The sequence below is a fragment of the Equus caballus genome, chromosome 1 (assembly GCF_041296265.1).
Source record: "Equus caballus isolate H_3958 breed thoroughbred chromosome 1, TB-T2T, whole genome shotgun sequence".
Lineage (NCBI taxonomy): Eukaryota > Metazoa > Chordata > Mammalia > Perissodactyla > Equidae > Equus > Equus caballus.
This window is the reverse complement of record NC_091684.1, coordinates 30,661,462-30,921,593: the sequence shown is the minus strand read 5'-3', so window position 1 is coordinate 30,921,593 and position 260,132 is coordinate 30,661,462. Positions and strand designations below refer to the sequence as shown.

Here is a 260,132-nt window from a genome sequence, read left to right as displayed (position 1 = left end):
GTTTACACTGTAAACTTGCTCCTGGTGTAGTGCCTAGTGCAGAGAAAATGCTCATCAGATATTTATTGGAAGAGTAACAGTGAATCGGGAACTTGGGCTTTATTCTGTGGGCATGGGAAGCTGCTGAAGGATTTCTAGCGGGGAAATGACATGGTCAGATGTGCATTTTGGAGAGATCACTCTGGCTACCGTGGAGAGAGGGTAGGTTAGGGGCCGATCCTAGAGTCAGGGAAACTAGTGGGGAGACTATTGCAATGGTCCAAGCGAGAAATGATGAAATATTGAACTGGGGTTATGGAAATGGGAAAGAAAAGCAGATAGCATCTGTAGGACTTGCCAGTTTATGGGATGTAAGAGGTAAAGGAGAGGGGAGACTCCAGGATGACTCTGAGGTTCTTGGACCAGGTGAGAAGGTGAATGGGGGTATCTTCCATGGAGACTGGAAGAGGAGAGGAGGAACAGGTTGATTGAGAGTGTTGGGGGTAAACTAGGAGGACACTTATCTTAGCTCCCCTTAAAGACAGGGACTGTGTTGAAGTTCCCATTAAAAAAAATGCTTGGCCCATGGTAGGTTCTCAGTAATCCCCTTTGGGGACAGTGCATGCCAGCCCTTAGTCACATGCACAATGTCAGTTGTGGAGACCCTCACACCTGTCCACCCACCCTAAACCCCCAGGGATGTTGGTTCTCCAAATTCCCATGTCACTCATATCCTCCAGCCCTGCTCAGCCTGTTCCATTCCTGCTGGCCCTCCCCCCTTTGCTTGTTTTCAGCCCTGGCAGAAACAGAGCAAGCCCAGAATACACCATCCAACTGGCGGGTGATGAGTGATGAACTGCCTGGCTCTAAAAGGCTGGAATGAGGCGGCCTTTCAGTGCTAAGTGCAGTAACACTAGCCCTCCGCTGGCTGTAATTCTAGATGGAGGTGGTCTGGGGCTGGGCACGGACGAGGCGGGAGGAATGACCCTAGAGGTCCTCCGCCGGGCAGTGGGAAGAGAGTGCATCTTTCTGTAGTCAACTGAAAGTATGACTAATGCTCAAATGGAGGTGACCGAGGTGCGCTGGATTACAAGAGAGGATGGGTGGTTCTTCTCGCTGAGGGAAGGCTCTCTGTGCGAGATGGGCAGGAGGACTTGGCGGTCACACTTAACCCCTTTTTCCTCCTCACCTCAGATGAGATACCACGTTTACAGGGAGATTGTCTTTTTTCTCCACTTTATTTCTGCCAAATATCCTACAGCTCTGTGGCTTTGGGCAAATAACTTAACCTGTCTGAACTCCAGTTTCTTCATCCGTAAAGTGGAAGTCATAGCCCACACCTCGAAGGGTTGTTGTGAGAACCTAAATGAGCTAAAGGATTTAAAGGAATGACTGGCTTATAGGAGGCATTCCGTAACCTAGATGGCCAGCTGCTACTAAAAGCAAGTCTGTTTCAGAAGTGGCAGGGCACTGGAGAAATGCAGCCAGCTCTCAGGTGACAGTAAATATGTGTTCATTTAAACTGTGCTCTAGGGAAGGCCAGCGCCTTAATCAAGAATCTACAGCGCAGGCGTGATCAGCTAACATTTAATCAAACGTTCACTGCTACTTTGAGGGCAACAGCCATCATCTCCCACTGGCACCAGGCGTTGTAAGTTGATTATGTAGGTTTCACTGGGGGAAAATGGCTTGTTAATAAACCAGTTAAAAATGAGTTCTCGTCACTGAAGTCAGTGGTATGGAAGATTCGCGTATTGGCTAAGACAGTGGACAGTCACTCTTCACCTTGCATGCAGGGGAAAGTCTGCTGAGCCCCATGCCTTCCGCCTTTCTGGATGGTACCTGTGGCAGGACTCTAACGTGGTCCTGTATCCAGCCATCATGTCGAAGGATTTGATTCACCTAAAGCCTTACGGTTCACTTAATCCTGCTTCTAGATCGGAGAGTCCCCCTCACGCAAACCTTTCAAGCGAGGCCTGGTTCGAGACAGCTCTCTGGTCAGCTTTCAGAATGGAGCTCGTGTCTGCTTGCTGATGAAACTGTGTCTAATCAATGTCTGAAATGTGGCAGGATTTGGTCTGCAACCTGTGTGAAGTGAAGCTGTGGGGGGAGCAGCTAGCCCTCAACAACCCATAATGTTGTCACCAACTTGCATCTACCAAAACAACCCAATAGTTTGTGCAAAATGAAATCTGTTGAGGTCCGTTTGCAACAGCTACTGTTAACATATGTTAGGGCTAAGCACTTTATTTACCTTATTTCATTTAATCCTCAGAACAAATCTGTGAGGCAGGACCTATTATTCTTCTAATGTTTTTAACCAGGGAAAAGGAGGCCCAGAGATCTTAATGCATTGCCTGAGGTCACACAGCTACTAAGCAGTGGAGCAGGATTTGAACCCAGGACTGGCTGAAACCAGAGCCCTTGCACTGAATCACTGCACGAGACTTCCCAATAGCATTTGACGGTTTGAGTTTGAGTAACTTTTCCCCTCAAACAGGGTCAGTCTATAGTCTGGCTCTGCTAACAGCTATGCCTTCCTCATCTCAATGCCCACCTGCTAAGAAATGGCCACCTTCACACTGAGAGGAGCTGCTGCACAGCAACACCTCTGTCACAGATTCTGGCAGCAGCCCCTCTTGACCCTCCCTTCTCACAGTTTCTTTTTTCCTGTTTTCCTCCCTCATCCTTCATACGCTCTTAGAACCTCAGAGTTGGGGCATCCACTCCCAGCTAGGAGAATATATAAAAATGCAAGCGCCCAGAGGGGGTCCTCCCGCCTTGCTTGAATGCAGCCCGGATTGGGCACTCACACTGTCTCCAGGAGCCTCTAATCCCGCAGGAGTCTTTCTTCTTATGGACCAGATTGTGCCTTCTTGTCACTGCACTCACGGGTCCTGATTCTGCCCATTGGAGTCACTAGGAAGCCCAATCCCCGTGTCACGTGACAGCCCTCCAGGTATGTTGGGATGGATCCATGGTTGACCAAGTGTGCTCCCTTAGGAAGGACCTAGGGATGTCAGATGCCGTGAGATGTCACATGGGATCTCTCCAGTCCCTGCGGGTCTCCCCACTGCGAGCTTGGGGACCCGAAAGGCTCTGGCCTCCCAGAAATTTACCTTGTCCTCTGGGCAAAGAGGTGCTTCCTGACCAGCTTTCCCAGTCTACAAGGAAGTGCTAAAGCCCTCCCCCCTTTCATTATCGTTTTTATTGAGTTATAATTTATATAGTTGTTTACACACCCCTTTTTGTTTTTTATAAATTTTTACCGAGATACAATTTATATGCCATAAAAGTCTCCGTTTCAAAGTGTACGATTCAGTGATTTTTTTATTATATTCAAAGAGTTATGCAACCATTACTACTACTTAATTCCAGAAAATTTTTATCGCCCCAAAAAGAAGCTCCATACCCATTAGCAGGCACTGTCATTCCCTGTGCCCCCAGCCCGCAACCACTAATCTCTTTCCATGGCTATGGATTGGCCTATTGTGGACACTTCATATAAATGGAATCATACTATATGTGGTCTTTTGTGACTGACTTCTTTCACTTCACACAGTGTTTTCAAGGTTCATCCATCTTGTCACGTGTATCAGAATATCTTTCCTTTTTATGACCAAATAATATTCCATTGTATGGATATACCACATTTTGTTTATCCATTCATCAGTTGATGGACGTTTGGGTTGTTTCCGCTTTGGGGCTGTTATGAATAACACTTCCGTGAATATTTGAGAACAAACTTTCATGTAAACATATGTTTTCAATTCTCTTGAGTATATACCTAGGAGTGGGATTGCTGTTGCACAAAAAGTTTACCTGTCGATGCATTTCATGTCAAGCCCTTTTCACACATAGAGCTTCAGCCTGGGCTTGAGCTGTGGGTGAGCAGTCAGGACCCTCTCTTACCAACAACAAGGTGGTGGGATCCAAGTCGCCTGGAAAGCCCAGCCAGAATCCCCCTAGCAATTCTTTTTCCCTCTCTCCCAGGCCCTGAGGGGCACAATGGTTTCTTCAATTCAAAGATTTCATCTATTTGATAACAATTTAGAGGGCCAGGGCAGGGGAAGTGGGGCCAGGCAAGTTTCTTTTGACATTGATTGTAAGATATCTCCTGATTTAAAAAAGTCAAATTATTTGGTGGGGGGCGGTTACTGCATTTTAGACTTGGGGAGATTACAGCCTTAAATTTAAAGCTTACCCTCACAGTCCAACCCAGCATTTTTATAGAGGAGGAAACAGAGGGATTTCTTCATCGCTGAGATAACAGCCATAGGCAAACCTTTACTGCTGAGGCTGGCAGACAGAAGTGTTGTAGACACGGAAGTGGCAGACAGGGCTGGGCTGTGGTCCGTCTGTTAAACCTCTCTGATGTGGCCTCCAGGGACACCCACTGGAGGGAGAAGTTACTCTGTGCTATGTCAGACACTAAAGATGAGGGATCTGCTCCTTAAGTCTTTATACCATGGTGTCATGGGAAAGGCTTAGGAGCTACAGGTGGCAGAGCCCAGAGAACTCAGGCCTCTGAGCCCACCCCTGTTCTTTCCATAACACCACAGGTCATTTCACCTCCCTGGGCCTTGGTCTCCTGATCCGAGCAGTCAGGAGAGTGACCCCTTCCCTGCCTGATTCACTCAGTTGTTGTCAGGACCAAATCAAATGAGATAATAGAGAGGTGAGCACTCTAAATAAAGAATACATGGTGGGTGATGATTTATTACAGGCCTGGATTCATTTAAACTCATTCATCTATTCATGCCACAGATATTGATGAGAACCTGGTTATAGTTTAACCTCAATTACCTCTTAAGGTAACTGCCACTAGATTTTTATTACCCATTGTATACTTTTGTTTGTCCTAAGTCACTCTAACTTCAAAAGATGTTCCTTTAGGGCTCCCTCCTAATACTCACGCCTACTACTTCCTGCCTAATACTCAGGCCTTCCTGAAACTTTGGTCTTTCCAGTAATCTCCTTCTCCGACTGTTTCAGCTCATTTATGTTTTGGTTGAGGTCTCAAGGTCAGAACCACGTGCAATATGTACCATAGTCTGCTACAGATCAACAAAATATTCTGGTTTACTGCTAATACTTTTTCCAACACACACAGCAGGCATCTTCTAAGATAGGGTGAATCCTTTCAGCCTTCAGCAAAGATTTAAGAACTTGATGTGACTTCTTCAAAGCATTCATTTAATGTTGCCTTTCCACCACCATATGCTCGGTTCACAAATCAGGCACATATCACCCCCTAGATGTTCTAAGGGCTTTGTTATTATGCAAGTGGCGAGAAAAGAAACTTGAAAAGTTAAAGGCACAACCCAAATGTCCATCGTGGATGAATGGATATGCAAAATGTGGTATATACATACAATGGAATGTTATTCAGCCTTAAAAAAGAAGGAAATCCTGTCATGTGCTACAATATAGATGAATGTTGAAGAATTATGTTAAGTGAAATAGGCCAGTCACAAAAAGACAAATACTGTATGATCTCACTTTTATGAGGTACCTAGAATAGTCAAATTCACGGAGAAAGAAACAGGAGTTACCAAGGAGGAAGGCAGAATGGGGAGTTATTATTTAATGGGTGCAGAGTTACAGTGTAGGATGATGAAAAAGTGGAGATGGATGGTGGTGATGGTTGCACAACATTGTGAATATGCTCAATACCAATGAATTGTACACTCAAAGTGGTTAAAATGGTAAATTTTATGTTATGTATATTGTATATTGTATATCAGATGGTGTATATATCATATGAGATATATATATATATCTCACATATTTTTTATTCATTCAACTGGTTGATGGCTATTTGGCTTCTTTCCAGTGTTTGGGTGTTATGAATAAAGCCGCTAAAAAAAAAAGTTAAAGGCAGACTTTAAAACATGCTGTAGTAAAAGGAAAAAGTAGGCTATAAAAGACTATGGTGCTCTTTCCACCATCTTTCCATGCCACCATAGTGGTGCACGTGAACGTCCTGGCCAAGGCTCTCAAGAGCATCAACAGTGCCAAGAAGAGAGGCAAACACCAGCTTCTTATTAGGCTGTGCTCCAAAAGCATCGTCCGGTCTCTAACTGATGATGAAGCAAGCTTACATTGGCGAATGTGAAACCGCTAATGATCACAGAGCTGGGGAAATCGTGAGCCTCACAGGCAGGTTAAACAAGCATGGAGTGATCAGCCTCAGATTTGGTGTGCAATTCAATGATCTGGAAAAATGACAGAACAATCTGCTCCCATCTCATCAGTTTGGTTTCATTGTACTGATGACTTCAACTGGCATCACGCACCAAGAGGAAGCAAGACCCAAACACACAGGAGGGAAAATCCTCGAATTTTTTTCTAGAGATGTAATATATACATAAAAATACAATGTCTCAATGAACAACGACAACAAAATACTATTCTTTCTTTCTTAATGGTATATACTGTTATATATATGCATGGTAAAAGTCATGGATAATATTCACCAGTGCAAATAGTGAATACCTCTGTGTGATGGGATTATAAATAATTTTGTTTTCCTTTTTTTTTTTTTTGCCTATTTGTATCTTTTAATTTTTCTACAAATAATTTTATTATTTGTATGGTACAAAAAATACATAAAATTATTTTCCAGTATCTATCCCTGCTTGCTGCTTGCCATGGCAGAAAACTTAAGAAAGAAGTCATGGATTTTCCTTCCAATGGTCTTGCTGTTTCTTTTCCATTATGTTCTCATGTGCTTACGTATTGAGAGGAGCTGTGGTTCAAGAGTGGAGCCCGTGGCCTCAGAAAAGTCAGTGAATCTCTCTGAGCCTCCATTCCTTTACCCATTGCATGAAAATAGTAATAATAATAGCAACAATAATAAAAGCTATCTTTTGGTGTTGTGCAGAGGAGTGTGGTATGATATGGAAGCCCTCAAGAAATGCAACTGATGTCACTCTTCATTCCAGAAAGTACTGCCAGCATCCAGATCACCAGAGGAGCCCTATTTAGAGTTATCAAAATTCTCCCCGTTCCAGCTGACTATGATGAGTTAAGTTAAAGCTGTTACTCACCTCCACCACCAGTTCATTCCTTCGCCTTCGCCAGTGAATCTTTGATGACTTGAATGTCCTAGAGAACAACCACGAGGGGGCACAATTTCATCACCTGAAAGCCTGGGTCCCATTTCTCCAATTTCTTAACCAGTGCATTTTTCCATCCAAAAATTATGTGGGTACAAACCTAAGTATTAAGGAAACTTTCAGGTGGAGGGAAACCCAAGGTCACAGGCTCACGGTTCCACCCTTTTAGGGGTCTCCTCTCCCTTGCCTCCTTTCCTTCTCTCTGTCACAACTGGCATCAGTTCCCCTTGCCTGTGGCAGCAGGGCCTGGCTGTGCTTACTCAGTCAGACATTGCCGTAGAAGGACTTTTTTCCCTTTGTGGACTGTGTGGTTCAATGTTACTGGTTATTTTAAAGCACTGCCCAAGGCTGCCGGGGGGCACTCTGGTTTAAAGGACTTTTTTCCTTGCTTTGACTCAGTTCAGGGTGGTTACCAAGGTCAGAAACAGTCTCCCTATTTCTCTTCAGCCCACCAACTTCTCAGCAGGTGGCTTAAGACCATTCCTTGAAAAAATATTTTCATTTGGGGGGTGGTCAAGCTTTCCCATCAATCTACCATTGATGATGACACTTGAAGTCAAATCCTTGCTTTGCTTCTCGGACTTAGAACGCTCACTGCCCCTTCCCTTCCTGCTGCTAAGATTTCTAAAGACAAACAATTCTCAAACTTTGGTGTGAATGAGAATCATGTGGAGGGTCATGTTGAAAGTGCCGATTCCACCACTTCACACCTATTAGGATGGCTGTTATTAAAAACAAAACCAGATTTTTAAAAACCCAGAAAATAACGTGTTGGAGAGAATGTGGAGAAATTGGAACCTTTGTTCACTGTTGCAGGAAGTGTAAGATTGTGCAGCTCCTGAGGAAAACGGCATGGTGGTTCCTCAAGAAACTACCATTTGATCCAGCAATTTCCCTTCTGGTTATAGACGCAAAAGAACTGGAAGCAGGCACTTCAACAGTTGTTCATACATCGGTGTTCATAGCAGCATTATTCACAAGAGCCAAAAGGTGGAAACAACCCAAAAGTCTATCGGTGGGTGAATGGGTAAACAAAATGTGGTATGTCCATACAATGGAATATTATCCAGCCATAAAGAGGAGTGAAATTCTGATAGATGCTACAACATGGATGAATGTTGAAGACAGTATGCTACGTGAAATAATCTAGACACAAAAGGACAAATATTGTACGCTTCCACTTACGCGAGGTACCTAGAGCAGCCAGCCAGAGAGACAGAAAGTAGAACGGCGATTACTAGGGGCTGGGGGAGGGGCAATGCGAGCTGTCATTGAATGGGTGCAGAGTTTCAGTTTGAAACGATGAAAAAGCTCTGGAGATGGATGGTGGTGACAGTTAAGTACATTCAGGTCCTTGTGAATGTGTTTAATGCCACTGAATTGCACAATTGGAAATGATTAAAATGCTAAATTTTGTGTTATGTATATTTTAGCACAATAAAAAAAGTTAAAAACTTTTTTTGTTAAGTGCAGATTCTAGGGTCTCCCACTGTTGATTCCATAGATGTGGAGCGAACCCAGGAAGCTGCCTTTGTTTAAGTCCCTGGGGCTTTTGCTGCAGGTGGTCTTGGAGGAACATTAGCATTCTGTGATGATGGCTGGGTTCACGCTTTCTAAATCACTGCCTGAGGATCATCCACCGCCGGATTTTAAGCACTGACTGCCGCTTACCAGCGTGTGACAAGTCACTGACCTCTCCGTGCTGTAGCTTCTTCATCTCTAAAATGGGACTAATAAGCCTGCCTACCTAATAAAGTGCTCATAAAACTTGAAGAGGTGGTACATGCAAAGTGCTTTTTAAAATTAGTATTATTATTATTATAACAGGTGACTCAAGATGACTATTTCCCGTAATGAATAGAGTCACCCAGTGGTCTCCCCACTAAGAGCTAATGCCCTGGGGATAAATCCGGTAATCAGTCCACATGTTGTTCTGACACCTAATGGCTGGATCTACTTTTCAAATAACTGCTTGTGAATATTCTCAATGTCCAGGAAGCAGTTGCATTGGGCAATTAATTTAATGAAGCAAGGTTAAGAGTTAGAGCCATCTCTGCTTTTGCAAAGGGTTTAGTGATGAGATCTTATCCCATGAGAAGCAATGACATTCCCTAAAGTTGGGGAGGGGGTTGGCTTGCATCTCATAGAGTTCTAGTGGTTTTATTTTAAATTATTCAGATATATTTTTAAAAACCTCCTGGAAGAATTCATACTATGTTAACAGCGGAGTAGGATTTGTGGCAGAAAGTGAAGGCGAGCTTTCACTTTTCACCCTAATCAGTTCTGGGTTGTTTGTTTATTTTACACTGTGAGGTCCTGTATTACTTTTGTACTTTGAAAAGAGGGTTTCTTTAGTTACTGTCGGAGGTATTAAATGTGGCTGCCCCCTCCCATTCAAAACAACACCGGCAGTAAAAACACAAATACCCACTCAAAATAATACCCTTCCAAAATAATATGGATGATGATACCTTAGTAATTAGCAATTTAAAAAGCATGTTCACATCCATTATCTTGTTTAATCCACGGCACAGTTTTGTGAAGTAGGTAATATTTTACAGCTGAGAAACTAAACACATAATAAATGCATATCACGGTTGTCTAAGCTACATCTTTCTCCCTCCTTATCCTTTGAATGCTATCTTTGGTTCACTTTGCTGTAGTGTTTCTGGCACTTATTCTAGTCCTACAAGAAAATATGTTTATAATCCGCTCACTTGCGGATAATCATCCTTCAATGAAACTGCCCGGATTGAGAAGGTAATTACAGTTGCGATGGGCAGAGCAGTGCACCCCTGGCCAGGTAGGAGCTAATGCTGCTGTGTTTGTTTGCCCCCTGAGGTTATCATAACAAAATTCCTAAACACAACTATCTCATGCATATGTGTTTTAACAGAACCATCATTTTGTTTAGTCTGCTTGGCAGGCAGAAACCACGTGAGATTTTTCGTGTGCAGACCTTCCTTTCACAGAAAGCTGAACTGTCAGGCAGGTTTTGAAGAGCTGTAAATAGCTTTTCCAGTTTGGACAGAGTCAACCTCACCATTTGAGGGTAGGTATTTTTGCTGGGAAATGCGTGGCTTTTAGAGATCAGGCAAATAGTGATGATCTTGGTTGTTTGCTCTGCAATTGGAAAGACTTATTTGGATATTTATTGTTTAATGGTGGTCATTAGTGGCCACAAGAAAATGTAAAGTCTTTGAATTCCACAAGTGTCTCCTTTTAAGTCAGGACTCAGCCTCAGATAGCACTTGTAAATTGAGTCCCTGCAGGACTGGCTGAATAACATACACAGCCCAATCATTAAGAATTTCAAGATGGCAACATCAGCGCATTAAAGCAAAGGCAGGGCCCTTTGCAAGTGTACGGGGTGTACATCCATGAAGCCAGCCCTGGCTCTCCCTTACGTTTATTTTATTTTATTTTATTTTATTTTTAGGAAGATTAGCCCTGAGTTAATTGCTGCCAATCCTCCTCTTTTTTTTTGCTGAGGAAGACTGACCCTCAGCTAACATCCATGCCCACCTTCCTCCACTTTATATGTGGGACGCCTACCACAGCATGGTGTGCCAAGCAGTGCCACGTCTGCACCCGGGATCGGAACTGGCAAACCCCAGGCTGCTGAAGTGGAACGTGCACACTTAACCGTTGTGACACCGGGCCGGCCCTCCCTTACATTTAAAACAGTTTTTTTATCTACTAATTTATTTATTTATTTATTGGTAGGAGATTTACATATTGCAAATTCTAAAAGGTATAAACGTAAGTCTCTGGGGAACAGAGACTTCCTTATTGAGACCCCTGTTATCAGTTTCTTGTGTATCTTTCCAGAGATTTTCATTCATTTAGAAAGGTACATATGCACAATATATTATCTATACCCTCCTTCAGGGCTCACACATACGAATAGTAGCATACTTTACACATTGTCCTGCATTTTGTTTTCTTAACAACCTATCTTAGAGATCATTCCTTATCACTACAGATAGTCTCCTTTTCCATGGCTGCATAATATTCTGCTATGTGGATATAGCACAATTATTTAGCCAGTTCCCTTTGATGGATGTATAGGTTACTTCCAATGACCAAAAATACTGCAACAAAAATCCTTGCAAATCAGTTTCCTACAGATGGGAGTGTTTCTATGGAATTGTCAAGTCAAAGGTTGTGGTTTATCTTAAATTGTGATAGATATTGCCAATTGCCCTCTAAAGAGATTGTGCCAAATTATATTCTCACCAAAGCAGTTAGCAGATTTTTGGATCTTTGCCAGTCCAATGGGTGGGACACAGTGCTTCATTATAGTCTTGATTTTCATTTCTCTTATTATCGGTGAAGCTGAATATCTTTTCAAATGGTTAGGAGTCAGTCTCTTCTGTGAACTGTCCATCTATCCTCATCATTGCTGTATTGCATTGCATTGTGTTATGTGTTGAGTTGTTCATTAATCTTTTTCCTATGGTTTGTACAAATGCTTTATCCATTAAGGAAATTCGTTCTTAGTTTGTGATGCACTGAAAATATTTCCCCTAGTTGGTTTTATCTTTTAACTTTGTTTTGCCATGCAGAGACTTTTTAAAATGTAGTTGAATTTATTGATTTTTTATGGCTTTTGAATTTTCTATCATACTCAAAAATATCTTCTCCGGTCCCATACTTCCTTCTAGTATTTCTAGAATTCATTCCTTCACATAAACCTTAGCTCCATTTGGAATTTATTTTAGATAAAGTGTGAAACAGAGATCCAACTTTATTTTTTTGCAGATGGCTGCCTAGTTGTCCCAGCAACATTTATTGAATAATTCATCTCTTCCCCCACTGATTTGGAGTCCTATCTTTATCAAATAGCAAATTCTAATATGTATCTGTGTCTATTTCTGAACTTTGATTGGATTCTGTTTCACTTACAAGAATGGTTAAACATCATGTGTACAAAAAAAAAAAAAAAGAATTGTCTAAACCTCTCTCCAGTTTGAAGTGTGGTCATAGAGAGATGCGGCTTATCCAGAGCCACCTAATTCAATACAACAATCCCTGAAAGGCTAATCCCAATATATGCTTACTTTCATAAATATTTGAAAGAAAAAACTTATCATGATGGTTAAGAATCATCATGGATTGGATGGATTTGGGAGTCAGACAGACCTGGGTTTCAATCCCAGCTCCACACTTAGCTGTGTGACCTTGGGTGAGTTACTTGCTTTATCTGATCCTCGATTTCCTCATCTGTAAAGCAGAAATGAATACGGGACCTCTCTCATTGAGTTGGTTGCGAAGTAAATGAATGTACAGTGCTTATAACAGTGCCTGGCACATAGTAAATTATTATTATTATTATTATTATTATTTGCCCCTGGGTGACCAACACATCTCTGTTTGCCTGAGATTTTCCTGGTTTTATCACTGAAAGTCTCGAATCTTGAGAAATTCCTTAGTCCTGAGAAAACTGGAACATTTGGTGACCATTGACCCTCTTGTCATGTGCACTGTGTGTTTTTTTCCTTTATCAAAACCATACTACTCAGTACCTACATTGACTAGCTCAACTTTTACAGAAATATCACAAAATGCAGTTTTTTTTGTAAGCATTAAATGCGTGCTCTTATCTTATTCCAGTTGAGCGCCGCTCCCTGGGGCTGGCAGAAATTCTTTGGCCATCAGAGCCTAATCTAGGATTTCCTCTGGTTTCCACCTGAGCCAACATCAAAGAGCCCCCCCCCCCCCCCCCCCCACTGCCAAGAAGAGGATGGTGTTGGGAGAGGAGAAGTGGGGGTGGGGGTCAAAATAGGGCTAGACAACAACACAGGGCAGAAAGACTCCAGGACATCGGAGGCTGGGAGTACTTTGCTGCTAGAATAAACACAGAGCAGTCTCCTAGGATTGACTTGCTAGAATGTAAAAGAGGAACCGTCTTCCTCACTCACTGATCATTCTAACCTTAGCCCTGTAGTAGACTAGTAGGATACATATCACTGGGGAGGGGATGCATTACGTATTTCTCAAATCCTACCACCAGTGCTGTACCTACTCCGTGGAGGGGTGTAGCAGGCTCTGAAACCACAAGGACCAAAGTGCCAGGTCCTGGCAATTGCGAGAGAGAGGAGAGAGGATTATGTGTGTTGGAGATATCAAGCTTTGGGCTTACTTAAACTTAATTAAATGGCGCAACAGAGAGAGGCCTGGACTGAAAGTCAGAAAACAAAGTTCTTATCCCATCCCTTTCATGGACAATGCACCCTAAGCCACCCACTTCTCCCAGGGCTGCCCTGCACAACACCAGGGGGACACATGTCATTCACAGAGACATGTGAATACGCCCTCTTGGAGCTGGCAATACAGGGACCCCCATAACCTTTCTGGTCCTCCATTTCTTCCTCTAAAAAAGAAAGGACTAAACCTGGTCATAGTCTTTATCATTCAGTCGATATTCTTTGTGGTTCAGTTCTAATCACCAGTCTGGGAGATTTTGTCACACAATGCTCACTTACTAAGTGTCAATTTAAAAAACACTGTATTCTGATGCTGGTACCATGTGGATTTCTTTGACTCCTTCCCAAGAGAGTAAAGTGGTAGAGAGAAACTAACAAGATGAGGGAGAAAGTCAGAAGATGACATGATGAACATCTGTTGTTTCATTCTCACCTGCATCCATTACTCCTTCTTTTGGTGACTGACCTTAATTTTGCTTTGGGGAATCACCCCTCCTAATTGGATAAAGTCTGGCCAGTGAAGGCACCCCACTTTCCCCTGGCCAAAGAACAAGTGAGTGACCCAAGTTCTGCCAATCAGATGCTCTCTCCGTTGATTTTTTTTTTAAAGATTGGCACCCGAGCTAACTTTTGCCAATCTTTTTTTTTTTCCTTCTTCTTCTCCCCAAAGCACCCGCCCCCCCCCACACACACACACCCCCCCCCAACCCGGTACATAGTTGTATATTCTAGTTGTGAGTTCTCCATCGATTTTGAATCTTGAGCCCAGTGATGTGAAGATTGAAAATAGTTATGGCAGATCCGTGCCAAATGATACACCCTAAAGCAGGGGTCAGCAAACTATGGCCACAGACGAAATCAAGCTTCCTGGCAATTTTTGTAAATAAAGCTTTATTGGGACACAGACACAATCGTTTGTTTGTGTGTTGTCTATGGCTGCTTTCATGCTACAATGACAAAATTGAGTGGTTAAGATAGAGACTGCCCCACAAAGCCTAAAATATTTACTATCTGGACCTTTACAGAAAAAGCTTGCTAATTTCTGCCCTAAAGGGATTGCCCATTAATTCCTGCTCCTTAGATCACAGAGCTATCGTGGTTCCTGTCTGTTCCAAAGCCTGGTTCTTCAGGGTTTCCTTGGATTCTGTGAGCTACTCTGTATTTTTCTGAGAAATTCCTTTTTTGCTTAAGTTAGAGTGAGCTGATTTCTGTTGCTTTCCACCAATGAAGCCTAACTTTCTGGCATTTAAATATTTAAAAAAAAATTTTTTTTAAGATTTTATTTTTCCTTTTTCTCCCCAAATCCCTCCTCTACATAGTTGTGTATTTTTAGTTGTGCGTCCTTCTAGTTGTGGCATGTGGGATGCCCCTCAGCACGGCCTGATAAGTGGTGCCATGTCTGCGCCCAGGATTCGAACTGGCAAAACCCTGGGCTGTCGAAGCAGAGCACACGAACTTAACCACTCGGCCACGGGGCCAGCCTCTTAAATATATTTTTAATTTTTAAAATCATTTAGAGAAATAAGTATTTGTTTTATTTTTCTGTCTGGCTAAATGTGACCATATAGTGTAGCATTGATGGGGGAGGACCCACATCTCTGTGGAGCAACACAGGTGTGGCAATGAAAATGACCCCTATTGTGCTCTATCTTTGACCTTATGTAGGACTAAAAAAAAATTATGGCCAATAATCAACATCAAAGCTCATTGTGACATCTAATATGACAACTATGGTGGTTTACCCAGGACAAAGGCTTTGTCCAAGACTGAGGGGTTTGTGGACTGCAGGATATTCAGTTTTAAAACTGGGACAGTCCCAGGAAACCAGGACAATTTGATCACTTAGGATATTGTATGATTGAGGTTAAATATATGTTGTTTTTACAAATCAAAATAAGAGTAGTATTTTAAAAAATAAAAGAGTATTTAGAAAAAATTCTCATTGTTTTAATTTATTTTAGCCACAATATTTTAATTATTTTAAATTTTCAAGTAATATTAATGGAGAACATAAGATTTTCATGTTTTGCTAAAAGGGACATGAGTGTACTATGTTTAAGGAATTCTGTGTTATAACAGAAATAGTAATAATTGAACCATGGCATCACGGAATGAACATTGGGTTAGGAATCCGGAGTTCTGAGTCCACATCCTGCCCCTGGGATAACAGCATTTTGAATGTGAACATTACTTCTGAGAAGCATAAGATGCCACACAAATGCAATATGTTATAATTATTGGTGGAAGGAAAAGAGAGTACAATCGCAGATAATTTCTGAAATCTGGGCCAAGGACCAGAGCCCGGTTGGTGCCGGAGATTTCAGAAATGAATCCAGTGCCAATGCTTGTGTGAAGGAAGGAGACTGATCCTCTGGATTTGCAGAGGCCTGGAAAATACCTTCAGTGATGAAAAACATCTATTTGGACTCGGCAGCCTCCAATAAGTAGGCGGATTATCCAGCTTCCTTCATTCAGAACTGACTGGACTTGTTGGACGACTTCATAACTATCAGGAAGGAAGAAGAAGGGATGTGCGTGTTCAGTCTAGTGCAAATAGAAAACACGCTGAGATGGAGGATGGCGAGACGAGCGTCTTTCTATGTACGTGCAGAGGGTGACCAGAAAGCGGAAGTTGTTGGGGCTTGGAAAGATGGCTAGAGATGGGAGAAACCCCAAAATTAATTCCGAATGATCTCATAGTCATGGGAGCTGGAGAGGCAAGTGCCTTGGGTAGAAGGGATAGAAAAAAATGAAAAGGCAAAGAGATTTGGAAATAATTTTCTCCCTTTACCTTTCCTGAGCTAATAAGTCTAGAAATTCTGTGGTGCAGGCATCTGTTGACCTAGAACCCACTACTCTTGCAGAATTCAGGAGGTCTATGAACTTGGGTGGGGAAAAAAATGACATCTTTATTTTTGCTGACATAAAATGCAATGTAGCATTTCCTTCGTTTACAAATGTACACAACAGACCACAGCTGTCTTTGTGAACCTGAAACTTGTCACCAATATAAATCACAGATGTTTTCACATCACATTATTGTGTTGCAAACATCATGAAATATTTGTGTTCCTCTCTACTTTGAAATTATGGTAGAAATTAGACTCACTGCTGAGCTTTGTTCCTCAATGCACAGGAAGTACTTGTATTATTACCATACACATATTTTCATTGTGATAATTGTGTTTCAGTGTAATTGGTTTCTTCTGTAGTCCTATATATTTTATTTTATGCATTTGAAAGTATTATTCTGAGAAGAGGTCCAGGGGTTTCACCAGGCTGCTGAGTGCTCTGTGCCTGGAGCTCTGCTCTCCACACTGCGTTGTAGAAACAGCCTAACTCCTTCCCCTGCCCGGGTCCCTTTGCTCCTGTGCAAGCCTTTCAGGGAGCTCCATAGAAACGCGGAGAAATGTTTCAGATAATGTGATAAAGAAGTATTTCAGCATGGTTATAACTAGGTAAAAATATTTGTTTTAGTTCTTGTATGTGAACAAGGACTGAAAAACAATTGACAAAAATAAAACTTTGTATTCATTTTGTGTTTCATTTGTTTCATTTGTAACTATGTTTAAAGTGTTGTTACATTATCTTTTCCATACTATTTTTTAAAAAGCACATATGATCTCTTTTTTATGTAAGTAATGTATCTTCACTGTTGAAAAACTACAAAATGTAGATGAGTAAAAAGGAAATATGTTCAATCTTCTTTAAACAGCTAAGAAAAAAACCATGCTTCACTCTATGTAGCATTTTAAAAAATGACATAGAGCTGTATCCTCTGACATGGAAAAACTTCTATCGCATATTAAGTGCAAAAGCAAGAACAGCACATAGAATAGCCCATTTTTGTTTTGTTAAAAAGGATGTGTATATACGTATGATAATGCCTAGGAGGCCACACATCAAACAAGCATTGGTGTTAACAGTTTGTGATTATGTGTTAATGTTAGTCAATACCAATTTCGTTAAAGGAAAGGAAATCCTTGGAGGAAAGGCACAGTGTTGATGCTAGGATTAGGAGCTTCAGTGTGTCCCAGGTATATCCTGTGGAAGCCTATGGAGATGGCTCCATGCTGGTGTCTGGGAATGGCCCGCGGGGCACCCCCCGGAGCCCTCCAGGGCCTGGGCCTCAGCTCTGCAGGCTCGAAGGTGCTGTTTGGTTTCTATATCCAGGAGATGTTTGTCTCTGGGGAAATGATTAAATTCACAAGAGGCAAATGGATAAACCAGAATTCAAATGTTTTGAATTAGAATGATAACACCTGCCATGTGAGGTGTGTGAAAATGAAACGAGATGTACTGCAAGCTCTTAGCAGAGTGCATGGCATGTGGGAAGCCCCCAGTAAAAGGGAGCCGTTGTTATTATGAGGTTTCCCAAGAAGATTTGCCTGTTGCGGGGGTTGAGCTGGGCAGTAACCATGAGTAATGGTGGAGGGCTTCCCCGTGCCACCAATGTGGCTAAGGGCTTTGAGTACAACCTCTCATTTCATCTTCACACTCTCTCAGCTGTTGTTATCCCCACTTTACAGATGAAGGACTGGGGCATAAAGCAGTTAAGAAACTGAACTGTGACGGAGCCAAGATTTGAACCCCACTCGGCTGAGTCTTAGCCAGCATTGCCTTTGAGGATGGCTCGGTGAGCATGAGCTTGGAGCATGGGTTTACCTGGATGGTCTTAATGGCAGGATCATGTAGCTGTGAGTGCCAGATATCTCCATGTCCACTATCCAGATGTGGCTTTGGATGGGCCACTTAGCCTCTCTGTGCCTCAGTTTTCTCATCTGTAGAATGGGGATAATATTACTGTCTACTTCCTGGGGTTGTTGTAGGGACTGAATGCTTTTAAAGTGGTGACTGGCACATAGTAGGTATTCAGTTAGTGTTAGCTGTTGCTGTGATTGTGTTTGTAGTTGTTGGCTGCCTCCAGAACGGATCTCCAAGTTCTGGGTCTGGGCACCTTGTCCCCTACCTCATACTGAAGACATAATGCCTAACTGCTTCTCTGAGCACAACTTCCTGGGTGCCTCATACAGACTATGCCAGTTCTGGGCACGTTCTTTTTTTAGCTAGAGCCCCATAAAATAGAAGCAATTTAAGCTTCCTCAGTTATACCCACAATCAAGTCGGGTCCTCCAGAAGTTGCTGCCCTGCCCCAGGTTCCTCTGATTGGATTTCGAATGTTCATAAATTCTCTTGAGACTTTTGCTTTTAAGACTTTATTTTTTAGAGTAGTTTTAGGTTCACAGCAATATTAAGAGGAAAGTACAGCGATTTCCGATCTACCCCATGCCCCCACACATGCGTAGCCTCCCCTACTATCAACATCCCCCACCAGAGTGGCACTTCTGTTACTACTGATGCACCCACAGTGACACGTCATCATCACCCTGAGTCCCTAGTTCACACTTGGGTTCACTCTTGGTGTTGTGCATTCTATGGGCTTGGACAAACCTGTAGTGACATGTATCCACTGTTCCAGTATCATACAGAGTATTTTCACTTCCCTGAAACCCTCTGTGCTCACCTATTCATACCTCCCCCCTCATCATATTTTAAAAATGGTGACTTTCATTCCTAAAAACCAGATCCAATCCCTTTTCATTCTCAGAGTGTGACTGTCAGCCCCTTAAACTGAACACACATCCTTTCCCATCCTAGGGTCCCAAATCATCTGTTCCCTAGGGAGCTCTGAGTCCCATTGACAAGTACAGATGTGAATGAGTGTACGTGGGGTTGGCCCCAAAGATCTGGGTGTGTCCTTTTAGGCAGTAACCACTCTGAGCTTATTCCACCCAGGCTCCAGGCAGGGGCTGGTGAGACTGAGGAAACCCTGTCCCTGGACGGCTGGGCCAGCTGGTTGTACTCCATTAGGACCCGTCCTCAGACACTGGGCTTACACTAATACGGTTGTCTCGGTGTGTCTGCAGCAGGACTGAGGTGTTGGGCTGAGTGTGGTCTCACACAGGCTTGTTGGGGCTTGAAAGGGCTGGAGAAACTGCTCGGCCCTTCCCTCAGCTGGACCTCACTGCAGGCCCACGAGGGCCTGGGGCTGTGCTATTTTCATTCCTGGCCATTATTCCAAGACAATGAATTTCTTGTCAGCAACAGTAATTCTTTATGATTGAAAGATGTGCTGCTGACGTCTTTCCATAAAATGTTTTCATGAAAGCCTTCCCTTCCACCTCTGACCTTCCGTACAAAGGACACTGTCCACCCCCTCTCACTGCACCCTTGGGGGACACCCAGCTGTCGTCACTATGTTGGCTATATCCAAGTCCCACTGGTACTATTATCTCCTTAACGTTTTGCTTTAAATGTGCTCCTTTTCTGCTTAATTAAATTAATTTTGCCAGGAACTTTGTGTTGGAAATACCTGTGAAATTACAGGCTTAGCGAGCTACATTTTTCTTAATGTACATTAAAATAAATACATAGGTATTAAACATTTTAAAAGTTTTCCCATGAATCACCTAAAACCATCCTCCCCATGTGACCCCCACCAGTGGTATCCCAACCCTGCCTAAGGACCCCCAGCAGAGGCTATAAACTCTTTGGGGGACCCTCCTGGATCACCCATATTGTCACTGTTGACTTCTCTCCCTCAACCCCCTCAGTCTGTGCCCTTGTGGGCAGGCGCCGCAGGAAAGACCGGGTCGGTCCATTGGGAGGCCCCACCCTGGGAGTGGTGAGTTCCATGGCGAGGTGCCCTCTTCCACTCAAACTTGGATTTCCTTCCTGTCTGGTAGGGAGAGACCCATTCTTTTATTGGTCAATGATGAAGCAGGCTGAGGAGTCTAATCAGCTCACCTCCCTGGGGAAGGTTGCGGTTAGTGAAGCCCTGAGAAAGGGGGCCTCACAGGCAGATGGAAGCTGGTGGCAGCTGTGGAGAGAGGATGGGCTTGCCTGACTGTCTGATTGAAGGACAGACATTTGCCTCTTTTCACAAAGGTAATTGATGGAGAAATGTTTGCCTGTTTTTCACCAAGAATTTGAGGCAGAGGATGGGTGTGGATGCACAAGGGCTGGGTGGGTCCTAGCTCGCCAACTATTAGCTTTATAACCTTGAGCAAATCCCTTCACTTCCCTGAACCTCGGTTACTCCGTGTAAAATGGGATTGATGATGCATAGTCACACATCTTACCTGCCATCCAGGCTGTGGCAAGGATTGAGCCAAGGCAGGCCGTGACTGCTCTGAAAACTCTGAGGCAGGCTCCTCAACTCTGGATGCACTTCGGAATAACCTGGGGGAGCTTAAAAAAACAACAACAAAAACCAGTGCTCTCGGGGGCCGGCGCCGTGGCCGAGTGGTTAAGTTCACACACTCTGCTGCAGCGGCCCAGGGTTTGGATCCTGGGCGCAGACATGGCACCGCTCATCAGGCCACGTTGAGGCAGCGTCCCATATCCCACAACTAGAAGGACCTGCAACTAAGATATACAACTGTGTACAGGGGGGATTTGGGGAAATAAAGCAGAAAAACAACAACAACAACAAAAAACAAAAACAAAAAACAGTGCTCTAAGACCCAAACCCGGTGATTCAGATTTAATTAGTCTGGAGTGGCTCCTGGGCATGAGTATTTTTAAATGTGCGTCTGGCCATAACAGTGTGCAGCCGAGGTTGAGAACCACTTCCCTAAAGCTGTGCTGTCCTAGAGAGTAGCAGCTAGCCTTGTGGCTATTTAAACTTAAATTAATCAGAATTAAATAAAATTTAAAATGCAATCCTCAGTCACACTAGCCACATTTCAAGTCCTCAATAGCCACATGTGGCTAGTGGCTGCCCTAGTGGACAGTGCAGATGTAGGACATTTGCGTCATCGCAGAGAATTCTATTGCCTTTTACAGTGTGGTCCGTGGACCAGCATCTGCAGCATCGCTGGGAGCTTGTGAGGAATGCACACTCTTGGGCCCATGCCCAACATACCAAATCTGAATGTAGATTTTAACAAAATTGAACAAAATCTCTAGGGTTTTCCGTAAGTTTGGGAAGCACTGTTCTAAAGCATACATTCCATTCATCCATTCTTTAAACCAATTTATTTTATTTAATTTTTTTAGGAAGATTAGCCCTGAGCTACCTGCTGCCAAACCTCCTCTTTTTGCTGAGGAAGACTGGCCCTGAGCTAACATCCGTGCCCATCTTCCTCGACTTTATATGTGGGATGCCTACCACAGCATGGTGTGCCAAGCAGTGCCATGTCCACACCTGGGATCTGAACCGGTGGATGCTGGGCTGCCGAAAAGCGGAACATGTGAACTTAACAACTGAGCTCGGCCGGCCCCTAAACCAATATTTATTAAATGCCTCATATGTGTCAGGTATATTCAGGTGATGGAAAGTGCTCAGGAGAAAACACAGAAATGTCTACCATTCTAGCTGGAAGAAACACACATTAAGCAAGAAAACCAATACGTAAACTTATTTCAGAGTGAATAAAGTAATACAGGGGAATGTGCTAGAGAGGCACTATGGGGGTGGGGCAGCTACTTTAAATTGGAGGGGAGAGTCAGAGATCATCTCTTTAAGGAGGGGACACTTGAGTGGAGACTGAATGACAAAGAGCTGGCCAAGGGAAGATGTGGGGGTGGTGTGTTCTGGACAGAGAACACAGCAAGTAAAAATGCCTTGAAAGTAGGTTGACAGACTCGGCAAATAAAAATACAGAATGCTCCCTTAAATTTAAACTTTAGCTAAACCATGAATAATTTTTAGTATAAGGATATCCCAAACATTGCGCAGGACATACTTACACTAAAAAATTGTTTGTAGTTTACCTGAAATTCAAATTTAGCTGGACATCCTGTATTTTATGGAGGTCCTACCTGAAAGAGGGCCAAGGCCGGGAGCGGAGCTGGAGGGACACAAAGAGGAGCAGTGTGATGGGGGCAGTCAGGGAGCAGGACGCCGTGAGGAGGGCTAGGAGGGGGAGCAGGGCCCAAATCTTGGGCCGCAGAAAGGCAAGTTTTAAAAAAACCACACGGTCACCTAAGGACTATACTGACTGCTGCTGTTTCTTCCCCTCGATGAAGTCATTGGCTTTACCTTCCTGCAACCCTATGGCTTCTGGGAAGGCTTCTTGGAAGATGAACAATTGTCTGGGGCGTGCTGCCTGGGGAGCCGTGGGGCCACTGGTTGACCTGCCTGAGCATAGCGTGCCGTATACATTGTTTGGTCTGAGCTTTTGAGTGCTCTTTCCCTGTTTGTTTGTTTAATTCCTGTGCTTTTGTATGCCATCCCCTATAAATCACCCTCTCCTTAAGGACTATGTTTGACAACTTCATTTCCCCCCAACTGGAGACATTTCCCCTGCTAAGGGTCAAAAAGACTAATTACCCTAAACCGAGTATTGGAGACACCCTGAGGCTCACACACCACCCAGAAGTGCATGATTCCGGCCATATTAATAGAAGAACGCGAGGCGAGCAGATCTGAGCTCAGAAGCAGGGACATCCTCCAGGCCAACTGTGCTTCTGTTGGAAAATAAACTCCTGACCCCTTCAGCGACAAATGTTCACCCGGTTCAGATCCCGGGTGTGGACATGGCACTGCTTGGCACACCATGCTGTGGTAGGCATCCCACATATAAAGTCGAGGAAGATGGGCACGGATGTTAGCTCAGGGCCAGTCTTCCTCAGCAAAAAGAGGAGGTTTGGCAGCAGGTAGCTCAGGGCTAATCTTCCTAAAAAAATTAAATAAAATAAATTGGTTTAAAGAATGGATGAATGGAATGTATGCTTTAGAACAGTGCTTCCCAAACTTACGGAAAACCCTAGAGATTTTGTTCAATTTTGTTAAAATCTACATTCAGATTTGGTATGTTGGGCATGGGCCCAAGAGTGTGCATTCCTCACAAGCTCCCAGCGATGCTGCAGATGCTGGTCCACGGACCACACTGTAAAAGGCAATAGAATTCTCTGCGATGACGCAAATGTCCTACATCTGCACTGTCCACTAGGGCAGCCACTAGCCACATGTGGCTATTGAGGACTTGAAATGTGGCAAGAGGCCGTGAAAGATACTCTGTTCAAACACTTCAGTTTACGTGTGAGGAAACTGAGGCCCTGGGAGGATCATGATTTGCCAAAGGACCCAAAATTGATGGTAGGGCTGGGACCAGAGCTCAGAGCTCCTAAATCCCTGTTCAGTGCTCCTTCTACCCAAGTTGGGCTTGGTGTGGGAGGATGGAGGGTGGGGGAGCTGTACGGAGGGAAATGGGAAGGGCAACAAAACAGCTGCTGACTCTCGTAAAGTGCTTTAAAACTTACTAAGCACTTCGCTACATTATCTCATTCAAGGCAGGTACAGTTTTCATTTTGCAAGTGAGAAGCTAGAGCTCAGAGAGGTTAAGTGACTTGCCCACGATTACATGGCTGTTAAGTGCTAGAACCAGGAGTCAAACCCAGATTCAGGCTCCTGGGTCTGTTTCCACCATAACCTGGAAAAAATGGACAAGGAGAGAGCAGCACACTGGCCACCGGTGTTATCAGCCATCAAGGGCAGGCAGATGTGAGGGGAAAGTGGCCTGAAAGGTCAGAAAGAAGACTGCTTGCCTGCAGCCAGGTAGGGCACTTTATATGCATAATCTCCATCCAACATCACGTCAAATTTGAGAAAGAGCCATCAGCACCTCGACTTTATAGTTGAGGAACTGAGGCTCAGAGAGGTTCAGTGGCCACCCAGCCTGTTAGTGGCGGAGTTGGGACTTGAGTCTAGATCTGTCGGACTTGAGAGCCTCCGCAGGTCCCCACTGGGGTTTTGCGGGTCAGTGGAAGTCTGCAGGATGAAACTGGGTGTGAGGGAGGCACAGAGAACATGCAAGGGAAGAGAAGCAGGAAGGCTGACGGGTACAGTGAAAGATCTTGGGGTCGGGCAGAGTCTCTTCCTCACTCTCCCCTTGACTCTGTCTACAAATATGTCCCAGAAGCATTAGCCAAGTCCCCTTCTTTTTAACAGTCTGTAGATTTGCTTGGGGCTGAATGGGGGCTCTACCTGCCTTGCCAGCAGCCTCTGCCCTTAGAACCGCATGTTCTGGCCCCCTGGCTTCTCTGGCCACACTTAACGGGGCCTCCTTCCTCCTGAACTGCCTCCCCTTCCAAAGACCACCAGCATCAGGCAGGAAACAGAGCTGGATTGCCTTGTGTTCATGCAAGAACTTGTCCCATCTCCTTCCTCCCTCCCCCCCAATCTCCAAGCCTCCTAATTTTGTTTCCAAAATAATTGTGAGGTTTTCCCCCAACTGAGGGTCCCTAATCAACTATTAGTGGGGAAATTCCTACTGAGACTCCCTTTTCATTTCTGGTCAACCATCTCATTTTTTTCTGTTGATAGAGGCAGTATCATTGACAATCTTATCATTTGCCCCGGTACTTAATTCAGTCCCGACGCACAGTAGGTCCACAATAAGTCTTTCGGCCCTGAATTGACAGTGCGGGGGAGTAAGAGATGGGACTGTTCTGAGCCGCTGTCATTGCTGATGTTTCTCTTGTTTAGACATTTTTGTAGCTAATGAATCTCTCAAGCCTGGCGTCTGGGACATTCCTCAGAAGCCTCCCCATTAGGCAAGTCACTAGATGACCCTTGTGTCCTCTAGGGGAATGCTGGGCGTCGACGCATCTGTTCCAGAGGCTCAGGGTTCCCATGTGGTCAGTGGAGCCTGCTGCCACCGGCCAGCTGCCATGTCGCTCCTTCTCCTCACCTTCTGCAAGGGTCTGGGATCCCCGAAAAACAAATGAAAATTTCAGTCCAAGGAAACATAAAAAATGCAGTCTGGGGGGCCAGCCCAGAGGCAGAGCGGTTAAGTGTGCATGTTCTGCTTCAGTGGGCTGGGGTTAACTGATTCAGATCCCGGGGGCAGACATGGCACCGCTTGGCAAGCCATGCTGTGGTAGGCATCCCACATAGAAAGTAGAGGAAGATGGGCACGGATCTGAGCTCAGGGCCAGTCTTCCTCAGCAAAAAGAGGAGGACTGGTGGCAGATATTAGCTCAGGGCTAATCTTCCTCAAAAAAAAAGAAAAATTGCAGTCAGAAAATGTGACCAATATTTACTCCCGGCAGTAAAAGGCCAACATTTGGGGGCATGTGGATGGAGTAAAATGGGGATTCTTCACACTGTTTTTACAAAATTTCTGTTCATCAGAAAATATCCCAAAATAAAATGTTAGTTATGTAAACAAAATATGTTTTGCAACCAGGTTGAATAAGTGCGCAAGAAGCTAAGGGACAGCATGGAGCAGAGAGAGGCAGGGAGCAGAGTGGTTAAGACGAGAGCTTTGGGGTCAGAGAGAGTTCAGCTGGCGTCTTGCTTTCCCATTTAATAGCTGTCATACCTTGAACAGGTTACTCAACCTTTTCAAGTTCCAGTTTCTTCCTCTGGAAAATGGGGGCGTTAATGTCAACCTCCCTGGAATGTCAGGAGATTAAATGAGATGATGCATGTACAGCTTTTAGGAAGATGCCTGAGACTTAGTCGGGGGTCAGGGAAGGTAGAAAGAGAGCAAAAAGAAACAGGAAAGGATAAAGTCTTTCCCTTACCCAATCTCAGTGATTTCTCAGTCTCTGCCACTTAAGGCCCTACAGGTCACACCAGAGGCCCACCACATTGGCGTAAGCAGCCCCTGGCTTCCACCTGCAGTGCCCCTGTGATGACATAGGCCAGGGCTGCCTCTCATACAGTGTTCCCTGATACTCCCAACTGGTCATCTTAAAAGACCAGCAGGAAGGTGCTTATAGATCCTTCTTAACCTGTGACCTTGGGCCACAGTCATTCATTCATTCAACACACCTTTATTGGCTAAGGGTGGAAGGAACCATGGACCGGGCACTGTACTTGGCATAGTGACATAGCATGGAACAAAACCGACCTGGACCTTGCCCTCCAGCTGCTTGCATTCTAGAAGCTAGCCTTTCCCTGTGTTTTTCTCTGGCTCCCCACCCTCGGCAACACCCAGCCTTGATCATTCCTCTAGAACGCAAAGCTCCCTTTACTGCCATAGGCAGACAACTCAGGCTCACGCAGCCACAGAAGGCAGGGCACAGTGACAAGACGTTGTAACTGGGCCTGACCATTCTTTAACTGCTGTCCTTGGGAACTTGGGAGGAACTAAGGGTAGCCAGGGGAGCGGAACTGAAACTGCCGTATCTGCCAATACTGCAACTCCAGTGGGCGCCCCCATTCCACGCCCAGGGTATTTTTTTAGTCTCTGCCTTAGACTCTCTCTTCCTTCTCTGTCTGCAGTCCCCATCAGTCTGAAGCCCTTTTTCCAGCTTTCCTTTTGTAATCAAATATGCCCTCCACCTCCCACCACCCTGCTGCCTCCCGGCACCGCCCCCCCCCCCCCCAACTGGGGCCATGATATTCCTTCAACTCCGAAGAGCTCACACCTCCTAGCATCTCAGATACGAATTCTTCAGAAAATTAGCATTGGCAAACCTGCCACGCCTCCCTTTGTGGCGGTTTTTCCATTCATTTGTTTTACAGGAAAACTGGAGCAATAATCCAAAACACAATACAAGTTGAAGGAGGAAGAATGTCACCTTTCTTACCCTCTTTCACTGCGCGTTCATGACTATTTTAGTAAACCTCTCATTTGTGAAAGTTGTTTACCTCGAATGTTCTCAAAAATAACTTGCGATTTTTTCCCTTAGAACATCATTTCAGTATTATTTGTTGAGAACTGCTTATTTTACAACGTGTAGAGAAAGTCTTATATATTCTTCACAAATAAGACCTACAATATAACTAAAATATATATATAATCAATATTTAATAACAAATAATGATAATAAAATATACAAACAATATGCCAAAAAATGTAACTGAACACATACTAAGGAGTGACTCCAGTGAGTTCTGTACTGAGAGATGAGATTTCACAGACTGTAAGATTCAGTCTCTGAAAGGTGAACTCTGTGTGTGTGTGTGTGTGTGTGTGTGTGTGCGTGTGTTCGGTCAATAAAAAAAAAGATATTTACTGGGGCCGGCCCGGTGGTGCAGTGGTTAAGTGCGCACATTCCGCTTCGCTGGCCTGGGGTTCACCAGTTCAGATCCTGGGTGCGGACATGGCACCACTTGGCAAGCCATGCTGTGGTAGGCGTCCCACATAGAAAGTAGAGGATGATGGGCACGGATCTGAGCTCAGGGCCAGTCTTCCTCAGCAAAAAGAGGAGGACTGGCAGCAGATATTAGCTCAGGGCTAATCTTCCTCAAAAAAAAAAAAAGATATTTGCCAATTATTTTGTGATTTTTATATTATGAAAAATAAGTTTCGAATGAAGCCTAAAAAGGAAAAAAGAAGAGCCCGGGCCCTGAACTCAGAGGCAGGCCGGGTCTTGCTCTCCTTGCCACTATGTGCTTGCTCATAGAATTGGGATACAAATTAAAAGAGGTAATAGATATAAATTGATTACCACAGCGCCTCAATAGACAGTAGCACAGATGGCTAGCTGGGTGCCCCAAAATCCATTCTTCTCTTTCTTTCGGTAACATAACCCTGATTGTTATCTGGGCATATAGACTTTTTTGCAGCTAGATACAGCCATGTGATTAGGACAGAGAGTTCTGAGCAGAAGCATTGCATGGAACTTCCAGGAAGTCTCTCAACAGAGGAGACTGTCTTCATCATCCTTCTGACTGTTATTGGTCTGGACTCTAGATGTGATGGCTGGTGCCCCAACTACTATTTTAGAGCGTAAGGAGGAGGACAACATCCTGGGGTTGACATTGCAGAGAGTTAAAGAGCTTGTGTCCTTGCTGAGCAGGGAGCTGCCATTCCAGCTCTGGACTTCCTGAGGGTTTCTTTTCATAAAATATTTTTCTCATATTTAAAACATTATTTTTCAGGTCTCAGTTTCTCAAAGTGAAATTAATCCTAACTAATATACTGTAATTATTATTGTCATCATTATTTTATTAGCCCTAGCCCACAATCCTGCTTTCTCACAGATTCCCATTTTAGGCCATTAGAAACAGCCTAAATGTCATCAGTGGTACAAAGAATTTTGCCTTGGTTCTGGTCTCTGTTGCCAACTATTTATGCCTTTAATGTAAGGACACTCATGTCCCCCTGGCCCCTGATGGCATATTCACTGCTTTCCTTCTTTTGTTTCCCCTCTTTCCGCATTCTTGATTCTAGGTCTTTCCCCACTTTCCATGGCTCTTCTTGCAGAATTCTCAGCTGACTGGGTAGGACTGAAGCACCCTGAAGCGGAGAAGGATTTGGACTCAGTAGAAAGGAGGGGGAAGCATTCCAGGTGGGAGAAACCATAAGCAAAAGGAGCATAATTTAGGGACTAGAAAGGAAGCGGCTGAAGGTGTCTGCTGAGGTGGCAGGAGATCAGACTGAACGGGAAGGGGGTGGGACCCTATTGTGGAGGGTCTTCAAGACCCAGTAGAGGAGCCTGGACTTGATCCCGGAGGAAATAGAGAGTCACTACAAGTTACTGAGCAGGACAGTGACACAAGGCTAGTGATGTTTCCAAAAGAATTAATCTGGCTGAAGTGCACAAAACAGATTGAAGGCAGGAAGAGCCTGGAGACAGGGAGACCAGTATAAATCTTCCACCCAGTAATCAGATGGTCAAACATTGTCAACAGACTTTGAAAGGGGCCGTATGAAACAGCAAAATTAAAGTGTAGTGACTTCAGTTAAGCAGAATCAGAAGGCTTAAACAAAGTCTTTCCTCCGAACTTCCCACGCAGAGAAAGTAGCAAGCTTCCAAATAGCGAAAACTGGTTCAATTCTTTTGGAAAACAATCTGGCACGATGGATCAAGAGCTTTAAGAATGTTCACACCCTTTGACCCAGTAATTCTACTTCTGGGAATGCTAGAGAAATAATCCAAGCTAGAGAAAGGAAAAAAAATGCATGGAGATCTTAATCACAGCACACTTGATAATAGCAAATGATTAGAAACAGTCTAAATGCTCACAATAGGGGGATGGTTAAGCAAACTATGGCTGTCAATTAAATGTCACCCAGCTAGTAACTCCGAGGGAGAAGAATACCAGGCAGATGACATGGACAATGCCCATGGCATAATCAGAGGCAAGCGGGATGCAAACTACATCAGGGATATATCACACAACCAACACCCAAGGGTAGGAAAAAACAGACTGAAAAGTAATATTCTAAACAGCTCCCAGTTGTTTTGTTAAGTGGAGGGACTATAGATTTTGTTTCTTTTCTCTTTTAAAAAATTTTCATTTGATATTCTTCTGTTATATCTATAATTTTAATTATAGGGAATGTCAAAGAGAACTCTTACTTTTCATTCTATTTGCTCTGAATTGTTTGGCTTTTACAAGAATGTACTGTATTAACTATATGTGATTGTATTTTTTTAAAAAAATAAATGATTTTTCAAAGACAAAAGATGTTAATAAATGTGAGGAAACCAGGAGAAAGGTTCATGTCGTCACAGGCACAGATCCTTACATTCATCTTCTCTATGATGTGGTTTACAAAAACAAAGGGTGTGGGCTTTGGCGTGGGGGGGTCAGAGTATAAATCCCACCGTAGCTCAATGCCCATGGCTAGGTCATCTGTGAGGCAAGGGATAACGCCTTCCTTGCGTAATTTTTGGAGAAGTCAAGTGAGGGAATTATGGCAACCTCTCAGCACAGTGCTCTCCATTTAGGAGACACATAGTAATGGTGGCTGTAAATGTCGATGGCGATTGTTTTCTCCCTTCTGTTTTCTGCCTCCTGCAGGTGGGTAGCTGTGAGTTTACGGGTGGCTGTCTGAGGAGGGACTGAAACCCTGAGCAATGTCGTCAGCCTCAGCCACCTCACGCCCCTGTGCTGCAGCCACCCTGAATTTTCCCACTCTGAACCCACTGGGCGATTTCTGCTGCTTTGTCTGCCTTTGCAAAGCTTTTCCCTCTGCCTGGACCACACTTTTGCGATGGTGTATAATAAACTGATTGTAGAAGACAGAGTTTATTTTCAAAAGGAAGTTTTATTCTCCCATACTTAGCCGGCATGTATTTAAAAATGGTTTTATGTTTTCAACATTTAGGTTGGAGCGTAAAGTGGTCTTTGTTTGCTTAAATCATTCCGTTATACCTCCCTTGACCCCAGATTTTATGCAAGTCCCAGTTTACAGCCCCGCTCAAAGCTGCGCAGTCCCTTTGAAGGACATTATGTGATTTTAAAGGGCCACTGAGATTGGCAGAGAGATCGGGGGAAGAGGGCCAGGATAGCTAGGAGACCACCTAGGGCAAAGCAAATTAATGCCAAAGATGATTTTGGGGGGTGCTAAACGGCACCACTAATTTCCCCGACATCCTGCTTAATAAAACTTTCATACTCAGCCATGTTTTCCAAGTTTCTCAAGGACTGCTTAAGTGGAAACCCATTCAAAACCTTATTAAAAGTCCAGGGAGATGATGTTTATTGGCTCTGCATGGTCTGCTAAGCCTGGTGGCCTGTCAAGGGAGGCCGCACGTTGACTCTCCGGTGCTCCCAGCGTGCCGGGCACTGAGGCTCTGGGAGGGAGGAAGAATCTCCTTCCTTCTCCACCCTGGATTCTCTTCTTGAAACAAGGCTGTGGCCAGTCTGGGAATAGAAACACTGCGTGTGACTCTTGGATCACAGATTCTGTCTCTCCAAGAAGAGGGAAGCGCAGGCTGATGGTCACACAAGAGAACAAAGCTAGAGTGGGACCGAGGTCTCTTTTCCTCTGGGCTGCCCCTGGCCCCTTTTGCCCCAGAGCTTGCTCACTATGTCATCCTGTTTCACTTCTTAGTCAATGATGCTGTGACATGAGCTGACTTAGAACAGAGGCAGGGACCCTGTCTTAGGTGCTTCTGTATTCCCAGCACCAGTTACCTCCTAGATGTCTAGCAATGATTTGGTGAATAAAGGAATGCATGCTTCATGAACAAATGAATAAAACCACTTTCCATTCACCCTCCCACTCCACCCTGTTTCCCTCTTCTCATGTCTTAGCTTCCAGTGGCAGATGAAAAATTATGGCTACTCGTTGCTATGTTTCAAACTATCTTTCCTCATTGCTGATTTTAAAAGAATAATGACTTTAAAAGAAGAAAAAGAACTAGAACATTATTTAAATACAAACAAGAAATCTGGATTCTATAAGCATGTAGAGCAGAGCCTCCCAGTGAACTGGAACCCCTGTGCTGAACCAGATGTGGTGAGAGGAAAAAAGTCTATGTTCTCAAAATAGAGAAAAGAAGGAAGGGAGGGAGAAGGGAAGGGAAGAAAGAAGAGAAAGAAGCAGAGAGAGGTTGAGAAAGAAATTTGAGTTCCGGCCCTATGGCCCTGACTCAGCCAGTCACTCACAGCTTTATAAGCTTGAGCCTCGGTTTTCCCATCTGTAAAATGCCAGGTTGCACTGGATCCATTCCCAGACTTTATGAGTCATGTGGGGCAGCGGGGGCTGCTGGTAAACATGCAGGTTCCTGAGCCCCACGCCCAAAGACTTTGATGCTGGGAACCTTCACGTTTAACAAGCCCAGCTGCAGTTGCTGAAGTGCTCATGCTGAGAAAACAGGACCCGATGGCCTCACAGAGGATGTGGCTCCGACCCCCAAGACCGAGACTCTGGAACTGAGAGGCATACCAGTACTCCTCATCTCTTAGGGTAACAGTCAACCACTTTGGGGCATGCTTTAGCTCTGGTTTAGATGGGAATGACTCAATAGTAAGTACTGGAGGCAAAGGGAATGGTACATTAGCATCTTAGAAACCAGCAGACTCTTAAGCCTTTGCCTTCAGTCGTTAGGACTTGTTAAATGAGATTGAGATTAACGCAGGTGCACTGTCTCCCTGGCTGTACAGGCATGTGTGGAGATGAAAACAAACAGTACTTCCCATCTCAGGGGGCTTTGTGATTTTTTAAGTACTTTCCCATACGTGATCTCATCTGACCTTCAAGACATTGACCATCGCCTTAATTTCCCAGATGGGGAAACTGAGACACACAGGCTCTTTATTGGCAGACACAGGGAAAGAGCTCAGATCTCCTGATTTCTGGTGTAATGATTTTTCCAGTGTACCATGTTGCAGATAACAGCATATTTATTAAACTAAGGGACTTTAAGAGGAATAGTAATAATTAAGAGGAATTATTAACAATAAGTTTCTCAAACTTCTTACTTAGCCACAACAATGATAAAGTTTTAGGGAAGATTCAGATTACTACTCTAATGAAATGAATGATAAAATTTCTAAGCTCTGGGAGTACAGCCTGTGCCATCCAGTCTTGTGGTAAGTGAGCATATGCATATGTAATATATATTTGCATACATGTGCTTTTGATGAAAGATTGGAAGGGATATACAAAATGATAAAAGTGGTTATCTGAGTAGTGAAATTATAGGTGATTTTTATTTTCTTCTTTATACTTTTTTTTTTTTTTTGAGGAAGATTAGCCCTGAGCTAACTACTGCCAGTCCTCCTCTTTTTGCTGAGGAAGCCTGGCCCTGAGCTAAGATCGTGCCCATCTTCCTCTACTTTATATGTAGGACGCCTACCACAGCATGGCGTGCCAAGCGGTGCCATGTCCGCACCCGTGATCTGAACTGGTGAACCCTGGGCCACCGAGAAGTGGAACGTGCGAACTTAATAGCTGCGCCATTGGGCCGGCCCCTCTTCTTTATACTTTTTTATATATTGATTATATTCATTATATTTTCCATAATGAGTCATTTTTCCTTATTTATTTATTTTTTGTGAGGAAGATTGGCCCTGAGCTAACATCTGTGGCAATCTTCTTCTATTTTATGTGGGATGCCGCCATATTGTGGCTTGACCAGTGGTGCTGGTTCCATGACTGGCATCCCAACCCAGGCCGCCTAAGGGGAGAGTGCAGACTTAACCACTATGCCACCAGCTGGCCCCCATTTTTCCTTTTTTAACCAGAAAGAATATACATGTAACACATCTCTGTGATTGTAGATACTTTAGTTTCTATGATGCTTTCACGTATTTGTTATTGGATTTTTTTTTTTAAAGATTGGCCCTGAGCTAACATCTGTTTCCAAACTTCTTTTTTCTTCTTCTTCTCCCCAAAGGTCCCCAGTACATAGTTGTACATTCTAGTTGTAGGTCCTTCTGGCTCTGCTGTGTGGGACGCCACCTCAGCATGGCCTGATGAGCCGTGCTAGGTCCGCGCCCAGGATCCTAACCGGCGAAACTCTGGGCCCCCAAAGCAGAGTGCACAAACTTAGCCACTCGGCCACAGGGCCACCCACTGCTATTAGATTTTATTCTTACTCCATAAGAAGTACTCTGAGTAGGTATTATTTTATTATCCCCTCTGACAAAGGAAGTAACTTCCCTTATGTCACGCCACACAGCTGGTAAGAGGTGGACGGGGACACAAACTCGATGTCTCAGCTGCTAAATGTTACAACATTTCCTCCCACTTGCAGCCCCTGTGCTTGTTTGAGCAAGCTCTGGAGCACTGCCGCCCGCTCTCTCACACACTGGGGTCCTGCCGGCACTTCCCCTCCCTCTGGGCGGCCTCTGCCTAGAACAAGAAACCCAAAGGTGGGTCTGCCCGGGTGTCCACGCTCAGAGTGCTAGGAGCAGCCCGCTGCGCATGGTGGGGCGGACGTCCACACACAGTGGGACGGATTCTCTCACTCAACATGGGACTTGCTGAGATATAAGTGCGGGTACCCTGCTGCAGGCTCCTGGTGAATAGTCAGGAGGGATGGGGCAGGTGTCCTTCGCAGTGCAGCCGGGTTGAGCCGCTCTTGCTGTCTGGAGGGTGATCTGGTATGGCCTGCTGCACGGTGGCGGGACACGAGGTGGCAGCTGGAAGGGAGGTGGTGATGCTGACACTGCGTTGTGCTTCTCAGAGGATGCCACTCCGCCCTGCCCAGGGATTGTAAATGCCTCTCCTGGGTGTTGTTGGGTTTCTTTCCTTTCTATCATCAGCTAACAGTGCTGGACCACAGAACTGTGGACTGAGTCCAGGGAGGAGAGGAGGGCAATGTTGGGCCAAGGGGGTGGTGTGGGAATGAGCGGGGCCTGGGATACATCCAGACTGGTGGGCGTGCCCTGTGAGCCTTTGACCTGCCCTATAACCTCTCTACACCAGTTCCCTTATTTTTAAAATGGTGATGAGGTTCATGAGGTTAATGATACCTTCCTTGCAGGATTGTTGTAAGGTTCAAATTGATTTACCTGCTCAGCAAATTCTTATCTATTGTGTTCCAGATCCTGTTCTAGGTACTGGGGTAGAGTGGTGACCGAGACAGAATAAGGCTCCAGGTTCCCTTTGGGTTGACAGACGATAAGCAGATAAATACATAATAAAACTTCAGACAGTGATGAGTGCAATAAGAGAAATAAAGCAGAGTGAAAGCAGAAAGGAGTGGAGGAAGATAAGGAATTCAAGGAAGACCTCTCTGTGGAAGTGAGACCAGAGCAGAGACCAGGAATAAGAGAGTGAGCCCGGTGGCACCCGGGGAAGCACATTCCACACAGAGGGACCAGCAAGAGCAGCAGGATGAGTTTAAGTGAGACGACAGATGTGACAGTCTCGGTCTATCAAATCTGGACACCGAATGTGAACACAAGGACCCTCTGAGGCGACCGCTCCTCACTGGCCTCTTGACCCTCTGATAACTAGCAAAGAAGTGAGCAGCCACAGAAAGACGAGTACTAAACCTGACATTTCCAAAGGTGCTGGGGTCCCACCCACGAGCACCACTGCAGGACGAGGCAGAAAGAGAAAGGAAATACTTCCTTCATGCGTCTGGTTCGAGCCAGGAGCACCTTACATTTCATGATCTGTTTACTTGTGAGTCTGGGACATGGCTTCTGTTGGCAGGACTGCCTCTCTCTTCTCAGGGGCCCCATGAGGCAGTGGTGAGCCACACAGCCTTTGGAATCCTGGTTCTGTCAAGTACTTGCTGTGTGAGTGCAGGCGCATTTCTTACCTTTCTGAGCCTCAGTTTCCTCATCTGTAAAATAGGGGCATTTTTATAGCAACCCACAGGGGTGTTGTGAGAATGAACAGGGACTAGCAGACAGTAAGTGCACAGTTATAAACTGCCCACATTCCAGATGTCTGCCATATAATAAGTGCTTGATGTGTTTTGTGGAATGAAAGCTCTAGAGCAAGGAAATGCAGCATGAAGAATTTCATACTTTGAGCTGCTACTATTTCCAGGGGATGTGCAGTGCTCACAGGGAGGGACACAGCCATCGTCTTGCAACACCTGTGAGACAGGCAAGAGAGCTAAATCCCGAATCTGGCTCCTTGCTCCCGAGTCTGTTCTCAGGTCTTGTACTCAGATGGAAAACGTGTCAAGCCATTACCTTGATCAGAACAGATCCCGTGCCCGGTCTTTGCCTGAAGCTAGGAAGCAGACCATTTGCTTCTGGCCTAGCCATTGGCTCTCTCCCAGCTCCTGTACGGAGAGGACTCCTCTCTGGAGCTGTGTGTGGGCCTTGGACTCACCCCACCCCACCCCACCTCGCGCTTTGTGGCAGCCATCTCTGTGATCTGTGGAAAACCGTCTTAGAATCAGGTGAGCCAAGCAGAAGATAAAGCAGACATGTCAGCAGTTAGCCAGATGCAAAACATACCTCAAGTTTGTATGTTCCAAAGGTGAGACCAGCAGGAACCATCTTTGTTCACAATTACCCATGTAATTCAGTTGGTTAGAAAAATGGCAACAGGAAGCTCATGGTCCTGGAAAGGAGAGGATTTGAGGGGAAAAGGGGAGAACACCTCAAACAAAAGAACTTGGCCCTTGCGTGGCCACAACCGGTTGATGGCTGGCTGCGGCTGCGGAGTGGGAGTGCATTCGGAGTGGCTGGCGGGAGTATCTGCTGGATGAGGCCTCAGAAAGAGCCTCCCCAGCGCGCCCCTCCTGGCTGGCTCTAATTCCAAGCACGCATCAGCATTCTGTTTGCTCTCCTGAGACCCGACCCTGGCATGAAGAAATAGTGGTGACCTTCAGACCTTGCCCTCGCTCTGTCTGCCTGTATCTTGTTGTGCAACCTGAGGAAATGCAGATCGATGGATCTTCCACCTTCTGGCAACCCAGGCCCTGTCTGAGTTGAGAGTGGGGGAAATGGAGAGTGTTTGTCCTCTGAAAGATGGGGAGGTGACTGGGAGTGTCCCCTCCCCTCACTTCTACTTCCACTCCTTGGGCACTTTGTCCAGGCAGACCAGACTCAGCCAAGTGACCCAGAACAAGCAGAGTTACTAACCGTTGGTAAATCATCGGTTTACCAACCATTGCTGAAGTGAGCAGCAGATCTAGGCCAGAGCGGGGTTTTACACTGGAGGTCTCTGACAACGCTGTGCACGTGAACTCAGAGTGAAAGCGAGGTGTGAGGATGCCCAAACTAAGGGTCCAAAGAGCTGGCTGATAGTCCTTGGCTGTTAGGCTGTGAGCAAGCGCCAAACTTTCTCAGCATCTGTTTTTCTTATCTATAAAACGAGGATAATAATTCCTGCCACACCTAACTCACAGAGTTCTTATGAAGCTCACATTGAGCAGATTTACAACATATGATATCAAGCGGTAGAAAGTACATGGCTTCCCATATATTTCCCTCAGAGGGTGGTTGTGAGGCTCAGTGGACAGTTAACTCAATGACCAGCACACAGTAGACACTCAATGAATAATTATAAATAATTCTCTTTGTTGCTTGTAAGAATTCTGTATATGCAAATATGATCTTAAACCACAGAGCCATATAAAATGCAAATTCTTAACTTCCTCTTTGTGTGTGCACTTGTGTGTGTACAGATATAGAAATAAATTAAGATAAATATCTATTTATATTTATTGATCTGTTAACAGATAGGGTTAACACATGGTCCCACTGCCATCTGTCCCAGCCCAGGCATATCTCCCATCCAGGTGACTTTAGTAATCCCCCTGCCTTCCTCCTTGCGTTTGGCTCCCCAGTTCAGCCCTACGCACAGTCTCTTCCTAGAACATCATTTTCATCGCATTGTCCCTGTTGAAGAGCAATGTCTTTTATGAGCATATGACTTCAGCACTCTACGGATTGGTCTTGGAAGCAACCTCCCTTCTCTGCTCTCAGGACCAGCTGTCTCTTCTCCATACCTCTGCTTATTCCTTCAGCTATCACTGCCACATGGAACACTCTTGTCTTTTCTCTCTTCTCTCTTCTTTCTTAAAGTCCATATCAACTCCTTCCTTTAGGAAACTTCCTCTGACTTACCCCCCTCCCCAGATCACTCAGCTTGTATGGGCTCAGTGTGTGCTCTGTGGTCCATAGACCATAGAACCTATGACTTTCTAAACATTCCTTAAGCCAAGTGGCAAGGACTGGGTCTTCTGTTTCTTTTGGATTCCTGGCCAAAAGTGGGATGTGCTGTACAGAGGAAGCACTTCAGGGAGACTGTCCTTGACGATGAGGCCCTCACCTAATTCCAGTTTTCCTTCCTTATCCAGAGGGGATATGTTCCAAGAACCCCAGTGGATGCCTGAAACCGAGGATAGTACCACATCCTATATATACTATGTTTTTGCCTATACCTACATACCTATGATAAAGTTTAATTTATAAATTAAGCACAGTAAGAGATTAACTACTGTTCTAATAAAATAGAACAATTATAACAATATATTGTCCAAAAAGTTACTGTAGATCTTAGCAACCTCAGCATACAATTTTTTTTCTTTCCTTATTAAGTCGAGAACTTTCACCTTTTCACCTAAAGGAAGCACTTTATGGCTTCTCTTTGGCATATCTGAATTTCCACCCTCACTACTCTTGCAGTTTTGGGCCATTATTAAGTAAAATAAGGGTGACTTGAACACAAGAACTGTGACACCACAACAGTCGATCTGATAACCCAGATGGCTACTAAGTGACTAATGGGCGGGTAGTGTATACAGCCTGGATACACCGAACAGAGGGATGATTCATGTCTTGGGCAGGACAGAGCAGGATGGCACAACATTTCATCGTACCACTCAGAATGGCGCACAATTTAAAACTTATGAATCGCTTATTTCCGGAATTTTCCATTGAATAATTTTGGACTACTGTATCTACATACCTAGGCCTCTCTTTTGCAGCAGAAGCTCCCTGAGGAGCAGTGCCACCCTTCAATGAAATGTGCTGTGTCAGATGCCAGGGTGGGTCCTTACCTGCCACCACACCCAGGGAAAGCTTTCAGCTGGTGCCTGCAGGGGGCAAACCTTGCATGACTCACAGCTTCCCCACTCAGGTATAATCACTCTTGTTCTCCAATTTGGCAGAGACCTTGCAGCCAAAAGATACCTATGTAGGGAATACGTCAGAGCCTTGGATCAGTGTCTCTGCAGCAAACTGAGATTTTACTTCTAGTTTCTTTTTCTGTGTATACCTGTGAACAAATGCCTGGACTGTGCTCCTCGCACTCTTGTTTGGTTCTAGGCCTGCCCTGGGAGGCTCAGAATCTAAGACATCTGACCTGATGCCATGCTGCCACCAGTGGGAAGACAGACTCTTAGGAAGAAAGAGCAATCCTGAGCTTGCTTCAAGGTGCAGATTTGCCCCCAAGTTTCCCTTCTCTTCTTTGATTTCTGTTCGCTTGGCATTTGTATGTGTGCTCATCACTGGAGATAGAAGGTAAAAAGATCTTGTCTGCCCCGCAGAGTCTCATCATCTGGTGGAATTTCCCACCCTGCTAGTGGGAGGCCTCTAAGAGGGCCTGGGTCCCTGCTCTTCTGTAACCTTATGGGGCTAAAGACCACTTTGACAAGCATATCAAAGCTATGGATTCTCCCCCCGAAGAAAGGCATGTGTATCCAGTATTTTGCATAAAATTCCAGGGGTTTTACAGACCCCATTAAACTCATCCACAAACCCCATAGGTCCTAGCTGGAAAATACTTTTGCTCCTAAAAAAAAGGAAACAAAAATGAAAAAACAACCTAAAATGGAGTACAAATAGAAACAAATGAACCTAACTCTTTTTCAAATGAATAACATTACCACACTTAAGAGAGCGTAAACAAACAAAACTAACAAATATGGAACTCTGGTTAGAAGGAATTTTTCCTATAGTGATGGGGGCAGCAATTCTGCAATACTTTTTGTGTGCTATCGAACTGAGAAAATGAGTAAGTACACTGTGGATAGTGGAGCCAGTGCTTGCTGTTGGAAAAGAGAGTTACGAATATGGAGAAAGAGAAGACTAAATTACCCTTATGGTATTGAATTGGAACTGGAGGTATCTGTATGAATTCATGGCTGTATGTGTGTACAGATATGGAAATAAATTAAGATATAAATTTTTATCTATATTTCTTAGTTCTGTCTGCTGCAGGGCTTAGAAGTGGACACCCAGTAGCACTGTGCACGCTTGACATTCAGATCTTGGTTTCTAAATACCATTCTCCACTAAAAAAACCAGGGCTCCTTGGAGAATGGCTGATTCCAGCACTGCAAGAAGGAAAATACAAGATGAGCCTAGAATATCATGCTGTGCCAGAAAGCAAGGAAGTTCTAAAAAGATAATGGCAATATGTCAAAAGAACAGAGGAATCAAAGAGGTTCCGGTTGACTAAATCTGGGGCAATCTGAACATCAACATACATAACGATGGTAATATTACCACAGAATATTCCTAGAATAAAATAGGAATCTATGAGCTCATACTAATGTAAATAAACAAATAGGAAAGAAGGGATAGCTCTCCCTTATAGCAGAATACCAACTAATAAATGTAGAAGTTAGAACATCATCATTGTGCAACCATTATAGTAATAATTGATTTAGGCAAGAATTATCAACGGATGCTAAAACTAGTGGGTAGAAGTTTGAAGAAGAACAGGATATTTACATAAACTCAAAGCACTTCCCTACAAATTACTTATTAACTACAGAGAAAAAAATTAGTAATTCAAAGTGGTTAACCTGGGGAAAACAACCATCGATATTTCATCAAAGTTGACAATACCAATAAAGACACAAACTGACCTCGTGTGCCTCCTGATGTGATGCCTTGAGAAGGACTCAATCATTTCTAGGGTACACCTGCCCAAATTGCATAACCTGAATCTAATTGTGAGGAACCATCAAGCAAACCATATTGAAGGGCATCCTACAAAATAAACGGCCTGCAATCTTAAAGAAAAAACAATCCAGTCCATGAAAGATAAAGCAAGCCTGAGGACCTGATCTAGATGAAAGAAGACTAAAGAGATCTGAATAGTAAGTGCAATGTGTGATCCTGGGTTGGATGCTGGATCAGGAAAAAACTGTCTATAAAATAGGACCTTGTTGGAGGAATTGGTGAAATTTGAATATGAACTGTGGATCAGATAATAATTTTGTGTCAATGTTATATTTCCTGATTTTGATAAATGTATTGTGGTTATGTAACAGAAAGTTCTTGTTCTTAGGAAATACACACTGAAGTATTTTGGGGTAAAGGCGGTGTAAATAGTTCAGAGAAAATACATATGTGGATAGATTAGATAGAGAAAGATAGAAAGATAAAATGATAAATCACATGGGACAAAATGTTAGCAATTAGAGAATCTAGGTAAAAAATATATGGGAGTTATTTGTACTTTTTTGGATAACTTTTCCATAATTGTGAATTTATACACAAATTAAAAGTTAAAAAGTAGAAAAAGTATTTGCACTAAACTGGAACTCTCATACCTTGCTGGTGGGAACATAAATTGATGCAACCACTTTGGAAGTGTTTGGTGATATCTACTGAGACAACATATATATCTCTATAACCCAGCGAGTCCACTCTTAGGTTTTTACCCAACAGAAAAGAGTGCTTATGTCCACTAAAGGACAAGAACAAGAAAGTTTATAGTAGTAAAAACTGGCAATAACCCAAAACTAGAAGCAACCCAAACATCTATCAACAAGGGAATGGATAAATACGTTGTGATATATTCAAACTACACAGCAATGGAAAAACAAACAGCCACGTGCAACAACATGGATGAATCATAAAGACACAACGTTAAGCCAAAGAAACCAGTCACAAAAGAGTATACACCATATGAATCCATTTTTATGAAGTTCAGGCATGGGCAAAACTAATCCATAATAATAGAAGTCAGAATGGTGGTTCCCTTTGGGGGATGGTATTATTTGTGAGAGGACATAAAAGAGCCTTCTGGAGTTTTGCAAACATTCTCTGTGTAGTAGTTACGCAGGTGCACACATATGTAAAACTTCATCAAGCTGTGCACTTTATATATGTTATTTAAGCATTTTATGTATGCTATATTTAAGGTTTCTTTAAAAAAAAATAGAATACCTGAATTCTAACTCACACCTTTTCCATCCACTCTATGGCTTTAGCTAGAACCTCTATATAGTTAACTCCTAAATCCACATCGCAGATCACAAAAATCTAGTCAGGCCTTAAACACATGTTCATAACTATAGTTATTATTCTCCCGGAGAAAACTTGCTTTCCTTTCCAGAATTTTCAAGCCATCCAAGATGACTCCTCTCTGTAACAGCTGATCTCCAAGTTCAGTTGATTCAATCTCCTATATATCCTTCCAGTTTGTCTCTTCCTCTCCTTGCCATCAGTGCCTTCATTCAGGCCCCCATAATTTCCACTTGGGCCCCTTCATCAACCTCCTCATTGGTCTCCCTGCTTCCATCCTTTACACTCTCTGTATTAGTTTCCTGAGGCTGCTGTAACAAAGTACCACAAACTGGGTGGCTGGAAACAACAGAAATTTATTCCCATAGGTCTGGAGGCTAAAAGTCCAAAGATCAAGGTGTCTGCAAGGCCACGCTCCCTCTGAGAGCTCTGGGGAAGACTGTTTCCTTGCCTCTTCCAGCTTTCCCTGGTTTATGGCAATCCTTGTCATGACTTGGCTTGTAGCTGCACCCCTTCACTCTCTGCCTCTGTCTCACGTGCCTTCTTCTCTCTCTGACTGTTTCCTTTCCTCTTCTTATAAGGACACGAGTCATCGAATTTAGGGCCCTCTTAACCCAGCATGATCTCATCTCAATCCTAATTCCATCTACAAAGACTCTACTCCAAATAAGGTCACATTCTGAGGCTCTGGGTGGACATGAATTTTAGAGAGGACACCATTCAACCCACTACACTCCTGCACAAAATCATCCCCTGGGGGCCGGTACCGTGGCTGAGTGGTTAAGTTCGCATGCTCCACTTCAGCGGCCAGGCGTTTGCCCATTCGGGTCCTGGGCATAGACCTACACACCGCTCATCAAGCCATGCTGTGGCAGGCGTCCCACATAGCAGAACTAGAAGGACTTGCAACTAGAATATGCAACTATGTACTGGGGCTTTGGGGAGAAAAAAAGAAAGAAAGAGGAAGATTGACAACAGATGTTAGCTCAGGGCCAATCTTCCTAACCAAAAAGCATAGCTTTTGAAAAAATATAATAATAATCTTTTAAAAAACCCAAATCTGACCACAACCCTCCCTGCATTAAATCCCTTGGTGACTCATCATCAAACCAGATGACAAAGTAACACTCAAATTCCTTAGCATTAGGGAACAAGCTCAAAAAGCCTTGGACTTCTGCCCTCGAGAAGTTTATAATCTCATTGGGACACAACCGATAACAATACGATGGAGTGAATGGTGAGTCTAACGCCTAGTTGTCTGGCACACTATAATAGCAAATGCTTAGACAGTGCCTACCACGTGCCAGGCCTGGCTTTAGACACAGTCATGATGTATTAGCCCCGTTAATCCTCGCAAACAACCTTATAGGATAGCTGTTGTTGTTGCTCCAGTTCACAGATGAGGAAACGGAGGCAAGAGGGGCCAGGCACTTGTCCAAGGTCACACCCTCGTGAGTAGAGGGTACTGCTGGGGTTTGAACCCTGTAAGCCCGGCGCCAGAGAATGTGCTCTTGACCACCGTGCTACACAGCCTTGAGGACCACACGCCTGATTCTAGGGGAACATTCTGACTTCCGTGAGCATTGAGAAGTATCAGACCTAAATTTCCCGCCTCACAAGGACCATGCTGCCTGTTTATTTCTCTCTGTTATCCTTTGAGTTCTTTGGCAGCAGGAAGCTGGGGCCAGTTAATTAACGAAATCATTCCTTTAACAGTTTTTGAGTGCCTTCCTCCTCAGTGCCCAGCATTGTTTTAGGCCCTGGTGAAATCATAACGAATAAGACAGGTAATGAAAGCACTGCTGTCAAGGAATTGATATGCTGGCTGTGAGGGAGATGGGTGCTAAAACAAGGAATACTTAGAATAAACGTCATAATATCAAATAGCGATACAGTCTATAAAAAAGTAAAATAAGACTGGGGGACGTGCGAGTGACTGAGGGCACTGCTTTAGATTGGGTGGCCAGGAAAGACTGTCTGAGGAGATGATATCTGAGCCCAGACTTGAGCGATAAGAAGAAACCCATTATCCAAAGATCCAGACCAAAATGTAAATGGAGCAAACAGCGTGTAGAAAGAACACAGGGCTGGGCAAATTACTTAACTTGTCTGAGTCTCAGTTTTCTCATCTGAAAAATGGGAATAATAGTGCTCACCTCTTAGTATTGTTGGAAAGATTGTGAGAAGACTGAGTGAGACTGAGGAAATGAGGGACGTGGCCAGTCGTGGGGTTCCTCTTGCTACATGTATACACACTTACCTACATTGTCAGCGAGAGTTCCACCAGAGAAACAGAACCAGTAGGAGATGTATGTGTGTACGCACACAAACATATACACATACACATGCATATATATATGCATACACATATATACATACATATTTATACACATGCACACACAGTCTTGGGCATCAGCTGACGCTGTATCCACAGGTGGAATTTCTTCTTCAGGGAAGCGTCAGCTCTGCTTAAAGCCTTTCAGCTGATTGAATGAGGCCCATCCAGATTATCTAGGATGACCTTCCTTACTTAAAGTAAACTGACTATAGGGGCCGGCCCCATGAAAACATGGCCGAGTGGTTAAGTTCGCACACTCTGCTTTGGCAGCCCAGGGTTTCGCCTGGTCAAATCCTGGGCACGGACATGGCACCGCTCATCAGGCCATGTTGAGGCAGCGTCCCACATGCTGCAACTAGAAGGACCCACAACTAAAATAGACAAGTATGTACCAGAGGGCTTTGGGAGAAAAAGAAAAAATAAAATCTTTAGGGGCCGGCCCAGTGGCTCACCGGTTAAGTTCTCACGTTCTGCTTCTCGGCAGGCTGGGGTTCGCCGGTTCAGATCCTGGGTGCAGACATGGCACCGCTTGGCATGCCATGCTGTGGTAGGCGTCCCACGTATAAAGTAGAGGAAGATGGGCACGGATGTTAGCTCAGGGCCAGGCTTCCTCAGCAAAAAGAGAAGGACTCGCAGTAGTTAGCTCAGGGCTAATCTTCCTCAAAAAAAAAAAATCTTTAAAGTAAACTGATTATAGACTTTAATCGTGCCCACAAAATGCCTTTGCAGCAGTGTCTAGATTAGTGTTGGACTGAAAATCTGGGGACCATAGCCTTGCCACATTGACACAAAAAACTGACCATCATATAGGCCCAGCATCTACCCCAGTGCCCCCACCTGCTCCGTGCATGTTTGTGAAGTGAAATAGCTCATTCCCAACCCCAGCACCATCATTTTCCTAGACAAACCTGTGTCTGACCACAACCATTCCATCGTCAGCAAGCAGTTATCAAGCACCTGTTATGGGTACTGAGCTGCAGGGGTGATACCAAAAAGGCACGATCCTGGGCCTCAGTCTAACTAAGGAGATGACACAGCCAGATGAATGCAAGACAACCCACAGGTGAGTTCCCACAGGAATGTCCCCACCGTCGTCAAGTCCCTTTCATCTTCTCAGAACAATCTTTCTCAGCTTCCTCTTTTTCTAGATGGTGGCAACAGCCCCTCAGTTGGAGGTCTCATCCCCAGCTTCCTCTCCCTCCAGGTTGTATATATATCTGGACTGTTGGTTGAATCAACCTCAGACATTACTTTAGTCATGTCCCTCCTTGCTTAAGAAGCATGGGAGCTCCTCATTAGCTGCCAAGTCAAGTCTAAACTCTTCTGCCTAGCTTTCAGGCTCTCCATAATCTGACCCTCCCTTGGTGACATGACCGCTGTCTTGATATTTTTGAAAGTTGTCAGAGAGCAGAAGGATTAGTCTGCTCCAGCAGGCAGAAGGAGATCATACATGGAAATTATAGGGAGACCTATGTGCGTTGGTAGAAAGAATCGTTCTTTCTTTTTAGTATGTGAATGTAGGTAGTAGGGGTGCTGGTGGTGTAAAGGTGGTATTTATGGAGCTCAGGTGATGTGTGGAATACTGGGTGCAGCACCCAAAAAACGTGTTCTCTACTGACCAGTCTAAGGTGGCAGGAAGTAACAAAATCCTGCACATCCAGTTTGAACATCAATTGTGTGAAGTTTCTGGTAGTTTAGACAAAATATTGTTTATCAAGCTTCCTGAATGAATGAATGCAGACAACAGAAGGAATATTTTAGATTTTCAAGAAAACATGTGGTTTGTTTTTTTTTTTAATACCTCATGTTCATGTGGTAGGTTTGGCTTGGAGAGAGAGGCAGGGGCTAAACTATGTCGAGCCCTGTCGCCATGATGAGGAATTTGGCAACAGAAGCAGGGGAGTGACACGATCCTAGAACGGAAGCAGGAGACCATGAAGAATGAACTTTCTAACAGCAGTGTAGTTTGCAGCAATGACATGCATGGCCTTGAGCAGCAGGGAGCGCCCAGACACAGGAGCGGGGGTGGGGAACCCCTCAGGGATGCTGTAGAGTGAAGTCGGACTCCAGGACGGATGTGAAGCACGATGACCTCTAAGAGCCCTCCTCCCTCTGACACTCCTGCTGGTCAGCCTCGTCCCCTCCAGCCCTGCACCCTGTGTCTCCAGTCAGGATCCCTCCCGCGCCTGCCAGGTGGTGGCGCCAAACTGTTTCCCTACTCTGAACCTTCTCTCCACACCTACCCTACTCCCCTTTTTGTCATTCAGATTCTACCTGCTCACAGCAAGGCTCTTGATAATAAATTATTATAGAAGTGCAACAAGGGACTGACTAAATAAGCTTTTGTACATTCATATAATGGAAGGCTGTGTGGCCATTTACATTGAGGTGATGGAAGAAAATTTAATAATGTGGAAAGATGGGCACCATATACTATCATGCGAAAGAAGCTGGTTCCAGTGCGACCTAAATTTTTAATATTAACAAAAAAAATGCATAGAAAAAATATGGATTGATGTGTACATCAAAATGTCGTATTCTCTGGGTAATGGCATTGGTATTAGTATTAAGGAGGTATATATGAATAGATACTTCTTAATTAGTATTAAGGTATTTTCTTTGTTTTCTAAATTTTATAAAAATTAGCATGATTCGACTTTTACTGGCTTTTATGAAATTTTTTTTTTATTCTACTATTCATCAAAGCCACCTCTTCCCCATAAAGTCTGACCTACACTTATCTTTTCTGTCTCTAAATCTCATTGTTGGTTCTATATAATCCAGTACATGGCTATATTTTGTTGTGTTATTACAAGATTGTTTCATTCACATTGGTCTTGTCTGTCCACTTAAGAAAAGTTTTTTCTCTGGCCAAATTGTGATTTATTTTCTTACTTTCCCCATCGCATAGCACTCTGCAGGAAGTGGCCACTTGATGGTGGCTTGGTCCTCAATCCTCAAGGTGCCACATAACCTACCTGGCTTTCCAGAGAGGCCCTGGACATGGGAATGCCCAAATGCCCACAGCTCTCACGGGGAAGATGAGCCCCAGGGGAGTGAGGCTTAGGTCCTGACCCCAGGATCCAGTCACTGGGATTTCAGACTGCTCAACCGTATCACACTATTCTGCCTCTATCCTCCCTAGAGATGGGCCGAGACCTGCAGAACCTCCTGCCCTGTCCAAATTCCAAATGAGCTGTTCCCAGCAGCTAGGGCACAATTGCAGGTTGGAAGGTCACTTTTACATTCTTTTCTCATTATTTGTGAACAGCATTAGAGCTGAGGGATCTTTAGTGGCTACCGTTCTTTCAGAAATTACTCCATAGCCTGTTCTTGAAAAATGGGCCTACTGTGGTCCGCATACCATGCCAAGCAGTAGTTTTACAAAGATGACTTCAGGGACAAGGAGAGCCATCCCTTTGTTCTCATGCTGTCTTACATTTTTACTAGCAAACCCTTTGAAATGACCTCTGCAATGATTTCGTTATCATGCTTTTTACGCCACAGGCGACTCAAACTCCAGTGACCAGCGTTTAGTACTATTAACATCTCTCTGTTCCATCTCTAAATCAGAGGGGCAGCATAGCTGACTTAAATAAGGCTTAGAACAGGAGCCCCTGCTGTTTTCTTGACAGTTGTTTTCAAGCGTATTCAGACATGATTCTCCATAGATCCTTGAAGGGCTGTCAGGTGGAAGGAGGACAAGATTTATTCTGTAACCGAGCCCTATTGCTTTAACAACCCTAACATCACTCCAGTCTGGCACTTTTCTCTGTCTCCCTCACCAGAGTCCTGGTCCAGACCACTGTGCAGCCTTGCCTGGATGACTGTGACAGCCTCCTAACTGGTCTGCCTGCCTGTCCAGCCTTGCTCCTCTAATCCTTTCTCGGAGAGCTGAAGTGATCTGTTTAAATTGTACATCTGACCACACCACACCTCTGCTTAAAACCCTGTAATGCCTCTGCATTGCCTTCAGGATAAACTCTAAACTCCTTAGCATTGCTTTTAAGCCCCAGCCCCTGCTCAGCTTGCCAGCCGGAGGCCTTGCCCAGCTTGTGTCAGCCCTACCAAGCCACTTGCACACCAAACCCCAAATACTTCTTACTCTCTCTTATCTCCGGGTGTTTGCCTAGAACATTTCTCCTTCTCTCTTCATCGCGTTAACTTACTTACCTTCCCAGGTGTCACCCTAGATGTCATTTCCTCCTAAAGCCAGTCACCCAAGGCCAGGCTGGGAATGCTTAGATCCTCCAAATGAGTATTCTAGGTTTACCCTATCCTATTTCTTGTTGTTTTATCTTGTAATTGCCTGTTTACATCTATCTTCCTCTCCAGACAATAAACTCCTTGAGGGCTGGGACGGTTTTATCAATCATCGTATCCCCAACACTGGTGCCTGACATAGAGATGCTCAATAGTTATTGAATGGATGACAGGCCACGTAACAAGGATGATAGATGGCAGTTTCATGGGGGTAGATTTCCACTCGTGTACTGAAGAACTTGCTAATAACTGGTGATATTAAAAAAAACCAAAAGGAACAGGATGACCCACAAAGCCCAGGGAAAGCACCATCCCTGGAAGTCTCCAGAGCCTACGTGGTCGTCAGCAGAGCTCCTTCCGGAGGTGGCAGGTTGGAGTCTGGGCCCTCCGTTCAGTTCCTGTCTGCAGGAAGGCACAATTAGATTCACTTCTGGGGGCAAAAGATGTGGGTTGGGGTCTCAGTTCTGCACCTACTGTGAGACCCTGAGCAAGTCACAGCCTCGTGGAGCTTTCCTCGGCTGTAAAACAGCTGATACCCGCACTGCCTACTTCACAGATTTTGTGGGAACCAAATGAAATCACAAATGTTAATGTACTTTTAAAAGCCTTAATATCAAATGAAAAGTGTTATTATTTACCATGTAATCTTCAGGGCATGCAGTTCAATGACTAATTTTAGTTTTGCTACATTAGAAAACCAAGCGCCACATGGAGCGTTCCCGCGCAGGCAGAGCTGAGAATCAGCAGAGACCCGCCTCTTCCGTGCTGCACCACCGCCCTGCGGAAAATGCAACAGTGGGGCTCCAGGGCACCCACTGTTCCTGCCATCCGGGAAGTTCCCTGGAGCCTATTACTAAAACAAGGGGAGCAGGGCCCCAAAGTCTTACATCACGATGAAAATCAGCAGAAACAAACTACAGGCATACGCAAGAAACCTGCTCCTTGATTTATGCTTAAAGTCAAGAATAGTTGATAACGTTTCACTTCCCCTTTGGCAAGATAAACCCAATGGAACTATTTAATTTAAAGACTTTTTATTAGGAACCAGGGGAATGAGCTTCTTATCCCTCTATAACAGTCGAGAGCAGGTCGTCAGGCCCAGGATGGAGAGCTTGTCAAAAGAGCTGTGCTGTGCTTCACTGCACTCGCTAAGGGCCTGGAAGGAAAGTGCAGGAACTGGTGTTTGCCAAAACACCAATAGCCTGGGAAGAGTCCTCTACCTTCCTTCCAACTCCACTCAAGGCTGGAGCATGCCAGCAGAGAACACGGTTGGAGTGGGCAGGCACAACATTGTCGTCTGAACCCCTGGCTTCATTCAGTGCTACTTCACTTGGCTGCCCTCCACTCTTCTTGCCGTTTTGTGATTAGGTATTTGAAGAACTCATACACAGACCATGCGATGGCTGTGGAGGGGATCTGGTAGATTACTCTAGCCTGCACCCCTCGGAAGTAGGCGGTCACCCCACCTACTTGATACACCGTCCTGAAGGCACTAGCCATGCCTGTGATATGTCCTGTAATGTTTGAGTTCAAAGCCAGAGATTCCTGGGTGTTGAGCAGTGTTTTGCAAACGTCCAGTGGGGTTGTGGCAGCGGCAGCTACAGCTCCTGCACAGGCTCCGGAGAGGACGTGGGAGCTGGGGTTGTACCGTCTCTGGGGGTTAAAGTGCTCCTGCAGGAATTCATAGGTCATGAAGTGAATGGCTTGGAAGGGAACGTTCATGGTTAGCTGGGTGGTGTAGCTGCGGTAAAAGGCTCCGGCCCCTTCATTTTGCCACACTGCCCGAACACAGTCTGTCACCCGGTGGTATGGTGAGTTGTACATCTGCATCCTCTGCTTGACCACTGGTGGTGCCATCAACGAGGAAGGAAATGGGGACAGCAACCAACCAGTGAGGGAGAGTGTCCAGATTCAGAGTCCCAAGTCAGCGGATCAGCCAATGGGATGGAGAGAGAAACATGTATGAGTGAGCTGTTGGTTAACCTGATGAGTTAAGGGTTCCCTTTTTTGAGAGGAGGGGATAGGAAAGGGTTGGTAACAAGCCAAAAAATAATGGACCCACTTCCAGTAGGATTTCTTTAAAACCAGGCAATTAACGCATAGGATGTATCTCTAGTTTAGAGATTCCAGAGTTTCCTTGAAATAAGTACCTATTATTATCATTGTACCCTTTCACAACTCCTGACACAAGAATGACTCTGTGGCAGTGAACATAATAATGAACCTATAACCCTAGCCATCCCAATTCTCAGGTACGCAGAGCAGCTAACTCTTATGACATGAGGATGGTTATCTTTCCACAGGAGAGAAAAAAGTGCTATCAAAGAGAAAACAAAATTCTCAGGCACGTGTGGCTTTAGTTTCCAAACATCTCCTGCTCCCTCAAGTAGACAACACGGTGTGAGCTCTGGATCTTTAGCTTAGCTTTGGCCCTTTCCACACCATGGCCTTGCCCAGACAGGCAAAGAAGTGGAACTTAAGGAGCATGACAACTAAGCCATCCTTTCATATTTACTTGGGTACCTCATTCTCCAACTGAAAAGCCAAGATCCAAGCAGCAGTGCAGGGACTGAACTCTACAATTTATCCTTTCATTCTTATCTCAACTCTCTTCATTCCATCATGAAAAGGAGTATTTTTAAATGTCAGTCTGTCTTCACCTCTTTGAAAAAAGGTGAAATAATCTGCTAACGTTTCAGATGAGATCAAATCCACTACAAAGGGGACTTTCAAGGAGGCTCAGGAACAGGCCAAGTAGAGCCATATCTTTTTCCAGGGAAGCCCCATAGATGAATGAAGTCTCAATGAATATGGTTCCTGTCCAAGGGGCTCCTCCTACACTGACAACAGGGAGGGAGCGCCCTCTTGTGGTAACACAAGGTAACACGGCGAGATTTCCCACCCAAACTGATCCGGGTCACCCCAGCTTTCTTCTACCAGAAATAAAGGAAAAGCCCAGAGATGCGGATGCAGCTGCCACAGAGGGAAAAGCTGAGAAATCATTACCTTCCGCTGGATTCATGGCTGCATCATGAAGTAATGTTGCCACACACCCAGCTGCACCTGCAAACGAGAAAACAACTGCCACATGTAAGGCCAGGAGAGGGGACTGATTCACTGAGGCCCCAGAGTGAAGGGGAGGGGCAGTACTAAACCTGGCTGTGGGAAGAGGGGAGAGCCAGTCCAAAAGACGGGAACCCACTACTCCCAAACTCCTGTTCCCACCAACTTAGTAAGGTTACTGGTGTACATTCCACATCTATATTAAGGCCAGAAAAGTCAAAGCTCAGATTTTATCAATAAAGATGGTTCTGAGAAGAAATGCAGTTCATGCCCCAGACAGGAAGCAGATTCACTGGTACTAAGGGACGCAGCAATCAACTGCCTCCAACATAGGGAACACCAGGGGCAAGCGGTCAGATCTTCACAACAGAATCTCACCTTCTATCCTGCCTCACCTATGCCCTCAACCCCAGTCTCCAAGTCCTAATATCTGTCCGTGTAGATCTTTCCTCAGGTCCTGAACTAGCGTATCCCTCACCCACTCCTCTCCACACTCAATTTGGTTTTCAGACAATCCCAATCTCCGGGCTGCTATCCCTTCCCTTACCTCACAACTTCCAACCCTCTGGTTTGTCTGTACAGAAGTCCCTTGGCCCCACCCCCATTCACTTGTTGAGGGCTTGTCACATCCTCAGTGACACAAACTGCCTCGGATCCGTTGGGATCCCGAAAAGGTGAGGCAAAGAGCTGGGGCTCCGTTACTGTCTTCCTTGGGTGGCTGGGTCACCTCCAATCCTGCCCTGAGCAGGACAGCACCCAACTATCAAGAAATATACAACCAACGGAGGTAGTTCAACGTGTTTCCACGTTACCAGGGCATTAGAAGTTGATGCCAGGAAGAAGATGAGAGGAGAGTCAAGCTGGTAGGTAAGGGAGGATACTGTAACCCTTTGTTGAGGTGTCCCAAAGGAAGGGGTGGTGCTGAAGCAGCCCACAGTCTGAGAACATCAGGTTTGGAAGTCCCTCCCCTATAATCTGGCCTACCCCAGCCCAAAGCTTCAGCTCCAAACCATAATGAGACTGGAAAGCATTGACAGCAGCAAAGCCCAAAGAGTTGGGAAAGTGGGGGAACCAGCACAGGAAGGCTCAATACCATTGGCAATATGGCTATTGCCCCCAGGGTGGATTACATCACTCAATGTCTTTTTTAACTTTTCATAGCAGGCAAAATAGAGAGCGTGGGCAGGCCCTGCGCCTGTTGCTGTGACGTTCAGCCCCCGCATGGGCCTCCACAGGCCCTCTGTTCTTATAATCCTCCAAAGGGCCTCCAACACATTGCGATAGCGGGCGGCTGGGTCAGGCTGTAGGCTCTGCATCCGGGTCTGAAATTACAGAAAGGAGAAGTGCAATGTCAGCGATGCCAACTTCTTACCCAACCTCAACACTCAGCCTCTGGGCACTGGGCAGACCTTCCGCATGGAACTGTGCCAGTGTATAGGAGTGACACCTGGCATCCAGTTTTACTTCCTTCTAAATCTATATTCAATCTTTCCAAGCCTTGGACCTTTCTTTTCTAGTCGTCTATGACCCTAAGAGTGATATACCACTAGTTTCCCTGAGAATATCACCCCTTGGTAAGTGTCCTCGGAACTCCAAAATGATTCATAGCCCCAGCAACAAATATCAAGCCTGTGTTTCAGAAGTTGTTTCTGTGTCTTAATGAACTCAGGCTAAGAGTTCTTTACAAATGGATTCGAAAGGTATTTACTGTGTACAACATACTTTATGCATTATTTCGGAAGACTGATCCTGGGCCTGCCTCATGACCACACACTACAAACTAATGAGATGAAGGCTCATCTTTTGATATATCCTTGATGATAATCTGACCTTTTCAGACTATTTGCACTGGCAGCTGGGCCTGTAAACTAAAAGTCTTGGCAGAGGTAGCATTCCTAATAGATGTTGCTCTAATTTCTTGGGAAAGAAAGTTTACCCTGAAATTATGAAGGTAGAAACTAACCTAATCTCTAAAACTAAAGAGGCTCCCAGATTTCTAATCTAAACGGACTGAATCCCAAAATAGTCATCAGTAAACAAAATCAGTCTCAGTGAAACACAATCCTTGGAATCTCTAGAAGGCTCAATGGTTAGAACAAAAGTATATGGTAGATACTTTGTATGATGTTCCTGGACAAAGTTTTATTGAAATTTGGGAAATGAATCTTATTTGAAACATTTCCCCAAATCACACATCTTCTCTGAAGTGTGAGTCTCCCAATGACGATCTCGTCTATTGATTCATTTCAAGGCTAAGGTAGCATGGAGACTGACAGTTAATATAAAATCACCGTCCAGTGCCTGGAACACTGTAGGCACTCAAGATTTGTTTGTTAAATAAATGAAAGAATGAATGAATCTTAGCTGTGTCTGCACCAGTTCAGAAAGTAACACATAGGCCATTAGCAAGCCAACCAGGGCAACTGATGCCCAAGTACAGTTTAAATACCTACTTCATACCAATCACTGATTCAGTGTGGATCTGAAGCTTGAAGCTTCCTGTTGACCATCTGGAATCCCAAGAATAAAGCTTTTCTCAAGAGCATTGCAGACAAGAAACTAACCAGATTAACAGGTCCTAGTTAGCCACAGGCAATCCACATTCCTCTTAAAGTTTTTTCTCTTGCCTGCCACCCACAAAGAACTGGAAGCTTAAAAGGTTAATTACTGGGAGTTCAATCAGAAATACACAGTATCACTTATCACAATTTGACACATTGTCTTCCACTTCAAAAAAAAAAAAAGCCCATAAATTTCCAATAAAGGATGTGCTTACTGATCTTTCACATCACTCAGGGGGTACAAAATCCATGAGAGAAGTTATTCAGAGAGACTACAGGTCTTTGGTGGCTACGGCGACTCATAAAGACAAGCTTGGCCTGGTGGCTCAACAATTATGCGTTTCCATAGGTTTGCTCGAAACTGATCTTGTATAGGGAGAATGTTCAGAAACTGCTTTTTTCTGCTGGAATCAACTAGTCTTGAAAGTTATGGCCTTAGAGGCCTATAACGCTTCACCTCCAAGAAAAACCTGGACTGTGAGTTACTTCGAACATTTTACACACGTCTAAATCTAAGACACAATTCTCAGTGAAAATACATCCTCATGGAGACCCAGGCATAAACTACACCAAATATAAAAGTGAATATGGCTCCCCAAATTTGTGGGCCAATAAATCTATCTTCTGGAGAAGGATGAAATCACTAAGTAAGAATTTATGAATAGCCTTCAGTATAAAAAACTACTGCCTGGCTTTGAAGAAAAACCAAATGGACTATTAGAGAAGTAAGTGGTTTGGTAGAAGACAGGCGACAGTTAAGTCAAAAAGACTGAGTTGGAGTCCCAGTTTTGCTAGATGTGTGGTCTTGGGTATGTCACTTAACCCCTTTGAGCTTCAATGTTGTCATCTATCACATGAGGCAGAATGGCTGGCTCACAGGGCTGTTGTGGGGATGCAAAGAGGTAAGGCATGTAAAAGCCCTTGGTAACTTATGAGGTACTAGAAATATAAGGCTTTTTATTGTATTCAAATATGATTCTTAGAAATATTAGTTCATATCTTAGAATTTACAGATCATGGCAGCTCTGTCTCTTTTATATCATTTCACAAATATGTATGGGCAACTATCTGGTCCTTAACCACTAATAAGTCAGGTTTAATTTTGTATTGTTTTCATTTTAAAGTTTCTCTGTGGCTATAATTATTTATAATCCAGCTATTAATCTGAAGGTTGGGTTTAGGAACAAGCACTGTTGTAACATCCTGTGCCTTGCTTGATTCTAGGAATCTGCTTTTGGGAGATTGCACGAAAGCCTTGGCAGTAAGACTGGGTTGAAATCATGACTCTGCCACTTAATCTATGTGACCTGGGGCAAATTACTTAACTTGCCTCCTTGGCTTCATCTATAAAATAATGAAAATAGTGTCTACTTCATGAAGTTCTTTCTAGGATTAAGTGAATAGATGTATGTAAGGCACATCAGATAGTGCTTGGCAAACAAAAACAATTGACATTTATTGAATAATAATAATTATTATTAGATGCAAGAAAATCAAATAAGCCAATGTTTCCATTTCCTAACCTTTCATTGGTAAATGTGTATAGACAACCATTTACATCTGGAGTGTGGAAAAGATCGATTTCCCTTTGCTCTTTCCCTCTTGAACTTATTATGTAAGTAGATTATTTGCTTCACCACTACAGAGCCAAAAGGCAGTGAGTAGGCAGATGATTTTGAGAAGAGTCCTGACCGGTTCGGGTTGCAGAGCCTATCCCTATAGACAAAGTCTGGTGCTTGCCTCTGAGGCTCAGAAAAGGAAAACTGGGATTTGGGCTCCCAAACCCCTCTATTATGACCATGGAAATAGCTGGCTGAAGAACCATGGCCTATCAAGGCTAGGCTGACTTCCCAGGGTCCCTCCCAAGGATATTTTAAGTTAACTTGACCCTGATAAGTGGCTGGGGGTCACAGGCTTGCATGCCAGGAGGCAATCTCAGCTTTCATTTGCAAACACTGTAGCTGCCCTTTAGGCCTCAGCAGGGATACCTGCCTCTTGTCTTAGGGTATGGTTGGGCTACTCTTCCCCTCCACCACCCATTTAGGGGCAAGAGGAAGAATGGCTGCCCAGGGACAAGGAAACTAGGAAGCCCCTTCTGAAGGAAGAGATTTAAATTTTGCTTTCATGTCTGCACAATGGTGTTTAACATATTTACTGACACCAAATCCTAGTGGTCTCACCTCGTTCTTCCCTCTAGTCATTTACATCCCAGCATTAATGGCAAATGAAAATGATTCTTCTAAAAGAAGCTTTTCTGTTTTTGAAGACTACTGAGCATTTTTTCCTCCAGATCAAATAATTACTTCTTTAATGTAGGGCTTTGAGGCATGACTGTAACATTGTATGACTAATTTTTAAAAAACAAAAATTCCAAAGCTTATGTAAATGAATAAGAACTGTTCTTCAAAATAGTTACCTTGGAAGGCTAGAACTGTCTCATTCCAGCAATGCCGTGGTTTTGCAAAACATTTCTGGAACTCCTCTTTTAGAAGTGTTCCCTCAGTGGGTTTATTGGCTTCAGGAGTAAATCAGTCTCCTTGCTTTCCAGTCCCACCTTATCCTTGCCCAAACCAGTATTATCCCTTTTGATCTCCCACCTTATCCACCATATTTGATTCTCAATGCTCTCAGTTACTAAAAACTCAATTCCATCTTGTCACAGGACAAAGGTTTGTCCCCATTAAGGATATGCACCCAAATATTCTAGAGGCATTTCTAACAGAGGAATTTATAAAATGTTTACAGCAACAATAGCATTATGGAAAAATATGGAGTAAGGAGACAGCCTCCCAAGGTAATGGGACAACACTTAAATCGACAATCGACAAGTTGTAGTAAAATTCTCAGTCAGTTACATTATGATATTGTATTTTTCAAGTCATTAAGTAATTTTCATTGCTCTCCTTGATCTAGTTTTCATTTGATACCCATCCTGAAACATAGCTCTGTAGACCCTGCTCTCCACTCACAGTTACTTTGCAGTTAGATCATCTTAACTTTTGGACACACAGCATTAACAACTCACAGTCATTCAAACTAGACCCTTTTACATGAAGGTCTGAATCTTTTTAATGTATACTTATCCATTTTACATTTCAATATCGTTAAAGCACTAACCATCCTCTTACTTCTCTCTCATGGATTTACTGTTTATTTCTACTCCTCCCAATTGACAAGGATACTTAAAATTTTAATAACCATTTAGGCCTAGTGCATTGACCACAGTTTCAATGGGCACGGCCCTCGGTAGGAGTTACCTTGCAATGTGCTAGAATACTCCTACTAACTCAGTGTCATTCACAAAGCTTAATGAGCACTTTCCCCATTTCCTCATCCACATTACTAATGAAAACATGAACAGGCAGTGGAACCAGGGAGAAGCAGAAGAGACAGACTTTGCACTTCCCAAGTTGATATTCTCTTCCTTTTGAATGTGTAACATTTTCCTAATTTGAGAAGAAAACATACATCAAATTGCTGTGAGGACACTTACTATTAGCCTTAATATGTAAAGGAGGCACCAAATTCCCCTCGAGTTTACTTCTCAGTCTGTATAGTCCTCACTGTTAGTCACCGGTACCTTTGCTAATGCACGGGAAAAAGAACCATAATGAACAATCTGTTCCCCTCTTCACCCAGCTTTCTTCTGAAGCACTTGATTTCTGTACCCACTAATCAGCCTGAATGGTTGCGGATGTGATTAGTTTTACTTTTACATGAATCCTGCCCTCGTGCTGATCCAATTCCATTTTCATCCAGTTTTCTTCACGCTTACATCTACTTTCCAATACCGTCATGCTTCCCTTCTAGGCAACCTTTCCCTTTGTGTCAACTTCAGGTAGCTAAAGAAATACGCGATCAGTTCCATTTCTCGATGGGGGCTGATGTGCTCCCCACACACACACAATCCTAATCCTAGCTCAATTTTCACGTTCAGGAAATAGGTGGGGTATCATGCTTGCTGCACAGAGAAACCGAAAGCTTTTCCTGAACACAGTCTTTCCCATATTATTTCCAGTCTGGAACTCTGAATTCTGACTGCACGACGATTCCCAATCACTCATGGGTGAAGATTTAATAAGTAAATTCTTTATCTGGCTGAGAGATTCCAGATTCTGCTTCCTGCCCAGTCACTTTTAAGGGAAGACACAGCAAGCAGCTTGTAAAAGCACTAGCCCAGAGAACATCGCAAGCCATTAAGATCCTATTCAGGGTCTGATTCACGCCAGTTGGCTTCACCTTAATCAAGTTAGTAGCACTTACCTGTTCCCATCCCATCCCACCCTATTCCTGTTTACTCCCAGCTGGGATCCAGGCCTTTGGCTGACAGATTTTCGGTCCAGAGTCCCAATTCAGATTTCACTGACGGTTAAAAATGGGTCCTGATTCCTGACTGGGACCAACTCCCAGCCGAGACCTTGCTTGCATGGAGTGTCGGTCGAATCGCGTGGTGGTGCCAGGAGCCAGGAAGAACTCATGTGTCAGCTCCAGCTCTCAGCCGGGATCCTGGCTCCGGACAGGACCCAGGGGTCGGGTCAGCCCCAGGCCGGGTTCGGAGCCGGTCCAGGTCTCACCTTGACGCAGTCGACGGGGTACATCACGCAGTGCTCCAAGATGCCTGCCACGGCGCCCGCCACCATGTGCGTGGTGACAGTGGCTCCAGCCGGCAGCGCCTCGTAGTCCGGGCCGGAGTCCGGGTCCTGCCGAACCGGGGGCCTACAGGCCCCGGCCTCCCCGCCGCCGGCCCCCCGGCCCACGCCCCGCTGCAGCCACCCGTCCAGCAGCGCCGACTCCCCGGGGCTCCGCCCCGGCCCGGCCGCCGGCCCTCCCGCCACACCGCCAGCACCCCGCCCCTCCAACTCCATCCACCCGGGCCAGCTGCGGCGCCCACCCCCGCCGCCGCCGCCGCCGCCGCCGCCGCCGCCGCCGCCACCCCCCAGACCCGTCGCGTCCGCCTCAGGCGCGGCCCAGAGAGCCCGGGGCCTCCGGCTCCCGCTTGGCCCCGCGGGCACGCCCCTCCGCCAGCCATTGGTGCAGCCGCCAAGTTGTCCCCGCCCCCTCGCTTACGTAGGAAAACTATGTCTGTGTCATTAGTGAAGCTGCCTGTCATTCCTCCGCTCCGCGGCGTTGCTGCCGCTTAGGTCCCACCCCTTCCCCTTTGATCTCGGCAGCTTCTTGTTTATTGGCTACTGATTGGCTGACATGGACGATCAACCCGCCCTCCGACTTTTCTGGAGGGCGGGAGAAACTTAAGGCTGAACTTTGATAGGCTCAACCACTCTTGATTCTCTGACCACGGCCATTGGGCCGCACGACTTCGGGATCCGATTGGCTAGAGTAAGAGAGCCAGGCGCCCAAGGGGCAATTGAGGTCGGATTTGGTCCCCTGACTGGCGCCTGTGGAGCTGCGGGCTCTGCGGGCGGGATCGCGGGGTAGGGCCGGCGCCAGGCCTTCAAGGTCAAACCACTGACGGGTGCCGTTAAGACCCGCGCTCGAGCGCCCACCCCAAATCCCGAGACGTGCGGGTCGCGGGCGGCCGGCCCTGGCCCGAGAGCTCGCTCTTGTTCCCGCGGGATCTCAAGCTGGCGTGAGGCCGAGCCGGCCTGGGCCGGGCATCCCCTGGCACAGCCTGCGGGCCTGTCCGGGAAGCTGTTGCGACACTCGGGCGGTGGCCCGTTAGACTCGGGTCGAGTCTGGAGTGTTGGCTTTCCAAGCCGTGGGCTAGCTAACTCCTGAGGACCCGGAGCTCCTCAGGCCCCAGCGCCCCGCACTGGGCTTGCACCTGAAGTCGCCCAGTACACCCCGCAGTTGTTGAATGAATGAGTTCTTCGGGGGCCCGCGGTCGCTGGGCCCTGCGCCAGACTGAGAGCTGGGGGCGGGGAAGGGAGATGTCGAAATGGGGCAGGATGATTCAGAGATGACGACAGGTGGAGAAGCCAGACTGGAGGCAGCTGCCCAAGCACAGCAGGAAAAGTATATGGGGAAGTTCGGACGTACAGCTTGTCGCTGAGTGACGCAATGATGAACCTACCGCCTGGTGATAACTGCCTTTTGTGATAAGACCCCTCTCCCTCCTGGACAGGTCGGTGGAGTCTGAGAGGGGCGCGCACTGGTTAAAGAACAATGCCAGCAATTCCCAGCCTTGAGCACCACCTCCTGGGCCGTGACGTTGCACAGGAGCTTCACTAGGGCTGCAGGCTCGGTTGAGGAACACAGGCGCTTTCCCTACTCCGTCTGCCTCGCTTCTTCAGTTTCCCTTCCCTGGAGCGTGTTTGCACAAGCCTCCCCACTGTTTCCAGCTCTCTCTTTACTGCCTATTTTACTGAGATGATGATGCAATTGTGAACTTTTCCATCTGTTTATAGGTTTTCCGTAAATAGGGAAGGGGTTTTCCTTTTTTTCTCTAAAGCTTAGCGGTTTCTGGGCCTCTGGTTTTTCGGGGTTCTGTTTTTTTAACTTTTTTTTTTTTAACTCATCTATTCTCTTCCTATTCAGCAGTGGTTATTAACTTTTGCGTCTCGACCTTTTGGAAAATAAGCTACAAATCCTCTTCTCCTTCCCCTCCACCTTCCACCCACCCTGCACACACACAATTTTGAAAATAATTTCTGAATTTGCAGAGTCCCTGAAGGTGACTCGTGGCCCCCCGAGGGGTCCATTAACTTCAGATTAAGAAAAGCCTGAGTTCTCACAGGTCTCGCAAAAAGAAACTCACTCAATCCTGCTAGAGTATTCATTCCCTTTACTGCCAAACTGCTCCAGTAATGACCTATATATACCTGCTATGTCCTTTCTCTCCTTAAGCCCTACATTTTTACTCTTTTATTCAGTGGTCGCAAATGGCTTTTCCAAATCCAATGGTCTTTTTCTTGCTCTGATTTTTCTGGACTAAGAGATAACACTTAGCCCCTCCATTGACCCATCCCTCACTGAAACTTTTTCCTACCTTCAGGAACCACTCTATCTCTTCTATCTTTTAGACTTCTGAGTCTCCTACACTTCTCTGCCCACTGGGGAGGAACATTCCTAAAGGTTTAATGCTTCTTGTTCATCTTTAATACCTTAGGGAACTTTACCATCCCAAATCTGTTTTCCTTTTTGGAGCCCTGTCTATATTTCCCTGTTGCTTACTCTTTAACTGAAATTTCCATGTGAACATTCAGTAAATATTTATTGAGTAACAACTTTATGCCTGACACTGTACTTGAAGCCGGTGACACAGGACAGATGGAGTCCATGCTTTCACGGAGCTTACTTTTTAATGGGGGGAAAGAGATAGACCAATAAGAAAAATATCAGATAGCTCTAGGTACCATGCTGATAACTGAAATAGGGAGGTGGATAAAGTGTGACTGGGTAGCTACATTTGCATGACCAGGAAAGGCCTTTCTGAGGAGACGACACTAAGGTAAGTTCTGAATAAGAGGCAGGAACTCATGATGGACTCAGACAAGAGCATTCCAGAAGAAACAGGAGGTACAACAATCCTAAGGTAACAACAAGATTGGTGTATGAAGGAACAGAAAGAAAGTCTATGTGGCTGGAGCATGGTGAGTGAGGGGGGAAGTGATACAAGATGAGGTTGGAAAGATAGGCAGAGGGTGAATATCCACCTTAATTGCTGACTCAGCATGTCCATTCCAAACTCAGCCTTTCCACTCCCCACCCCAACCAATTCCTCCTAAATATTCCTTTTCTACCCAATCAATCAGACTTTAAAGCTGGAATCCTCCTTGACTACCCCTTCAGAATAATTATTCTGAAATGTTTCTTTTGTTCATGCTCTCCTTTTCCTTCTTATTGATATTATTCTTTCCCAGTATCTGATCAGGTTATTGTAATAACCTTTGAAAGGCCTCCCTACCTCTGGATCCCCTGGCTTTACTAGTATTTGGATTTGCCTCCTTCCAGGGACATTGTAGGATTGTTCTTCCCACCTCCTTGAAGATAGGCATGGCTGTGAGATTTCCTTTGACCAATGAAATGTGAGAGAAGCATGAGAGCCACACATTAACTTCCCCTGCCACATGACTGGTGATGTTCAGATGGTGGGAGCACCATCAGTCTGGGGTCCTGGTAAGGATGATGAAGCAGAGTTGCCTACTTGCCACACCTTTCTTCCCAGGTGGACTTTCAGCTTGAGTAAGAAATAAATCGATGTTGTTTTCAGACACAGATTTTAGGATTAGTCCATATCATAGCATAATCTAGCCCAGTGCGTCTCAGACTTTAATGTGATATTAGTCACCTGAATAATTTATTAAAATGCAGACTATGATTCTGTAGGTCTGTGTGGGGACTGAGATCTGCGTTTTGACAAGCTCCCAGGTGATGATGCTGCTATACCTTGGACCACACTTTGAATAGCAAGGACATAACTCATCCTATCTTGTATACCCCTCTCAACACATCTACACACACTCTATCCAACGTCTCACCAGCACTTAAAGCTTTCTGAAAAAACAAATTAGCAAGGAAAGAAACCTCTTTCTTGGTGATATTCTTTATAACCTCTTAATAGCTTCCCATACCTGCAACTCCTCAGTCCGGACTGTAAAATCTTATTTTCTTATATTCCTAGGACAATTTTTTTCTGCATTCTCATTTATTTTCTTTAGTAATAGAAACCCCAAGTTTTAGCTTAGGCACATGCTTCCAAGCTGAAGTCCCTATTTTCCCCAGCTTCCCTTGCAGCTAGCTTTGGCTGTGTGACTAAGTTCTAGCTAGTGGGATGTGAGTATAAGTGATGTGAAACATGTGGGTTCTGCCTTTAAAAAAAAGGATTATGTCCTCTTTGAGTATTTTTCTCATTTTCTCCCTTCTTATGATCTTGAATACAGACCCAGAAGATGTCAACCATTTTTGGCCATGAGGACAAAGCCTATACCTTAGCAGGTGGCAGAGGAAAAAGTAGAAGAAACTTGTTTCCTTGTGGGTAACACCAGTACCTCTGGACTACTCATGTTCTGGTACGTGAGAGAACTTGTTCAAGCAATTGCTGTGAGTCTGAATCTTTGTTACAGCAGCTGATTTGTACCCTAACCGACACATGTTCTTTCCCTAGAATGCATTTCTCCCTTTGTTCTTATCAAAATTCTCATTCTTGAAGGTCCAAAACAGGTGCCACTACTCTTTCCAGCTTACATTACCCTCTTTCCCTCAACTGCCGTCATACATGACCTGGCACGCGGTATGAGTACAATACAGAATGAGATTGATTGATTCCAGCAGCCACACATGAAAATGACTGATCTCTTTATAGTCATTTAAAGAGAAATTGATTTCTAACTCATGCAGAACAGACCATTAGAGTTGTAGAAATTCAGAGATGGAGCCCTCAGTGAGGGCTGGAGAGATGAGAAGATATCCTTATATATTTTAGCAGTTTCAGACTGGAGAATGTGTAGAGGAAGATTTTCCAAGGGATCTGTGGGGAACAAAGTTTCAAGGGAATTTGCTCTTCCTCATCTTCTGCATCATTCCGAAAACTCACCTTCCCAAGGAAGCAGTTCCCCTTTCCGTCCTCCCGTTTCTCAGTCTCTCCTCCCACCTTACAAAGGAAAAGTGAGCCTCCACCCATCCTTCGTCTTACCCTGGTTCACTGCCCTGGTGCATAAAAACCTCCAGGTAGCCAAACAGTCCTGGCGTTAGCGAGGCCCCTTTAATCAGGGTACAAGTATAGCCTTCATGTCTTTCCCTGACTTACGTGTATTTCTGTTAAGGGTAAAACATGGCTTTAGGAATGGATGTTTTGGTCCTTGTGAGATATTCTGTGTACTATATATTGTACAGTGGAGCAGTGGTTTTTTAATTTAACTATTCACCTATTCCAACCCCTGACTATTATCAAAGAATGAATTGTTTCTGAGGGAGGTTCCTCTGAGAACAAAACAAAAAGAGCCTAATTAAGTATTAAAGGTAGTGGGCCTTATTTCATTCAGGTGACACATTTATCACAAGGTCTGTGTCTTACCTATTTATCTTAGGACTAGGATATTCAAGATTTATGAAAATGCATGCTGGGAAATAATAATGTGCTGCAAAGTGCAATGTTCCCTCTCTGGTCAGAAATAAGAAAGAGCTGAGTGATACTCTTAATTTACTCATGTCTCAACTTTAGATTTTGCATTATTTCTAGACATACATGTTTACTTTTCACAGATCAACATCATGCCTTCAAGTAAAAGGAAAATAGGTCAAAAGTATTTTCCTTTGTCAAAAGATTGTTGGCTATACTAGTTTATACCCACTAGGATGGCTATAATAAAAAACTCAGGAAATAACAAGTGTTGGCGAGGATGTGGAGAAAATGGAATCTTCATACACTGCTGGTGAGAAGGTAAAATGGTCAGAGGCTGTGGAAAACAGTTTGGCAGTTCCTCAAAAAGTTAAACAGAATTACCATATGATCCAGAAATTCCACTCCTAAGTATATCCAAAACAACTGAAAACAGGTACTCAAACAAGTACACATACATGCTTGTTCATAGCAGCACTGTTCACAATAGGCAAAAGGTGGAAACAGCCCAACTGTCCGTCAACAGAAGAATGGATAAATAAATTGTATATATACATACAATAAATATAATTCAGCTGTAAAAGTGAACAAAGTACTGATCTACACTACAATGTGAATGAACCTGGAAAACACATTAAGTGAAAGGAGTCACATGCAAAAGGTCACATATGATTCCACTTATATGAAATATCCGGAATAGATAGAGCTGTAGAGACCGAACACAGCTGGGGCGGGGGGTGAAATGGGAGCAACTGCTTAATGGGTACAGGGTTTCCTTTTGCGGTGATGAAATGTCTTAGAAGTAGGTGGAGTTGGTGGTTGCAAGACATTGTGAATGCACTAAATGTCACTGAATTATTCACTTTAAAATGGTTAATTTTACGTTATGTGACTTTCATCTCAATTTTAAAAAGGAAAGATTGGCTAGCATCCAACAGATGAACTGAGTAAGCTAGTATCTCATTATCCTCTCAAATGTCTATGCCTCTGTAACTCCAAACAGCAGCTCTAAACCAGTCATTATCCAACTCCTAGGTTGCCTCACAAAGTGAAACGTCTGGGAAGTGACTGCTCATGGATACAAAGTTTCTTTTTAGTTGATGAAAATGTTTTAAGATTATATTGTGGTAATGGTTGCACAAGCCTGTGAATATACTAAAAACTATTGAATTGGGTGACTTTTGTGGTATATAAATTATATCTCAATAAAGCTGTTTTTGAAAAGGTGAAAGATCAGTGCCTGCCTGGTGGCGCAGCTGTTAAGTTCACACATTCCACTTCTCAGCGGCCTGGGGTTCGCCGGTTTGGATCCCAGGTGTGGACATGGCACCACTTGGCAAAAAAGCCATGCTGTGGTAGGCATCCCACATATAAAGTAGAGGAAGATGGGCATGGATGTTAGCTCAGGGCCAGTCTTCCTCAGCAAAAAGAGGGAGATTGGCAGTAGATGTTAGCTCAGCACTAATCTTCCTCAAAAAAAAAAAAGGTAAAAGATCTAATTGGGATATGTTGAAGAGTATCTTCTTTTAGAACTTGAGTTTCATCATCCTTTAAGCAATAAACTGCTTCACTTTGCACATTTTTTGGGGGGGCAGTTGTAGTTACTGCAATCACATTATCCTTTTTCTTCAAGTTTCTCCTAAAAAAATCTTATTTCTAAAAGCAAAAAAAGACAAAACATTACTTTTTCTGAATAAGGAAAATTACTCGTTATGATCTATCTAAGAAACAAACATAATGTCATCTCTGGCTCATAGGCAAAAATCCGGAAAAATTGCTTTAGTTTCCCTGGTTCTTGTCTAGTAGGAAGTTGCGGTTCATGTCATACTCAAATTAAGTTGAAACAGATGCAGTTAGGAAAAAAATATTTGATATGGTAAATCCATATTCATTCTTATTTGGGCACAAATCTCCCCACTGCCACTCATTTTCCCCCTCATTTATGCATGTCTATCATATCCTTACACCTTGACAGAAACATGTAAATTCTGTAAATAATGCCCTCAAACAATTGTTTTTACACCTTTTTGTAAGCCCTACACCTACTAATTGTATAATACCTTCTCTTCTTTTTGCTGTTTATTTCCACAAAGTAGATAAAATAGCACTCTTAAAAGCATCTACTTAGGGGCCGGTCCCATGGCCGAGTGGTTAAGTTCGCATGCTCCACTGAAGGCGGCCTAGTGTTTTGTTGGTTCAAATCCTGGGCGCAGACATGGCACTGCTCATCGAGCCACGCTGAGGCAGCGTCCCACATGCCACAACTAGAAGGACCCACAACTAAGAGTATACAACTATGTACCGGGGGGCACCATTTCATTTAGTTAGAATTAATTTCTCCTTCTCAGATGTTGACATGTTTTTTTTTAATTCTGTCAAATGTATGACCTTAAACTTATTGTTTAAATCTTGAAATTACAAATCTGTATATAATATTTTACAATGCCAATTTCTGCCCATCTATAATGACTTCTCAAGGTACTGTAACATGACCTAAATAATTGAAATTGGTTTTTGTTCACAATCAACAAGAAAAATCATGGAACACACCCAATTTTATGGATTTTTTAGCTCCAAAACCAAAATGCCTCTAAGTGAAAGAGAAACAAGGATAATTAATAGTCACTTGACAAGCCTTTTTGATGTTATTTCCAGAGATTGAGAAAGTGATTATTCAAATGAGTAACACATCCTTTTGCAAATAAGATGGTTTCTAATCCTTTAACAAAATTTGAGGAGATTGAGTGTGGTGAACATGATGTAATCTACACAGAATTCGAAATATATTACGGTGTACATCTGAAATTTATATAATGTTATAAACCAATGTTACTACAATAAGAAAAAATTAAAGACATAGAAAAAATTTAAGGAGATTGAAAAATTGTGACAAAGATGGTAAACCTCCACTCATTTGCTTATTTGTGTAAAAATGTTCCTTGGTACCTACCTATAATAGCAAAAATAGGAATAGAATTGGTGAGGGACTACCAAAAAATAACAGACATCTAAAGATCAATGATGTAATTTAAAATGTTTTAAATGCCCAATCTGTCAAATAAGAGGTACAGTCTAGTAAAATTTTACTTTTTACGGAGACGATCATTCACCCAAAGCTGACTTATGTTGTTTGCATATCCATATTCACTCATTATTTCCCTGATCTTCCTGACTTGATCAGTTCTCCAAGCATGCACCTCAGGTCTTCTCCTTTGTAGAGCTTAGACAGTTGTAATTTTGCATATTTTATAAAGTTATTTCATTAATATCTATATCACCAATAGATGGTTAGCCCTATCAAGGCAAGGAGCACCATTTTTACTTACTTTTTTCCCTTTGTTTTTCCCCTGCACCATTATATCTTCAGAATAGCATAGTACTTGAAACACTATCAATACCTGGTAAAATTTATTTGAATATATAAATAATGAATGAAAAATTGGTGGATCTTGGACCTGAGTTACTATTTCTCCCCTTAGGTGGTGGCGATGACTCATCCAGTGAGTTCCACCCTCCCCCTAGCCAAGGCCTAACCCCTCTTAGGTGTCCTGCAGTTGTAACCAGAGATACTACCCAATAGGGTGCTAGGAAGACTCATTGCCTTCTTAATCTTGGCCTTAATTCTGCGAAGCTCTCTTGGAAGCAACAGGCCGGAGAATGAGTTCAGGAACCAGGACTAGAAATAGTGCTCCTGCCGCTACTCTGTGAAAGTTTGTTGAAAGGTAGTGAGAGTACAAATTAGTTTCTTCCTCTCCTTTCGTTTCCTTCCTCCCTTTTTTACCAATGGTTCTCAAATCACCCAGGAGAGCTTGTTAGACATGAACATTTCCAGACCCTATCCTAGAACTGTCAAATCATATCTTTGGGAGTGAGGCATGGGAATCTGCACTTTACAAGCAGACTATTCTGACATAGGTGGTCCATGGGCCACACTTGGAGAAATACTGTTTTGTTGTCGCCACACTAGTTCCAAACACACCCAGATGGTGCTTGTTCCATAGGCTAAAATCATAGTCTCAGCAGGGGCAGTAAAGCCTAATGGCGCCAGCCAATTCATGTATTCTTTCAAACAATATGTGCCGGGCCCTGAACTAGGTGCTGGGGATACAGTCATGAGCAAAACTAGACACGGTCTCTTCTCTGGTGGAGGTTAGGGTCTACTGAGGAGCACAGGCATTAACCAGAGACTCATAAATGTAAAATAACAAATGGGGTGTGTGCTATGAAGTGAAAGCACCTGATAATGCTAAAAGCATATGTTAAAGGGACTTATTCTAGGGAATTTGTCACACAGGGAATGTAACACTTGAAATAAGATCTTAAAGATAAGAAGAGTTGATTAAGCTAAGTCAGATGGAGGGGTGGTAGAAGGGGTAAGGGAGGTAGGACTTTCTGGACAAAGAGAACATCATATTGCAAAAGTCTTGTAATGAAAGGATAAGACCAGTGTTTTGAGTGCGAGGGGAGGCACAGTTTGAGATGAAGCCTGGGAGGAATGGAGGGGCCAGATCCTGACAGGCTTTAAAAGTCATGTTAAGGGGATCAGTTTATATCTTAAGAACAATGGGTTCTCACTGTGGAATTTTAAGCTGAAGCTAGATAACATGGCCAATTTTGCATTTTGAAAAGGTCACTTTGGCTGCTGTGGAGAAAGATTGAGGGCAGCAGCTCTAGAAGTTGGGTCATTATTCTTATTTTATGGATTAGAAAACGAGCTGTAACAAACATAACTTCCTCTCACAGCTAGTAAGCAGTGAAACCAGCTTTCAAACGTGGTCTGCCTAACTCCAAAGTGTAAACTTACCACACAGTCTGCTGCCTCTCTAGATCAAGGTAATAAACTGTTAAAAGAGTTAGTTAAAATGATTAAAAAGGAAGAAACAGAGAGCCTTATCTGTGACTCAGGCTGCCTTTGCCTTGGTCATGACTCTCCGTCAGAAAACAAGAATGAGGCGGGTAGCAGAGGGTAGCTGACGTTCCATGACTTCTAAGCGGCAGTTATCTCGTCTGTAAAATGGAAATAATAATAACACATACTTCATTGGGTTGTTTGAGGTTTCAATCAGAAAAGAATGTTAAGTTTTTACTGCACTATCAGGCATATAGTTAGAACTCAACAAATGTTGATTATTTTTACCACTCTTATTGTAATTATTTTTTACATAACCTATTTTTCCTTGACAGTCCATCCACCTATTACAGAAATTGATGACATGTTACTTAACTGCCAAGCAAGAAACCAAAATGGTCATGACTGGTCACTGTCCTTTGGTTTTTGCACAATCAACTTGTTGCTAGACTAGAGCACCAAGTTTGGGATATCTCACAATAAACCTTGTTGTCTTCTAACAATAACACCCTTTCTTTAGGCCCACATCATGTGTGACCTCAATTATTGTATGAGCTTTGTATCATAAAGAGCTGATTTAGAGGCCAGCCCGGTGGCACAGTGGTTAAGTTTGTGTGCTGCACTTTGGTGGCCTGGGGTTCACAGTTTCGGATCCTGGTGTGGACCTACACACTGCTCATCAAGCCATGCTGTGGTGGGATCCCACATACAAAATAGAGGAAGATTGCCATGGATGTTAGCTCAGGGCCACTCTTCCTCACCAAAAAAAAAACAAAACAAAACAAAAAAAAATGAGAGAGAGAGTAGATTTAAATATTTTTAATTATTTAAGTAAAACAGCTAGAATTACAAACTTTCCTTGAATATTATCAAAGAATGTAATGGTCTGTTGTCCTTGACATACGAAGAAGATAAGCTATCAGCAGGGGATGAGGTTTGGGTTATTTATCTAAGTAGGTGTGATGTATTTTTAATGTTCTGGTATTGAATCCTATATAAATGTGAGATGTATTTGCAAAGAAACTAGCCAGGATTGTGGAGGCAGCAAACATTATCAACAATAACAACGACATCATCATTAACAAAAAACCAATTATGGCAACAGATGTGAGCCTCAAAACCCTGAACTTTGAAGCCCTGAGTTATCTGTCTGATTTTTCTGGCTGCTCTCCAGGTCCTATTCCCATTTTTCACTGTTTTTACTACTGGTGCATCCCTGACCCTCTTGCCTGGACTTCTGTCTTATCCAATGCTCGTTTCTTCATTGCCTCTTTTTAATCCACCAAGTCTTTTCACCCCTTAGTCTTTCTTACCTTTACTACTGACTCATTACAAACTAGCATATAAAAGCCCAGGCATTTACACTGACTGCACCAAAAGAGATAATCAAATATTTTAGAAAGTAGAAAGCTATCCTTACAGTGACAAAGGTCAATTGTTTCACCTTTAGATTTAATTCCCTTCCTTCAGGAGTTATTTATTGGCTTCCATTATACGTGTGCCCAGCAGTGTACTAAGGGGCTGAGTGGGATGAGCAGAGGCAGAGAGTGCAAAGAAAAAGAAGAAACCGCAGACTTCCTTTTTAAGAAACTTGTAATCGCTGGTGAAAAAGGATGTGCACCCATTACATAACAACAATAACAGTTAACTTTTATGAAGGGCTTACTATGTGCCAGCTAATATATATATTATTTCTTTTAATCCTATTTGGTTGTATGTTAGTTATCTACTGTTCCATGACAAATTACTACAAAACATAGTGGCTTAAAATAACAATAAACGTGTATTATCAGTTTCTGTGGATGAGGAATTTGACAGTGGCTTAAACAAGTGGTTATGGCTCGGGGTAGCTCAGGAAGTTGCAGTCAAGATGTTGGCAGGGGCTCCCATTACCTGAAGGCTTAACTGAAGCTGGAGAATCTACCTCCACAATGACTCCCTCACATGACTGTCAAGTTGATGCTGGCTGTTGGCAGGAGGCCTCAGTCCCTGTCCATCTGGGCCTGTCCGGAGAGCTGCTTAAGGGTCCCCGTGACACGGTAGCACATGGTACCACATTCTTGGCAAATAATTGTCTGTCTTTTTGCTCGTAGCTATTCTAGTGGGTTTGTAGTAGTGTCTCATTGTAGTTCTAATCTGCATTTCCCTAATGACTAATGGAGTTGAATATCTCATGTGCTTATTTGCCATCTATATATCTTTTTTGGTGAAGTGTCTAAATCTTTTGTCTATTTATAATTGGGTTGTTTGTTTTCTTATTTGGTTTTGAAGATTATTTTTATATTCTAGGTATAAGTCCTTTATCAGATATGTGATTTGCAAATACTTTCTCTCCCACAAATACTTTGTGGCTCATCTTTTCAGTTTCTTAGCAATTGTCTCCCAAACAGCAGACCTTGGTTTTAATGAAGACCAATTTATTAAGTTTTTCTTTTATGGATCTTGCTTCTGCTTGAATCTAAGAAATCTTTGCTAAACCCAAGGTCACTAAGATTTTCTTCTATTTTTTCTTTTACAAGTTTTATAGTTTTAGTGCTTACACTTAAGACTATTTCAAGTTAATTTTTATATGTGATATGAGGTTTTTCATTAGCTATCAGTTTTTTATTTAACAACGTTTCTTTGAGATCTTCTCATATCAGTGCATAAAGAACTTCTTTATTCACTTTTAGAGCCAAATTCCTGCTGTGATGCAGCTTATATTCTGGTTGCAGGGAGACGGACGATAAACCAATAAGTACAACGTATTATATATAAAATGGTGAAATAGCAAGGAAAAGGGTGATACAGGAAGTGTGGGTGGGAAGGACAGCTGTAATTTTAAACAGGCTGGTTACGGTGGATCTCACTGAGAAGTTGATATTTTAATAAAGACTAAATAAGGGAGCAAGGCACTGGGTGGAGAGAACAGATGTACAAAATCTCTAGAGAAGGGAATACTGCTTACAAAAAATTTAAAGCAAGAGAGCACCTGTCATGTTCTAGAAACAGTAAGGAGGCCCATGTGGCTGGAGTAAAGTGAGCGAAGGGGATAACAGTGAGAAATGAGGTTAAAGAGGTGTGTGTGTTGTAGGTTGTTATAAGGACTAGGGCTTTTACTCTGAGATGAGAAGCTAATGGGGAGTTTGGAGGTGGGCCATGATTTGGCCTACTCTTGAAAGGGTCACACTGATTGCAGTGTTCAGAAAAGCCTGTAGGGGACAAAGGAAGAAGCAGAAAGCCCAAGTAGGGGGCTCCTGCAATAATTCAGTAAGAAATAGTAGTTTGGACCAGGGTGGAAGCAAGGAGGTTAGTGAGAAATGGCTGGATTCTGGACACATTTTTAAGGTAGTGCCAACAGGCTTTGCTCATGGACTGGAGAGAGGGATTAAGGATAATGCCAAGATTTTGGGCTGGATCATCTGGAAGTATGGAGTGTTTTTTACTCCTTTATTAACATAGCATATTATCAAACACTTTAATCTTTGCCAACCTGGTAGTTGAAAAGTGATATCTAATGTAGTTTGTTCCCTATGTTTTAATTGTGAAAATCATCAAACATACAAAAAATGGAAAGAACAGTACCTATTCCATATTGACTTAAACAATAAAAGATATTTATTAGCTCATACAATTGGATGTCCAGAGATAGAATGGAATTCAGGTTTGGTTTGATTCAGTGGCTTACCCATGTCATCAAGAATCTAGGGAGTAGAGGAGAACAAAGAGAAAGAATTATTCCCTCATGTACTCTCTGAAAAAAGCAAATAAATTTTTTATTTGCCCCAGCAAACGTGTCTTTTTATCTGGAATTGGGCTATATGTCCTCTGCTGAAAACAATAACTGTGGCCAAGAGATGGGATTTTGCCTGATATCTTAGGCCTGGCTTGCATGTCCCACTGCTAGAGCCAGGCGTGGAGTCAATCCTCAAATGTACATGGGCTATGCATGGGGAAGGTCCTCATACCCAAATGAAATTGGGATGGATACCAAGAGAAGGGGATCGATAGCCTTCTCTGCATGCCTCCATCCCAAGTACTATGGGCATTTTAGAATTTGCCATACTGCACCCTGCCTCCCCTGCTGATATCTCTGAAGAGTGGCCTTTCACTACTCTGAATGACCTGTGGCATTGATTTCCTGCATTTGTCAATTTTTCAATCGTCCTACGTGTTAATTCACTTCCTGCAGTTGCTGTCATCTTTTTGCACTGCTATGCCTTCATTCTTCAAAGTACTCCAGCACACGACTGTAGGGTTATCAGACTTTTACTGAAGATTTAGGGTCACGGAGAGGATTATAACATAGCACAGAACTCAAAACTGAACCCTAGATGTCAATGCTATTATCTGAAATTTCTCTGACCTGCTTTCCTTGGGTACTGTGGTGATTTTAAAATATGTCTGCAAATTGTTTGATACTTCTTCCTTCAAAAGGTGGAGCCTAATTGCCTTCTCCTTGAATATGGGCTGGGAGTTAGTGACTCACTTTTAACAAATAATAGGTAGCAGGACTGAAGATATGTGACTTCTGAGGCTAGGTCATAAAAAGGACAGAGCTTCCACCTGGCACTCTCTCACTCTCTTTCTCAGATCGCTCTGGGAGAAGCCAGCTGCCATGTCATGAAGACACTCAAGCACTCCTGGGAGAGTCCCATGTCAAAAGGAACTGAGGCCTCCCACCCATAGCCAGCATCAACTTGCCAGCCATGCAAGTGTGCCATCTTAGACGTAGATCCTTGAGTCCCAGTTAAGACTTCAGATGACTACGACTCCAGCTGACATCTTGATTGCAACCTCATGAGAGACCCTGAGCCACGCTGCTCCCAAATTCCTGACCCATGGAAACTGTGAGAGATAATAATGCTTATTGTTGTTTTAGCTACCAAGATTTGGGGTGATTTGCATGCAACTACAGACAAATAATACAGGGACTTTCTCATAGGCTCTTCTCTTCAGTCCTGTCTACCACCACTTTGCACAGGTCCTTCCTCTTTTCTTTCACCTCTTTTTCTTTTTTCCTTATCAGAGCTCCTCAAACCCAGTCTCTAGAGGGAATGCCCAAAATTCCTTTATTTTAGTATGCAGAGTAATTTAAGTCTTCTTAGTCTAAATCTCTCATCTGGGCTAAGCCCAGGGGATCCCACTTTGCCTGACCAAACATACCTATTAAGATCCAAAACCTAGATGTTCTGTCTTCCTACCAGGCCAACTGGCACCAGGTCCACTCAAACAGCTGCCAGCTTTTTTTTTTCTTTTTCCTGAGGAAGATTAGCCCTAAGCTAACATCTGCCGCCAATCCTCCTCTTTTTGCTGAGGAAGATTGGCCCTGAGCTAACATCTGTGCCCATCTTCCTCTACTTTATATGTGGGACACCTGCCATAGCATGGCTTGATAAGCGGTGCATAGGTCCATGCCCGGGATCCGAACCAGTGAACCTTGAGTGCCGAAGTGGAGCGCTTGCACTTAACCGCTATGCCACTGGGCTGGCCCCAGCTGCCAGCTTTTAAAACAATTATTCTCACCATAATAGAAGTGTACATGAGCAAAGTGCTACAAGAGCAGAGAAGAAGAAGCTCCCAAGCAGACTGGGGGAGCTCATAGAGGAGGTGACATTTGAGCTGAGTTGTGAAGGATAAGTAGCAGTTCATTTGTTAGAGAAGTGAAAGAAAGTCATTTATGCAGAAGTAACAGCAAGTACAAAGTCTCAGAGGTGAGAAGAGGCATAATTCTGAGAACTGTAAATATGTCAGGGTTGTGGGTGAGAATACCTATCAAGGAGCTTGGAAGAAGATGTTGGGGGCTAGATCATATCAGGCATTGCAAGCCACACGTACCAGTGAGGAGACCACAGGCAACAGAATCCCCTGATTCAACTGACTTAAAAATAAGAAGAATAATGAATTTAGTATCTCAAAGAATAAGCCCATAGGTAGGGCTGCTCCCCTGTTGATTAACTTAGCAGCATAATGATATTATCATAGACCTAGTTTTTTTTTCTATATATCTATTCTGTTATTCCCAGGCTTGTCCCCTCAATTGTTAAAGATGGCTACAGCAGCTCCAGGCATCAAATTCTTAAGATCACTTCTGGAGGTAGAAAAAGGACCTTCTCTTCTCTCTCTCCTTATGTAAACTTTTTATTGAATTATACTCTTTTTAAGATGGAGAAAACCTTTCCCAGAAATGTCTTTCCTCTTCCTTTCATTCCTCCCAATGGCTAACTTCCCTTCAGTGTCATTGGCTGGAAATGCATCGTATGCCCAGGCTCAATATTTGATGAGAGAAGGGGCCACCATGATTGACTCAGACCAATCACAGTTTACTCCCTGGAGCCTAGCACTCTTTAAGCACTAGCCAGGCACAGGAGTATGGTTACTGGAATAAAATTGGGATTCTGTTAACAAGGTGGAAGAGAAATTGTTGGCTTTTTGGGTATGCAGTCAGCAGAATCTGCCACATCATGCCAAGGAATTGGACTATATCCCAGCGGGATGGGGAACCACGGAAGGATTTTAAAACAGAAAGCAGCATGAGTATGTTTCACTATTATCAGAATGGAGGGGTACTCAGGAAGAGCATGGATCTAGAGGCAGGGCCACCAGTTAGAAGGCTGCATCAGAAGGTAATGGAGAGGATTTTAGGCACTTGAATTAAGAAACCTAGTGACTAATTGGATGGAATGGGAAAAGGAAGTAGAAGGAAGAAATTCTAGAATGACTTGTAGATTTCTGCTTGGGTGAATCACAGGGTATTTCATCAGAGCTGGGAATAGGAACAGAGGAGGTTTGGGTGGATAAGGTGAGAGTGGAGAGACAGTGAGTTTGGTCTTGGACAAGGAGGTGCCTAAAAGACACAAAGAGAGATGAGTAAACTTGAAAGGGAGAGTGAAGACCACATTAGTTAAACTCCTTTAGAGGTCAGGGCAGGATGGAGTGTTGAATGAAGAAGAATTGATGAGGAGAAATAAAGTGATGCAGACAACCGACATTTAGTGTGGGACTGGTCTGGCTGATTTTGCTTAGGGCTGGGTAGAGTCAAGGACCTCTTGAGAAAATTGCGAATGTAATTGTGGACAAGCCTCTAAAAAGCAGTTAAAAACCTGTTTTGAAAGATGGATTTCTGTAATTTGTTTCAACACGTTGAGTTACAGCAAATGAGATGGAGAAATGATCTCAACCCATTTTTTTGGCCTCCTAACTGGAAACCTCAGAACTCAGCCGTGTGAGCTATTAAACAGATGAGCACTACAGGCTTTCATAAAGAATTATGCTTTACAAATGCCTGAGGGTATATGGACTTATTGAGGAAAGTAGTGTCCAAACCAGACAGAAAAAGAAAGTATAATGAGAAGGTGTTGGGATTAAAATGTAGGTTTCTTTTCTGTTTTATAACAGTAGTTATGAAATGTAAATTAGAAGATGTTTCAATGCACCTTCAAATTCTAAGTTAATACATTTATAAGCCATATGAATTGAGTACTTTTATTTATTTTTTTTGAGGAAGATTAGCCCTGAGCTAACTGCTGCCAGTCCTCCTCTTTTTTGCTGAGGAAGCCTGGCCCTGAGCTAACATCCGTACCCATCTTCCTCTACTTTACATGTGGGACACCTACCACAGCATGGCTTGCCAAGCGGTGCCATGTCCTCAACCGGGATCCGAACCGGCGAACCCTGGGCCGCAGAGAAGCAGAACGTGTGAATTTAACTGCTGCACCACTGGGCCGGCCCCTGAATTGAGTACTTTTAAAAACATAAATAGGAATTCTATTTCCACTCAAAAACACTCATTTAATGGAACACTGGAATTTGAAATATACACAGGCTTAGAACTGACTGATATATAGACTTAGAACTACGCAGTTGGCAGGCAACTTCAAGAATTGAAAAAAAAAAATTGTTCCAAAACATATGTTGAGGCTACCTTGTTTCAGGCACTGAACCAGTCTCTGGAAAAATAAAAATACTTGATATTTGTATAATTTTTTGGTTAATCCTAGCTTAATGTAACTATTCTACTCAATGTGGTTTCTGGGGGCCGAGATAAAATATAACACTTGAAGCAGAATAGGGATTGTGGGACAGAGAAGAAAACTGGGAACTGAAAACTGAAGGAGAAAGACGAGTTGGAAAGCCTAACCAGGTTGGAAGGGTAATGGAGGGAAAAAACGACAGTTATGAGAGACTGAATATACAAACTGGACAACAGCCAGGCCGTATATAATTAGGACTCTGACCCACAACCTCTGCAGCGATCAGCCTAGAACTCTCATGACGGGTCAATGACTGTCAGATTCCTTATTTTTTGCTTCTGCCCTTCCAACTCAAGACCACCCAGAGAAAGCCAAAGATGCCCCCCAAATCAATCACATACGATGCCCTGCTTCTAGTTAGCCCACCTCCATGTTAACACTTCATTAACTTCCAGCTTCCCCATGTTAATACTGTCAAATCAGAGCACACATGAAGCCTTCGCCCCTCCTTTTTCTTTTTTTTTTTTTCACTTTAAGCTTTCCCATAGCCCTGACAGCTTTGAGTCTCTGCCAGAGGCAAGAGGCAAGTAATAGTGGTTGGCTACCTTGTTGAAGCAGGCATAGAACAAATAGCCTCCTTTTGGCCTCATTTGGAGGGGCGGGGGGCGGTCTTCATTTATTTCCACAGTCATTCATTCACTTATTTATTTATTTTGAGGAAGATTAGCCCTGAGCTAACATCTGCAGCCAATCGTTCTCTTTTTGCTGAGGAAGACTGGCCCTGAGCTAACATCCCCTGAGCTAACATCCGTGCCCATCTTCCTCTACTTTACATGTGGGACGCCTGCCACAGCATGGCTTGCCAAGCAGTGCGAAAGTCCACCCCTGGGATCTGAGCTGGTTAGCTCCAGGCCACTGAGGCAAAACGTGCAAACTTAACCACTGCATCACCCAGCAGGCCCCTCATTCATTCACTTATTTATCATATATTAGTTGTATATTAGGTGCCAGGCAGTGCCCAGCATTGGTGTGGAAGCAGATAGTCCCTACCCTTAATGATATTCTGTCTATTGGCACAGACAGACACATAAACACAATTGTAATTCAATGTGGCAAGCGAAACAATAGGCATATATGAGTGTAGGTGAAGTAGGGCTTTTAGGGGAGGTGACCCTAAGCCTAGTGGTAAGCAGGGAATACCAGTTGTCCTTGCTGGGAGGCGGGAAAGGATATTCAAAGCAGGTGAAGGAGTAGCGGAGGCCCAATGAGCAAAGTCTAAGTGGGCAGAAACCACTGAGGTGCGTTGCTGGAGCCTAAGGGAGGTGAGGAGAGCAGAAGATGCCGCATGGGCAGGTCACGGAGGGCCATGTATGTGCCACGTTTGTCAGGAATTGGACTTTATCCTGTCCAAGCGGCTCCCTCCTGAAATGAGAGAAAGGACTGATGTAAGTAAGGAAGAAAGACGACATTAAGGAAACATCACCTTTTTATGGATTACTGTTAAGGTCCAGAGGGCAGGGACACAGCGCTCATAATGTCTGGCATACAGTAGACATTCAATGAATGTTGAATGAATGGACATAAGCGCTTCAGTGTAGACGTCATTGTCCTCAATTTATATTTTTCTCACAGGGCAAGACAATGAGGCCGGGGCATCCGTTTGGGGCGCTACAGGGACGGTCCAAGGTGGGAGAACCATTCTGGGCAAGGTTGGTGGTCACAAAACCTCCAACAGGCCGTGGGCAAGGGATGCACTTCTGTCGTGGATACCCCAAGACCCACCCACCGAGGCCGCCCTGTCCCGGAAGCGGCCGCGGAGAGAGCTGCCAGCAGAGAATTCGCGCCGCCGAGAGGGCAGCGGGCGCAGCGCACCCGGGGACCGCTGGGCACCGCTCGCCTGTGCGCCCACAGCGGCCCGCTCGAGACGGAGCCATAGCACGACGCCCTTCCGGATTGGACGCGCTCGAAATCCGGGGGCGGGCACTAGAGGCCCAACGCTCTTGGAGATTGGCCACCGTGGCGGACGGACGTGCAGCCGACGGAGCTGGTTCGCCGGCGGCTCCCGCTGGATGGAGGGCGGGCTCCTCTCCGCGGGTCCCCTGTCAGTCATTGGCTCCCTGCGGTTTCCTTGGGGACGTGGCGCCGCCGGCCCTCCCGGCCTTCTTCCGGCTGGGCTGGAGGCCGCCGAGAGCCGCTCTGGAGCGAGCCGAGCGGTGCTAAGGGAGCTGGCGGGCCGCTCGACCCGTGAGTGTGAGCGCGGGAGGGCTGCGGCGCCGCGAGGGACGGGGAGGGGAAGCGGACGGCTGGTTCCTCGAGGACGCCACTGGCCCTCGTGAACGCCCCGCGCCCAGGGAGCCTGGGTAGGGTCCGCTGGGCCCCAGGAATAAGAGCAGACGGATCTGGCGTGGGAGCCCGGGCGCCGTGGCCTTTTCACGGAGATCTATTCTCGTGGGTACTGCTGGAGGTAAGCCTGAAACCCAGCCAACTCTTTCCAGGCTGCAGACTTAGGAGATGCCTGGGACAAGGAGACCACCTTCTCAGGGCAAAAGGAAAAGGAGGTGACAGGCGTTGAGACCACTGAAGGGAACCCATGGCTAGGTAAGGCTGCACACTTTCTTCTTGGCTGGGGGCTCACTGGGGGGTGCATGCTGGTTGAGGGGCCCTGGGAGGTTGTTACAAGTGAGGTTTGCCCTAGTGCTGCATATGGACTTTGCAGCATGGTCAGATGGATGCAAAGAAAATCAAAGTTGCATTCTTTTGAAGGCAGATAGAACAATAATTTCCAGCTCATAACCCCAGGGTGATGGAGTAAGTGCTTGCTCAGCTCTGAAAAGTGCTAGATTGTGATGTTCTTTCAAATTTCCATTTGAGTGAGGCTAGATGCCCCTTGAGGAGGTTAAACAAAGACTTTTTTTTTCAATGAGCTTTGGACACAGACTGAGGTCCTTTTGAAACAACAAAGAAAGTGAACTTTACAATTGAATACACTTATTTATACATTGTAATACTCCGAAGCTTTCAGAAGAGAGTAATGTGGATCTGTGGATCTACATGTACCAAATGGGATAGTTGTCAAATATACTAAGTGGGGAAAGATGCAGAACAGTAGGTATGCTGTAAAACCTAAGGAATAGAGAAACACACACATGCATATATTGCCACATATGATAAATTTATGCTGTATTTATAGAATATCCCTGGAAAAATACACAGAAATTAGGTAGCAGTGGTTGCCTCTGAGAGGAAAATGGTGGGGTTAGGACAAAAGACTCACTTTCCACTATATATCCTTTGAAATTGTTTGATTTTTTTTTTTTTTTTTTACCATGTGCATATATTACCTATTAAAATGTTTTCAAAAATCAGTTGAATAAATTTTCTGACTATCCACGTTTTGGGTAGCATTTTCAGTGGGAATGCTGTAGTTGCTCTGATTCTTCAGTGTTACGAGGTTGCCCAGGGAGACTGGGGATCTTTTATTAACATGAGATTAATTCTTTGAATTGCACCCCAAAGTGCAGACTTTGGAAAAAGAGCAGATAAGGCTTTTTGATTTATAATAGAAACTCTATGAACGATATAGGTCCTTTCCTAAATTTTGGCACTAAAAGAACATTTACACTTCTGGTGGCATGACTTTTTGCCTTTATTAGGAAGGGCTTTAATCTGGTTTAAAAATCATTTTTAAGCACTTAATTTTAGAGACTCTTCTTACTTACTAATGTTTGTCTCATTTCAGGATCAGTTTTTCCTACCTCTGCCCAGCCTCCTGGTACTTCACTGTGCCCACAGTGAGCCCATTTCCCCGTCAGCGGGTGGCACTCCTAGGACTCTTCTTCATATCCTGTCTCCTTTTACTTATGTTAATCATGGACTTTGGACATTGGGGTGCTTCAGTGCCACGAGATAGGCAATATGAAAGGTGAGTCAGCGTTAGAACACTTTGATCAGCTTTGGCGTTGAAGTCATAAATATTTTGCTGAGCTGTGTAACACACTACTACTTTTGACCCTTTTGGGGAATACTGCACTGTTATTAGTAAAATTACATGCCACTTATTACATAAAGAAGATCTTAAGCCCCATTTTAGCAATATTCAGTTTTGATTCAGGAATGCTGATGCTGCGTTTTAACCCATGAAAGACATCTTTCTATTTTCTTGTTTTGATGGGCTGACTTACTGGGTGCATAAATGTTAAGGATTGTTATGTGCTCTTGATGAGCTGACCCTTTTATCTTAGTAAATGACTCTCTTTATCCCCAATTATATTCTCTGCTCTGAAATCTAGTAGTCTGGTATTGATAATAGCTACTTCAGCTTTCTTTTTTTTTTAAAGATTGGCGCCTGAGCGAACAACTATTGCCAATCTTTTCTTTTCTTTTTTTTAAATTCTTCTCCCCAAAGTCCCTCAGTACATAGTTGTATATTCTAGTTGTGAGTGCCTCTGGTGGTGCTATGTGGGACACTGCCTCAGCATGGCCTGATGAGAGGTGCCATGTTCATGCCCAGGATCTGAATCAGTGAAACCCTGGGCCGCTGAAGCAGAGCATAGAGCATGCAAACTTAACCACTTGGCCAAGGGCCTGCCCCACAGCTTTCTTTTGATTAGCGTTAGCATGATGGATGTTTTTCCATCCTTTTAGTTTTAGCCTGTTGGTGTCTCTATGTTTAAAGTGGGCTTGTTGTAGGGAGCATTTAGTTGTCTTGCTTTTTATCCAATTTAAGAATGTCTGCCTTTTATTTGGGGGGTTCAGGCTATTTACATTTAATGTGATTGTTGATTATGTTTAGATTTAAATCTGTCTTGCAGTTTGTTTTCTGCCTGTCACATCTGTTGTTTGTTTTTCCTCTTTTTCTCCCTTCTTTGGAATTGAGTACATTTTTTATGATTCCATTTTATTTCCTTTGTTGGGTTATTAGCTATAACTCTTTATTTTTTTAGTGGTTGCTTTAGGGTTTGTAGTACACATCTTTAACTTATTGGAGTCTACCTTCAAGTAATATTATACCTCTTCGCCCAGAGTATAAGAACCTACAGCAGTATGCTTTCCTCCTTGGCCTTTGTGCTATTGTTGTTGTACATTTTACTTCTTCATATGTTATAAGCTCCACCATATATTGTTATTATTTTTGCTTAGGACATTCACTTACCTTTTAAAGAGATTTTAAAAATAAGAAAAAAATACTTGTATACTTACCATTTCTGGGCTTCTTCCTTCCTTTGTGTAGATTCATATTTCTGTCTGGTATCATTTTCCTTTTGCCTAAAGGACTTCCTTTAACATTTCTACTAGTGTGAATCTGTGGTTGGCAAGTTCTTTCAACTTTCACGACTGAGAAACTTTCATTTTACTTTCCTTTCAAAAGAAATGTTCACTGAGTATAAAACTCTGGGTTGATTGGTTTTTTCTTTTATTACTTTAAAGATGATGCTCCACTGTCTTCAGGCTTGCATTCTTTCTGAGGAGAAGTCTGCTGTCATTTTTATCCTTGTTCTCACTTTACATGCATCTTTTTCCTCTGGCTGCTTTTAAGATTTTCTGTTTATCACTGATTTTTTTTTTTTTTTTTAAAGATTTTATTTTTTCCTTTTTCTCCCCAAAGCCCCCTGGTACATAGTTGTGTATTTTTCGTTGTGGGTTCTTCTAGTTGTGGCATGTGGGACGCTGCCTCAGCGTGGTCTGATGAGCAGTGCCATGTCCGCGCCCAGGATTCGAACCAACGAAACACTGGGCCGCCTGCAGCGGAGCGCGCGAACTTAACCACTCGGCCATGGGGCCAGCCCCTGTTTATCACTGATTTTAAGCAATTTGATTGTGATGTACCTTGGTGTAGCTTTCTTCATGATTCTTGTGCTCATGATTTGTTGATTCTTGGATCTATGGATTTATAGGTTTTAATCAAATTTGGAAAAATTTTGACCGTTATTTCTTCAAATATTTTTTCTCTCCTCTCTCACTTCTCCTTTGGTGTCTCGAAGACGTATATATTGAGCCACCTGAAGTTTTTACACAGCTCACTGAGGCTTTATTCATTTTTTTCACTTTTTTTCCCTCTGTGTTTCTTTCTGGGTGTTTTATATGCTGTGCCTTCCAGTTCACTGGTACTTTCTTCTGTAGAGGCTAATCTGTGAATTCTATCCAGTGACAGCTGAATACCTTTTTTCACAGAAAATACATCTGAATTATTTGATATAGTTTTATATGCCTTGCCACTTGCATAGAAGATCTATATTTCTTTATAACAGTGATTCATTTTGCTTTTTTTGTTTGTTTTTGTTTTTCTACTTTTTTTTTTTGTGAGGAAGATTCACCCTGGGGTAATGTCCATTGCCAATCCTTCTCTTTTTTCGCTTGAGGAAGATTAGCCCTGAGATAACATCTGTACCAGTCTTCCTCTATTTTATATGTGGATCACTGCCACAGCATGCCTGACAAGTGGTGTAGGTTCACACCCAGGATTTGAACCCACAAACCTGGGCTGCTGAAGCAGAGCGTGCCACACTTAACCACTACACCATGGGGCTGGCCCCATGCTTGTTTTTTTAAGATTAGATTCTGATTAGGCTACAAAATGAAATGATGACATGTTGTGTTCATCATTTTCAATGTGATTTTCTCTGTATTGCTTCTCAGAGAGCATCAGTTAGGAAGCTTTGGGCTGCAAGTAACAGTCAAACTGACTTAAATAATAAGAAATTTTATTGGCTCACATAATTAGAAATCCAGGAGCAGAGAGATCACCGTTTCAACATTGGCTGGCAGGGTGGGAGTCTCTGTCTCTGTTGTCCACAGTGTCAGCTTACTACATGCATCCTCACTCTTGTCCTGTGGGAGAGGCAGATCTTCTGTGCTCTCTTGTAAGAATGAAGAACACCCTTCCTGGAAACTCTTTCCTTTAATCTTTTTTGGTCAGAATTGGGACACATGCCTCCTCCCCCTAATGTTTCTTGGTTGTTCTGTCCCCAGAGTTTCTCATTTGCAATTCACTTTGGTCATTCATTCATTTATTCATTTGGCAAACATTTATTGAGCAGCCACTATGCGTTGGGTGGTATAGGCACCAGGATGTGGAGATTTTTGGTACCTTTTTTCAAGAAATGTATATTTTCAACCTTTCTTCCTCCAGCAACACTACTCATTTATATTTTTTGAAGAGGAAACACTTATTTAGATGACTATAGTTGTCAACAGTTGACCTTACAAAGCCTGTTAGCTTTGGAGAACTACATCCATAATTTTAGTTTTAATTAGTTTAAAATGCTTATTGAGATTTTCTTGACACACCTGAGTATGGTTTCCCACTGGAAGACAGCATGGTCTAATTAGGGAATTCTATGTTGGTTAATATGGCTAAAGACTTAGGGAGTGAGTGCTGAGCTATATTGCTGGAGAGGTGGATCAGGCTGGGTCTGTTAAGCCATTTTAGGAGGTTTAGAGATTATCTTGAGGCCAGAGGGAAGGCTTTGAAAGGCTTTGAAGAGTGATATGATCGGAATTGCTTTTTAAAGAAAGCTCACTTTAGTGGCATTGTGGAGAATGAATTGGAAGCGAATAAAAATGAAGGAAAGGAGATGAATTGTAATAGAGATGATGCTGGCCTGAACTTGGGTGTCAACAGTGACGATGGAGAGAAGTAAATGCATTTGAGGGATGCATGGGAAGTACAGTGATCCCATAGTTCTTGTCTACTACTATACCCCAAGTGACCAGATCCAATAAATATTTAAGTTGAATTAATTCAACAAGTTAGCTGCAGAGCTAAGGAACACACAGACTGTACCTGTGTGGTGACCTTACTGAAGTCCCGATACCCTATAATGGTCTGACTCTGACTGAGGAGCCAGTAGCCATATGGTCTAGAGCTCCTTGTTCTTTAATGAAAAGCTATATACATATTGCCACAAATTACCATATATCATTATACTTCATGCATGCCAGCCTCCATGAGTCATTTAGAAAGCAAACTTTTGTCAACAGCTCGCTGCATGCATGGCACTGTGCTAGGCATTAGGGTTCAAAGATGAATAAAACGTGGCCCCTGAACTCATGGAGTTCGTAATCTAGTTAGAGAGGCAGATGTGAAGGAATAATTATTTCCCAATGAGATAATAGTTTATGTATAACTGTGTAGAGTCAGGAACAAAGAATCAGGAACTCTGTACAGTCAAGAGTCCGGAACAAAGTTAAGAATCAAAAATTTATCAGAAGAGGCCCATCTGTAACCAAATTTGATATCATTAAGATCATGTACTAAAAGCTCATATACAATACTGATAGGAGAGGCTCTCACATAGAGCCTGTTTGTTTTTATTTTACACACTGTTTTAATTAGCTTGGTTCTGTCGTCTCAGAACGCAGCAGATAGCAGCAAGTTAGAATGGTGGTAGTGGGGGAGAGTATGGTAGTCATTAGATTTGGGCACACTGATGACAATAGTCAGTAATATACTGGCATCTTGAGAGTGAGGCAGGAGAGAGGAAACATTAAAAGTAGACTCAATAATTCAAAACTTCTACAGACCATTTCTATGGTGGTAAACAGCTCTACACATTTTGTTACAACTGTTTTATTACACAGTCTAATAGTTTATACTAATGGTGACTTTACATCAGTGATTTTCAACTTCTGTGTATCTGAATCACTTGGGGACCTTTAAAAAATGCAAATAATTGGATCTCTTCTCAAGGTGATTCTAATATTCATCCTGAGTTGAGAAGCATTGCTTTAAGGCTCAGTTATATTTATTTGGGGAGCTGTTGTGGTGTAGAGGAAAGAGGGTTGATTTTAGAGCTAATCAGCCCAGTATTTGCTAGTTGGGTGATCTTGGACAGGTGTTGTATTCATGAATCTCATTTTCTTTATGTATAAAGTGGGGGTAAAAATGCCTGCCTTGTCGTGTTGTCATTTGGATTAAAATATAAAAATAGAGCTGGCCTAGTGGTGTAGGGGTTAAGTTTGCACACTCTGCTTCGGCAGCCTGGGGTTCATAGGTTCAGATCCCAGGCGCGGACCTACACACTGCTCATCAAGCCATGCTGTGGCGGCATCCCATGTATAAAGCAGAGGAAGATTGGCATGGATGTTAGCTCAGGGTCAATCTTCCTCACAAAAAAATAAAAGAAAAGAAAGGAAAAAAGAAAAAAAAAGATAAAAGTATCTAGCACTTCCTGGTACATCATGGATATTAGTCTTATTATTTGAAATAATTTTTATTTTTCTGTTCTCTAATTCCCTTTTCGACCCTGCAAATATACACTGAAGATAATGGGCAGCATTATCTCCATCTGAAATTTTCCTTCCATAATTTCTTTTTTTGTTTAAAATTTTTTTTTTTTTAAGATTTTATTTTTTCCTTTTTCTCCCCAAAGCCCCCTGGTACATAGTTGTATATTCTTCGTTGTGGGTCCTTCTAGTTGTGGCATGTGGGACGCTGCCTCAGCGTGGCTTGATGAGCAGTGCCATGTCCGTGCCCAGGATTCGAACCAACGAAACACTGGGCCGCCTGCAGCGGAGCGTGAGAACTTAACCACTCGGCCACGGGGCCAGCCCCCATAATTTCTTTTTTTGTGGCAGCTGCTACTGCTTAAGCACTGGCTGATGATAAAATGATTAAGTAAATATTTAAGAATTGATGGAAACACTTTAATTGGAACAGCTTATAAAAAAATTTTAAGACAAGTGGTTGTGGTTGTGATTTTTATATTTCATACATATAGCATAGTCATATTTTTTCCAACTTAAATTGTTCCTGATTCACAAGATGAAATTATATCAGTATTTTGTGGTGTTCCAAAGTATGTACTGTGCTGCCAGGAACACGCTGATTTATAGCTGTCTTCATGGGAGAAGGTTTGGAAGACCTTTATCAGGAAAACGTGTCCATAGGAACACCAAGTTCATTCTATGTTCTCAATAAATGAGGCATTGCTTTAGTTAGACTTGATAATATCTCTTGCATGTTGTATCTTTGTGTTTTAATATGTATGAAAGTAGTTAACGTTTAAAAATTGTTTTAATTATTTTTGTATTGAAAAAGATACTTTCATTTGAATGTTTTTCAGCCATTGGTGGAACTTAGCATATCGCTTCTGAGGTGATATGACCCAGGACTTTAGAAACCAGCGGGGGTGTTTCCTCAGTAGTTTCAAAACGGAAGAGTTGTAATCTGTTTTTTTCTTTATTATGAACATGTACCCACATTGTTTCTGGGAGGAGGAAGCAGGAGGTTTGCTTCAGAACTAGAATTTAGGAAAAGGTAAATTTAGAGTGGGATGGGGTGATTTAGTAAGGATAGAGTCCAGAGCTGGTTTGTTTTGTTTTTATTTTTTTAAAACGGACTTTATTTTTTAGAGCTGTTTTAGGTTCACAGCTAACTTGAGCAGAAAGTACAGAGATTTGCCAGATACCCCCTGCCTCCACCCAAAAGCTATTTTTAAGAATAATGTTTGTTAGATGTGTGTTTTAATCAACTATTTATCTGGTGTGTGCCATATGTTATAAGACGTTCTCCAACAACTTCAGACTTAATATGTATTTTATGTCAATTTATTCACTTATTCTGTAAATATTATTGTGTGTCTACACTGTGGTATCAATAGGGTAGCCACTACCCACAAGTGGCTATTTAAATTTAAATTAATTAAAATTAAATAAAATAAAAAATTTTGTTCCTCACTTGCACTAGTCACATTTCAAGTGCTCGCTAGCCACGTGTGGCTAGTGGCTCTCCTATTGGACAGTGCAGATAGGGAATATTTCCATCATGTTAGGAAGTTCTATTTGAAAGTGCTAAGACTCCCATATTTCAGGCACTGCCCCAGATGCTGGGTAAATTGTTAAAATGTATTAATAATTTTTAGTATAAATTAAGTTATTCATTTTTAGTATAATAATTTTAGTATAGTAATTTTTAGGCACTTTTAGCATGGATACATATATATTGTGCAAGACAAATGGTAAATTGTTCTTACTTAAATGTTCTGTATATTCAGTACATTTCTTAATTAATATTGAATGTTGTTCACTTTTTGGTCAGCCCACTACGTCTTCATTAGAGGGGAAGCTTGTCTGGCTGACATTGATGTGAAGAATGTCTTTTGTAGTTTTTGAAAGGTGGTTCCCTTATTCTCCTTTGCCATCTGGGAATACATGAAGAAGAGGTTCTGTGTCAACAGTTGGCTCAGTACTAGCCTTCCTTAGGAGTTTCAGTTCTGTTTAAGTAGAAAAAAGGCATTCGTTTTGGGTAGGAAAAAAAATGATAAACTTTAGGATATGCAGATAAGGTAAGGCTTCTTATGTACAATAGAATAATTCAGAGATTTTTGCTGGTGAAATTGAAGGCATTTATATGCATTCACATTTATTACTTTATTCACTTAACTTGTCCTTAGTGGTGTTTATAGAGTTTATAAGCAGAGCTTTAAATTCTAAGTGTTCTTGACTGCTCCGATTAATCTTGTTAGGAGATAAGCAATAATGTTACGAGATGCTCTTCTGGGTGTGTAATACTGTCATCAGTCATTCATGGCTACTTTGGCTATAATGTCATTATGTTTGTTTCTGAGCCTTGATTGGAGTTGAAGAGTGTTATGACATTCAGCAAAGAGCTGGTGGCGTCCACCTTTAATTGACTTTTGGTGCATTACCGAGTTCTCTTTGAACTCCAGAAGTGGTCTAATTAGTGTTGATTTTGTAAACAAGGTAGTGGTTTGGTCAGTTACCACTCTAATGCTGTTAATGTTTTCAGGATAATGGCTGTGAAAAGCCATCGTCTTCTGCTTGGACCTGAGGTGATGTATTTGTGGGTAACTTTCTTTTCATTGACTCAGCAGTGACCAGAGGGAAATCGGGTTTCTCAAATACAGAGAGGGTGTGTCGGGGGGAGGGGGTTAGTATGTGTACTGGTGAAGCAGGTCTCTCTTGGGTGGGCAGAGGTGAGGGATTCCAAAGCTTTTGGAACTTTTCTCTTGGGCTTTAGATCTTTAAGGATCGACTTAGGGCAGCATCAGCAAAGCAGGAGGGCCCGGCAATGCACGTAACTGACCATGATGGTTAAGGCCAGGACTGCGAATCACAAAGGAAAATATCCCAGAAAGGACCAGTGATCCATCCGTGTTAGGAGCCTAAAGAGAGGAAGACCTTCAGGTGGCTGAAAAGTGTAGGAAGCCTGGTTAGACCACAAGAGGTCAGAATTCCAAAAAGAGGTGAACTGTTATTTCCCAAGAGGGGGAAATTGTTCTTCAGTTACTCATTTGTATGCAAGATGAGAAAAATGGAGACTTTCTGCTGCTGGCAGCAATTCATCAAAAGACTGAAATGAGAAGTGTAACATACATGCCATCTGGTCCTATCTTTCTCCCTTGTGTTCTAATGTCAGCTGACATTTTTCTGCAATGGACACATGGAGACTTCTAAGACAAGAGAAAGCAAAGGTGAATTGCAACCAAATTACAGCCGTAAAGTTGCTTACCTTGACAGGAACCAAAGAAGATGGAAGGATGCTGTGGGAAGCCATTGAAACTTTCTAAGAAGGAGACCAATTGATCTTGAGTATAACTATACAAAGACGTAGAAGAGTTATTAAGAAACCAACAGCTCTATATTGTGAGCTCTAGAACCAGACCAATCAGTATGAATTGATACATATCAGAGAAATGGGAGACTATTGTGACAACATTGAGGTACTGCAGTTAAAGTACCTGCTCTTGAGAAGGTAATAGTCTAAATGGAGAGCTGGAGCTGTTGAAATATGAAAGAGGTCTTAGGGACTCATACTGGAATATAAACAAACTGCTTAAAGGGAATAATGACACTCCAAGCAAACTGCTTAAAGGGAATGATGACACTCCGTATTTTTGAACAGAGGAAGGCCTTTTCAGATCATTGTGGATATTACAAGAGTCAGCATTGTTGAGGAGGCTTCTTAAGAACTGGGGAGCCATGTCAAAGAAGAGAAAGGGGAAGGAATAGGTAGAGAAGCAGATGAATGTTAGAAAAAGAAGGTCACATTAGAGCAGTGGGTTCTCAAAGTGTTTACTGACGCTTCAGAGTCTCTGTGACTCTTTCAGGGGGTCTGTGAGGCCAAAACTATTTTCGTAATAATACTAAGATGTTATTTGCCCCTTTTTAAAATTGTGTTAAAAACTTAACCATCTTAACCATTTTTAAGTGTACATTGTTATGCAACCAATCTCCAGAACTTTATCTTGCAAATCTGAAACTCTATACCCATTAAATAACCTTTAATCTTATACTCATTTTACCTATATATTATACCCATTAATTAACCCTTTTTTTCCCTCCCCCTTAGTCCCTGGTACATACTATTCTTTTTTCTGTTTCTATGAATTTGCGTGCTTTACATACCTCATATAAGTGGAATCATACAGTATTTGTCTTTTTGTGACTGGTTTATTTCGCTTAGCATAATGTCCTGGAGGTTCATCCATATTATAGCATATGACAGGATTTCCTTGTTTTTTAAGGCTGAATAATATTCTATTATATGTCTATACCACATTTTGTTTATCCATCATCTGTCAGTGGACGTTTGAGTTGCTTCTACCCTTGGCTATTGTGATGTTATTTGCCCCTTTCACTGAGCTGACATTTACACTGATGATACAAAAGCAATGGTGGGTAAAACTGTTGGTGCCTTAGCACAAATCAAGATAGAGGCATCAAACTGTACTAGTAGTTATTGTAGTCTTCATTGTCACACAATTGCAATGGAAAACAAAAGTCCAGTTCCACTTAAGAATGTCTTTTTAATATTCTGTGACAAAATGGGAAATATGCATTAAGCACTTCTGTTGTATACTGAGGTTGTCTGGAAGAAAAGCGCTTAGGCAATTGTTGGAGCTTATGAGCTAACCCTCACTGCTTTTATCATGGAATACTATTTTTTTTTCCTGAGTAAGATTAGACCTGAGCTAATATCTATTGCCAACCCTCCTCTTTCTTTTTGGCTTGAGGAAGATTAGCCCTGAACTAACATCTGTGCCAGTCTTCCTCTATTTTATATGTGGGTTGCCACCACAGCATGGCTGACGAGTAGTGTAGGTCCATGTCTGGGATCTGAACCTGCAAGGCTTGGCTGCTGAATTGAGCACACTGAACTTAACCACTAGGCCATGGGGCTGGCCCCCACTGGAATACTATTTTTACTTGAAAGAATGACTGCCAGAAAAACTGTGGTTTCAGACTTGGATATTTCACATGCATTTTCTTAAAAATGAAGGAAGTAAAGCCTGTTGCTTTGAGCAAAACAGCTATCGGTTTTTCTTGCCAATGATAAAATTTGAGCTTTCAAGTGAAAATTAGAAGTTTTGGAAAATTTGTTCCTGCCGCTGTGAGTTTGATAGCTTCCCAATACTTAAAAGACTTTTTTGATAAGATTGGTAGATTGATAGATTGATAAGATTGGTAGTGATGTTAATGAATTTTTTTTTCTTTTTTTTAAGATTGGCACTGATCTAACGTCTGCTGCCAACATTTTTTTTTTTCCTTCTCCCCAAAGCCCCCCCAGGACATAGTTGTATATTCTAGTTGTAGGTCCTTCTGGTTGTGCTATGTGGGATGCCCCCTCAGCGTGGCTTGATGAGCGGTGCTAGGTCTGTGCCCAGGATCTGAACAGGTGAAACCCTGGGCTGCCGAAGCAGAGCCTGCGAATTAAACCACTTAGCCACGGGGCTGGCCCCTGAATTTGAATTTGAATTAGAATTAAATGTGTCAATGTTAGGAAGATTTGCATAGCTCACTGAACCAATGTTTCCCAATATCTGATGTTAAAAATCATGCATGGGTAAAAGCCATTCAAAGTGCAAGATAAATCAGTGGATTTTAATGTTACAGAGTATGAAAAGTTCTTAGATAGAGTTTTAGATTCCATGTTGCAACTAACTTTTAAGAAATTTCTCTTGTTGAGTTGTAGTGTATATCAAAGAAGAATATCCACAGTCATCTAAAAAGGCTATTAATATACTCTTCCTTTTTCCAGCAACACGTCTGTGTGAAGCTGGATTTTCTTCATATACTTCAACCAAAACAACATACTGTAACAGATTGAATACAAAAACAAATGAGAATCTAGCTGTCTTCTATTAATCCAGACACTAAAAAGATTTGTGAAACTATAAAACAGTGCCACTCTTCTATTTTTTTGTTGTAGAAAATAGTTATTTTTCATGAAATGTGGTAATATCTAATGAGTTTATGATTGTTATATCTACATTAATTAATAAATATTTTTAAATTTGCCATTTTATTTTCTAGTATGGTAAATATAGATAGATATAACTCATGTGCACAAAAGCTCTTTGGGGTCCAATAGTTTTTAAGAATATAAAGGGATCCTGAGCCCCAAAAGTTTGAGAACCAATGTACTAGAAAAAAGTTATTCATTAAGTGGGGGGGATGGATCCAGAGTCTTGTCAGAGAGAAGTAGAAGGGGGGTTTCCAGAAAAGGAGAGCAGAGAAAGATGGGTGAAGCATGTGAAGTAGAAAGATTGCCATCGTGGGGAATAAAAAGTCACTTTGGGCTAGAGATGGATTATCTTGCCTGTTGCTTTTCTGTGTGTAGTATTTTACAAGGTCACTATTTCCAGGAGTTCTGTGCCTTGAACCCAAAAATTAGCCCAGCTTTCGTGTGATAGAAATGAGCTGTTACTAGTTGATTGGCAGACTGTGAGTCCAGTTCAGCCCAGGAATTTGATTAGAATGAGAAAGTAGAATGTGGTGAAACAGAATCTTTAGGACTGGGAACTTTCTAGTGTGTAACAGATTTTTAGCACCTGCTTCATTTCCCATAACTTACTCTCATACCAAATCCAGAAAAAAGTTCTGCCTGACCCCATCCTATGCAATAATTTACAGCATTATATTAAAGCTCAAATGTTTGTTCTTCTCTTTTTTAAAAAAGGCATCTTGCATTGTAGAATAGGAAAGGTACTCAGCTCTGCTTTTTCATTTGAGAACTGTTTCTACATGTTTTTCTTTTCAACAAGTTTGCTTTTCTGTCCAAAGTAAGGAACCCTGAGGTCTGTATAGCAATGTGAAATCTCCAGTCAACACAGGCTAGATTGTTTGGGGGGTGTGACATGTGGCTTATTGTTCTTATCAGAGGTGCATTTACTGTGAGGCTCTTGATCCCTACGCTTCAAGGCCCCTCACTTGCACAAGTCCCTTTTGTATTCGTAATATTGAATCTTTTTTTTGAAAGACGCCCTTCCCCGCCAGTTGTATTAGCTTCAGGCATCACAAAACCCAGTTCTGAGGAGTCCTGTGTGAGGGTCTCGGGATGCAGGAGACGGGGTCGAATGCGTAGGGCGGATATCTTAGGAGGAAAGGAGTTTAGCTGTAGTGTTTGAAAAAACTGACAGCATTTCTTTCGGGGCATTTATTCAATTATTAGCTCAACGTGTGGTAATACTCATTCAAATTTAAAAGGACTTAGAAGACAAAGTTTTAATCTATCACACAACATTTGTTCTTAGCACCAAGAAAGAGCCCTCCTTTTCTGTTTAGTATGCTAAGAGCCGTTCTCCGGGGGCTCCTCTTCAAGCGAAGCCTTTGCAGACGAGTTGGCAGCGTTTGTGCTTTTCAGACCCGCAGGCTCTGAGGGAACGTTAAAGCCTCAGTGCTCATTTTGCCAACTCTTAACCCTCTCTTCTTTCTGGACTTTTTCGCCCTTTCTCCCGAGAGTCTTCCACTATTTGTTCTCCCCATAATTACCATGTAATGACAAGAACAGCGGCAGCAACAGCACAGTACTGTGCTGACTGCTCAACCTACATTGTCCCTCTCAGGGAGAGACTCGTAGCTGTCCTTATCTGCAGATGAAGAAACAGTCTGGGAGAAGTTAAGGAACTTGCTGAAGGTCACACAGCTGAGAAAGTACTAGAGCTGAGATTCAAACCTTCGTGTTTTGATGGCAGTGTCTTTACTTGTTTCGTCTTCCTCCTGTCAGCCAGATAATCTTGGAATGAGAATCTAAGAAAATCCCAACACAAAGTACTAATGTCCTAGGACCTAGAAGCTTTTTGTTTATCTTTGTCTTCTTCTTTTTTTTTTGCTGAGGAAGATTAGCCCTGAGCTAACATCTGTGCCAGTCTTCCTCCACTTTACATGTGGGTTGCTGCTACAGCATGGCTGACAAGTGGTGTAGGTCCACACCCGGGATCTGAACCCACAAACCCAGGCCGCCAAAGCAGGTGCACCAAACTTAACACCACCCCATGGGGCTGGCCCCCTTAGAAGCTTTTTTTTTAACACTGTAATGTTTTATTTTTTAAACTGTATGTTGGGTAGACAGGCATTGTTTTATTGTTATTTTTTACTCTATTTGTTTTTTATGAACCTTCTTTTTATAACCACAAAATATTTTAAAAGATTATAGAAAAGAATAATTACTGTATTTATGAAATACATTTTTTATTAATGCAATTCTAGCAATATAAAGTGCAAAGCAAAAAGCCCATAAATATCAGCACCCAGAAACACACGTTAAGTAATTAATGATTAGTCGTTGATTAGTGATTAATGATTAAGTGATAATCGTCCTGTTTATTTACAGAAAAGATAGAGAAGAAGTTATTAGGATTGTTTTAGTTTCTAGTACGCATGACAAACGCCCCAAACCTTAGTGGCTTATATCAACAAAAACCAATTATTTACTCAGGCCTAGAAGTTCTTTAATGCTTGTTAAGAGATTTGCTACCCCAGCCAGTTTCAGACCTGCCCCCAGACATGGAGGAGTCTTTACTTATCTCATTCCGTGGCCTCTAGGCAAGCAAAACAGCTCCTTACTTCGTATACGTCACATCAGTAAATATGGCCAGTATTGTTTCATTCCTTTGTTAGGGTGTGTAGTCTCACGTGCCTGGTACGCGTAGGCGCTTAATGAAGACTCATGAACAAAAGAATTAAGTGGTGATGGCTGTCAGGGGCTTGGGTGCTAAATGCCCGCGTCTCTTTTTTCCTGGTTTAGGTATTTGGCTCGAGTAGGGGAGCTTGAAGCTACTGACACTGAAGACCCAAATCTAAATTATGGACTTGTTGTGGACTGTGGCAGCAGTGGCTCCCGGATTTTTGTTTATTTCTGGCCAAGACATAATGGGAACCCCCATGATTTGCTGGACATCAAACAGATGAGAGACCGCAACAGCCAACCTGTGGTTAAAAAAATCAAGCCAGGTACTTATGGGAATATATTTTGTTGTCGATATCTCTTATCTGCTACAAGCATGAGAGAGGAGAGAAGAGACGAGAGAGAAAGAATGCTACCCTTTTCTTCTTGAGATTCTGGATAATGGGAGGGATATCTCATTCATTGCTGCCCCCTCCTCTCAAATAAATAAGTGTTTAGGGCCTTAAGCAGAACTTTATGAGGTATCAGTCTTCTGAGTCAATGTGATCTGCTTTTTAAAGAAAGTATTTTATCTTACTTAAGGAATCTCTGCAATGGCTGACACTCCAGAACATGCCAGTGATTACCTTCGTCCTCTGCTAAGCTTTGCTGCTGCTCATGTGCCTGTGAAGAAGCACAAGGAGACCCCCCTTTACATCCTGTGCACAGCAGGCATGAGACTTCTCCCGGAGAGGTGAGGTGCAGGGTCTGAGAAACACAGGAAAGTGGGTGGCTCACGAGTTAAAAGGCCGATTCCATGCTCTGTGGTTCCCTGGTCTGAGGGTGGGATGTGGGTACACCACAGAGTTGACGGGTGACACTAAAAGACTCCTTGCTCAAAATAGAGCAGAGCCACCCCTGCATTCAATTATTTCACAATCAGTTGTTCACACTTTCCTGTCATTTGCTTCTTTGGGATCAGTATCTATGTCTGAGATGGCCGTAATGATCTTAGTTTGGACTGAGGGTTGGGAGCAGTGGTGATGGTGATAAATTTGGATCATGAGGCACCTAGAAGGGGGAGCATAATTACAGAAGGGTAGTAGGAGAGTCACTTGAGAGACGGGGTCCCTTGGGGCTAGTGGGAGGCCTCTCCTACGAATGCCGCTTTCTCTGTAACTTTGCCTGGCTCACTGCTGATAGTGAAAAGCTTAGTCTCCATTGCTTTAGACGTTTTTCCCATCCCAGCCAGTCAAGTCTTTTCCACTTGACCTTGGCAGTTTAGCCTGGTATGTTGCCACCTGATCCCTCTTTCTTTTCTGGCAAAAGAGGAGGAGGAGAGCGAGGAGGGGGAGAAGGAGAAAGAGGAAGAGGCAGCGGTTATACTTAGGTCAGACCCCTCCTTGTTTGTGATTTCTCCCCTTTGACACCTCCCCAGCCCCTCCACACTTACGGTCATGGGGTGGAACTAAGCTCCCTGATCTTTAGAATTCATCCTTCTGGAATGTTCATAGACTCATAGGCATCAGGTATTTTTTATTAGCTTAAATATTTTTCCTTGGTAAATAGCCGTTCCCTTTTCCATAAAGTTTCATTTTGTATACTTGCCCAACAACAGCAGAAACCTCAGCCACAGACATAGGGCTTCATGCTGCTGATGCCAGACGAGCCAGACAATACAACACATGTTGACTTCTTTCAGCAGACTTCTTGCCTTCTGTTTAGTGGTTTACTGTTGAGAAGCAGATTATTTTCTATAGCCATTTGTCAACATGAGCGGCCTTCTAGCTCCTTGTTTTCCCATACACTTTGGTCTTGAAATATTTTTGTTTTGTTTTTACTTATTCATAAAACCAAACTTTAAAATATTATGACTGCAACCTTAGATCCTTAAAAGAAGTCTTAAAAACAAACAAAACATTTATAATCCCACTACCCTATCAAAACTTTTTCATTTCATCACTTTCCTGTCTCTTTCTACATTTATATGTAATTTCTACAAAGTTGTAATCATACTGCACATACAATTTAGATTTTTTTTTTGGGGGGGAAGATTAGCCCTGAGCTAACATCTGCTGCCAATCCTCCTCTTTTTGCTGAGGAAGACTGGCCCTGAGCTAGCATCCGTGCCCATCTTCCTCTACTTTATATGTGGGACGCCTACCACAGCACGGCGTGCCAAGCAGTGCCATGTCTGCACCCGGGATCCAAATGACCCCGGGCCGCCAAAGCGGAACATGCGAACTTAACCACTGCACCACCGGGCCAGCCCCTAGAATTTTTGTTTTTGACATAAGTGATATTCACATTGTTCAAAATTTTAGAAACTCTGTGAAGAGTATAGATGACACAGGTGGTACCACATCACAGGTTTGTGCATGGCCTGAGATCTCACAACCAAGGAAAGAGAAGGAGGGCCAGAGAAACAGCTGAGTCAGAGGTCAAAAAGGCAGAGCCTACCAGCAGGGTAATGGTTTGGCCATGTTTTATTTGTCTGGAGCAAAGGAGAGGATTGCCTCACCTCCTGGCACTGCTCAGCATTGCCTCTGTTTGTCAAAGAAGTTTCTATCCAAATAAAACCCAATATCCAGACTCCACCCCATTTGTCTAAGATGGTTGCTGTCAGTATGGAAGCTCTGAATATTAATATTTATTTTATCTTAAAAAGTTTTAAAGAATTTGCTTTTTCTTTTAACTTGTTTTCTTTTTTTTTTGGTCAGGAAGATCGGCCCTGAGCTAACATCTGTTGCCAATCTTACTCTTTTTTTGTTTTTCCTTCCCCACAGCCCCAGTACATAATTGTATATCCTAGTTGTAAGTCCTTCTAGTTCTTCTATGTGGGACGCTGCCACAGTGTGGCTTGATGAGCAGTGTCTAGGCCCATGCCCAGGATCCAAACTGGCAAACCCTGGGCCACTGAAGCAGGCAGAGCACATGAACTTAACCACTACACCGGCCCCCAATTTTCACTTGTTTTCTGATCACTTTTAATAATGCCAAGATCTGGCCTGGGCTTATAAATTGATTGCTACCTCTTGAGCAGCTATAGTTGTTGACATAAGTGGAACTATCACTGCAGGAACCTGTTTTGTATAACTGATACTTTGCTAATCTATTAGCATATTGATCAGTATTCAAAATGGATTTGAATCACCTGGACTGTATTTTGAATTTATTAGCACTAGGTTTTACTTCTTTGCCAAAGGCCTGGACTAACAGAATTTGTTCCACTTTCTTTTTATTTTGTAGTAGAACTACTCTTAAAAAATTACAAAGGTAATACAAAGTAATAGTTAAGATGAAACACTTTTTATTGTGGGAAATTTCAAACGTATATTACAGAGAACAGTGTAATGAATCCCCATTTACTCACAACCCAGCTTCGACAGTTATCAGCATTTTGCCATTAGAAGAAAATAAAGAAACAATACTGAATTTTAGAAATGAAAGTTCTATCCTATCCTGTGTAGTACATGAAGAGTGTTTTTTGTTTTCTAACATAAATTGAGATCATGTTATATGTACTGTTTTGTAACCTATTAGAACTTAAAATATATTGGACGTCTTTTTATGTCAATGCCTGTAGATATAAATTGACCTCATTTCTTCGAAATATCTGTATAGTGTTACCTTGTATGGATGTACCATAAATTATTTAACCAGTCCCTATTGATGTCCATTTAGGTTATTTCTGGTTTTTCATTGTTACAAATAATGCTGCAGTATTCTTCCTCTTTGTAGTCTTATCCGATGATTCCTTGCAATAAATTTCTAAAAGTGTAATAGCTGAGTCAAAGGTTAAGCACATTAAGAATTTTGTCATGGATTGCCCTTTAGTGAGATTGTACTAGTACTTTACATTCCAAACAGCAACGTTCGTTGGTGCCTCTTCTTACATATCATCACCAAAACCAGCAAGTCCTCTTCCTCGGGTAGTTTAGAAGCACATCCCACAGGGAGGGCAAAATAGTCCCTTTTATTCCATCCATGTGCAATCCTTATCATAAGAATTTAATATGTATAACAGTGAGCTGTTTTAGAAACTATACTTGACATTATACTTGAAGATTACTACCCTAAATGTAATTCTTCACTTTTAAGTGTGAACAGCATTCTTCCCTAAGTCATGCTGACAACTGTTTGAGTCAATAGAATATTTTTGTAATGAGCAATTTAAAAAATCCAAGATAATTGCTCTTCTTTTTAACCAGCATTTTCTCTAGATTCATATTATTACTTCTAGTTTTGTTTCTTTGCTTTTATTTGTCTGGTGATACTGATAACATAAAATTTTAGAGGAATAAACAACTGGATAGATACTAAGCTTCCAACGTCATTCTGAAATTGTTATGACCTTTGGATTTTGATCCTGATCTGGGTTTTTCACAAAAAATAAGATTTTTATAAAGAAAAAAAACCAACCCTTGAAATGTGGAAAAGGAGGTTAAAAAGTTCATTGTTGGTTTATGTAAAGGCTTAACTTAGAAGCTCGTGGACCTGCCAGTGCTTCCTGTGTGCTGATGTGAGGCATTGTTTCTGTGTTGTGTAAGATCTGAGGAGGAGATTGCGTTCCTCGCTTTAACAGCTTCCTTTCATAGTAGTTAGGAATAACGTAATTACATGTATTTTATAGATTACAAAATTATGCTTCAATTTCCTGTGGTTTATTCATACTCAGCCTCTGAGAGTCTCATCTTTTAACACTATTTGAACTGTAACATTACATAAAGGAAAAACATTCCTGTTACCATGTTGCCTTTTAAGTAGGAAGCCGTTTAAACCTTTGTAATCGAAGAAGGTACCAAAAAGAAGGCGAGCTCCACAAGTGGATGGGGTAGGTGACCGGTGAGGTCGTAACAAGGCGAAGTAGAAGGTCAAGTTGAGGCTGTTTGTGAGAAGAGAGTTAAACAATTAACTTGTAGATTTTTTGTTCTTTATTTCAGGAAGCAGTTGGCTATCTTGGCTGATCTAGTGAAAGATTTACCACTGGAGTTTGACTTCCTCTTTTCGCAGTCTCAGGCAGAAGTGATCTCTGGGAAGCAGGAAGGTACTGGGCCCTGAGGGGTGCTGTGGGTCACCTCCCAGCAACCACGACACTGTCTCTCTAACGGGAGTTTAGGATTATCTTGTATATCTGTTTTTATTCTGCCAGTAATTTTCTTGATTCTGCTATATAGTTTATTTGATCATTTGCATATCCTGCATTGGTATCTGTTTTAGAATGCTGCTTCTAGAAGTCATAAACTTATATCTGATTTTAGCTTTGTGCTAAGTATGATGTTTCTAAGAATGTATTAGTATTTAATGATGATTCCAAATGGATATTTGGTTTTTCAAACCAATTACAATTAGCTAATTTTGAAAACATACATACTTCCAGGCGATGTAGTAAGTTTGCCACATTCGAATGTAAAGCAAATTATTAGATTAATTAAAGTGAAACTTTAATTTCAGGGAATGAGCAGGATGAGTGACTTTTGTTTGTTATGGGCTTTCCCTTCATTGCACTTACTATGCACTATTGATATGTCCCTAAAAGCTCACACTTTAGGGACACTTGTAGTTTTGGGGTGGAGTTGACTGTGTTCTCATATGGCCCAAGTGTGGCCTGTATGATGAATTATGTTTCCATTTCTTGAAAAAGAGAAATGGTTTTGGCTTCTAGTTGCAGTTTACATAGGGGAAAAGATTTACCTTTTTCAATTTCATTGCTGCATTTTTCAGTCCTAAAATTTCCATTTGGTTCTTTTTTATGTTCTCTTTCTTTGCTGAGACTTTTTATCTTTCCATTCATTGTAAGACTGCTCTTATTTCTTGATTATATAGCTACCTTAATAACTTTGTTTGATCATTCTAACATCTGTGTCATCTCGAGGTTGTCATCTTTTCCTTTGTGGTTTGAGGTTTGCTTAGTTCTTGGTATGCCAAGTAATTTTATGTCGTATCCTTGACGTTGTGAATATTACGTTGAGGACTCTGGATCTTGTTTCAATCATAAGGAGAATGTTGATTCTTTTGTTTTAGCACAGTTGACCTGGGTGGTTTCAGGCCTCAAGTTCTCACCTGCCTTCTGTGGACTGTGATTCTATTGACTCATTTTTCGAGGCCTTGGCACTGCTATCTGGATTTCTCCCATGTGTGTGCGAGCCAGTGGCCAATGTGGAATCTGGGCATAGCCCATACAAATGGGTCGTCTATCCAGTAGTTCAGTTCTCAAAACCTTTGATATTATGTAGCATCAGATCCACGCACGTGTAGCTTGGAGGTGAGCCCAGGAGTTCATACACCACTTTGTTCCCTACTCTCCACGATCTCCCCAACACTTTCTGGTTCTCTGGGGCTCACTTTCATGGTCCTCCAGCCAGAAAGCCAGGGCTTTGATTTCCCCACTCTGTCATGTGTTTCCCGTGATTGCATCTGCATCCAGGGCTAAGTGGTAGAGGACAGAGGGAAAAAAATAAGCTACAGGGACTTGTCCCAACTCTTGAGATTACAGCTTCTCTGGTCACAGAGAAGGATTCATATCCCTCAGAGTTTTAGGCACCTGCCCAGCCTCTCCCTCCACTGCTGCGGGATTACCTGTGGTAGGAGAGAACAAAATAAAGGAGGGGAAAGGCAAGGGATTTCCCCCTACTCTTTCTGAATCTTTGGAGTTTCCTTTTCTCTTCCTTGGACCAGAAAACAAGGTCTTGAAGTTCTTTCTGTCCACACCCGGTGTGTACTTTTGTGTTTCAAGCTGCTTTGGAGTCCAGGCCAGGCAATATCAGGGAAAAAAATGGGAAACTCACTACTGGTTTGGTGGGACTGTCACTTCTGATCTCTGTCCCAGTGTGCCCACTCTCGTTCCCTTTCAGATTCTCGGAAGTCTGCTCCATACACTCTATCCAGAGTTTATACTTGCATTCAGTGGCGAGATGGGGTGGAGTGTGCTTACTCCATCTTGCCCAGAGCCAGAGCGCCAAGATTTACATTTTTAACATTTGTTTTTACGTGTTAATTCCTATTTGTTGTAGGAAATTTAGAAAATGCAAATAATTTTTAAAAGGGAAAACCATCACAAGATAAAAGCTTTTAAATTCATACACTGAGACTGTGGAGTAAAATACTATTATCGGTTTTTTCCAAGAAAAGGAGGGAAAAAGCAGCCCTGGGGAGAGGTGTGTACATGGCGTAGCAGTAGAGAATTAAGCAAGGGCTTTTATATTTCTCACTCAGGGGTTTATGCGTGGATTGGAATCAACTTTGTTTTGGGAAGATTTGACCATGAGGATGGTGAGTAATATTGTCCTCTTATGACAGTTCTAAGGTTCATGTCATGACCTATCAGTAGCATGTAAGTGCTAATTTTGAGTTGTTTTTCTTTCTTTCTTTTTTTAAAACTTAAGATTCTTCGTTTTCCAGTTCTAATTTGCTTTCTTTTATTTCTTTTTAACTTTTTAATATGGAAAGTTTCAGACACTCACAAAAGTAAATAATAAAATGAACCTATATGAATTCATTACCCACTCAACACTTAGTAATGGTTTGCCATTTTTTTGCCCCAGGCTCCCTCCATACAACCCAGGTTTCTTTCCCTGTTGGATTTTTAAAAGCAAACCCAGACATACCATTTTATCTTTATGTACTTCATGATTTATCTCTATCCAATAGGGAATTTAAAACAAACAAAATCTCCACAGTGCCATTTTTAAACTTAACAAAGTTAACAATTCCTAATATCATGTAATATCCGTCTAATACCCAGGCAGAGAGTTCCCTGATTGTCCCAAGAGTATTTATTTGTAGTTGTCTCGTTCAAATTAGATTCTGAACATGGATCACAAATTACGTTTGACTGATATGTCTCTTTTCACTTATAACAGTTCACTTTACTCCTACCTCTTTTTTTCTAAATCATTGATTAAAAAAAAAACTGGGTCACATGATAGAATGAATTTGTTACATCCTGGATTTGGTTGACTGTATCTTTTTTTTTTTTGAGAAAGATTAGCCCTGAGTTAACATCTGCTGCCACTCCTCCTCTTTTTGCTGAGGAAGACTGGCCCTGAGCTAACGTCCGTGCCCATCTTCCTCTACTTTCTATGTGGGATGCCTACCACAGCATGGCTTGCCAAGTGGTGTCATGTCCACACCTGGGATCCGAACCGGCGAACCCTGGGCCACCAAAGTGGAATGTGTGAACTTAACCGCTGTGCCCTGGGCCAGCCCTTGGTTGGCTCTATCTTTGTGGGGTCTTTAACATGTTTCTCATCTTCCTTTCTGTCTTGTAAACTGAAGCTTAGATATAGAAGCTTCATTAGACTCAGATTCAATTCTTTTGCTAAGTGTTTCCTACTACATTACATTAGGAGTTTTATGATGTCTAGTTGTCCTACTTTTAGTCGTGTCAAGACTGATCAGGTATTCAGGGTTCAGGTATTGTCAGCCTGATCTAATCTATTATAAAAATTTCCCATCTACTTTTCACTTAATGGTTATAGTAGCCGACTGTGATCATTGCTTAGATCTGTTTTTTCATTAGAGGTTGCAAAATGGTGATTTTTCTAATTCTGTTATTCCTCTTGCATTTAACAGCTGGGATTTTTTTTTTGTGGACGATTAGCCCTGAGCTAACATCTGCCACCAATCCTCCTCTTTTTGCTGAGGAAGATTGGCCCTGAGCTAACATCCATGTCCATCTTCCTCTATTTTATATGTGGGATGCCTGCCACAGCATGGCTTGATAAGTGGTGCATAGGCCTGCACCTGGGATCCGAACCAGCGAACCTCAGGCCGCCAAAGCAGAACACGCAAACTCAACTGCTGCAACACCAGGCTGGCCCCCTAAAAGCTGGGATTTTTATATAATGAAATTTTCTTCATTAACCATTTAGTTATGCTGAAATACAGTTCTTAATGGAAAGACAGAATAAATTCTTGATTCTTTCCTTTTATTTATCAAGTTTTTGAATAATGAATTGGTGTCCTATCAACTTCCAAAGGTAATCAGTAAAGTTTTTTTCAGTATCATTATGATCTTGTGAATCTGAATGTATTTGATGCGTTGCAGCCCATCACATCATTATTCTTTTTTTGTGCTCAAATTATACCGTCATTGGCCAGGAAGAGCACCTTTAGGTTGGCTCTTGCACCCTTTTAACATGATCCCAATAGTCTTTTATGTTTCCCTTGCTTTTTGGCACACCAAGGTATTCTATGCTCATCTTACATTTTTTAGACCTGGCATTGGCCATTTTTTTAAAGAGCCCTGGTTTCTTTTAGTCGAAGATATTATTTAGAGACAGTGGTCTGGATGTCAGGGGTGCTCATTGCTCCTGGATGATCTTTGCTTCTAGGTGTTTTCAGTGGGCAGAGCTAGGAAATATGTATTTTTTAGAAAGAGAAAAATAAATCATGATCTCATAGTGATAGCTCCAATTCATATTTAAGATTATGAAGCTCTTCTTTAATTTCTTTAATTTTATGCTTATATCCTCTTTCTCTTATGCTGAACATTTGTTCCTAGAGATATTAACATATCTTTAGGATAAAGATATTAACATAGGGGCCGGTCTGGTGGCGCAGCGGTTAAGTTCGCATGTTCCGCTTCTCGGCGGCCCGGGGTTCACCGGTTCGGATCCCGGGTGAGGACCTGGCACTGCTTGGCACGCCATGCTGTGGTAGGCGTCCCACATATAAAGTAGAGGAAGATGGGCACGATGTTAGCTGAGGGCCAGCCTTCCTCAGCAAAAAGAGGAGGACTGGCAGTAGTTAGCTCAGGGCTAATCTTCCTCAAAAAGAAAAAAAAAAAGATATTAACATAAACACTTATTTGCTTTATTCCATAGTATATGTTTAATGGTTTAAAAATAATAATGCCAATTATTATTAACCTCCGTCCTCAACCTCTATCCTCAGCCTCAACCTCTGTCCTTCCTCCAAAACAGGCATTACCAATAAGACTATTACAACGCAGCTTAAGATATTGTTTCTTTTGTCATTAAGATATATTCTACAAGGGACATAAAGTCCAAATACCATGTTTTCGGGCACTTGAAATAATTCTTCTCTGTGTAATATACAATTGATACAGTTAGATTAATTTATTTCCATTTGCTTTCAATTTTTTAATGAATTTCTGTTTCTGGTTTCTTTGGTTTTCCTTTTGACTTAATTTTGATTTTTAATTGCTAGACCCTTTCTGTTCCCTTATTTATTTCAGAATCAGACGCCGAGGCTCCCCAGGAACTGGCAACAGGACGCAGAAGGACAGTAGGGATACTGGATATGGGAGGAGCCTCTCTCCAAATTGCTTATGAAGTTCCTACCTCAACCTCTGTCCTTCCTCCAAAGCAGGTATTTTACCTTTTAGGGAAATTCAGTTGCTAGGAATGCCGGTATTTGAGAAGGAAGGGCACTGTCTTTAGATTTCAGCCATCTTGCCCGGGTCCAAACACTTTTTCAGATATTTGCTAGCTTGTGTTATCTTGGGTAGGTTACCTCTCTGAGCCTTAGTTTCTTCATGTGTAAAAAGGGAATAATAATAGTTTCTACTCCATAAAATTGTGAGAATGAGATAACACCATGTGTGTACAGCACTTAGCAAACTGACCAGCGTGTAATAAATGTTTAATACATTTTAGCAATTATAATTATACTACCTACCTGCTAGAGTTGCTGAGGATTAAACATGATAAGACGGAAACATCCTAGAGCACAGTATTTGTTCATTAGATGTTATTTCCTTTTCCATACCGATGATTCCATTCTTGTGCTTCTCATGTTCCTTACCTGATTAGAATGTAAAGAATGCACTTTGAGGGAGAAGTTTCATCAGAGAGGAAAAAGAAATACACTTTTTGAGCACTTTTTATGTGCAAGGAATGAGACGTGTTACACTGCCCCCAAAAGCTTGCAATCTGTCAGTGGAGACGGCCTTTGATAAAGCAGACCATGACAGTGCTGTAATTTGATCTAAACCAGGATTTCTTATGCTTGGCACTACTGACGTTTTGAGCTGGATAATTCTTTATTGTGGAGGACTGTCCTGTGTATCGTATTTAGCAGCATGCCTGGCCTCTCCCAGATGCCAGTAACCCCCCCACCCCCGCCCCCAATCCCAGTTTTGACAATCACAAGTGTCTCCAGACATTGCCAGATGTCCCCTTGGGGTGCAAAGTCACCCCTGGTTGAGAACCTCTTGTCTAAAAAGACAGCTGTGGCAGTGTGAGAACTGGCAGGCTCTTTCTATTTGCAAAAGGGAGCCATGCTGGCTTCATGGAAGGTAGGGTATCTACCTGGGCCTTGGATCATGGTGGGCTTTTGCAAAGTGGAGACTGAGGGAAGGCCATCTGCATGGAGGGAATAGTAGGCAGCAGAGAGCCCCGAATGTCCGGGGAATGGAGGACAGCCTGTTGCAGTATAGGATTTTCAAGTATGGTAGTAAGTAAGGCTGGGAAGATAAGATGAAGTTAGATCATGGAGAGTCTTGGGTGCCATGCTGAGGGCTTTGGCTTTTCTATCTCTAAAATAGGGGGGAATCAGCAAGGGCTTTTGAGTAGGGCAGTTCATATGGGCCTCAGTTTCATCATCTGTAAAAGAATTAAACTCCAAGGGTCCTTCCCAGCTCTCAATTTTGTGACTATGTTAATTGTGTGACTGTGATGCAGTCTATTTTTTAGGAAAATAATTTTGGTATCATTAGGAGAAAGAGTTGTAGGTCAGGGAACCTTGGGTGAGAAGTGGTAAGGGGCTAAACTAGACAATGTAAGTGGAAATGGAAGGGAGGGAACAGATTTCAAGGGATATTTTGGAGTGAAAAACCAGTGTAAAGTGGTGGTATGGGAGGGCAGGGAGGAATGGGCAGTGATGCAGAGGGTCCAGCCTAGATAACTGGAAGGGTGAGGAACCCAGTCACTGAGGGAGAAACTACAGAGGAAAGGGTGGAGCTGGTGCTAAGCGAACCAGTATGGTCCGGGTGGTTTGGTGAGAGCATTCTCTGGTCTCTAGCTCTGAAGTCCTATAACCAATGAGTTCAATCTTGGGTATGTTGAGTTAGAGATATCTGAGTAACATATGTGTCCAAATATCCAGCAGGACTGCCGGAAATGTGGGTTTGGCAATCAGCAGAGATGTCTCTGTTAGAGTTTGGAGATTGGGGAATTAGGTTGTAAGACTTTTTAGTCTGTATTTATTAGTATGTATTCAACAGGTAAAATGAAGGCATGGTTCTGATAAGTGGCACTGAGCCTTAAAGTCTTAAATAAATGACTTTTTTTGTGTGTGTATGTTTAGAAAGCAACACTGGTATGGAAAGTATAGTTGCAAGCAACAAATTAGATGTACACATAGCAACATAATGGATTTTAGTACTTGGTAAAAAAAGGAGAGAAACAATGAGACAACACAATAGCACATTAAAAAATTTAAATAATCTTAAAGGCCTAATGTATTTTATTGTACAGTTCACAAAGTTGTGCACATTCACAAAGTAATGCAACCACCACTGTCAAATTCCAGAACATTTTCATCACCTCAAAAAGAAATCCCATATTCATTAGCAGTCACTTGTCATTCCCTTCTCTCCAGCCCTGACAACCACTAATCTACTTTCTGTTGCCTATGGATTTGCCTATTCTGGACGTTCCATATAAGTGGAATCTTAGAATATGTGGCCTTTTGTGTCTGTCTTCTCTCACTTAGCAAAATGTTTTCAAGGGTCATTGATGTAGCATATATCTGTACTTCATTCCTTTTTATGGCTGAGTAACATTCCATTGTTGTGACTGTGCCACATTTTGCTTATCTAAATGGACATTGGGTTGATGGACATTTGGGTTGTTTCCAGTTTGGGGCTATTATAGATAATTCTGTTGTGAACATTCATGAACATATTTTTTGTGTATACGTAAGTTTTCAGTTCTCTTGTGTACATACCTAGGAGCGGAATTAAATTAAAATCATAAATTAAAAATAAATACATTCAGGGGCCGGCCCGGTGGCGTAGTGGTTAAGTGCGCACGTTCTGCTTCTCGGTGGCCCGGGGTTCGCTAGTTTGGATCCTGGGTGCGGACATGGCACCGCTTGGCACACCATGCTGTGGTAGGCATCCCACATATAAGGTAGAGGAAGGTGGGCACGGATATTGGCTCAGGGCCGGGCTTCCTCAGCAAAAAAGAGGAGGACTGGCAGTAGTTAGCCCAGGGCTAATCTTCCTCAAAAAAAAAAAAAATTCAAAATAATAATCCCATTTTGCAACAATACATACAAACAAATATTACACATTAAGCACCTATGATGGGGAGCAGGAATAAAGATAAAAGGGAATAAATAAATAAAAGAGGGGTTTTGGCATGATAACGTTCCACGAACTGAATTGAGGACTATGATTAATTCAACCTCTGCACCCGAAGTCTGAAAAAAAAAAGAAAAAAATAGAGCACCTTTTCCTTGGAGGTACAATAAAGTTGAACTTTCCCAATCCCCAGACCTGTCACAGGGAATATTAGAACTTCTTGAATAGTTCTCGAAAAGGCGGTCGAATAGATCTCATGATAATCTCCAGAATTCCATAAATTTACTTTTATCAAAGGAGTTTTTTCCTGAATATAAAAATCGTATATTTCCTTTGTGGAGAATTGGAAAATCAGGAAAGTACATGCAAGAAAATGACATTATCTGTAATGATTCTACCTTCTATATAACTATGGATAGTTTTAGTCTCTAATTTGGTATTCAGTCTCTGATTTGTACTTTTTTGTGCAGTCTTGTCATTTGTGTCTTTGAAATAATGCTACGAGGATGAAAGAATGCTACAAGATTAGCATTTTAAAGAGTAATCATAGCACATGAAGCCTGGTGTATTAGCAATGTCATAGCTTTCTAGAAATCAATCAGAACTAAAATTCCCTTTTTTCTCTTCACGTTGTATTACAGGAAGAAGCTGCAAAGATCCTGCTGGCTGAATTCAACCTGGGCTGTGATGTGCAACACACTGAACATGTGTATAGGGTTTACGTCACCACCTTCCTGGGGTTTGGGGGCAATTTTGCCCGGCAGCGCTATGAAGACCTTGTGCTGAATGAAACTCTTAACAAAAACAGGTACATTTGACATTGGAATGTGTTTCTGAACTAGAATGTCATCAGGGTGCAGTATTAGGGAGAAATATTTACATCCTGTTAAGATAGATACGTCCTTGTTTCTTCCTCCTTTCTGACCATGCTTGCCAGTGGGGTAATATCTCTTAGACCCTCCATTCGTAGTCCCACTTGATCTCAGTTAGGGTACATCTTTGTCATTAAGATTCATAAAAAAAGGCAGCTTATTCTGGCGACCTCTTGCTGTGTCCCACCTCAGACATGGCATATGGGATTAGTGAGGTTAATTTAATCATGGATTTTAAACATACAGTTTAATGTACCTCCTCGTGGTTCCTTCTACCTGGAAGCTCTCAAGACATGTTTGTTTAATTACAGTGCAGTTGCATTTTATGTGGAGTTAGGTTTCATAGTGTGCATAAAAGCTAAAAAGCATGTGTAGTCAAAATTAACCTTTAAATTGTTCTCTCATTAATAGCCAGTTTTTCTTCCAGCATCACTGATTCTTCATCTGAGTACCAGATGAAGTAGTTAGACCATAATGTACAAACAGTTGTGGGTTTGTTTTAGTATTTAGAATGATTTTATCGGGCCGGCCCCCTGGCCGAGTGGTTAAGTTCGTGTGCTCTGCTTCAGTGGCCCAGGGTTTCACTGGTTCGTATCCTGGGCGTGGACATGGCACCGCTCATTGAGCCATGCTGAGGTGGCGTCCCACATGCCACAACTAGAAGGACCCCCAACTAAAAAAATACACAACTATGTACTGGGGGCTTTGGGGAGAAAAAGGAAAAATAAAATCTTAAAAATAAATAAATAAAATAAAATGATTTTATCATTATACGCATTGAAAGAAAGCATAATAGACAGCAGAGTTCTTTGACATCATAAAATTATTTATCCGCATTTATTTAGCCAAAAACACTAGTTTGACAAGGTACTGGTATATCCCATTTATAATAATTTCTCTACGTCAATCAATGTCTTATATTGGGAGCATATTAAGAAAATATTGGGGACTGGCCTGGTGGTGCAGCAGTTAAGTTCGCACGTTCCTCTTTGGCAGCCTGGGGTTTGCAGGTTTGGATCCTAGGTGCAGACCTACACTCGGTTTGTCAAGCCATGCTGTGGGAGGCATCCCACATATACAGTAGAGGAAGATGGGCACGGATGTTAGCTCAGGGCCAGTCTTCCTCAGCAAAAAGAGGTGGATTCACAGCAGATGTTAGCTCAGGGCTAATCTTCCTAAAAAAAAAAAAAGAAAAAAAAACTTTGTGTCATAAATCTTTTTTGTTTTTGTAAATCTCAACTAATAAGAGCTCAAGGTGCTTTGGGAGAATCTTGTTATCCTGATGATTGATGAATGCATAACATCTAGCAGTGTATTTGTGTTCTGAAAATACTCTTAAGTCCACAAACATGTCGCTTGGGTTGTGGAGCTCAGATTGTTCCTGCTGGCACTGTGACATCTGGAGAACAGTTATCATGCAGGTTTCACAGGGATTTTGTTTTGTTCCTTCGTTAGCCGCTGTGCTTCATTTTCCATTTTCCTCTTTCATGGTTCCGCTGCTTTTTCCCTCTGTCTGCTGTTTTCCGCTGCCTTGGAACTTGCCAGGCTGCATCGTCTTCTTCCCATGCAATGGTGTTTTCTTGCCATGTATCTCAGTCACCTGATTCAGTACACTGATTGTTCGTCTTGTGTAGCTGCTAATCTGCTGGAGAAACCTCTGCTTCCTAGGATGTCAAAACTTCATGGTTCTCTCTTCTTAAAAACGATTTTCCGAATTTTCTTTATAGTTGATGTCACATCCTTAAAATAGGTTTCAGTTATTCCAAAGCTCTTTATTGTGTTGCCACATTCCCATTCTCTCCAGTCTTTACGCTTGTGGGTGCATCTTCAGCCTAGGGAGTCTCCTCTTCAACGTCTGTCTGCTTACGAACTGACGAATGATTAATTGCAGTTGGCAAAGTTATTTGGTCTCCACGTAATTTCTGTCCTTGGCCAGATCTGCATATTAATCTCTTTAGGTATGAGAATGCTATTGCTAGGCAAATACAGACTTTAAATAATCAGCACTGTGTGATGGCCACGGTGGGAATCATCAGCTGCCCCTGCCCTCCCGACTCAGAGCTAGGCGTGTGCTCTGTCACCATTTGCCAGCCATTGCCATTGCCCCCCTGCCATTGTACCCTCCTCAGGGAACTCTCCCAGCGCTTCCCACTGCGCCTCCTACCTGTTGTTTTTTTAAACGTTAGAACCACACTCAGATGGTGAGATCTTTGGAATTTTAAGAGGCAAGTGGGCGTGAAGACCAGGTGGAGAACAGCAGATTCCCATCTCCAATTTCACTATACACCGGGAAATATGCTTGTTGACTAAAAGGTTGAACAAAATTGATCACTGCCATATTTCTCTCTCTTTTTCTTTCTTTCCTTTTTTTCTTTTTTTTTTTTTTGCTAAATTGACTTTGCTTAAGTTAAATGTTTATGTGATGCTACTACATGGTAATACTTCCCTCTAGGGATGTCGTGTAAGACAATAACAAGATATCTGTGAAGAACGTTCTTAGACCAGGTTTCTTAAACCAGGCGTTTCTTAGAGTAGGGCGAGTACGGTAGTGATGTGTTTCGTTTGTCTCTGTCATTGTGACAGGTTGCTGGGCCAGAAGACAGGTCTGAGTCCCGACAATCCATTTCTGGATCCCTGCCTGCCTGTGGGCCTCACAGATGTGGTGGAGAGGAATAGCCAGGTGCTGCACGTCCGAGGAAAAGGAGACTGGGCGACATGTGGGGCAATGCTGAGCCCCCTGCTGGCTCGCTCCAACGCCAGCCAGGCATCACTGAACGGCATCTACCAGTCGCCAATTGACTTCAACAACAGCGAGTTCTATGGTTTCTCGGAGTTTTTTTACTGTACAGAGGATGTGTTGCGCATCGGTGGCCGCTACCATGGGCCAACATTTGCCAAGGCTGCTCAGGTAAGTTATTAATAATAAAGGTGACTCTTGCTGGTGTTGGCCACTTATTGGATGCCTAACTTGTGCCAGGCACCGTGCAAAGAGCTTTGCATGTATCATCTCACATTACTCTTCACAGGAGCCTGTGATGCCTCATTTTACAGATGAGGAAGTAGTCGTAGAGAAGTTAAGGAACCTGCTGTGCCGTGCTGCTTTCTAATTAGTTACACGTAGGTTTCCATGGGTGTCTTATCACCCAGGTCTAAAATTATTGTGGTGGCTAATGGTTTTTCCTCTAACTTTCCAATAGTCTAGTTTAATGTTTGTAGCCAAAAACTGTCATCTCCAGGTATTTTTCCCCTTATTGGGTGTTCCCAGTTGTAATGTGCTTTTGGACATGATGTCGCACAGGTGGGCAAGTCCACTTTCATCTTCTCGGTTTGAGCTATTAAGAAGCCAGAGTGGTATAGGGTCACTCAGAACATTAGAAAGATGTTGTGAAAAGCAGTGATCGTGGAAGTATTATTTAAATTTAAAATGCAGAAGAATTAAAAATTCACTTCAAGCATATATAGGACTTAAGCATCTATAGGCTTAAACCATTAGTTACCTGGACAGGTAAAAGTTTAGGTGGCTCCCTATAATTCCTGCTTTAATTTAGATTCATCTCTTTGAATTTTAGTGTCTCTCTCTAAACTGTCTTTTATCAGAGAAACTTATGGAAAGAATCTGTCCTCCTTCTCTTATATTTTTTCTTCTTTTCTTTCTGCTTCCTTACAACTCTCTAGGGTTCTCTTGGTGTAAGACTTCCAATAGAATAATATCTGCAGTATGTGTACCATTCTGTTCTCCAAGGTCAGTCTCTAAGAAATATTGAGTAAAACCTGGTTTGTATTTGCTCCTTCCTCTCCAGCTTCCAGGAAAACCATTATATTCCCTTTGCTTTCGAGCGTCCAGGGCTCCCTAACTGCCTATGGCCTGACTCTTTCTGTCATTTTGAAACTTCTTCAGATTCTATTCCCTTGAACACCAAAGGGCTCAAGTTATTGTTGCCCAAGTTGCTAGTGGCTTAATGTGTTTTCATTCCCAGGCAAAAGTGACGATTTTGTTTCCTTACATTTTTTACTTTGACTCAAACATTATCTTGCCAGTGGCACCTTCCCTGGCCACCCTATCCAAAATTGCAGCCCTCCCCAGTATTGCCTATTTCCTGTTCCTGCTTTATTTTTCCCATGAGTATTTATGTCATCTAATGCACTCTATCTATGTACTTGTGTGTATATACTTGGTTATTCTCCGTATCCCACCACTAGAATGTAAGCTTCATGAGAAATGAAGAGATTTTCATCTGTTTTACTCACTGCTGGATCCCCCAGCACCTAAAATAGCACCTGGCACATAGGAGACATTCAGGAAATGTTAGTTTACTGAACAAACCAAAAGGAATGATTCTTTTGGTGAGATTTACAATATGGAGGCAGGCCAGTGATAGATTTTTGGCCATTTTGTTCCATCTGCTTTTCTGTTCCACCATGTCAGTCCTACTACCTACCTACAGTACCTACAGTACCTACCTACCTACAGTAGAGTAGAATGGAACTCTCTTTGGCTCTTGATCTTGCTACTCCCAGTCCTAACCGTACCCCTCTTGAAGCCTAGGAGGCTCTGAAGCCACGTAAGGCTGGCTTTGTACTGAGGTGGATTAATGCTATAGGATTAAAAAGGAGTCTTCCCAGGCCACTCAAGTCACCCAGCAGCCTGAGTTCTAGGACTTGTGTTGCTCAGGGTCGGGCACTGTCTTCAGTGAATGAATATGCCATTTCTGTTTTCCTCTGTCAACTAGTAGCCCACAAGTAACTTTAGAAATGGAACAGCTGTGACTGTAGGGGAAGTTAGAGAGCTTGCCTCCAGTTTCACGTTGCACCGTTTCTCTGTGGTTTACTAGGATTACTGTGGCATGGCTTGGTCAGTATTGACTCAGAGATTCAAGAATGGCCTCTTTTCATCACATGCAGATGAACATCGACTCAAGTACGTAACTTCCTTTTCTCCCCTTAGATGTGGCCTTAAAATGTAGACAGCAGATTATAATGAAGGAGAGAGAGCAAGCAATAGTATAGATTGGATTTCATGTTGAAGGAGAGCTTGATTATTTCAGATTTTGATTTTCTGAGTGATAGGGGCCAAAATAGTGAGCCTGTTCTAGTGAAGCCAAGAGAAACCAGTGGTTACCACAGAGTTCTCTCCAAGTAGTTGAAATCGAAAGTGGTGGCCTTTTTTAAAAAAAAACTTTTTATTAAAATATCAAATATGCAGAAAAGTAGAAAGAACAGTAACATAAACTCTTATGTAACTATCACCCAGCTTCAAAAATGTCAGTATTTTGCCAGTTTGGTTCATTGGTCCTCCCGTTTTGTGAACATTTTAGTTAAAAAAAATTTTAAACATAACCAAAAGTAGAAGAATATAATGAGTTCCTGTGCATCTGTCACCCAGCTTCTCTACTGTTATCAACTCCTGGCCAATCTTGCTTTATCTTCTCCCACCCTACTACTCCCCTCTTAACACAACTGGGTTATTTTGAAGCAAATCCAAGACATCATGTAATTACATTTGTAGATATTTCAGCATGCTCTCTGAAGATAAGGACTCAAAAAAAATAAAAGAAAGAAAAAGGAAAGAAAAAGAGTACAATGTCACTATTGCCTAAAGGTGTTCTTCACGGTTATAAACATTAGGATGAAGTACGCTCAGATTTGGCTCCACCTAGAGGTGAGGAAGGTGAAGTGGGGAGAGAAGGGTCTTTTTTTCTAGTTGCGTGTATGCAGAAAGCATTGGAATCTGTTTTTTTCTTTAAAAAATTTAATAATTTACTTTTGTCACACAGATATCAGTGTTTTAAATCAGCTTGGATGTACCAAGTCCTTCACGAAGGATTCCACTTTCCCTATGACTATCCAAACCTGCAGACAGCCCAGCTGGTGTATGACCGAGAGGTTCAGTGGACGCTGGGAGCCATTCTGTATAAAACACGATTCTTACCACTCAGGTAAAGTGGCCTGACAAAGCTGGCATCGTGAGCTCAGAGGATGTCAGTTGCTGCCTCAGAATAAGTTGTTAAGTGACCCCCTCCCAAACAAAAAAAACAAAAAACACCCAAACAAACTCCCCTTATTACTAACGTGTGAACTGTTGTTACTAACCAGGTGTGTTGAAACAGAAAGAAGGTTGAGAATTATTAGTCTGGAATCTGTTCTTCATCTTTGCAATTTCAGGAATTTGGTTTTATTTGTTCATCCACAACAAATCAGACTTTAGGATTGAGCTCTTACTAACCACTTTCAAGGTATTGACTGATAAGCTAAAATGCCATTCTTAAGTTACTCTGGAAAACATACCTGACTAGAGAACTGGGGTAGGTTGTCTCTCTCGAGCAGTCTTTCCTAACTGGTAGAGCCAATCTAGAGATGATGTCGTTGCCTTGGACGGCTTTTTGGCGTCCCAGAATTAGAACAAAGGACAGAGATGCTTTTAGGGGGATATTTTCATCAGGCTGTGGTAGCCTGATGTCTTGTTCTTATGGACTGTAAGATATTTGGGATAATTTTTAGGTACTGTCTCCCCTGGATTATTTCAGATAAACTAAGATGAATTCTTAATCTTTGGTGCCTGTTTCTCTACACTTGATACTGTCAGAAGCCAGGCAGGTGATCAAAGTGAGAGAGGGGAACTGGAGAGCATGTGCCCCAGGGCTGATTCCTGTCATGCAGAAGTGCTGTCCCAGGATCTGCCCATCTCATGTGTCAGAGAAGCCAGAAATCCATATTTTATATGCAGTCTTTCAGTGGAGATTGACAGTTTTAAGAAACACTGAAGGTCAAATGAAACAAAAATGGATCTTGTATCTGGACCACAGAGAGGGGCTTCTGTTCCAGACAGGCAGACTACTGCACTTTGGTTTACCTGGCTCTTAATTTTTTTCCAGATTATAAGACAGTTGATCAGGTGACAGCTTTCTTTAGATATAGCCTAAATCCTCAGAAAGCACAGCAACTTTTTTTATTTTTTTGGTGAGGAAGATTTGCCCTGAGCTAACATCTGTTGCCCATCTTCCTCTTTTTTTTTTTGCTTGAGGAAGGTTGTCCCTGAGCTCACATCTGTGCCAGTCTTCCTCTGTTTTGTATGTGGGTTGCCACCACAGCATGGCTGTCGAGTGGAGTAAGTCTGCTCCTGGGATTCGAACCTGTGAACCCGGGCTGCTGCAATGGACCACGTGCCACGGGGCTGGCCCCAGCAACTTTTTTAAAGATTTAGATATACAGTACTCTGATTTCTTGAGTGCATTCAGGGGCCACCCTATTCTCATTAGTATCATATTTTATAGACTCTATAGGCCAGAGTGGAATGGGGTCACTGTTGAGACTTATGTTGCAGATGATCAGTCTTGCCTTACTGTTCATTTGTTTGGCCTCTCATTTTGCCCCCAGATTCTGCGTAGGCCTGTGAGGCCCCCTCTGTAGGCCGGGGGAAGGTACGGGAGGAATCACATGGCAGCCTGGGGGTTGGGGACGTTCTTCGCCTCTGCTTCTGTGGAGCTGATATCATAGCATGTTTATATGGATAGAATAATTAGGCTAACACCACTGGACCTTTTAAATTAGCATGAATGTTTCTCTCGGACACTAACATTCCTTTCCTCCTTCAAACTCTTCCTAGGGATCTACGGCAGGAAGGTGTCCGACAGGCCCACGGCAGCTGGTTCCGTCTCTCCTTTGTCTACAACCACTATCTCTTCTTCGCCTGCATTCTGGTGGTGCTACTGGCCATCATCCTGTACCTTTTGCGGCTACGCCGAATTCACCACCGACAAACTCGAGCCTCAGCACCACTGGACATGCTGTGGATCGAAGAGGTGGTGCCCATGATTGGGGAACAGGTGGGGCCATGAGGCTGGACAAGGACTAAAGAAGCTTCAGTACCCAGAGTCGCTGCTCATCGAATTCCACCACTTTCTTGTACTAGCCTCGGATGCTGCTTTGCCTGACCTTGTGGATATTTGGCCCTGGAATTTCTACTTTAATTTCTGCTTTAACTCCTTCTCAATATCCAGGTCCTCTTCTCTGAGAGGAGCTGTAATTTAGTCTGTGAAGAACTAAATAATGAGAGATTGGTGCTAACAAAGGGGACCAACCTCCGTCCAGTTGAAGCATGCTTCTTCTCCTTTATCTGAGAGGTCTGGTGTGTTCCTAGGATCTAGATTTTTCTCCCCTTGCTAAAGCATGAAGTTTGGCATCAGGCACCCTGGAAGCCTGGTTAAAACCAAACTTGCAGCATCTGATATAAAGCCGGAGACATTCTAGCAAGTGCAGCAGCCCCTTCTTTCTCTGTAACAGAGAGATCATTTATGTGGAGATCCACAGCCTTTGATAGGGATCCAAGATCTTTGCAGTTCATTGGAATAGATATGAATTTCAAGGCAACCAAAATAACACAGTTTCCTTGCTTACTTGACAAAGAAGCCATTATGAGTGTGGTTCAAGATGCCTGACAGTGTTGCTGATGTTAGTTTGTGATTGTAAGAGGTTACAATCCCTTCTAAGTGAATGGTCCATTGAAGATTCTGACAATACGTTATCTGATGTCTAGTATGACCAGGATAGAAAGTTTTTCCATGTCTGTGTGCCTCACAGGCTTTTTGGGCATTAATTTTCCTTTTTGAGCCTTAAGTGTGCTTGTAGGATGGAGAAACTGTGATGGGGCCTGGAGACCTGGATTTGTCTGGTTTCAGGTCGCTATCCTCTAGGCCTATTTTTATGAGCCCTTAGGCCATAACATTCAAAAAGAGTTCCTTTATTTCACTGCTAAGATCAGTATGTAGTTTGGGAAGGGATGTATTTGAGTTTTTTTTTAAGAATGGAAGAACAATATCCGGAGAGTGGGCAAAGGCAATAAAATCCAAGCTCTTATTGATTAATGTTTTCCTGAGAAATAGAAATTTTCTCAATTTGACTTGGAATGTCTGAAAAGAAACAAATTCTAAACTTTGGAATAAATAGATAAATCTGTCAATAAGCCACCTGGCAACTTTCAGAATGCTTGTTAAGAGATTGCTCAGTCACAAACAGCATTTCCATTAATGAGGAGAGAGGAAAAGCCATATAATTACGTTTTCCTTCACTACCCTTCAGAGCTTTGCTCCTCGTCTACAGTTAGCCTTTCAATTACATGAGGATTTCTTTTTCATCAACTCCTGCCTTTCTTAATGGAGTCTTCCTTATACTCTACCCTTTCCTATACGTAGCCTTGAATGTCCTGCCCAAGCGTATGCTCCCAGGGTTGAAGTAGCTTTCTCTTCTTTCGTGTCACCTTTGATTTCTAGAATTAGATGAGTAGAGAAAAAGGTTCCTGAATTTAAAGGAAAAAAAAGTGGAATTCTTAAAAAATAAATCTCATACTTGGAGTGGAAAGGAATGAAATGCTTCTCAAAAGAGAGAAAAAGAAATCAAGACCCTCCTAGAAATAAACTGAGATGAAAATAAGTATAGCGACCTTTGCTTGGTTGATCAAAATATAGCAAGTCTTGAATTGTTTTCAAATTAGATAAAAATGGACCTAGCAAAGAGTCTTACAGTTTTTCTTTGGAAATATTTTTTACTTTTCATTAGGGCTCATGTCACAGCAATTTCCTTTAGTTTTTAAGACTTCTAAATTGCCTTGATTTTCTTTGACTTCTTATTATCTTTGTGTCTCTGTGAGTGAGCCCTTGCCTTATGGATGCTGCTTATAAATAATGTCAAAGTGTGTTTTTGCTAGCCGCTGCTACTCAGGTAACTCTTTTCCCCTCACCTGGGTTTCCAAATACTATTTTTGGTTTTCTTGTGAGATCTAGTCAAAAGCTACCTGATTGGCTAACAGTGATCAGATTCATGTGCTCAAAATGAAGTTGAAGTGGGAAGGAGGTAGTGATTAGTCCAGTTTGAAAGCTCTTATTAGTCAAGTTATTCTTCATCCTGGTTATAACAGCTGCCATTTGTTAAGCACTTATTATGTACCAGACACTCTCTTAAAATTGCATGTATATTATTTAATCATTATGACAGCCTTTCAGATTGATGTTACTGTCGTCTTTTTATAGTCCAGAAACTCAGGATACCTACATTTATCACTTTTTCAATATAAATGTATTTCTTATTCTTAATTTATTTTAATTAGTCTTTGAGTTTTTGCTTAATATGTGTTATATCCTGTTTATTATTTTAATATTATCCAGGTTTGTCCTTATTACCATGTGTAAGATTTCTCAGAGTTCCAAGGTATAAAAATAGGAAGGAAAAATTTTTATCATACCCCTCAGAAAAACTGAATATGGTATTGGTTCCTGTGCTTCTTCCAATGCTCCCAATTAATAGATTTTAAATGAAATGTCATTAGCTAGAAACAGAAGCCATTTATTCCTTGCTGAGAGCCAATTACTTAAATATATTGCTTTCTCATAATGAAGTATTCTTTTTTTTTAGTTTTAATTTTTTTGGTGAGGAAGATTGGCCCTAAGCTAACATCTGTTGCCATTCTTCCTCTTTTTGCTTGAGGAAGATTGTCCCTGAGCTAGCATCTGTGCCAGTCTTCCTCTATTTTTTATGTGGGATGCTGCCACACCATGGCTTGATGAGTGGTGTGTAGGTCTATGCCTGGGATCCAAACCTGCGAACCCCAGGCTGCTGAAGCGGAGTGCGCAAACTTAACCACTACACCACAGGGCCAGTCCCAGAAATATTCTTGCTTATAGAATCAGATAGTCTAGCTTGCCCTTAACCCGTTTTTAGCCTCAGTTTTTAAAGATTTTTAAAGATTTCTATTTTCTATTTTCATTTCTGCATTTTGAGTGGTTTCCCTGTGAAAATAATTATAGTTTCATAAAATTCACATTCCACTGGTTCCTTTAATCTTACCAGCCAGTCTTCTTGATAACAGCACCAGTGAAATGGAACTGTTTCAGTACTTTCGTTATTAGTGAGACAGGTCACAAATGTCAAAGTCAGAGTCAGTGGCTTATAGGAGTGATGCTTTATTAGTCCTATGATGGCACAACCCACCACTTTTGTCGGAATTTTTGTCACTAGAACATAATGAAAATTATATAATACTCAATTATATGGCATTATGTTCACTTAAGTTGCAGTAAACTCTGAGCCAAATTATACCATCTTTCTCTCTGTACCTTAGCTCGATTTTTCTGGTCTAGGAAATTTTAATCACTTTCTACCAACCTTGTATTCATTCCTCTAATGTCATTCAAAGTATTCTGCCTCTCCCCTCGTCAGCCTAAGAGCTTCTTTTAATTTCAAAGGCCTTAGGCAGTGATTATCGAAATGTGGTTGAATGAAAGTCTGCCATGCGCTTGCGAAGCTAGTCTTTTTAGGCATTAACATTTATTATCACATCCATATTTACCTTTTTGAAATAAAATAACTTATTTCTCACCAGTGTTATCTAAATAGATGCCCCTCCCTATCACTCCTATTCTCATAGTTTCGTGTTTTGCTTTTTGTCAGGAATGAAAGACAATGGGTGGATTGATTTAGGGGAAAGAACACTGGACTTCACCAACAGCAGACTTGGATTCTAGTCCTGGCTTTGTCGTTAACCAGCTCTGGCATGCCAGACAAGTCACTTCCCTTGTCTGGTTCATTTCACATCTATAAAATGAGGTGGCCAGACAAGATCATCTGAGGCCAGTTCCAAAAGGAGACCCACTGGCCTAAGGAACTAAAGGCAGGAAAAAAGGTAGAAAAGTGATATAGTTTCAGGAAGATGATTTTGGCCTCTGGTTTAGAAAACCAGGCCGCCCTAAAGAGCCAGTGATCACCTCCTGCCTTATCCATAGTCCCTGACATTAAGGTTGATGGGAATGGAGTTTCTAACAGCAATCAATATACATAAATTTCAGAAGTTGAGATTTTTAAAGCTGGGATTTTAGAGGTCTTCTGGTTAATCCACTTGATTTTATGGATGATAAAATTGAGGCCCAGAGTGGTAATATGTGCAAAGTCACAGTGAGTGGCTTCCTGGGTCCAGGTTTCTCTGTTCTCTGTACCACAGACACACACGCCACTTTGACAGCTACAATGAAATGCTCAGAATCTTCCCACAAGATTGTGTATTTCAAGAGAATCTATTCTTTATAACACAGCTGGCTGCAACTAACCATGCCCGATCTTTATACCTGCTTCTGATATTCATTTGTGATTGCTTTGCTCACATTTAGGAATGAAATATGAAAGAAATACTTCATTAGAAATAGTACCAAGTTTTCACTGCATCTATTCTAGCTTCAGTATTTAGTATTTAAAAATTTTAGATATCTCTTTTAAACAACTTGCTTAATTTTGTACAAATTTCTTAACCACAGCATCCAAGCAATTCATATGATGCTTACAATCTAAATTATTTAAGGTATAAATGCCTGTTAAATCTACCTCATTATACTTAATGAGTATAATTGGTTGTAATTCTTGGGCAGTTCCCAGACTTCCTGACTGAACAGAGCGCTGTTTCTTTTTGCTGTCTTTAAACTTCTTTTCAGACTAATTCAGAACTAGTATCTAATTTCCCTTTTTGCTGTGGTGACATAACTTCAATTGGGATTAAGCAGTAAGGAAGAAGTAGCAGTGGATGTTTTAAATGCTCCCATACTAGTCTCTCAGGTGATACTAGTTTGAGTCTGGCTGCTTTCAGTCCTGCCACCGGGGCCATATCCTTCTGTCAAACGTGAGGATTTTCTTGGTGTTACAAAAAATATTTTTTAAAAAACGAGGACTTTTTTTATATCCTAATAGGCTTCCCTTGTATTATTACACGTGTTTCCCTTTTGCCCTAATATTTCATTATTTCTTAGTTTGTCAGTACTGTTATTAGGGGGACAGAGGAGGAATAATGCATCCATTGGTCAGTTTGTTTCTCTGAAAGTCTGAGCAATAAGGAGATCCTTTTATTTGTAAAACTGAATCATTACTCATACTATAAGGGCTTTCTACTTTTAAAATGTATTCAATCATTGCTTGCCATTTTTTATAAAAACCAAAGTTGAAAAAATTTCTGAATCACAGGATGTTTATAGCCACACATGCAAGATTTCAGGCAAACATGAAGACCTGTCTGCTCCTGACCTCCTTTTTAAGTAGAGCGGCCACTCGTATACCCTTGGGCAGCCCACCACTTCCTTCCCCACCACCACCCCACTTCTCCAGTGTAAGGTAGCTGATACTTTCCTAAGCAGCCCCTCCTACAGAGCCTTGCCAGAGTTTGGCCTGTTAAGACTGCGGGTGATGGAGGCTCTGCCCCTTATTAGCTTCATAGAAGGCTTTCTCTGCGAGCAAAGATTCCAAATACTTTGATTTCTGCCATTATGTTGTGTTCGAAATTGTCATTCCACAATTGCCCTTTAGTTGAAGCCCTGAAGTACAGACCTTGTCTCCTCCATCATTTCTGCCTTGAGCGATGGTCTCTACTGTGTGTTGAAAGGTATCATTTTATTATGATCCACAACTAGAGACTCCCTTCTTGGTTAAAATAAACCAAAGGCTGCCTGTAATGTATCACTTTCAGGAGTTGCTAAGATTATGTTTTTCTAGGGGCTGCCCTGGTGGCACAGCGGTTAAGTTCGCACATTCCACATCTCGGCGGCCCGGGGTTCGCTGGTTCAGATCCTGGGTGTGGACATGGCATGGCATGGCAAGCCATGCTGTAGCAGGCGTCCCACGTATAAAGTAGAGGAAGATGGGCATGGATGTTAGCTCAGGGCCAGTCTTCCTCAGCAAAAAGAGGAGGATTGGCAGTAGTTAGCTCAGGGCTAATCTTCCTTAAAAAAACAAAGATTATGTTTTTCTTATGCTTCACATTAAATAATTTTGCTGAACAGTCCTTAAAATTCTCACTGATAAATACTGTTAAATCAGTGAACATTGAACAAAATGTGCAATGCATACTAGAGAGGGGATGTATTCCCCCATATGCAGGGACATGGGTATATATATGTGTTACATATCCCAATATATAACCCACCATTCATTCCAGGACTGGAAGGATGGCTGCAGATAAACTGGTTATCCTAATATAATGATCATCAGACTTGGTCTTTGCAACCAGCATCACTTTAGGCAGTAGCTAATCGTTACCCCTGCCACAGTGGACAGCATTTGTCAGTGTAAGTCAAAGACAAAAACTTCTGGGTTAAGAAAGCCAGGTATTTTAATTTCCCTTGATGTTTTAAAAACAACTGACAGAATTGTTGAAAGACCTTTGAAAATATTAAGGCAAACTAATTTTCCAGGTATGTGATGAATTATTTTGAAAGAGGTGGCTGGGACATCAACCTGTAATCATTCATTTTCCATTCATTCATGCAACATTTGGTATGTGGCTGGTGCTGGGAATAATGCAAACATAAAAATAATTCAGATAATCTCCATTCACCAGAAGCTTGTGGATAGGCATAATACAGTTATATAGCTAAATGTAACCAGATGTTTTTCCAAACTTATTATCTTTAATAAAAGAAAAATGAAGTAAAACATCTGAAACTTATTTTATTCATCTGTTGCTACTTTGTTGGCCAGAACTGTAGAAACATTAGCATATAATTCTTTGGTTGGACTGAACTGCCCTCTGCTGACTCAGTGATTAACTAAGGACAACCTTAGTTTGGGGATCAGGAGATGATGGTACAACGACCCGCCCCAGTGACTGCAGTACCCTCTTTCAAGAATTCTATCTGCAAGAGCTGATAACCTGTTACCATACTAACAGGATCAACACAGCGGATTAAATGAGAGAGGGTGGCCTGGAAATTCCGAGGGAATGGGAATAAGCTGGTCAAAATTTTCTAAGGTAACTAGGCTATCAGGGCCTAGGCCAAGGGTTCCTAAACTTGTCTGCACATAGGACTCACCTGGGGAATTTAAAAATACAGCTATTACTGCTTCCAGAGATTGTGATTTAATTGGTCTTGGGTGAGGTTTGGGCTTAGGATTTTTAAAGATTCTAATCTTGCAGCTGGGAATCACCTAGCAACAGCATAAGCCCCAGGGTCCAGGACTTTAAAAACCAAAGACACCTGTCTACTTCTGTTTTTCTAAGAACCACTTGAGAATGGTACACTGTAGGTCACACTGAAACTCAGAGAATATTGGAGTTGAAAGGGAACTGAGATCATCTAGTCCAGAGATTGTAAATGGGCAAACCTTAGGTCATTTATGGCTCCCAGATGTGTTCAGCCTGCATAATCTTCTAAAAAACTTAAAATTAGTTGCCAACACTTGAGAGCTTTCACATACAAATCTAGATGTTTGGCTTCTTTAAAAAATCAGAGTTGACAACCCTGGACCTGCAGAGCAGCAACAGGCCAGAGCTCAGCAGCAGTTTAGCCCCTAAGCTGGGGCACCTGCACTCCAGTGTGCCACTGTCTCCACCAGCCTGATCCTAATGAGCAACTGATTTGGTCCAACTTACACTTAACTTCTACAAAACCGAAAACTAGCTTTCGGCAACTTTCACCCATTGCTCCCAGGCCTGCAGCACAAAGGAAGCTCATTCCTTCTGCATGAGAGGGCTTCAGCTTCTCAAGGACAGGAATCTTGCTCTCTCTCCAAATGTTCTCCTCCAGCGAAATATCCCTGTGATATGGGTCCTGGACTCCTCACCATCTTGGTCGCCTCTCCTGGATGCATACTTTGTGTCAGTGTACTCCTTAAATTTGGTACCCAGAGTGAAATGCCAGCACTGGCACTGAGGTATTCTGACTATGGCTGTGACAATTCTATTAATAAAATCTGAAACACCATTAATTTTTATTAGTGTCATTACATTGGTTGTTCGAGTCTGTGGCCAACTGAAATCCCTAAGTCTTTTTTATATGAAATGACATGAAGCCAGGTTTCTCCACCCCAAATTTATACAACCTATTTACTTCAAATGAGGATGTTACATTTATAATCTGTTTAATTCCATCTTTATGGTGTCACTCGGGAACTGTTTTGAGTTGTGACCGTCATCTATTATATTAGCAACGTTGAGTTGTTCCATCCTCAAATCCGATCTTTCTGATGGCTTCATCCAAATTACTGATTTAAAATAAAATTAAGTTGAATAAGACAAAGCCCTGTGAAATATCAAAAGACCAAAATCATATCAACTCATTAATCTACCATTTGTTTAAATATCTGAATAGACGTCCATGTACTACACCAGCAAGGCCATATTTTTCTTATCCACAAGGCTGTTAGGAAACCCTTTCAGGAAGTGATTTATACGATCTTTTCCATTCACCTGACCTAGTGATGCAACAGCACTATCAAAAGAGAAACTACGTTAGTGCTTGATGCATCCAAGTGGGTTACTGGTGATTATGTCCTTTCTAAGTACTTACAAACTGGTTTGCTGCCATATAGACATTAAGCTTGTCAAAATCTACCCTTTCCCCATTTTTGAAAATCAGGATTCTGGAAGACATAGCTATTTCTTGCTGAAGGCTATCTGGCTACTTTAGGGTATGCCAATCATTCCCTTTGAATCTTCACCTGATGGAAGTGAAGTTGAGATCATAAAGAATTTCCACTTGGGCAGAATTCAGGACTCAGGAGGTCAAGGAGACAGACATCATGTACGTACAACCAACATTAAGAAACCGAAGGGCGGCCCTGTGGCCGAGTGGTTAAGTTCGTGCACTTTGCTTCGGCGGCCCAGGGTTTCACGAGTTTGGATCCTGGGCACAGACTTAGCACCATTCATCAAGCCATGCTGAGCTGGCGTCCCACATAGCACAGCCAAAAGGACCTACAACTAGAATATACAATTATGTACTGGGGGGTTTTGGGGAGAAGAAAAAAAAAAAAGAAACCCGAGACACAGCCTATTAAGGAGCAGCAAATGGCAGACATTTCTTTCTCTACATTAAACTTGATTTTCAACCTGAAAAGTAACAAATTTATAAAGGAACCTTGAGCATAACTATATTGACATTCTTCTTTTTCTGCTGAGCAAGATTTGCCCTGAGCTAACATCTGTTGCCAATCTTCCTCTGTTTTTTTTTTGCTTGAGGAAAATTAGCCCCAATCCAACATCTGTGCCAATCTTCCTATACTTTATATGTGGGTCACCACCACAGCATGGCCAACAAGTGGTGTAGGTCTGTGCCTGGGATCCACACTTGTGAACCCAGGCCACCAAACTCAACCACTACGCCATGGGCCAGTCCCACCATATTGACATTCTTGATCCAGCGACTGTCTCAGAAACAAGCAAAGAATTTTAAGTAACTCGACAAATTTGGAAACCACTTGGTATGCCAAGGTCATCCTCTTAGAAAAGCCAAGTTCTTGTACTCTGATGAGCTCTCAAAAGCAGTTTCAGTCCTAGAAAGGTGATCCTCTGAGAATTACTTTGGAACTCTCCGGAGTTCGTTCATGAGCCAAAGGGCAACAGTGAGAAGAGCCAGGGAGCCTGACTGGTGAGTGGCAGCCAGAGGAGTTGGCACGTACATCAGCAGAGTGCTAATGCCCAAGCCGGCCTGTTACAAAGGAAAGAGAGAGTAAGCAAAGTAGGAACCACAAATTCAGAGCTGAAATGACTGGGCATCAATAAACGATACATAAACCTCCACCTTCTCCCATCAGAATATTAAAAAAATATACATTTTTAATTTCACAAGTAAATATACTTACAACAAAAATTCAAACAAACAAAAATAAACCTAAAACTCCCCTTAATTCCCCTAAACCCAGTTCCCCTCCCCAAAGACAGCTACTGTTACCAGTTTCTACACGTTTGTACTTTTGTATACATGTTTATAGAGGAACATACAGTTTTGTGCTTTTAAAAAATACACTGTTTTGTCATTTGCTTTTTTTCACTTAACAATATGCATCTTGAGATCTTACTATTTTAAACTGCTGTACAGTATTCCACAGTAGGATACCACAGGCTGGTGTGGTTTTTCTTCTTCTCCTCAAAGCTCCCTGGTACACAGTTGTATATTCTAGTTGTGAGTGCCTCTGGTTGTGCTATATCACTGGTTTAACTATTGAAGTTGTTTCCAATTTTTCACTACCACAGCAATTCTACCATGAATTTCCTCATACAAAGTTCTTTGTGCACTAGAATATCTCTAGGGCAGGCACTAATAGGTCAATTTGCTTAACCAAAGGATTACACATTTAACATTTTAAAAGATGTTGCCAAATTGCTCTCTGAAAAAAGCTATACCAACTCACGCTCTCACCAAGAATATATGAAGGTATCCGTTTTCCTAGACCCATACCAATACCTGATCATCTTTTTTTCCCCCATTTTTTTCTAATCTGACCAGCACAAAACAGCACACATTGTTTTAATTTGCTCTTCTCTGATCATGAGTGAGGCTAAACAGCTTTTCCTATTCATCATTCCTCTTGTGAGAATTGTGTATTGATACCCTTGACTTAATTTCTGGTTATTAATTTTTTAGTTTATTATAAATATTGAAAATATTTTCTCCTAGCCTGTCACCTTTCTTTTTTAACTTTGTTTTGAGGACACCTTCAGACTAAAAAGAAGTGGTTTATACCTGTGTGTATGCCAAAGCTAGCAGAGTCGCTGCTGCCACCTTGGTCCTTCGAGGAAGGGGAATTCTCCGGGAGAGGAAGTAGAGTGCTGTAACGGCAGTAACGGAAGTGATTCCCTGCAGGGAGGAAAGAGCCTCATCAAGCGCCAGGGAGAAACGTCCCACCTCCTGGTTTCTGCTCACCTTACACGTATCTCTTCCAGAACCACCGAGTAACCACTACGCACTCTCCTATCCCAGGCACAGAGAACCACCTGCAGTTCCGCCTCTGCTTGCTCCTCCTCAGTCTCTTCCACGCTCCCCGTCTGCTTGCCACTTAAACCTCACTGTCTTCCGCAGCTCCAGCTACAGTTTCTCCATGTATCACTTTATAAACACTAACTCTCTCCCCATGATCTTATTCACCTTCCAAAGTGGGTATCCCCCAGGTGTGGTCTTCACTTTTTAAATCATTCTTTGCATCCTTATCACTAATTTTATCTCTACTCTAATCCTGTATGTTTAAAGCAGCACATGAGGGTTATTATTGTGACTCCAGGACATGCGGTTATTATTTTCCTGGGCTGTGAGTAGAGAAGGTGGTGGTACTGATAGCTAATGCTAAAAAATGATCTAAAGTTCTATTTTCATTCCCACCCCTTCAGAACTAGGGTGTGGGACTGGCAATAGCGTCTCCTTCCCCCTTCCATGATGTCAAGCCGAGTGTTTTTCTACCACATTTCTACATCTGTCTCATTTCTTTCTTTTCAGAGCTGTCCATGATGACAGTTTCAACCAGACTTTATTTATTCCAAAATGATGTGTGGGGGTGGGGACTGAGCCCACATAAGGTAACTTGCCCACGCCCAGCACTCCCTTTGGATACCTGAGTCCTCTGGACCTCTCTCTTTGGATGTACAACTATCATCTCACAGTCAACATACCTCAGTCTGATGACATCCTCCATCTCTAGCTCAGCACTCATTCCAATAGTCCTATTTCTGTTGATTGTGTTTTAAGCATGCCACAGAAGCTTTCTGGTCTCCTTTGATCTTTCTTCACCTTTATTCCTACAGCCAATCTTCTATTCCTTACAACCTCTCTCAGATTCACCACTCTTCTCAAGCCCCACTCGCTCCATGAAGCCTGGATCCCCATCACTCTCAGCTGCAGTGCTGCAAGAGCACTATTGCCCACTGGTCTCCTTGCTGCTGCTCTTCCCTGCGCCGATTTATCATGCTCAGGTTACCAAGCCAATCTTAACACGACCCAAAGCAGGCCTTTAATAATCATTAGCTTAAATGAAACGAACACTATTTATGATGCTCTTGGCTCCTTCGGTTCTGGTTCAGATTTGATAGCTATGTGTGTGGCAACCACTGTCTTTGCACGCTCTTCTCTATTCAGCTTCATTTATGCTAACATGATTCTGCTATGTGTGTGCAGGATTGAGGAAGGTTATCATTTGTCAGATAGTAAAAGGTACAATTGAACTTTAAGAAGCTGACAGTATCCTGAAAGCCAGAATTTGGTAGGAGGGGTTGTGGGTAATTAGGACAAAAACATCACATCTGAGAGCTGGTACTAAATTTCTTCTAAAAAGAAAAGGAAATCTCATTCCCACTCTACCCTCTCAGTGCTGCCTTCAGGGCATCAGACACCCCAAAGCCTGAGAGAGGCTCCCTGGGCTTAGTAGCCAGTTAACACCAGCCAGACTTACCAGAATCCGGTGATCAAACTGCACCATGGTGGGATTCTCAAAAACATTCCTCAGGATGGGGGAGAATGTAAAGAGATCCTCTGGGATCCAAGATTCTCCCATCTTGGGAAAGGAGTTGTAAACAAGCCCAGCATCCAGTCCTGCCACAAAGGCCCCTGTATCCAAGGTAAATGGCATTTATTAAAATGAGAGAAAGAAGAAACCAAATACTAGTTCTGACACAGAAAAGGTTTATTATCCCAGAGTTAGATAAAAGAGAGAAAAATTAAAAAAAAGATTTAGTAAGGGTTCTCAAAAAGGGACTATACATCACAAACACCATGAGAACTTTAAAAAAAACAAAAACAGCGCTGGCCCGGTGGCGCAGCAGTTAAGTGCGCACGTTCTGCCTTGGCGGCCCGGGGTTCACTGGTTTGGATCCTGGGTGCGGACATGGCACCAGTTGGCAAAAGCCATGCTGTGGCAGGCGTCCCATGTATAAAGTAGAGGAAGATGGGCGCAGATGTTAGCTCAGGGGCAGCCCTCCTCAGCAAAAAGAGGAGGATTGGCAGTAGTTAGCTCAGGGCTAATCTTCCTCAAAACAAAACAAAAAAAACAAAAACAACTGCATCCTCACCTGCTCCAACCCCAAGATTCTGGCATGCTTCCCCTAAAGGAGCGGAACAGAAACTCTAGAGAGAGGCATATTAGTTTGGAATAATTCCCTTAGTGATTCTGATGCCCTCCTTATCCCCCACAGAGAACTACTGATCTGTTCTGGACATGCTCTTTCCTCAGAAATCTGCATAATTTACTCCTTCACTTCCTCAGGTCTCCACTGAAATGTCACCTCATCAAAGAGATCTCCTCAATGATCCTATATAAGATGGTACTCCTCCAGCTCCCTCTATCCCCTTATCCTGCTTTATTTTTCTTCATAGCACTGAACACCATCTGACATATTATATTTTATTATCTGTCTTCCCCAAGTGCTCAAAAAATGTTTAGGGGCTGGCCCAACAGCATAGTGGTTAAGTCTGTGTACTCTGCTTTGGCAGCCCGGGGTTCAGGGATTCGGATCCCAGGCATGGACCTACACACCACTCGTCAAGCCATACTGTTGTGGTGCCCCACATACAAAACAGAGGAAGACTGGCACAGATGTTAGCTCAGGGGCAATCTTCCTCACAAAAAAAAAAAAAAAAAATTTGTTGAATGAACACAGAAATGAAAAAAAAACTTATAAACTAAATCCTGGATAAACACATAAAGAGGGTATTCATAAATTAATGATGACTGATCCATTATTTATGATGAAAGAAGATTCAGGGATGTTTAGATCACATTCCTTATTTTTCTAAATGCTATTTATAAAGTCAAAATTCATGCTCTTCCACCAAAAAAGGGGGAGGAGTTGGATGGATCACTGGTTTGATGGTTTTATTTTAAGCAGTGCTGTCCAGTAGAACTTTCTGTGATGATGGAAATGTTCTATAACTGCCATCCAATATAAGAGCTTAGCCACATGTGGCTACTGAGCACTTGAAATGTCGCTGGTGTGACTGAGGAACTAAATTTTAAATTTTATTTAATTTTAATTAATTAAAGTTTAAATAGTCACATGAGGCTGGTGATTATTGTATTGGATAGTGCAGTTCTACAGTGAGACAGACAGAGGTAGAGGTGTGATTTAAAGAATGAAAAGACCTGGGTTGGTCTCTTTGCAACAATGAATTCCCCACCTTACACTATTTTTGAGGGCAGGCTTTTTGTCCGACCCACCTTGGTGTAACGTAATAATAACGTTTATATAAAAATAACAGCTAACACTTATATAGCTTTTGGTATACGCCAGGTACTGTTCCAAGCACTTCACATATCTTACTCATACTATTATCATCATCCCCATTTCACAGATGAAGTCATTGAGGCCCAGAGAGGTTACACAGCTTGTCCAAGGTCATACAGTTCATAGGTGGTGAAGACAGGATTTGAAGTGAGGCAATCTGGATCCAGGTAAATGCTCAATATTTTTGTTCAACTGACTGGAAAGCAGGATTTTTGGAAGGGAGGAAGGAATAGAAAACAGAGTGAAGATGGTGGGTATGAGAGAGGAAGATGTGAAAGGAAAATAATATGATGCAAGAAGGGCAAAACATAAGCAAGAGATCCCACCTGAGAGTGGGATGAAAACAGGCCACCTGTGATGAGAAGAGGCCCACCTGAGAGAGCCGTAAGGAACACTAGGCCTGCTGTTCCATGAGCGAATCGTCTCAACCACAGGAGCTGACGGGTTTCAGGCAACTAAATAAGGAAGGAAAATCATCAGATAAACCGTACTGCAGAACTACGAGAGGCCGCAAAGATCTCTAAGGCCAAACCCAAGTGACCATCTTAAGTCAGATCTTCTCGGACCCTTGGACTAGGTTAAATACTCCAAGCAGACAGTCTGTTCTAACATTGCATCATATTTTACTAAATTTATATATTTACTATCTGTCCTCCCTGCTATCCTGTAAGTTTTGTGAAGGCAGGAACCACCATCTGTCTTGGTATGACAGTAATCCTAGCCCAGTGCTTGGCACGTAGGAACTCAGTACGAATCTGCTCAATAACTGAATGATTTGCATTGTTCAGGGGAAAAATGCTTCACTGTGGTTGAAATGATATGGCTGAAGATATAGGACTGGATTTTCATGTTGTGTGTGACATTTAGTGCTTAACAAATATAGTCAGAATTAAATTGCATAAACTGCCTAGAGTGGGGATTCTTGCATTTAGTGTTTTTGGTAAAGTCAAATCTTTTTTTTAATTTTTACTAGAACCAACTTCTGATACTAATCAGTGAATCAACAAATATTTATTAAGAATTTTATAAACAGGTAATCATAAAGATACAAAGGAGTTAAGTCAGAGTGCTGCCCTCAAACAGTTTACAATCTAGTATGTGAAGAGTTAGGTATCATTACTAAGATACCGTACAGTATATCAGCGCTGTCCAACAGAACTTTCTGTGATGATGGAAATGTTCTATTACCTGTACTGCCCAATATGTGGCTAACAAGGACTTGAAACGAGGCGAGAGCAACTGAAAATTAAATAAAAAGTTAATTTTACTTAAAGTAAATAACGGTTTGTTTAAATAAAGTTAATTCTATTTCATTTTAAGTAATTAAAATTTAAATAGCCACATGTAGCTAGTAGCTACTGTGTTAGACAGCATAGGACTATATGTTTGACTATCATCTCAAATCCTTTCTGTAATTAGGGGAATAGAAATAAATAAAAAGAGAAAAACAATTAATTGATAATTAAAAAGTCATTGGTAACCTTTCAGAGTACCAATTCAGTGGAGTGTGTTTAGGAGTGTGTGGTATTAAGTATGGGGGTGAACGTGTAGGTGCGTATGTACAGGGATGGGTGGGAAGCCAGATGAGAAGAACTGAAAAGAAAGAAGGCATTGTCAGGAAGTACAGCTACAGATGTAAGCAATTCATTTAGAAGTTTGGCTTTGAAAGTCAGAAAAACAAGAATTATTCAGATGTAGACTGTCTACTATACCAATGTGTCAATTCCATCTGGCTTTCCTGCGGGGAGGACTGCCAGGTCAACCACTCCCATCCTTAGTGGGATCCAGGCTACTGGTTCCAAGTCCCTACTGGATGATTCTACTTCAAAGTCCTACTGTCATCTCAAACTTTACTCCATGAGATTATCCAGGCCAATCATGACTTTAATACGTAAAATAATACTCATTTTTTAAAAAACTAGATAAATTACTATTTTCCTTCAATCAGCATACAGAGAAAATACTTTCAGGCAAGATCACCAAGGTTTATTATATTGTTAGATCTGATGAATGGCAGATCCCCATCTAAAGAACAAACAACCCAACGAGGCTCTTGTACACCACCAAAGGTCCAGAAATAGCTCTCATGCTGGCTTTCCTCACCTCGCCATCCGCCCTCCCTCTGGGAGTCAGAAGTAAAGTGGTTGGGATAGCTCTTGTTGTTGGTACTCTTCCCCACTTTTCCTAAAATTCATGTTTTCACCTTTCCCAATAGGCAACACTGACAAAATATTCTGGCTCCTATCCTACTAATTCTTCTTTGAATGAGTTGCTCCAGCTCAAAAGAATAATTGCAAATTTTACTCTATAGTCTCAAAGCTAACCCAAAATTTAAAGTTCAATGTTTCTCTAAACTTTCATTATATCTAGCTTCTGGTAAATTGGTAAATGTTACTAAGGGAAAGTGTGCATTTTGACTTATAACTTCCCATTAGAACCAGAATTTCCATTTCTCTGCCTCTATCAGCATTTGTGCAGATGTGGTAACAACATAGACTGACTTTTACCTTGTGCTGAGGGAGCAGCAGTGAGAGTGAGGTCCACAAGCTGGCGCAGTAAAGAACAAGGGCTGACCCCAGGTGGGCAGCAAGGCGGTACTGACTGACCCGAGGGATGTCATGGGAGTCTGGTTTTTCTTCTAATCCACTTTTCACCATATACCATCCCAACAGACCCTAGAACCAAATAGAGAAGAGGCAAATAAAATAAGGTTGAAACTGTCTATTCAACTTTAATCTCTGAGAACCTGTGCTATCAATGATCGGGGATACTCCCTACATGGCCCCTCCTTTCCATACCCTCTCCGATTCCCAGTATCCCAGGAATGAGGGCCTATCCACATTTCCACATATAGCATCGCAAATACTTAACCACTGTTTAGACTAACATTTTATTGACGTATAAGCCAAATATAAAAAGTGCAAAAAAGCATATCTGTGGGCAAAACCTTGCAAATACTTGATATAATTTAACATTATGTAAGACAGTAAAACATAAAAAGAGTTGTTTCTATTAAAACTAGATTGAATGCTTTGGAAAAGCTTGACAAAGATAATTGCTTAAACACAATTACTGTCAAGTTAGCTGGGAAGAGACATAAAACTTTTGGTGGAGAAGTCATAAAAAGCTGGAAGGCTTTGCAGGCAGAATGCTTTGTTCCCACTCCCCTTTAAAGAAAATGAAACGAAGTTAATAGTTTATGCGGGTGCAAGAGATCTGACGCTGAACGCCAATTGGAGGACTCAAAGAACAGGCCTTAGCTCTGTTAAAAAAAGGTAATGAAAGTACATGTTTCAGTCTGAAAGATTAAGTATGTGTTATTATTCTATGATTCTCTGCTGTAACTGACTTTTTTGACTTTTTCAACTAACCAAACTGTCAGTTCCAATCATATCATATCAGGTAATAGCCTTTTCAACCCCACCATCCCAAGGCGGTAGAATCATGTCAAAGAGGTGAGATTCTGCCACCTCTTCTAAATACATACTTCTCTGGAAATCTTTCTGGGCAATTCTTTCCCCCTTCACCATTACCCTGGATCAAATTATCTTGATTTCATCGGCATAGGACATTGGAAGATGGAGGAGGATACAGTGTGATTTGCCAGCCCTCACCTTCTTCCTCCCATAACCCTATCAGCCATCTTCAAATTTTAGTGGTTTTTTCCCCCCATTCTAAAACAAACTTTCATTTTGTTTCACTTCCCCTCCCCTAGTTTCCATTAGACTTTTATTAATGTCTAACTCTTAACTATTTCTATTGTCTCTATTTCATCTCTTCCATCTTCCTCCTTAATTCCTTCTAAATGGTTCATATTCTTACCATTTCTGAATTAACCAATTCACTTCCTCCTGATGAAATTGTGGTATTTCTTTGATGCTCTGATACTCTCCCTTAGGGCCTGTATACCCTGACCCAAATACTCATATGTGTCTTCTCTAGTAATCCTTTTCTTGGCTGTCAGTCTCACCTAACCCCTTAACTCTAGGAGTCATTCAAAGCTCTTTTCCTTAAGAGGAGTTAAACTTATGTGGTTTTAATCACCATTTATACTTGAATATCTCTCAGCTACATCTGTCTTCTAAGATCCTTCATCCCACAAAATGTTTCTCTCTTTTGCAGTTTTCCTATTTGCTTTGGTCGCCATTCTAGCACAGAGATCCCACTTCCCCATGGAGCAAGCCAGTTAGAAAAAGGGAGGAGATGAGAACCAGGAGGAGAGCCCTGATGGGAAAGAAACTCTAATTCTTGTGACACAAAAATATATTTATTGAGTACTTACTGATTCCAGGCATTAAACTAAGTACTTTATAGGCATGATCTCATTTACTACACACACAAACCAAATGGTAGGCCCTATTATTATGCCTGTTTTCAGGTAAAGGAAACACAGCCTACAGAGATTAGACAACTCGCCCTACTAAATGGCAGAGGCAGGCCTTGAAGCCAGGCCTGTGACACTAAAACCCATGCTCTTACCCACTCTGTTATACGGCTTCAAAGATTATTTCCTTAAAAAACAATGCCAACTAGGAAGCTCCTGGGAGCATCTCTGGTTTCCCCAACTTGAATAATCTCACCTGGAAGCAGACTAAACCACAGAGGGCAAGAACACGTCCTTTCATGGCGCGGCTGAGCCAGCCCTTTCTCCAAAAGTAGGCAGCAGGCAGGATGTATACGAGGCCTACAAGACGACCCCACATTCGGTGGGAGTACTCCATGTACCAGATGAACTTGAATTCTGCCAATGTCATATCATGATTCAAGCTGGGTGAAAAGGGAAGTCAAAAAAGAAGAGGAAACATCCATCTGATTTTTATTTCCCAGTGGAATGCAGGAACATTCTCAGTCTTAAAGCTTGATAGGTCTGCCCTCTTCCTCATCAGTGACCTCAGGGTTGCTTTGGAAGTGGGGGTTTAAGAGTAGGGAGCTCACTAAATATAACTGAGCTGATATTAAGAAATAATAGAATCTAATCATTCTGAAATGTTTAAATAAGCAAAAGACTGAGTGGGCCTAATGGGATGTTTACCTGATTTTCTACAGCACTTACATTTTAAATTCTGGAAATTGCTGGTATTTTTGGAATTCTGCTTCCCATTCCTCTTGGTTTGTAGGTGGCTTCATCTCCTTTATTAAATGCCAATCTACCATCGAGAGGCCAGACTCTGTCAACCTTAGGATAGGAAAGAAATTTGAGTGTGTGTGTACACGCACAGGCAAGTGTGCACATGAGCGCACAATGCTGATCATAAAGGTTTACAGCACCAAGTGGATCTGAACTCAGCCCCTCTAAAGGCAGACACATTATTTCATTGTTTCCTCTTTTGACATCTTCTTCTCTTCTTAGTGCTTAGAATTTTGTCAGAAACAGCAGCCATCAGGTATAATTTTCTTTACCCCCTTATTCTCTCAATCCTCTCATTAAATTCTTCCTACTTCTTTCTTTTATTAGCATTCCTTGACAGGCAATCAACCCTTAGACCAAAGAAATTTGCCCTAAATGCATAACCAACATTATTTACACAGAGAAGAGAAATTTGTTATAGGTATAAAATGGTTTAGGTTCTTGAGTGAATTTAAAGACGACAAAACTCAAATTTGTTGCAGTTTCTCATAACAGCCTATATAATGCATAAGTTATTTTGAAATAAGGGCACAGGGAATGTGGAGAGAATGTGAGGAACACATACTTTATTAAAACAGGAAGGACTTTCACCAAAAGGAGTTAGAGTTCCTAAACTAAAAGGCTGATTTTAGGCCTGATGCAGGAAATGTATAAGATGAGCCTGGAACATCTTATTATCCAGAAAGCAACGAATCAAAGGTCCTGTCAAAAAGACCCTGGAACCAATTTGAAGAGGTTCCCACTGACTAAAGATGGGACAATTTGAGCAAATCATCCTCATTGCCATGGACGGAAACATATCAAATATGGTTAAACCTATGAGCTCATGATGATACTTAAAAACTCAAACCCTTTATTGGCTACCTTTGGAAGATGGCTGGGAATCAATTTATTATTTTGAAAAATTGGTAAATAAAGGGAAAGAATCAAGTATTTATCCTGCCTTTCAAACTGTACCTTAGGAATAACCAATTTTTTGATGAGGGAAAGTTTCTTTTTAGAGTTGAGGTAATAAAATATCACAATTTTGCAACTCTAAAGAAATAATGGATCTATGCAATGATCATCAATGGCTGTTGATCTAACAGACACCAGATATTTATGAATGTATAATCACCTCTGAAGTATTTTGCTCCTCTGCCCCCACCCTCAATCTGATCAAGCCATTACCAGATTACAGAAAACACAGGGGACAATGGGACATGTTAAACATCATCACAAGTGTGCAATTAGCAAAACCCAGACTGTGGGAAACTCCATGGATAAATGACTCGGGTTTCTTCAACAAAAAACTGCCAATGGTGGTGAGGGGGTGGAGGGAGGAGTACAATCTAAATCTATAAACTCTCTTTATAGGTTTAAATAGATCTGAGAGGTACACGAACCAATTGTGATGTATGGAACTTATTTGGGTTTAATTCAAACAAACTGTACAAAAATTTTTGAGACAAATTTGAACTCTGATTGTAGGCGGAAAATATACACAAACAATGCACGGCTAACAGTTAAGACCTAAACGAGTTCTTGTGAAGGGCTCCTACTAATAAAACCCTAAACTATTCTACGGCAGGGTAAGCCGTCAAACACGTTCCCTCTCTAGGCCGGTTTCTGCATGTGAAAAACGAGGGAGCTAGATGATTCCTAGGGTCCCTTCCCCCTCAGTCATCCTGTGCCTCTACTCATGACCCAAATAGCTAACCCACTATGAGCAAATTACTCACCTAGTTACTCCACCAAGAATAACTGCTCCAGCCACTGTTCCACTGCAGACCAGGAGCCATCGGCCCACCACCCGCTCAGCAGCCTTTGAGGGAAGGGACACTGTACCCCTTCCGGCTTGCAAGGCTACTTCAGAGACGGTGCTGTATTGACCTGGCCTCAAGGGACGGCTGATCCCACAGCTGCAACCACACTAAGGATCAAGACAGACAAATTACAACTGGAGAAATAGGGAAAGACTTCCCTCTACTGCTACTCACACTCAATCCCACTCTGTCTGGAGTCAAGTCCCCTGAGTGGCCACATCTCACTGCCCTGGTAAATCATCATCTCTTAACTGGATTACTGCAACCACCTCCCAACTGGTTTTCCTGCCTCTACACTTGGCCTTACTCCAAGCCATCCCCACACTACAAAAACCTTCTGGTCTCTGCATACTTCCCCCAGACTTAACTCTACACCTAGATATGGATTATTTTCTTTCTCTGGTGGGTCTTTAAACATGATTTCCGATGGGGACACTACTTGTCCCCTGATTGACAATACTTACTGCAGACCTCAGCTTAGATGTCATTTCCTTTGAGAAATGTTCCCAGATATTCCCAGGCCTGCAACAGGTCACTCTCACAGCACTGTGTACCTCCCCTATCACAGTGCTTAACACACTGCAATGTACCTTCAGGTTCACTTGTCTCTATCTCCCACTAAGCTCTGAGCTGGGGGACAGCAGTGTCTCATCTGGTCAGTCTAGCTCTTTCCCTCCTGCTACTTTTGTTTCAAACAGTTCCCTGACATAACAAGACCTTAATAAAGACTTGACAAATGAATTACAGGTGAATAAACTGTGCCTGCCTCCAGGGAAGGAGCCTTTTGGTACAGTAGTCTTTTGGTACAGTACAGTTTCACTTTCAGCAGTTTCAGCTACCCACAGTCTACCATAGTCCAAAAACATTAAATGGAAAATTCCAGAAATAAACAATTCATTAAGTTTTAAATTGCAAGCCACTCTGAGCAACATTATGAAATCTTGCTTGGCCCACTCCATCCTGCCTGAGATGTGGGTCACCCCTTTGTCCAAGGATCCATGCTGCATATGGTACCCATCTGTTAGTCACTTAGGAGCTGTCTTGGTTATCAGATTGACTATCGAGGTATTGCAGTGCTTGTGTTCAAGTAACTCTTATTTTACTTAATAATGGCCCCAAAGCTCAAGAGTAATGATGCTGGCAATTCGGATGTGCCAAAGAGAAGCTGTCAAATGCTTCCTCTAAGTGAAAAGGTGAAAGTTCTCAACTTAATAAGGAAAAAAATCATATGCTGAGGTTCCTAAGATCCACGGTAACTTTTCTTACAGTATATTGTTACAATTAGTTGTTGTTAATCTCTTACTGTGCCCAATGTATAAATTAAACTTTATCATAGGTATGTACATATAGGAAAAAACATAGTACAGATCCTCCTTGACTTACAATGGAGTTACGTCCAGATAAACCAATAGTAACCTGAAAATATAATAAGGCAAAAATGCATTTAAGGGCCAGCCCTGGTGGCCTAGTGGTTAAGTTTGGTGTATTCCACTTTGGCAGCCTGGGTTTGGTTCCAGGCGCAGACTTACACCACATCTGTCAGTGGCTATGCTATGGTGGCAGCTCACACACCAAAAGAGGAAGACTGGCAGCGGGTGTTAGCTCAAGGCGAATCTTCCTCAGTAAAAAAGGGAAAAAGAAATGCATTTAATACACCTAACCTACCAAACATCACAGCTTAGCCTAGCCTACCCCAAACATGCTGAGAACACTTCCATTAGCCTAAAGTTGGGCAAAAGCATCTAACACAAAGCCTATTTTATAATAAAGTATTGGAAAATCTCACATAACTTATTGAATACTATATTGAGAGTGAAAAAACAGAAGTGTTATTGGTACAGAATGGTTGTAACTGTATTGGTTGTTTATGCCTGGCTGACTGGGAGTTGTGGCTTGTTACCACTGCCCAGCATTACACGAGAGTATCATACTGCATATTGCTAGCCCACAAAAATACCAAAATTAAAAATTAGAAGTACGGTTTCTACTGAATGCATATTGCTTTCAAACCACGGCAAAGTCGAAAAAGTCTTAAGTGAATCATCATACATCGGGAACTGTCTGTACATATAGGGTTCAGAACTATTCCCGGTTTCAGGCATCCACTGGGGATCTTGGAACATATCCCTTGAGGATAAAGGGGGACTTATCTTTCGCTTCCCAGTTCCTAACACACAATAATCCCTCGATAATTATTAGTCAAGGGATAGTCAAGGGAATACACGCCCTCTTCCTACTCTGAGAGTCCAAAGAACCATTTTTGGTTTCCTGCTTCTAATTAACTTTAGACAACTAAGCCTCAATTTCCTTCTTTGTAGAATGGAGTTACAGCCCCTAACCTGACTACCTGTAGGCTCTTAGCAAAAATCAAATATATGGGTAAAAATTACTGAGCTTTTACTATGTGCTAAGCGCTCGATGTACATTAAATTATCTAATCCGCACAACTTTATGAAGTAAGCATTGCTGTTATCCCCATTTTACAGATGGGGAAATTGAGACACAGAAAGATTAACTCGGCTAATATCACACAGCTAGTAAGTAGTAGGTGCGGACTTGAACTCTGGGGCTCTGGGCACAAGGAAACGCGTTGTGAACTCTAAGGAGCTACGGAAACGTGATATGAGGTTATCTGTTCTCTTTTTCCATGCCCTTTCACCCCATGCCCGCTTACGAGACTCAGAGCCCGCTGCGATGCGGTACCTGTGCTCTAGGCGCCGCCCTAGGAACCAGGAGCCGGAGACACGGGCTCCCCATCAAGGCCTTCAGGGGCGGAGAGAGTAATCGCTGCATACTGAGGACAGCGCACGGCCGCCGCCTCCACGCTCCAGCGGTCTGATGTCTCTTCTCTCCGCCACCGAAGAGAGAAGCACTTCCGGGTTACGCTGCGGGAGCCCCTCCTGCTCAGACGCCAGCGGCGAACAGTGACTGCGCCTGCGCTAGCGACTCGGCTTTCGCGGGGGCTGCTGGGGCGTGGACATCGGGGACGCGCAGGGGCGCGAGCGGCTAGGAGGACGCGCTTCTTTGGTCGCGCGCGCCGCAACCCGGGCCCTGAGTGGAACCCGAAGACGCACGAGGGAGGACCGGGTCGAGCATGAAGAGGCAGGGGGCCTCCTCCGAGCGGAAACGGGCGCGGATGCCGTCCGGGAAGGCCGGTGCGGAAGGGGGCGGGGAGGGGGCGCTCGGCCCAGTTCGCTCTGAGGGGCGGGCCTGCGAGGGTTCTGACCGGTGGATTAGTGGCGAGTTCCTCGGACTAGTTTCCCCGGCTGCTCACAGCCCGCTGCGCGGCACCTTCTCTTAGTCCGGCTTGAAACGTGTGGAGACGGGGCCCTGAGAAGGGCGTGTAGCGAGAGCGGCCGGGCTCCGGAGCCCGATGCGTGGGTTCGAATCCTGGCGCCACCGCGTACCGTCGTGCGGCCGTGTTCCAGTTGAACTCTCAGCCTCACGTTTCCCATCACCGCGCCAGGAGCCGGTGCCCCCTCACGGCGCGCTGCGGCAGTCGAGCGCGGAGCGCAGTGCCCAGCCTGTGGTGACCGCTCGGGATCCTTTAGCAGCTAAGGCGGGGGCGGGGCTTGTCCCCAAAACCAGCCAGCTACCGAACGGCAGAGCCTGTGGCTGCCGCAAGTCCCGAGTTCTTCCTGCCACGCCAGGGTAGGATGGGAATTTGGCACATCCTTCCTCCGTGAGCTCTTGGTTCCTCCCAGCCGGGGGTCCTCAAACTTTTTGATGTCAGGACCCCTTTACTCTTCTAAAAATTGAGAACCTCAAAGACCTTTTATTTATACAGGTTAAATCTGTCAATGTTGACCGTATTAGAAATTCAAACAAATTTTAAAAATGTTTATTAATTAACTCGAAAATAACCATAATAAACCCATTACGTGTTAACACAAATAACATTTTTTATTGAAAAATAACTACTTTCCTAACCGGAAAAAAAAAATAGAAGAGTGCCAGTGTTTTGTATTTTTGCAGATGTCTTTACTATCTGGCATACTGGAATTCCCATACGTGGATTCTCACACGTGCTCCCGCATTCAATCTGACGTGTCAGGTAGCCTCCGGAAAACTCCACTTGTGAGAGAACCAGAGTGAAAAAAGGCAGATAAAGTCTTAGTATTATTTTGAAAGTAGTTTTCGCTGCACAGAGTCTGAAAGAGTCTTAGAAGCCCCCAGAGATGACTGGGCTACCACACTTTGAGAACTGCTGCTCCAAACAAGTGTCTTCTTTAATCCCTGCAAATAACATTTTTTAGGACAACTGCCTTACTCAGCCTCCTGTGTAGCTTTTTGTGTACATCCCCTCCCTCTCTTGGCCAAAGTCGTTTTTTATGTGAGGCAAATGGTACCCCTGCAGCATTGTCCGGTTAGATAGATCTGGCAGCTGAGGTGGGTGGCTGTGGGAAAACTCATGGAATTAATGCAGTGCTGTTGATGAAGAGCACAGAGCCGCACTTCACTCTTTCACAGTTTGAGACTGATGCCCTTCTTTTAAATTAATGAGGCAGTTGCAATTTGATGTTAGCAGATGATAGATTTTTTAATTTTCAAATTAAATGCTTTTTAAAAACATCATAAAAGCAATATTGAGTAGAAAAAGACCGAGCAATATAGACAATTAAAAAGAAGAAAGTAAAAATTCCAAATCCCACCACCTAATAGTAACCATTATTAGTATGTGGTGAACATTTTTCCAGCTATTATTATGTGAAAATGCGTTCAGTATTCGTAATTTTTAAAAAATTATGTGCTTAGCTTAGAGGGAAAAAACTCAAAACTCTGTTTTCATTCACACTTTTTAGTGTACATACATGAATTTTTGTGAATTTGTAGTTATTCAACCTTCAGTAAATCTTTGTGTGACTCTTGTGTTCCATGGTTGACATTGTGCTTGCTGTGGGTAATCATAAAGATTTCTCGCATAAAGACCTTACTTAGGAACTTTAGGTCAAGTAAGAGTGATGAGACACCTATCTACATAAATAATGAGAGAGGAAATAATTAGTGTTTAAAGAGATACAATTAGAGTTTTAAAGAGGAACATATAACTTACGAAGAGTTATATGAGTTCAAAAAAGGGAGATACAGTTTCCCTCTTTGGGAGAAAGGAAATGTCATGAAAATGTGATTTTTACATGAGCCTTGGAAGATTTTAGCATTCAAAGATGGAGCTGGAAGGACTTTTTTTTTTTTTAAAGATTGGCACCTGAGCTAACATCTGTTGCCAATCTTTTTTTTCCTTCTTTTTCTCCCCAAAGCCCCCCAGTACATAGTTGTATATTCTAGTTGTAGATCCTTCTGGTTATGCTGTGTGGGACACCGCTTCAGCATGGCTTGATGAGCAGTGCTAGGTCTGTGCCCAGGATCCAAACCGGCAAAACCCTGGGCCGCCGGAGCATGCAAACTTAACTACTTGGCCACAGGGCTGGCCCCTGGAAGGCCTTTGTGGATTGAGTAGATGTCATAAGCAAGAGCAGCAATGGGGATTGAAGGGAACTGGAGGCACATAGAGGAAATAATGTGTATTTAATTAATAACTAAAACTTTTTGCACACTTAGTAGATACTATATCTACTTTACGTGTATTATCTCATTTTATCCTCCCTACTCTGAGGTAGGTACTAAAACCTACTGTCTTTTATAGAAAACTTAGGCTAAGTAACTTGTCTAGAATCATACAAATACATAGTAGGCCAGGATTTGAAGTCCCTCACTGGTCTTAAACATATATTCCTTATAAAGAAGTTTAAACATACTCTCCAGGCATTGAGAAGCATTCAAAGAATCTTGCCTTAGAATGTGATGATGAGATCTGTGTTTTAGGAAGATTAATTTGGTATTTAGGGTATGTTTTTCTGAGTATAATTTCTTTTTTTTTTAAAGATTTTTTTTTTTCTTTTTTTCCTTTTTCTCCCCAAATTCCCCCGGTACATAGTTGTGTATTCTTCGTTGTGGGTTCTTCTAGTTGTGGCATATGGGACGCTGCCTCAGCGTGGTCTGAAGAGCAGTGTCATGTCCGCGCCCAGGATTCGAACTAACGAAACACTGGGCCGCCTGCAGCGGAGCGCGCGAACTTAACCACTCGGCCACGGGGCCAGCCCCCTGAGTATAATTTCTTATACATATGTCTGTGTTCTTATTTCACAGCCCAGAGACATCAATTTAGCAATACCGTATTTTATTGCATCCATGGGCCCTGGCGTACTTACCTACTTCCCTTTTATTGGATGTTTGGATTTTGGCAGCAAAATGTAAAATATTTGTGGTAGATTGGCCTTGATGGATAGTACCATCATGAAATTGCATTGTTCTCCATGTATTTTAGGAGCAGCGAATGGATTTCTCATGGAAGTGTGTGTTGATTCAGTGGAGTCAGCTGTAAATGCAGAAAGAGGAGGTAAGAGAAATTGGAGAATGACAGTTGGCAGTCCTTTTAAGAGTCTAAAAATGAATCCTATGAACTGACCTTGAGAGCTCTTATGATCTCTAAGGATCCTAGTAATCCTTTTGAAAACAACAACCAACTAGAAAACCTACTGGAAAATTATAATTTTCTAGTTTTACTCTTGCAATAGGTCACATTTTAAGACAAGTGTCCCCAATAGGGCTTACTCACCAACTTCATTTTTTTATTGAACTTAGCAAAGATTTAGTTTTTTCAAACCATTGATTTGAAGATGATTTTAGAGATTGTTGCCGTTTTTATCATCAGGACTTTTATCATTATCTTTTTTTGCTTTTGAACATTATCTATTTTTACCTCAAGGTTTCTTTTGCCCTCTGAGCCTGCTTTAATGGGAAACATAGAAATTCCCATCATCTCAGGATCAGAAAATTTTGTACACAAAGTGGAGAGAATAATGTGAATCCCCATGTACCCGTCACTCAGCTTTAGCTGTTGTCAATACATGGCCAGTCTTTCACCACTATTAGGGGTCAGCAAACTTTTTTTGTAAAGAGCAACATACTATGTGTTTTCAGCTTTGCTGGCAACATTTGGTCTCTGTCATATATTCTTCTTTGTTTTTTATAAATAATTCTTTGACAATGCAGAAACTATTCCTAATTTGGCAATAAAAAAGAATGAAGTACTGATACATACTACAACATAGATGAATCTTGAAACATTATTCTAAGTAGAAAAAACTAGTCATAAAATATTCACATATTATATGATTCCACCTACATGAAATGTCCAGAATAGGCAAATTTATGGAGACAGAAAGTAGATTAGTGGTTCCCTAGGGCTGGGGAGACTGGAGAGGTGACTGCTAAAGGGTACAAGGTTTCTTTTTGAGGTGATGAAAATGTTATAAAATTGATTTTGGTAATGGTTACAAAGCTCTGGAGTATATAAAAACCACTGAATTGTACACTTTAAATGGGTGAATTGTATGATATGTGAATTTCATGTCAATAAAGATGTTATTTTTTAAAAACACTTAAAAACATTTTTAACTTGCAGGCCGTAAAAAAAAAAAAACAAGCTGTAGGCCTTTGGCTTGTGGCCAAAGTTTACTGACTGCTGATCTATATTCCTACCTTTCCTCCTCCATACCCAGGTTATTTTGTAGCAAATCCCAGACATCACGTCAATTCATCCTCAGAAATTTCAGTATATATCTCTAAAAGATAAGGACTCTTAAAAAAAATAATAACCACAGTATCGCTAACATTTCTTAAAAAAATAGGGGGCCGGCCCAGTGGCGCAGCGGTTAAGTTCGCAGGTTCCACTTCGGCGGCCTGGGGTTCACTGGTTCAATCCCTGGTGTGGACATACACACTGCTTGGCAAGCCATGCTGTGGCAGGCGTCACACATATAAAGTAGAGGAAGATAGGCACGGATGTTAGCTCAGGGCCAGTCTTCCTCAGCAAAAAGAGGAGGATTGGTGGCAGATGTTAGGTGAGGGCTAATCTTCCTCAAAATAATAATAATAATTTCTTAAGATCATCAAAAATACCCAGTTAGTTTTCAGGATTCCCTGATTAGCTCATAGAGTTTTGTTTTGTTTTATAGTTCTTTGAACAAGATCCAAACGTTTCATTTGTTTGATATATCTGTTAAGTCTATTTCAATCTATAAGTTTCCCCTTCTTTTTTCTTTCTTTTCTTTCCTTGTGGTTTGTTAAAGAAACAGTGATTTTCATCTTTTAGAGTATTCTACAGTCTCAAGTTTGCTAATTATATATGTAGCATCATTTAAAATGATGACTCTGACTCCTTTATTTCTTGTAAAGTTGTAGGTAACACAGAGGCTTAATCATTCAGATTTGAGTTTTTGATAAAGCTACTTTATAGATAACATTGTTGTACTTCTTGTTGCATCACATCAGGAAGGTATAACATCTTAGTGTTTTCTGTTTTTGTGATGTTAAGATTGATCAGTGAATTCAGCTGTTGTCAGCCTGATCCATCCTTTATAAAGTTTCCTGTCAGCTTTCACCTAATTTTAGTAATGTGTATTTTAGTAGGCTTTGCAAAATGGTACTATATTAAGCCTAACATTTATTTTCCATTTATTAGCAGTATACCTCTGTAAAGAAGAACTTTTCTTCATCAACTGTTTTGTTATACTGAGGTTCAGTTTGTACAAGGAGGGCAGGATAAATGCTTGCTTCTTTTCCCTATTCACAGAATTTTGTGATAATGAGTTTGTTCTCTCTCCTCCAGTGAATTGTTTTATCATTATGAACCTAGATTTAGAAATATTTGATATGTTTTAATCCACTGTAGTTATTGATGCTCAAAATGTCCCATCTTTGGCTGGTAGGAGCCTTTCCAAGCTGGCTCCTGAGACCCTTTGACATGACCCTGCAGTCTGATAGTTCTCTTGCTTTCAGTATTTTCTTATTCTTGAAATTATCCTGATTTACACTACTTAAAAAGTAACTTGTCCTTTTTTAAAGCTTAGAATAATAAAGACTCTCTTGGAAAAGATTCTTTTCTTTTCTTTTCTTTTTTTTGAGGAAGATTAGCCCTGAGCTAACTGCTGCCAATCCTCCTCTTTTTACTGAGGAAGACTGGCTGTGAGCTAACATCCATGCCTATCTTCCTCTACTTTATATGTAGGATACCTACCACAGCATGGCGTGCCAAGTGGTGCCATGTCTGCCCCCAGGATCCAAACTGGCGAACCCTGGGCTGCCGAAGCAGAACGTGTAAACTTAAGCACTGCACCACTGGGCCGGCCCCAAGATTATTTTCTTATCAACAAAGAGTCAGTGTTCCTCTGTGGTCAATCCCAAAACTTCTGTATTCTAAGTCACTTCCTTGTACCTGCAGAGGCAACCCTGTAATACAAAATTTTAAGAGACCTAGCTTAACTTGAATTAACTCTTAAATTTGACTATCAGTAACACATTGTGGGTTGTAGAATATAGTTGGGATTAAAAATAGAGTTTTAGTCTAGTTTTATAATTTGATTTCTCTCAGTTTCCAAGACTCTTTGTTCTATATTTGGAAAAAATGTTGTTTGCTATTTAATAAGAGTTTATTTGGGACAATAATTTTTGAGTAATGCTTTTAAAATTTTTCCTTAATTTTTAAAAATTTGCTTTGCTGAGCAATGTTTTTTTTATTACAGGTGCTGGTCGGATTGAATTATGTTCTGGCTTATTGGAAGGAGGAACCACACCCAGCATGGGTAAGTGTCCATGTTTTTTGATTTTCAGATTTTCTTATAGGAGTTTCTAGAACCTGGAGACAATTGATAATCTGTTTCATTGAGATACTCTACTAATGTTTCTAATGTGGTAACTATGCAAGTGCTTATGGTTGTAAATAACCTTGTCTGTCAAATATGTGCTCAGATAGGTGTTTTTTTCCTCATACATCAAAAAGTTGAGAGGTAGGGGGAAGTGACATCAGCAACATGCCAGAGTGAGCTGTTCGCTTTGTCTCTCTCCCTTTGAACTACAACTAAATGAACATTCATTGATCAGTGGAGGATACCTGCAAAACACATCAGGACGCCTGAGAGACCCACACAGCTATACATCGGAAGGTGGATGGACTACCCCCCAGGGAGGTAGTGGAGATAAGTGAGCACTGTCTGGCCTCCAGGCAGCCCAGCACACACGTACAACTACTCTCCCAGCTGGAGCACTCATAGCACCACTGCAGCCCTGAGGGTGGGAGTGCACCATGGCATGATTGCAGGAACAGGTGACAGCAGCCCTAAGCCCCTGCATAATTGCTTCCTTGTCCAGTGGGAGAGCCTACAGTGCCGTCTGGTCCACAGGGAGCTGCTCAGGCTTGGACCCAGTGGGGAGGCCCTGCCCACCCAATACAATGGCTGGTGTGACCTAGGAGCAGACAGCAGCAGATCTGCACACCCAGGCAAACGAGCTCCCAGCTGCTGCAAACACCCATAGTACCGCTGTGGCCCCAAAGAGGGGAGGGCACGTCTTGACAGGTCTGTGGAAGCAGGCAGTAGCAGCCCTGATCCCCTGCGTGATTGCCTTCCTGTTCGGTGGGAGAGCCCACAGGGCTGCTGTGGTCCCAAGGAGTGGCCCAGGCTTGGACGGGCACAGCTGACAGGGATCACAGTGGACTCAGAATACACGGCTCCTGCCCCCCACCCCCCACCCTGACGGCAGGTGGAACCTGTAATCAGACACTATCACTATGCGAAAGCAGAAATCCACTCCATCAAGTAGGATGAAGAAATATATTAATACTCCAGACCAGAAGGAAAAAGACAAACACTCAGAAATCAATCCTGAAGGCACAGAAATCTACAATCTAAATGACAGAGTATTCGAAATAGGTATCATAAAAAAACTCAACAAGTTGCAAGAGAACTCATACAGTTCACTGAAAACAGGAACAAAATTAATGAACAGAGGGAATTCTTCCCAATAGAGACTCAAGCTATAAAGAAAAACAAATCAGAAATGTTGGGGATGAAAAACACAATGGTTGAGATAAAGAAAAACCTGGAGTCCTTAAATAACAGAGCTGATACTATGGAGGATAGAATTAGCAATCTAGAGGGTAGGAATATCAAAATGCTTCAGAAGGAGGAGAGAACTAAGACTAAAAAGAAATGAAGAAATTCTCTGAGAAATATCTGACAATTAGGAAATGCAACATCAGGATTATAGGTATTCCAGAGGGAGAAGAATGGAAGAAACGAGCAGAGAGCTTGTTCAAAGAAATAATAACTGAGAACTTCCCAAACCTGGAGAAGGAGCTGAAATTACATGTAAATGAAGCCAGTAGAACTCCTAACTACCTCAATGTAAAAAGATTTTCTCCAAGGCATCACAATCCCTGACTTCAAAACATACTGCAAAGCCATAGTAATCAAAACAGCATGGTACTGGTACAAAAACAGGTGCACAGATCAATGGAACAGAATTGGAAGCCCAGAAATAAAACCACACATCTGTGGACACCTAATCTTCAACAAAGGAGCTGAGGGCATACAATGGAGAAAAGAAAGTCTTTTCAACAAATACTGCTGGGAAAACTGGACAGCCACACGTAAAAAAATGAAAATTGACCATTCTTTTTCACCATTCACAAAAATAAACTCAAAATGGATGAAAGACCTAAAGGTAAAACCTGAAACCATAAGGCTTCTAGAAGAAAACATAGGCAGTACACTCTTTGACATCAACATTAAAAGGATCTTTTCAGGCACCATGTCTTCTCAGATGAGGGAAACGATGGAAAGAGTAAACAAAGGGCACTTCATCAGACTAAAGAGCTTCTTCAAGGCAAAGGAAAACAGGATTGAAACAAAAAAACAAACCACCAGATGGGAAAAAATAATTTGTAAGTCATATATCTGACAAAGGGTTAATCTCCATAATATATAAAGAACTCACACAACTCAACAACAAAAAATCAAACAACCTGATCAAAAAAATGGGCAGGAGACATGAACAGACATTTTTCCAAAGAAGATATATGGATGACCAATAGGCACATGAGAAGATGTTCATCATCACTGATTGTCAGGGAAATGCAAATCGAAACTACACTAAGATATCACCTTACACCCATTAGAATGGCAAAAATAACCAAAACAAAAAGTAACAAATGTTGGAGAGGTTGTGGAGAAAAAGGAACCCTCATACACTGCTGGTGGGAATGCAAACTGGTGCAGCCACTATGGAAAACAGTATGGAGATTTCTCAAAAAATTAAAAATAGAAATACCATATGACCCAGCCATCCCACTATTGGGTATGTACTCAAAGAACTTGAAATCGGCAATTCCAAAAGTCCCAGGCACCCCAGTGTTCATTGCAGCCTTATTTACAATAGCCAAGATGTGGAGGCAACCTAAGTGCCCATCAACTGATGATTGGATAAAGATATGGTATAGATATACAATGGAATACTACTCAGCCATAAAAAAGGATAAAATCGTCCCATTCACAACAACATGGATGGACCTTGAGGGTGTTATGTTAAGTGAAATAAGCCAGATAGAGAAGGACACTCTCTGTATGACTCCACTCACATGTGGAAGTTAAACATGTAGACAAAGAGAACAGATTAGTGGCTACCAGGGGAAAGGGGGAATGGGGGGGATGAGCACAAAGGGTGAAGTGGTGCACCTACAACATGACTGACAAACAACTGTACAACTGAAATTTCACAAGGTTGCAAACTATCATCTTCTCAATAAAAAGTTTAAAAAAAAAGACCTTCTTCAAGGCATATATTAGTAAAACTGGCAAAGTCAATGACAAAGGAAAAATATTAAGGGCATCACAGCAGAAGAAAATAACCTACAAAGGAATCTCTATCACACTTTCAGTGGAAACCTTACAGGCTAGGAGAGAATGAAATGATATATTCGAAATTCTGAAACACAGAAACTTTCAGCCAAGAATACTCTATCGAGTGGAAATGTCCTTCAGATGTGATGAAGAAATAAAAACTTTCCCAGATAAACAAAAGCTTAGGGAGTTCATCACCACAAGATATGATCAGGAAGGCCCTCATACCTGGAAAAAAAAGGGGAGGAGGGGTTACAAAGCCTTGAGCAAGAAAATAAATAGGCAGAGAAAATCAGAAAATTGCAACTCTCTATCAGGACAGATAGCAAACAATTATAACTCTAAAGATAAAGGGAAGGAAAACATAAAAAATAAATATACTCACTTCATTTTAACCACCAATTTCACAACACAAAACTGAGTAAGTTGTGACAACAACAACTTAGAAGGGGAAGTGGAAAGGGATGGAACCTGCTTCGACTAAGGGAATAAGAGGCTATCAGAAAATGGACTAGCTCATCTATGAGATCTTTTATACAAACCTCACAGTAACCACTAAACAAAAAATTGGAACAGAGACACAAATGATAAATAAAGAGAAAACTGAGAAAACCATCATAGGGAGCCATCAAACTGAATTGGCAGTCTGAAATACATGGGACAAGAAACAAGGGAAATACAGAACAACTGGAAAACAAGTGATAAAATGGCAGCATTAAGCCCTCATATATCAGCGTAAATGGATTGCATTTCCCAATCAAAAGGCACAGTGGTGGATGGATTAAAAAACGAGAGCCAACAATATGCTACCTCCAGGAAACACATCTGAGCTCTAAAGACACACAGGCTTAGAGTGAAGGGATGGAAGATGATACTCCAAGCTAATGGCAAACAAAAGAAAGCAGGTGTTGCCATACTTATATCAGACAAAGTAGACTTTAAGATGAAAAAGACAATGAGAGACAAAGAGGGGCAGTGTATGATACAAGGGATGCTCCAGCAAGAAGACATAACACTTATGAACACGTATATACACCTAACAGGACCACCAAAGTACAAATGAAAATGGAGACAAATGAAAATACACCATACCAACTCATAGGGGATTCAGCAAAAGCAGTCCTAAGAGAGAAATTCATAGGAATATAGGCCCACTTTTAACAAAAAAGAAAAATCTCAAATAAGCAATCTTAAACTACACCTAACAGAACTAGAAAAAGAACAACAAACAAAGCCCAGAGTCAGCAGAAGGAGGGAAATAATAGAAATTAGAAAAACAGAAATAGATGAAATTGAAACAAAAAAATAATAGAAAGAATTGATGAAACTAAGAGCTGGTTCTTTGAAAAAATAAACATAATTGACAAGCCCTTAGCCAGACTCACTAAGAAAAAGAGAGAAGGCTCAAATAAATAAAATTAGAAATGAAAGAGGAGGAATTACAATAGATATCACAGAAATAGAAACTATTCTAAGAGAATACTATGAAAAACTATATGCCAACAAATTGGAGAATCTAGAAGAAATGCCTAAATTCTTTGACTTAACACAACCTCCGAATACTGAACCAATAAGAAATAGAGAATCTGAACAGACCAATCACAAATAAAGAGGTTGAAACAGTAATCAAAAACCTCCCCAAAATTAAAGTCCAGGACAAGATGCCTTCTCTGGAGAATTTTACCAAACATTCAAAGAAGATTTAGTACTCATCCTTCTCAAACTATTCCAAAAACTTAAAGAAGACACAACACTTCCTAACACATTTTATGAGGCCGACATCACCCTTATCCCAAAGCCAGACAAGGACAACACAAAGAAGGAACACTACAGGCCAATATCACTAATGAACATAGATGCAAAAATCCTCAGCAAAATATTGGCAAACCAAATACAGCAGTACATCGAAAGGATTATACACCATGATCAAGTGGGATTTATACCAGGGATGCAGGGATAGTTCAACATCTGCAAATCAATCAGTGTGATATACCATATTAACAAAATGAGTAGTAAAAACCACATGATCATCTCAGTAGATGCTGAGAGAACATTTGACAAGATCCAACGTCCATTTATGATAAAAACTCTCAATGAAATGGGTATAGTAGGAAAGTATCTCAACATAATAAAGGCTGTATATGACAGACCCACAACCCACATTATACTCAATGGGGAAAACTGAAAGCCATCCCTGTGAGAACAGGAACAAGACAAGGGTGACCACTCTCACCACTCTTACTCAACATAGTACTAGAGGTTTTGGCCATAGCAATTAGGCAAGAAAAGGAAATAAAAGATAGCCAAACTGGCAAGGAAGAAGTGAAATTCTCACTGTTTGCAGACAACATGATCTTATTTATGGAAAACCTTAAAGAATCCATTGGAAAACTGTTAGAAATAATCAACAGCTACAGCACAGTTGCAGGGTACAAAATCAACTTACAAAAATCATTTGCATTTCTGTACTCTAATAACGAACTAGCAGAAAGAGAACTCAAGAATACAATCTCATTTAAAACCCCAACAAAAAGAGTAAAATATCTAGGAATAAATTTAACCAAGGAGGTGAAAGACGTATACAATGAAAACTATAAGACATTACTGAAAGAAATCAATGATGACATAAAGAAATGGAAAGATTCCATACTCACGGATTGGAAGAATAAACATAGTTAAAATGTCCATACTACCCAAAGCAATCTATGGATTCAGTGCAATCCCAATCAGAATCCCAATGACATTCTTCATGGAAGTAGAACACAGAATCCTAAAATTCATATGGGGCAACAAAAGACAGCAAATAGCTATGGTAATCCTGAGAAAAAAGAACAAAGCTGGACCATCACAATCCCTGACTTCAAAACAATACTAGAGAGCTTTAGTAATCAAAATAGCATGGTCCTGGTACAAAAATAGACATACAGATCAAGGGAACAGAATTGAAAGTCCAGAAATAAAACCACACATCTACGGATAGCTAATCTTCAACAAAAGAGCCAAGAACATACAATGGAGAAGGAAAAGTCTCTTTCAATAAATGGTTTTGGGAAAACTGGACAGCCACATGCAAAAGAATGAAAGTATACCATTATCTTTCATCATACACAAAATTAACTCAAAATGGTTTAAAGACTTGAAGATAAGAGGTGAAACCATAAAATTCCTAGAAGAAAATATAGGCACTACACTCTGACCCCAGTCTTGGAAGGATCTTTTCAAATACCATGTCTACGTGGGCAAGGGAAACAAAAGAAAAAATAAACAAAAGGGACTTCATCAGAACAAAACAAAAAGGCAACCCACCAAGTGGGAGAAAATATTTTCAAATCATGTATCTGACAACAGGTTAATCTCCAAAATATAGAAAGAACTCACACAACTCAACAACAAAAAAACAACCCAGTCAAAAAATGGGCAGAGGATACGAACAGACATTTTTCCAAAGAAGATCTGCAGATGGCCAGTAGGCACATGAAAAGATGTTCAACATCACTAATCATCAGGGAAATGCAAATCAAAACTACATTGAGATATCCCCTTACACCCATTGGAATGGCTATAATTACCAAGACAAAACATAACAAGTGTTGGAGAGGATGTGGAGAAAAGGAAGCCCTCATACACTGCTGGTAGGAATGCAAACTGGTGCAGCCACTGTGGAAAACAGTATGGAGATTTCTCAAAAAATTAAAGAATTGAGGGGCCAGCCTGGTGGTATAGTGGTTGAGTTTGTGTGCTCTGCTTTGGCAGCCCTGCATTTGCCGGTTGGGTCCTGGGTGCTGAACCTGCACACCGCTCATCAAGCCATGCTGAAGTGGCATTCCACATAGAATAACTAGAAGGACGTACAACTAGGATATACACCTATGTACTGGGGCTTCGGGGAGAACAGAAAAAAAGAGAAAGATTGGCAAAAGATGTTAGCTCAGGGCCAATCTTCCTCACCAAAAAAAGAAAGAAAGAAACACATTCTTTTAAAAAAATTAAGAATCGAAATACCATTATGACCCACCTATTCCACTACTGGATATTTATCCAAAGAACTTGAAATCAACAATTCAAAGAGTCTTATGCACCCCTATGTTCACTGCAGCATTATTCACAATGGCCAAGATGTGGAATTAACCCTAGTGCCCATCGACTGATGAATGGATAAAGAAGATGTGGTATAAATATACAATAGAATGAATACTACTCAGTCATAAAAAAGGGCAAAATTGGTCCATTTGCAACAACATGGATGGACCTTGAGGGTATTATGTTAAGTGAGATAAGCCAGACAGAGAAAGACAAACACTGTATGATTTCATTCTTATGTGGAAGATAAACAAATACATGGACAAAGAGATCACACTAGTGGTTACCAGAAGGGAAGGGGGTTAGGAGGTGGGCATAATGGGTAAAGGGGCACATATATATGATGACAGACAAATAACAACATGGAACTGAAGTTTCACAATGTTATAAACTGTCATGACCTCAAAAAATAAATTGAGAGATAGGTAGTTGCTGTAATATTGGTTCAGTTTCTCTGTTGTAATTTGAAGGACCAGAGTTTTTTTTAGTCTTTCATCTGGCATTCTCGGTATATTGATTTTTGTCTTCATTTATCCCCTCCTGGTGTTTGTGCTATTGTCATACATTTTACTTCTACATATGTCAAAAACTCTACACTAAGTCAATTATCTTTTTTTTTCTTTCGAGGAAGATTGGCCCTGAGCCAATGTCTGTTGCCAGTCTTCATCTTTTTGCTGGGGGAAGATTGTTGCTGAACTAACATGTGTGCCAATCTTCCGCTATTTTGTGTGGGATGCCACCACAGCATGGCCTGGCGAGCAGTGCTAGGTCCATGCCCAGGATCCGAACCTGCGAACCTGGGGCCGCCGAAGCAGAGCGCATGAACTTAACTACCACAACACCAGGCCGGCCCCAAGAATCAATTATCGTTTAAAGAGATTGAAATAATAAGAAAACAATCATATATTTACCCATGTGTAGTTACCATTTCTGGTGCTCTTCATTCCTTTGTGTAGATCTGTATTTCCATCTGGTTTCATTTTCTTTCTGCCTGAAGTAATTCTTTTAACATTTTTTGTAGTACGCATGTGCTGGTGATGAATTTTTTCAGCTTTTGTATGTCTGAAAACATCTTTCCCCATTTTTGAAAGATATTTTTGCTGGATGTGGAATTTTAGGTTGTTTTTCAATTTAGGTTGTTTAGTTTTGGGGTTTTTTTCATTACTTTAAAGATATTTCTCCACTGTCTTCTTGCTTGTTTTGTTTCTGATAAGAAATCTGCTATCATCCAAACCTTTGTTCTTTTCTGTGTAATGTGTCTCTTTTTCTCTGGTTGCTTTTAAGATTTTTTCCTCTTATTCTTGGTTTTGAGCAATTTGATTATGATGTACCTGAGTGTATTCTTCATGTTTCTTAGACTTGTGCATTTATACTTTCCATCACATTTGGAAAATTTTCAGCATTCCATGTCTTCCACTACCTCCTTCAGAGACTTCAATTATGCTTATATCAGGCTGCTTGAATTTGTTCCACAGCTCACTGATGGATTTACTTTGTTTTTTTAGTCTCCTTTTTCTCTGTGTTTCATTTTGTGAAGACCCTTTGTTTTTAAATTTACGGATCTTTTCTCTGCAATGTCTAATTGCTGTTAATCCCACCTAGTGTATTTTTCTTCTCACACATTGTGGTTTTCATCTCTAGAAGTTTGAGTCTCCCATGTCACTTAACTTTTTTGAACATATGAAATAAAGTTATAATAGCTATTTTAATGACTTGGCTGCTAAATCTCACATCTGTATCAGTTCTAGGTTGGTTTCATTTGATTGATTCATTGCCTCATGATGTGTCTTATTTTCCTGCCTGATAATTTTTTTTTTTTTTTGAGGAAGATTAGCCCTGAGCTAACCACTGCCAGTCCTCCTCTTTTTGCTGAGGAAGCCTGGCTCTGAGCCAACATCCGTGCCCATCTTCCTCTAGTTTATACGTGGGACGCCTACCACAGCATGGCTGCCAAGCAGTGCCATGTCCGCAGCCGGGATCCGAACCAGCGAACCCCGGGCCGCCGAGAAGCGGAACGTGCGAACTTAACCGCTGCGCCACCGGGCCGGCCCCCTGCCTGATAATTTTTTATCAAATGCAAGACATTATGAATTTTACTTTCTTGGGTACTGGATATTTTTGTATTCCTGTAAATATTCTTGAGCAGTTAGGTTAGTTGGAAACAGTTTGTTCCTTTTGGGTCTTGCTTTTAAAATTTGTTAAGCAGGTCTTGAACAGTGGTCAGTCTAGAGCTAGTTATTCTCCACTACTGAGGTAAGACCCTTCTGTGTACTCTACCCAGTGTCCTGTGAATCTTGACGTTTTCCTGTCTGGCTGGTGGGAACAGGCATTATTCCTGACTTGATATGAATGGCAGGCACTATTTCTTCTAATTCTTTTCAGTTGACCTTTCCCTGGCCCTGTGTAGTTTCCTTGCCTACAAGCACCGATCAGTACTCAGCTGACTATTAGAGGGGGTGTTCTCTGTAGATCTCCAGAGTTCTCTTTCTCTCCTCCCTGGTCCTCTTTCCTATGAATTCTAGCCTGGACTCTCAGCTTTGTCTCCTCAACTCAGAGAATTCTCTGGGGTCCACCTAGGTTTCCCCTCCCTGTGCTGTGACCTGGAAAACTCTCGTGGTAGTAATGTGGGTCAATCAGAGCTAACCTCGTTTGTTTCCCATCTTTCAGGCGTCATTGTCCTCTGTTGCTTGATATCCAGTGTCTTGCAAACCGTTGTTTCATATATTTTGTCTGCTTTGTGGTTATTGCAGTTGGAAAGGTAAATCCAGTCCCTGTTACTCTATCTTGATCAAAAGAAGTCCCTATATGAATTTTTGACTCCTCTATATTACTCTGAGGTTGATGATTGCATTATTTAGTGTAAAAGATTTGTATATGCAATAGCTCTTTGGCATCTTCTCACTAAAGGAGGACATTCCCTGGCCATTCTATGAAATCCCTAGAAGACATCTGTAAATTTGAGTGCAGTGTGTTTTTTGCAACAGCAATCATGATTCATTGCTTGGTGTTGGGCATATTGCTCTCCCAGGCAAAACTGGGGTTCTTTTAACAAGGAAAAAGAAGTAAATTCGTATTGCCACAGATTGTACAATTGAGGGTTTCTGAGCTCGCCATGAATTGTGTCATATTTAGGTACTTTTATTCATAGGTCACTGCATAAAATCACAAATAAGTAGAATCTTGCTCTCTTTTACATGTCTTTTTTGAAAAAAGGCTTTGCTAAATATCTTTGTCCATTAAAGGGTCATATACTTTAGAACTATGTAACCATCTCTATAGTAGGTTTTAAATAGAGCTGTAATAAGTTAGACAGGAGAAACCAGATCTTAGGAAATCTACTGGCAGAACATTGAGCCTGGTAGTTATTACACTTTGAAATCTTGCATACCAGTCAAAGGATTTTTGTTGTGTCAACTGACAAGTGTTTTTAAAATGCAATAACTTCCTTCTGTTTTCTAAATTGCTCTTTTTCACCCTTGGTTTTCTTATTACTTAATTTCTACCCTTCACATATTTTTCTTCTCATGTCCTCCTTCCTTTTAGATCCACCTTTCTCTGGTTTCCTCAATCAACTATTCCTTTTCTTATAGAAGTGATTACACAAGAGCAAATGTAAAAGACCAATAATATTTTATTGACTTCCTTGAGCTTTTAGCTCACATTTGAATTTTAATTAGTTTGTTCCCTATTCCTGTAGGTGTCCTTCAGGTAGTGAAGCAATGTGTCCAGATCCCAGTTTTTGTGATGATTCGGCCACGTGGAGGTGATTTTTTATATTCAGATCGTGAAGTTGAGGTGATGAAGGCTGACATTCGTCTTGCCAAGCTTTATGGTGCTGATGGTTTGGTATTTGGGGCATTGACTGAAGATGGACACATTGACAAAGAGCTGTGCATGTCCCTCGTGGGTAAGAATTTGTGTCTGAGACCAAAAAGCCTCTAATGATGATTCCATTTAATACTCCTGGTATAGAAAAATGCAATCACAAAACTGACTTTTCAGTCACATCTGCAGGCACTTATACTAACCTATTTAAACAGTAGTTATTTAGATGTTTGGGGCAGAGGGTTTGTGTGGCATAGCCCTCCTGACTCTCCTCAGTTGCCATAGATCAGGTTCTGCTACTGTTCCTGTAGGGTTTAAGGAAAGTTTACCTTGATTCCTTTAATTACTGCGCCAAAAACTTCAAAAGCTATTTCAGTTGGTGAGGATGGGGAGATGTGGAGAGGACAGAAGCAAACTACCCATATTACTAGGCCAAAGTATTTCTTGAAGATTCTCAGAGGGGTAAGTAATAGATGTAATGCTACCCTTATAGTTGCCAGATTATATAACTTTTTTTGGTGCCTCTAAGGAGTAGATGACCTTTTTTTTTTTTTTAATAGATACAGTTTATTGTATGTCAATTTTACCTCAATAAAGCTGTTAAAAATAAAATAATAATACAAACACATTTTCACATATAAAAACAAGCTCTTTCACAGATGCCAACCCCACCCTTGCTCCCTACATGTCCCTGTCCTTGTGTGTTTGTATCTCTACCTCTCTTGCTCTCCTGTTATCTCTGTCTGTCTCTCTTGTACCTTCCCTTTGTCAGCCTGTCAGCTTCTATCTCTGTGTTATATCTCTTGTCCATTTCTTGGCTTCTCTTTGTGGGTTTCTTTCTGTTTTTGTCTCTGCCTCTCATCATATCTTTTTTTCGTTGTAAATCTTTGAAGTCTGGTATGACTTTTTTTAATCAGAGATTAATGGAAACATAGGACTTTTCAATTTGGAAAGTTACTATTTCGTTGTTATTTTAGTTCACTGTCTTCACTTAGGAGAGGAAAAGTATAAAAAAGTCTGATCTAACATGGAGAATTCTGAATATAGAATCAGTGATGATCTCTTCATTCGTGTTGTTATCTGACTTTCTTTTTATAGCTATTTGCCGTCCTCTGCCAGTCACTTTCCACCGAGGTGAGTCATTTTCATTTTAGAAGATCTATTGAATGGTGTCAGTTTTCTAATTTCACCAAGTGCCACAATCTTTTTATGGAACACAATTCTATAGTGTTACAGTGTTGCCTCTTGGTTTCTTTGTACTGGTCTTGGGGCTAACAGCTGTGAATTTAGAGAAACACAATTTCTAGAAAATATGAAGCCTTAGTTATGAAAAGTTGTTAAAAGTAGATGGTGGTGATAGTGGGATATAATAAAGATCTGAGAGAGTAAGATTGCCTACAAGTGCATGTACTTGTTACAGCATTCCAAGCAAGAATCCTGAGATTCATTTTTATTAGATTGCCTTAGCTCATGTGCAGCCCCCAAAAGAATAAATTACTGTGGCCAGTGAAATGAAATGTACTGCCTGGCTTAAGCCACACAAGACCATTCCTGGAGCTGGGAGTGAGGTCTGCTTTCCCAGATGAATATAAGATTCATAGGCAGAAAGGTGATGGATATCTGAGGAAGAATTGGATATTGTTAGGAAGGAGGAAAGATGAAATTGATACTGGATAGTCAGTGAACAGATGTTCACTATAGTACACAAATTTACTTTATTGATAGCTTGAATGATTTCTAAAAAGTATCTGATAATTTCATATAAAAAATACTTCCTAACTATAAGTCAGATAGTTATAATTTCTATCCACTTTTGTCAACCATTGGTAAAATGGAGGAACAGATGTCAATTTTGCCTTCAGAGGACATTGCTTTTGCACGTGAAAAGAAAGAAGTCTTCAGTCAGTTTTTTTTATTTGATGATATACTTAAATTGTTGAAAGTTTTTCTGTTCTTTTGAGTAAGCATTCAAAAATTAGGATAAGAATGGACACCAGCATTTGCAGCCATTAGAGGTAAAACATTTGTTATCCTTGTTTCTTTTTAAAATGGATAATACCGCTAGAAAACTTTTTTCTTGACTTGCTATTTAGCAATACTTCTCATAAACTAGTACAACTAAAAGAAGTTAGATTGCTTAAAAGTCAGAACCTTGAGGCTCGCCAACAAAAAAAAATATTTAAATATGAAAGTAATTTAATTAGAAAACATTTATCTGAAAAATATACAGGTTAAAATTTGAGTAATTCAAAATAAACCCATCATATAGTATATATTCTTCTATTCTTAGACTAAGATAATTATTTCAAATTCCTGTCCTTTTCCTTCAATAAGTTTAACAAAAATATTTTCATAATTTTATATTGTCCGGGGTTCCACATTTTTTCACTCACGTAGTTTGTGATAGTATGATAGTATAATCACTGATGAGAAGGTGCTGCCACCAAAAAAGGAAAATCCTGTGGTAGATTTAGCTGCCTCCATACACCAAAAGATAAAAGGAAGGAGTCTAACACCTGATCCACCATAGATTAGAACTTCCATATCATGTAGCGATGCTGAGAACCAAAGCAGTAGTTTTTCTGTTTGAGATGCCTAGTACCACTTTCTTCTCTGAGGAGGAGAGAGACCTCTTAGAAAGTAGGGTGGAATTGAAACCTCATATAGTCTGTTGTAAACAGCTGTCCTTATATTATGAGCCCTGAGTATGTGGGTTAAACGGATTAGTACAAAATGTTAGTCAATAATGAGAATGTGAACCGAGGCCATTTCTAGAACTGGTGAGTGTAATGGTTCATTCTGCTAGTCCAGTTTGTCCAAAGCCTTAGAGTAGACTTTCCTAAACTTGAGTGACTCGTCTGTCACATTTACAATTTTACTATGTCTGAGTGCTACCTGTGCAAATTTATTTAATAATTTTCTTAGAATAAAATCTTAAGTAAATTTATTTTAAAAAGAAACTTTTATAACTAGTGAAAAAATGGAAACTTTTCACTTTAGTCTGCATTTAAGTAAATGTATCTATTCAAATGTATACCATCTAAAATGATCATGCATACCACCAGTGGTATGCAGACTGTGGTGTGCTGGTAAACCTGGGTCTTGGGGAAAAAAAAGCCCTGATTTGCAGAATTTGTTAATTTCTGTGGTTTAAATACTCCCACTTTATCTGTTTTCAAGCTGCCAATGGATTAACAATCATGCTTGCAAAATTCCTGACTATTTAACAATTGGCTCCTGCAAGCCAGTACAAGCTAGGTCCAGCACACCATTGTGTGTATACTACATTTTGGAAAGCACAATGTTAGAGATAATCTGTTCAAAATTCAAATCAGTTGTATTTATTTCAGCCTTTGACATGGTTCGTGACCCAGTGGCAGCTCTAGAGACCCTCTTAACTTTGGGATTTGAACGAGTATTGACCAGTGGATGTGACAGTTCGGCACTAGAAGGGCTACCCCTAATAAAGCGACTCATAGATCAGGTACACACAATTTCTTTTCTTTCTTCCTAAGACTATTGTGGTTACTCCTGATATTCTGTTGTTCAGCTAGGTTGTGAAGCTAAATATTACTGACTTGGTGGTTACTCTGTAGGAAAAAGCAAGCAGGCAGTAATATATTTATATAATTCTTTTTTTTTTTTTTTCTGCTTTATTTCCCAAACCCCCCCGGTACATAGTTGTATATCTTAGTTGCAGGTCCTTCTAGTTGTGGGGTGTGGGATGCCGTCTCAATGTGGCCTGACGAGCGGTGCCATGTCCGCGCCCAGGATCCGAACCCTGGACCACTGCAGCGGAGCACGCGAACTCAACCACTCGGCCATGGAGCCGGCCCCCCTATATAATTCTTATTTCTTTTACATGGGCGTTTTTAGTTACCAAGGCTCTTAAGATCAACTTGTAGACAGTGCCTAAGGATCTGATCTAATTTGGATAACCACAGCAAATTTTACCTTTTCTCTGCCATCAGCATTGCATAGTTTTAAGGCACATCTTCTCATTGTCACCCTATGAATATTCAGGAGATCCCATATAAAATTTGACAAAATTATCAGTTGGAGGTGAATTCTAAAACTAATACTATATTCTTCTCTCATCTCTCCCCATCTATCAAGATAGGAGGAAATATATTTTTCTATTTTATGATTTCCCCTGGTGAGTTAGCATCATTTGTAGAGCTTTCAGAAGATGGCTTTGTAATTGTACTATGTCCGTGTTTTTCTGACACCAGTCTAGAGACATTCTAAGTAAGGAAGTGTGGACTTTTTGATGAGAGAGTTCTGGATTTGAAACTCAGATTTGACACTTATTTACTGTGTAATATGGAGTAGATTACCAACCTTTAAGCCTCTGTTTCCTCACATGTGGAACTGAGATAAGTTTAATACTTCCTTTATGGGGTTGCTCTGAATAAAATATGCAAGAACCTCAGCATAGCAATGACATATAATAGATCTTTATATATATTAGTTTCTTTTATTATTATTACTGCTATAATTAATAATATTATTTAGTATTCCCGTGTAGACATCTGCTTATATTCACTTTTCTATAGTCATGAAGATAATTCTCAGGAATTTCACATAAGGATCTGATGTGACTTTGTTAGTCTGGAACTTCTGATTTTGCGAATATTTCTTAAGTATATATTAGATGCAGGGCGTGTGTACTATGGTGGTGACCAAGGGGCACACGTGTGTGTGTGTGTGTGTGCATCTGTGTATGTATATGTAGTCACTGCCCTTACAATCTAGTGCATAACAGACACTTTTAATAGAGTAGGCAATTTTAATAGAGTGCTATTTTAAAAAGATACTATGGACACACATTGGAAAGGAATTGACCCCAGATTTCAGGGTTGAGGGTTGACAGTAGTAGGTTTCCCAGAAGAAAAGACATCCACATTGCAATGTCTTACTCATTTGAGGGATGATTAAGAGTCATCCATTGTAAAAGTTGGAGGAGGAGAGGGAGAGTAGGAGAATGCTCCATGTAGAAGAACTAGTATATGCAAAGCCCTGGAAACAAAGCGAGCATAACTTAAGATAGTGAAAAATGACTATAGTGTTGATTATGAAGAGAGGAATACTGTCCAGAGACTTGAAAACTATTTGAGAGTTTGTATTTTATCGTTGGTACACTGGGGAAGCTTGAAGCGTTTTAAAATAGAAGAGTTGATGAATCAGGTTTCTATTTCAAAATTATTACTCACTATGGAGTAGAGAATAATTGCCTTTTCAAAATATCTGTATGTGTGTAACAGAGATTTGTAGTTTAATCATTGGTTGGAAGGAAGAGCTGGGTTAAATATCCTCATACACTAATTTACTTTTTTAAAAAATAAAAATTGAAAGTGTTTAAGATGTACAACATAGTGTTTTGATATTCATCTACATAATGAAATGGTTACAGTCAAGCTCACATCCATCTGCTCATGTAGTTACCTTGTGTATGTGTATGTGTGTTTGTGGTGGGAGCACTTGAAAACTACTCTCTTCGCAAATTTTCAGTATTCAATACAATATTAACTATAGTCATCGTTAGATCTCTAGACTTTCTCATCCTACATAACTGCAACTTTATACCCTTTGACTGACATTTCCCCATTTCCTCCACCTCCTTGCTCCTGGTAACCACCGTTCTACTCTCTGCTTCTATGTATTCGATTTTTTTAGATTCCACATGTAAGTGAGGTCACGCTAACTTTACTTCTTGAAGAAGTTACTTAGCAGTATAATACACTGGGTAAAGTGTAGGCTTTGGGATTAGAAAGGTCTGTGTTTAAATCCTGGCTTTGCCATTTATTAACAATGACCTTGTGCAGTTTACCTAACCATCCTAAATTTTAGTTTCTTCGCCTATAAAGTTAGCATAATAACAGCCCCTACCTCCTAGAGTAGTTGTGGATTACTTCAGATGAGAGCACAAAGTCTGAAACTTAGCAAGTGCTTTATATTGTTAAATCACTTGGATAGCCTTAGGTAACATATAGTTGTTGGAAGGCCAAAAAAAAAAAAAAGTGATAGAATTAATCTGTTTAAAAATATCATTTGTCCATGTTTTAGAAAGCTTTCACTTGGAAGAAACAGTTAAACGTGACTTTTTTCCTCCTAAAGTCATTTCAGCTTTCTAGACAGTAAATATTTTGTTTTATAGTTACTTTGCTTTAGTACGTTTGAGAATACTGAACAACTTTGTCCACTTATTTTCTGTAACAATTATTGAATTTTATGAAATAGTCCCCTCCCCCTTTTACTATTTCATTACCTTGCTTAATTTTTTTTCATTGTACTTATTACTACCTGAAATTTTGTTATATAAATGTTTCTGTTGTCTGTCTTCCTTGAACATGTAAGCTCCATGAGAGTATGAACTTTTTCCTGTTTACCATGTCAGGGAGAAAAAATTTTTTCTTTACTCTCTTACGTTCAGTATTTGAGGGCCTGTGAATTAAACTGACAAAAGATAGATTAACAAGAAAAAAACCATTTTAACCACGTATGTATGTATGGGAGCTCACAAAGAAATGTGACTCAAAGATGTGCTTAGAATTTGGGGCTTGTATACTATCTTACTAGGTGAAGAGGAGGAGGGAAAAGGGCACTTAGGAACTTAAGGAAGGAGAAAGGGCATTTATGGGAAAACAAATGACTTTTTGGAAAGATAAATGGACCCTTAGGAGACTAACTGGGAGATATGATAGTTTTATGACAATGTCCGTTTGGGTGTGGTGCTCATGATGAGTTGCTCCCTGGAAGGGAATTTGTGAAAACTGAGTTCTTGTTTAGTTCTTTTGGGAGGCTGTGCTTTTAGGCAGAGGAGGAATTTCAGGAACTCAGATAGCTTCAGCTCAAAATAAGTTTTATGCCACAGTGGCATATTCTAGACCCCTTCAACTACAATATTCCCCATACCTAGAATAGTGCCTAGTACCTGATAGGCACTTAATAAATATTTGTTGGATGGATGGAGGGGTGAGTAAAGTGACATTTGATAAATGCTTTCATGATAGATCAATTTGATCAGGGTTAAAAAAAATTGTTCAGTAGGGAGTTCTCAAAAAAATCTACAAAATGTCAGTCTATGGATTTTCACAGAATATATACGTATAATCTTTTTGCTAACTTTGGAGCTACCTTTCCAAAATGGCATATAACTCAACTGTCATGAAAAATTATGACTTTTCATTGACAAATGTGCCATAAGTTAGGGTTTGAGGTCACTTTTGATCATTTTACTGAATCTCTGTTACTTAAAAACTAATCTGGGGACTCTAATTTTACTCAGGATAGAGCACAATTTGTTGTTGATTCATACTTTATGGAAGAGGGTTTTTTTTCACATCTTGATATTAATATGTGACTTAACCAATTTTGTAGCAATCTATCATTTTTTCTATGATCACTCCATTCAGGTCATTTATTGGTCTCTTTTTCCCTTTTTGTACCAGCATATTGTTTCTTAGCCCTACTACCTTTTTTTTTTTTTTGAGGAAGATTAGCCCTGAGCTAACATCCACCACCAATCCTCCTCTTTTTTGCTAAGGAAGATCGGCCCTGAGCTAATGTCTGTGCCCATCTTCCTCTATTTTATATGTGGGATGCCTGCCACAGCATGGCTTGATAAGCGGTGTGTAGGTCTGCACCCGGGATCTGAAAGGGCAAACCCCGGGCTGCCAAAGTGGAGCGTGTGAACTTAACCACTGTGCCACCAGGCCAGCCCCACCCCAACTTCCTTTTAACTAAAAAAATTTGGCATCTTTTTCATTGGTGGCTTCTACAATATATCTAGCTCTTTGGAACTTCTTTAAGGTTTGTTGCTATTGCGTAACGACCTTAAAAAATCATATTGAATCCTCATCTTAACTTTACACTGATAGTTCCTTAGAGCTCATTAAAATATCTGTAACTTGTCTTAAAAGTAAGGAGAATGATTGTTTCTCCCTCTACTCATGACCATCTGTATTCTCTTCCCTACTGTTACTACCTTCACTTTTCACTGCTTTCACGCTATTGCTGCTTTTGAGACTTTCTGCTTGTCTTCCCTTCTTTGCATTTATTTCTGGTGTTAGCCAATTTTTGCTTTATTCCCTTCTTTTGATTTCTGTTCTCTTCTGTCCCCTGTATCCTCCTCTTTCTTTACTCTTCTGCCCTTCTTCTCACACTGGGCATGATACCTCTGTTTCTCTTCTCCTCATTTTCTCCTCCCCACTCTAAGCCAATCTTTCAGTTTTCTCATTTGTCCTAACTGGATATGATGCAGAATTAAGTATTTTTTCAACATTAATTATATTTATTAAATACATTAATTGAATGTTTCATGTTTTTATGTAAAAAGAAGCTAAGTTATGTGTGGTTCTTCGTTGAATCTTTCCTGTTGTTTAGTAGTGCTCAACAGAAATAAGATTGTCTACCCAGCCCTGAGTTGAGTAGAATGTAGGCTGAGTGCATATATGGGCTGAAAAGTTGAGACAAATGACTTGGAATTATGTTGGGTGGCAAAATCGGCTGATCCAGTATTGAAAAGTCATCTCAGGGAGGCCAGCCCATGGCCTAGTGGTTAAGTTTGGTGTACTCTGCTTTGGTGGCCCAGGTTTGGTTCCTGTGCCCGGACCTACACAACTTCTTGTGGCCATGCTGAGGCGGCAACCCACACATGAAATAGAGGAAGACTGGCACAGACATTAGCTCAGGGAGGATCTTCCTCAAGCAAAAAGAGGAAAATTGGCAACAGATGTTAGCTCAGGGCGAATCTTCCTCAGCAAAAAACAAAAAACAAAAACTCGTCTCAGGGAATCCACATGTGAAAAGATTCAATTACTTATAATTTAAATGATTTTATCCTGCAGATTAGTGAGCTTAACATAATATGTAATTTTTATTCTGTCACTGTTACCTACCTGCTACTGGTAGTTCCACTAAGTATGTATTTGTAATGGAGTGGTTTCCTTTTGACTTTCAGTGATACTGAGTATATCACCAAAATTTATTTAGGAAATGTGATGAAAATTGGAATAAAAGTAAGGAAATTTTAATACCTATCTTCCAGAATTATCAGAAATTAAATTAATTCATATAATTTGGTTTTATTACTTTTTTTTCTTTCTGCTTTTTCTCCCCAGATCCCCCTGGTACATAGTTGTATACTTTAGTTGTGGGTCCTTCTAGTTGTAACATGTGGGATACCACCATAGCATGGCCTGACAAGCGGTGCCATGTCCGTGCCCAGGATCTGAACCAGCGAAACCCTGGGCCGCTGCAGTGGAGTGCACGAACTTAACCACTTTGCCACAGGGCTGGCCCCTGGTTTTATTACTTAAAACCCACTTAAATGAACCTATGGTTTTGTTTAATTGGTATAATAAGCTAGGGAATTTTTTGAGGGTACAGAATTTGAGTATCTAGTAATTTACAATTATGCTATGCTCTTTGTTTTCTGCTGAAATCTTGTTTAAATTCAACTACTTTCCCATTGCATATGAAGAACTCAGAATTAGTGCTATTTTTCAGTAATGGCTTTTCTTAAGGTGGTGTGATTTTTCAGTATTTATATTATATTCTTCTATTCTTTGTGTTCATAATAGTACAAGTCTTTAAAACAATACAGTAAAATAACCTTCTCGATAGAAAGAGTTTTTATGCTGAACATCTTTTTTACCCAAGATCTCAAAGAAATAGAAAAGATCTATTGAAAATTAGACACTAGTAGTAATTTTAGAAATTTAATATACTTATGTTTCTATTCTCAGTGCCTTATTATCCCATTTAAGAGAAAGATATTAAAATTTACTTATTTATTTTTTTCTTTTTTCAGGCAAAAGGCAGGATTGTGGTAATGCCAGGTATTTATTTATCTATCCATTCACTAGTGTGACACTGAACTGTAGTGGAGGAAGAGCAAAGAAGGCAGGACAATATGGGAGAAAGTATTAGTAAAGGATGTTCAAAAAAAAGAATATATAATTTGATTAAAATGTTTAAGTTTGAGAGATCTGTGCTGGAATTTAAAATTTTAGATAAGGGGGAGAACATTCTAGCAGAGATTAGCTCAGAGAGGAGCAAATAAGGAAGTAGATTGGGACTGGGGTTTCTCCATGTTTGCTCTCCCATAGTACAGAATTTTGTAAATGTGGATGTTCATCTCTGGTGAGGCACACCACATTCAATGCTACTGCTACACTGTGTTAGGGCCAAATGTCCTAGTTGCTAATAAAGTGTAAGCAAATGTTTAGGTAATATCCCTGGATAATATAATACTCGCTCAGTTCCTGAAAATCTGATCACCAAATTCTTCCTTGTAGCCAGAACAGTTGGCTCATATGCTCCTGATGATAACCATAAGAACAATTAAGTACATAATTGCTCATTAGAAATGAACACTTTTTAAAGAATTAGATAAGGCGACCGAGAATCAGAATGACACAAATATAAAGACAATCTTTGTTTTTTTATTATTAAATTTCTCAAACATATAAAAAAGTAGAAAATAGCATAATGAATACTCACTCATTCTTTAGATTTAAAATTTTGCCACATTTGTCTCATCTTTTTTTTTTTTTTTTTTTTTTTTTAATAATTATTATTTATTATTTATTTTTTATTTTTTTTAAAGATTTTATTTTTTCCTTTTTCTCCCCAAAGCCCCCCGGTACATAGTTGTATATTCTTTGTTGTGGGTCCTTCTAGTTGTGGCATGTGGGACGCTGCCTCGGCGTGGTTTGATGAGCAGTGTCATGTCCGCGCCCAGGATTCGAACCAACGAAACACTGGGCCGCCTGCAGCGGAGCGCGCGAACTTAACCGCTCGGCCACGGGGCCAGCCCCATGTCTCATCTTTTTTTATCCAGAAGTATTTTAAAATTAAATTAAAGCCATCAGGACATAAAGCCATCATATCTTTATGTTATCCCTAAAAAAATAAGGGCATTCTACTGTAACCACAATACTATTATCACATCTATCAAAATAAACATTAATTCTCTAATACCATTTTTTTTAAAGATTGGCACCTGAGCTAACAACTATTGCTGATCTTCTTTTTTTCCCCCTCCTTTTTTTCTCCAAATTCCCCCAGTACATAGTTGTATATTTTAGTTGTAGGTTCTTCTAGTTGTTCTATGTGGGATGCCACCTCAGCATGGCCTGATGAGTGGTGCCATGTCTGCACCCAGGATCCGAACTGGCGAAATCCTGGGCCACTGAAGCGGAGCCCTTGAACTTAACCACTCGGCCCCGGGGCCAGCCCCTCTAATACCATTTAATACTCAGTCAGTATTCTCTCTGGTTGTCCCCAGAATGTTTTTTATAGCTGATATGTTCAAATCAGTATCCAGTCAAGGAGCAAGTATTACACTTGATTGTTATCTTAGTATCTTTTAATATAGAAGGTTTCCTTTTCTTTTTCTACTTTTTAAAAAAATGACATTTAAAATAAGTTTGGGCCACTTATCCTATAAAGTGTCCTACTTTCTGGTTCATCAGATTGTTTCCTTTTGGTATTCTTTAGCTTGCATTTCCTAGCCTCTGTATTTCCTATAAACTAGTAGTTAGAACATAAGGCTTATTTAGATTCTGGTTAAATATTTTTAGTAAGAACTTCCGGAGTGATTCTGTATACTTCATATTACATCACATCAGAAGGCATACAATGTCTGATTGTCTCACCACCAGTGATGCCAAAACTGACCAGGGGTCAAAATGATAATAGCCAGATAAAGGCCAACTTTTAAAAAGAGGCTAGGTAAATCAAAATATAATGATGTACTCATGAAATTTAGGTATTGGTATAAGCCAGTGTTACCACAATTAAAAAAAAGAAGCCAGATAGAGGGATAGTGTCAGAAATTTAGGAAAGCTTTGACCTGTAGCGAATCCCTGAAACATAAACAGTTAGAAAGTGTATGTTATCTGTCAAATTGAGACCCTTTATAGATTACTCAGAGAGTGTTAAAGAGACTTAACTGAGTGATGCATTTTCATTTAAGACTAAACATATTTAATCTTGACGACTTAGTCGTTAATATTAAGGTTGCCTTTGCTTAATATGTAGTTTTTAAGTTATCTGCTCTGTGCAAGGCATTACTTGGGATGCAGTTACACAAGAAACTACTTCCTCAAAAAGCTTACAGTCTTAGGTAAGAAGATGGTATATACAAAAATATTTGTGATTATTTAACAAACCTTACCAAGCAAATGCTAATTATATGCCAGGTTCTATGGTAGATGTGAAAACACAGAAATGAATATGAAGTGGTCTTTCTACTTGAGGAGATCACAGAATAGATCTATAGACAAATTATTAAAATTTCATGTAAATAAGTACCAGCAGGTAGGTAAGTCAGCCTGAAGGCCTAATGAGTATTCATCGTTGGGAAATATAAAGATAAATAGAATATAGTGGTTTCCTTTTGAGGACTTTCATAATGAAGCTTATAACATATTTAGGCTCCAGTTTCCTCATCTGTAAAAAAGAGGATATTGAACTAGTTGTTTATTCAGGTCCCTACCGTAAAAGATATGTAGTCTGTGTTTGGAAGATGTATTACTTATGTCCTAAAGTTGCTGATAACTAAGCAACAGGAGTTTTAGTGGCCAGATATTTTGTTATTTGTTAGAAGGAAATAAGATATTTGTATTTTAATCCTTACAACAAGCTCATGAGGTAGGCATGTCCTTCTTTGGTCAAAAAAGTTGAGGCTCAGTGAATTTAAGTAATTTATCTAAGATCACATAGCTGTGAAGAGCTACAGTAGTGAAACCAGGATTCCAATCTAAATCTGACTTCTCAGTCTGTGTTCTTTCTACTTCTTAGGGCTCAGTGATGTTAGTGTACCACTAAGAAAAAAACACCAAGTTAATGAGTCTAAAAGAGTGTGTAAAGTCAAGTTACTTCAGCAACTTGAATAGCTTGAGATAGAAAGCACATATTTTATCAGTCAATACAAACTGTTTATTGAATATGTCTTGTATACTAGCAGAGAATGATATAAAGATGAATAAACTAATTTTATATTTATAATCTGATATCAGTTCAGAATATGATTCTTTATATACAAATATTTAAGTGATTTTTCCTCAAATGAGTCATCGTGAAGTTCTTGATTGTGCAGTTTTAATAAAGTAGAATTGGATTCTTCTGTGAAATGAAAAAAATTGATATTATTATGAATAAACTGTATAACACCTTGCGTTTTCCCCATTTCCCATGAAGTCCAGGTACTCATTGAATCCTGGGCCAGAGAGAGAACCTAGCAGGTTCTGTCCTTCAGATACATCTCTGAGGCTGTGCTTTTGGAGCTTCTACCTCAAGCCTTTCCTTATCTTTCATTTTAATTTGATTTTGTTTTAATTGAGGGGGAGCAGGGCTAGAGCACTCAATGATTTTCCTTGCCCTAGAGCAATCTTTTCAGATTTAAAGTCAGTAATATATAGCATTGTTATATAAAACAATGGACATAAAAGATTCCATAATATAGGTTCTATGACCTTATCATTTGTTCTTCAGAGTCTGTAGTCTTGTCTTTCATCATTCTTTTCTAGTCTCATTATAGCTTAGTAGGGAGAGAGTAATTCTTGAATCAATGAGAAATTTCAGTGTGGGGATTCTAGGTAAAGTAAACAGTCGTCATTATTCATTAAATTTTATTCAAAAACCTATTCAACTTAATGTATTACTTATTCTTTCCAACAGGGGGTGGCATAACAGAAAGAAATCTACAAAGGATCCTTGAGGGTTCAGGGGCTACAGAATTCCACTGTTCTGCTCGGTCTGCTAGAGATTCAGGAATGAAGTTTCGGTAAAAATGTATTCTTTGACTCATACAGAAAAGGAGGAGATTAATCTTTACTTCCCCAACAGGAAAACCGTTGTCGATTGCTTGATTAATGAATGGAATGTTGTGATTAATATGTAAATATTTTAGTCATTTTTGCAGTTTTTCAACTGCAAAATGGTTCTTATTCTGCCTTAAGCAGGATCTTCTGAACATAGGTGAATCTTTATATCCTTAGGGCGTTGCTGAACTTAGACCAATTAGTAATAAACTCTAATTCAGCAGCTAATGTTCAAATGAGTCAGATTTGTATATGTGCCCATTCACCTGTGATTTCCTTTAGCAAAGTTAATAACTATGGTGTAAGGAGGGAAGAGTCATAGTCATTTTTATTTCTCTACCTTTGATCCTTATGGTCAGTCTTCCCTCACCTTTGCACTGTATTTTCAGTTATTTTGAAATTATAGCACCATTAAGGAATTGAAACTATTATGTGTTTTTCGTTATACTTGAAAGGACTCCTATAATTTAGTAGTTATTTCTATTTATAAGTTGGAAAAAATGAAGTGTAAAAGAAACAAGACCCTTAGAACCTACATTTCCAGGTATAAAATCAAGTATACTATCTGGAAGATTCAGCTACTAGATGTTTCAAGTGATTAATTAATAAAAATTATGAAATATGACAGTCCATGGTCCTTGATCTACCCTTGTTCTTGAGCCATGAAATAGCCTGTAAAATGAAGTGCCAGTAGGAGGGCTCATTTAACAACTTATATAATTATCTGTTCCTTTATTATTTCTATTGCAGAAATTCCTGTGTTGCCATGGGAGCCTCTCTTTCTAGCTCAGAATATTCTCTAAAGGTAACAGATGTGACCCAAGTAAGGACTTTGAATGCTATTGCAAAGAATATTCTGGTTTAGCCAGACTTCTGAGAGACATGGATATCACAGGTAAAGGTAGAAGAGTAGTCTACAATTCTCTATGACACAGCTTTAACTTACTTCTCTGGCAAGGACAGTCACAATCTTTGTCTTAAGTCTCACATGGCCATGGAGAATGTTTCCAAGAAGAAAAAGAACTTGAAACAGAGCTACAGTCACTTCCTTTGCTTAATCTTGCCAGCCATCTCTCCATCATCATGGTTAAATCTGGTCTATGTGTCTTCCACAGATAGAGGCTTACTCTGTTTTCAGTGGAATTAGTTGATGAACTGGGAAAATTCAACTGCAAGGTATGAATTCACATGTGACTTCATGGTCAATTCAATAGCAGTATTTTGCTTTTTCATTTGTAAAATAAAAATTTCCATTCTATTATGGTAGAGTCTCTTATTCTTACCCTGAATGCAGTCTATAGCCAAGTAGGAATAGGAAGAATTTTTTTTTTCTTTCATTTTTCTTTTTTTTGTTGTGTACTCTTTTTCTTTTATTGCCCTGGGCAAGATACTAAGGATATAGAGTAAAATAGTACAGCATAAAAATTCCTAGACTTGGGAAGCAGATTATAATTGTTCCCAGACTTATAAAGGCAGAAGTGATCTCTTGTGTTCACCAGGTTACTTCTACCTCTGTTCCCAGATAGAGAAATGGCTTAACCATAAGGTTCATCTGAAAATTTACAAAGACCTATAGTAAGAATTGGGAAGCTTAGGGAAGTTATTTCTTTCAACTGAGGCCACAGATAGGGAGAATGGATTTTAGTGATGAAAGATGCTTTTCCTATGAGCAGGTCCCAGACGGTGAAGTTCTAGGTTTCTCTGTCACTTTCATATTTATGATCTCATTTTATACAGACACCACTCTAGTAATAGAACTTTTGTTTCTGTATTAGGAGAGTAACAGAAGCACAATATAAAGAGCTTGCCTTTGGTCAGGAAGCTAGTTAATGGAGCCTGAATGAATAGCATGCACAGATTTGGGTACTAATGAACATACATACCAAGAAAGAGCCTTGCCTTTATTTTAATGCATCCCTTCCCTCAACTTTAAATCTTAGCTTTTTTCTTCACTTTTTAAAGTACAATTTCAGTGTAGAATATTTGCCAGGTAATTTATGAGAAATGAGAGTCAAACTATTTAAAAACCAACAATAACCCCAGTGGTTTATTTTCTTGCTTGTTCAGACTATTACTAACAATGATAACTTTCAAAAAGATGGTTTTCATTATTGGCTTTGGAATATAGATACAGATATGTAAGAATCACATACACATGTACACATAATCTTAATATTTTGGCCTAACTCTCTCCTGTGCTTGGGCTTCATTGTATGATCCTCCAAAGACAAGAGGAGAATATTTTATCATCTCTATTTTATTTAAGCAAATTAAATAGGGATCTGAGAGTTGGTATGAATTGCTCAAAGTTTAACAACAAATTACTGTTGTTTATGAGACTTGAATGCTAGGCTACCAACCTCCAAGTCTTCTGCTTTAAGATGCTTCTGGCATGTGGATGTCATAGAGAGAGCAAAATTCCTGGGCAAATCAGACACAACTGGAATTGTATGCTGGCTTTCAGTTTGAGTTAAATTAATTTCTTGAACTTAATTCCCTTGTTTATAAATCAGGAATAATAACTGAACCATGGTTTCTGGTTAAATGATATATTAAACCACCAAGTACATAATAAGCACCCATTAAATGTTAGTTCTTTTCTTCTAGGTTAGCTTTCTAGTCTCAGTCTTTGATAGTTTAAAAGTCCAACCCAGGAAGCCAGGCATTGATTATTGAAGCCAACACTTTGTGCTCTCCACTATGTGAATATAAAAGAAGCATAAGGTAATCCCTACTTTGATTTTATTTTTCTATGCTTTAGTCCTGTTTTAAAATATTTACTCATTATTTCATGTGTATAAGTTTCTTCTAACAATATTAGAAGTATTTTTAGGTTAGGGGACCACATCTTGATATTTTTATATTTCTCCTTACACCCATCAAACTGTATACTCATGGTATCGATTACTTTGCTAGTGGAAAAAGAACACTGAATTGGACCAGTAGGTCCTGACTCTATCACTGACTTTGGTAGCTATACTGGGTATTTTGTTTGCCCTTTCAGATCGACTCTTCATTTTGTTCTATAAACCGAATCCAGCAACATAAGAGAGATTATACACTATGATCAAGTAGAATTTATGCGAGGAATGCAAGGCTGGTTTAGCGTCCAAAAATAAATCAATGTAATATACCATATTGATAAAATAAAGCATAAAAATCACATGATCCTCTCAACACAGAAAAAGCATTTGACAAAAATCTAACACCCTTTATAAAAACACTCAGCAAACTTGGAATAGAAAGGAGCTTCCTCAACCTGATAAAGAGCGTCTACAAAAAAACAAAACACACAGCTTACATCATACTTGATACTTTCTCACTAAGGTCAGGAACAAGACAAGATTTACACTCTTACCAATTCTAGTCAACTTTGTACTGGAGGTTCTAGCCAGGGCAATTAGGTAAGAAAAAGAAATAAAAATCATCCAGATTGGAAAAGAAGAAATAAAATGCTATTTGCAGTTGACATGACTTGTATATAGAAAATTCTAAGGAATCCACAAAAAAAACTAAAGTTCAGCAAAGTTGTAGGATATAAAATCAATATGCAAAATCAACTGCAGTGCTATCACTAGCAAGTAACAATCCTTAAATGAGTTAAAAAAACAATTCCATTGATAATAGCAACAAAAAGGTTAAAATGCTAAGGAATGAATTTAACCAAAGAAGTGCAAGACTGTACACTGAAAACTGCAAAGCATTGTTGAAAGAAATTTAAAAAGACCTAACAATAATACATAAATAAAAAGACATCTCAGGTTCATAGATTGGAAGACTTAATATTATTAAGATAGCAGTATTCTCCAATTGGTCTACAGATTCAATGCAATCACTATCAAAATCCCAATTGTCTTTTTTTGCAGAAATTGACAAGATGACCCTAAAGTTCATCTGGAAATGCAAGGGACCCAGAATAGCCAAACAATCTTGAAAAAGAACAAAGTTGGAGGACTCACATTTCTCGATTTCAAAACATAGTACAAAACTACAGTAATCAAGACAATGTGGTATTGGCATAAAGGTGAATATATAGCAATATATTCAGTTGCATATAAATGTATGTGCAATTCTCAGTGCAATAGAATTGAGAGTCCAGAAATAAACCCTTATATTATAGTCAGTTGATTCTTGAAAGGGTGCCAAGATAATTAACTGGGAAAAGAATAGTTTTTAAACAAATGGTGCTGGTCAACTGGATATCCACATGCAAAAGAATGAAGTTGGACCTTGCCTCACATCATGTACAAAAATTAACTCAAATGGATCATAGACCTAAATAAAAGCTAAAAGATAAAACTCTTAGAAGAAAATAGGAGTAAATCTTTGTAACCGTGGGTTAGGCAAAGCCTTAGATATGACACCAAAAGCACAAGTGACAAAAGAAAAAATGGGTAAATTGGACTTCGTCAAAATTAAAAACCTATGCTCAAAGGATAAGATCAAGACAGTGAAAAGACAACCCACAGAATAGGAGGAAATATTTGCAAATCATATGTCTGATTCATGGGGTCATATCCAGCCTGTATAAAGAATACTTAGAGCTCAGCAATAAAAAGACAACCTAGTTTTAAAATGGGCAAAGGATTTGAGTAGACGTTTCTCTGAAGAAGGTAGACAGTTGGCCAAGAAGCATATGAAAAAGTGCTCAACATCATTAATCATTAGGGAAATGCAAATCAAAACCCCACTGAGATAACCATTTCATACCCACTAAGATGACTATAACCCAAAAGGCTGACACTACCAAGTGTTGACAAGGATGTGGCACAACCAAAACTTTCATATACTGCTAGTGGGAATGTAAAACAGTGGAGCTGCTTTGTAAAATAGCCTGGGAATTTCTCAAATGTTAAACATAGAGTTGCTATGTGACCCAGCAGTTCCACTCCTAGGTATATACCCTAAAGAACGGAAAACATATGTCCACACAAAAACTTGTACACCGATGTTTGTAGCAACATTATTCATCTTTTAGAATTAGAGAATAACCATTTTGCAGCCCCTAATGAAATAAATCAGTCAAAGATCATTAATGCTAAAACCATTTGGTGAAAAGTAGATTGGAAGCTAAGTATCCACATGGTGCCAAAGTATCATCTTGTAGATTACTTGCTAGTCATTAATGTAGAAATTTGATGTTAAAATGCAGCTATCTGGTTGTTACCACCTCAACCCAGTAATCAAATTTAATATTACTAGCAGTGGAAGCGTATACTGCTGAAGGAAAGGATTTGAGGGGGAAGAGATCAGCCAGAGGCTGTAACCTGTGTTAGGAAACCAGTTTAGAGGTTGTTAATGTGTCTCAAGGAAGAGCTAAGAGTTGAACCACCTGGAAAGCTGCTGTAACAAAGTGTGATGGTTAGCTATGGATCAAGCAAGTGTGAACTGCAAACACCACCAGCTCATAGGGTGACCAACCATCCCAGTTTGCCTGAAACTTCCAATTTTAGCATTGAAAGTCCCGTATCCTAGGAAATTCCTCAGTTGCCTGGTAAACTGGGAAAGTTTGGTCATCCTACCAGCTCAGTAAAATTGGCTTTGCCTCTTTTCCCCTGAGCCTCACCTCCTTGCCCTAATCCTGGAATTGGGGGTGGGGGGAGGGGAATATATTGAGTAACAAGGAAAAATGATAAAAGGGATGACATTTCCCTCACCAGTGGTAGCTGTTCCCTGAGCTAAGAAAGGAGGGGGGCTTTAAATGGATGTGAGTTTCTTTTGTGGATGATAAAAATGTTCGAAAATTGATTATAGTGATGGTTGCACAACGCTGAATATGCTAAAAATCATTGGATTGTACACTTTAAGTGGGTGAATTGTATGTGATTTATATCTCAATAAAGCTGTTTTTTAAAAAAATGCATGTGAGAGAGTTTTAAATTAGATTAGATCAGCCTGGACCTTTTAATACCTAAAAGAGACCCAAAGGCTATAGGATCTGCTTGAGATGTGCTCAAGGGCAAGGAATGGGGTTTGATGTAGCATGGTTGAACACAATGGTGGAAGCAAAATATTTTTTCTTATTTGTTTTCTATTTGGTTTACATCTCTCAGTGAGTTGGCTATACTAGTTTCTTTTTTTTTATTGAGTTAATGATAGGTTGCAATCTTGTGAAATTTCAGTTGTACATTAATGTTTGTCATTCGTGTTGTAGGTGCACCACTTCACCCTTTGTGCCCACCCCCCACCCCACCTTTCCCCTGGTATCCACTAAATTGTTCTTAGTCCACATTTTTAAATTCCTCATATGAGTGGAGTCATACACAGATTATCCTTCTCTAGCTGGCTTATTTCACTTAACATAATTCCCTCAAGGTCCATCCATGTTATTGCAAATGGAATGATTTTGTTCTGTTTTGCAGCTGAGTAGTATTCCATTGTATATATGTACCACATCTTCTTTATCCATTCGTCTGTTGCTGGGCACTTAGGTTGCTTCCACGTCTTGGCTATTGTAAACAGTGCTGTAATAAACATTGGGGTGCATAGGACTTTTGGGATTGCTGACGTCAAGCTCTTTGGATAAATACCCAGTAGTGGGATGGCTGGATCGTATGGTAGTTCTATTTTTAATTTTTTGAGGAATCTCCATACTGTTTTCCATAGTGGCTGCACCAGTTTGCATTCCCACCAGCAGTGTATGAAGGTTCCTTTTTCTCCACAACCTCTCCAACATTTGTTACTATTAGTTTTAGATATTTTTGTCATTCTAACGGGTGTAAGGTGATATCTTAGTGTAGTTTTGATTTGCATTTCCCTGATGATCAGCGATGATGAGCATCTTTTCATGTGCCTATTGGCCGTCCGTATATCTTCTTTGGAGAAATGTCTGTTCATGTCTCCAGCCCAATTTTTGATTGGGTTGTTTGATTTTTTGTTGTTGAGTTGCGAGAGGTCTTTATATATTATGGATATTAAGCCTTTGTCAGATATATGACTTGCAAATATTTTTTCCCAGTTAGTGGGTTGTTTTTTTGTTTCAATCCTGTTTTCATTTGCCTTGAAGAAGCTCTTTAGTCTGATGAAGTCCCATTTGTTTATTCTTTCTATTATTTCCCTTCTTTGAGAAGGCATGTTGCCCGAAAAGATCCTTTTAATACTGATGTCAAAGAGTATACTGCCTACGTTTTCTTCTAGAAGCCTTATGGTTTCAGGTCTCACCTTTAGGTCTTTGATCCATTTTGAGTTTATTTTGGTGAATGGTGAAAAAGAATGGTCAATTTTCATTCTTTTAGATGTGGTATGCCATGCTATCATTTTCATTTGTTTCCAGGTATTTTTTGATTTCTTCTTTAATTTCTTCAATGATCCACTGCTTGTTCAGTAGTGTGTTGTTTAGTCTCCACATCTTTGTGCCTTTCTCAGCTTTTTTCTTGTAATTAATTTCTAGCCTTATAGCATTATGATTGGAGAAGATGCTTGTTACTATTTAAATTTTTTTTTAATTTGTAGAGGCTTGCCTTCTTTCCCAACATATGGTCTATCCTTGAGAATGTTCCATGTGCACTTGAGAAGAATATGTATTCAGCTCTTTCAGGGTGACGTGATCTATATATGTCTATTAAGTCCAATTGTTTTAGTTTTTCATTTAGCTCCACTATTTCCTTGTTGATTTTCTGTCTGGATGATCTATCAATTGATGTGAGTGGGGTGTTGAGGTCCCCTACTATTACTGTGTTGTTTTTAACATCTTTCTTTAGGTCTGTTAATAGTTGCTTTATGAATCTTGGTGCTCCTGTGTTGGGTGCATAGATATTTATAAGTGTTATTTCTTCTTGATGAAGTGTCCCTTTGATCATTATATATTGTCCCTCTGTGTCTCTCTTTACCTGTCTTATTTTGAAATCCACTTTGTCTGATATAAGAAATGCAACACCTGCCTTTTTTTCCTTGCTATTTGCTTGAAGTATTGTCCTCCACCCCTTCACCCTGAGTCTGTGTTTGTCCTTGGGGCTGAGGTGTGTTTCTTGGAGGCAAAAAATTGTTGGATCTTGTTCTTTAATCCATTTTGCCACTCTGTGTCTTTTTATTGGCGAGTTCAATCCATTTACATTGAGAGTGATTATTGATGCATGTGGACTTGATGCTGTCAATCTGTCACTCATTATCTTGTTTTCCTGTGTTTCTTTTCCTGTGTGCTTTAGCCTACCCATTTAATACTGCAATTTCTTATGCTGGGTTTCTTAGATTTTTCCTTATTTATGATTTGTGACTCTGTTCTGTATTTTATTTTAGTGTCTACCCTGAAGTTTGTATTTAGAATCTCGTGTATAATATAGTCTATTCTCTGGTGGTCTCTTACTTACTTGGCCAATACTGATTTAGACCCTTTGCTCTTCCCCTCCTAAATAATTATTTTCATTTATTATTCCAACTCGTGTTATGAATTTGTAGTTAGAGTGATAAGATCGTCCTTGCTTTGGTAGTTTCCTTACCTTTACCCTAATGCTATAGTTGAATATTTGCTGTCTTGTTCTGGTTCTATCCATCGGTCTCCCTAGTCTGTGGATTGTGACCCCTTTCTCCCTTTTTTGTTTTTTCAGGTATGAGAGCCTTCTTGAGGATTTCTTGTAATGGAGGGCTTTTAGTTACAAATTCCCTTAACTTTTGTTTGGAAAAGATTTAATTTCTCCCTCGTATCTGAAGGAAATTCTTGCTGGATAGAGTATTCTTGGCTGAAGATTTTTATCTTTTAAAGCTTTGAATATGTCATTCCATTCTCTCCTAGCTTGTAAGGTTTCGGTAGAGAAATCCGCTGAAAGTCTGATAGGGGCTCCCTTATAGGTTATTCTCTTCTTTTTTCTTACTTCCCTGAGTATTCTTTCTTTATCTTTCCTTCTTGCCAATTGTACTACTATGTGTCTTGCAGTAGGTCTTTTTACATTGACAAGTCTAGGAGATCTGAAAGCTTCCTCTACACACGTTTCCCCGTCAATCCCTAGATTTGGGAAGTTCTCTTCAATAATTTCATTAAGCGCACTTTCTGCTCCATTTTCCTTTTCCATGTTCTCAGGAATTCCTGTGATCCTTAAATTCTTACTCCTCATTGAATCCACTATCTTGCAGAGATTTTCCTCATTTTTTTTAATTCTTAGTTCTCTTTCTTCCTCTGTCTGGAGCCATTCAGCCTGTCTTTCTTCAATTATGTTAATTTTCTCTTCTGTGTTGTCTACATGGGCATTCAGGGAATCCATATTCTGTTTTATCTGGTCCATTGTGTTTTTCATCTCTAGTAATTCTGTTTGAGTCTTCTTTATGATTTCAGTCTCTTTTGTGAAGTAACTCCAGAGCTCATTGGCTTGTTTCTCTATCTTTCTCTCTACCTCATTGAGTTTTTTTATTATAGCTGCTCTGAACTCATTATCACTTAGTTTACCTAATTCCAAGTCCTCAGGACTTAATTCTATGTTTTTATTGTTTTCCTTCTGGTCTGGGGCTTTTATAAATTGCTGGATGGTAGAGGAGCAGTTTTTTCGCATGGTGGTAGAATTCGGTTGCACTTATAGCCTGTCGCCACTAGACGGGGGTCGAGAGCTGCGTGTTATGAGCTCTCCGCCTTCGGGCAAGATGGCGGCGCCCAGTAGCTTTGCCAAGGGAGGGGCTGCTATTCTCGCGGGCCCATCTGGATTCAGATCAGTTCTGTTCTCTGGTCTCCCGAGGCCCTGGGTTTATGGGGTTCCCATGCATGGAAGCTTTCCCCAGTCAGTGGGTTTCCACTGAACCAGCGGCAGGAGTCCTGGATGATCACCTGGTCACACGGCCCCTCCCCCACTCCTTCCTGGACCTGCTCAGCAGCCATTGCAGACTCCAGGGGAGGGAGCGACGTTCTCTCCTACCCGTTCCAGCGCCTCTGAGGCCTTCAGCAAGTTTTATGATCTCTGCCTTGTTGGTATTGTAGGTCTCTAACGTGTTGGCATTAGATTTATTCTCTGAAATTCAGTTTTTCCAATCCTTTGTTGTATTTTGGAGGGGAGAGAATCCCAGGTAAGCTCACCCCACCATTTTGCTCCACCCTTTCTCTATACTAGTTTCTAGTGAATGCTTTTCTGTTCCCTGGAACCAAGAGTTGTGACTAAGACACCTGAAGGATATTCATTCCGTCTTTTCTGTGCAGATGCTAAATTTTATTTGTTGGTAAAATTACAAATAGTTATATGTTTGGATTTTATTGTTCTGTTCCCTCATAGAATTAAAAAAAAAAAAACCATGTTGGCGTTTTGCCACTGGTGTATATGGGAAATGTAAAGAAAACAGTTGTATAAGATATATCAGTGTGTTATTGAGTTCCTAGAGGAGTCTTTTTTTTTCTTAAGTGTTAGTCTGAGGGGTAGCTGGGCTTCTGAACAATTGATATGTCTATATTTTATATCCATGGACTTATGTCATTATCAAGGCATTGTTTTTTTCTGTCTGCCTAGTTCTTTTCCTTTCTGAATCTGCCACTGAAAGATAATGCTTTTCTGATGAGATTGTCAATCATATAGCTTCACTTCCCCTGCCCATGGGAGAGGGCACGTGACCCAGACTAGCCAGTTAGGATGCCTCATTCCTTTCTCCACATTGTTTGGTCCAGAGATGGGAACACAACACAAACAGGGCCATTCACAATCCAACTAAAAATTTTTTCTGGAGCTCTCAGAAAGAGACACTCTCTTTTCACTAGGATAACTGGCCATAAGAACCATGCAAATCTAGAGCTTTCAAGGCCATCATTGCCAGCAAGTGAAAGCCCACTTGAGAATGAAACCAACACAGAGGTAGCTGTCCTGAGGACATTGTTTGAGTCTCTGGACCCATCTGTACCTAAAACTAGTTCCATTCATGGACTTTTCTATTAAAGAGCCAATACATTTCTTTTGTTGTTGTTTATGCCCATTTGATTTGGATCTCTGTCACTTGCAATTAAAAGAGGCCTGACTGATACAGTTACTGATTAAGTTTTCCTCCTCTCATTGACAGATAGGAAGCTCAGAGTCAAATTTGCGTCGCACATGTAGCAAATGGACAAGATCATAATGAATTTTGTGCAATGGGCTTGTCCCTTGTTTGGTCTTCTATACCTTTTTTTCTTCACTCATATGTTATCTTGTTATATTTTATCTATTTTTGTAAGACCCTTCAAATCCTTTTTATAATAGGGCAGTAAACAGTAGACATTATTTCCCATATTATCCTGAATCTGGACTAGAACAAAACCAAGAGTTTATTCCTAGTGTACATCATTGTTTTCCTACCCAAACTTCACGTATCCTTCTTCTCCCAACTCTGATCTTGTTGTAGAAATCACTCTCCATGTAGCCCATGTGCTTTAGGGAAGGCTGACCTTACCCATAGCTTCAGGGATGGGCCTGAGCACTCTAAGGGTAATCTTAATTCTCTTTGTCAGGAATTGATTTAGGAATTTGGGCCATTGAAAAGCCAGAAGTTCGCTGGTGGCTCCTATTTCTAGGAAACCTTCTGAAAATGACCTTTTCTCTCTTTTGCTATATGTTACGATGTGTGGATATGAGTCCTGAAACTTGTTGCCATCTCACCACTTGTTTGAGAATTAAACTGATGCCACGAGACCAAAAGAATGAAAGGGAAATGGAATATACCCATTGGAATAAATCAATCTTGAGAACTGTTCTGTCTCTGGGTTTTTGGTTATCTGAACCAATAAATATTTTCATTCAAGCCGCTTTAAATTGAGTATACCCTTTATAAGGGTCGTGATATAATTAGACAATGAGATCTTGGCAGTGAGTTTTTGGATTTGACACCAAAGCAAAGGCAACAAAAGCGAAAATAAACAAATGGGACTAAACAAAAAGCTTCCGTGCAGCAAAGAAAACCAACAAAATGAAATGGCAGCCTATGGAATGGGAGAAAATATTTGCAAATCATTTATCTGATAAGGGGTTAATACCCAAAATATATAAAGAACTCATACAACTCAATAGCAAAAAACCAACGATCTTATTAAAAAATAGATAGAGGATCTGAATAGACAGTTTTCCAAAGAAGACATACAAATGGCCAACAGGTACATGAAAAGATGCTCAACATCACTAATCATCAGGAAAATGCAAATCAAAACCACAATGAAATATCACCTCATACCTGTTAGAATGGCTAATCAAAAAAACAAGAAATGTGTTGGCAAGGATATGGAGATAAGGGAACCCTTGTGCACTGTTGCTGGGAATGTAAATTGACACAGCTACTATGGAAAAAGTATGGAGGTTCCTCAAAATATTAAAAATAGAACTACTATGTTATCTAGCAATTTTACTTCTGGGTATTTATCAGAAGAAAACAAAAACACTAACTCAAAAGGATACTTGCATCCCCATGATCGTTGCAGCATTATTTACAATAGCCAAGATATGGAAACAACTTAAGTATCCATTGACAGAAGAATGGATAAAGAAAATGTGGCATATGTATACAATGGAATATTCAGCCATAAAAAAGATGGAAATCTTGCCATTCGGAACAACATGAATGGACTCTGAGAGCATTATGCTGAGTGAAATAAGTCAGACAGATAAAGACAAATAGTCTGTGATTTCACTGATATGTAGAATCTTAAAAAAGCCCTAAAAACTGAACTCATAAATACAGAGAATAGATTGGTGGTTGCCAGAGTAGAGGGTGGAGAGTGGGTGAAATGGGTGAAGAGGGTGAAAAAAAAGAAAGAAATTGGAGAATGAGCCAGTTTCCCTTCCAGGGGTTGCTATGAAAGTTTCATAGCAACCTTCTTTAATAGGGTTGAGAACCTTCCAAATCTCTGTCCAGTATGACAGTTGCAAGGGAAATCTAATCTTTAGAAAAACAATCTTAAGTCACTTGGCTTTACTGAGCTCAAAGGCCTCTAAACCTCTGTACAGGTTAATTAAATTAGTCAGAGTTCAGTGAACTTCAGACACCTGTCTTAGAAAATGCACTTTATACCTTGAAATTGCTTAGAAGTCAATTATAGTTTCTGTGTTTGAAGACAGGACAACTGTAAATAAGTCATCCTATTTGGAGATCTTTTGACTCATTCGCAAAGGTCCACTCCCAAGATGTCGAAAAGATGGCCTTTCTCTTCTTTATAAGTCAAAAGAACCATTGTCTCTCATGTCAAAAGTAATGATATGAGAATAGCATATTTTATTTATTTAGCCCATGTCCATATGCCTAGCACCGAACTTGCTGCTCTATGGCTGCAACCTCTGTAGTAAAAGAATTTAAAATTGAAATTATAGATTTTTTTCTTTGAATAATATATGGGCCTCTTTCAAACTCCTTTTGCAAATACCACTTGGTAGTCCCCCTCAAATATGTCCCCAATAACAAGTAACAAAGCTAAGTGCTGGTAAAAGGACTCTCCCCAAATTTCTATCTATATGAGTGAACGTAGGTAAACACACAGAGAAATGCATATTGTGCAATCTTGGCAGTAGGTTTAAGGATAATTGTCCAGTCAATTTTCTTGGGCCCACTAATTTGGCCATTTTCATGTTCTCAATTCACAAAACTGTCAATAATAATGGTCCAACCATAAATTATAAAAGTGCATTTGGTATTAGGAATTTAAACAACTTCATAGTAAAAAGGCCAGCATATGTCACGGTAGTGCTTTCTCTTACCATAATAAGAATAAACTCAGGTTTTTTTGGTACTGTTTTTGGCAAAACAATATTCTACAGAATTCAACATCTTATGTGTGTTTTCTTTTAGCTTATTTTCTTCAGTCCTCCAGTACTGAAAGTAACCACTATTAACAATTTCTTGTATATCCTTCCAGAAATTTTTATAATTCTTGTATTTAATAACTGATAGAGCTATATGTTTTTTCCATGTGATAATTACTATTTATATTGCCCTCCTGTTATTTTTGTCAGATATATTTCCTGTTTGGTGGCCTTAATATTAGTATTTGTTTTATAAAATTCTCCTGAAAATGAAAAAACATTGTATAAACATTTCTCTGTTTTCTATCACCCTCTTTTTTTTTTTTTTAAGGACTCAGAAGAGTATTTTTCTCTCCAGTACGTATTTTTTATGTTAGCTCATTTTCTTCTGTTGTTTTATGACCTATCGAGAATATATTTTATGGGATGATGTGAAGTAAAGACCTAAATTAATTACTTCTTTTCTGTACCAATGTGCTGCTGTCCAAAAAACATTGAACAGTGCATCCCATTCTCTCTAGTTTGTCAAAAGTCAAAAGCTTATCCTTTGACTCTGCTAGGAACATTATTCTGTACCATCAATAACGTTTACTATTTTTTTATTAAGATTATGATAGTTAACAACCTTGTGAAATTACAGTTGTACATTATTGTTAGTCATGTTGTAGGTACACCACTTCACCCTTTGTGCCCTCCCCCCACCCCCCTTTCCCTTGGTAACCACCGATCAGTTCTCTTTGTCTATATGTTAACTACCACCTATGAGTGGAGTCATACAGAGTTCGTCTTTCTCTGTCTGGCTTATTTCACTCCACATAATACCCTCAGGGTTCATCCATGTTGATGCAAATGGGATGAGTTTGTCCTTTTTTATGGCTGAGTAGTATTTCATTGTATATATATATATATATATATATATATATATACCATATCTTCTTTATCCAATCATCAGTTGCTGGGCACTTAGGTTGGTTCCACGTCTTGGCTATTGTGAATAATGCTGTGATGAACTTTTACTATTTTTTAAAGTACATGTACTTTTTAAAAACTTTTAGTAGTTGGCTCTTTTTGCTAGGCTTTGACTCTATAATTCAATGACTTTATTCATTATTAAAATCTATTATTTGCAATTTGTTTATTCTTCCAGAAGAATTTCACTATATTTCAGATTCTAATAATTAAAAGGACAATAAGCAAAAATATTTCAAAATTAATGTTTATTTATTTGTACATCCTTTTTGGCCTCTAGTTATTCTCAAAAATATTTTTGTTTTAGCAGTACAAAAATGTACAGATTATCTTTGTTGGGAGAATTTGGGAGTAATTATTTTATTACTCATTTTTATAAGTTTTAGTTTTTGCTATGGGAACATGAATTACTAGGCCCAATTAAAAAATACAAAGTGGGCCTGACCCAGTGGTGTAGCAGTTAAGTTTGCAAGCTCCACTTCTGCGGCCTGGGATTAATGGGTTTGGATATTGGGAGGGGACATTCACACCACTCATCAAGCCATGCTGTGGTGGCATCCCACATACAAAATAGAGGAAGATTGGCACAGGTATTAGGTCAGGGCTAATCTTCCTCAAAGAAAAAGAAGAAGATTGGCAACAGATGTTAGCTCAGGGCCAAACCAAAATATATATGTGTATATATATATATATATATATATGCATATATATATATATATGTGAAGGGAAAAACAGTCTTTTACTGTTACCACTTAAATCTTGATATCTGTTTTAAGATATTGCAAAAGAGGGGCCGGCCTGTTGGCGCAGTGGTTAAGTTCGCACATTCTGCTTCCTGGCAGCCCAGGGTTCACCGGTTCAGATTCCAGGTGCGGACATGGCACCGCTTGTCAAGCCATGCTGTGGCAGGTGTCCCATGTATAAAGTAGAGGAAGATGGGCACGGATGTTAGCCCAGGGCCAGTCTTCCTCAGAAAAATGAGGAGGATTGGCAGTAGTTAGCTCAGCGGTAATCTTCCTCAAAAAAAAAATATTGCAAAAGGAAGACAACCTTTCTTAAGTTCATTTGTAATCATTAACTAAAGGTATATAACTCTTAGGTTATCTTGAACACTGTACTTTCATAGATGTTTCAAAGTTATTTAAGTGTAACCACTTATCAAACATTTGCTTACTAAGTGGAAATGATACAGCATATTTTTTCTGAAGTCATTGTGATCAAACATTCCCTCCTGTCTCTCTGCAATCAGTTATTTATAGCACACATTATATTATATATTATATATTTTTGTAATATTTATATATATTAGAATATATATGTATATATATTAGAGCACACATTTACAGCATACATTGACCTATTAAAAAGAGATTTGGGAGAAATTATTTTACTTAAGACCAGCAGACCTCAGACCAGAATCCAGGTTTCTTGACTCCTTTACATCTTGTAGTCTTTCTTAAGACAGTCTTTAAATATAAATGATAAGATTTAAAAAGAGAGAATTCACAGAACACCTCATCTGATAGACTAGGAGCATTGCTGAAAACTTGCATATTTTTGACATATTCAGATCATATCTTCGAGTCATTAGGAGAGCATGGGTGGTTCAGTGGTAGAATTCTCAGCTGCCAGGGCTCTAGGAGGGCTTGTGATTTAAAGAAATCCTATGGTGTATCCCTAGGTAAAGGGAATATCATACTATTTTTGTCTTTTGTGTAAATTTTATATACATTAAATCATAAAATCTTGGAGATCTTCTAGTCAGACCTTCTCCCCAGAGCATATGTCCTTTCTCTAATGTTCCCTACCTCATAAAGAGGTAGGAGGACATCTGTTAATGTTTTTGCCAGGCAGAGACGCAGCATTATTCTTGGTAATTTGAGGGATGTAGGACAATTTTCTTAACCTTTCTGAACCTCAGTTTCCTAATTGGTAAGAAAAAACAAAACTGGAGGGGCCAGCCCGGTGGCACAGTGGTTAAGTGTGCACGTTCCACTTCAGTGGACAGGGGTTCGTCAGTTCAGATCCCAGGTGCGGACATGGCACCGCTTGGCAAGCCATACTGTGGTAGGTGTCCCACATATAAAAAAAAGTAGAGGAAGATGGGCATGGATGTTAGCTCAGGGCCAGTCTTCCTCAGCAAAAAGAGGAGGATTGGCAGCAGATGTTAGCTCAGGGCTAATCTTCCTCAAAAAAAAAAACCAAAAAAACTGGAACAAAAATACCTACCTCATAGGATTATTGTGAGGATTAAATGAGACAAAATTTTTAGAGTGCCTTACATAGAAATGTATTCATTATTTAAGAAACTTATGTGAGGTTGACATATAATAGACATCCATTAAATGTGAGTTCTCTTGATGCCTGTTAGTCACTGATAAAAGTGTTGAAGATGATGGAGCTTCTGCAGACCCTTTTGAAATGCCGGTAGATATCTCCCTCAGGTTACATCATTCTGTTAATTTCTTTGAATATACAGTTGTTCAACCAACTAAAGATTTATGTAAATATGCTCTCATCTAGCCCAAGTTTATTAATATTATCTACATGGAAATTATGATATATCTTGTCAGATGCCTTGCTAAGTTCAAGATACACCATACCTGCTGCCAATGTAATAATCACATCAAAAAAGGAAATTAAATTAGGTTTCCTGGTTTGTTCTTAAACTACTCATTCTAGTTTTTAATGATCATCTTCCTTTAAAACTCCAAAAGCATTCTTTATTTAGCAAAACTTTCTAGATCTTTCCAGTGGTTAATGTCGGACTTTATCTATGATTTTCAGCATTTTCCTATTAAAAAATAAAGGCATTTGCCCCATCCAATCTTTTGATACTTTTCCTATTCTCAGTGATTCGGAAAGATTGCAGATAAGTGGTTCTGCAATTACTTCCATACGTTCTTTCAGTTTGGGCTGCAGAAACTTCTCTGATATTCATTCCACCCTTACCAATGTATAGTGTAAAAAGTGACATCTCTGAAGCCCCTGCTCTCCCATGCCAAGGAATAAACAACATTAGCAGTTCATTTCGATTGACATTTATATTTTTTGAATATACACATATAAATATATGAGTTTTATTTCAAAATGGAGTCACACATAGTGTTCTTCCACTTGCTTTTTTTTTAATAGACTTTATTGTTTAGAACAGTTTTAGGTTCACAGCAAAACTGAACGTTGAGATTTCTCATATACCCCCTGCCTCCGCACATGCATAGCCTCTCCCATTATCAACTTATAAACATCCCCCACCAGAGTAATAACGGTTGTTACAATTGTACCTATATTGACACATCATTATCACCCAAAGTCAGTAGTTTACATTAGAGTTCACTCTTGGTGTTGCATGTTCTATGGGTTTGGATAAACTTATAATGATGTGCACCCACCATTATAGTATCACACAGAGTTGTTTCACTGCCTTAAAAATCCTCTGTGGTCCCCCTATTCATCCATCTCTCCCCACTAACACCTGGAAACTACTGATTTTTTTTTACTATCTCTACAGTTTTCCCTTTTCCAGAATGTCATACACTTGGAATCATACAGTATATAGCCTTTTCAGATTGGCTTCTTTCATTCAGTAATATGCATTTAAGTTTCCTCTGTATCTTTCCAAGGCTTGATAGCTCATTTCTCTTTAGCATTGAATAATATTTCATTGTCTGGATTATTACAGTTTATTTGTCCATTCACCCATTGAAGGACATCTTACTTGCTCCAAGTTTTGGCAATTATGGATAAAGCTGCTGTAAACACCAAGAGTTCATTTATTAGGTTGTATGGTAAAAGTATATTTAGCTTTGTAAGAAACTTCCAAACTTTCTTCCAAAGTGAGGGTACCATTTTGCATTCCCTCCAGCAGTGAATGAGAGTTCCTGTTGCTCCACGTCCTTGTCAGCATTTGATGTTGTCAGTGTTAGAGATTTTGGCCACTCTGATAGGTATGTAGTGGTATCTCATTGTTGCTTTAATTTACATTGCCCTAATGACATATGATGTGGAACACCTTTTCATCTGGTTATTCACCATCTGTATATTTTTTTTGGTGAGATGTCTGTTAAAGTCTTTGGCCTGTTTTCTAATTGGGTAGTTCATTTTGTTATTGTTGAGTTTTAAGAGTCCTTTGTATATTTTGGAAAACAGTCTTTTGTCAGACATCTCTTTTACAGATATTTTCTCCCAATAAATGGTTTGTCTTTTTATTCTCTTAACAGTGTATTTTGCAGAGGAGAAATTTTTAATTTTAATGAAGTCCAGCTTATCAATTCTTTTTTCTTTCATGGATTATGCCTTTGGTGTTGTATCTAAAAAGTCATTGCCAAACCTAAGGTCATCTAGATCTTCTCCCCTGTTATTTTCTAGAAGTTTTGTAGTTTTGTGTTTTACATTTAGGTCTATGATCCATTTTGAGTTAATTTTTGTGAAGGGTATAAGGTCTGTGTCTAGATTCATTTTTTTGCATGTGGATTTCCAGTTGTTCCAACACCATTTATTAAAATGACTGTCTTTTCTCCATTGTGTTGCATTTGTTCCTTTGTCAAAGATTAGTTAGCTCTATTTATATGGATCTATTTCTGGGCTCTCTGTCTGTTCCACTGATCTATTTGTCTATCCTTTCATCAATACCACACTGTCTTGATTATTGTAGCTTTATAGTAAGTCTTGAAGTTGGGTAGTGTTAGTCCTCCAAGTTGGTTCTTCTCCTTCAATATTGTGTTGGCTATTCTGTGTCTTTTGCTTCTCCATATAAACTTTAGAATCAGTTTGTCAATATGCATAAAATAGCTTGTTGGAATTTTGACCGGGATTGCATTAAATCTATAGATGAAGTTCAGAAGAACTGACATCTTGACAATATTGAGTCTTGTAATCTATGAACATGGAATATTTATTTAGTTCTTCTTTGATTTCTTTCATCAGACAATCATGTCACCTGAGAACAAACAGAGTTTTATATCTTCCTTCTCAATCAGTATAATTTTTATTTGCTTTTCTTGTCCATGAGATCTGTAGTGATGTCCCCTTTTGTTTGTGATATTAGTAGTTTGTTTCCTCTCTCATTTTATCTTAATTAGCCTGCCCAGAGACTTACCTACTTTCTTTATCTTTTCTATGAACAAGCTTTCGATTTCATTGATTTTCTCTATTAGTTTCCTGTTTTCAATTTCATTGATTTCTACTCTAATTTTTATTATTTCTTTTCTTCTGCTTACTTTGAACTTAATTTGCTCTTCTTTTTCTAGTTTCCTAAGGGGGAAACTTAAGATGATTGATTTTGGATCTTTCTTCCTTTCTAATGTATGCATTCAATGCTATAAATTTTTCTCTAAGCACTGCTTTTGCTACATCCCACAAATTTTGATAATTTGTGTTTTCATTTTCATTCAGTTCAAAATATTTAAAAATTTCTCTTGAAATGTCTTCTTTGACCTATGGGTTGTTTAGAATAGTGTTGTTTAATCTCTAAGTATTTTTGGATTTTCCAGCTATCTTTCTGTTATTAGTTTCTGGTTTAGTTCTGTTGTGATCTGAGAGCAGATGTTGTATGATTCCTGTTTTTTGAAATTTGTTTTTGTTTTTGTTTTTTGTGGTTTTTTTTTTTTTTTGAGGAAGATTAGCCCTGAGCTAACATCTGCTGCCAATCCTCCTCTTTTTGCTGAGGAAGACTGGCCGTGAGCTAACATCCATGCCCATCTTCCTCTACTTTATATATGGGATGCCTGCCACAGCATGGCTTGCCAAGCGGTGTCTGCACCTGGGATCTGAATTGGTGAACCCCGGGCAGCTGAAGTGGAACGTGCGCACTTAACCACTGTGCCACTGGGCCAGACCCTATTTTTTGAAGTTTTTAAAGATGTGTTTATGGTCCAGAATGTGATATATCTTGGTAAATGTCTCATGTGAGCTTGAGAAGAATGTGTATTCTGCTGTTGTTGGATGAAGCGGTCTATAGCTGTCTACTATATGCAGTTGATTGATGGGATTGTTGAGTTCAGCTATGTCCTTACCTATTTTCTGCCTGCTGGATCTGTCCATTTCTGATAGAGGGGTGTTGAAGTATACAGCTTTAATAGTAGATTCATCCATTTCTCCTTGCAGCTCTGTCAGTTTTCGCCTCACGTATTTTGATGCTCTGTTAAGCACATACATATTAATAATGGTTATGTTTTGGGGCGGGCCCTGTGGCTGAGTGGTTAAGTTTGCGCACTCCACTTCAGTGGCCAAGGGTTTCATCAGTTTGGATTCTGGGCGTGGACATGGCACTGCTCATCAAGCCATGCTAAGGCGGCGTCCCACATAGCACAACCAAAAGGACCTACAACTAGAATATTACAACTATGTACTGGGGGGCTTTGGGGAAGAAGAAGAAGATAAAAAAAAGATTTGTAACAGATGTTAGCTCAGGTGCCAATCTTTAAAAAAAAAAAAATAGTAGGCCTGACCCCATGGCTGAGTGGTTAAGTTCATGCGCTTTGCTTTGGCAGCCCAGGGTTTCGCCAGTTCGGATCCTGGCTGCAGACATGGCACCACTCATTAGGCCATGCTGAGGTGGCATCCCACATGCCACAACTAGAAGGACCCACAACTAAAATATACAACTATGTACTGGGGAGATTTGGGGAGAAAAAGCAGGAAAAAAAAAAAAAGGTTGGTAATAGTTATTAGCTCAGGTGCCAATCTTTAAAAAAAGGAAAAAAAAAAAGAATGGTTATGTTTTCGTGAAGAATTGACTCCGTTTATCATTATGTAATGTTTCTCTTTATCCCTGATAACTTTCCTTGGTCTGAAGTCTGTTCTGAAATTAATACAGCTATTCCCACTTTCTCTTGATTAATGTTAGTGTGGTACATCTTTATCCATCCATTTACTTTTTTTTTTTTTTAAAGACTCATTTTTTTTTTTTTTTTTAAGATTTTATTTTTTCCTTTTTCTCCCCAAAGCCCCCCGGTACATAGTTGTGTATTCTTCGTTGTGGGTTCCTCTAGTTGTGGCATGTGGGACGCTGCCTCAGCGTGGTCTGACGAGCAGTGCCATGTCCGCGCCCAGGATTGGAACCGACGAAACACTGGGCCGCCTGCAGCGGAGCGCGCGAACTTAACCACTCGGCCACGGGGCCAGCCCCGTCCATCCATTTACTTTTAATCTCTATGTGTCTTTATATTTAAAGTGAGTTTCTTGTAGACATCATATAGTTGGGTCTTGTTTTTGGCCCACATTAACAATCTCTGTCTTTTAATTGGCATATTTAGATCGTTCATGTTTGTTCATCAATTGTAGCAAATGTATTACACTAATGCAAGATAATGATAGGAGAAACTGTGTGAGTGGGAGGGGTTGAGGGTATATGGAAACTCTCTATACTTTCTGTGCAATTTTTCTGTAACTCCCTCCCCCTACTATCAAAAAAATCTGGAGATTGTTTTGGGCAACAACAAGCCGAATGAGACAATTTTGAGATAGTTAATGTATTTCTCTTTTATGATGGCAGAGTTATTTGAATAAATCTTTGAATTTCTCTTACTTAAAATTACATAAACACTTATTAGTCTCATTAGTCAATCAGAAAAGGGACTCCATTAAATTTTAAGAGACATTATCTGGTAGTTTTAAATAGGTCCACAAATTATTTGACGTACATCTCTTCAAGATGGTATCTAATTTCTTGAATGTGAGTCAGGCTTAGTGATGCACTTCTAACAAATAGAATAGGGCAGAAGTGAAGGTATGTGACTTTTGAGACTAGACCATGACAAATTTACAGCTTCCACCAGGCTAACTTTCTTGCCCTTGGAACTCAGGTGCTATGTTGTAAAGAAACCCAGGGCACGTGGAAAGGCCGTGTGTGAGTGTTCTGCCAACAGCCCTAGCAAGCAACCACCCAACACCGTCATTAATTGCCAGACATATGAGTAATGATCCTTCAGATGATTTCAGCCCCTGTCTCAAGTCTGCCTGCTAAGACCCCAAACAGTGTAGAGCAGAGACAAGCCATTCCCTCTGTGGCTGAACTGCTGGCACACAGAAACTGTGAGAGATAATAAGGATCTTGGTTTAAACGTGGATTGGTTCTTATACAATCATAGGTAACTAATACAGATTATTACTTTCCTCTGGAGACAGACAAGGTTTATCAATTTGCTTGCTCAGAAAATGTTTCATATTCAGATAATGAAAAAAATTTTGTCAACTCCTCCAGCAAACGAGAAGAACTGTTTCTGGTAAAATAGCCAGATTTAAGGTGGAAATAGAAGAACTTTTATCTATTAAGAATTTAAGATTATTAAAAGCAGTGGTTCTCAAAGTGTGGCCTGGGGATCTCTAGGGGTTATGAGACACTCAGGGGATCTGTAAAGTCAAAACTATTTAAACCTAAAACTATTTTCATACTAACACTAGGATGTTATTTGCCTTTTTAAACTCTCATTCTTTAGCAAGTATACAGTGGAGTTTTCCAGAGACTACATATTGTATGATATCACAACAGATTGAATGAAGAAACAGACGTAAGAATCCAGATGTCTTCTATTGGGCCAGACATTAAAAGAGATTTTCAAAAATGTAAAAAAATGCTACTCTTTTCAATTGCTTTGGAAAAGGTAGTTATTTTTCATAAAAGTATGTTATTTATGTTAACATGAAATGTTATTATTTTTTAACTTTTTTTTTGAGTTCGTAATAGTTTATATCATTGTGAAATTTCAGTTGTGCATTATTTCTTGTCCGTCACCATGTAAGTGCTCCCCTTCACCCCCTGTGTTAAACAAACTAATAAATACATGTTTTTAAATTTCTCAGCTTTAATTTCTAATATGGTAAATATTGGTCACTATAATCTACATAAACAAAAACTCTTTGGGATCCTCATAAGTTTTTAAGAGTGTAAAAGGGGTCCCAAAACCAAAAAGTCTGAGAACCACTGAGTTCAATGAACAGAAAGATATGTTTGGGTTCACTGGGGGAATATCATTACAATGGATCTGAGTCATTTCATGATTCCCTTTTGAATCTGGCAGGAAATTGCAATACTGGGGTTGGTTGGTTTTCAATCAATTTTTTAAGAGAGCAAAACTTGCTTGGAGTTTGGCAACTTAAAATCTTGAGTTATATGACTGAGTCCTCATCTAAAAAAATTTTTTTTCCTGGTGAGGAAGATTGTCCCTGAACTAACATCTGTGCCAATCTCCCTCCATTTTGTATGTGGGATGCTGCCACAGCATGGCTTGAAGAGTGGTGTGTAGGTCCACAACTGGGATCCAAACCCAACAACCCTGGGCTGCCAAAGTGGAGCACATGAACTCAATCACCTACACCACCAGGCTGGCCCCTAAAAATTTTTTAATTGCCTAAATTTTGATAACATAGTTTCTTCTGTTTCTTTAGCCTTATTTGAAGAGTCCTGAAGGGACATGAACTTAGAATTCTGTATTCATTTAGAGGCGCTAGTATGCAAATCAAAGAAAGCTGATCCTTGTATATTAGGGATTTTGTTCCTTTCTGTTTTAAGGCTCTCCTTAGATATTGTCCTTTATTAAAGTCAAAAGTTCCTATAGAGGCCTACTATATATTTTTATCATCCCTGGTACAGGAATTCCATTTTGTAGACACTGACAACTAATGGGTAAGCATGAAAAAAGCTAGAGGTTTAGAGGGAGGAAGAAGCCTCTGATCCTTAGAATTATAGAAACCCACACTGGTGCACATACAAAACAAATATGCACAGCGTGTTCTTTCTCTGATTAGAAGCACATGATAATAACAACTTCTCAAATTTACAGTATAAATGCTAGGAAATGCCAGAATCCTCATGACAAACAGACAAAAACAAACAAACAAAGCTAACAAACCCAGATTTCCTGTTGTCTGCCACTTGCCACAGAATGGATTCTTGTTGAATGCCACCTGACAAAACAATCACCACCAGTAGTTGATCAGACAACCAAAATCCCACATCACTGATACCAGAAGGGAAGAAAAATGGGATAAATGCAAATCTGAAAAACAACTTGGCTTATGAGAGCCCAAAAGCTCAATCACTATCTATACCACTCACCAGAAGAGCCAGGAAAGGTGAGCTGTGGAACTATGGGATCCAAGTCGGAAAAAAGTACACCTTCAGGCTGCATATTTCCCTAGGCCCTGAAGGTAGGAATCAGGTGGGAAAATCTTGGTAAAGCCTCTGGGTTGTTGTGATCTCTTTGCCCTCAGCCCTGCCCCCTGCTTTCTATTTCCCTGGGAGATCTCATTCAGCCCTGCGGCCTGCTGTCTCCTTTGGCCATTTCAGGGATGACTGGGGTAACCTTACTCTCTATGAAGGTAGAATGGCATTGAAGGGGTTTCTCTCAGCTCCTCTGCTTCTGCCCTAGTCTTCCAAAGGTGAAAGTTTAGCGTGCCTAGGGGTCTTCTCTCAGCTCTTCTAACTAACTGCCCCTTCCCTTTCTGTAACACTATTCCCAGCATTTGATGAAGACTAGTGTAGTAAAGACTTGGGGGTAGTGCAGTCTGACTCTTTCTGGAGCTCTTCCAGATTCTAATCTGTTATGCCAGCCCCACACATGGCCTGGAAAAGTTTGTTAGAAGTTAGGCTGATTTCTTCTGAACCCCATTTGTGGTAGATTTTTCCTCCTCACTCTGTTTCAGGCAGAGATGAGAGCTGTTGTGGTTCTCTTCTTACAGAGGTCTTGTCATTTCTGGAGTTTAGTTCAGGGGTTGGCAAACTTTAAAGGGTCAAATAGTAAATATTTGGGACTTTGTGGGCCAAGAGGCAAAATCGAGCAGTTCTTATTGAAAGACTATTCATGCTGAGTAGTCTTTTTCACATTCTATAGTTAAAAATGTAAAAACTATTCTTAGCCAGACAAAAACATGGTTCAGCTGGATTTGGTCCACGGGCCAAACCAACCCATGGCTTGATTCATTTAGGTTTCTTTGCGTCCTCACTGATGGATTTCTAAAAATCTATGATTATGTCATCTCTCCAGCTTCATTCTGTTGGTATGGTCAGAAGTCTGTACCAAGCCACTATACTGATGTCGTGCCTTTATCTGACCCTGGATCTGATCTCATCCCAAGGCCTAAATCATTTGAACACTGTTACAGGCACATAGAGAAATGTGGAAGCCCATCTCATTGTTAACTTCTCAGAAGAAGATAACTGAATGAATGTCCTAATCAAATTTATACATCTTTCAGATGTTAATAATCCAGAACATATCCACTGATACTAATGGTAAACGTTTTTACCATTTGTGAATTTAAGGTAACCACAGGTATAGTTAACCTTAGGACAGGAATTAGAGTATACATTAAAATATATATGTACGTATATATACATTAAAGTTTACATTACTCTCTTGTTAATTAATCTCTGTAGATACAGTCTGTTTATACCCACAGAACAAAGAAGTGGTTTTTTGGTGTTGATGACGAAAATGGTTCCACATGATCCTCCAAATGATGTGTTTGCACTTTAATATGTTGGCAAGCATGTTTGGGTGCTGTTAATTTAGGGTGCCCTGATTTTAAAAGAACATTTGCTTTACTAGGGGAAGGGGATATAGGGGTTGTTTGATGGGTATAGAGTTTCAGTTTTGCAAGATAAAGTTCTGGAGATTGCTTGCACAACAGTGTGAATATACTTAACACAACAGAACTGTACACTTAGAAATGGTTAGGATGGCAAATTTTACATCATGCATTTTTTTGCCATAATACAAAAATTTGCTTTAAAAATATTACTACATAAATAATACCTGATAATTATGGAAAAATCGGAAAATACAGACAAACAAAAAGGGAAAATAAAAATCACCCACAATCCTAACAGCTAAGGTTAACAATTGGCTGCATAAATTATGTATATATATATGTAGCCTGACTATCTCAAACAAAGTTTACACTATTTTTAACAGTATTTTAAGATCTATGTTCTTAATTTTAAAATCCAGAGAAGGAGCATATTGCACACTTCTATAAACTCTGAGGCCTTAAAACAAAAGTGAAACTGCACATTTAGGGGAGCATGCACCTCCATTGATGCTTCTCTTTTTAGGCTATGTGTCCTCAGGAGAAGGAAGAGCTCCTCCACTTCCTGATTTGTCAGCTCTGCTGACATCTTTCAGTGGTTCCTTTTAGATCTGACCACACCCACAGAGGTTTCTGGTACTTTGGGAACTGGTGAGTACCTGTCCTTGGGGCTCCTCAGTCACGTGCCTATGCACTGGGTAATATCAATATATGTCTAAGCAAGGTTAACGATTAAATTGTTGGGATGAAAGGTCAGGAGACTTGCCTTTAGTTGGAACATCAGAACATCAGAATGGGAGAAAGTGCATTGCTACTCACCTTCCACCTTCTCTGAGGAAAAAAAGTATATAAGAAACAATACAGTCATACAAGAGTCTTCATTCTGGAAGTGCTTCAGGAATCATGGTGGAGAAGTTCTGCGATTCTACTTTTTGGGTGAGAAATTTCACTTAATCTCAGTGTTGACACTTCTCAGACTCAGAACAAATAGTAGATTAGCCTAGAGTGGCGACCAATAAGAACCAGAAAAGTTAGATGTACAGTTGATCTAAAGCTTACGTTTTCTTAGAAAACAAGTCATAATATCTCCAGAGTATATTCTATGTGGGAGAGGTAATATACTTATTCTCTAACATATGTTTATTGTATCCCAGACTCTTTTCTCAGACCAGGTAGCTGCAAAATTGCCTTCTCTAAAGAGAAATAGGAAAAAGGCTTCCAATTTTATCAAGATTAAGAGGGAGAATTGTTGTTGTGTTGTTTGTGGGGTAGGAGGAAGAAGAGAAGGTGCATGATTGTGCCTTGTTGAGATATATTGATGTTGAAATGATAACGATATGTTCTAGAATAACTAGGAAATAGTGATATGGACTAGAAGTTGAAGCCAGGGATGCAAGTTTGGGCATCATGAGCACTGAGATAATTTTTGAACCAGAGCAGAGTATTTCAAGACAGACAGTTTGAGCAACAGAACCAAATGGTTTAGTGGAATAGAGAATGAGAAAGGACCTTGGATTTAGAGATTTTGAGAAACTTTCGTTTGCAAATGCCTATCATCAGCATCAGAATCACCTGGAGTGCTTGTTAAACTAGTTTAAATATCTTAGGTAATTCTTCTGAATTCTAAAGTTAGATAACTTTATGGCAGATGAGAAGAGCAGGAATGAGATAGCAGAGCCTGTGAGCAGCACTTCCCATCTTAGAAAGAACCTGGGCCCCAAGGCCCTCGAGGCCAGGACAAGAATACTTACAGTAGGGTGGTGCTTGGATCTTGACAGGCCATCTTTTGAGAATTCTCTCTGAGAATTATCTGACAGATCATCTTGGTCAGGGCACCCCAATCTTTTCTTTAAAGAATCTGTGCAAACAGCTGTACAAAACAACTAAAAAATACTTATAAGAAGAGAAAGGTCTACCTTCGCATGATGCGCCCTGCCATCACCTCACAAGGCATTTCTAATTTATTGCAAAATGCAGAGACTAGCACAAAACTTGCTGGGAATAAGACTTCTGTCCCACAGCGCCATCACTTCTCCTGTGACAAGGCTCCCTCAGGTTCCAACATAAGTCGTTGGGGCCAGAGGAAGCTAAATGCCATAGTATGACTAGGCATTCTGCTGCCTGCGTGTTTGAAAGTCTGCCAGTGAGTTCAATCAGTGCTAAAAAAACAGAATAAGAAGAGCAAGTGTTTATATCCCAGGGAACTATTCTCCCCTTTGGATTGAGGAACAGCCTCTCTTCTTCCCACAACTTGGCAAATGCAGTGGTGAAGTTTACTTAGAATAGCTGGTGGAGAAATAAGCTTAGAATCATAGAAAGAAAGATTTTTAGAGGTTAGGTTGTCCAGAAAAGTCACTAAATGTCATTAAATGGTGAATTCATATCAATGGAGATTAATAGGAAATAGGAAAATACAGCTAGTTAAAGAGTCAGGCTGCATATGGATATAAAACTGAGTTAAAATTGTTTGGAAGCACGGATAGTGGTGGGGGAATGGACCAGGGGCTGGTCTGTCTTCAAAAATGCATGTATCCAACAATCTGTCCATTTCCGTCCCCCAGAATTCCTCATTCCTGGATAGCCCGGAGGCAGACTTGCCACTTTGTTTTGAGCAAACTGTTCTTGTTTGGATTCCCTTGGGCTTCCTTTGGCTCCTGGCTCCTTGGCAGCTTTTCCGTGTATTTAGATCCAGGACCAAGAGATGGCCTATAACCAAACTCTACCTTGCTAAGCAGGTATGGAACTCCGTTATTTTCTAACTAATTCTTTGGTGCACAATGGAGACATTTTCTTGGTGGTTACAGTGTCTTCTTCCCTGTCTTACACCAGCTCTCCCAGGTAGTGCTGTCTCAGGGAGTACCATACTCTGGGTCTCCCTCTCTCCACCTGCCTTATGCCTCACTGGCCCCTTGCCATATTTCTTAGTTAAGGTGACTTTGATTTATGCATCAGTGTAATGACTCTTAAATCTTATTTATATTGGACTCCCTAAACACATGATAAGTAATCAGTCAGATGGTTATTGTCTTTTCAGTATTTGAGTATTTTCAGTATTTGAGAAGGAAACACTTTTTTTTTTTAAGATTTTATTTTTTTAATTTTTTTCCTTTTTTCTCCCCAAAGTCCCCTGGTCCACAGTTGTATATTCTTAGTTGTGGATCCTTCTAGTTGTGGCATGTGGGATGCCACCTCAGCGTAGCTCAATGACTGGTGCCATGTCCGCACCCAGGATTCGAACTGACGAAACACTGGGCCGCCTGCAGTCCAGCGTGCAAACTTAACCAGTTGGCCACAGGGCCGGCCCCTGGATTACCTGCCTTGAAGTTGTCCTAATGAATCAGGAGACTGTAATTCGATTGGCCGCTATCATTAGGTGACTATAAAATGTCCTCTCTGCACCATTCAGGCAATCCAACCATCGCTCATCTCCCAAAACTTGGATCTGAAGTAAGGCTTCCAGTTTCCCAAAGTCTTCCATTGAGTCTGGACCATCACTCACAGTAGAGTGAGGTAGGGTGAGTGCTCACAGTGACAGGCCTTAGTAGGAAAATAATGGAAAGGACAGGGGCTGTAGCAGAGAGCCCAGCAGGATGGAGGGGAGGAGCCCCTCAGCCAGCCCCACTGACTAATGCAGAGACGGTCTGGTGGGAACTGAAAGACCTTCACTTGAAGTTGTAAAGCTACCGCATAAAATCCACTATCTGCTTCTTTTCAATAGGTTTTTTTTTTTTCTTCTATCCGTTCTGCTCTTTAAACAGTTTCAGAAAGGCAAATTAGATTCGGTGTTCCATGAGGGTACATACTCATGACCTCAGGTTTCCTGGAATCTAAAAGGAAGGAAGGAACTTGGCCAAAGGAAGTGGGATTTGTCTTGACACTTCGAGGTGGGGACTGGTGATGGGTTTTGTCAGACTCCGGATAGGAAAAGAACAGTCTCTAAGAGCCTGGGGCAGGGTCACTGTCTCCCTTATTGACCCAGCACAGGGCCTAGTGCTCAGTATGAATTTGTTGAATGTTGGTATTAAATCCACTCTAGGAGTAAAAGCTGAGTTAAGAGCATGTTGTATCCCATCCTAATCCTAGCTACTAATTAACTTTTAAAAAATAGCTTTATTGAGGTATATAATTCACCCAATTCACTCGTTTAAATACAATTCTATTTTTTTAGTATATTCACAGGTTATGTGCAACCATCACCATAGTCACGTTTAGAACATTTTAGTTCCCTCAAAAAGAAACCTCCTATCTCCCCATGCCCCTTAGCACTAAGCAACTGCTAATCTACTTTCTGTCTCTATAATTTCCCTATTCTGGACATTTCATGTGAATGGAATCATATAATAATATGTGGTCTTTTATGATTGGTTTCTTTCACTTAGCATAAGGTTTTCAAGATTCATTCATGTTCTGGCATGTACTTCATTCCTTTTTATGGCTGAATAGTATTCCATTATATGGATATATCACATTTTGTTTAATGTTTATAAACACAAATCTCTACGGAGAAAAAGAAAAGGTGGGGCCAGCCTGGTGGCATACAGTTAAGTTTGGGTGCTCTGCTTCGGTGGCTCAGGGTTCACCAGTTCAGATCCTGGGCAGGGACCTGCACACCGCTTATCAAGCCATGCTGTAGCAAGTGTCCCACATATAAAATAGAGGAAGATGGGCACAGATGTTAGCTCAGGGCTGATCTTCCTCAGCAAAAAGAGGAGGATTGGCTGCAGATGTTAGCTCAGGGCTAAGCTTCCTAAAAAAAAACAAAGAAAGAAAAAAGGAATGTATTAGCTTTTGGTTTTTTTTTTTCTTTTTCTGTAGGTAATAATCCACTCACCCTTGCTCAGGAGCTGCATTTGTAATTTATACTTTACTTTTTTGTCCTCCACCCTGAGGGTGACAGGTGCAGATTAGCTTCCTCTTAAAAATTTCAAAATAACAGGTTTCTTCTCTGAAACAGTCAGAAGTATAATTCCCAACCAAAGTGAAACGTTACTTCTTCTATGAGAGCCTTCTGCTAGGCTCACTCCTCCCCTGGGTTTTATTTCTCCACTTCCTCTTCTACCTGTCTTCGGGCTGTCCGTTCCTCTCTGCCTCTCCTGAACCGTCGTTATTGCTGTTCTTGTTTGGTCATTAGAGTGGTGATCGTCTCATATGAACTAAGCCAGTTTGCTTGACCGAGCTGGGGATAGACTCGACAAGTTTCTTTGTTGGTTTAAAGGTGCATTCTTACTGAAAGGACCCTGCACACAGTAGGTAATTGAAGGAATTGAGTTTAAAAATGAATCAATGGGCTCATATTTAGTCCCAGGGGAACAAAGGAGGAATTTGGTTCTGGAGGTTGTGGAAGTACTGAGATCAGAGCAAGATGTGCAGCAAAAGTGGGCTTGGTGTTGAGCCTGTGAGACGTGGGAACCACCCTCAAGTATTTGTGGAAGTATAATATAGAAGATTGCCTAGCTTGTTCTGAAAAGTTTCCGAGAGCAGGATCAAGATTAAGTGGGTGGAGGTTGTTCCAGGGAAGCCAACTTTGACTAAGTATACAAAAGAACTTTCTAGTGATAATAACGGTCTGATAATAGAATGGGCTGCTGGAGGGTATAGTCCTCCAGGATATAAAATATTGAAACTGAAGTTAGACATTTGGCTGCCAGGGAAGTGGTGGAAGTGGATCCTCTGTGTAATGAGCAGAAGGTTCAACCAGAGTGCCTTGTCATTCACAAAGCGCTGGGGAAAGGAGGACCTTGCCGATGGAGAGATAGTAAATATAGCCAAACCACTCTTCTTTCTTTTTTAATACCAATGAGACTGTGTCTCCTTAGGAAGTCGAGTTTAGTAAACTCCACGTGCATTTGAAGCTCCGCCAATAAATCAAAGATCAAGGGCAAAGACTATTAAGGACTTGGTAATCATTAAACAACCACAATATTTCCCTGATCCTAATTAATAATAGTGTGTTATCTGTTTCTGATTATAAAAATAATGCATGATTATTGTCGAAAGTTTGGAGACTCTAGGGAAATAAAAAGAAAATTAAATCCATGGATTATTGTACCACTCTGATATACTCCAGTTAACATTTTGGTATGTTTCCTTCCACTCTTTGCAAAAAAAACACAACTGAACAAGAAAATGCAAAATGAAAAGAAAATCTCTTTCTCACCCCTTTACCTCCCAGTCCCATTCTCTAGAGGACTCCATTTAAAATTATTTTGATGGTTACCTCCATATCTGCAAATAATGTGTTTATACTTGTATTTCTTGATCTGTCAACTTCAGAAAAGATCTATTTCTGCCCTCTATAAAAAACAAGGAATTTAGCTCATTGACTCTATCCCCTAGCTTCCTTTTTCCCTCTTCTTCTTTCAGTCTTTTAATTTTGTATGATTATTTTCAGTTCTGTTGGTTATCTTTATACCTAAAAATAATCTGCCATCAGTTTTAGACTCTGCATCTTGATACCCCTTAGTGTAAGATGAGAGAATTAGTGCCCCTAAATTTCTTGGATCTGGAGAACATTTTCAAATAAAATTTTCAAGGGAGCAACAGTAAATAAAGTCTCTAAGCTTTTGCTTTCTGAAAATGTTCATCTGAATTTGGAATGCTAGGTTCAAAAAAATTCTTTTTCTAGCTCTCAAGATGTTGCTATATTGTTCCCCAACATCCTGTGCTGCTGAGTTAGAATTCTTCTCATTCCTCATTATCCTCTCTAGAAGCTTTTATCCTCTTTCTTCTTTTTTTTTTTCTGAAGAAGAGATAGGTGTATTTTTTTTTCCCAGGGGAAGAGTCACCCTAAGCTAACATCTGTTGCCAATCTTCCTCCTTACCCCCCCACTACCCCCTGTCAAAGTCCAAGTACATAGTTGTATATAGTTGTAAGTTCTTCTGGTTCTTCTATGTGAACCACCACCACAGCATGGCTACTGACAGACGAGTTGTGTGGTTCTACCCAGAACCAAACCCGGGCCACCCAAGTGGAGCACACCAAACTTAACCACTAGGCCACCACGGCTGGCTCTATCCTCTTTATTTATGATGTCCTGAAATTTCATGAGAGTCTGTTTACACAGGTTTTTTTTCATTCAGTGGGTTCTACATTTCAGCCTAAAGACTCATTTATGTCTTTCTCATCTCTGAGAAATTTTCTTATATTTTCTCCTTTCATTTACTTTCCTCCAATTTTGAAATTCCATCTTTCTAGAATTTTTTTTAGATAGATGTTAGACTCTGAATTTATCCTCCTTCTCAGTCTCTCTCGCTCTCTTTCTAAAATTTCCTTTTCTCTTTTCTCCTATGTTCTGAGAGATTTCCCTAATTTTTTCTTCCAGTTGTCCTAAAGAGCCTGCATTTTAGCAATCATGGGTTTAATATCTAAGAATTATTCTTAATTTCTGATTATATTTTTAAAAAAACAACCTATTAGTGGATGCAATATCTTCTCAAGTTTCTCTTAGGACATTAATTTTAAAATAATTTAAAGTTCTCTTCTGTTCACTTAATAATTTCTGTTTGTTTCATGCCAGAATCAGTTGTTCTCTTTAATTATCTTGGCTATCTTCTTTGCTGGTATTGGTTTTTCTCAACTTTCCGGTGGTTAATTAATGTACTGTGTTGCATTTATAATAGTTATAACTTTTAATATAACATAATAATGTTATATAACAATAAGTTAATTATCATTAATTATTTAATTAATAATATATCAAATATCTGATTAATTATTAATATTTAATAATAAAACTAACAATTGGTTAATAAGTCATATGACTTATAATAATAAGTTAATTAACATGTGGCTGAGGTAGGTCCCTCTGCCATTGGATAAGTCTGCTTCCCCAGCTGGCTTCTTTTAGATGGGAACACTGCCTGTGAGCACTGGATGACTGTTTGGACTTACTGGCTTCCCCCAAGAGCAGGCACCTGGGCTGTATCTCTCCACCCCTGCTGTATGCTAAATGAAGAAGAGTTTACTCTGGGGCACCAATGCCCACACTATCTGCTCAGCCCTTCCTCAAGGAAAACATTCAATTTCTTCAGAGTACTTCTGTGTTGGCCTGGTTAGGGTTGATGGTGGTAAACAGTTGTTGCCAGTGGATTTGCAATCTTGGGTTAGAGGTAGGGGAGAGAAGGAAGTGACTGGCATAACTGTACTAGTTCTGTACACAAAACTTCAATTAAGATTGATTTCTGTCATGTTTCCCATCCTTACCTTCTGTCAGGGCTGACTACAAAGAATAGATTTATATCAGCTAAGACGCTCTTCCCTGCAAGCCACACTTGTTGGCTTAAACAGCAAGGAATTTATGATCTTATATAACAAGAAGTCCAGAGTTTGTACAGCTCTAGGATTTGTTAATTTAGCAGTACAATGACATCAACAAGTAGCTGATTATTTTCTGATAACCTCAGCATGTCAACCAGTCTGTCAAGGTAGCACGTGATTGCAGGATGGCTGCAGTAGTTCCAGGCATCATCCCTTCAAGTCACTATCCAGAGGCAGATAAAGAAACCAGATGCCCCTTTGTATCACTTTTAAAAACCAAAACAGCGTTATTGAGATATAATTCACATATGATTCACCCATTTAAAGTGTATAATTCAGTGGTTTTAGTATATTCACAGAATTGTGTGACCATCACCACTGTCTTATTCCAGAATATTTTCATCACTCCAAAAAGAAACCCCATACCTATTAAACAGTATTACCCCATTCCCTTCCTCTCTCTTCCCTAGTCCCTGGAAACTACTAATCTACTTTCTGTCTCAAAGAATTTGCCTATTCAGGACATTTTGTATACATGGAATTATACAATATGTATCCTTTAGTGTCTGACTTATTTCACTTAGCATAAGGTTTTCAAGGTTTATCCATGTTGTAGCATGAATCAGCATTTCATTCCCTTCTTTTAATTTGAAGTATTTTTTATTGGTGGGATTATTTTTGCTGAAGAAGATTCGCCCTGAACTAACATCTGTTGCCAATTTTCCTCTTTTTGTATGCAAGTGCCGTCACAGCATAGCCACTGACAGATGAGTGGTGTAGGTTCGCACCTGGAAACGGAACCCAGGCTGCCAAAGCAGAGCATGCCAAATTTAACCACTAGCCACCGAGGCTGGCCTTAAAGTATCTTTTTTTTTTGAGGAGGAGGAGGATTAGCCCTGAGCAAACATCTGCCAATCCTCCTCTGTTTGCTGAGGAAGATTGGCCCTGAGGTAACATCTGTTCCCATCTTCCTCTACTTTATATGTGGGACACCTGCCACAGCATGGCTTGACAAGCAGTGCATAGGTCCACACCCAGGATCTGAACCGGCAAGCCCCTGGGTGACAAAGTGGAACATGCGAATTTAACTGCTGTGCCACTGAGCCGGCCCTGGGTTGTTTGTTTTTTTAAATTGCTTTGTAGGAGTTCCTTATAACATAAATTAGTCCTTTTTGATATGGATTTCTCAGTGTATTTCTAGTCATTTTGTAAGAGTTTAATATATGTAAGCCTGTGGCATGGCTCTCTCCTTTGCCTTGGCCTGGGGAGTGGTCTGCTGGTTAGTATTTCCCTTTACCTAGTTATACTCAAGGGTGGGTGCTTTAGCTCTACCTTGCTCTATTTTGTCTCCTAATTTACCTAAAGGCAAACATAACTTATCACTTCAGAAGCTATTATTTTTTACATAAAAACCTCACAGTCTCATGTGATGAAAGCACAGTATAGTGAATTATATACTTGAGAAAAATGTATCCCCTTGTCAACATGTCTTTGACTCTAAGCCTTGCTAAATAATAGCACTGGTCCTATTAGTTAAAGGTGCATTCATCTTCCTCCTTGGCTAGTTTTCATTACAAAGGGCCCAATATCTCTGCCTAAGCCATTCTAGGTGAATGATAGAAATGAGTATGGATAGATGGTTGGGAGTAGAAATGGATGTGAGTGAGGGAGATGAGAGATGGTACTAAAGATCTTGGTGGACCTGCTCAACAGAGGTAGTAGTTTTCCATCCTGATAGGTAGGGCATGTTCCTTCAGAACAATGCAATGTATATCACGTCTTATGAGCTCATAGGACAAATATTGACTGGTTTGGAGTCATCCTAGCATGACATAGTTGCAGTCATTGCAACACTAACTTCAAAGGTTATGTGGGCAAAAGTCTAGGACTAATGACCAAGGAAAGGGAATAGTGCCACCCCAGTTGGGATGGGAAATTCCCCTTTTAAATCTATTGTATTCGTAATCTATTGTTGTGTAACAAATTACCCCAAAACTTAGCACCTGAAAAATAAATATTTTTTTATCTTACAGTTTCTGTGGGTCAGGAATTTGGCAGCAGCTTACCTGGGTTCTACTTCAGGGTTTCTCATGAGGTTGTAATTAATATGCTGACTGGGACTAAGGTCATTTAATGGCTTGACTGTGGCCAGAGGATCTGCTTTTAAGATGACTTACGCACATGGCTGTTGGCAGGAGGTCTCAGTTCCTTACCAAGTGGACCTCTCCATAGAGCTCCTTGAGTGTCTTCATGATGGGGCCTGTAGCTGTCCCTGCAGTGAGTGATCTGAGAAAGAGAACAAGGAGGAGACCACATTGCTTCTGTTACCTATTCTTGGAAGTCTCGCACTGAAACTTCTGCCGTATTCTATTCGTTAGATGGGAGTCATTGAGTTCAGGCCATACTCAAGGAAAGAGGGGAACTAAACTTTATTTTTTGAAGGAAGGAATATCAAAGAATTTGTAGACATATTTTAAAACCATCACACTCACCATTCCTTAAAAACATTTATCATAGCATACTTTGAACTTTATTCCATTGCTTGAACTATATGTATCCATTGATTCCAGAAATATTCATTGAATGTATTACCTGAATTACTGCATACCATTTTTACCATTCATTACTGGGAACCATTCTGTTCTAAAGACTGATATCCTCCTAACAGTGGTCTTTTCCCCTTCTTAGGCACTTGTTGGGCTTCTTTTTGTTCTAGCAGCCATAGAGCTGATCCTTGTACTCACAGAAGACTCTGGACAAGCTACAGTCCCTGCCATCAGATATACCAATCCAAGCCTCTACCTGGGCACATGGGTAAGACCCATCACCACTTTCATCCTGTTTATTTTCTCTCTGTGTGTAGTTATCTAGCTGAAATTTGCTCTTTTGGAATGAAATTAAGTCCAATTTCATCTACCTTTTTCAAGGGACCCATGGTGAGCAAAGCTTAGATGTAATGGGGTAAAACAAATATTAGCTTTTTATCCTCTTTTGAGCACTAGTTTGTAGAGCATTCTCCCTAGAGTAAGTGACTAGCTTTAATGACTGAAATCTGTGTCTTTTTCCTGCATATCTTGCCATCTAAGGATCATACATGAAATCCAAGTTTCTTGATTTAAAAAAATTTTCTAAATGCTGTCAATATTATTTTTAAGTTGACTGGTGACTCTAATCAATGGATTGCTAAGTCTAGAGTTATTTGTGTAAATTTGATGACAGAAACTGATGTCTCTCCTGCAGCCATGTTTTTGGGGGTGTGGAGGAGACCTGTACAGTGTTAAAGAAAGACAATTGAGTTAGATGCCATCATTTTAATAGAGGAAGTTGCCACATAATCATTTGGATTTCCAAACTTTCTTGAAAAATCAGAATGTCTGGCATCTATGGGCCTACATTCCCACAGGGCGGTGATCAGCCAGGACTGAGTAGCATTGCCCCCATTAGACCAGGCATGTGCTCAGTACAGTCCCCCATCCTCACTTCACACAGTTACATGGTCTGCCTGGCACCTGTAGGCATTATTGTATGTTACAGTTGTTAGAAAACAAAGAATTTTCTAGGCAGTGGGTGCCAGAGCCAGCTTACAGAGCTGATTGTGTGCATCTCTTCCCAACCCTGTGTTTAGTGACATCATGTTGGAGCTTGAAATCCACCATAGTGGGAACATTTACCGAATGGAGATTGACAAAGATTACAAGTCATGGCTTTTTTGTTCCAAATTTTGGTTTACCAGCACAGTGCTGGCTCTAGAAAACTAATGTTTTATTAATTATATCTAAGTGAGATGTTACAAGGCAATTTTTTTTGTTAATTGCTTAGTCTGTATTAGAAAATTGTGATACAGACTCCTTGCACCTAACCAGCAGAGTCTGGCTCCCCGACCTGACTACCGCAATGCCAGAAATTAATTTCCTTGGCTCTTGAAAAGGTTTTTCTGCCTCCCAAAGCAACTCCATTAAAATGCAGATGGTGACCCTCTGCATTCTTGGCTAACTCCCCACCCAAGTGTGGTGAACAGAGATGGGGCAGGGATGGGTGTCCCAGGGAGAGCACTGAGGACCTGAAAGAGCAGGTTGGATAGTAGCAGGGAGGAAATCTACAATTCGGCATTTGTGTACTTTCTGCCTGGCCAGATTAGTTACAGCAATCTCCTCCTTCAGTCCTTCTTTCCTCCTCTGTTCTCTGACACACTTCTTGCCTCTTGTCCTTGTTTAGTGACAATATTTTTCAGAACTTGATATGAATTTCTCTCTAGCTCCTGGTTTTGCTGATCCAACACAGCAGACGATGGTGTGTACAGAAGGACTCATGGTACCTGGCCCTATTCTGGATTCTGTCAATAATCTGTGGCACGTTCCAATTTCAGACTCTGATCCGGACACTTTTAAAGGTAAGGAGGAAAGAGAGGGTGACATGGGGAGAAATTGCTGGGCAACTTCTAAGTCAAAGTAAAGGGCAAAAGTAACCTGTACTCCAGAGTAGAATTATATTTGGGGGATTTAATAATAGGCTTTAATCACAAGCATTGACATATATGGGCTGTTTAGATTTAATTTGGATAAAAGGCTCATTATCTCTTTTTTTTTTCATAGGGCAACAATTCTAATCTGGCCTATTCCTGCCTATTCTTCATCTGCTATGCATTCCAGATCCTGATCCTGATTCTTTCAGCAATTTCGGAAAAAGATGACTCATTGAATGTGAGACTCTAAATATGCCCACCTCATACATTATTTAATTGGATGGTATCTTAACAAATGTGACTTTGATATGTCTAGGTCTCACGGAGGCCCCACGAGCCCAGAATACAGTAGTATAGACCATTTTATGACATAAGGAAACAGAAGGTGACCCGCGTATGGAAATAATGACTTTTTTACATTGACCCACCCATCTTCAGCCTAGACAATTAATTCATACTTTTATGACAAAAAATCTGATCATCATTCTATTGGTGACCTTAGGGTTTCCAAATAAATATATGTTGTCCAGCCTACTTCAGTATCGTATCTAGTTTCTAGCACAACATCATATCTAGAAAAATCAGTTTCTAATTTTAGAGTTCCATAGAGTTCCTGTTTCTAATTGATTTACTTTCTGATTTTTTGTGTGTCTTACAGAATCCATCAACCACTGCTTCTTTTCTGAGTAGCATTACCTTTAGTTGGTATGACAGGTAAGAAATGCCTGGAGTATGAGTTATGTATATCCCTACCCCCTCACTCTTCTGAAAGTGATGGAAATCTTAATTTTTAAAAATTCCTCCTGTGGCCTCCATTTCTCTTCCAGAGTCAGAGAATGTTAAAACTTACAGATCAATTTAATTTAGTTCCTTCCTTGGGCAGTTTGGAATTCTGAGGAGAGGATGGGGGAGATTTGCTCTTGGTAGCCTGGGGGTTCCATGGAGAAAAGGAAGGACAGTAGGAACAGAAGGCAGTGGGACAGGAAAAGGGAAATTTGGGGGCAGGGAGTGTGGCACAGATTTGTCGGGTAAGAGATGAACTAGCTGGCCTGGGCTACCAGAGGATCTGAAGCAGGCCTCCTTGGCCTTTGTAGTTCCATGGACCCCTTGGTGGGCTGGTAACACGCATGAATCCCTTCTCAGATAATGTTGTGAGTGCATAAAATAAAAGATTATAACAGAACCCTAATAGATTGAAATATGGTTACCAAAATATTTTTTAAAACACCAAATTTATGATATGGTAATACATGTGCTTCTTTATTACTGCATTAAATAACAAGATCTAGTGAGGGATCTAATGATGACCATAATTTCAAAGTAGTGATGAGTTTAAATGAACCGTCAAAATATCTGTGATGTCTCCTATTGACAAAGGCACAGGTATTCCTTTTTACAACTGTAGTTGGTTGCCTATACTCATATGAAAAGGAAAGGCTAAATTTCAGTTAAGAAGCTAGTAAAATCCATGTTCTTAAATCCCAGGTTGAGGATCCCTGGTGTACAGAGACAGTATAGAGGCGGCCTCCAGTTCTGCTCAGTTCCTTAAGGGCAAGCCAGAGTGTCAGAGAGGTAGCCAGTGTTTGAGGAGGAAGGAGCAGGAATGGGGGAGGTGATGCTCTTTTGGCTTTTAATTCAGTAGTGCCCTTCCCATTCCCTTCTCTTGCTGTCTTCTCCTACTTTCCGTCACCCCCACCTGCTCCCTTTTCTGCTCTCTCCACTCCTCTTTCAAGTTCAGAAGATCATGAGATGGCATAGTGGGGCAAGGGAGAAGTCACCTCCTTCTGTCCTTCCATCCCAGAACTGGATGGGTTTTGATTGAGGCAGCAAGGAGACAGCCTCTGACCCAGCCTGTAGGGTCTCACCCTGTGGATCACTCTTGTTCCAGCACTGTTCTGAAAGGCTACAGGCACCCTCTGTCACTTGAAGATGTCTGGGATCTTGATGAAGATGTTAAAACCAAGACACTAACCAGCAGTTTTGAAGTGTACATGACAGGAGAGCTGCAGAAGGCCAGGCGGGCATTCCAGAGACGGCAGCAGAAGAACTCCAAGAGAAACTCTGGAACCAGGCTGCATAGCTTGAACAAGAATCAGAGTCAAAGCCAAGATGTCCTTGTCCTGGTAACTTTCCCATGAGTGTCTGTGTGAATGTGCTGTGTGTCTCAGGCAAAAGGGCATCAGTGTCATGGTGTTTCTGTCCTTACATTTTGACAGCACTTTATACTTTGTAGTGCATTTTATATTATTAGTAGTATTCATAATATTAATCCCACCTTAGGGATTGGTACATAGGGGTATAATGTACTATTCTCTCTCCTTTTGGGTGTATTTGAGATTTTCTATAATAAAATATCTTTAAACATAGAAAAATAAAATAAAATAATACCTTAGCATTACTAAATTTGTACCTGGGTGGGATTTAGCATTAGCAGCTAATCCATTTATTTTATTCACTCAAAAATATTTATTGAGTATCACTGTGTGTCAGAAACTATTCTGGTCACAGGGTACAAGGAAAAACCTGAAAGAGTCCTCATCTTTAGAAAGCTAGAAAATAAACAATAAACCAATACTGATGTTACTCTTTGAGAGTAATAAGTGCTATTAAGAAAATAAAACATGTTAATGTATTTGGAGTGAAGTGCTGCTTTAAGGTAATAGGAGAGGTTTCTCAGAGGAGGTGCCATTTGAGTAGAGATCCAATCGATTAGAAGAGTCTACCTGAGGGACCATCAGAAGGAAGTGTATTCCAGTCAGAGGGAGCAGGAGGGCCAGGCTGAGAGAGGAACATGTTTGGCTCATTTCGAGAACTGAAAGAAGGTTCGGGAGCATGGAGAGAGAGGCTGAGAGTGGGGTGAGGTGAGCTCAGGGAAGTGGATAGGATTAAGCAGTGTAGATCGTTGTGGACCATGGTAAGAAGTCTGGATTTTATTTTAAGTCTGATGAAAAACCAACGGGAAATTTTAAGCAGAGGAATAATGAGATCAGATTTATATTTTTCAAAGCCTACGTGGGCCATTGCTGGGAGAATGGATGGTTGAGGGGCAAGTGTGGAAGCCAGGAGGCAGGTTGGGGTAGTTGTCCAGGCGGGAGAGAAGGATCAGATGGGACCTCAGTGGGAGAAATTACAAGAGGATGTCACTGGTAGAAAAACCTGGAAACTGAGGCTGGGAAGCTGGAATTTGGGGCTTGGTGGGACTCTGGAGAATGTAATGAGGAGGCCAAAACACAGGCAAAGGAGAAGGCTGGTGAGTGAGTGGTAAGGCCCCATGTATTAGATTCCCAGGGCTGCTGAAACAAAGTACCACAAACTGCATAGGTTAAAACAACAGAAATTTAGTGTCTCACAGCTCAGGAGGCCAGAAGTCTCAAATCAAAGCATTGGCAGGGCTGTGCTCCCTCCGAAACCTGTAGAAGAGAAACACTTTCCTCTTTTACCTTCTGGTTTTTGCCAGCATTCCTTGGCTAGTGGATGCATCACTCCAATCTCTGCCTCTGTCATCACATGGTCATTTTCTCTCTGCCTATGCCTCTTCTCTTCTTATAAGGACATCAGTCATATTAGAGTAGGGCCCATCCTAATGACCTTATCCTAACCTGATTACATCTGCGGAGGCCCTATTTCTAAATAATGGCACATTCTAAGGTAGTGGGGGCCAGGACTTCAATGTATCTTTTGTGGGGACACAATTCAACCCAGAATATCCCATAACAACCACAAGCAAGAAAAGAATGAAAAGGCTTCAAAACATCCAAAATATATATATTATCATGTCCACGCCCTTCACTCTCAGGCTTACCCCTCAGACCCCCAATCAGAGTCTGTTCTTTATTATTACGTGCTATTCTCACCAGCTTAGTTGCCTGTTTTCCTAATCCAAAATAGATTATAAGTATCAATTAGGAGGGGGAAGGGGAACAGTGATGGCAGCTAAAAGGGTGGATGGTGACCAAGCAGTGAGGAGAGGACCAAATCCTGTACAAAGAAGCCAGTAGGGCTCAAGGAAGTTAACACTCTGGAGCTGTTCAGTGCAGGACAGTCTTAAACTACACAGCTCTGTGGGCACTGTTGTTGTTTGGTTTTACACCTAGGAAGAAGCTAAAAAGAAAAAAAAGAAGTCTGGGACCAAAGAAGATTATCCCAAGTCCTGGTTGGTCATGGCCCTCTTCAAAACTTTCCACGGCATACTCCTGAAATCGTTCCTGCTGAAGCTGGTGTATGACATCCTCACGTTTGTGAATCCTCAGCTGCAGAAGTGAGTCCCCGGGCCTTGGGTTGTCCTTTCAGGGCCTCCTCTGCCACTCTCCCTTTTGCCCCTTCTTTATGCAGGAAGGAGCTTATCATTAACTTCTCATTTTTTTAAATGCTCATAATTTTCTTCCACCTTACAGCATTGTGTTTGTGAAAAGCACAAGTCAATTTTCAAGATCTAAGATGCTGTATCCTTTAGCCTCCCTCTTTTCCACATCCCTCCCCTCACAGGAAGCCAGATACTTGTTAGGGGCCCTTTCTTGTTAAACAGAACTTCTGTGAGCTGAGCCATGTCCAAGAGGTGGACAGCATACCCCAGAAGAGCCTTGTACCTAGTGTATCTTGTGACTTCTTCACTCCACAGTCACAGCCTTCAATAGGAGGCTCAGGTTAATCATCACAAGACTTCACAGTCTGCCGGGATCTGTGGAATGACTATCCTCCGGGGGAAGCCCTTCGAACTCTTGCTGGATACATGTCCTAATTCCTTTTCAGGCTTGCATTGTCCAGGAACAAATCAACTTGTCCCACACAGCCTCTTTTACTAGGGGGTAGGGGAAGGGGTAGGGGAAGCAGGGCCGAAGCATTGCTGTGGCAGCTCTGTGGGGCATTCATTGTCCCTTCACACAGCCATGGGTCATCAACCCTAAGTTCTTGCTGGTTGTCTCCAAGCAAAAGCAAAAACACTGGCACAACCGTGGAGCTCAGGTCTTCCAAGAGCGTTGGACAATTCTGGTCACTCTGTTACCTACAGGGGAGGGGAGGGTAGCCGGCTGTGCGTGAGGAGTGTGAGGAGCACTTGACGGCTTGATGGGCACCACTTACTTGGTTTTGTTCTGGCAGGTTGCTGATCTCCTTCACAAGTGACCTTGACACATATGTGTGGGTTGGATATATCTGTGCAGTCCTCTTCTTTGTTGTGGCCCTCGTCCAGTCTTTCTGCCTTCAGAGTTACTTTCAACTGTGTTTCATACTGGGCACGAAAATACGGGCAACCATCATGGCTTCTATATACAAGAAGGTAAGTGGAATATGTCAGGCGTCACCAAAGAAAATCCTCTTAGTAAACGTGAGAATTTATTCCAAGATTGAGGAAAACTTGATGGAAATAACTGACCTCAACACTTGATTTTGACTAACCATACAGCCTTCTCTAGATGTTTCTTTGGAAATTAAAATGTGAAAAGTGTGTACACAGAGATAGGGTGTGTGTGGCAGTGGGGATGCACTCCAGGGAAATGTGGGCAGGATCTGCCTTTCAGATGGCTTGTGCACCTGTCCCTCTTCCTACCTCTGTTAACAAGGTGTGAACTCTTTGGGAAAGAATGTATAGTTACAAAAGAAGTTTGCAAGCCAAATACTAAGTGAAACTGGGCTCATAAGACCTGATGTGTCCATCTCACATTACAATTTCACCATAGACTAAAATGCTGTATGAGCCACGGATCCATCTCCCCAGTCTCAGATTTGCCTAAGGACTTCTTTTTCTAAATCTTTAGTGGCTGACTAACACCACCTCTACCTGACTCCTTTCTTTTTTTCTATTTTTTTTTTGGTGAGGAAGATTGGCCCTGAGCTAACATCTATTCTGTGTGTGTGTGTGTGTGTGTCTGTGTGAGGAAGATTAGCCCTGAGCTAACTACTGCCAATCCTCCTCTTTTTGCTGAGGAAGACTGGCCCTGAGCCAACATCCACGCCCATCTTCCTCTACTTTATACGTGGGACGCCTACCACAGCATGGCTTTTGCCAAGCAGTGCCATGTCTGCACCCGGGATCTGAACCGGCGAACCCCAGGCTACTGAGAAGCAGAACGTATGAACTTAACCGCTGTGTCACCAGGCCGGCCCTGAGCTAACATCTATTGCCAATCTTCCTCTTTTTGTTAGAGGAAGATTGTCATTGAGCCAACATCTGTGCCAATATTCCTCTATTTTAAGTGGGACACCACCACAGTGTGGCCTGACAAGCGGTGCTAGGTCTGCACCTGGGATCCAAAACCATGAACCCAAGGCCGCTGAAGCAGAGTGTGTGAACCTAACCATTACACCACCAGGCTGGCACCCCTGACTCCTTTTTTTGATTTGTAAAAACGTTTACAAGTTCTGCAGACTTGGGAACTTTTCCATTTCCTTAAGATGATTTTGCTCATCTTCCCTGATATGTTTCTTTTAACATTTAACTTTCTCAGAGCAGCTGTATTTTCCTTATGTCCTAGATACCAAGGTGAAATTTCATTTTCTCTCTTAAGAAAAGGAAATAGTCAAGGACTGGCCCCGTGGTGAAGCAGTTAAGTTCGCACGTTCTGCTTTGGCGGCCCGGGGTTAGCCAGTTTGGATCCCGGGTGTGGACATGGCACCGCTTGGGAAGCCATGCTGTGGCAGGCGTCCCACATATAAAAAAGTAGAGGAAGATGGGTGTAGATGTTAGCTCAGGGCCAGTCTTCCTCAGCAAAAAGCGGAGGGTTGGCAGCAGATGTTAGTTTAGGGCTAATCTTCCTCAAAAAAAAAAAAAGAAAGAAAAATAAAATAGTCAATTATGTCTCAATTAAAAAAAAAACCAACCAAGTAAAGGGGCTGGGCTGATGGTGTTGTGGTTAAGTTCGTGTGCTCCCCTTCAGCCTGGGATTCGCAGGTTCAGACCCTGGGTGTGAACCTGGAACCACTTGTCAAGCCACACTGTGGCAGCATCCCACATAAAATAGAGGGATATTGGCACAGATCTTAGCTCAGCAACAATCTTCCTGAAGCAAAAAAAGGAGGATTGGCAACAGACGTTAGCTCAGGGCCAGTCTTCCTCACTAAATAAATAAATAAATAAAAAGAAAGAAATGAAAATAGAGTAGTCACGATCAGTGACTAAAAGCCTGAGGAGAAAATTCATCTGTGAGGAGATAGGATTTTTTATAGGTCAGAACATCAAACAGTTGCCTTTTCTTCCTCTTTTTCTCCCACCACTAGAGAACTCCATCATAGTGATTTCTCTATTATATTTCCTGGTTTTCTCCTTTGCTTTCCTCTCTTAAAACACTAATGTGTCTTTGTCTTCCCTAAGTAGATGTTGACACTTCAAGAGACCCAGACAGGTAATCCAAATGTCTTTAGATCAGAAGTCTGGGCAAGTCCTTTGAACTCCCAGATGTGCTCACGCTGGAATTTGTCTTCCTCCCAATTAATTTTTTAATCTTCTTACACCTTGTGGAGATACTGGATTTCTGCTGCTTTACAGAATATGAGGTCACTTATCAGGCTGTCTCAGCCATTTCTACAAATGTTACACTTTTGCAATTGTGATGATTCATTCTCACTATATTGTTTCTTAATATATTCTGGGTTTTGCAACTGTTATAATCCGTAAGGAATCTGTAAAATAGAGCCCTTAATGGGACCTGCATTCAAATAAATATCACTACTAAAATAGAATTTAAAATTGACCAATTTCGTATGTTTAGACAATGCTTCATTCATGAAATGTGATGAAACCTTTTTCACATCCATTATCAATTCATAGCCCCTATGAAGTAACCACATTATCTCTATTTTACAGAGAAGCAAGGTTTAGATCATTTCAATGCCTACAATCACATAGTCAGGACCTGCCCCCAGACGAGGGCAATTGGAACTAAATGAATGACTTTTCAACTTTATTGAGATATATTGAGAAAAGAAAAGTATAGTGATTACCTTGAAGGGTAATTATATGTTACTTTTTTTTTTGTTTTTCTATACCAAAAGGGAGGCACAAGAGTAGACTGATTTCCCCAGAACCTTGGTGGCCTAACATTTTAGGAAATTTCACTCCTTTTACTGTACAACCCCAAGTGCTGGTATGTTCCAAAGAAGAACGTCTTGGTGGATTAAGATGGCAGTAGAGCTTCTAGGAGGAGGATGCAGGTGGATATCTAGGGCCACTCAGAGCCCATATATTGTTTTTGTGAGAATTAGAAAGCTCTCCCTCCTCCAGGAAGATGTAGCCCACATCAGATGGTGGCTTGGTGAGCATCCTGCAGGCTGCTTTCAGTGCCTACCCACCCCCGAATTCCCTTGGCTGGGTGCATTTGTGTAAGGTAGTGCTGTAAGTGACAGATCCGTGGGCGTCAGCTTTCTGATCTCTCTAACATAAGGATTAAACAAACAAACAATAAACAAAACTGTAAACCCTGCAACTTTCCTCTCCATTCTAAGAGCTCTGTCCTTCTTGGGAATGGTTGCAACCTCCTCAGAAGGGTATTGGCCCCAAATGACATTCCCACATCAAAAGTCTGCAAGGCTGGAATCAACACATGACTTCTCCCTTCATCCCTCTGTTCCTTCCATACTTCAGTATTTGATTCACTGCTGTGAACCACGTGATACCCTAGCAAAATGGACAGATGTAGCCCTTGTCCTCACAGAGTTTACGTCTAGTAGAGAAATAGAAAAACAAAACAATTACAGGTCAGTGTGATGAATGTAATGGCAGAGGTAAGCACAGGATGTTATGGCAGTATGCAGGAGGAGTATCTAACCCAAACTTGGGAGTCAGGAAAGTCTTCTCGGAACAGGTTCCATCTGAGCTGACACTAAAGGATAAATAGGAGTTTTCTGAGCAAAGAAGTGTGGGTGGGAGCGTGGGGTTGGGGAAGGTGGGAATGACAGAAAAGGGTGGTCAAGAGTGAGACAACATTGTAAGATTTGGAGGCAAGAAGGCACAGCTCCTTGGAAAAGTTGTATGCACATGGAGCCCATCCTTCTACTGTGTTCTCACTTCCTGAGTTTCCCCTTTAACTCCCCAGTTTCTTTGGCCTTGTCCATGACTCCCAATCCCAATCTTTATCTTTAGGCCCTGTCTCTATCCAACCAGACCAGGAAGCAGTACACCATTGGAGAAACAGTGAACCTGATGTCTGTGGATGCCCAGAAGCTCATGGATGTAACCAATTTCATCCACTTGCTGTGGTCAACTGTTCTACAGATTATCTTATCCATCTACTTCCTATGGGCAGAGATGGGACCCTCAGTCTTAGCAGGTGTTGGGGTGATGGTGCTCCTAATCCCACTTAATGGGATACTTGCCACCAAGAATAGAGCTATTCAGGTAAAGAAACGGAGTCCCCTTGGGGATATACACACCTTCTTCAAGTTCTAAAGTCTTTTGCTTAATCTGTTCTAACTCTTGGTGGGAATTTTGGCAAGGTAAAGCTGGTAGAAGGCTTTCCACCATCCCAAATGAACTTGGCTTTCTCTATCTTTCCTTTTCATCTTTGGACCACTCTTAGGGTTTATGTACTCTATCTTCATTCATGTTAGAGGGAAGAGCCTGACTGGAGAAGGAAGAGCTGCCCAGGGATCCTGCCTATAACTCTTCTACCTTGCTCCCCTGGGCTGTTCTTTGAACATTGATTATTGGCCTTGTTTTTCCATCATAGCAATACAAACCAACCATGCAGGGCAGTCACATGAGTCACCCAAATATTAAGCCTAAATTTTAGCAATCAACCCAGCTACCATCAGATGACAGGGCTCCAGGTGAACAGTCCTTAGCTCTGCGGGAAATCATAGGTTGGATGGGAGGACTCAATGGTGTGCACGATTTATTCATTCATTCATTTTGCATTCATTTAGTTTCAAATAGTTATTTTAAAAATATTTCTTTCACACTACTTTTCTGGGAACACAGCAGCAAATTAGACAAGGCTCTTGCTCTCGTGGAGAGTCAGGTCATAAACAAAAAAAAAGGAAAAAATCTATCAGGTCATGATAAGTACTATGCAGAGAATTAAATAGGGTGATGGGATAGTAAGTGAGTGGGTGGTTGTTTTAGATTAAAACAGGAAAGACCTCTGTGAGGAGGGGACATTTGAGCTGAGCTCTGAACAACACAAGCCTGACCATGAAGGGGCAAGCCTCGGGAAAAACATCCTGGGAAGAGGGCACAGTCAGGCCAAGGCTGTGTGGGCAGAAATGAGCTTGTCATTTTCAAGGATTAGAAAGAAGATGGGTGTGGCAGGAGCAGAGTGAGCAAAGAGAGGAGAGTGGGAGAGATGGGTCCCATCACAGCGCCCCTCAAGTTCTTACCAAGCGGCAGCCACAAGTGTCTGTCCTAGCAAGTGCCGAGACAAGTCTGGACCCTCACATGGAAGTGTGTTTTGTTTTTGTTTTACTTTTTCCCGGCAGGTAAAAAATATGAAGAATAAAGACAAACGTTTAAAGATCATGAATGAGATTCTCAGTGGGATCAAGGTGAGAAGCCGAGTGTAGGTGGTCCTCCGTGTGCAATGACAAGAGTGGTGGGTTCTCGCCCTTAACAAACCCTCACAGAGGCCTTGCTCCTGGGCCTGTGGTGTGTCATGTGCCTCCTGACTCATCTACCCGGTCTCCTGTTTCTTCTCCTACTACCCCTCTCAGGCCCTCTTTTAAACCTTGATTTCTGTTTATTTAACTTAAATGGTTTGTTTTGTCTTTACATTTTACTGTAGAAATTGGCAAATGTGCACAAAAGTAGAAAGAATGATAGAATGAACCCCCATGGACTTATTGCACAGCTCCCATAATTATCAGCATGACCTAACTAATTTCATCTCTACTCGCTCTCCCCACCTCATGCCCTGCTAGATTATTTTAAAGCAAATCTCGGATATCTTCTCATTTCCTTTGTAAATACTTTGTATGTGTTTCTAAAAGAAGAACTTCATTTTAATAACCAGAAAACATTATCACATCTAAAAAAATTAACAATTATTCTTTGGTACTATTAAACTTCCTCAATTGCCTCATATATGTCTTTTTTTCTTCTACTGTTGGTTAGTTTTGAATAAGAATCTGAAAAACGGTCACACATAGCATTTAGTTGATAGTGCTTTTAATCCATAATAGTCCCTCTTTCCCCCCTTTTTTGGTCGTATTGGAGAAAACAGGTTGTCTTATTTCCCCTAAATTGGTAGTTATATCTAGAGCCTTGATTAGATTTAGGTTTGATTTTTGTTGTTGTTGTTGTTGTTTTGGTGGGGGTGGCGGGGCAAGGATACCTTCAGCTGGTGTTGTGTGCTTCCAAACATCAGAGACGTTGAGTGGACGAGAGTCCAGGAGTTGTCAGCCTGATTTATCCCTTGTTAGGTTTCCTGCCATTCTTTCACCTTGAGCAGTGATCTGTGGCCCTGGTAGCACATTCTGATCCCCTGGGAAACTTGTAAAACCCACTGAGTCTTGGGTCCTACTTCAAACCATTTAAACTGGACTCTTCAGGGAGAGGCCCAGTCATACATATTTTTTAAAAGCTCCCTAAGTGATTCTAATATGCAGCCAAGGTTAAAAATCACTGTCATAAAAGTTTTAGCATGATGATCATTGCCTTGATCCATTCTTTCATTAGGAGTTGCAAAAGGGTGATATTTTAATTCTATTATTCCTTTGACATTGATTAGCTAGGATTCTATAAAGGAGAATTATCTTCAATCAACTAGTTGGTTACTCTAAAATAAAATTTGTATTATAGATAGGCAGGATAAATGCTTGCTTCTTTCCCTCTATTTACTAGCTTTCAAAATAACGCATTTCATCTTCCAAAGGTGACCAGTAAGTTATTTTTTAATATATATATACGTAGTTTTGAATTAATGGATTTTAACATTAGAGACAAGTTACTTAGCCTCTCTCAGCCTGTTTCCTTATTGTTAAAATGGATACAATAATTCTACAAAAGTAGGGGACTAACTCTCCCTGATTTTCACTGGGTTTAGTACTGAAAGCCTGGTGTCCTGGGCAACCCCACAGTCCCAGGCAAACCGGGACAGTTAGTCACACTAATGTCGTTATAAGGATTAAGTAAGATAATGTATATAAAATGCTTTGTACATAGTAGGTTGTTAGAAAATACAAGCTACCATCCTGTAATCATACTTTATAATCTGGATTTCTACCTCCCAAATTTTGGGGAGCATATCCTAAAACCTGGGTGGATGAAACTCACCTGGTGTCCTTTCAGGGCAACAGTGTAAGCTGTGCTCTTTTCTATCCTATTAGATCCTGAAATATTTTGCCTGGGAACCTTCCTTCAAAGACCAAGTCCACAACCTTCGGAAGAAAGAGCTCAGGAACCTTCTGACCTTTGGGCAGTTGCAGTCTGTGATGACATTTCTCTTATACTTAACTCCTGTCCTGGTGAGTGACAGGAGTCAGTGGGCTGGGTCAATTTCCTGAAGAAGTAGGTCTGTCTAGATGGACTGCCCAGGGCCTCTAGGCCTGACCTCGAAATCCAGCCCCTCTCCTCAATTCCCCAAGCTGCTATTCCTACATCATACTCCCAACTCTAGTTTCACCCTTGTGTACAATTTGGTGGTCTGGCAACCCAGAGCAAGTTTCTAAGATGTTCAGCATGAATGTGGTATCCAGGAAGGGCTTGCATAGAAGAGCTCCTTGTCTTCTTGGGGAGGCTCTGTGGGTCCATAGAGGAAGGAATACTGATATAGGAGCTAGAAAACCTGAGCCCTGGTCCTAGCAATGCCATTAATTGGCTTTGTGACCTCAGGTAAGATATTTTCTCATCTTCTGGCCTCAGCTTTCTCATCTGTAACGTGGGAAGGTTGAGATAATCCCTAAGACTCCTTCAACTCTGATATGCTGTATTCCTGAGACTTAGCACAAGGCTGCTTGAGCCCTTTTAGGAATGAATTGCTCATGACTTTGCTTTTCCAGGTGTCTGTGACCACATTTTCTGTTTATGTCCTGGTGGATAGCAATAATATTTTGACTGCTGAAAAGGCCTTCACTTCCATCACCCTCTTCAATATCCTACGCTTTCCCATGAGCATGCTTCCCATGTTAATCTCCTCCATGCTCCAGGTAGGTAGGAACTCTTGCTGCTAACTGATTATCTCTGATTAAAAGCCTTAGATTCCAGAATGATCGGCCTTTCATATCTCATTTATAGCTTCTGCTAGTGAATTTCCAATTAGAGAGATTTGTTTGGTCTCTGGGAAACAATGGTTTGATCTTAGGAAAACCACAAGCTCTCTGAGCCCCAGTTTATCTGACTATAAAATGAGGATGACCCTACCAATCTCACCTCCCTCACAGGGAGACAATGCTTTGTGAAAGCATTAGTGAGGTTATTACGATTAGCCCTGGCACCTGGAACATTTCTAAGCCCTTTCCCCAGTCCAGTTTCCCCCACATTTCCCCAAGGCTCTTGAGGTATTTAGGCATTAGGGAACTATGACATGAAGGGAGAAAAAAGACCCTCTCTTTGCATGAAACCATGTGATGGTAAAACCAAAGACAATTTGGGAGTTTCAAGCTGTCAGAAAATGAGTTTGGAGTTCAGGGGGATGGGCCAGAGGGAGTGTCTGGGTCCTGAACACCAAGCATAGCCACTGAGATGGACCAGGTACCAGACCTCAAGAGCAAGATCACAGGACAGGTGGCAGACTGGTGAGGCAACCAGGATGATGGAGTGTGGTGATCTGCATTCATCGCAGAGGTGGCTGCCTTCAGACAGCTCAGGCTGTAGGCAAGACTAGGGTTTAGGAGAAGACCTCCTTGTCCCTGACAGATTGGACTGATAAAGAAACAACACACTCTTTTTAGATTCAAATGGTTTATTACATAGATAGGAAAAGAAAGATCAGCAAAGGTGTTAGCTCCCTGCATTCCCTGTCCCACAAGAAGACCCTGAAACAGAAGGGGCCAGATGACAATGCATCAGGGGCAGTGGGGCACTCTGTTTCTGAGGAGCTGATCCATGCAGCAGCTGAGCAGTTTTACAGCCTGCAGTTGCACTCTAAGGAGAGGGCAAGGCAGAAAGCCCAATACTTCGTCAGAACCCAGGTGACGATGAGAAAAACCGTCTTGTGACAGCCTCCCTGGAAGGTAGGGAGGCAAATGAGAAATGTCCTTGTAAAACCTCCTGCAAATCCTCCCAAGTTCTCATGTTCCAGGAGGACCACAGTATGCTCTGCCAAAGCTTAGATCAACTGCAATTTAAGCTCGGCCTGTGTGGCCTATGTGGAGATGGGCAAGGTCATTATGGTGACATAGCCAACTACTCTACAGAGGGTCCCAATAGTGGCTCAGTTAGAACACTGGATGACTCATCAAGGCATGGACTCAGTTAAAGAAGAACATGCCAGGGGCCTCGTTGCCAGAACCAGTTAGAAGATAGGGTTTTGTCTTAGAGAAAGGCAGAAGAGTTTCTGGAACTAGAAAGACTGGAGAGATAGCAGTAGAGTTAACCTCCCACCACCCAAGTTGTCTGAGGGGCTGAAACAGACCATCTTAATTTCCCTCTGTCCAGAGTGGGATGGTCCCTAGGGCTGAGGTGTGGCTGAGTCTGTGGTGGTGTTGGGAGGCTCCAGCTGTGGCAAATGACAAATTATGGGCAAGAAGCCTAGCAGGTTGACTGTCTGCTTCCATATCCAAGGCTGATGACAAAGTCAAAATCCTCTCCCTATTTGTGTTTGTCATTGGATTTTTCATTCCTGCAATCCTTTGTGTCCTTCTTTAGGCCAGTGTTTCCGTAGATCGGCTAGAGAAGTACTTGGGAGGGGATGACTTGGACACATCTGCCATTCGACGTGACTCCAACTTTGGTAAACGAACTTAGATTTGCTTCCCAAACTTCTGGCACCAGAACTTTGATAGACAAGGGCTCAGCAGCAGCAAACTGACTGAAGGGACAGCTAAGGGACTGCTCTTGAACTTATATTTGCATAATAAGCATAATGTTTTAAATTATGTTTTCACTTAGAACAAATTGCTTAGACAGATTGCTAAGCAAAGCTGGGCCCGCTATTCTGAGGATAAGCAGGCCATCCTCCAAAGGATCTAGAAAGCAGGGTAGAGCTAAGCATGTAGAATTTGGAAGGTAGGCTGGAGTGAAAGAACACACAGGTTCTAGAGGTTTAAGGACTGAGGATGCATCCACCGCCAGAGTGAGCAGTAGGTCTGGAATCCAGGGTAGGGAGTGGCTGGATTTACATATGGAGGTGGAATTTGTACCAGGAGACTAGATGACAGAGGGCCTGAGAATGTACCCAGAGGGTCTGTAGGTCAGGAATCTTTGCTACCGACAGGGCTGGGACTCCTGAATCAAAAAGGACCTTATATGCAAGCAACTTCTAGTCTCACCCAGGAGCTTTCGTTTGCCCCCTTAGCGTAGGAGCCAGCACCTGACAAAGGTGATCTCAGGATCTGCTGGAAGAAGTAGAGAGGGACATATGAAGGCTGAGAAAGGGCAGAGAGATGTAGGGACCTACATCCGACTAAAAGAGGGGGCGTTTTTCTTAACAGACAAAGCTGTGCAGTTTTCAGAGGCCTCCTTTACCTGGGACCGTGACATGGAAGCCACAATCCGAGAGTGAGTTGCCTGCTTTCCACCCTGCTGTTCTTTAGGATTCTCGATAACAGTCCTGTTATTTGAAAATTCCATGTAATAAAACATATGGGGAAATGAGCTATGTGTACACGTTCAGTTAAATACCAGTGTAGGCTAACCCCCTGAAGCGATGCACTGACAGCAAAGATCCTGAGCTTCTTTGCCCATAACTGCATCTGCCACCCTGCTTTCCTATTATGGGACTACACACATCCAGCTGAGAACTCATGAAGACATTTGTTCTCCAGATTGTGGATGGAGGTGGTGCAGGGTTGGCAGGTGGCCTAGCTCTCTGGGTATGGTAGAGGATACACACAAGAAGCTGAACTCAATATAAATTCATTCGTTAATTTAAGAATAGTCATCAAGAACATTGGAATCTTGCTTCTTTCCCCAGAGTGGACAATGGGAGCTGAATAAGATTCAATTTCAGATCTGGAGTTTTACATCTAAACAACACGTTCCCACATCCTGCCTTCTAGGCCACTTCCTCTGCCTTAAGCCGGTCCTTTTATGCCACACTGCTGCATGTAATGTGTTTCTTAAGCACTACATGTAATGGCAGACCCAACTCATCCACTGAGCACAGCACACACAGAGTACAGGAGGAGCCTGCGTAGGTGGCTCTTTCTTCACAGCCAAGCACAAAATTATCATCTTCCGGCTACACCCAAGACTGTCTGCCCTTCTCTCCTGTTCCTGCAGCCTTTGTCATGGACTTGGAGCTTGCCCCAGGAAGTGTCAGGCCAGAAGACCCTCCTCTGAACCCTCCCAACCTGAAAGCCTCCCTTTACAGAGAGGAGATGGGACACAGCTCCCATTTGCTAGTATAAGTCTAGAAGAAGTGAACTTGATGGGCAGGTTCAGAAAGACGGTGAACAAATTCCTGATGTTTCTAATGTTCTAGGGACTCAAATAATAGGGCTGGCACACAGAGTTTCCAGGAACTAGCCTAATGTGGGACTCCCTCCAGCAGACACAGCCAGGTCTGCAGGGGAGGGGGAAGGGAATCTGTGCTTCAGCAAGTGGTTCCCTTGAATGGCTAGTCTCATTGAATAGCTAAGTTTGGGAAACATTGATCGAGTCTAACCTCATTAGTTTAGAAATGAGAGTCCAGAGGCAGTAACAGTCCAAGATCACACAGCTTAGCAGTGGTAGAGTTGGAACTTGATCTCAGGTCTCCAGGCCCCCACAAGGGTCTTGTTTAGTGGTACCAGGTTGGTTGTAAGATAAATTTTCCTGTCGAAACCCGCATTTGGTGCGCGCACACACACACACAAAGGATCATTAAAGAAGCACTTTGGAGTCTTGTATATCCAAGACAAATTTTCCAATCTTCCCATGGAGTCTGAGAAGTAGCTTGAATTACTCTGGAATAACTCCCCTCATCTCTTTCAAATACACTCTCTTTCAGCGTGAACCTGGACATTATGCCAGGCCAGTTGGTGGCTGTGGTGGGCACTGTGGGCTCTGGGAAATCCTCCTTGATGTCAGCCATGCTGGGAGAAATGGAAAATGTCCATGGACACATTACCATCAAGGTGAGAGAGAATGCCAAGAAGAGACTTCTGGCACTCAAATGTGGGACACTTAGTGCTGCTTTCTCATTTGAGAGAATGCCCTGAAGACTAGAATCTGATGACCATTGTTGTGTTGCTGTGGGTGAGGTCTTGGAGGCATCTGGTAGACTCACAACCTATAGATTCTTTGCCCCACCCTCCAGATATAATCAGACTCTGGGGGTAGATTCTATGAATCTGCACTTTTAATGAGCTCCCCAGGTTATGCTCATATGCATACTAAAATTTGAAAACTATTGAATAGAGCTGTCTTCCTTCAAAGTCTAAGCAATTCTGCTATATCTGTGTTTCTGAAAACCTCACATTCTACAAAATTGTGCAATAAAAATAACAGGACCTAGGAAGAAAGAGTTAGAACAGATCATTAAAAACTGACATAACTTTGTAACCAGGGTATCAACAAAAACAATAACAAGAATAACAATGAAAACAGTAGCACTGTAAAATCTCCACTGGCAATTACACCCAGCATCACAATTAGTTCTGGGCCTCCCACCTCCCCTTTTAAGAGTTTGGTCTTTGAGAGTACTTACTTCCAATATAAAAATTTGATGTAGTTTGTAGACATCTTCATGAGTTACGATTTTTTTTAACAGAGAGGAAATCTTTTCGTGGCATCTTTGTCAGCACTCTCAGCTTCCCCAGAGAGCTAAATTTAGAGGAAATTATGGGTACTTAGAATCATTTAACCAGCCACTGCTTGCACCAAAAAGAGGCATGTCTATAGAGTTTTAGCTTTTTTCCTAAAAATCTTCATATGTTTAAATATATATAAGTATATATATATAAAGCCTTTCTTTTTAGTTATGAGAAAGTTTGTCCCTGATTGCTTTACACTGAAATGCTTGAAAAAAACTAAGAATCATCACTTCTTCCACATTATACTGACATTATTCCCTGATTTACCAATCACTAATGAGTGAATTTGCATTAAATAAACATGCAGTATAGCAGAGTAGCCTCTACAGATTTAACCCCTAACTCCTTTTAGGACGCTTTTTCTTGCTAACTCATAATTGAGTCCATCCTCAAATGTAGGCATTTGTCAGGTTCCCTCTCTCTTTGCACCTGATCTGCTTCAAGCATCAGCCTGGTGCCCTAACTCCAATCTCTTAGTTCTGGCTTCCTAGGATGTCGCCTATACCATTTCCCCTCTCAGTGTCAGCCCTCTGTTGGTCCTAGTAAACTCACTTGGGTCTGACTAAAATCCTGTTCCAGAAGCAACACGTGCATTTATCCTCCAATTTTCAGGATCAAGGCTAGAAACTGATGGTCAAAAAAAGGAGTATTTTTTTTTATTTTTTTAAATTTTTAAATTTTTTTTTATTTTTTATTGAGTTATTGATAGGTTACAATCTTGTGAAATTTCAGTTGTACATTAATGTTTGTCATTCGTGTTGTAGGTGCACCACTTCACCCTTTGTGCCCACCCCCGACCCAACCTTTCCCCTGGTAGCCACTAATCTGTTCTTAGTCCATAATTTTAAATTCCTCATATGAGTGGAGTCATACACAGATTATCCTTCTCTAGCTGGCTTATTTCACTTAACATAATTCCCTCAAGGTCCATCCATGTTATTGCAAATGGAATGATTTTGTTCTGTTTTGCAGCTGAGTAGTATTCCATTGTATATATGTACCACATCTTCTTTATCCATTCGTCTGTTGCTGGACACTTAGGTTGCTTCCACGTCTTGGCTATTGTAAACAGTGCTGCAATAAACATTGGGGTGCATAGGACTTTTGGGATTGCTGACGTCAAGCTCTTTGGATAAATACCCAGTAGTGGGATGGCTGGATCGTATGGTAGTTCTATTTTTAATTTTTTGAGGAATCTCCATACTGTTTTCCATAGTGGCTGCACCGGTTTGCATTCCCACCAGCAGTGTATGAGGATTCCTTTTTCTCCACAACCTCTCCAACATTTGTTACTATTAGTTTTAGATATTTTTGTCATTCTAACGGGTGTAAGGTGATATCTTAGTGTAGTTTTGATTTGCATTTCCCTGATGATCAGCGATGATGAGCATCTTTTCATGTGCCTATTGGCCATCCGTATATCTTCTTTGGAGAAATGTCTGTTCATGTCTCCAGCCCATTTTTTGATTGAGTTGTTTGATGTTTTGTTGTTGAGTTGCGAGAGTTCTTTATATATTATGGATATTAAGCCTTTGTCAGATATATGACTTGCAAATATTTTTTCCCAGTTAGTGGGTTGTTTTTTTGTTTCAATCCTGTTTTCATTTGCCTTGAAGAAGCTCTTTAGTCTGATGAAGTCCCATTTGTTTATTCTTTCTATTGTTTCCCTTCTCTGAGAAGGCATGGTGTCCGAAAAGATCCTTTTAATACTGATGTCAAAGAGTGTACTGCCTATGTTTTCTTCCAGAAGCCTTATGGTTTCAGGTCTCACCTTTAGGTCTTTGATCCATTTTGAGTTTATTTTGGTGAATGGTGAAAAAGAATGGTCAATTTTCATTCTTTTACATGTGGCTTTCCAGTTTTCCCAGCACCATTTGTTGAAAAGACTTTCTTTTCTCCATTGTATGCCCTCAGCTCCTTTGTCAAAGATAAGCTGTCCATAGATGTGTGGTTTTATTTCTGGGCTTCCAATTCTGTTCCATTGATCTGTGCACCTGTTTTTGTACCAGTACCATGCTGTTTTGATTACTGTAGCTTTGTAGTATGTTTTGAAGTCAGGGATTGTGATGCCTCCCGTTTTGTTCTTTTTTCTCAGGATTGCTTTAGCAATTCGGGGTCTTTTGTTGCCCCATATGAATTTTAGGATTCTTTGTTCTAATTCTGTAAAGAATGTCATTGGGATTCTGATTGGGATGGCGTTGAATCTGTAGATTGCTTTAGGTAGAACAGACATTTTAACTATGTTTATTCTTCCAATCCATGTACATGGAATGTCTTTCCATCTCCTTATGTCATCATCCAATTCTCTCAGAAAGGCCTTGTAATTTTCATTATATAGGTCCTTCACTTCCTTAGTTAAATTTACCCCAACGTATTTTATTCTTTTTGTTGCGATTGTGAATGGTATTGTATTCTTGAGTTCTTTTTCTGTTGGTTCATTACTGGAGTATAGAAATGCTACTGATTTATGCAAATTGATTTTATAACCTGCAACTTTGCTGTAGTTGTTGATTACTTCTAACAGTTTTCCAATGGATTCTTTGGGGTTTTCTATATATAAGATCATGTCGTCTGCAAACAGCGAGAGTTTCACTTCTTCCCTCCCTATATGGATTCCTTTTATTCCTTTTTCTTGCCTGATTGCTCTGGCCAGGACCTCCAGTACTATGTTAAATAAGAGTGGTGATAGAGGGCATCCTTGTCTCGTTCCTGTTTTCAGGGGGATGGCATTCAGTTTTTGCCCATTGAGTATGATGTTGGCTATGGGTTTGTCGTATATGGCCTTTATTATGTTGAGGTAGTTTCCTTCTATGCCCATTTTGTTCAGAGTTTTTATCATAAATGGCTGTTGGATCTTGTCAAATGCCTTCTCTGCATCTATTGAGATGATCATATGGTTTTTATTCCTCAGTTTGTTGATGTGGTGTATCATGTTGATTGATTTGCGGATGTTGAACCATCCCTGTGTCCCTGGTATGAATCCCACCTGATCATGATGTATGATTCTTTTGATGAATTGCTGAATTCTGGTTGCCAAAATTTTGTTTAGAATTTTTGCATCTATGTTCATCAGTGATATTGGCCTGTAGTTCTCTTAAAAAAAGGAGTATTTAAATTGTGAATAGGATATTGAATTTTTCTCCCTGGTTGGTGCAGTAAACACAGGCACATTTGTTAGTATCAGATAGTCAGTCTGACATACATTTCTTCAAATCTAAGTTCCATTTGTTCCTTTCCCCTCCTGCCACCCCTTCCTTCAACCCTGCATTTCTGGAGGTACAGCTGTCATATGGTCTGATCCTTCCCATACAGGGCACTGTAGCCTATGTCCCACAGCAGTCCTGGATCCAGAATGGCACCATAAAGGACAACATCCTTTTTGGAGCAGAGTTCGATGAAAAGAGATACCAGCAAGTTCTGGAGGCCTGTGCCCTCCTCCCAGACTTGGAAGTGCTGCCTGGAGGAGACCGGGCTGAGATTGGAGAGAAGGTAATTGGAACACCAAGGGACCTTGAAGGGTGAAGAAATAGTAAAGAGAAAAAGTGAGGATGGTGAAGAAGTACATGGGAGTAAAATAGCTGACCAATTTTGGTAGTCATGTTTGGAACAAATACCAGAAAACATGAGTTTGCACAGTATTTTGTGCAAATAACTCAGAAATTTCAAATTTTGTTACCTGGAAGCAAATATAAGAATTAGGTAATCTAAAGGAAAAATGATGAGGCTAGGACCTGAGTGGTTAAGTGACCAGTGACTGGCCCAAGGTTGACCTCACAATTGAGGGGGGCAGAGGCAGGACAAGAGCATAGGTGTCCTTGATACCGACCCTAGGTTCATAGGTTCTCTGTATAATAGAAATTGACAATAAGCCCAACCAAAGTCTCAGACAAAGTTTAATTGTGGCTGATGCTTAAGCACAAGGGACACAGCACAGGAGAAGCCGCTCTCTGGCTGGGTCCCCAAAGGGAGTCATCCTGAGTCTTTTATGGGGTGAAGGGAGCAGACTGGCATCATGATTCTCCTCCTCCAAAGGAATTCTGTTTCTCTCTTCCCTGTGGTGTCCTCGCATGCCCCGTAGGGGTCACAGTCCCAGCGCCTGCCCAGTAGATCCAACGTGGTGATGTTGCTCACTACCACCAGCCCAGGAAGGTCGTATAGTGGTCGTCTCGAGGTTTTGTGCACATGTAGGAGTTGGAGTCCACCGCTTGGCAGTTTTTTGATTGGAAGATCGCTTATCTTGACTTCAAAAATAGTTGGGCTGGGAGGTGCTGGACCTGGTGGTTAAGGATGAGGGGCAGAGTGCCATCCCTACTCTGTCTTGTCCTGACTCTGCTTCTGTATATTAGTGAGGGCCCGAGTAGGGTTCTGATACTCTGCTTCAAACACTTAGAAATTTAGTATGAATTATTTTCTCAGGTTATTAAATGCCTTTCTTAAAAATCGATTTTTAATGACTTTATTGTATCTATTATATGTATATAGCATAATTTGTTTAGAAATCCCTGATTACTAAATATTTAGGATGTTTTCATCCTCCCTCTCCATTACTGAAAGTGAATATAGCAATCTCTAGGGGACAAGGATCTTGAGATGTTAGAAAACTAGTAAGTGACAACTCTGGAGGGATTTTGTTCATTAATTCAACATACATTTATTGAGTACCTACTATGTGCCAGGCACTGTTTTAAGTGCTGGAGTTACATCTATGAACAAAGTAGAGAAAATCTGCCCTAGTATAGCTCTACATTCTCATGGGGCAGGAAGCAACAAAAATAATAAATAAATAAATCATATGATAGAAAGTGGTAAGTTGGGCATACTTTTATTTATTGGGCTTAAAGTAATTTATTTGAACCAAAATTATTTATACAAATAAAGGAACTTGTAAGATTTTTAAGCCATTGATACTTTATTGAAGCAAATCTCTTCCTTACCCCTCCTTAATAGCCTCTGTGAAAGTGGGACTATGGAGTAGTGCTTAACAGAATTTATTTTCTTCTTCAGGGTATAAATCTTAGTGGGGGTCAGAAGCAGCGGATCAGCCTGGCCAGAGCTACCTATCAAAATTCAGACATCTATATTCTAGATGACCCCCTGTCAGCTGTGGATGCTCATGTGGGAAAACATATTTTCAATAAGGTCTTGGGTCCCAATGGCCTATTGAAAGGCAAGGTGAGAAATTATTTAAAGTGCTGAAGACATGGGGGTGGGGCATGCACCCGCACTTTGATTGCATTGTCTCATTTGCTTCTCAAATGATACTATCTTTTGATAGTATCTTTTGATAGCAGTGGGCTTGGGTCATTTCTCCAGAGGCCTATCTGTCTCAGCCCTATGGTCCCTATCTGAGCCTCGTTGCTGATCCATGAATGTTTGTCTTTCTTTGAGTGGAGTTCCTGTTGCAATAGTTAATGTGGTTCATAAATAGACAAGAATACAAGGGATGCTAAGTCTCCCATACCAGGGATGGCCTGGGCCAAAGACAAAGTTTCTTGCCCTAACATACTGAAAGAATCTGGGCACTTCTTATTAGTTTAGTTGATTAGCTGGTTAGTGAAAGGGGCAGTTAGTTAACTAGTTATTTAGTTAGTTTTGTATACATCAGTTATATTGATAGGTCTTGATCTCAAGTGACATTCCTAAGTCCAACTCTTGTGTACCCAGGAAGCTGGAGGAGAATGTGTGTAGGGCAAGCCTCATTGTCACTACAGGAAAATAACTGTGAATATATCCACGATGACAGGAGTCTCAACTTACACCTAGGGTCAGGTTTTAGCATGAGGTGCTTGGAAGGAAAGAGGAAGTAAAAGACTCAAGTGGTCAGAACCACACTTTGAGCAAAGCCCTACAGTGAGTTGAAGCATCTGTTTTTCCTTTTTTAAAGTAAACCAAGGAAGGTGGTGGACATAGGGTAGTCAACACAATTTACTGTTATTTTTACAGACTCGACTCTTGGTTACACATAGCATTCACTTTCTTCCCCAAATGGATGAGATTGTGGTTGTGGGGAATGGCACCATCTTGGAGAAGGGACCCTACAGCACTCTGCTGGCCAAGAAAGGAGTGTTTGCTGAGAATCTGAAGACGTTTGTCAAGCAGACGGATCCTGAAGGAGAGGTCACAGGTATGTAAGGGGGATTGGAACAGGATAGAATTTGGGTATGGGAAGGGGTAGGAGTGGAAAACCACTATGTACCTCCTGACCTGTTCATTATCCAGTAAACTAGATTTGGAAGTGAATTACCCAAAGATCCACAATCTGTTCTTTCCATGTTTGTGTCTCTGTAAAGAAACGTAGACAGAACTCTATGCTTGAGCCAAACTGAAGCTCATCCTGCTCATCTGGTCTCTGACAAGCAGTTGAAGGGCACTCTTTAGGAAGGTATGACTGGAGGTTTGGGTGACTAACCCTGTGGAAGAAACAAGAGTGGCACAAGGGGCTTCCCTTTATGGATGCCCTGCTTCTTTTGACTCAAGTCTCAGATCCTACCCCACCTACCCCAAATGCATTAAAACCGCTTCCTGGACAGCTTCATAGGCTGATACTAATAATGTGCTGCTAAATTCTTGATAAGCCCTACCAAAAGGATCTTGATTAATACACCAAAAACCGATGGGTGTTTTGAACCAGAAAAAATCATGGCAGTTGCATAGTCTTACAGTATACCACAGAATAGCTGATATCCCCACCATTGGGGTCACTGATTAGCTCCAGTCAGCAGTGGAGTCCTGTCCCCTGGGGTTCTTCCCAAGAACCTGCCAACAGTAGTCCTGTGTATAGTTCTGGGTATATGCTTCAGGTAGCAGGACTGAGAAAGCAAGATCTGGAGTGTTCAGGGGCATTTCAGAAGTCAGAAGAGAGAGTAGCCACAGAGCCTGCAAAGTGGGGGCACGTTTACGCCTTGAGGTCAGGACATGTGATGGTTTAAAACTGCCCTGGGGAGCACAAGAGAGGGAAAGAAAAGCCTAAACTGTAAGTGTTGGAGGGACAGGACGAGAACAAAGAACAGGACAGTGTGGGCAACAGGGATTGGGAGCCAGCCCAGGAGAGTGGGGCAGGGGTACCAGGAACCCCAGAAAGGAAGGAGTCAGAGCTTTCCATCAGCCTTTATTTACCCCAGTGACTGGCCTGGAGAAAACAAAAATCACCTGCCCAGGGAGTGAAGGTCCCAAGCAAAGGGCAGAGTCGCAGAGACTGATGCTGGATCCCCCTGAGTTACTGCTCCGCCAGCCACATCATTGTGACTGGGACAATTTTCTTATGCTAATTCTAAGCATTTTATCCTGATTTGTCTGGACTGATTTTGTTTCTGAATTGAGTTTCTGGACTCTGCTATAAACTCCCATGGGTGGGGAGCCCCTTTGAAGAATCTTGTCTTTTATGTACAAAGGACAGTTTGAAAAACAACTCTTTAAGCCCTTGTTCTGGTAAACATTCACAGGTCATTTCTGAGCAGTTACGTAAGCCCCAGTGTCTGGCATGCTGTTGTGTTGGCTCTGGGACTCGAGGTACAGATCAGGAGGCGGCAGAGTGAAGGGAAAGGCAGGAGGGCAAGGTGACCGGGATTGATATTGGCTCTGTGCGTTGGATTCCTAATTAGCTGCTTAAGCAAAGCACTACAAAGTGGGTGGCTTAAACAGCAGAAATTTATTGTCTCACAATTCTGGAGGCCAGAAATCCAAAATCAAGGTGTCGATAGGATTGGTTCCTTTGAAGGCGACAGGGAAGGATCTGTTCCAGAACTTTCTCCTAGCTTCTGGTGGTTTGCTGGCAATCTTTTGCATTCTTGGCTTGTAGACACATCAGTCTCTGCCTTCATCTTCACATGGTGTTCTCCCTTGTGTGCATTTCTGTGTCCAAATTTCCCCTTTTTATGAGGACATCAGACATATTGAATTAGGGGCCTATTGCACTTCAGTCTGACTCCATCTTAGCTTAACTAATTACATCTGCCATGACCCTAGTTCCAAATGAAGTCACATTCTGAGGTAGTGGGGATTAGGTTTTCAAGATATGAATCTTGGGGGGATACAATTCAATCTATAACATCTGTCCTCTGACACCCCAAAATTCATGTCCTTCCCACATGCAAATGCATTCACCCCATCCAACATCCTCCAAATTCTTAATCATTCCAGTATCAACTCTAAGTTCAAAATCTCATCTAAATGTCAATTTAAAGTCCCGAGTTTCATCACCTAACTCACCCAAGTCAGTTGTGGGTGAGACTTGGAGTTCTGGGGCAAAATTCCTCTCCATCTGTGAACCTGTAAAACCAGATAAGTTATCTGCTTCTAAAATACAGTAGTGAGACAGTCATAGGATAGACATTCCCATTCCAAAAGGGAAAAATCAAAAGGAAAAAAGGGATCACAAATCCCAAGTGAGTCCAAAACCAAGCAGGGCAAATTCCAGTAGATTTTAAGGTTTGTTAATAATCCTCTTTGGCTTGATGCTCTCTTCCCCTGGCTCACTGGAGTGGTGGTCCCATCCCATCCAGCCCTGGGCAGTGGTCTCACCCTCTGAAACTGAGGAGCAGCCAACCCCTTATTGCCTTCAGGGCGATTTTTCGCCTTTCTTGAAGGGTATCACATGTTCATGGCTGGATGGCTCTATTGACCCATTTCCTGCCTGTAGAATCCCAGAAGTCTGACAGTGTTCCTTCATTTCATCCCATGTCCGTCCCCTGCAGTCCAAGCTGGCAGCATTTCTGCTGAGATGGTTAATTGGATCAAGTCACATGCCTAATCTCTTTAGCAAATCTGCTGTTGAGCCTTTCTAATGAATTTTTCATTTTACTTATACTTTTCAACTCTAGAATTTCTATTTTCTTCTTTTTAAACGATTTCTCTATCTTTACTGATGTTCTCTATTTGGAGAGAACACATTCTCATACTTTTCTTTAGATCTTTAGACGTGGTTTCATTTTGCTCTTTGGACATGTTTATAATACCTGATTTAAAGTTCTGTCCAGTGAGTCCAATGTCTGTGCTTCCTCAGGTATAGTTTCTGTTGACTGCTTTTTTCCCATGTGTGATCCCCTACTTTCCTGCTTCTTTGTATATCTCATATTTTTTTGTTGAAAAATGATCATTTTGAATAATATAACAACTCTGGAAATAAGATTTCTCTCCCCTCCCTCCTCCACCAGGGTTTGCTGTTCCTCCTGTTTAGTTTCCTAAACTAATTCTGTTAAGTCTGTATTCTTTGTCACATGTGGCCACTGAAGTCTCTGCTTGGTTGGCCTAGTGATCAGCTAATGACTAGGCAGAGATTTCCTTACGTCCTTAAAACCAATAAGTCACTCAGCCTTTGCTGAGTGGCTCTGTGTGTGGGGAGGGGGTGGACATGTCTTCAACACTCCAGCAGGCAGCTTACCATTCTGCCTTAGCCTTTGTTTCTTGTTTGCACAGAGCCTGAAGGTTAGCCAGTGGTAAGAGAATAGGGCCTTCTCAAGTCTTTCTTGGGGATTTGCATAGCCCTACACATGTGTATGACATTCTAGATTGCTAGGAATATATTGAAGATATGAAAACTCCCTATGGATGTCTTATTCCCCAGCATTTCCTTTTAAGTTTTGGTCAGCTTCTTATTTGCCCCAACTGTTACCACCAGCTCAGGCAGCTGTGATGTTAAACAGTTGCTGCTGACTGTTTGAGCTAGCTGCAAGTCAGGTCCAATAAAGACAAGCCCTAGGAATGAGGTTTTCCAGGGAACTGCCAGATGGGTCAGATAATGACAATTTTCCAGGGATGAGGCTTTTGGGGGAGTTCCAAACCCACTCTGTTCCCTCCAGCAGCTGCTAAGCTGCTGGGTTTTGTGGTTACCATGATTGTGAGGTTGTTGGTTTTCTAGGCTCCAGCAGATCAGAGGAGAGTGGGATGGGAATAAGGTAAATTAAATTATCATAAAGCTTACTGTTCTTACTGAGATTTAGCCATTTTCCTTAAATAAATGCTTCTTGGATTGTTGCAAGGCTTTGGTTTATTTCAGAGTAATGAAAAAGTTGATTTTAACAATTTTTTGCCAGTATTCTCATTGCTTTTATGGAGGTACCAATTTCCAGAGGTCCTAACTCTACCATTCCCACTGATGCCCAGGCTATGTTTTACATTTTATTTTATTTTATTTTCAGGGTATGTTTTTAAAATGCTTTAAATTCATAAAAGTTTGTCAAATTATCTGAATTTCAAGAAGAGAATTTTTAATTTACACTCACCTCTGTAATCAGTTCTGGGAATTATGAGTCTTCTATTTGTATAGTATAACCCTTAAAAGTTCTTTCCTGCTCTAAAGGAACCTAGAAGCTTCTGGGAATATTTTTCTCCTTCTTGACCATTTTCTCTTCCAGTGGAATTTTACCTCATTTCTCCTTTATTCTGGTATTTCTCAATGAGATGTACTATTAAGTAGTATTTCTGGAGTAGAAGATTCCAGCCTGTGTGTACATCTGAGATCTCTTGCTGAGGCCAGCAAGATCAGAAAAGACTTCTCCTTGTTCACAGGGCTGTGAGAGCTCTGCGCCATCTCCCTAACTTTTGTTGTGTCTCCTAGTCAATGAGGACAGTGAAGAAGAAGATGACTATGGGCTGATGCCCACTGTGGAGGAAATCCCTGAGGAAGTGGCCTCCTTGACCACAAAAAGAGAAAACAGCCTTCGTCGAACACTTAGCCGCAGGTTGGTCACCTATTCAGCTAGCAGCCCTCATCACTTCCGTATTTCCACTTGATCATTCTCTTTTTTTCTCTGTGGGCTTTTCCTGAGGGAGTGTACACCATGGACACTCCCAGCTCTTCCTTTGTTTCCTTGTATGGGGAGGACGGTTGGAGTGGTGTGTTTCCCCATGGCCATCTGCTCCAAAATTCTCTTTGATGCAAGTGGAATGAGTGTGACATTTACTTGTAGAAAGCACCTCAGGATGCATCTACATGCTCAGGAAAGCTTTCTGCCTCTCAATCTCTCAGTTCTAGGTCCAGTAGCAGGCATCTGAAGTCCCTAAAAAACTCCTTGAAGACTCGGAATATGAATAACATGAAGGAAGAGGAAGAAGTAGTGAAAGGACAAAAACTAATTAAGAAGGAATTCATACAAACTGGAAAGGTGAGCACCACAATAAAAAGCACCATTAGAAGTGAGATAAGGCTTGGGATCTGAACATTTTAAAGTTTGAGAACTTGAATGCATACCTACAGGAGGAATTTGTTGTACGTGCTTTGCAAATCTTTAAATTCACCATTGAAATGTTAGTGGAGGCTCTGGGCTTTCTCTCAAATTGTAGTTCCATGAAGAATGACATGTTTCCTGTGAATATCTTCATACCGCTGAGTGATTCCATTCTGATATGTAGAGAAAACAACAAAACTGCTTTGGGATGCAATTCTGGGAGCCAGAGAACGCTAATATATCAATCTCAGAGCACACAATTCAAATTAATAAAACTTAAAGCCAAGGTCTTAAATTTCAGATAACTTAAATCCAAATTAATAAAACAAATTCCGAGGTCTGCAGTATAATCCCATCTGTCCCACTTTTATATCTTCTAGAAGCTTATTAATAATCTGATGGTTATTTACCCTGCATTGTATTTTAGCATTGATTATTATCCTGGTGCAGTGCCAAAATGGTGACCATAGACTACCAGATTTTGCTATCTGCTATCCACATTTCCAGGGGACTTCACTCCCCATTGTGATTGGTATTCTAGGTAATTCCTTACCAAAAGCCATTAAGAATTCTACTAATGTTGAGGTGGGGGTTTTGCAGGTGAAATTCTCCATCTACCTGAAATACCTTGGAGCAATAGGATGGTGTTCAATAGCCTTCATCATCTTGGCCTATATATTAAATTCTGTGGCTTTTGTTGGATCCAACCTCTGGCTCAGTGCTTGGACCAATGACTCTAAAAACTTCAATGCCACCAACTATCCAGCCTCTCAGAGGGACTTGAGAGTTGGCGTCTATGGAGCTCTGGGATTAGCACAAGGTATGTCTGATGGCTATGACAGCAATCTCTTACAAAGTCTGTCTGGTCCATGAACTTTGCCTGGACTCAAGAAAAAATTTGCCATTGTGCCCTTGGCACAAGTCTTCAGGGATCTCTGTGCATGGTGCTGACTAAACTGTTTCCATTTCTAGGTGTATTTGTGTTAATAGCAAATATCTGGACTGTCTATGGTACCACCCATGCATCAAACATCCTTCACAAGCAACTGCTGAACAATATCCTTCGAGCACCCATGAGTTTTTTTGACACAACACCCATAGGCCGGATTGTGAACAGGTTTGCTGGCGTAAGTATCACAAGGGCTGTAAGATGTATTTATATGCTGAAGATCTTTCTATTTCTCACAGGGAAAGTATTCTCATGGCCCCCTAGGCAACTTTGTGCAGTTCCAGTTCTTTCGTCCACTCAGCATTCAAATGTTTTTTGAGTACCTTGTGTGAGGTCCTGAGGATCCTGGGGATAAAGGGATGAACAGCTCTGGCCCTTTAAGTAGCTCACCATCTAGTGAGGGAGACAGCCAAGGAAATAAAGGATGATGCTAGAATATGGTAAAACCAATAACAATGATGTGTACAATGGTGTTCTGGGAATACAAAAGAGTGACAGAGAAAAGAGGGACTAGCTCAGTCTGGGTGACTAATGGTGGGAAATGTCAGAAAAGGTGAGACTTGAATTAAGTCATAGAAGTTAGCCAGGGAGATGGTGGGGATAGGGGTGGGTGGGTGGCGGTAGAAGCAGGATGAGAAGGATTATTCTGCAGTGGGAAAAACACAAGTAAAAGCACTATCACTGGCTGTGACAGTGAATAAAAGGGATAGCAGGATAACCCTTTGCATAGTCTCTGCCTCCATTCCTCAAACTTCCATCTTCGATGCTTTAAGAATAAGTAAATTAGGTCTGGATTATGGAAGAGAGCCATCTGTTATTTTAATGAGGTTCTAAAACATAGTCTCCATCTGCTGCAGATCCTAGAACCCTTAGCAATCATTCATTCATTCATTCAACCACATTTATTGAGTACCTTCTATGAGCCAAGGACTGTGCTAGGCATTGGGATGCTCAATAAATGTTAAGATCATAGATGGCTCTCTGCCATGGGGCCAGACCGAATTCACTGATTCTTAATGCATTTGAGATGGAAATTTCAGGAACAAAGGAAGAAACTGGGCAATTTGGAGTAGTATTCAACTATCATCAGTACAGTTTTCAGTCCTCTGTTTGTAGAGGAGGGAGCACATTTTTAAAAATGACTGAGTATCTCTGGACCCTTATTTGTTTTGGTCTTGGAGCAGACACAGAAAGGCTAGCTCACAGCCCACAGCCAGGCTCTGGGGACACAGTGACTGCTTCAAAAGTGGGCAAGAGACTTATCCCCATTTATCACCTTCCTCTGGGACAAAAATAGTGGGCATGATGTTATTGGAAACAACTTCAAGGGGCTCTCTCCTCTTTTTTTTTTTGAGGAAGATTAGCCCTGAGCTAACTACTACCAATCCTCCACTTTTTGCTGAGGAAGACTGGCCCTGAGCTAACCTCCATGCCCATCTTTCTCTACTTTATACGTGGGATGCCTACCACAGCATGGCTTTTGCCAAGCGGTGCCATGTCCTCACTTGGGATCTGAACCAGTGAAGCCTGAGCCCCAGAGAAGCGGAATGTGCAAACTTAACCGCTGCGCCACTGGGCCAGCCCCTATCTCCTCTTTAATAAAGCCTAAAAAAGCACGCAATTTTGCATGAGGAGAGTTCTCACAGGAATTTTGCAGAGATTGCACACTCCTTTCTGATGTGGTGATATATATAATTAATCTTCTGAAAAAGAGAACACAGAGATCTTACTCTGAGTTGCATAAGCAACAGTCATATTTAGCTAACTGCTTTTGCGTGAAAAAGGAAACTGTCATTAATTAAATAGTGAGTGTTGTGGGGGAGGTGGCTCAGGCCTATAAAGGACAGTTTGATCTAGGGTTCTCTAGAACTGATGGCTGAGCTCTTAAGAGGAGATGACGGAGGGAGTGTAGGAAAGAAATATGGAGAATCTGTACCAGGTAAGGATCAAAAGTAATTTGTATATAATTGATAGCTGGTGAGGATTTCTTAATACAGTTTTTTGCATTCTGATGTGACTTTGGAAAGAGTACATTAGACTCAGGAGTCATCCACTCTTCAGGGCTCTCTTGGGAAACAATTATCCCTTACCTAGTTTGGGACATTCCAGAGATAATTGGAACTCACCTTGGTATTCACGTAGTACTAATCCTAGAATTGACATAATCTAAGAAATATAGGCAAGGGAACCCAAAATATAAGCCAGGCTTCCTGGGTGTACTAAACCATCCATCTATCTATTCATTTGCTCATTTAGTCCTTTATTCAACATGACATGAAGGCAGTATGGCAGTAAGACCTGTCCGTCACCTCTGGGTTCCTTGGTTAGAACACTGGCCAGGCAGGGATCACATTCAATCTCCACCTCCCTCTCCCCTTGATGGTCTACGCTTATTAGAGGCAACAACCTCCCAGGTGGGGGATGGTTCTTCAGTCAAGGATGGGTGACAGAGCTTGTTGACTGGAGCCTCCAAACAAATGTTTATTGAATGCTTGTTTTGTGCCAGGTTCTGTTCTAGGTACCCAAAGGAATTAGGACCTGCGTAAAGTTAGAATAATTGAATTGGCTCCTTTGTAGGAGGACTTACCTGTAAGGCTCTATTAGCTTGCAGTGGTTATGAATGGTTTAATAAATTCGACAAATGAGAATTTCACTGAGAAGAGTGAAAACCTTTGCCAAGTCTATTAAAAAAGGTAAAGGATGAATGCCATATCTGTTTAGAGAGATTTAGAAAGATGAAGAAACTACAGAAATGAGATTGGTTATTGGGGTGAACAGAGCAGTCCATTGCAAATGAATATCAGGAAACAATTAAATGAAGGAGTCACTGGGAACCCAGAATTAAACAAATTCCCTCCTGGAATTGGGAATATGTAAAATGTCGTAGGAATTCATGAGTACACCACCTCTCCTAATTATGTGTTCCTAGGATATTTCCACAGTGGATGACACCCTCCCCATGTCCTTGCGCAGCTGGATTTTATGCTTCCTGGGGATAATCAGCGTCCTTGTCATGATCTGCATGGCCACTCCAATCTTCATTGTCATCATTATTCCTCTTGGCATCGTTTATGTGGCTGTTCAGGTAGGTTTGGAAATGGCTAGGTCTCCTTTCCTCTCCACTTATAAAAGCCCTGGCTCCTTCCTGAAAATCTTCCCTTTTGTTTATTGCTAGTACTTGCTCCTCTCCAGCATCTTTGTCATTTAATCATACATTAATATACTGAGGAGCCCACAGGCCACAGTCTGAAGTTGAAGTGTCAGCACCAATTAGTGTGTGGTTCACAGCAAATCTCACATTAACGGTTGCCCCTGATAAGCTTAAGTGGGGCAAATTTATGTTTGGATCCAAGACTAATTTAAGGTTGGCTCTGGACAAAGTCTTGAAGCTCTATAAGACCCCTCACAATGGTTAGGTCATTGGTTGCTGCTAGAAGAGTTGTGCTGTGGCCGCTTTGTGGGTTGACTTAGTCTTATTTGCTTGGAGACATCTCTGGCAGGAGTTAGATCTCTTTTCACTTCATGGCAGTTCTAGTTTCACTGGATTGTCTGTGGATGGCTTACGCTCAATTCCAATGTACTCTCGAGGGAATAGGTAGCTTGAGAGCCAAGCTTCACAGAAAAACTGGAGCAAGTGAAGGGACTCCATGCTTGTAGTATAAATTAATGAGGGCAGGGAAGCTGTGGAGAGAACTCTTGTCCCACCAGTTACCTTTAGGATGAACTGTTCACCTTGGGAAAACAATTCTGAAGACTTTACAATCAAGGCAGGCTTATGGCCTGTGGTAAGGTGACACCCCCTGGTGTTTGTGTTGAGTTCCTCAGGTTCACTGTCCTCTCGGTAACAACCTTTTGACTGTTAATAACAAACCAACAAATAAGAAGCAGGATATTTGAGGAAACTTCCAGGTATAACATTTTGAACTCCAACTCTCAAATGCCCAGCTCTTCCCTGGTTTCACCAAATCCTCACAGAATCTATTAGCACCACTAACCCATTCCACTGAACCTCACCCTTCAGGCCTCATGTCTCAGAAAGTTGGCCTGCACTCTCTATTACATCCAGGTCTGGTTCTTAGACCTTCAACATTTCACACACCTCCAGAACTATCTTTACCTTCACACACCATCGTGGCACAGTTTTGGTAACTTACCGGACTCTATTCAATTTTTATCCAAACCTCAGCATACTTTTCTCTGGCCATTTCCTGCCCATCTCCACTTTTCACACACCTGGGGTCCCAGCTGCATTTACAAAATCCTTTGGAGGCCCTTTTTCTAACTACAACAAAAACTGTCATTTGGACAGTATATGGAGATTCTTGGGGAGAATATGGATCAGGCTGACCAAGCTCCTCAAATGGTTTGGAAATTCAAACCTCTAAGGCTGTGGTATAGTCTCCTCACTTTCATCCTCCTCTGTTCCCCACCAACCCCAGATATTCCCACCATCCTCTTCCTCTCTCATCATTCCTTTAGCCAGAAGTGGGACTGGAGGCTTCTGTCTCCACAGCCCACAGATGTGGTCTGTGGCCATCAAGGTGAAGAACGTTGGGTCATGGCCACAAAGGAGGAGGTACGGCATGTGTGAGACGATTGTGTTACTAACAGACTCTTTACTTTTGGGGACCAGATATTTTATGTGGCTACGTCCCGCCAGCTGAGACGTCTGGACTCTGTCACCAGGTCCCCAATCTACTCTCACTTCAGTGAGACCGTGTCAGGTTTGTCTGTCATCCGCGCCTTTGAGCACCAGCACCGATTTCTAAAACACAGTGAAGTGGGGATTGACACTAACCAGAAATGTGTCTTTTCCTGGATTACTGCCAACAGGTGAGGCTGCTGCTGGATATTTACCCAAATTTGTGCTTTGGGATTCTGCATGTTTGACGTTAGCTATAGGAAGGCAGGCATGACAGTGATGTGAAAATCACTCTGGCCAAACACGCTCATCATGTATGTAAGAGAAGAATGCATGAGCTTTGGAGTCAGAGACTGGGTCCCAGTGCCTGCTCTGCCATTTACTGTGCTGAGTAAATTGTCTTGACCTCTCTAAGGAAAGTCTCATTTTCTTTGTTTTCACAATTGCTAGAACACAACTATTTCACAAGGTTATGGTGGAAGTTAAATGACATCTGTCAGCATTTTGTAACCCAGGTACTAAACAAGTGCCGGGTGAACTGGACATTCTCTGCTTCCCCGAGAGTGGACATGAGATTCTCTATAGGCAGGACACTCTTCGTAGGGTGGTGATAGAGCAGAGGTTGGAGGGAAAAGAGTTGGGAATTTTTAGGTAAAACCAATGATGACAGAAATGGAAAGTTCACATCCTGTAAGGTGAATCCCTGAGTAGGATGAGCATTCTTCATTTCTCCAGCATCATTGGACCCTGGCAAGAAGTGGTATGTCCTCTAAGAAGGAAGGTCTTTTTCAGGAAGGGAAAGTCTTTAGTGGCCTCCACATTGTCTTAAGGTGTTAAGGGTAGGCTCATGATGCTCAGTGTTATTTGGAATGTGGAGAGATCAGAAATTTGATCGTAAAGATATTTTATTTCTTAGGCACTTTCCAAGAAGGGAACAGGCATATAAGTAAATCCTATTGTATGTCCGTTGTAAAATATGTTTCATATCTGTTTGGATACGTGCTAGAATTGTTGATGCAAACATCTGAATGCATTTTATTTGGGAAAGTCAATTTTTATAAACTATGTCTTTCTATAAATCATTCAGTTCTCTAGGAAGCCCCGATATATCTCCCTGTGATCAACTCATACCTAATTTCCCCTAACTTCTAGGTTCTCCACCTTTTTAAAATCATGAAATCAGACAGGGTACACTGAACCTTACTGTGGTGCTTACTTTCTACCCTTACATTTGGATTCTCTATGGCATTGCTTCCCCTGCTTAGTCAAAAGAAATCACTTGGAATGTTTGTTAGAAATGCAGGTTCCTGAACCCAATTCTAGTCCCTTTGAATCAGAATCTCCTGGGGAAGAGTCTAGGAATTTTTTGCATGAATTTGTGCATTTTTAAGAATTGCCCCAGATGATTCCTTTGATTTGGCAAGTTTGGGAGACATTGCACCATAGGATTCTCTTGGTTTAGCAAACTCCTCTAGTACCTTTAAAATGCAATTTATTTTCCAAAAAATTCAATCCAAGATTTTAGGAACACGTGGTAATTTGAGGCACCTCCTAAGAGCACAGCCATACCAACTCAAGCCCTCTGAGAATGTTCTATGAACACTGAGGTTGCTGATTAAGATAAGCAAATGGAGATCAGTGACACCTCTCTCTCTCTGATTCTGTTGCCCTGCAGGTGGCTTGCAGTTCGTCTGGAGCTGATTGGGAACCTGATCGTCTTCTTTTCAGCCTTGCTGATGGTTGTTTATAGAGATACCCTAACCGGGGACACTGTGGGCTTTGTTCTGTCCAATGCACTCAATGTGAGTCTGAAGATTGGGAGTTTGGTTACATTAATGCACTTATTCCTAAAATGAATCTAGAGTATGCCATGGAGTCCATGCTCTTGATTCTTTCTAGATCCAAAGGGATGAGGGGAAACTGAGGTTCAAACCCTGGCTCCCTCTCTTACTAATTGTACAACCATGGACACACTCCTTACCATTTCTAAGTAGGTACCAGCATCATCTGGAAAAATGGACATAAATTTTGTTGCCCTTGGGAGTTAAGAAAGCAGTTTCATATGATTCGACCTAATAGTTCCCTGTCTCTTTGCCTCTTTGCTTGATTCTAGTCAAAAGAGAGAATAAATGAGTTTCTTTTCCATTATATCAGAAACCAAAAGGTCTTGTGAACAAATAACTTCTCTTATGTTTCTTTTTCTTAGATCACAGAATAATTGGAGCTAACTCTAATAAACAACATAGAGTCCAATAAAACTATATAATGCATCCCCAGCATGACTAGGGGATTAATGTTGGACATTATTTCCTAGCACCTAAGACACGGGCTGGCACTACAGTAAATGTTTAATAAATCACACTCACATAATGAGTCGTTTGACCATCCTTCATGGTATCTTTCAAACTAATATATTGGAGATTTACATAACTATCAGCAAGCTCTATAAGGTGCTGTCTTCAGTAGGAGTTAATAAGGCTGAAGGCAATCATGGTGAGGCACCCTAAAGGATTCTGTTGTTCACCAGAGTCAATGGGTTCCCTGTGCCACTGGCCCTTCATCCCCTCACTTCTAGGTTTATTAACCTGGGACAGATGGGGCAAAGAGTTGGAGAATTACTAGATTGAACCAAAACAAAAACATTCAAATATCAACAACTACATAAGGTTCAACCTACATAAAGTGGTTAGTCATAGTGCCCACGATCCTATGCTCACCGTCTCTGTAACTGCCATGTGCTCAACAAAAATTCCCTGTGCCTATGTGCCAGGTCCAAGTCTTTGCCTGAAAGAAGCTTGCATCAGAGTAATCCACGGATTCCCCAGATTCTAGACTGGCCCAGATCATGACAACCTTCTTACTGCTACTTAGATGTACAGTCACCTGCTACATAGCAGTGTTTTGGTCAATGACGGACCACATAGATGATGGTGGTCCCATAAGATTAGTACCATATAGTGTAGGTGTGTAGTAGGCTATATCATCTGGGTTTGTGTGAGTATACTCTATGATGTTCACACAATGACGAAATCACTTAATGACACATTTCTCAGAACGTATCCCCATTGTTAAGTGATGCATGACTGTATTTTTGTAATGGCAGGAAGGTATCTGGAGTTCATTGGGATAAAGGAGGACAAGGGTTCATGTGGATGTCCTACCTTGAGGGCTGGGTTCTCAATCAAGCTGTTGTTAATTGAGAGCAGAGAGAGGAGGCAGCTTTTTGGAAGGCCTTCTCCCACGCTGTGTCTTTTCTTATGCTTTTCCCATTTGAAGAATGCCACCCCATATCTTCTCCACAGACACTAGGCTTACAGGCAGGAGAGCCAAGTTCTGGCCCCACTCCACCAACTCCCGCCTCTCCAACCACAGCTTTAGCCCCAGGCCACTCCAAGCTCATATCGCCTTTCATGTTTAGCAGCACACAGTTGAACACTTAATTGTTCTTCAGCCATTCAGTGCACTGGTCTCATTTCCTCCCCCAAAGAGGTGAGGATTGTCACTTATACTTTTCCTTGCTTGCTTGTGGAGCTCAGCATAGCGCTGGGTACAAAATAGGCACTGGATTGACTTGTGGTTTGATTGGTTGAGTTGGTTTCTGAGCCTGAGATGATCTTTAGTCTTCTGGTTATTCTGTAGATCACACAAACCCTGAACTGGCTGGTGAGGATGACATCAGAAACAGAGACCAACATTGTGGCTGTTGAGCGAATAGATGAGTATATAAATGTGGAAAATGAGGTAAGGAGGAATTAGAGGAACCCAGGGGCAAGGCAAAAAAAGCAAACTATGTGACTCCTTCAAGAGAACATCTTCACTTTGTCTAGAGGATGCACATGGGATCATAAAGGTTCTCCTCATGTTCCCCTTGCTCGAAGTCAAAGGACCCAATTTCTTGAAACTTAGACTAGGAAGTGGTTTGGTGGAAGTCAGGGCTTGGAATGTGCCAGGTTAAATGGTGGCTTCATTCTGGAGATCCATAGAGCAACCTTGTGGGATAGCGTTTCTTTAATTGAATAAGGTAAGAACCTTCTGAAAGTCTATTTCAGTCTATTCAACGCAGATGCCCACAGGTGGCTGGGACATTGTTGCCCTTCTTCTGTGACAGGAGTCCCATGGGGACTGTTCAGTGAGTTGCCACCATGTGAAGCACTTCTTCTCCTGTCTCCTTGCCAGGCACCCTGGGTGACTGATAAGAAGCCTCCGGCAGGTTGGCCTAGCAAAGGGGAGATCCAGTTTAGCAACTACGAAGTGCGGTACCGGCCTGAGCTGGATCTGGTACTGAAAGGGATCACTTGTGACATTAAGAGCACGGAGAAGGTAGGTGGAGCTGAAGAAAGGCCTGGATATGAGTCCTTGTGATCGGAGCACAGTTGGACGCAGAGGTGGGGAGCAGCTGGACTCTGGGCTTTCATTATTAGGGAAGCAGGAGAGGGTCAGGGCACTTTCTCCGCCCTGGGGAGGTGTAGGGACACAGGGCCACCACCAGAGGGCAGGATATCAAGAGCTCAGACTTGGTGGGGCTGTAGGGCTTCCTGCTCAGTCCTTCCCTGCCTCCCTGTGGCATCCTCTTCTGTGGCTGATGGTGGCTCCTTTCCTGTAAGGGCCAGGGCATGTGGAGAGGAAGTTAGGAAGCACCAGGCCTGGGGAAGGAACTGCTGAGAAGAGCAGTGTGGAGGTTGTCCCTGCAGAGAGAATGGCCTGGTTCTCCTTCTCGTCTGCAAAGTTCTGCACCCTCCTATGGTGTTCTTGCCCTCTGAGGATGTGGGTCTAATGTGGGACCCAAACAAGTGTAGGTAAAGCTGCCGAGGTCCAGGTCCGGGTCTGGTTCTCAGCTAATGGCAGGTCCGTTCCTTCACTTCTCCTCACTTCTAAACAAGGGTTTTTAAAAATCTATGATTTCCAGTAATAATTATAACAACAACAGCTGCTGATGTGTCACTGCAGTTCTCAGCAAGTGACTATTTAGGAGGTAGGATGGGAAGGTCATCTTTTTCTGACATTTGGGCAATTTTTTCTTACCAAATCAGTTTCACATCTTAGAGATGAAATAGCCAACCACTGTCTCTTTCCACCTGTGTGGCTATGAATGCCCCAGGCTACATTTTTTTCCCCAAGAATTACCTGGTGAACTAACGTGCAAAGGAACTGTATTTACAGATCGGTGTGGTGGGCAGGACGGGAGCTGGGAAGTCATCCCTGACAAACAGCCTCTTCAGAATCCTAGAGGCTGCAGGTGGCCAGATCATCATTGACGGGGTAGATATTGCTTCCATTGGGCTCCACGACCTCCGAGAGAAACTGACCATTATCCCCCAGGTGAGCTGTAGAACTTACTCTCTCACACGCAGCAGAGGACAGCCTGTTTTGCAGGAAATGTGCATGTGCTTCTTGATGTATATTCAATTAGCAGTCTCATTTCTGTAGTCTACCCAGGATACCTAAGCTAGTTCCTTAAGACACATTGTTTCCAGAACTTACAAGAATAAGTTTTGCAGCTTTTTGTAATATGCCTGTGTGACTGCCAGTGTCTAACCAGTAGGTGGCAGCAACACAACAGAAGTCAAATAGAGCAGATGATTAGTTAGCATTTCTGTAGACCATCAGGGTTCTCAAGACCTTTGCAATCAGCGTTAGCAGTTTTGCCACTGAAGCTTGAAACCATTAAGCTTTATACTCCCCATTTGATATGGTTAAAAGATAGGGGAGGGAATTTGCTGCAGGTTTCTGCCAGCAAGCAGAAAGCTTAGTGCATCAGCAAGAAAGGCTTCCCTTTGGCTTCCTCTCCGGAACCTACCAAACAAGGACTGCCCCGGAGGCCCCTCCACTCTCAGGGTGGTGTGTGGGTCCTCATTAGAACCATTGCTAGCTGCAGCCAAGTCTCTGCCGATGGTTTTGGTTTGTCTGACATTTGCTCAGTTTGATATACTCTTTTCTCCAGCCTCTTCAAAAGCTTAATAAATTCTTCTCTTGCGACTGTACTATCCCCATCTGCCTGCCACTGATCTCTCCACCTCTACACCATATTTGGGGTTGTGGGACATGCCTCTCAGCTTCTTAAGAGATGCCGAGGCAAATTTGGAAATCCATAAATGAATCTCAGAATGAAAAACAAAAAAGCCAAAAACTCTTCATCCTGTGCTTGGCTCCCCGGCTGGCAGCCACTCTAAGCCTTCAATGGGGAAGCCTTACAAAAACTTGACCACTAACTGGCTTTCTATCTCAGGCCAGTCCTACCTGCTTTCTCCTGGCCACAAAGAACTGCTAGTCCCTTTCCTGTCATTAGCCCCAGTAGCCCCCTTGTCCCTCGTCTTGCAGGATCCCATCTTGTTCTCTGGGACCCTGAGGATGAATCTAGACCCTTTCAACAACTACTCAGATGAGGAGGTTTGGAAGGCCCTGGAGCTGGCTCACCTCAAATCCTTTGTGGCTGGCCTGCCACTTGGGCTGTCTTATGAAGTGGCAGAAGCTGGTGACAACCTCAGGTAATGTTTCATAATCCACTTTCCCCACAGGCAGTGAGAGGAGGTAAGGGGGAGCCACTCCTTTGTTCCTTGTGCTACAGGTGGTACCTGGCATTATAGAATTTTCACTCTCCAGGTGCCAGCCTGGTGGCACAGCAGTTAAGTGCACACGTTCCACTTTAGCAGCCCAGGTTTGCCGGTTCGGATCCCGGGTACAGACATGACACCGCTTGTCAAGCCATGCTGTGGCAGGTGTCCCACATATAAAGTAGATGGAAGATGGGCATGGATGTTAGCTCAGGGCCAGTCTTCCTCAGCAAAAAGAGGAGGATTGGTGGCAGATGTTAGCTCAGGGCTAATCTTCTGCAAAAAAAAAAAAAAAGAATTTTCACTCTCTAGGTCTAATTCCTAATGTGTAAAATGAGCCCGTTGTGAAGATGACATGATAAAGTAGATGTGAATGTGCATCAAAACTCTTGAAAACCTTTGTTAGTAAAGGCACCCTCACGAGACATGACACAATGTGAGCTTACACATCCTGCCAGCGTGGACATTCTCAACTCAGCTGTGGACTGCTACCAGGATGAAAACAATCCCGATGCCTAGTCCAAGCCCAGAGAGTCTGATTCAATTGGTATGAGGTGCAGACTGGATACGGAAGTTCCAGAGGATCCCCAGGGGGTTGTGATGGGCATCCTAGTTTGAGCAGCACTGGCCTAAGGGGCATGTGGACAGTGGGGACGGTGTGTCCTCAGAGGCCTGGGGCTCCTGAAACACCTTAAATCAGCACAAAGACTCTCTTGGCTTCACAGTTCCTTTTACCTTTCCAAAGCTCGTCTATGTATGTCGACACTTCACACTTCCGGCCTTCCCTATGTGTCTGCCTCTCGGTTAATAAGTTGACCTGGCATTTTGCCTATGACAACCAGGTTTCTCCCTCCAGATGGTGAAGTCAGCCATCAGCCAAAGCCTGCTGCTCAGGGGTAGTTCTTGCTTGAGTCCCAGGTGCCTTCAGAGTGGGGGGTAGAGCATGGACCGTTAGCAGATGACTCTCAGAAAAGAAAGGAGGCTCAGTAGCTCAACTAACGGGCCAGCAGCTCTGGCTTCACCTGGGAGCTTGTTAGAAATGCAGAATCACAGGCTCTAGACCTACTAATCAGAATCTGCAGTTTAGCAAGATTCCCAGGTGATTTGTGTGCATATTACAGCTTGAGAAACACTACCTAGAGTACTGATTCTTAACTAGGCCACACCTAGAATCACTTAGGAAACTTAAAAAAAAAATCCCAATGCCCAGGCTGCACTCCAGGCCATTTGAATCAGGGGCCCAGGTGATTCTTCAGTGGGTAGCCCTGAGGAACACTTGTAAGCCTCCATATAGAACACCATCATGTTTGTTTTCCCTCAGCAACAGATCTAGGCAGTAGCAAAAGTTAAGTAGGTCTTTAGGCCTGTGGAAAAGACCAAACATTCAGTCATCAAACATGTATTGAGCACTTACTATATGCCAGGCACTGGAGATACAAAGAGAGATGACATGGACACAACCCAGACCTCCTAGCACTTACAGCATAATGGAGAAGAGAGACCTTGTGCAAGTAAATGCTGTGCAGTAAAATGCTGCAGACATGTGGGGCCACGTGGGATCCTCTGGCAGGATGTGACGGGGGCCTTAACACTTCTGGTTTGTAAGAACAAAAGTCACACCCTCCTTCTCTGTCCACAAGTGGAGACACTTAAATGGCATTCCTGATGCCTTGATTTCAGACCTGGTTTGGGGTGTTGAAGCTTAATCTGATGAGCGGTCAGAGACTGGAGATCAGTCAGCTTGGAGAGAGAGTCAGCAGCTGAGAGCCCAACTGGTGCCTCAGACGCAGCCTGTTACTGTGAGGCCCAGCTGAACCAGGCAGGAGTTTGGTACAAGTTAAGTAAATAGTTTTGCTGTGTCTCCCCTCTTATATTACAGAGAAAAACCAGAAGTTCATCTTGGGTGACTTCTCATCTCCTGCAGAAATTTTCTTACAGAGAATTACAGAACTTTAGTCTGGCTACCCCCTGTTTAATATGTTCCTTAATGGCCACAGCAGGAAAGAGTAATTAGTGAATTCCTGAATATTTCCTCCACATCATTTCCCAAAGCTTCTTTATACAAGTAAGAGGTCCAGCCTTCATTACTGGCTTTTAGCAAATTAAAGCGATTTGCATTTAACAAGCTTATTCGAATTCCACGTACATTGCATCTCACACCAAGACATCGTGTTCATTAGATAACTCTTTCTAATCAAAGCAGAAGTCCTTGAACAAATAATTAGCCTTGAGTCTAGAATTACACATTAAAATAATGGATAGATTTGCTAAGGCCACTGAGAAATGCCACTGGGGCATTCTGGTGCGGTGTCACCCTATATTAACGGTGTCAAGTCAAATACTGCTGACATGAAATTGGTGGCATCCATTTTATTTTGGAATTGTTGTTCATGTGCTGGGATATCACTGTAGCCAAATGCAAAGCACTATTTCTGGGCTAGTGTTTTCCAAACTTGTTAAACGTGAAAATTGCCTGGAGTGCCTATTAAAAATACATGTTCCTAGGCTCCTCCCTATTCTGAGTGAGTAGGGTGGGGCCCAGAAATACAAATGTTTAAATTAAGTACCTGTGGTAGGTCGTCTAATTAATTGGGAAAGTTTGGAAAACACTGCCCATGGCAACAATGAACAGGTATTGGATGAAGCTGAAGCATTCTGGTGGAATTTAGGAGTGGGGTTTGAGAGTCTGATCTGGAACATGAAAACTGACTCCCCCCACCCGCAGCCCGGGTTATTCCTTGGTCCTTAGGGGCTAATGCTTGCTTTCTTCCATTGGCTGCAGCACAGGGCAGAGGCAGCTACTGTGCCTGGCCAGGGCTCTGCTTCGGAAATCCAAGATTCTGATCATGGATGAGGCCACTGCTGCCGTGGATCTAGAGACAGATCAACTCATCCAGACGACCATCCAAAATGAGTTCTCCCACTGCACGGCCATCACCATTGCCCACAGGCTGCACACCATCATGGACAGTGACAAGTAAGTGGAGGGTGGTGGCAGAGCTTGATGGACAAGGCCTAACCCTTGGTCAACAGTAATAGCATCAGCCATGAGATACCTTACAGCAGAAGGTTTAACCACCATCATTTTACTGATGAAGAAATGAAGGCCTAGAGATTTCAAGTAATTTGCCCAAAATTATACATTAAGCTAATGAAAGCCAGCAGGCTTAAGGGAACTGTCTGGAGGGTAAATTGGAAACTGTAACTATTAACCGAGTATGGGGAGGTGGAGGCCCAAGCCATGAGCAGCAGGTGTTGACCACAGACCTTCCCAACTAAGCTGGGTCTCAGCTGCTGCCCCCGTAAACAGCAGCTTTCTGTTCCTTCCAACCCTGCTATATTACAGTCAAAATGAGGGTAACATCAGTAATCTTAGAAACCATTTAGAAAGGATAGGCTCCCTTAAATAATGTGTCTTTGAAAAAAAGAAAGCACTTATGTAAATAAACTCAGACTGCATATATTCTCCTCCTACTTGATTCTCTTGTTCAACATTACGTCTGAAATCCACCCGTGTTGATGCAGACAGCCACGGTTCATTCATTCTCCCTGCTTTGTAGCCTTGGATGAGTGAATATACTATGTATACTAAGTAGACCTGGTTTTTCTTATAAATGCCAAGATTTGAGATGCTGCTGTCTAAGACCTTTCTTTCTTCCGTGTTTCAGGATAATGGTCCTAGATAACGGGAGGATTGTAGAGTATGGCAGCCCTGAAGAACTACTGAAAAACTCCGGCCCCTTTTATCTTATGGCCAAAGAAGCTGGCATTGAACATACGAACAGCACCTCATTCTGACAGCAGGTCCCATGGGTTAGGGAAGGACTAGAAGGATCATTCGTCATTTAATTTTACTTTTTTTGTGGAGTATATCATACACACAGAAGTGTGTGTAAAATATACATTTTAAAGAAGGATCATCAGCGAACACCCATGTACCCACTACCCGGGTTAGGGAAGGAGTATAACCAGCTACATCGGACCCCCTGAGGATCCCAGTTTGATCAGAGCCCCTTGCTACCCACCCCCCAAGAGAGAACCACTACCCTGAATTTCCTGATCGTATCTCCTTGCTTCTCATTTTAGTTTTACCACTTTGTATGTATCCTTAAACAATGTGTACATTTTTAAAGTTACGTAAATGGCCTGACTCACTGCATGGATTCTTCTATGATTTTTGTTCATTACTATTTTTTGACACTCATCCATGTTGATGCACGTAGTGATGTCAGTTCATTCTCACTGCTCTGGAGTCTGGCAGTGTGTGAATACACCAGTGTATCCATTTTCATGTTGGTCAGCAGTAGGATTATTTCTAGAGGGTTTTTTTCCCTATTATGAACAATACTGCTGTGAACATTCTGGTTTATAACTCCTGAGATATACGTATGAGTTGCTTTAGGATATAAATGTCGGAATAGGGGATACGTACGGGTTTACATGCATATACTAGGTAATGCCAATCTGGTAATGCCAATTTAAAACATTTTGGTCAATCTGCTAAGTATGAGTTGGTATCTCATTGAGATTTTAATGTATGGTTCCCTGGTTACAGTTTTGGTTTCGCTATGAGGATTCTGCTGCTACTTGTTCAGGGTGCTTTGTTTCCTTGTATGCCTTTGGAATTTTTACTGTAAGCTGCTCACTCTCCTTAGCATTTTATCTATGGACAAGTTGAACCTGAGCTCTCCTAAGTTGAATTGTGAAAGCTTCTGCCTGTCACCTGCAGGCATTGCCAATTTGAATTAAATTCTCTACTAAGGGGTTTCGAACCCTACAGTTGGTGTGACTTCAGCCCACAGTCCTGCACAAGAGCCAACTCGTGGTTTACAAATTCTCAAGGGAGATTCGTCCCCTTGCCCTAGCATCAGGTTGGAGATAGACATGTTGCCCTGTTGACTCCTTCTGCATTGGGGGGTTTATTCCTCAATTACCTGGGTACTGCAGGGATAGCCCAGTCAGGCCCAGGTTTATCAAAGGGTCTCCTGTTAGGGTCTCCATCTAAGCAGGCCTTGGCTTCATCTCTTGCTTCGGCATCCTGTATTGTCAACAAAGGTCAAGGTCTCCATGTTTCAGAAGTCATCCTAAGCTTTGACACTTCTTTACCTGCATGGTTTTTTGTGTCACATTATTTTGGGTTCAGCATATTCCTCTTGCATTTCAGTGATGCAATTATAAAAGATTTTTCTTTATTCATCATTTTAGCTATTGGTTGAGTGAGATGCTCAGAGACTTAAACTTCCCAAAGGAAGGGGATAAACAGCTGCAAGCCTGGCTGAGGAAGAGACTTGTTTCCTCCTGTTTGCTCTGTTCCCATCAGCATCACTCTAGCGACGTTTCTCTGTGGCAGCAGTTTATCCAAGTAGCAGCACTGAGTTCATTTTGCACTTTCTCCAGGCCTCCCAGAACCAGTGTCATTGTGCCCCTCAGAGAACCAGCACCAGCTGAGCAGCGCCCCCTTGAGAAGTCTGGGTTTCAGCTCTAAGGCACCCCCTCCTAAATTTTAGCAATACCAACCTCTGTCCTTTGTTCTCACGGCCCTCACGGCGATGGTTGCTTCTTGCACTTGCTAGCTCCCCGATACTTGTTTTCCTTTGGCCCTTTCTTCAATGCCTACTTCACAATTCTTTATATTATTCTCTGTTAAAATAACCTATGGTTTCTGTCTCCTGACTAACCCAACTGGTAAAGCCCTTGGGGATAATCCAGTTAAAGTCTCTCATTTTTCAGATAAGCACCAGTCTGAGAAAGGATATATGATATCCAAAGTCAAAACATGAGTGTTTCTGGCAGAGCCAGGACCAGAAACCAATTTCCTGATTTGGCCCAATGATTTCTTCTTTTTTCTATAATGAGAGGGGTTTTTGATTTACCTACTGCTGTGGATGCAGATGAAGAGAAGGGAAGCTTCATTCTTTTCTCAGTAGTGATGACTAAGACGTCCAGTGAAGGTGGTGGAACCAGAACCAGCCTGCATCCAAAACGTTGGTGATCGCTCCTCCCACTGCAGATCTTTTGTTGGCCCGGGCTCCGGGTGACCCAACCCCACTTAGAGACCACTGATGACATGGTTGCTTTTTCCCACTGTCCTTGTCTGTCCTTCAAGCATTAAGATGTTCCTGTTTTGGTCCTTCACATTCACCCCATAGTTTCTCTGTTTTCTCCATAATTGATTTCCTGCATTCTTGTGGTTTCAACTTCTACCCATATGATTCTCATTTCTAGCCCCTTCCTCTCCTTCAGTTTTGAGATTCATATATTCAGCTGCCTATGGCTATTACCTCCTGGATATCCTTCAGCCTGCTCACACTCAACTCACCCTCCTTTGACAGAATCTTCTACTCCCTCCACTCAAAATAAAAGACTTTTCCCATCATTCAGGTTCTCATCACATCTAACCTGTACTAGTGGCACAGGAATCCCTGCTTCCAGGATTTTCTCAAATGTATCCACCCGCAGCTGCCGGTGTGATCAAGCGTGCAAAACTGATCGGGTTACTCTTCTGCTTGAGCCCTTCATTCGCTGGCACTCCAGAGGAAAGTCACGATTCCTTAGTATGAATAACAAAGCTCCCCAAGATCTGGTCCGACCTCATTTCTTCTAACTCCCATATCTCACGTTAAGCTCCAGCAACATGAACATGCTTTGAGATTCACACACACACACAGCACCTTCTGGTTCTGGCCTTGTGCTTGCCTCTTCCCCTCTGCTTGGAATACCCTGGCTACCTCCGACTATTAGGACTCCACTACAAGCTCGTCTTCTCCTGACTCCCTCTCCTCTCAGACCGCCGAGGTAGCTTCCGTGATGTAGTGCATTTTCAGTCTTTGGGGAAACTCAGTGTCTGAACCTTAGTTCTATGTTGGGGACTTCCCCACCTTAAGATTCTCGGTGGGAGACCAGGATGCAGCCATGTGACTAGGTTCCATTCATCGGATACTTACACTAGCACCAGATTTTTATTCAGTCGCTGGTGACACAAAGCAGCAGGGAAATCTGTTCTGGCAGGGGTGACAACAGTGGTGACGGTCACAGCTATTGTCCAGAGGGAGCAGTGGTGCTGGTTCTAGCAGCAGGGCCCACGGATATTGTGGTGTGGTAGAGCATCACTCCTGACTTCAAGGACGCCAGTCTGGCTTTCTTACCCTCTCAGAGTGTCGGGGAACTACCTACTATCATTTGAGAACTTCCTCTCTGCTTAACTTTACCAGAGTTGGGGACTATTGTTTACAAATAAAAATACTCCCCAGCACATCTAACTTAGTATTACTGGATTTATCACTTTGTTGGCTAACTTTCTGTGTAGGTCTCCCTCTCTCAGCTGTGAGCCTGTTGAAAACAGGAACAACTGCTTACTCATTTTTATATCTCCAGTGGCTAGAATATAGCAGGTACTCACAATTTTTTTAATGTTCAAAGAATATTTATAAAAAAATAAAATGGGAAAATTGTATGCCAAGAATGCAGTGATAGGGTTGAAGAAAACAAAGAAACTCCACATTGATACACTGGCACAGATTGGAAGAATAAATGTACCTATCAAATGTCAATTTTTTTGCAGGCTAGTTTTGTATAAGTCCCTTTAGAAACACCCTCTGAAGAAATTTGTCCCTTTTAGGTAATAGGCTGAGAATACATTCAATCACAGACGCACACAGACCATGATTTTATTTAAAAATTAGCAAACAATATTGTACAAACATTGACATTTAATTTCTAAAGTGCTGAAAGAGATTCAGTTAGCAAAGACTATATTCAATTATAAGTATGGATTTAGTCTTCCACATAGACACTAAACTGTTTTGTTTTGTTTTGGTGAGGAAGATTGGTTCTGAGCTAACATCTGTTGCCAATCTTCCTTTTTTTTTTCCCTCCCCAAAGCCCCCCAGTACATAGGTGTATATCCCAGTTGTGAGCCCTTCTAGCTCCTCTGTGTGGGATGCTGCCACAGCATGGCTCCATGAGCAGCGTTCCGGTCCACATCCAGGATCTGAAGCAGCAAACCCCGGGCCACCCAAGTGGAGGGCGCAAACCTAACCAC

The 260,132-nt window shown here is 41.4% G+C and overlaps 5 protein-coding genes, 2 long non-coding RNA genes and 2 pseudogenes across 31 annotated transcripts; 6 read left to right on the top strand and 3 right to left on the bottom strand.

Annotated features, from left to right (window-relative positions):
- The first annotated feature begins 3,636 nt into the window (after positions 1 to 3,636).
- On the top strand, positions 3,637 to 11,856 carry LOC138915747 (small ribosomal subunit protein uS8-like; annotated as a pseudogene).
- Positions 11,857 to 31,777: 19,921 nt separating this feature from the next.
- Positions 31,778 to 37,083, top strand: LOC138915746 (uncharacterized). Its single transcript, XR_011421933.1, has 3 exons — positions 31,778 to 31,917; positions 33,710 to 33,827; positions 34,503 to 37,083. It is a non-coding gene; the product is annotated as an uncharacterized lncRNA (long non-coding RNA).
- Positions 37,084 to 49,251: 12,168 nt separating this feature from the next.
- On the bottom strand, positions 49,252 to 58,738 carry SLC25A28 (solute carrier family 25 member 28). Of its 8 annotated transcripts, none has more exons than XM_023641134.2 (5): positions 58,433 to 58,615; positions 57,352 to 57,443; positions 52,391 to 52,619; positions 51,241 to 51,297; positions 49,252 to 50,078 (listed from the first exon to the last, which is right to left on the bottom strand). In XM_023641134.2, exons 3-5 carry the CDS (start codon positions 52,611 to 52,613, stop codon positions 49,561 to 49,563), a joined length of 798 nt encoding a protein of 265 aa, XP_023496902.1. In that variant the 5' UTR covers positions 52,614 to 52,619; positions 57,352 to 57,443; positions 58,433 to 58,615; the 3' UTR covers positions 49,252 to 49,560. The 8 variants fall into 8 exon arrangements, with proteins under 8 accessions (XP_023496902.1, XP_070079169.1, XP_005602621.3 ...); XM_070223068.1 differs by having other exon boundaries at positions 52,450 to 52,619; positions 58,433 to 58,572; XM_005602564.4 differs by lacking the exon at positions 57,352 to 57,443 and having other exon boundaries at positions 58,433 to 58,738.
- Positions 58,739 to 59,757: 1,019 nt separating this feature from the next.
- On the top strand, positions 59,758 to 65,107 carry LOC138915745 (uncharacterized). Its single transcript, XR_011421932.1, has 3 exons — positions 59,758 to 59,940; positions 62,699 to 62,827; positions 64,912 to 65,107. It is a non-coding gene; the product is annotated as an uncharacterized lncRNA (long non-coding RNA).
- Positions 65,108 to 78,436: 13,329 nt separating this feature from the next.
- ENTPD7 (ectonucleoside triphosphate diphosphohydrolase 7) lies at positions 78,437 to 123,129 on the top strand. 5 transcript variants are annotated; one of them, XR_011421892.1, is made up of 14 exons: positions 78,770 to 78,921; positions 79,173 to 79,275; positions 80,417 to 80,599; positions 94,667 to 94,872; positions 95,129 to 95,279; positions 99,469 to 99,572; positions 101,741 to 101,797; positions 104,727 to 104,860; positions 108,440 to 108,606; positions 111,254 to 111,578; positions 113,503 to 113,588; positions 114,177 to 114,329; positions 114,445 to 114,606; positions 116,274 to 118,759. XR_011421892.1 is itself a non-coding variant. In XM_023641087.2 (13 exons), the coding sequence occupies exons 2-13, from the start codon at positions 79,268 to 79,270 to the stop codon at positions 116,503 to 116,505; spliced, it is 1,815 nt and encodes a 604-aa protein (XP_023496855.1). In that variant the 5' UTR covers positions 78,437 to 78,921; positions 79,173 to 79,267; the 3' UTR covers positions 116,506 to 123,129. The 5 variants fall into 5 exon arrangements, 3 of the variants coding, with proteins under 3 accessions (XP_023496855.1, XP_070079131.1, XP_023496863.1); XR_011421893.1 differs by having other exon boundaries at positions 78,804 to 78,927; XM_023641087.2 differs by lacking the exon at positions 114,177 to 114,329 and having other exon boundaries at positions 78,437 to 78,921; positions 116,274 to 123,129.
- LOC111773518 (receptor-binding cancer antigen expressed on SiSo cells pseudogene) lies at positions 109,974 to 110,754 on the bottom strand (annotated as a pseudogene).
- On the bottom strand, positions 122,787 to 140,580 carry COX15 (cytochrome c oxidase assembly homolog COX15). 4 transcript variants are annotated; one of them, XM_005602306.4, is made up of 10 exons: positions 140,316 to 140,537; positions 137,529 to 137,719; positions 135,733 to 135,855; positions 135,260 to 135,446; positions 133,187 to 133,354; positions 131,868 to 131,918; positions 131,053 to 131,134; positions 128,852 to 129,006; positions 127,156 to 127,269; positions 122,787 to 126,120 (listed from the first exon to the last, which is right to left on the bottom strand). In XM_005602306.4, exons 1-10 carry the CDS (start codon positions 140,403 to 140,405, stop codon positions 125,989 to 125,991), a joined length of 1,293 nt encoding a protein of 430 aa, XP_005602363.1. In that variant the 5' UTR covers positions 140,406 to 140,537; the 3' UTR covers positions 122,787 to 125,988. The 4 variants fall into 4 exon arrangements, with proteins under 4 accessions (XP_005602363.1, XP_014588642.1, XP_001500916.1 ...); XM_014733156.3 differs by having other exon boundaries at positions 127,156 to 127,241; XM_001500866.5 differs by lacking the exon at positions 131,868 to 131,918 and having other exon boundaries at positions 140,316 to 140,580.
- On the top strand, positions 140,551 to 198,527 carry CUTC (cutC copper transporter). 8 transcript variants are annotated; one of them, XR_011421924.1, is made up of 13 exons: positions 140,551 to 140,767; positions 143,938 to 144,009; positions 147,197 to 147,256; positions 158,127 to 158,336; positions 159,353 to 159,388; positions 161,605 to 161,738; positions 168,069 to 168,096; positions 171,944 to 172,049; positions 172,837 to 173,262; positions 174,694 to 174,810; positions 175,953 to 176,110; positions 195,155 to 195,319; positions 196,600 to 198,527. XR_011421924.1 is itself a non-coding variant. In XM_014733157.3 (9 exons), the coding sequence occupies exons 1-9, from the start codon at positions 140,707 to 140,709 to the stop codon at positions 172,949 to 172,951; spliced, it is 822 nt and encodes a 273-aa protein (XP_014588643.1). In that variant the 5' UTR covers positions 140,551 to 140,706; the 3' UTR covers positions 172,952 to 173,347. The 8 variants fall into 8 exon arrangements, 2 of the variants coding, with proteins under 2 accessions (XP_014588643.1, XP_070079198.1); XR_001378881.3 differs by lacking the exon at positions 196,600 to 198,527 and having other exon boundaries at positions 195,155 to 195,510; XR_011421926.1 differs by lacking the exons at positions 174,694 to 174,810; positions 196,600 to 198,527 and having other exon boundaries at positions 195,155 to 195,510.
- A 249-nt stretch (positions 198,528 to 198,776) lies between these two features.
- Positions 198,777 to 256,246, top strand: ABCC2 (ATP binding cassette subfamily C member 2). 4 transcript variants are annotated; one of them, XM_070223011.1, is made up of 33 exons: positions 198,777 to 198,896; positions 198,998 to 199,181; positions 200,807 to 200,980; positions 209,219 to 209,316; positions 210,758 to 210,892; positions 211,095 to 211,202; positions 211,623 to 211,678; positions 212,853 to 213,087; positions 215,059 to 215,222; positions 216,062 to 216,239; positions 220,038 to 220,292; positions 221,372 to 221,437; positions 223,217 to 223,354; positions 223,889 to 224,035; positions 225,696 to 225,780; positions 226,481 to 226,547; positions 227,980 to 228,106; positions 232,097 to 232,273; positions 233,789 to 233,956; positions 234,728 to 234,908; positions 239,340 to 239,463; positions 239,751 to 239,886; positions 240,550 to 240,769; positions 240,922 to 241,076; positions 243,828 to 243,983; positions 245,532 to 245,731; positions 247,216 to 247,342; positions 249,180 to 249,281; positions 249,717 to 249,860; positions 250,701 to 250,859; positions 251,859 to 252,025; positions 254,874 to 255,068; positions 255,760 to 256,246. In XM_070223011.1, exons 8-33 carry the CDS (start codon positions 212,956 to 212,958, stop codon positions 255,887 to 255,889), a joined length of 3,900 nt encoding a protein of 1,299 aa, XP_070079112.1. In that variant the 5' UTR covers positions 198,777 to 198,896; positions 198,998 to 199,181; positions 200,807 to 200,980; positions 209,219 to 209,316; positions 210,758 to 210,892; positions 211,095 to 211,202; positions 211,623 to 211,678; positions 212,853 to 212,955; the 3' UTR covers positions 255,890 to 256,246. The 4 variants fall into 4 exon arrangements, with proteins under 4 accessions (XP_070079112.1, XP_070079104.1, XP_070079114.1 ...); XM_070223003.1 differs by having other exon boundaries at positions 209,191 to 209,316; XM_070223013.1 differs by lacking the exon at positions 198,777 to 198,896 and having other exon boundaries at positions 198,976 to 199,181.
- Positions 256,247 to 260,132: the final 3,886 nt, after the last annotated feature.

Excerpts from the sequence above, each read along its gene's own strand:
- CUTC (XM_014733157.3), top strand. The coding sequence starts at position 140,707 with ATGAAGAGGCAGGGGGCCTCCTCCGAGCGGAAACGGGCGCGGATGCCG. Across the intron at positions 140,768-143,937 it reads GATGCCGTCCGGGAAGGCCG|GAGCAGCGAATGGATTTCTC; the intron begins GTGCGGAAGGGG and ends CATGTATTTTAG. Across the intron at positions 172,050-172,836 it reads GATTCAGGAATGAAGTTTCG|AAATTCCTGTGTTGCCATGG; the intron begins GTAAAAATGTAT and ends TTTCTATTGCAG.
- ENTPD7 (XM_023641087.2), top strand. Across the intron at positions 99,573-101,740 it reads GATCTCTGGGAAGCAGGAAG|GGGTTTATGCGTGGATTGGA; the intron begins GTACTGGGCCCT and ends TTTCTCACTCAG. Across the intron at positions 104,861-108,439 it reads CTGTCCTTCCTCCAAAGCAG|GAAGAAGCTGCAAAGATCCT; the intron begins GTATTTTACCTT and ends GTTGTATTACAG.
- ABCC2 (XM_070223003.1), top strand. The coding sequence starts at position 199,149 with ATGGTGGAGAAGTTCTGCGATTCTACTTTTTGG. Across the intron at positions 210,893-211,094 it reads TGATCCGGACACTTTTAAAG|GGCAACAATTCTAATCTGGC; the intron begins GTAAGGAGGAAA and ends TTTTTTTCATAG. Across the intron at positions 247,343-249,179 it reads TTCTGTCCAATGCACTCAAT|ATCACACAAACCCTGAACTG; the intron begins GTGAGTCTGAAG and ends GTTATTCTGTAG.
- COX15 (XM_005602306.4), bottom strand. The coding sequence starts at position 140,405 with ATGCAGCGATTACTCTCTCCGCCCCTGAAGGCCTTGATGGGGAGCCCG. Across the intron at positions 137,720-140,315 it reads GGGCGGCGCCTAGAGCACAG|TGTGGTTGCAGCTGTGGGAT; the intron begins GTACCGCATCGC and ends CTTGATCCTTAG. Across the intron at positions 135,856-137,528 it reads ATTCTTGGTGGAGTAACTAG|GTTGACAGAGTCTGGCCTCT; the intron begins GTGAGTAATTTG and ends TCCTATCCTAAG.
- SLC25A28 (XM_005602564.4), bottom strand. The coding sequence starts at position 58,723 with ATGGAGTTGGAGGGGCGGGGTGCTGGCGGTGTGGCGGGAGGGCCGGCG. Across the intron at positions 52,620-58,432 it reads ACCCCGTCGACTGCGTCAAG|ACCCGGATGCAGAGCCTACA; the intron begins GTGAGACCTGGA and ends CTGTAATTTCAG. Across the intron at positions 51,298-52,390 it reads CAATAGCCATATTGCCAATG|GTGCAGCTGGGTGTGTGGCA; the intron begins GTATTGAGCCTT and ends TCTCGTTTGCAG.